This window comes from Styela clava, chromosome 8, assembly GCF_964204865.1.
Source record: "Styela clava chromosome 8, kaStyClav1.hap1.2, whole genome shotgun sequence".
NCBI classification, from domain to species: Eukaryota; Metazoa; Chordata; class Ascidiacea; order Stolidobranchia; family Styelidae; genus Styela; species Styela clava.
The window spans coordinates 10,938,982-11,227,339 of NC_135257.1; the positions used below are offsets into that span (position 1 = coordinate 10,938,982).

Here is a 288,358-nt window from a genome sequence, read left to right on the forward strand (position 1 = left end):
CAGTGATGCCTTTTGGTAGGAAAGAACGATGGTGATTAGGAAAAATGATATTCTATTGGCAAGATCAATTGATAGGACAAATGAATAACATAAAAACTTAAAACTCAGTCAGAGAATTAAACTGTCAGGGCTGGGTATTCATAATCGTCATAAGTAGGAAGCAAAACTATTCCAGAATGCTTCATTCCCCGAATTTAACATTATACATTTATTAATAATTATTATACCGATTATAGATATAATTCAATTCTCATATATATATTTGGAGCAAAAAGAACGAGGCTGGCGAGAAACTATGCTTTGGACATCAGTTTTGGTTTTTCTCGCATTTGCAGGGATGTCATATCAGCAAGGTAAGTACAATTTACAACGTACTAGTGTTGAATATAAATATATGCAATGGTGTAACATGAAACATCTGGAAAGGAATTGTTCCAACAACAGAAACGTTAGCCGTAACAAAATTTCATCAAAGCGACCCATTGGTCCATTTCGTTCCCAATATTCATCGTATATATATTCAATCAATAAATAATTAGAATGACTTGTAAGTAGTTCTGCAAAAGTTTGGTACTTCTTTAGAAGAGAGGGAATCGCTGATTTAAATATATAAACATGATCAATATAAAAGGTAACAAATAATGCTTCTAAGAAGCATTCTTATTACTCTGTTCTACTGCAAGGTATTCCACAATTGAACATCATAATATTATTTTTTTTAATAGGATGCACAGATTCTCATGCTAATTGTGGCTTCTTTGCTCAATCTTGTAATACGGCAAATATAAAACTTTTATGTCGTAAAACTTGTGGACAATGTAGTAGTGGACCTACAGGTAAATATATATTAAAATAATGTGGTATATAATTCTGTTATCCATGACTCACGCATGTGTGTTTCTTCACTAAATATCACACTGTGACAAATTTCCCATTTAGGCCTATAATATATTTCTACATTGTCCTTTTTTGTTCAAGATACGGGACTACTAACTTGTAGTTTGGCTTGTAAAAGAAAATATGTTATTTTAGAAAATGTTCAAAATGCACCTAAAATGCCAAATAGAAATAGCTATTGTGAACGTCTGCCATAAATTAATTGCTGTTCATAAACAGATCCCCGAATTATTTCGGGCTAACTTCTACATGCCTTCGCTCTTTCTCGTAAACTTATCAATTAAATCCACGCGTTTATGTTTGACTACGTCTGTACTACAAATCAATGACTTGAAATGACGATGTAAAATGACACTGTTTGTTCTATTTCAATTCCTCCTTCAGGTTACCCATTTTTCGGAATCATTTTTACTTTAAGTTGATAATGTTATCAAATATTTCATTCTGATTCTTAGGCTGCGGACCAGATACGCAAACGTGGTGTGGTTCAATCGCCAAAAGTAACTGTGGAAATGCTTTTATGAAGTCCGCTTGCCCAACACGCTGTTGCGAAGACCAAGGCGGAGGTAATTTACTTTATTCCTAAAGCACATACAATATCTCAAATTATACATACAAAGCACTTATATATATATACATAAAACAACAATCTAGGTTGACTACTAGGTATTTTACCAGACGACAGAAACATGAAACATTTTTTTTAAAGCATAGGATAACTTGTAAATATCTTCGAAATTATTTACCGTATTTTCCGGCGAATAATTCGCTATTCTAGACCCAAATTTTTGGCCTGCTTTTGGAGGGGTTGTCTTATTAGGCCAGTATGATAATTTTTATCGTTCGGGGTCACCTATTTATTCAATTCGGACCATAAACTACCTTCAGCGATAGCATCCCCTATAACGTCCTCATCAGGTCAGTTTAAATAAATCGGCGTTCTCGCGCTGTGAATCTGGAATTTTAATGCTGTGATTATCATATTTGAAGTTGCCGCATTTTTGTGTGCATCACGAGTGAAAGGCTTTTACCGATACACCTGGGATTGCAATTTGTGAAAATCTTCAACTGTTTTTGTCAGCGTGATGTCCTATTTAAGCCTCAAACATCTTTCATTTCAGCATTTATTCTCCCTAAGTCACAAATTTGCGAGGACAACTTTTTTGCTCTCAAGCAACCATGGCACTTGTGTTGTGAGATATGAGTTATCACATAATCATGTGTGACAAGATAAATAAAGGAGTGAATACGTGACCCAAATTTTCTTGATTGAAGAGCGGCACTATAAAATACTAAAAACAAAACGGAAACGACATTTAAGTTTTATTTTAGGATGTCCCCCGACAGATTAAAGATGATTTTTGGACATTGCAAATCACAAAAACATTTTGTGTTCTACAATTATCTCACAATATTATGTCCGCAGATTGCCGGGTTATTTTAGATCGGTGATGTTCTCATATGGTGGACGCAATTTACGATGAACACAACTAGATTGAAATTAGAAGACAGTTTGAAATCTAGAACCCCATTTTTTCAGGGTTAAAAAAGGAGCCTCGTCTTATTTACCGGGTAGACTTTTTCGCTGGGAAATACTGTAGTTAAAACCTATCTTAAAATTGAAAATCAGTAATGTTAATAATGTCTTGGTTATATGTTAAGTTCTACACCCAAGCTATTATAGAATAAGGGTTCAACTGAATACGCTTACACTTCTTTATTACACCAGCATAACACACAACATAAGATGTTTACAGCAACAGAACATACTAGCGAGTGACGCAACTGCGACACGTTAGCACAAGACAGATAGCACAATCAATTATTAGGGACGTTACTCGACAAGGCATTATTAGCCATCATCAACATCCCTCTTCGTTTAAGATAAATTTCATAAATTATTTTCAAATTCAGAATAGGAAATATTCACCTTTAACTATTACGCAATTCATGACCACCACAATTAAGACGCATAAATGAGCAATAATATTTAACACTCAAAATCAAGTTATAGTCACTACTGAGTCACATAGTCTTTCATCCAAATAGGAGGTTTACGATTTCGACGAGGTCTGGTTGGAACATCATTCGAAATCAGAGGTCGAGAATTGTCATTGGCAACCGGAAGGTTGTTCGGCTTATAGTCAGACAAGAATGGAATACTTGGTTCATATTTTTCGATATTACAACTTTCATCAGGACGGATATGAACACGATTTCGTCTGTATGTAACACCATTCTTCGATTTGACAATGTAAGATCGTGTAGCAATTCGTTTCACAATAGTTCCTCTATTCCATCCCTTCCGTTCTGGATGTTGAAAATATACAGCTTTGCCCAAATTAAGTTCTCGCATTGGTCTTGTAGATTTGTCATAACTCTTCTTCACGCTGTGCTTTCGACGCAGGCGTTTCGAGTCACAATTTTCGTTTGGTTTCGTAATTGTAGGTATAATCGATCTGGTTGATCGACCAAATAGCATCTTTGACGGACTGCTGTTCAAATCTTGACGCGGCGTATTTCTTATTTCTAGAAGAGCTAGAAATTGATCTTCATTCGTGTTTGCAGTCCTTTTCAGCATATTCTTGAAAATTTTCACGGACGATTCAGCTTTTCCATTCGCTTGTTGATGTCCAGGTGAAGAGGTAACATGCTGAATTCTCCAATCTCTCATGAATTTCTCGAATTCCGACGAGTTGAGATTTCTCCCACAATCTGAGATTAACATCTTTGGAATACCATGTCGAGCAAAATGGCGTTTCAGACATATGATGATTTGATTCGTAGTTGTCGTCGTCATCACATCAACTTCGAAGAAACTTGAAAAATAATCAACCGTGATTAGATAATTTTTCCCTTTATACTCACATAAATCAATTCCAACTTTTTCCCAAGGAACACTTCCTTCGTTGTGTTGCAATAATGGTTCTTTCTGATTATTTGGTTTCGTCTGCTGACAAGAAAAACAATTGTTAGCAATTTGCTCAATCTCTTTGGACATACCAATCCAAAAAACAGTTTCACGAGCACGGCGCATCATACTTGCATAACCTAAATGAGAAAAATGAAGTTGTTGCTTTATTTCGTTACGCATAGATTTTGGGATCCATATCCGTTCACCCTTCAAAATAATATCATCTTGATAACTCAATGTATCTTTTATTGAAAAATATGGTTTTACACAGTCAGGTAAGTCATACTAATGCTCGGGCCATCCATGTTTTATATATCTCAGCAACTTCATCGATTCATCATCTTTCATCATAGCTTGCTTTACATCTTCAATTCTTTCATCTGGAATTTGCTCTAAAGCGTCTACTTTCAAAATATGTGGAAAATGTTTGGAATTTTCGATAAAATTTCTGCTGAGGGTATCAGCAATTAATAAGGATTTTCCAGGCATATATTTGAATTGGATATTATATCTGTTCAATCGCATCATAAGAGTTTGTAAACGTCTGGGCGCTTGACTTAATGGTTTGCTCAAAATTGTTTCAAGAGGTTTATGATCGTTGTGAATTATAACTTTGCGACCATAGGTATATTGATTAAATCGTTCAAGTCCAAATACAACAGATAAAGTTTCTTTTTCAATCTGAGCCCAATTTCTTTCAGATTTTGACAAACCACGGGATGCATATTCGATAGGCTTCTCATTCTGCATTAAAACAGCACCAAGACCATCTTTGCTGCTATCAACTTGTAGAACTAGGTCAAGGTTAGGGTCGTAATAAGCTAATACGGGCGATTTCGTAATTTTACGTTTGACCAATTGAAAAGCTTTCTCACACTTTTCGTTCCATAGCCATTTTACATTCTTTCTAGTGAGATTTCGAATTGGCTCTAGATCACTGGCAAGATTAGGCAAAAATCTGGATAAATATTGAATCATGCCACAAAATCGTTTCACATCACTGACATCTTTTAACGATGACATTTTCACTATGGCCTCTGTCTTAGCAGGATCTGGCTCTATCCCACTTGTTGTAATCTTATGGCCCATAAAAGTTATTTCTTCTTTCATAATTCTTGCTTTGGTATCATTTAATTTAATGTTTTTAGTTCGGCACCTGATTTGGAGATTTCTTGTGTTCTCTCTCAAATCCGCTTCCGCTTCAGATTTCGTGTCTCCACATCCAATTACTATGATGTCATCTGCAATCGTTATAACACCTTTCAATCTGAACAATGCTTCATTTAAACGTTTCTGAAATATTTCGCTGCTCACATTCAAACCAAATGGGAGTCTAGCCCATCTGTAACGAGAAAAAGGTGTGATCATTGTCGTTAACTTACTCGATTCTTCATCTAATATTACGTGCCAATATGCTTCTTTTACATCAAACTTGGTAAACACTTTTGCATTGCGTAGCTTATGCAATACATCATCAAGAACAGGTAATCTGTAGTGTTCTCGTTTCAACGCGGCATTTAAAGGTTGAGGGTCAATACATATTCGAAGCTTTTTGTTAGGTTTCTCAGTCACAGCCATTTGACTAACCCAATCGGTAGGTTCATCCACCGGTATTAAGATTCCCCTTTTCACGAGGTTATCTAATTCTGATTTAACTCTTTCTTGGAGAGCTATTGGGATTTTTCTACAAGGTAAAACTCTAGGTTGAAAATCGGGATCAACTTTTAATTTCGCTATTCCCAAGTTTCCCAAAGTTTGCGGTAGGTCAACATTTGCAATAAATTTATCGCTGTTTATTGTAATCAAACCCATTTCTTGTATTGTCATTAACCCCAAAAGACAGTTGAAATTATCTTTGACAACAGTAAATCTTACCTCTGCGACTTCATCATTTCGAGGATTTTTTACCTTTAAAATTGCCTCACCAAGTGGTTTCATTTTCGTTTTATTCCACATCACAAGATTGTCAGTAGTTGGTCTAATTTGGTCTTTCCGCACATATTTCTCGCATATTGTGTTGACATCTGCAGCACTATCAATTTGAAATCTGACTTCATAATTGTTGACTTCCATCAGAGCAGTAATTCTTGAACTGTTGACGTTATTTATATTCTGGACACGCTGGTGACCTTCTTCAAGCGTTTCTTCATTTTGGTCATGTTTCTTCATTTGTCGAACATAGCTTGCGTTTCTACACTTCACTCGGAAATGATTTCTACCATTGCACGAATGACAAGTTTTTCCGTAGGCAGGACAAAAGGATATCCCGAAGTCGTGTCTGCGTCCACAAAATTTGCATTTTTGGTATGCATTTGGAATACGCTTGTTTTTCGGAGCTCCGTTTGTATTTCGGTATTGTCTATTTTCAGTCGACAAAATTCGTTGCTCGCTTTCCGAAGTTGCACGGATCTCCGTCGCTTGCTTTTCTGACATTTCATATGTTTGGCAAATCTTTATGGCTTTTGACATATTGAGATCAGTCTCCCGCAGCAGAATTTCTTGTAATTTACCGCTTACAGAAAATACGATTTTATCTCTGATCATTCGGTCTTTGTTTTCGAAATTACAGGAATCGGCTTTACTACGGAGTTCAACGAGAAATGTATCAAAATTGTCTTTGTACTGTATATTGAAAAAGCGAAAAGTCTCCATTACCTCATTCATCCGAGGATTACAGTGTTCAGCCATTTTCTGTAGTAGAACTTTAGGGTCATTTTCGTCTTCTGTCTCACTGTATACAAAGTGTTCGGCAGCTTCAATCATTTGAGCACCTGCGCAATATAAGATTATTGCCTTCTGTTCTTCCTTTGACTTGCTAGTAGAACCGCTGGCTAGCATGAAAATATCAATCTGTCTCTTCCATTTCTTAAATGTTTCTGATAAATTTTCATCATGCAGATCAAGAGTCGACGGTAAGCGAATTTCAGATACCGCTGCCACCATGTTAATAATGTCTTGGTTATATGTTAAGTTCTACACCCAAGCTATTATAGAATAAGGGTTCAACTGAATACGCTTACTCTTCTTTATTACACCAGCATAACACACAACATAAGATGTTTACAGCAACAGAACATACTAGCGAGTGACGCAACTGCGACACGTTAGCACAAGACAGATAGCACAATCAATTATTAGGGACGTTACTCGACAAGGCATTATTAGCCATCATCAACAAGTAATTCATTTTATCACCCATATTTTAACAGATCGATGGCCCAAATATACCTAATCAATACCATTTTTCACATAATACACATTGAATAAGTTTTGTGCAAAATGCTTTCATTAACAAAATCAATTGTTATTTAAATTGTTTCATTTTCCATCTGTGATACGCACTACGCAAATAGTGACTGAAAGCGAATGTTCGTTCACAATGTTCTTGTTGCTCAACGGACTGCCACAATTGGACTCATTTAAAAATATTCATATGTAGGCTCGAATTAACTCGAATCGTTGCAGACCTATAACAACAATAATATTTTTCTGATATTAATATTCGAATACAAATTTTCTCAAAATTCCACGATAAAAATTATGTCAGCTACTATCGAAATTTATATGTTAACTGTTTGACTACTAACGTGTTTCCCTGAAAATAAGACTGAGTCGTATTTCAATTTTCTTCCGAAAATACCACCAGGGCTTATTTTTGGAAATGTCTTATATTTTCATTTAAAAAAAACAAAATTACAAAGCAGAGAATTACGAGATTTTCAAATATACAAAATATAAAAACCGATATCCATTTACTTATAAATAACTCGTTTTTGTTCAAAATAACTGCAAAACATAGATTATCAACCTATTAAAACGAGTATGAGAGATTCCTTTCTATTGACTAGGTCAAAAAAATATTTCGCGTTATTGACCAGGTCTTATTTTAAAGGAAGGACTTATATTAAAATCAGTTTTAAAATACAGGCTGGATCCTTTTTTCGGGAAAACACAGTAGCAGTATTAATGATTTATTAATATTTTTGTTATTTTTATAAAAGAATCTTGTGAGAAAGATGCCGCGCAATGGTGCCCCGGATATAAGGATGAATGCGAAAGGGATACTTACGTGAGAGATAATTGCAAGACCACCTGCTGTAAAAATGGAGGAGGCAATGGTGGCTGGGGTGTCACACGTAAGAAAAATAAAGTATTATATCAACTGTATCAGTATCATATCAATTGTAAAAAAAACATATTCACCAATGAGTAATCTAACATCTTTCTGAAGATGCTGTTAATACTACTAAAATTGTTGAATTACCCCCAAAGGCATCACGACGAAGGCGTTACAGCGAAAACAGTTCAGACTGTATGGTGCTTCTGCGCGAGGTTTGTCTCAGGGCTCCTTGGTCCAGGAATGTGCCTATCCCTGTTGAAAACCAGATATATCATCTGATGAATTTTTTTATTCTTATCCTGGTAATGTTTGCTTGTGGCTACCCCACAGTAAACGTATGAATACAACTTAAGAATACAAAATTGTCACAATGCAAGTAGACGTTTTTAGACAAGGTCAGCATAGCCTCAGGGTGGCGCTGTAAAGCAATAATTCGCGTTCGCCATGTTTTGGATTTTGGAATCAGGGAATTCCCCTGTATGATATTTTGATTCAAAGCTGATATGGAGGACTTATGGTATTTGTTTAGTTTAGAAACTTTAGATTCAGAATGTTAGAAGAATTAGAAGTATAAGTTTATTTCGACTCCATAATCAGCATAACAATAAAATGATGGTTGAAAACAAATAAATAATAACCGATTATGAAATCAGGAGAGCAAACAAAACCTCAGATTCGGTGAGGCGGGGTCAGGGGGTCGGCAACCTTTCAACAGGTATATATACCTAACATTTCGAAAACAACTGACCACCGCCCTCAAAATACTCAATTGTTTATTAGGGAAAAGCCAATTAAGTGAAATGCCCAAGCGGAAAGGTGTTGCAGAGCACCACATCCCAGCGCCACATATACCATATCTCTTTATCTGCCTTGAAACAATTTGTCTCAGAGAAAATGTGCCTTCTTCATTTCAATTCGACTTCAGATTTGTTGACTATCAATATGATGGAATTTTTTTACAAGCCATTGTTTCACAGATCTTTAAACATTTTGATACCCAAAGTATGTCGCCACATTTTTCATCCACTTCAAATATTTCATCAGTTTCTCACTGTCATTCATCATGGGGCATTTCATAAAATGTGCTAACAAAATCAAGAAATATTTTAGATGCAATGGAAAGTAATTTTTTCGTTAAAAACGAAAGTTTATTTTAAGAAGCATTATAAAAGAGTTCAAATGAGCTAGAATGGCTTCTATTTGACATTGCAGAGTTTTAAGTAGAATAACCTATATAAAAAGAGGAAGAACAAAGAAAAACAAACATAAAAAACTATTGCAGGGAAAATAATTTTTCCAAAATTGTGAAAATTGCCAATGAATCATAAATAACAGTCATTCAATTTATTGTAAGATGACACATTGAATGAATTAGAGTCGTTGATGCAGGAAAACAAGAAAATGTGGCGAAAGAAGCAAACTTATTTAGATAGCAGATTACAAAAATCAAAAAAGCTAAGCAAGTTTTAACGGGCGATAAGAATTAGAAGGTTGAAGTAGGCGCGAAGAAAAGTGAAAGAGACTGCCATAATGCTGGATTTGAAGGTGGTCCAAGTTATCAAGGGCGGATTCAGTGTGACAATCGCGACACCTGGTTTCACTTAAGGTGCACACAGCTCTCCTTAGTAATGGTCAAAATTTTTATTGTGGGGCATTTGTTTTAAAAAAAAATAATACCTGATATGTGACTTTTCGAATGTACTGGAAAGCACGATTATCGATAATTTCTAAGGTGTTAAATACCTTCATAATAAAGTGAATTCTCATATCTTTCATTCTCGTAGCAGCGTAGGTTACAGTAACCACTTTTTTTAATCTATGATTTCATCTTCATAAAGCAATCGAAATGTTTCATTCTCTGATTTGAGTGCTTCGAATTTTTTATGATTATTACTATTGTATCAGTTTCATTGATAAAAAATTTCATTCTTGTTACCATAAGTTTTACAGGCAATATTCATGATTATTTGATTTTTATCGATTCAAGAGTTGACTTCCTTGCAGTGCACACTGAGAATAGTCGAAAATATAAGTGGTGCCTCTTATTACATTAAACAGGAATGTGTTTCCGGGGCGCCAAAACGGTTATGGATTCTTTGCCACTCACATTGAATTGTAAAAAAATATTTTTCTTAAAATGTGTAAAACTGATAGTTTTAATATTGAAATTGTTCTCTACAATTGTGTCGCTAATCAGTCGATATTATCTTCATTTTTAATTTATCCTCTCTGGAATCAAATAACCGGGTTAGTTTGGTTAGATAAAGTTTAAAAAAAACATCGGTTAGTCGCTTTGTCAAATAAAAGTAGGTGTCACGTCAACACACTCAATATCTATTTGGACTGCTGTCATTTTTCCTGCATATCTAGGATCAAGGACACGAACGACGGTGCTCCCATTTGCAAGAATTTTGGTGATCGCTAATCTGCATTTTTGATTGTATTTACCCCTTTGACATGGTGTAATTATGGGCAGTATTTATAAACGGTCTTCAAGTCATGGTGTCCACATGTTTTTTAGTGATGTGGTAGAGATACACTTGCAGAGTCAGGTAAAAATTTAGTATTTGCGGTCAATAGAAAGAATTTTAAAAGCATTTTGCCAAAAATGATCTCGTTACCTGGTGGGGACTGTATGTGCGAGAGGACTGCTGGACTCCTCGCCGCAGTAGGGTAGTTCACATCAGGGGCCCTATCCTAAATATAAATACTAGCAGCCTAATTCTGTAATTAGAAAAGGCTAATTCATGAATGTAAAAACGCAGTCTAACTATTCAACTTTTGACATGTTATACAGTTATAGCATGAAACAGTGCTAGTAATTTTTTTCGCTTTTGTTAATAATGTTCTACTTTTAGCAAAATGGTCAAATTGGGGCAATTGGGGTTGTAATGTTCAATGCGGGCAAGGTACTGAAACTAGGAGCCGTACATGTGAGACAGGGAATAACTGCGAAGGTGATGCGGAGCAAACCCGGCCTTGTACAAGGGACCCTTGTGGTAAGAAATTCGTAATATGATAGTCAAAATATGATAGTCCCCTAAATATTTGTAAATTTATACTGTAAATTTGGGTAACATCTTGGAAAAGTTGGTTGGGGGCGGGGGGCTCTCCAAAATGAATATACGGCATCGTATGTCAAATAAAATACTGAAATAAAAAGCAAAGGACCATTTTGTATATCGTCTCAAAAAATTTTGCAACCTCTTTAGTTTATGTACCTTTGAAAGAGAACTGCTGTTACTCGACGCAAGACAAATTTTCAAAAATATACAGATCAAGCGTGTTGGTATATGTTATAACAACAATTGTGCTGTTAAGTCAATATACTATAGTGGTTGCATATTATTACATTGAACTGAATCCTGTTTTACTATCAATTTTTATGGGTGATATGTTAATGTTTCTAACACTAAATTTGGACTTTGCAGGTTACCAGAAAAGCATGGTGAATCACTGGTTCGCCATCCCTAAGCTATAGTATAGTGTAGCCTTGGTTAGAACTAACAGCATGTATAAAGGATGATTTTTAATGACATTTTATAGATACATCTTGTGCACCCGACGAAGCAATCTGGTGCAGTGCCAATAAAAAAAACTGCGAAACTATGGAATATGTAAGAAGATATTGTAAGACAACATGTTGCAAAGACAGTGGTGGTGGTGCAGGTAATATCTTTTATTCTTCTATATTGTCTAATGCAAGACAATTTGAGAGGTTGAAAATATTCTGTAATTCAAATTAAACTATAAAAATTCATTAACTAGGGTATGCTAATCTCTGTCATCGTATGCGTGACCGCTGGTCGGTTTCGTCCTCGTGTACGTACCATCAGGTCAATGCATCTCAATAACAAATAACTGAATAATTATTTACATACCGGTACCTGTTATGAACTGGTCAAGTTCAGCAACCTAAGCGAATACCATATTTCCTGGCGAATAAGTCTACCTGGCAAATAAGACGAGGCCCGTTCTTAAGCCTACAATATGGGGTTTGCATATAGCCGCCCAATAAGATGGAATTGGAACCTGGTAATATTCTCAAGAAAATCGCAACAGGTTCATATTCGGAATTGAAAATTTCCATTCCAACGGCTTGTGCAGCAGTCACCGCATTTTCTCATTTGTTGAATGGCAACTACAGGAATCTGAACCATCTTTCTATTTTGATGTATTTGTGTTTAAGGTGACTCATCTAAAATCAGACCGAAAATTTTGAGTTTAGAAAAGCGACTTATTCGCTGGGAAATACGGTAACAGTTTATTTATGGCCCTACACACCATCACCATGAATTTTCTCTGGCTACAGTGTGACTGTTCATGCCTGCACGCTGTTTATCATGAGAACTAAGCATGGTTTGTAGCTGTTCGAATTACCGGCACTCTGATACTCGTTACGTGATCAAAGTCATGCGCAAACGAGCCGATTTTTTGGTTTGATCTGAGTTCTGCGCGAATAAGCCGATCCCCTAGTTTGGCAATTTTTTTTTTTGAGTTTCGAACTCGGCCTATATGCGCGAATATACGGGTATGTCAGTGTTGTTCAAACTTTTTCATCACGACCAACTTAGCATCGTCGAATTTTTTCGTGACTTACAGGAACTAAAAATTTACCAATACAGGAAATATTTGAAAAAAATAATAAAATTGACAATGCCTTTAATGAAACCAATGTGCATATTCTCACACAAAAGATCGAATCTTCGCTCTATTTGGTGATGATCTTAATACTGGTTTCAAATCTTTCAGATTTGATTTGGTTAGTATCGAAAAAGATATTACAGCCAACCCCATTGAGCCATCGAGTCCCCCGAGACTCCTTCTAGCATTGCTTCAGGCCACATGAATCATCCTGACTTATTACATATTGGCATGTTATGGTTATTTTTCCAATTAATGATATGACAATAGGTAGAGCACAGTTACAAATTACAATGCCTTGTAGGTAGGCTGGGCAATTCCAATCAAATAGTAAACATTTTGAATCGCCACCAACTTTTTTTTTGTCGGCCAAAGGTCAATGTGACTTTCTCAATTTTTTTTATTAAAGCCATATTTTTAAAATGCAATTATGACATATGACCCTTTTTGGCGCTCCCGAAGTATGTGCACCATTTTGGTATACATACTTCGAGAGCTCCCTCTTTTTTTCCTAGTAATTCATTAATTTATTAATGAATTGTGTGAACACTCGGAGAACTGTCTGAATGATAGATTCTATGTTTCAAGTTATTTATTACCTGGAGGACACATTGCAATAAATAAATCACATATAATTACATATATTCTGAATATTCGAGATTCGATTCGAAAAAAATTATTCGATATGATTCTGAAATAATCAAGTATTCGAAAATGTCCAGACAGTGAACTTATGAAATGCTTAATATGACAGTGAATATGATAGCACTAAACCCCGGTATAGTCATGCACTACACAAATAATAATGGGATATGACATAAGTTAATATCACTACACATTCATCTCTCAAACTAATGGACACCTTCTATAATTGTCAGAAAAGAGTTATACTTTCCCAACAAATCATTACACATACAATCATAATCTTTACAAGGGCATTGTATACTCTTAAATTTACAAATTCCATGTATATGTTTTGCAAGAATGACAATGATCGCTTTCCTCATTTACTAGCAAATTTGATTTCATCACGCCATCAAGGTTTTAAAGATTTGACTTCAGGAAAATACCATTCATTGTTCGCTTGTAGTACAAGATATTCCAGTAGTTCCTAATCATTTTTGCCAATGCGCAAAGTTCGCCTCTTTTGAAAACAAAGTAAACTAACCTATATTACACCATTGTCCCATCAAACCTGTTCATTCAACGATTAAAATTTGTTATTAAAACCGCCATGTCTTTCTTTTTGTACATGTCACATGCCACACATTATTTTACAGGTTCCCATTTTTCAGCAAAATGAATTACTGGTTAAACTTATGCTGTATTAGTGCTGGCAATATCATAAACACGCATAAGCACCCCAGAATTAATATTTTTCAAAATAGTTTGTGAAACTGATACTTTCCGTGAATATTCTCACTTAATAAGAAATCTACCAGTAAAGTTCAAAAAAATGAGAAAACAAACTATTTATCTCATCTGTGTCAGTTCAATGTATGCGACATATTTAAATTAAATTAAATTAAAACAACAAAACCCTTTGTAGTCTTTGTTTTTAACTCTTGCTTTATCAAATTATCCCAGCGAAATGGTCTGATTGGGGAAACTGGGAGTGCAATGTCGCATGCGGGACGGGCACTCAGACGAGAAGGCGCACCTGTGAGACAGGGAATAACTGTGAAGGTCCTGCAGTAGAAACCAAGCCTTGTACACTGAATGCGTGTGTACTGCGTAAGTAATGTGTGGTATATAAAATGTGTGTTGATTTCAATAAGATCAATGACCAAGTTTTCCGTATTACTAATATGTTTGTTAATTGTAATAGTCTACAATATTTAGAATGTGGTTGTAAAGATAAATCAAATCACCTTGTGTCTGAAGCAGTCAAAAAAATTGAAAATATATTAATTACCAGACACTGCAAATACACTGATTATTTCTAAATGTTTGATATTAATACTATTAAATTCATATTTGTTCAGCTGAATGGTCTGAATGGGGAGCCTGGAATTGTGATGTCACATGTGGGACAGGCACTCAAACGAGAACTCGAACCTGTGAGACTGGGAATAACTGCATTGGTGCTGCAGAGCAAACCGCAGAGTGTGTATTGGCTGATTGCGTAGTTGGTAAGTAATCTATTTTAGTACAGGCAACTACGTCATCAGATTTTGTGGAAAGAGCTGCTTAAACCAGTGGTTCCCAAACTTTTTTTCGCGACCCCAATTTTCATAAAATCAAAGCCTATAGAATATAGATACCTGCGACCCCGCAACTAGAAACGTTCAGCAACTTCCAAAATTAGTATATAAATTTAATTACAATGTACCTGTTCATTGGACGTTGCTGATGTAAACATCTCAGAGCGGTCCAATAATGGTTCATAGACAAAACATAGACTTGCTAAAATGTGATAGATTGTAAGGAAGCGTACAACACTTCGGTAATAGTAAGATTGCTTCTAAATATACACAAATTCAAAATTTTATTTAGCACATTCCAACAGTGCCTTTATTATTTTTAGTTCAATATCAACATTTTACAGATTACCTCATTATTTATTTGAAAGAAAAACAGAGCATGGAAGAAAATAGTAAAAGCATATGAATTAACAAAGCGCTTTCGCAACTGATTGAAACCTAAAGCGTAATTACTCGACCAAGACACCGCCTGGCAATCAATGCCATAATTGTCAAACATCTCATTAGGGGCCAATTGCCAAATAAAGCAATCCCTCTATGTATATTCGATAACCATACGGCTACACTGGTACAAAATAACAAACTATCATCATTTCTCGCAGCCTGTCAAAAAATATGAGTGAGGTACCAGTGGGTCAACTACTCATTCGGATGTAACATGATCAAAAAAGCTATAAAAAAGAAAATATTATTACTCAATTACAATTACATTGTCTCATAAAGGAACCTCATGAAAGTTTTACCCGGCCAGAAATTTTGATGCTGATTGGACAATAAATGGTCGAGTTATTGCTGAAAAATTCGAAGTTAGGCACTTTTACGGCATCTGCAGACCAGCACAAATTTCACTTTCCAACTTTCAAATCCAAGTCACTTGTATTCGCATGTTTGAAAGAAACCAGGCGACCCCGGAAAATCTTCAGTTTTTGAACCACTTGCTCAAACTATGCCAGGTGCATGCTCTTAACTGCAATGTACAATGCAGCTATCAAGTTCAATGCGACTCGCACAAACGTTATGGATCAACTCACTCATTTTAAAATCCTTGATTCGATTTTTGAGCACACACTATTTTTACCAAGTTCTCTTTCAATTCTGTTTTCATAACCGCAATTCTCTGTTATGTGAAGCTCAATATCTAGTCAACATTAGGAGTTAGATAACATAAAATTCCTAAAAAGACGTAGGCTGCATATGTCATCTATCACATGCTTTCTCAGAAGAATGCCACTTCTTTCATTGTCAATAATCTCTCCTAACTATAGTTATGTAAAGTTTATTTGAAATGTATCTCCCGATGTACTAATAAAACATGTGCTTTTGGGTGCGCATGTGCATATAGATTGGTGTTTATGGATTGTCATCAGTGAACATCCACTCACACCCGATAAAATTCATTTCATTGCTATAACATAAAAAGGGGAATCAACTTAAACCATTTTTTGGGCAAGAAACAGCTTTTTGTCTTTTGTACACACAGCTCTTTGATTGAAATTATTCGCAATCAGAGTGATATATCATAGTCAAAGGTGTGTTTCTTACAATTGGCAGAGAATTTCAACATTTTTTTGTTTCAAACTGTAAGTAATGTTCGAACCCTCAGCTGTGATAAAAAGACGCTCAAAATTGATGAAAATAATTAAGCGGGGAAGAAATCTCCGAAACAAGCAAGTATTTAACTAATACCGAACCCATCCATCCTTGATACACTGTTTAGACCAGGCGTGCACAACTTATATGAGGATGTGGACCTCAGTTTTCAAATAGTCTTGCCATGCGCCGTACCACCATGTTTTTGATGAACTAAATTTGAAATGTTGGGCTTCAAAGGAGAAATAGCGATGCGCATCACTAATTTAAATGTTTGTATATTAGCAAAAGTATTCAAAAGTATATTAGTAAAAGTAGCTGAGATTTGTTCATTTTTAAGTAATCAAAAAAACTTACCTAATTTCGACTACTACCTCCTGATAACGGGGCCACTAGCAAGCAATATGTGTATAAATATGGTGATTCATGTTTATTTCAATAGGAACATGAGTTATTGGGATTTAAAATACCGTAAATACAAGTATTACTTTTTAACAAATGGTTTGAGCGCCATGTTCCAGCTTATGGTGTACCATATTAGACACGAGCACCCAGTGTTTTGCACCCCGGTAAGGATTATGCTATGTGGTCAAGTTGAACTTTTACCAGACAACACAGCCACACGATTGAGAGTGAATCAACAACATCCTGCCTTATATATTCTGCCAATTTGATTCTTTTTTCAAGAACATATGAAATTGTTTTTTTATTCAAAACCTAACATTTTATGACCCTAGCACCACCTTCGACTATTATTATTTAGCCCAACTTTAAAAAAAAAACGCTACTAAGCTTTCTAAAATGAAAACAATTACCATCATATTGCCTGATTCCATCTTTTTGTAATTTTATAGATACCTCATCAGGCTTTACTGCAACATAGACTTTTCATCGATTCGGTATTTCTATGTCGTTCGGCAATCCATCCTCGTCATTCATGGCCTAAATTGCCAAAAAATTTTGAACACTTAATATTTGATTTAAAATATTAACTTGATATTTATTTCCTCACAGATCCGTGTGCTGGTCCTGAACCTGACTGGTGTGACCGAAACAAGTTATATTGCAACTCTGATTTTTTTGTAAAAAGCCGATGCAAGAAGACATGTTGTGAACAAAGTGGTAAGATATTGCCACGGCGATATAACAATCTCTTTTCAAGTATCCATTAATACCTATTTTAATAATATAAGACATAAAAATACTACTAGTACTATCTACACTATTCTTCCTTACATGTCTTCTGGCCGCATAGAGCATGTCATCTCCTAATCTTTAAGTGAGTTGACATGTCCTCCAGGATTCAGTGAAGAGATGGACCAAGAATCTGAAAACCAGTAATAATTACCATCTCACCAGAAAACAATCATGCTTACAGCAAGCATATACTGACTGGAAGGCTTTGTAATCAAAGCCAAAGTTAGGAGTTTTGAAGAGAACTTTTGAATAAAATTTTCGATAAATCTTACAAAAATATTATTGAAGCACTCTTATTGATATATTCCAAAGATATGCTTAATATCAATTTTTCTATATCATACACCAATTGCTGTATAACAGGGGTCTGCAAACTATGGCCTGGCCTGGAGTAATATAATCCGGCCCGTTATGCATCACTGAATTATAGTAACAAAACAACTGTTTTGGCGATTTATTCTTTGCGTAACAAAATTTATTTGAGACACGTGTAGACTAAATTATATTATAACCTAACTAGTATACAATTCACAATTACTCGTTTAATGAGCCTATAATTTAATTATAATGGCAATAAAAGCAGAAAAATTCTAATCCGGCCCGTTATGCATTACTGAATTATAGTAACAAAACAACTGTTTTGGCGATTTACTCTTTACGTAACAGAATTTATTTGAGACACGTGTAGACTAAATTATATTATAACCTAACTAGTATACAATTCACAATTACTCGTTTAATGAGCCTATAATTTAATTATAATGGCAACAAAAGCAGAAAAATTGATGCTAAGTGCAAAGGGTTCAGTGGAGCCGAAAATATGCAAATGGCTTTTTTGAGATGCAATGCAATGAGGAAATAAATCTATATTTTATTCGGGAGATGTATAACTACTGTTTGATCTTTATTGTAAAAAGTATCATCCGTTCGGACACAACACTAAAGATTGAACAGATAAAGTACTTTTTATGAATAGTGAGGACGGAACAAGGGTTCCAAAATAGGCTGCGGTAGGAATTTAACGAAAAAGGTTGCGTATGGCTGGTATACTGGTATAGTATAGTATCATTAGACTTACGTAAGATGGTGGTTTGTTGTCCAAAGTACGAATTGTGGTTATAGATTCTCCATTTTTATTTATCGAATTTTTCAAATTTTCTACATACAGGTGGTGAAGGCAAATGGACTACTTGGAGTGACTGGAAATGCGATGCAGAATGCGGAACAGGGACCGAAACAAGTAGTCGTACATGTCAGACAGGAAATAACTGCATTGGTGATGCAACACGGACCAGAGATTGTTCACTACCCCCATGCCCAACAGGCAAGTGACAATATGTTGCAAGCTATACCAGGGTTTGAGAACTTTGGTTTCTGGGGGCATATTGAAGATTGTAAATTCCTCTGTGAGATTTAAAAGTTTGTATGTTTTACGCAAGCAGATTTCAAATTGCTAGGGTCATGGGTTTGATTAATGATTTCTATGTCTTTGAAATTATAGAATTACCTTTAAAATAACTATTAATGGTGCACATACTTTGGGAGCACCCTATTGATTACTGTAAAAGTTCACGAATTTGTCTATATGGAAAAAATGCGATATTCTGCAAAAAAGTTGATTTTACATGTTATGGAACAAGAATATGATATTTTTGTTAGCAAACCAAAAAAACATCGTACCTGGCAAACTTTATAATTAGGAAACTTTCACACTGATTTGGGTAACGAATAGGAATATTGTTTACAGGTGATTGTGAGGACAAAGATCCCAGATGTCCGGGATGGGGGTTGTTTTGCAACTATCCCATGGTTATCAAATCTTGTCCGCTTCTTTGCAAAAAATGCGAGGGTAAGAGTAAAAATTTATCGTTATTTTCTACTCTTTCTTAGATCTTTCAAATTTCATTTAACAGCCTGACATTTATGTCAGATAATGGTAGAGACTTTGAAAGACCTGAATTTTTGATTCAGGACTAATTATATCATTAAAAAAGATAAACTTACTCAGTGAAATGCTCATATTTTGGATCTATTTTATACTTGACTATTTCTAATCCATTCTACTACTACACTTAATTGAGCTTTACGTGATTTTTAAAAATGTCTGTGAATTGTCAATACTATATTGGGTTGATATTTATTAGGGATTGGTCGAGTCCGGCATTACAGAGATTCGACGAATCCGAGTAATAGGTCAAGAACTCGACTCGAATCCTCCGAGTTTGTGACGTCACAATGTAAAAGTAGAAAAACATGTTTTTGACCATAGTACAGAATCGCGTGCTTACAAACATACGTCGTAGCTCATATTTTTTTCCCTAATGGTTCCGCAGATAGCTGTTGAATTATTTAAGAATATTTTTTTCTTCTTTTTTGGCGGCCATAATACAAACGTAAACGTGGGTCAATGTGCGCCATGGCTGTAAAATGGATTTCCAGCCCACCACCTCGCATCAATTCTGGGCGGCTATTTAGAAATTCTTACATGTCAATATGTAAAATAAAAAGCTTTTGACTACAATGCTTTCCCATAATTCCAGATATTTCTAGCCTCAAATTTACTATGTGGCGTGCGCAAATGGTAGAGAGATGCCACTGGTCGTCAATACAATGCTTGTAATTTAGAAGTTCATGTAAACATTCTAAAACGCTCCATGCTTTCCATTGCTCCCTTTTTAGAGAAAGGATTGCACGTAATAAACTCGATTTAAACGAGGTATTGATGAGATTCCCTCTTAGGTTGATCCTGCGCATGTTTCATATTTATTTACGCGAATCGAAAACACAAAAATATTGCGCTAGCGCATATGCTATTGTGTACCACATGTATACCAAAAAGGATAGATAGTTTGATAGATAGATAGGTAGATAGGCGACTGGCGCATCATTGTTATAAGCTATCAATAATTTTTAACTTGCATTATATTATCTGGATATCTATCGTCGCTTTAGGAGTGTGTATAATACACACAAGTGATATTGTTACATATCTAACCTTGAATTTCAACTAGTTAAGGTACATAGTGAGATTTATAGGGGTAAAAGTACAAACATAGGCATAAATTAGTAAAAACAGAATTGATTATAGCCTCGTTAAAAACGATGTGGACTCGAAATCGAATCCGAGTCCAAAAAATGTCTGGATTCGAATCCGAGTCCGGATCCGAATCCCGGCCCATCCCTAATATTTATACAACTTGTTATATGTCTCGTTTTCATTTACCTATACCTGCTGTATGCATGTTATTTAAGCAAGTTATGCACACGAAACCCCATAGTGTTTGATGAGTTTAAACCGACGCCTAATTCAACATATTTTGATCAGGTTTATATATTGTGTACTGTAAAAAACGTAAAAATTGAGTGAAAGGAACATGATGTGAGCCGGGCTAAAATTATTGCATAAAACTCTAAATTGTTATGAAAAATCGCCTTATAAATGCAACAAAATTAAATTAGGTCGCAATCTGTCGAAAATCGCAACATGCAATGAATTTAGGGCAGCATCTAGCATGTTTGTTGCAGAAAATTTTATCCATTTTGGACTGAATTATATTTTCATACTCTGCTAGTTTCGGAGGAATTAGTTTTGACGTTTAATAACTTTTTAATAAATTTCTGAAATCAATGTGAATCTTTGTATACCCGATTATTTTGTAGTAACAACGGTTCCAGAATGGGGGGCATGGAAATGGGAGGAATGTTCAAAGCCATGCGGACCTGGAACGCAGAAAGGCACAAGAGTGTGTTCAGTGCCAAACAGCTGTTCGGGTATATCTGAAGATACAAAAAATTGTAAAATAAAGGATTGTGACACTCAGGTTGGAAGTGAGTAACTGAACAACTATGCAACAAATGTTAATCATGCTCCAAAATGTTTCTCTGATGATATTGGTTGTTCCTTTCATAAGTACGGTATATTCAAAGATTTTATTTGTCATCAAAAGTTTCTGTGTGTGAGGGGATATATAATGCAATGTAGAGTAAATTTTCATGATTATTGTTTAATTTATACCGATATTACTATTTCCATTAAAAGAATGGGACAATTGGCAACGATGGGGTGATTGCTCAGAGACATGCGGGCCTGGCACGAGAACAAGGAAAAGGAACTGTCTAGGTCCGGGAGAATGCCCTGGAGACGCCACTATTTCAGACGACTGTAATCTGGGAGAATGTGAAAAAATAGGTATGACTTTCTCGTATGTACATTTTAGCAACAGCCCTCAGAACAAATGACATATGTATGATTGCATCTAAAGTTAACATAATATTGTCTTTCACATATTGTTTGAGAAACATTCAGAATTTTTTTTTGACATATCGTTTGATAAAGATTCAGAAGAGTGTTTTGTTGATTCTTACGCTACAATATATGCCTTTTTGATTTGATTTTGTCACAGTACTTTATTTTTATAATGTTTATCCCCATTTTATCAGAATGGAGGCCTTGGAGGCCATGGGGAAAATGTTCTAAAGACTGTGGAACAGGAGAAAGAACACGAACACGTGCCTGCAGTGTTCCTGGTAAATGCACAGGAAGTAGTACAGAAAAAAGTAGCTGTAAAATAAAAGATTGTGAAGTTCCCAGTAAGTGAAACTTCATACTTTGTGGTTTGTAGGGTCAAATTTGTTTTGAATTTTTTTGATTATCATCTTTTCTGAAGTGATAGATATAAATTGTCAGACGTAAAATATCATTTTAATTCTTCAAGTAACACCGTTCATTGCATATATATATTGCAATGGGTTCCAAAATAGCGATAATAATGCAATATTTTTCCTATGCGGAATTTTGTCTGTTTCGACCTGGGCTATGTATGTAGTCTGTAAAAACTTATAACTGACTCCATACTCTGAGCTTTTCAAAAATGGCTCTGCTATGATTACGAGTCAACAAAAGTTTAGAATGACTTCGGCTCCTGATTCCAGGTTGTAGGAAATGTCAACTTCATCTTCCAACTTTGAGAAAACCAAATTTGACCAGAAACTTAGATCTATGCCAGATTTCTATATTTATCTTTCTTATCTCTCGATCTTGATGCTTTAGTGCTATGCTTCAGTGTACACCAGGAATATTACCTTGCATCATATTAGTCAAATTTTTACTTCACTGCCCATTGGTTCATTTTTATCAATTGAAATCAAGCAGTTATTATTCAATTTCTACTTGTGTCGAAAACCAGTTTTTATTTATTAACATATTTGATGCAAGGTCAAACCATTTATGTCTCTTATAATGTCATTTGACTCTTCTATCCATGCTCTTAGCTAAATTATTGCAATATGGATTAGAGCAGCGTTCTTCTACCTTTTTTTTATCACCCACTTGGTACGGCCGAATTTTTTTTGCACCTCTCCAGATTCCAGAACTAAAATAAAATTCAACAATACAGCAAAAAATTATAAAATTCACAATATCTTTTAGTGACACATAAGATCGAATCTTGGCTATATTTCGGCGATGATGAGTCTCTCTGTACTGCTTCCAAATCTACCTAATTTGATCAATATTTTTCTTTACCATAAGTTAGTGTCAATAAAGAATTTATCGTGACCCCTATTGAGCCCTGTCCCCCAGTTTAAAGAGCATGAACATATAAAGAACTCACGTAAACGAATGGGAAAAATGTTTTTTTGAAAAGATTGAAATTAGCAAAAAAAGTTCTGTCAATCTGCGGAGAGACACGAGGTCACAACATTTTGCAGATAGAAATACTTGAATCCTATTTCAAGGCTGCATCAGCAAATACACAAATTAGAACTCACATTCAAATAGGACATGGTGTTTTTTTGTTACTTCCGTAGTATGTGCAACAAGATGGCGAACACCAGAATGTAGTATGTGTATCAGGTTAGGGTTAGGCCATAATTTCAGGTACAAATACTATGGGAGTCACTTGGCTAGTCCCTGAACTTGTAATGGAACTACAATTAGGAATATTGGGATAAAATTATGGCCTAACCCTAACCTGGTACACACACTATGTTCAGAATCCGCCATCTTGTTGCACATACTACGGTAGCGCCATTTTTACCTGCAATTCTAGTTTTTCATTTTCGACTCTTCAAAGGCCAAGTCAGACAATTTTGATGTAATTTAATTTCTATCAAGGCTGTATCTAGTTACCAATTTTGAGTACCCAGCTCGACTCTATTTACTTTCTAATTGTGACTGGAATGATTCAAATTCAAGAAAATCAAAATGTTAGGAATATATTATTGGAATTCTTGAACTTTTTCCAGGTACTCAAAATAACTCCTGAGCAATGTCGGTTGTTCCAACCTTTGACTGAATTGATTCATAAATAAAATAGGTTTTGATATAGCAGATTTTACTGCTGTAAAGAGCTGATGAAAAAAATGTTTTTTTGATATATGGCCATCTGTGTAAGCGCATCAATTGAACTAATTTTAGTCTTATGCCTTCATCTTACACATTGGTAGGATGTATTTGTCTAACCATGCCACTATTGCATTTAAATTTTATGAGATTAATAATGACAATTGCAATGAATTAGAATTACTTCCATGGGAAGATTGGACAAAATGTTCAGCAGATTGTGAAGGTGGAACGCAGAAGAGAATCCGTAAATGCTCAGTTGACGGTCAATGTCAAGGAATGGGCCCAATGGAAGAGCAGCAAGACTGTAATGTTGACATTCCTTGTGGTGAGTATATTCCTAAACAAAGCAAATAGAGTAGTGGTTCATATATCAAAGGTTCATACATTACAGTCATTCCAACTATTCTGGCATGTTCATTTGTGCGTGTCTGGTTATTGTATTGCGTTATTAAAATTGCAAAAGTTAACGATGTATACTGCTACATTCGGTTGTTCAATTTTTGTACCCTCACATGTACCGGTAAGTTCGGACCAGTTTTTTTAATTACAAATTAAATGTACCTTAACAAGTTTAATACATGGTTAAATTTTAAAAAATTCTAACAAAATTGTTAGGCCTTGAAAACTTTTTCATTTTACTATTTGGGCCTAGCTTGAAAAACTTTGCCGACCACTAAAATAGCGGAAAATTCAATGATTGGATTCAAAATTTTAAAAGTGGTTCTCTTTAGTATCAACAAATTCACTAACATGTTCCTTTCATTCAGATTATCATACCAAATATATTGTTCTATAACAGGGATGGCGAAGCACTGACCCGCGGGTCACAAAATGACCCACCGCGTTTTATTCGTGACCCGCCAACCGGCCTTAAATTAATTTAACAATACCTAAACTATTATAATATACCGTCAGTTGGGCAGTCAGGGCCGCGAGGGCTCATATTCAAATTGTTAATTTCTGGCTGGTATGGTAATTTTCAAAACCCCTAATCTCGGACGCATGTCTGCACCGCTGTGAACCATTATTCAGCTATTAGCTCTGACATCCTTTATGACATAACAATGCAACTGATATGTTAATTTGTCGCTACGTCTGGTATCTTTCGGAAGTTTATCTGCAGACTGTTTTAGGGGTTATGCGAGAACTAGATGCTACTTTGTATTTTATTAGTTTCTCGCCCACAATACCGTTAAGAGAACAAAATCTTTCAGACTTGAAATGAAAGCCTAGAAATCTGAAATAACAATGGGGCAGTGTAAAAGTGCCTTAATGAGGTTGAAAGTTGATTAAAAAATAGAACACTGTCAGGGAACTCTTTGGAACCGTAAATCAAATTTACCGCATCATCCTAAACTTTTATGGTAATTCATATGCGTGTTTTTGCACTCTAATTTCATAAAATCGAGAGCCATAAAAAGTCCCTGATAGAAGTGCTTCATAAGTAAAGCCTGAAACTACACCAACAGAAGCCTAAAAGATTTGTTTCAGAAGTTTCTTATAGATACAAACATTGATCATATATCTGTGACCCACTCTCTTCTGTTCCGCGATAGAAATATAATTTTTGACCCATTCATTGAAAAAGGTTCGCCATCCCTGTTCTATAACAATATAAGAACATAACTCAAGTGCAACAAATAAGAATAACTTAAATCGAGCATAGGTTATTGGTGATCTAGCAATTTAAAATTATCTTGATATGCTTTTTCTAATATTTAAAATTTCTCTTTTTCAGTACACCTATACAAGTTTTACTTATTGGCGTCATTTTAGAAAGATAATTTACTTTCATTCACCATAGAATGTGTACAGTAGAATGAAAATTCAGGATTTGTGTAACAGATTATACATATTCCGTTTTACTCTTAAGTTGAAATAGTTCTACCATGAAAGATAGTATATTTATCTTCGAATAATAAATGAATCTTCTGCATTTGCAACAGATAAGAACTCATGGAGCAAATGTAGTAAAGCATGCGGTACAGGTACAAAAAGAAAGTGGGAATGCAGAAATGTTGGTTCAAAAGAGGAGTGCATGTGGGCATATGAAGTATGTCAACTTAAACCATGTTCACCAGGTATGGACAGTGTGGAAAATAAAAACTTTCTGATAGCTATTGATTCGGTATCGATCGAATATCTATCTTGTACCTAAATACTGAGGTTTTGTCTTATCCTGCATATAATGCAACATAGTTTCCAGCAGTCGATACTGTTTCTTGGTCCTGATTTATGCCTGCAAACTAGAGCGTATGCCTGGTCTAGTAATGGTTTGTTCCTCAGAACAGTGTTTTCATTTGTTTTAGAATCTGATAAAAGTTCATTCTTTCATTAATATTATAATATGCACTATATCTCATATAATATTGGTTTGAAAACAATATTCAAAAATGGTTCAAGTGTGAAAAATTTAATTTATGAACCAATTATCTATCTCGCTTGCCTGTATATTGTATCAAACTTTTGGTTATTTGAGTGTGCAGACAATAATATTTTCTAATTTGGTCAGACATTTTACATACGACCGAGTATAATCCAAATGATATAGTGTTGCATGTTTCAAATATTAATCAGATAATTTTAATTTTATTATCAAGTAAGTTGGATAAATTTACAAATATATTATCAATTAATATTGGGTATTTTAACATCATTATAATTTGTTCAGCTCTCTGTGACTCGGTTAACGACTTTACCAAACGTTATAGTGCAAACCACACATGTTGCAAAAACGACCGACTTTCTCAATGTGGAGTCCAGCGTGTTAACCAAAAAATTATTGGTGGAATTCCAGCACAAGCAACGCAGTGGCCTTGGATGGTTAGCATGGCCAATTATTCTGATTTCTTTTTAAATTAAAATTAGGTTAAATGGAAAGTAAAAGCAGCACATTGTAAACATTATTTAAAATATCATTATTTTTATTATCAGGTTTATCTTTCAATGGATTCTGATTTTGAGTTTTGTGGAGGTGCTCTGATCAGTAGTGAGTGGGTGATAACAGCTGGACATTGCTTAATGTGAGCCCCATTGAATTCTCTTTTCTTGGCGTCTTCACAGGACAGATATTGTGAATCAAATTTTTCTAATATAAGATAATTTTGTATCCTGTTTGGACATGCATATTAAATGTAAAATGATAATTTTCATTTCTAAATTCTTAATTCAGATTCGTTTAAACTTATGTAACATGCATTAAAATGAATTTTGTAAACACAAAATACTTTTTTTGTTAAATTATCAAAGTCCCAAAAATATGAAGCATCGGACTGATTTGAATAAAATTATTCTGATCAGCTGGCGCTGGAAAAATTTAAATGGTTTCTTATTGACGGCATGCACCAATTTTTTGTTTTAGTGATGACGACGGAAGGAAAAAGGTCAATTCCAGGTGGCGGGCGATAATTGGAATGCTAGAATTCAGTGAAAGTGTAACAATACCGAGCGAAGCAATAATTAGCTTTTCTGATTCAATGGCTCATCCACAATATGACTTTCCTGATAACGATCTCGCTCTTCTCAAGGTATAGTATTTCTTAACTTTAAGTTGACTGCCTCTGTCAGCATTGTTTATTGATTAAGCATGCAACACACTGTACAATGAGGAAATGACTAGACATTTGAAATACATAGAGATATTATGAGTGAGTATTTGAAAATGTCACGAATTTTGTCGCAAAAAAACAGCTTTCAAGATTTAAAAAATAATTTTATACTCAAATATTATACTCAGAGAACTAATTTTTTCAATTAAGGATTGAATCTTTGATATAGTCATCAATAATAATACATAAAAACTCTGTTGTCAAATAGTTGTGTGTTTGTGAATGCAGAATATAAGCTATCATTTTTATTTTTGCTCCTCCCGAAGTATGTGCACCAAGATGGTCTCGTACATAACACATACTATGTTCAGGTTGTGTGCCATCTCGGTGCACATACTTCGGGAGCTCCCTATTTTCGAAGTATTGTGCCTCTGTTTTGAAAATGATTTAGTATTTATTTCTGACTGATATCAAGCAGTAGCACTGCTTTTGCCGTTGATAATTCTTCATTACTATTCAGTTGTCAAGGTCTGTGAAGTTCCACTCAACGGTTGGTCCTATTTGCATGCCATCAACAGAAGAGCCTAGCAAGGATCAAGTATGTTTTGTCACAGGATGGGGAGTCAGTAAGTTTGCAACATAAAATTATTGCTCACATATTAGTGTCAGAGCCAAATTTCAAACCCTAAAGTTGTAAGGAGTCGCATAAAAATCAGCGTAAATTAAAATCTAACAACACAAAACTCAAGTATGTATTTCAAAACAATCAGATCAACAAAACTTGTGGTAAAATCCAATTTTCCCGCTTTATTCTGAAGTCTAAAAAAGCAGCCTCAATCGTGATGGGAGCATTCTATAGCAATAATATATATATATATATATAACAATAGTGTTTGTGTTCATTTTCTGGGGGCCATTTGAAAATGACTTTTAAAAAAGAAAAACATCCTAACACAAAAATTGAAAATAATTGGTTAGTTTTATTTTTACCGTATCGTTTCAATATGCAAATGCAAACCATGCGCGGTGTATCGAGGCAGGCGTTCTGAACCCCCAGTTTCCTGGAATACTTAACATATTCCTGTGAATTAAACACTTTTTTGTTGTTTTTTGCTCTTATCACATACCAATAGTTAATCATCCAAATATTTTTTCATCAGTGAATACAGACGCAGCTAACCCTCAGGTCTCACCAGCACTTTTACAACTGGATGCAACAGTATTTGATGTGGACGTTTGCCGAGAGAGATATTCCAAAAACGCCATAATGAAGCAATTCGTGCCTTTTCTGGAAAGTTCTAAAAATCGTATTCATTGCGCTGGAAGTTTGTCGCTACAAGCCGACAGTTGTCAGGTAATTGTTTTGTAGTTTTTGAGCCAATTGAAGCGGCTTTTATAAAAAATTATACATTGGGAGTGCCCTTTACACACTTGGGCGTTTTTTATCTGTCGCGGTCCAAAAACGATTTATGGTGTTCTTCGTTTCGTTTTTAGTATTTTATAACATTGTACTTCCGTGTTAGTATTCACTCGTGTCGGAAATTTAAGTTGCGCATTCACTCCTTTAATAATCTTTTGCGTCTTGTCGCCTCGGATGATCGCATAATAATTAGCTTTTCGCACCTGCACAACGGCGCGTTTTGGCGCGCAAATTGTTGACGTCCTAACGACACCAGACGGTAAGTGTGAGCAAGAGAAAGAGGAAAGAGAGTCTAGTGTAACGATATAATACCGACGTTTCTGGCCTAAATAGCCATGTTAAGCTGGCGAAAACAATCCGCCACTTTTTCAGTGCGAAAATTTCAAAGGTGGGGGTGCACACCGAATTTTATGTTATCTACTTGCACCTTCCCGGGTGTACAAATAAAACCAAGTTCCAACGTCCTGGCGACACGAGCCAAATGTACAGAGAGTTACAGATGAGAAAGTAGACAGAGAGTGTAGTGTAAGGACATAACACCGACGTTTGTCGCCTAAATAGTCACGTTAATCTGGCGAAAACAATCCACCATTTTGCGACTTTTTCGGTGCGGGAATTTCAAAAGTGAGAGAGGACTCGTATTTTTTTTTTTTTTAATTGTACCTTCATTGCATGGCCGACACAGTAAAATCTCATTTTTCTATTTCAATTTCAGGGTGACAGCGGTGGACCACTTGTTTGTCAAAAATGTGCCAATTGTGGTTGGTATCTTACTGGTATTGTTTCCTTTGGTCCCAAGCCTTGTGGCACAGCTGGCTTGCCCGGTATTTACACCAAAATCAACCCTTATCAGGAGTGGATCGAAGAAAAAACCGGCATCAGTATACCGAAAGCACAACCCTGTAGTTAGTAGAACAATTGGAAGTAAAATATTTTCATAGATAACAATAGTACCATTTCCAATCAAATACCATGTTTACGGTGTGTCTTGGTTAAGCAGAACATTGGTGTAAAATGAATCATCCGACAGAGCATTTAATGTTTACATAATAAAGTGCGATGTGCTTGGGTCATAGTAACGACAATCCCTAGTTGTAGTACTTTTTGATATTTGAGAATTACTTTCGTGCTATGATGTTATCTATATGGTGTTTCTGAATATATCATATTTGTCAATATCAATGCTTGTCTTGCTTTTTGTTGAGAACGCGTCAAAGTCAAAATGGAAAGGTCGTGCAACAAAAATATGATAGAAGCCAGTTTCATAACGATAATTCTCACCTGTCGTTTGCCCAACTGATTTTTTACGACTACCAAGAGAGAAAATTTGTTTTTTCGTCAAACCGGAAAGCATGATGATACAAATAAGAATAAATAAATTGAGTCTGGTTCTGTTACAATATAAACCCTCCGAGTATAAAAAAAACTATATACATTATATTCAGATATAATCTGATCAGAAACAGGATAGGGGAATTATAAAAATAAATTTCCGAATTCATTGTCAAATATACTGAATTTATTTTATCTGGATGGAAGTTTGATATATGGAATAAATTAAAATATCATTTGGAAAATCGAGTTCAACCGCCAACACTGAATGCAAACAAAGAAAAAGAAAATTTTAGGTTGATACAGTTTGCAAGTCTAGAAATATATATTATACTCAGTATTATAATTTTTTTTGTTCTTATTTTTGATTTGATTAGATGGAGATATACACAAATTTGATCACAAGTGCACAGAGCAAACGTTGAAATGAATATTTATCAGCCCGTCAAGTGCAATAATATAAAATGAAAATATATACGAAGAAATTATGGTGTGCTCAGAACAAATAGCAATATGACAATTCATTTATCACAGTGAATTAGATTCATCACACAGTATAACATGAAAATATATGTTAGTCGATCATGGTGTTCCTGCATGTATGATCAGAACAAGTAACGATATGGCAATCCATTCATCGCAGTGAATTAAATGATTTATGACACAGTAGGCGTAGGGCCTACTACATTTAAGCTCCTTATTCCTCCCCCATTACGCATAAAAACTCCATTTACATTTGTTATTCGATCTTTAACGGAACATTTGCTTGCGATACGTGCAATTTATAAATTTTAATAGTTTATATATAATGTATGCATATATATTTCCATTACGCTATTATTAAATAATTAAAAGATATAAGTAATACTACACGCAACGTAAGGTAAGATTCCTCCCAAAATGCATTCAAATTTCTCGCCGATTAGGAAACGTTGCTCTGACTGGTTAAACACCCCCTTAATATGTTTGTATGGCTCGGCCTCTACAAATTGCCTCGCGTGACAACTTTGGTCAAAAATTGAGCCACAAGAGACTTTAATACCTGTTGAATATGTCGGATCAACTGAAGAATCCCCCTTCCCCCCAAGGACCTGGGGAGGAGATCCATCAGTCGGACTCACCTGGGGTGAGATTCTTTAGTTGGGGTTGAGATTCTTCACTTGATCCCGTCTCCCAACTGAAGAATATCCCCTCCCCTAAACCCACAATACCAGTTGATCCTTTATTTGACCTGGTGAATACCAGTTGAACCAGGAACATTCAGAAGGCTGTTATGTACAAAATAAGCTAAAGGAGTGATTGCGGAAATCTGACGCTACATAATTGGGGCGCCTCCGATCGATATTGGAATGATCGTGATAGTTGAAAAATATTGAGCAATTCGCAGTGCGTCAGCTAATTAAGTCAGAAAATTGCGACGAAAAAGATAGCTATGTGTTCAACAGCACGCCATACAGATGCTAAATTAACAATGATGGCGAGGAGTAGTACAAGTCCTATAATTCTCGAGACAGATTATACATAATGATGAATAAAAATACCATCCAACATACAAGACTTGCTTATTCATCATGTAGTCAACCAGAGACACAATATAACTAACAGCGCAAATGATAGGCCGGCGGGCCACGCGGTCACTAAATAGAAACTACTCCCCAGGCATATATGAGATATATAGCTTACACTGTATCAAAAGTATACAGAACGTAACATTCAACACTTATTCATTGGATCAATGAGTATATTCAATTGTGATATATATATAATCATTGTATGTATGGAGTATTCTGAAGAACAAGACAGCAGTTCAGAATACCAAATGCACATACAGACGCCACAACAATTTTGCGACGATAAGAAAAGGAATTCTTGACTAGGCAACATCCATAAGTTTATTTGGACTCCATAATCAGCGTAGAAGAAGATAAATTGATCGCGTGTTCTCCCACCAAAAATATAAAATTAGTTTACACACACAAAACTAAAGAAAAACATATTGTGTGTCACACCATATGTTAATATCCGTTGAACTTAAATACAGGATAATTAAGCAGAAGTGAAGAGTAAAGAATGATGTTTATCAAAATATATCGCCAAATATATCGGGCTGGGAAGAAGGGGTGGGCTAGCTAGACATTCATTCGTCAAATTAGAGCCAAAACTAGCCTAATTTAGAGTCCAGATAATATTGAGTAATAAATGTTATCAGTATAAGTAGTACAAATAGTAAGAAACTAGATTAAGGCGGTATGGTGCCCAGATAGAAAACTGCGGTATAGGGATATTTATGTTATTTAGTTCAAGCTAGGTTTCTCCATTTCTAGTCCTTAATTTTATACAAGGAAATGTGAATTAAGGTTGTCGTTTCATAGAGACAGATCAAAATTATCATGGAAGATTCATCAGTCTTTGTAGAGTATATTGATTTAGACATCATATTTGCTGAAAAGGTAGCTGGTAAATTTATTTGATCATTGTGAAGCAACCTGAAAAAAAAACTAATAAATAGGGGAGAAGATGATTAAATGCGAGAGAACCGCAACGGCGTGATTTGAGAAAGTGTTGATCATTATTAAACTAATGGCAGAAGGAAGAAGTAATTATTAGTAAAAAAAGAAGCCCTCGACAAAAATGTAGATACCAGTTTTAGTTATATTAGGCTCTACTTATCACGAAGTTTTACAGAGTCTGGCGAGCGTTTGAATTTCAATAAATACTGTACGGTAATTTTCCCAATCATCCGCGAATTATTGCATTTGAGCAATATTGTATTGAGGTACAAATGCATATGTCTTTGTCATCCAATTAGGCATGTAAGATTCAACATAAATAGAAAATAAATTTTGTTTTATGTAATGTTGATTTGGCACAAGAGTAGAATAGTTTCAGCACATGCGTTAACCTGTAATTAGCATTCAACGGCCAAACAGTAGTATAAAATGACATTGTTAAATCATATCAGCATTGGATGTATGATAGTTATGCATATAAAGTTACCAAAGTCCGTAAATTTTGTTGTTTTGCATGTCTCTTCGTACATGTAGTCCTATTCAGTAGACGCTAAACTAAACGCAATTTTGATAATTTCTATTGAACGGTATTCCAACGGGAATCCCATGGGAAGGGACAGGCATAATTGCTATGGGATGGGAATGGGACAGAAAAAAAATGTTCCATGGACAAGCCTGCTGATATCATCAACTTGGTTTGGTCCGATACTCTTTACATAATATCACAACAAGAGATCAATGTTCAAATATATCGATACGAAATCCAAAAAGAAATATTTCATCCACGAATTCCCTGAAACCTTATCCTGAACGAAACTTTTCACATCAACAATAAAAATAACAATAAGAAAAATACCAACAACAACATAATAACGAAACGATTCATGGGTTCACTTCGTGTCTAGCAAGAGAGCGATGCTAAAATATATGGACACCAAACCAAAACGAAATAGTACGGGTATGCAATCTTCCGCAGATACCAGATAGCAACGATCACAAACGGGGAACCCTTACAAGGTGCAATGACTTCACACAAATGACGAATCTCATGGAGCCCACAGACTTCTAGCGACAACAACAATCTTCAACCAGGATTTCAAAGCAATATGTCCAGTAGTTAAAAAGAAAAGCGGTTTTCTCACAATAACAGGAAGAATACTAAAAACAACAAAACTACCAATAGGTCCATTTTTCAATGACCTGCCAAGCCACGAAATAATCCAAAAAACATCTTAGCATTTCAGTAATAGAATTTGACAATAAAACTGGCTTCAATTCTATCGAACAAACAATATTGTACTAATGCTGTACTTCCAATACACTGCTATAGTCGCAGCTGCTAGTAAAAATGCTGTTGCAACGTTCGTGACAAACAATAAAATCGATCTTTCATTTGTCGCAACTTGTCTTGTTAGAGCGGTTCCCTTTCGGAGGTTCAAATGTTTTAGGGGTATACGAGAAATAAATGTTACAAAGACCTCACCGCATTTGGCAGATAGAATTCTCTCAGAATGGAATTTCGCCCGAACTCTTTTGAAACCGTGAAAAGATTTACCGTAGTATTATAAACGAACGCGAAATGGATTTTGCTACCATATATCGCTTCATATATGATGATGCACGTGTGAAGCTGAAAACTACACAATACCACCAAGGATTACAGGACCGCGGAATGGATGCAAAAGCAACTTTCTCGTTGATCCACACATTATCTAAATATCTATGGCCCACGTTCTTATTTTCCATAGTAATATTATAATTTCTCTTGGTCCTGGAATCAAGTAAAACGAGTTGATTTAGACGTAAACCTACTTAAAACTAGACACTGCCAAAACATGTTTCATACTGAACATAATTTGGTTAAATAGCCAACGGCATTTCGTTTTGATTAACCAATTGTAATATAATTTATCCCGGTTTTACACTTGATTAGGACATCTTCATTACTTAATTCAGTATATAAATACCACGAAGTTAACTCTCTTCCAGCTGTTGACCCAATTTATTTGACATGGTCTTTTTAAAGTTATTTTTTTTGTCAACCACTAAGCCCTAAAGCTTCTCTTATGGATTTTTAAAAGCCTGTGCTAGAGTTCTATTCAGCAATATATCTTTAAATTACACTCCGAAAAAAAAATTTTTTTGCAAAATTATCTCAAAAATTTCTAAAAATAAATTGGTCTTTGAGAAATTCTGTGTACAGTAGAGGGTTAATAATTAATTCCTAATTAATTAATTTTTTTTTCAACGTTTTCGTCAAGTTTTTCCTAACACAACATCACCGAAACGCCTATTATAGCATAAATGGTTATTACTCTGAAATTCACAATTGTATTTACAGGTGTATCAAGTTCAAGGCTAAAATTACTGATTTTGATGACGTCACAGCTCTTATTATTACTGCACAGACCACCCCCAACGCAAAAAAATTAAATTTTTTCGACGGAAATGCGCGTAGAACGGCGTAAACAATCCCATACGCGCATTTACGCGTTAAAATTACCATTAATTTTACGTTTTTTTTAACTACAAAAAATCTCCATACTTCTGCCAACTATGGAGCAGTCGAAATCATATTTATCAAAACAACACAGCGCCAGGGATGGTCAGGGATAGTATATATGACTGAAAATACATGCTAAACCAACAATAAGTCATTATAAAGGAGTATTTCCTGTCTGAGCTGAGTCGACATTTTCAGACGTCTGACAGGCGATTTTGAAATCCACGCTATTTATAGCATTCGCACTTTGCGTCACGGCTGGAAGGTTCCATCGCTTCTCTCATATCAGGCGATAACGTCAACAAAGAGCTAAGAGCGATATTAACAGTAGTTTACCGAGCACAAAATTAAGCGTAAATATTCTCTCATATGAGCTTAGCCGCTGTAAAAGGGTTTTAATAATGATTTTACATATAGAGTTGCCAATTAATTCGCCAAATAAAGTGATTCTCCCCCGGGAGAAACATGTAAATGTCCATAAACATGTCACCAATTCAGCATCATACTCATGAAACAGGCGAGTTCTATTATAAGATAAAACTTTTTATTTAAATAGGGGTACAATAAATTGCACAACAAGCCATGTAGGCTATCTGACTAAATACAAGGCATGCCTAAGTAACTCCTTAATAAAAATGATTTGAAAATTACTGTTCATGTTGCTATCAGTGGACCTGTATACTGATATACCTGATTAGAAAATCGAAGCAGTATGTGACTATTTTTTAGAGATTCCGTAGTTTTATTGAAGACTAACAATGTTAGCTTAATATAACTGTATTTCTTTAGCATTTGCCTTACCATGTGATTTTTGTTTAATTATGTTTTCAGTGAGAAGACTGCGGAGGTCAAAGAGCGAAGAAACTAATCGACGTATGTTGTTGGTACCAAATAATGGAAACATTCATTTTAAAGAAAATAAACCATAAGGACTCGAAAAAAAGAGATAAAATAAGTAATAGCCTCTCCGCGACTTCCTCAATCTGCCGAGTAGCCTACTAAAAATCGAACGGTCCATCACTAAAAACGCATTCAACTTTTTTCTAAAGCCAGTCAGGGTGGTGATACAATCCTAGGAGCCAACAGCTGCCGATGGTTCAATACAGGGGTGTGCAACCTTTATTATCGGAGGACCAGATACAAGTAACTGGGTGAGGCCGCGGGCCCGACCTAGAAATCCTACCTACGAAAGGCTCCGTATATATATCAAAAATCCATCTTACGAAATTTCTTCTCGAAAAAATATTGCTTCGGCTAACGTAAGAATTTCTACCTACGGAAAGCCGAAAATCGAAAACTTGAAAAATTTGTTTATTTTAGGTTAATTTAATGCAGTGCTTAAAGAAGGGACTGTCCAATTCGAATTTAATATTCCAATATTGCGACGTCTTAATATCGTTTTTCGTGTTTATACAAATACAGAATATGGCGCACATATCCTAGTGCCGAAGTTCATGTAAACATTTTACAATTGTTTCGTTTTTTATCGCAATCGAAGGCAGTCGTGCGCGGCGCGGCAATAAATTATCTGCCATCCCGGGGGCCAGTTTTTTTCCTGGGGGTACGTACAATGTGTTGCTAGCAAAAAAAAATCGAATTTCCTATGTGTGTGCTTATTTTTGTACATTACGTTCTCTCTCAGCTGTCAACTTTTGCCGCCTTCTCCAACCGCCGTCCTCCCACTCTCCGCTGTTTTCGTTTAGTCTAACCTAGTCGGCCAACGATAAATTACCTAGATTTGAAACTCCGCATGCTTGGTGACATGTCATTAACCATTTTTGCACGATTCCAACATGAACTTGATTAAAATTAAATGTTAAAATGACTTTTCGGCGTTTCATTATTAAAGGCAATTTTAGGTCGTTAGAAAACGCGAGTTAGATAAATAGCATGGATTTAATTAAAAATGACGAGTCAAAGTTTTTCTAAAAGCTGGTATATATGAGTTACTTGTATGAAAAACACTCATTAAGTTGTAACCAGATAAGAAATGTCCTGTCCTACTCCCTTTAAAGCACTTCGTATTAGCTCTTCAGTGATCCCTTCCATCCTTGGCCAAGTAATGTTTCGAATATGTAAACATTTTATTCATCCATGCATGGCCGTTGAGCCTATTATCATCGAAAATGATTGCAATTGTTTATTACAATTTGGAAGCATTTTAGCAGTAATAATCAAGGCATGACATAATAAAAATCATTAAGTGAAGTGCTGAAATTGCAAATTCTGTAAATAAAATTGAGCATTACTCAGTAAGTATTTTAGCTATAATAACCGTCGGGGTGTTGTTTTGCTGAAAAATTTTCATTCACAAAAACGTTAAAACTTGGAAGAATTAGTTATAATTAGCGTATGTCCCTCTTTTAGGCACAAAAGCATAGATATGCCTTTATTTCCAATTTATTTAATCGTTATTTTAAATCAACATTTCGGATTCACGCAATCGCAAATTTTCTAGTTTTATCCATCTAATACTAAAATAACACGAATACCATAGAAAAGCATGAGAAGCTCAATTATCATTTTATTAAATAACTGCATCTCGGTTACCATTCACAGGCACGGTGAATTTACAAGCGGTGATAAGTAAAATCAAATCCAAGGCAGAGGATAAAACTCGGAATAAAGTTAATTTGGTTTTTTAAAATCAGCCCTTAATGTCTTCAACAGCTGTCGCTGATGTGAAAATATTCAAATTATTCTATATTTATAAATATTCAATATTGACCACCCTAGACTAACAGCCATTTAATTTGGCATTGATTTCTAATGAGTTTGTCAAAGCGGGTCGTAATCGTGGAGGGTGCAAGACTGCAAGGTGCAGTAGGTGGTTGAGATGATCGCCAGATATTTCGGGACTACTTTCGATTACTGAAACAAAATTGAAATGCTCCAGAAATTAAAATAATAATTGAGTTATTTAATTTATACATAATATTTGTAAATGCGACAAAAACTGAAAAATCCACAAACGCGAGCCAGTGATTACAGCCATGTCTAAAATCTCTCTCCCAAGTGAAAAATGTACGAGTGACTGCGAAAACGCTTTCTGTTGCGTCACTACTGCATCTTGTAGATCAGTCAACGCTTCGCAAATAAACACGGGGGAATCCATTCGATTAACTAATAGAATTCCGCGTTTTAATTTCAAGTCAATGATTATTTTTGAATAAAAAATTTTCTTTGAAACTTATTAATTTTTAAAGCATAACTAGAGAGGCAGGAAAGGTTGATTAGAGCCGCAAGTGGCTCTCAAAGCCTAATTTGAGAATCACTGGTTTATACGGTAGTTTTTGTTTCTTTTTGTTGTTGGTCTTACTGCATTGTTAGGGGTCCTTGCAGAAATGTTGAGTTAAAACGCATAAACTGCTATTGAAATTGTCTCACCGATTTTAGACGAATTTAATGAGAAAAGCGTTTTTATAACATTGTGTATTTTGCTAGCTAGGTTTACTGATATGACATTGGCACTCAGGTACTTCCATAGTCTTTGCGACGCAAAGGGATTGGAATTGTTCTCACGTACCAGATTAACTAAACTGAAAACTCGTTTCGCGGGCACACCATTCAAAATTGGCACTTGTCCGCTGGCCGCACAATTTTTCCTTGCGGGTCGCAGTTTGTACTCCCCTGGTTTCATATATCTTTTTTTCTCTATACAAATTTTTTAAATCGAAAAAAAAAAGAATAAATCTGAAAAAACGATTTCTATCAGTCACCATCCATACCCCATGCCTGATTCGAACCTACAAATCTACACAGGATAATGAGCGGTTGGATTGCACGTACCAGCAGACGGTGTTCCTTAAGCCCAGATTGATGTGACAACAACATTGAAGCCAAAAGAGTAAATATCAATATGCTAAAAACAAGCATGAGTTTATTAAGTCCATTTTATACAGAATGAGATATTCACTACTACTATATCAATATTTCCAATATTTCACTGCGAACCAATAGCAGTGCTCAAAAAAAAACGCTTTGCACCCAAACAGTTGAGAAAAAATGCTGTAGTTTACAAAATCAAGAATCGTAGTAAACTAGTAGTTTTTGCTAATCCACAGCAATGAACAATTAAAGATCAAAACTTGTTTGCTAGAATAGAATTTTTGCCAACCTTGGTGGGCTTATTTTAAGATTTTGGTCAAATAGGTGGCATACAAAAAGTGATATCATTTATTCTAGATCTGAAAAAAACCAAGCACAGATAAACTCAGGAAAATAGGCTGATAACATCAAAGATAAAAGCAACAAACTAAGTTAAAACCTTTGCCAGTTGTCATCCACATTCATAGAACGTGATTTGATGCAAAAAAGCACAAATTATCAAAATCACTATGGAGGCGAATTCTGTTCACAGTCCAAACAGAGAAAGTTCCAAACGAACTAACTAACCCTCAAACACAAGTTTTTTAGTCCATCATGAATCCCTATCTTGACACACCCAATCAATCGAGTAACTAACTATTGGAAACAGAGTAATATGAACTGATCAAAACACATCTACAACATAACATGCACTAAAAATGGTATTCAGATTAAGCGTTGGAGATAACGCCAACATATGATTGGTCAAAAGTTGCAGGAGCAGAAGAAGATTGAAGCACAATTCATAATATGCTTGTGCAAATGAGCTCCAATATAAGCATCAGCAGAGCTAGTAGTATTTATCAAAAACATTCTAATCGCACAAGAACGAACTTGCTTTAGCTAAAAATGGACAGAGACACCAGCAATGTGGCTGCCTAACTATTTTCAGAAACCATCGCTAATTTTCAGGTTTACTTTGTTGAATTATAGTTTTGTCGAACATGGGCGACATTTACGCAAGTATTCAAAAAAAAAAAACTTCAGTGTGGGACACCCAACAAAATTCAATATGAATCTCTTTCATGCATGGCTCAAAATAGATAAAACCCCTTAATACATACATAAATCTACATATTATTTCATTTACATGACTGAATTGTCTCGATTGTGGCATGCTCGAACTGCACCATACTGAAATAATATCACTGCTTAAAGGCAGAGGGTATCTAACCCATTCATGCTTGGAAGTAGTACCGCACAATGCGGCAGTAAGTTGATTGGAATCCATTTTCCAGGTCTTATTTGTCATCTGCAGATTCCGACAACTTTCTTTCTGATATGCTCAGCTTTTCTTCCACCTTTTTTTCAAGATCATCAAGTCCTTTCTCTCTTAAAATTTGCTCTCGTGGTTTTGCACCACCAAATATTGATGATTGTGGATTGGCTATCTGATTTGTCGGAACACCCACAGAACGAGGTTTCAACTGCAAGCGAGGACGACCGCTTGCCCCTGAACATAGAAAATGATATCTTTTCACAATTTGAGGCGCACAGAGATGATGTCATCCTGGGTATCAGAACCAATTCTGATATTGTCAAGTCTTATTCTTAATATTATATATACCGGTATGCTTAATAACAATGTAGGGATACCAATTTATACATAGGTAGCATTTGCAAAAAACTTCGAATTTTCAGAATATCAAACTTTAGTTTTTGGAATCGGTTGATATTCGGTTCAGATTCAAACTAATTTATCCAGTAGACTTAGAGGAGTCCCCAAAAAGCACCAATGAGTTTGAAAATAACAATCAGTTTACCAGAAGATGTTGATATAGGCTCTTCAGAAGGTTGGTGGTGATATTGCTGATCATAATCTCTTTCTCTATGCTGATATCCACCACCTCCACCACTATGGCCATATCCTCCTCCTCCTCTTCCACCACCACCACCACCACCACCACGTCTTCCATATCCATCTTGTCCATATTGCCTATCATCCCTTGAATATCCTAAACAAAGCATGTCAAAATAATCGTTCATTATATAAATGCTTAATTGCGTCTTGTCGCTCTATCTAAAATAAAATACCCTGAAAAATTACCTTGAACCTGTTTCATGCAGCACTTGTTACATGTTATAGGACAGGATGAATACAGTACTGTACATGCGCAAAATATGATACAAACTTACATAATTAGACTAACATTACATTATCAAATTAAGTGGAACATGAAAAAATACAATTTTTTTTGTGGCGATTTCATAGAGAGTGCGCCCACAGAGCCGAGCTTGATGGCAGCGGCGGGATTTTATGTATGCACATGTGCAGTTATCTGCATATTCCTTACCCATTCATTTTTGTGTATGACCTTATTGCCGATTAGTCGATAGCGAGCTATTTTGAAGATTTTAGTCAATCGTGGTCAAAAGCAGGTTGGCCACCCCTGAGCCCTGATATATATGATTCTCACTTACCACCACGATTATAACCTCCCCTTCCTCTACCGCGATAATCTCCACGAGCAGGTCCACCACCCCTTTGCCCTCTATCTCTACGATTATCTGCAGCATTCACTCTTAGATTTTTGCCTTCGAAAAGCTGCAAAATTGAAATAGTTTCATATCAATGAAGCATTTTATTCAAATTTTTGAAAATATCCCACACGTACTTGATATATATAAAAATTTAAAACATAAGATAAAGATTTTAAGTTGTGCTATCAATTGGGTTTCTGCGGGACTAACTCCTTAGAATTCTTTCATGCTTTTGTGCCGGTGGATTCATATGCATATCCAGGGGTTCTCATACTGGGGTACATGTACCTCTGGTCCTCTGGGTTATGTACCTCTAAACTTTTCAAGGGATACATTAGATTAAGTATAAGGATATTATTGCCATTATTTCTAACCTGCCTTGAAATAGTATCTATCACCTGATGTCAATAATTTGAAGATCCGAGTTTAAGAACTCTTTAGGAAGTAACATTTTCGCCCTAGTAGAAACGTTAACTACACCTACAGTAACTACCAATTCTACTTTCACAGTTCACATGACTTATTTTGTTCAATTATGTGCATCAGGGCAAATATAACGTAGATAACGTAGCAGCCAAAAATATGAGAACATTCTGGGCTTTGGGGGTACAGGAGTAAATCCATAAGTTTACAGATAAACAGAAAGTTTGCGAAACTGTTGCATATACCGTAACACAAGGATGCTGTAGCAAGTAGGACCATGGTGAGACGAAGCTCCCCCAAACTATATTTGTGTTAGTGAGCAGTAAGACTCTTGAATCACCAAAAATTTAAACATTCACAATCAAAAGTACCGGTAACCAAATAGAAATCCAAAAATATCCGTGGCAAAAGAATTTCAATGGCTCCTCTTGTCTGTCTGAATCAGAACTCGCGAGGCTAATAAGCACAAAGGACATTTTTATGCACAGTACCGTAGTTATATAAATTACATACCGCACCATCATATTCTAAGGCTTGTTTCATAGATTCAAAGTCTTCAAATTCAACATAACAGAAACCTAAATATCAAAATTGATATCAATGTTTAATTTGTTACATCGCATACCACAAAAAGTGTGTTTATCCCTCTCGCCTGTGATAGTAATCTCGTCGGAAAACACTGTACCATGCAGTGAATTTTTTTGTAAAACTATAACCCATGAACCAAAAATAGAATGATTTTACCTTGTGAAAACCTTGGCTTAATTATACCTACGGTACCGTAATCTGTTCTTGACAGATTTTCACAGAAACAATATCTACATAGTGGGAAAATTTAACAAATATTTGCTATTTCCTAAGCATCAGTATTTATATATGTATTCTTAGGGATCCAACAACCATAAACAAGTTACTAGATATATTAGAATTCATTTACATAGGAAAATATTTTTTAAACTTAAATCTTCGAGCAACCCTAATAAAAATATTATAATAAATAACAAGCATCTTAATAAGTTACAAAAAGCAGGATAGGCAGACAGAGTTACTATGCTATAGGGCATATTCAGACACTGAATGTTGAGTCCCATGAGAATATAACAGCAAACAGAATGAATGTTTTATATTTACAGTAATAAATAAGAAATCAGACTTGTACAATGTACATTGTACACTATAAGTTACTATCTCAAATGCTCAATTTAATTGTTTAGATGGAATTATTATATTTTGCAGAATTGAGATCAGCTCTTTTATATTTCAATTGCTGTGAAAACATAAGCGAAATATCTTATATTATGTATTAGCAACAGTCCCTTATATTCGTGGCTGCTGTCAAAAGATGACTTAACAATAAAATACCTTTAAATCTGTCAGTTTCCCTGTCACGAACAAGACGAATATTACGAATCTGAAATTGAAAGAAAAAACATGTGAGAAACATGTATTAGGTTATTTAAATATTATTCTCACAAAAAGACATCTATCAGAATTGATAACTTAACTTTCATATAATTTGATTTTATGAATACAAATTACAAATAATATCTTTTCATGAATGGTTTCCACAAACAATGGCAACAAATTCTCAACATAAATGGTTAAAATACTGTTGTGCAACTCATACATATACCATTTTAGAAAAGCTGAAAGTAGATAAAAATAAACCTATGCTAAGACTTGAAATTAAGTGGACAACCACATGAAAACAATCAGGTAAATGGCTTCACACAAAAAAAGAGAAGCATAATCCCAAAATATTGGGTTGACCAAAGGAGAATTGTAGGTGGACTTCATTTCAACAGAACAGTTTCCCTAACAGTGTTAACTTAAAGCCTTGAGTCTTACATATCTGTAGAAGCAATAATTCACATGTAGGTAACTTTTAGATCATAGTCGAGTTTATTTTTTCCAACAGGCAAAATAATAAACGATACAAATGCAAAAATGTCATAAACATAATTTTACAGGGGAAGGAAAGCCGCGGGGAACCAAAGCTGATTATCAAGCAGCGACATCCAAGATATTCATGCAACTCTTAGACAAACGCCAGTGGTCATAAAGGATTCCTTTATTTTATACCACTAAGGCAGCAAATATTGTACTTTTGAGTGACAGCTTGTGACGTTCTCATATATAGAAAAATTATCTCACACTCATATCCTTGAATATCATGTCAATGTCACCTTGCACAGTTGCTTCGGGGAGATTACCAACGAATAAAATAAACGGTTCCTGTGTTGGTAATTCTCTATGGCCACGGTTCATTCCGGCACCTCTCGACCTATATCCCCCATGTCTGGGAGTAACAGAAATCAGACTGGCATGATAAGGATCTATTACAACAGGCTCACAGATTAACACAAGTAAAAATACAAGTTTTAATTTGAAATATTTCATATTAATTTCACAAGAACTTTGTACTTTTACAGGCGCAGACTTTCAAGCAAATTCTATGTTTAATATTTTTTGGAAAGTGAAAACTTGTCTGAAAATAAACAAACCTTACGGCCATTCACACAAATTTCTTCCCACTGCCTATTCTCTAAAAAACAATGACTACTAGCCTAACCATCCAATTTTGTAATATTTGAGTCGAAAATTAAATTCCAAACAAATATTAAACACCATAGACCCACGTTTCCCAATTGGGGAAACGTTACAACTTATAAACTACTTCAGTACTTGAACTGTATAAATGCGGGAGTTCGACTTGTGCATAACACTGGATACGAATCCATCAAAGATTGAAAGGAGGAGTTTAACAAAAAAGGTTGGAAACCACTGAATTTTTTACCTCATTTCACTGCTGTTTGAAGATGTTATTAGGCAAATAATAAACAACTTGAAAGATCACTTACCCACCACCACCAAAGCTCATGATGTTAGAAGCAAATTAGGAGGTTGGAGGTGCTGATGGCAGGATCTTAAATTGCCAATATTCCTTCACACAACATACAGTCATCGATTCCTGTTATATCACGTTTACAGCGCAGATAACACTTCAAATATAATATTCTTCTCCAATATTGTTATACAAAATATCATACGCTATGTTATTATGCAGCTTTTGATTGTTTCTCTGCAAAAAGGGAAAGCTTTCAATATGAGTTTATGAATCGTTAATTCCAAATTATGATTTTATTGTAATCCTTGAAAGTTGAATTTCTGAACTAAGGACGTCCCATTCATACATGTCTGCATGTATGGGAAAAGACTGAACTTGAAGTTAAATTATGATAACTCTATTATTAGACCCTCACATAAGCAACATTCAGCATTCGAGGTTCAGGATGGGAAATAAGAATAAAAATATCAATGCGTAAATCCTGTGCGTATTATATTATATACTGACATTAGAAATAGATTTTAATAATAGATTTAATGAAGGGGGTAGAATTGAGGTTGTACAACTATATTACGGAATTGACTGTCAAATCTATAACTTGATAATGCCTAAACAATAACTCTTGATAGAGATCATCATCTAAATAAGAAAATATTACCAAACATCAGAACATAGTCACACAAACTAGATCCTTGCATTTGTTTTTAGAAAAGTTTTTCGCTAAGGATATCAGGATATAAAATTACCGCATCTGTAAAAAGATAGGATTCCATGTCAGGTATGGGATTAGCTAGTTATTTGTTTTCGGAAGCATGGACTTGATGGTGGAGGAAGCCGTAACCGACCAGCCGTTATGTGAACCACCCTAAGGCAGTGAGGAGTCCAGCAATCCTCTCGCACATACCCATCCATGCATGGGATTCGAACATGCGAACCCTTGCAGAGTAATCAGAGGTGCGGTGGCGAGCGTATTCCTAACGCTTGGTATGAGCCACACCACCGCGCCGTACCTAGCAATACCATGATACTATCCGAACAAAGCTACATATTAACTAAACAAGTGATATCCAGCAGATTCAATCGATATAACTGTCATACTGGTATAGGGAATTGTTTTGTTAACTTTAAGTTTGATATGTGATTAGCATTTTAAAACATGTGAAGCTCTCGGTCCACAATCTACAGACCTCTGGACCTAGTAGGTCGGTAGGTTGCCAACAGCAAAGCTGTAAAGAATTCTTACTGTATTCTGGTATCGGCGCATCGAGTCTTTTTATTATTTATAAATATATTATTTGTGTTACTTATGGTAAACGAGCATGTGCATTGTGAGTTAGGCTATCAACTTTATTCTCTCGTTTTCCGGGTATTTCTGATATATATTTGTTTTGTTTTGTGTTTTGAGAATGCCAAAATAAATTGTATTGTATTATATCAATTTGCGATCAACTTCGTTCTCTGGATTACAGAACTAGCAATGACTGACTAAACTTCGGAATTTTCAAGCTAGGCCTCATGGATGGATAGTGTAAACAACCCTCCATATGGTGCACTTTGAATAAATTTCATTTCAATTCCAGTTAATATTGTATGTCATGTCAAAAAAAATCACCAAAACAACCTATTTCAGTATTTTGAATTTATTCAGTTATTGTTTAGCAACAGATTGTATGATTGTGGTCTATCACTTCTGGACTCAAGGGCTCTAATAATCCACTGATCTATCTGCTGAGCCAACAACAACAACAAAAACGACATCATACACATAAATATATGGAAGAAAGACAGACATCCTGAGGGGATACTTCGGATGATATAACTTATTATAGTCTGAATATATTCAATACACCTTGCTTGCAACATTCAATACTACAACTTGCAACGCCATTACTTGACACTTCGAAATCATGCATTTTTGTGATTAATCTACAAAAAATATCTGACCGTTGAACTGCAGAGTGGCGGATTCCGAAAACGGTTAAAGGATAATTATTCTAACCGTGGGATACCGGTACGGTACCGGTACACGTCTGCACGTGGGTTCGTTGTAGTGTGTGCAGGTGATCGTCGGGTCGGAAACTCGGGACCAACATGCGGTGTAGCAGGCGCCGTCGGACCTACAGTCGTATAAAACCGTAACCTGTCGTCATAAAACACAAAAGCAAAAGCTTCCACATGCCTTGACTAAGTCAGGCTCTATATATTGTGGCGCGTGACGCCCCACTGACTACCAGGCCAGGATAAACTTATTATAAGATCGAACAGGCCTAGCACGTGTACAAACATACGGTGGTAGAGCACTACGGGAAAGCGTTCGCATACTACACGCGTTCAAAGCACGAACCATTCGTGATCCGATATCATTCAGTACATAGAAGACACCACATTCTGACATGACATGTCTATTGTCTACACAGGGTTAGGAAAAGAGTTGAGATTGAGGAAATGACCTGCCACAATTTTTTTTTTCTAGGATGGGTCAAATCCCAAAAACTGCATACGACATTTGGAAAATTTGGAATTCAACGATAAATGCTTTTTTTGGACACAAAATGTATACCGGTATAGAGGACTTGCACGGGTCACGTGACCTTGTTTACTGGACGGCAATAAAACAAAAAAACGTCCAGTTGGCTCCTGTCAGTTGCAAGTCGGATTATACGTTTCCGTTTTGTTTGGCTGTTGAAAATGGTTATTTCGTATTGTTCCGCTGGCTGTACGTATAGTATAGACAACGAAATGGATCTTCAGTTATAATCCACTGTTTCCAAAAGATTCGGAACGTCGCGCAATGTGGATATCATCTATTGGCAAGACTGCTTGGTGTCAAGTCCAGAAGCCATCTCACTTGTGTTTCACTGTTTGCGGACAGCACTTCGCTGATGGTGAGTCATAATGTGCCGTTATCAATTTTTTCAAATATTCATAAGCTCCCTCATTTCAATGGAAAGCAGATGACAAACTACTGTTATTGGTAGGCCTAGGCGTAGGTCTACTTGCAGACTTGACTCGTGTGAGGTATTAATCAATAATTACCATAAAGGTATTGTTTCCCTAGTTAGCAGGGAATCTATTAGAAATGTAAAAGAGAGAGAGAGAATTTTATTGTTTCGTCAAACCAGAAAACACATACAATATATATATGATAGCAAAATAAGAAAAATTAGGTTTCGGTAGATGACAGGGTGGTAACGATACGACCATTAACAGTCATCTAAGTCGGTTACCACCCGAAGCAAGCACATGAATAAATAAATTAATAACACAGGTTCTGTAATATTACACTCTCAGGAAAAACTATATACACTATGTAAAAAATAATGATATCTAATTAGAGATGAGAAAAATTTCTAATCGGGATTAGGAAGTTATTTAAATAAATTTTAAATAGAGAAGAGCAAAAAATAAGAATTCCATACCAAATATATTATTATTTATTATATTAATTTACACTTTCAACCTGTTCTGAATCTTCTTTTGTGCTTACACATGATAAAATATGAGTGATAAGATCACAGGGAAATTGAAGGTTCTATGAGTGACAATAATGTGTTGTGTGAAGAAAACCATAGATTGAGTTATGAATTATAGGCATAACAGTAATACATTTTTATATTTTCAATTCATTAGGGTGAAGAAAAAAAGCAGGATGCATATGGAACTTCTGCGAGATTTATACATTACTACGCAGAACAGGTATTAAGATGGGAAACAATCAGATTGGCATTGCAACCCTTCACAAATATGACTGAGTTGAAATAGATATGTGATATTAAATAAATTTTGACGAGGCTGGGTCAAATTAAATCACGATAGCCCAAAATATATTTCGTCTTATAGTAATTTTTTACACATTACTACGCAGAACAGGTATTAAGATGGGAAACAATCAGATTGGCATTGCAACCCTTCACAAATAATTTAGAAATAGACAAATATGACTATGAGTTGAAATGGATATGTGATATTAAATAAATTTTGACAAGGCTGGGTCAAATTAAATCACGATAGCTCAAAATATATTTCGTCTTGTAGTAATTTATTGTATACACGAGGTTCAAACTTCAGAGATTCTGAACAATTAGCAAATTTGTCTATATCACTATTGCACATTAATTAAAAGAATATTGATCACATTAAATTCATTACACAGTATAATACTACATAAATATATATATTAGATCAAGGCCCTCCTATCCTTTGTATCTAAATTGCAATTAAGATGAGCAATTTTGGGTTATTAGTTATACATATATGTCAAACTAAGGGAAGGGATAGTCAAACTATTGTATGTCACAATCAGAAGAACATAATGTACACAACAACATTATAATATAAACTAAAATTATGACCCAGGGCAGTCTAGTTTCAAGCCATTGTAGTATGAACCATAATTGGATGATATGAAATGGGTGATATGATATATCACATTGTAGCTAAATATGTACTATATTTAAGACTACAATAAGATTAGCACCTTTCACATATTTTGAATATCATTTTCATAGGAATCAACCAAAGAATATATATAACAAATGTACTTGTTATTATTATACTCCAACAGCATGATTCATATTAAATAAAAAGCGACGATAGCATATGATTACTCAGAATTATTAGAACGAAGCGATTACAAAGATCAATTGTGAAATGATAAGATTTTGCGGTATACATTAAAATAACCCGGTTAGAATAGTTTATAAGCATAATAAAACAAATATTTGAATGTACACAATGGGGGTGCTTGATCTACTAATTTTAAGGCACAATTCAAAGCAGTATAATTACAAGGTTGCAAACATACACATGTATATAATACAAGTGGAAGTCATATGTGAGGTAGTCACTATGTTAACACCATAATTGGTTGAATAGATAACTAAAGTTTGAATTCTCCATCTAAGAATACGCTCGCCACCGCATCTCTGATCCCCCTGAGAGTTTCACAGGTTCCAATCCCATGCGGGGATAGTTATGTGCGAGGGGATTGCAGCTCTCGTTCCACTGAGGGTGGTTCACACGACCGCTGGTCGATTACGACATCCCCCACTATCAAGTCCATGCTTCTAAAACAAATAACAGGCTAACTAATCCCGACATAGAATGGTAATCGTACGATGACTATGAATGATTGCAAGAATTGAAATGGTTTCTGGAATGTTGTAACTGTCTCATCTTTGTCTTTAATAAATCATATCTGCTTAAATTTGCATATGTCTATTTATGTACTATTGTAGTATTATTTTTTTATTTTATTTTTTCATAGTGTTAAAATGTTGTACTGATTGATTCTCATATATAGGCTCATTTAGAATTAAGTATCTATTTTGGAAACGCACTCCTCTTTTTCTACCATTAAATTAATCTAAAACAAAAACCACATTATGTTACTGTTATAAATGTGTCATTTTTCACAATAAATTCCCAACCCTGATTAGATGAATCCAAAATTTATCTTCGTTTCAATCAGATTTATCCTTGTTTTGTAAATAATGTAAATAATTCTCTATAAACTGAGAGTTAAATAAAAAAGAACCTGTGTCAATTTATGTATTTATTCATGTGTTGTATTGGGTGGTAACTGACTCAGATGACCGTAACTGGTCGTATCGTTACCTCCCAGTCATACCGAAAACTTTTGTTTTACGTATTTTGTTACTATTATATTTTATATTATGTGTTTTCTGGTTGACGAAATAATAAATTCTCTCTCTCTGTTGCACCTTGCAATCTGTCCTCAACCATAAATAAATTCTATTCTAAAAACTCCCCACATTGGTTGGCATAGTTGCGTTTTAAATTGAAAGAAATCTTCATTAATGGTCAGAAGGTGTTGTCTGATTGTTTTATTAGTTAGCAGGTAATTTATTACTGATCTGATACACAAACTTGGAACTGTCAAATGATTATTAGTGTTTAATTTATTTTCAGGAAAAAGGGAAGATAACCCATTATCAGCTGCTTATATGTCCCATCGATATTTGAATTTTCGCCATCTCCAGAGAGGAAGAGAATAGTTAGAAAAAGGGGGATTTTGAAGAAAGGCAAAAGGCAGGACCACTTCAACAAATTCTGTTAACTTGTATGCGTTGCAATATTATCTTGCAGTTGTTAGCATAAACATTTAATGTGTCTTTCGACTAGACCTACCACACTTTAAAAGAAGCCGCCTACACCCCTTTTCCCTAGAACCATAATACTGTAAAATATTTGATAGAAATTAGCCCCGAGGCATCATATCTTCCATTTAAAAGGGCTGTGGAGGCAGATACATTTTTTACTCTAAATTATGGAATGTTACTTCCAGGTTATCTTATCCTTGCTTATAGATATCTTGAGGTCAGTGACTCCAACTGACCCATGCATGCCACACTGAAAATTCTCTTGTGTACCGATAAAATTAGGCTGTTGGAGCCTTCAGACCTTGAAAACAGTCGAATCTGAGGACGGTGGATTCATGTGAAACACGTAATATGCATTTATAGGCAATTATAAATCCCATCCGATCCGCAACCTCCTGCCTATGGAATCAAAACATTAGACAAATTGGTGTACTGTGCGTATTCACAAATCTTTGCGAATCAAGTGTGTCTTTTGACTAAAGAAGATTTAGCATTGAAATGGTCAATCTCAATATCAACCTAGTATCTGCAGATTAAACCAATTGTTTATTAAAAATACATTTTTGATGTGCTTTATTTTTCAAATATAATTTATAATTACTGTAAAGTGTGTGATACATTTGGTACCATGAATACCATTTGCAAATCAGCTTGAAATAAAATTTTAGACTCTTAAGTCATATCTCATAATATTTTTTAAACAAAATGTTGCGGCTAGCCGGCTACCCATCAGAATTTTCTTTCAGATCACAAAGTCGCAATATTACGCCTCGCTAAGTTGCATTGGCAACTGTATCTGGTTGTAGTATCGGTGTCCAACTTTAGGCTGAAACCTTTACTACCAGACCCACCGAAACAATTTTTTTCTTTTTTGATAGGGTCTTCTTGAAGTTGCTTTCGTTAAAGCACAATGGACACTTTGTCTCCACCAATCCACAGTAATCACAAGTTACTTTGTCATTACGATAAGCATCCATAAATGGATACTGGGGATGTATTATCAAGTCACGCAAGCTGAGGTCTTGTGCCACTGTGGTCTTGTTGCAACTTATACTTTGCCATCCATATATTCCATGGTCGCAACCATATCTGTAAGATAATGGATACAGATAGAGTTTTCATAAAATCTAACGATCAAGGAGTGTGAAATTTATGTCCATATCCCACCACAGCCACTAGTCGTAAATGAATTTGATTCCGGGTAGCATATCTTTTTACCAATGACAATAAAAAGACATTTTGGATCAGTTGTACAAGCACCATTAGGATAGGATTTATCTGGGAGGGAGGGTGGAGCCAGTTATTTGTTTTCAGAAGCATGGACTTGGATGGTGGGAGAGGGTCGTAACCGATCAGCGGTCATGTGAACCACCCTCAGTGGGAGTGGAGCTGCAATCCTCTCGCACATAACTATTCCCGCATATGATTGGAGCCTGTGAAACTACCAGGATGATCACTGATGCGGTGGCGAGCGTATTCCTAGATGCCGAATTCAATTGAATTCTAGTTATTTTTTGCATGACCACTGGTGTTAAGCTTTAGTTATCTATTCAACCTTTCACACTTAGTAATAGATTACCTGCTAACTAGGGAAACAATACCTTATGGCAATTGATGATTACAAGTAGCCTAGGCCTACCAATAACAGTAGTTTGTCATCTGCTCTCCATTGAAATGAGGGAGCTTATGAATATTAAAAGAAATTGATAACGGCACATTATGACTCACCATCAACGAAGTGCTGTCCGCAAACAGTGAAACACAAGCGAGATGATTCTGGACTTGACACCAAGCAGTCCTGCCAATAGATGCTATCCACATTGCGCGACGTTCCGGATCTTTCGAAAACAGTGGAATATAACTGAAGATCCAATTCCTTTGTCTATACTATACGTACAATACGAAATAACCATTTTTAACAGCCAAACAAAACGGAAACGTATAATCCGACTTGCAACTGAGAGAAGCCAGCTGGACGTTTTTTTTTTTTTTTGCCATCCAGTAAACAAAGTCACGCGACCCGTGCAAGTCCTCTATATCTTGGCTCAACGCAAAACAATGCGTTTTGTCACATTTATTTTGCGCTCACAATAAAATACATATATCTTGGATTTCAAGTCGCTAATGAATTCGTTCCTATAGCCCAAGCGCGACACACGCCTGGTCAAGTGTAGGGCGGTATTTTAGTCGACGATAAATTGAAGAGTTTAAAGCAATATCATTAATCAAGCAATTAATTAGTTAAAAATGGTCAAATTAAATGTTGAAAACGCAAATTGCAACGGGCAAACTCAATAGCAATATTTAAAACGCAGTTTTAAAGGCAGTGGCACGCGCTTGGTCACCACATATGCTAGGCACATATTTAGGCACTTTGAAAAAAGAAGAAAATCGGAATTATCACCAATAAAAGACAGAGTATTAAAAATTTTACCCACACTGATTAGCCTGGGCAAATATCCAATAGATGCACTTGAGTCTAGTACTGGAATTTAGAAATAATAAATTGTTACCGGTAGGCACTTTTTTAGGCACTTATTTAGACACTTCGAAAAAAAGGTGAAATAAACGTAGTAACTCCTAGAAAGATAATGAATTAGTTCAAAATATTTGTTTATGTCTCTGTCTTTTATTAGTGATAATTGCCATTTTCTTTATTTTTCGAAGTGCCTAAATATGTGCCTAGCATATGTGGTGACCAAGCGCGTGCGACTGCCTTTAATACTACGTTTTAAATATTGTTATTGAGTTTGCCCGTTGCAATTTGCGTTTTCAACATTTAATTTAACCATTTTTAACTAATTAATGATGGTTTTAAAAGGTATTACGCCCTTTTTACTAAGTGCCTAATTTGCAAGTGCCTACTTTTAGTCCGTCCCGTACACGCGCCGCAATATTGCTTTGAATGCCATGACGGGTCATTCGAGCGTAACGAGGGAACTGTGTAAGATAAATAAAGAAAGACGAAAGCGTGAGCGAACTATATTAAGTTATTCTATTCAATTAAAGAGTCCAGCTACCGTATCGGTAGCTCTATATTGTTTAGTAGCCTATCGCGGTTTTGGGTCTGGTATAGTTTAGTACCACATCCACTTCTTGTTGGCCTGGCTCAACAATTTTTACATATGTCAATCCTAACCCCCACCTGACTACGTCCCCGAAAAATTACATCATTCCGACGTCACATTGGCGTAATAAAGCCCAACGAAGTATGCGGATGGTCGTCCAAAACGCGTAGACGATCACCCGAAATCAAACAAGCTATTTCTCTCGTTTTTTTACAAACGATCACGATAGGAGAGAGATCGCTGGCTTTAGCAAGTTCGTTATCGGCGGCGCAGATGCCATTTTGGGCGATCGTAATTATACTTTGGCAATCCCTATGACGTGATGGTGACGTCGTAGTGACGTAATTTTTGCATGGGATAGTCAGGTGAGGGTTAGGAATAACATATGCAAAAATCGTTATGCTACGCCCACTGGAAGTACTTGTGGTACTCTACTAGACCCGCGGTTTTTACCTTATCCAGGCGTCGTTGATGATAATACTGTAATATCGTTCGGTTTAAGTTGGAGGTATTAATTAACAACTAATTTGAACATTATTACACATTCCATTTGTATTTATAGCTGCTTTACAATGATGATATTACTGTATTAATAAACTTAATTCCTATATCCATGGATTTTAGAAAAGTAAATAAAATATGTGGTGGAATTGCAGATTTTAGAATGTAACTTTTCGAAGTTCCACCTTGGAAATTCTTTTTAGAATGTATTCGAAATAGTCAAGTTTTCGGTTATGGCCATCCCTGGATGCTGGTACTTGTTTTTCCTGTATTCAGAGAGCCCATATGCTGAACTATGTCCCATTTATGAGTGAGTTTCATGATTTTAGTGAGTTTCTGAGTTTGATTAGACGAGACAAATTTAAGGATGTTTAAATTGATTAGTCAAACAGATTGAAAATTTGTTTTAGGCCAAATATATCTTCTTTCATAACATTTTTTTATTTTTAAAAGTTATTTTTTCTGCAAACCTTAGTACAGTAGTACTGACTGACAGACTGACTGATAAGGATAATGTGACAAAATTCAATTAGGCCTATTGCATTTAGTTAGTCACTGTACATGATGGGATTCTTACAATATGTCATCATCGCTTATACTACCTGTTTTCACGTCGATCAAGTATTGTCTGGTATGTTTTTTACTAGATTTTTATCAATTTCATAATAAAGTCTAACCTTGTAAATTCTTTGATTTGCCATAAGTCAGTAAGTTGTGTTTAGTATATGGGATCCAGAGATTACTGGGTTCCACTTTTTTTTTAATCTGACTCTTCGCCTTTCACTCTTTTTTAATTGGAATATTAATCTAAGATTATGAGTTAAAATAAGAGTATAAATTGATTAAGGTGCACCTTAAGTCTCTGATAAGCTTGTCAACTTCAAATATTAGTTTTTTTTTTAATTGTTACACTGGACTTAGATCTAATAATTTATAAATTGGTGATATATTTTCGTGATAGTCAGAAAATGAGAATCGAACAAGGATTTGAAATTTCATTTTATCTTCGGTTCTTTAGCATTATTGTAAATTGTTTGTGTGCCCCATGTCATTGTGTCAACCATCATTAACCTTTTGTTTTTGAAACAGTATTTTTTTGTTATCACTAAGAATCAAATTTTTTCTTTCAGTGTCAGCAACAGGTCATGTCCTTCTTGATTCTTTAAATGAATTTTACATTTTCAAACCGGTGAAAGTTTCACACAACACAATGACCTCAAATTTATATACTTTTTCAACACTTTTATCAAAGGTATGATGTTGATTACAAGTTTTTTAAGACAAATTTTAAATGAAATAAACTTCAATTATGATTATAGATTTCTACAGTTTGCTAGAAAATACTTAATCACATTTATATACTGGTATTTTTTTCACAAATTCAATTTTATTGTTTTCATACACAAGATACTCATTAGAGCGGTCCTTAATTCTAATTCTAAAGTACTAATTCTAAAATTTTATTTCATACATGCTGTACAATTGTGTTAGTTGTATGAAATGGGATTGCGGTAATTATTTTGTGGCTTATGAAATGCGATATTTAATATTAAACTATTGTTCGACTACTAAATATTTGTAGTTAATAACTATTGATTTCTCCATTTATTTAGTAAGTAAATACGGTTTATTAACCTATCTAAGTTTACAAAATGATTTAATTATCTTGCAATGGGCGTATACTGCTTTTTTGATAGAAATGCAAAAAAATAGTAGATTTTAGTTTGAATCATGCTGATAGTATTACTACCGTGTGACTTAAATCGTATTTTATTATGATTTCAGATAATATGGTAATGTTAAATTTTTTAAACAGTTTTGTCTTGGTATCTTACCATTTTACATAGTAGGATCCACATATCTGTATATTCTATTCTCAAAAAATAAACACACACAATACATTTTGTTTGATTTTTAACCACCTTTTTAATTTTTTAGGATCATGGAATCCATGAACCAGAGATTGAAATATCATTCAGAGCAAATGGAACAAATTATAATCTTAAATTGAAATTGAATGAAGATTTCATATCACAGGGTTTTTCAACTTCAAATCTTGGCGCCGGGGAAAATGGTCAAGATATATTTGAAGTATTCACCCCCAAGGTTAATATGTTACAGGATATATCATTAAGTTATTGAAATTTCTCAGTGGAGACAACATCGACATACCATATGAGTGATATTATACAATAAAATTGTTAGCTCAAATAAAAATAAATGTTACATTTTGAATTTCGCTTCTATTATCTGGAAAAACAATAAAAAAAATTTGCAAATAATTTAATTAAACATTGATTTTTGTTTTTTATTCTTAAATTATTCAGGTGTCAAATCAAATACTAGGAATTCTAAGCATTCAGCTTTTTTGTCATTCTGGAAACTTTTATGTATTTGTGAAGCAAACATAATGTACTCTGTCTATTTTAGGAAATAAATAATTGTTATTATCATGGTCATATTGTTGGAATGAACAATAGTCAAGTTGTGGCAAGCACTTGCAATGGACTAAGGTAAGATGTGATCAAAGGAGTTCAAAGTTTGTTAAAGTCAAATTGATATTGATTTTTTTATAATGTATGTGTACAATGTGTATTGCTAATTGTTTAAAAGAGATTGATTTGTTTTAATTTTTTTTAATTTATGAATTAGATTATAAGCAAAATCATTTTGTTTTTGCCAGAGGCACCATATTTTTGCCACACGACGTTTTGCAATTTTCACCAATTGATGAACATTATTCAATGCATGCACTGTATCGGCCCCAAGAAACAGAAAATCATTCATGTGGAACAAAACATTTTAAAGCATTCCAGCAAGGCATGACAGGTACGTAATTTATGCTAGCACTGAATGTCTCACTTTATTGTTTACTTCGTAAGGGAAATTAAATCATATGCCCCCAAGCATATGCATTTCAAAGAATTGTCATCGGGTTATTCATAAATAAATATTTCCTGCCCACGTGATCATATTGAAATCAGTCTTGCAACAAAAAATTGTGGATCATAATGAGCTTAATGTTAGACTTACAAATTTTTTTTTCACAGTCAATGAAGATTTGTCAACACCAATTCGTTTAAAACGTGCGACTGATGAAAAAAAATTCATAGAATTGTTAATCGTTGTTGATAATAAATTGGTGAGAATATTTCAATGTGTGAAACACATATTCATCTGGCATGTACTGACAATGAATAATGTATATAATAATACTTGTGAAGCAAAAAGTAGAAATTCAAAATCACTCTCAAAATTAATAAGGCTATTAGGCTATTTGTGAATGAGAACAGATAACTAATTTAGTACAATCTTGTTCCATCTTAAAACTGATCTATTTTTTATAATTACGGATCAGATCATTTTAGGATTAAAAACTTTTTGAGTATTATTCAATTATTTATAAAAAGTAGGATCAAATGTAAATATTGAAATTATGAATACATACATACATGAATTTCTTCAAGTATACTTTTGTGTATACTCAAGTAAAGTTTTCTTTTAGTTTAAGAAATTTGGAAGTAATCGGCCAAAGCTCTATGAACACATAAAAGAAGTTGTTAACTACCTTGATGCTCTATATAAAAAGTTGGAACTTAGGATTGTTCTTCTTCATGTAGAAGTTTGGGAAAAAGAAGACAAAATAGTCAGTGATGCTGTACCAGAAAATGTAAGTTTGTTTACATCTTGCGTTATTAATAACTCTTTACAATATTCAAGGTTCAACATTTTATAATGGTTTAATTTGTCAAACGGGAATCATCAATATCGGTAAGTAACCCAAAAATCTGATCTTGTCTAAAAGGTCGCCCAAATTATTTGAGGTTGTAAAAAGGTTCTGGATATGGTCAGGGGTTTATTAATCGTAGTTTCAAAATGTGTGAGAGTTCCTGGGCACAGCTTTGTTTTGGGTATTCGTAATGCAAATTTAGTAATGCTTATACAATCATTTCAATACATAATCTAATCTTATTTATAATGAATGATTTATTTCCCCCAAAAATTCATGTTCAACGAAAGTTTGCATAAATTAAAACATATTTGCAGGGATTGTATTAAATAATACTGGAAGGTGATATTAACATTTTTAATTGGTTTACTCGGCTATGAAAAGTTACATGAAGATGATTTCAGATTTGACTGCCTAACATAATATTTTTTTAAACTGATAATATTTTAAATTAGTCCTGAAGTCAAGAATTCACTTCATTAAAGTAACTAACTGTGAATCTAGTCAAATATTTGTTCTGGAATTATTTACTCAAATTTTAATAATTGATTATTACATGTAATTGCAACACATATTGAGTTGGTATTTAATTCACACTTAGTTTGCAATGAAAAACACATTTATTTTATATTTGGCATTATGTAGGTATTGTCAGCATTCCTGAGTTATAGAATGGATCGAATCCAAACGTTATCTTCCGATTCACCATGGACATATACAGATAATGCACAATTGTTTTATGGTGGAAGTTTTGTGGGTACTACAGTTGGCATGGCAACAGTATCCACCATGTGCTCATTACGATCCGGTGGTGTGAATGAGGTATAAAGATTTAAATTGGTTTTTCTGCTCCTGACCTATTCGAGTTATAAGGAAAAAAAACTTGAAGCATTTTTTATATTTTGGTAATACAGGACAGAGCAAATGCCCTCCAAACATCATCTACGGTAGCCCACGAGATGGGTCATAATTTAGGAATGTCTCATGATACTGCAGGCTGTAGATGTAGTGGAAACAAATGTGTGATGGCACCAACTTCAGGGTATGGATTTTTCACACCCTTTTGTCCTTTATATAAGTTTTACAGATTGCGTCAGCAATTTTTTATCAAAAATAAGTTTTTTTGTATGCTTGAATTCAGTGTTCAATATTTATTGTGTGTTTTAGATAGAATATAACTTTCCAATTTTATTGGCCATATATGGATTTTTTCATCGATTTGTCTACTCTGGTTCAATGAAATGGTACTTCAGGCAAAATGACATAATGTATTTGATGAATATTGATTTGGAAAGTACATTCCATGAGTTCAATCTTGTTCAATTGATTTAATAGACTTAATAGACTTGCAGAATTAGAGGTATTTGTTATAGTTATTTGAAGTTATACTTCAAATTGGGTTATGTCCACACAGATTCCACTTATTTAGTGGTTGTATAGTCCTTGCGGATGTGGGCATGTTATTCTAATGGCTAGTTTCACATTAGCAGGGACCTGTCTTAAACCTTTTTAATAATATGCACTTGTCCCTCTAGCTGTCCAGTTACATAGTCTAGAATGCAAAAATGCTAGGTAATCGAAATTATAAGGTACTAAGGATTCAAAAACATCTTACTAAAATAATGGAATATGAATATGTATTTATTTGATATTTTTTGAAAATTTAACCAACTAATTCAACTAATTTTGGTTTCAATATTTAAATTCCTTTTATCGTTTATTTTTAAATTTGATAAAATTGAATCATAGAATTGAAAAAGTCTGGAATTGACATCATTCACTAAAATAACTGGGTTGCATGGTGACTAATGGTTATTAAATGAATGAATTACATCCGCTTCCTGCCCTCGTTATGTCTAGAAAACGTCATCATTCAAAGGCAATGCTATGCTGCATAAAAGATTAAAAAATTCCATCTTTTCCAAAAAAAAAAAAAAACTTGAAATCCATGTGTTATGGCATTAATGATATACCGGTACCTTTTTATGGCATCCATTATATTACCTGTGATTGATGGCCTTGATTGGACGAACAATATAGCTAGTTTACCGGTAGGTTAGTTATGTCGGTTCTCCCGTAGCGTGTGTACCAGGTTAGAGTTAGGCCATAATTGTACTCCGATTTTCCTTATTTTAGTACTATTTCGAGTTCGGGGACTGTCTGTGTTAGCCGAGTGAATATACCCCATGCGCATACGCTTCAGTCTCTTTCCGCAACCTGATATAAAGCAGGCGAACAAAATTAGTTAACCTCCATATTGGTCACACACTTCTGGAGCGCAGTATGTCTACATCATCTTACTTCTTACAAGACTTCACAAACAGCAATAATATTATTACCGTACTTACAATATACTGAAATTGAATGACCGAATTCTCTGCCATATGTCAGCAGTGGAATTTGCACAAAATACTAAACTGATATAATAAAACAATTGAATTGGTTAATCTGTTTTTCTGTTATCTGTATATTTTGGGTATGAGGTGAAATTAATTTTTGTCAAGTGTCAATTGTCCAATTTCTTGAAAAATATTTTTAATCAATTTTATGATCACAAATTTATATCATTGCTCGTAACCAATGGCTTATGTACATGACTGTTTGATTTCATGACAAGAAAACAGAGTCAAATATTAATAATTACTATTCTTTGTGATTAAAAACGTCATTCGCTACCAGATAATACAGCAGTTTATGATGATATGTGAAATCAAGACTGGAAAAAGCATAAAGTCAGAAAAGTTGAAACAAACATGTGATGCATTGCGCAATCCAATCATCTATCAATAATTGATTATGCCTTGACTTGCTTCTTGTTATTATCCATAAGTAGTCATGTGTAATTTATTTACAATAGACAACTATAGACTGGGTGAATCAAAAATGTATACATAGTATGGGGCAATGTATACTAAGAGTTTAAAACAAAACTATAAAAAAAAATAAAACGCACAATAGCAGAAATAAATGATTTTTTTTTCTTTTTTCTATTTTTGTGAAACCAATTTAGGTCTGTGACACCTGATGCATGGTCAAGTTGTAGTGTTGATTACTTGCATAAAGGATATACTTATGGAACAGCAAATTGCCTTCTTAATGTACCAGACAGCAGTAGATTATTTGGCGGACCCAAATGTGGGAATGGAATTGTGGAAAAAGGAGAAAAATGTGATTGTGGATTACCGGATGAATGTCAAAGGTTAGTTTAGAATTAAATTATGTCAGTGGGCAAGTGAAAAGGTTCTATGCAAATCAATAACATTGAATAGATTTTTAGAATTGAATTTTAAAAAAATTTCAAATTTTACTTTATTTAATATTATAAGTTGTGATTTGTGAAATTTCGGGTATTGTCTGAATATTCAGCATTTTTTATCTGTATTAACTATTTAACAATAAATTTCAAGTAATGTAGTTGAAGTTAAATTCTTAATTACCAGTACCAGTAGTAATATTTGCTTCATACGGAGATTTTCTTTTCTGTTTCAGCAAATGTTGCAATGCTACAACTTGTCAGTTACATCCTGAAGCTCAGTGTGATGACGGCACATGTTGTACTTCTGATTGCAAATTCAAATCCTCGTGTATCGTGTGTAGACCTAACCAAAATGATTGTGATATTGCAGAGTATTGTTCTGGATTTTCAGCACATGTAAGTACTGAAAAAATATTGTTATCCAAAAAGCATCGAGACTTATTATCTTTTTGAAATGTCGTTTATTGATTCCAATGTTATCTCATTTGTTATAGAGAAGACAACATAGCTTTAATCAACAATCAAGTGCTAGTACTACATTCATTTATAGCTTTATATTTCTCTGCAATTTAGAGATGTTTAAATTATCTTAAATTTTTTTTTGAATCGTCTTCACATTTTTTATATTGTTTGTTTAAATATATTGATTATGATATTCTTTAGTTATTAAAAGACTGTGTTGTACGAGGACCTCTCAAATGGCAGTTGTATGGAGCTCATTTGGTTTATCGGCAATATTTTTTACAAATTTTAGCGTTGTGCATCAAAAATCATGTTTATTGTTTATTTCAGTGTCCCAGTAATATTCACAAAATAGATGGAATGGATTGTAATACCGGTGGAGGAATATGCTATGGTGGTGTATGTAGGACTCATGATATGCAATGCCAGGAGATATGGGGAGCAGGTCTGTAGATGATATTTTAAATATATAAAGAACAGTTATATTTTTATTCTCTAATTGAATCATCTAATCATAATTTTTTTTTTCAAACAATACTAATCTTGTGATTTTTATAAAAAAAATTTCAAAATCATTGTTTTGTGTTCTAGATCTAAATCTAGACTCTATGTGGTATTTATTTTGTTGTATGATACATACTACTAATCCTTGCCTATTTATTAGAATTATTGAAGTAATCATCCTTTTTTGACTATTTTTCATGACTAACTATGACCATTTGTAATTAACTTATGCACAAGACAAGATCTATTAAATTTCTTTTTGTCTTATTATAGTTACGTGAGTCAATTTATTTATCATCAATTCATACAAGGTCACTATATGATAAAATTTAAATATCAGTTAAATAAGGCTTACTGTACTTGGTGCAACTAGACAATATAAGTCTGATATTGTCTGATATTTGTTTTATTCTATAATGAACATTTAGGAATTGATCGAAATTTTCCAAATTTTGTTCGATCATTCAAAATTCTCAAAAATGAAGTTATATTACAAATGACTATGCAATGCACAGATGAATACTTTAAATCGAGCACAAGAATGGCTTAAAAGAAAATAGAAAAGTTTTCAAAAACCTTAATTTTGTTTTAAAAATGTGACATTCCCCAGTCAGAGTATATTAATGTGAGGTATATCGATTCTTGGTCTCGAATTAAATCTTTGTTTTGAAGAATAGAATAGATAGATGGTTTCAATACAACGAATTCTTCTACCTTCAGAATTTGGAAAATGAGTCATTTGACTTAATTGTGAATTGGTATTCCAAGTTATTTTGCCAATAATGCAACACTCCTTTGTAACAGTATCAACAAAATACTTTTTATCATGTGTTAGCTTCTTTCAAGAGGACTGTAAAGAAATTCGCAACAGGTCAACTCCAATTTAAATGTTTTGATATTGTGCTGTGTTACTGAAAATGGAAGAAAATTTTTTTAACAAGAATTTCATTCAATTTACATTATGGATTTCGATAGTGTACCATAAAACATTATCTTCGTGTTGTTATAATTGACTTTGAGCTTTTATAATTCAGTTGTATGATCAATTTATGTATTTGTGAATAAATGATGCAAAAGTGGTTGTCCTACAGTCGATGTGCCTGATAAATCAAATGATAAATAAATATGGCCTATGATAGTCTTGTACTTTTCATTAACATTAAGCTAGACTGTATTGATAATAATACACCATATTGGAATTTAGACAATTCTTTTATTGGACAACACATCAAGTCAAATAATTTGAAAAATATTTTGTCTGTATATTCGGTGCACTATTTACCCACTATAAACAATCTGAAAAACGTTCTAAAAAGGCACGATTCTTCTAGAAATAACATTTTTACTGCTGTGATTTCTATACTCTTTCATATTTCATATTGGCAAACGTCGTTGAAGCACATAATTGAAATCCCTTTGTATTTAACATTCGTATGACTTGAAATCTGAAAGTGTTACAATCTGTGCTTTGACTATTATTTCAATAATTCATGCTGGGTATAATCGAACAAGCATGAATCATCAATAAAAATTAACTCCAGGCATTGTTCAGCAATAAAAAATTTACTGTGATGAGTCACAGTCATGATGACAGATTCTTCCTATAATGTAAAAAGTGATTGTGAAACTCACAAGAGAATTGTGTCATTCTGGGAAACTCACAAAAATATGTGGGTGCTTTTGATTCATTTCATTTGCATTCAGACTTACCGTATATGTATATGGTATTCCATTCTAAGCAAGAATATTTCATGATTCATATATTATCATCCATAATATAGTCGTTTTTTGAAATCTCAGCATTTTAAGACACCATATTCAAAAAAATTTCCAACTTGTCAAAAAAAAATTTGTCATCCAAATTTATTTCAACAAATCTTTACATCATGTGTAGCCTATTTGTATAACATCTCTGTAGAAATCAGGCAAATTGTGTGATTGCATCCATCAGAGAAAATATTTTTTTCATGAAATTAGATAATGGACATCCATGAATTTTAGATATCCCATACTTGATAATATTATCGTGTATAAAACTGTCAGGAATAAGAAGAATGAATCTGTATTCCCAATCATTATTCGAATATCCACTTTTATTAGAAGGCTTTAGTTTGCCACACAGACTGCAGAATTAATTTTTCTTTGATGATGTACACTTATATTACAACTTTCGTTCAATCAATATTAACAAAAGGAAACATGTTGTAGAAACTTGATTATGCTAAGGGTTATTTCAATTTTATATGAAGTATTTTGTTACTTGGTTTTAAATCAGGATCAAATAATGTCATCTTTTTGAAATTTGTTGTTTTATGGGAATACATTAAACACATTCTAATACACCATGTTCATAGTAGCTAATTATTCAGTAAGAAGACCTGATCAAATAATTCTTTTGATAGCATTTCTAGCATGTAAATAATCATCAGTCACAATTTTGATAATATTTTCTAGATTCTAAAAGTGGAGAAGATGTGTGTTATCGAGTAGTAAATAAAAAGGGAGATAGCAACGGTAACTGTGGTAAAGAAGGCGGAACATTCAAGAAATGCACACCTGAGTAAGTGTGAACTTTAATAAAGTTTGATAAATGTTTTTTGACTTATCCTAAAATCATATTCCTCTTCACCAGTACTTCAAATATTACAATAGCAAAATCTTTTTTTCTCAGCTTCTTTAGGACTGGTTGAACCTTCATTGAATTTGAGTCATACATAGCTATGCAGATATTCTATTTTTTTTTTAATATTAAACAATGCTTTTAAATTATAATATGCAAAATGCTCAGTTTTAATCTTCATTCATTAGGTATGAATTAAATAGTATTTTGGACTCCCATAATGATACTAAAAAGTTAGGAAATTTTATATTGCAAACTTTGCAATTATCACTTAAATACACATCCAGAATTTGGAATAAATCACTCTTTTTGATTAATTTGGGACTTACATTGCGTGAGATTTGTGTTATAATTGAAACAATTTGCGATCGCATTTTGCACAACACGTTCGCACAGTGGGTAGAATTATATTATAATTGGCAATGAACTAGTTACAGTAACTCCATCCAATATTTAATAAATTTTGTATAGCATGGCTTTCACATAAAACAGTTTTAAACATTAATAACAATTTTAAACTTCATCATCAGGAATTCACTTTGTGGGAAATTGCTGTGCGTCGGAGGAAAGCACTATCCGCTCATTGCCAGTGATAGAATATTTTTCAGGAATACTATAGGAGATCTAGTTTGTAAATCATTGTCTTCTGTTAATGATTCTACTGACGCGGGAGATGCTGGTGCCGTGTGGGATGGTACTAAATGCGGAGAGGGAAAGGTATGCTCTCGATTTCCTATCTAAAAGATGACCAATTTGCACATATTGCTTCAACTTGCTCTGATTTTTTGGCACATATTCATATTGTGTATGGTACCACTATACCGTCTGGTTAATCAGTTAATCACTAATGCTTATGAAGTTAATGACTGGATTCTGGAATTTTTTCCAGTTTGGTATAGCCCACCCAACCTATTGTTATGAAAGATAACAGGATACCGATTCTAGGCTTTATTAAACATAAGAACACCACTACCACAACTTAACACCACACCTATTAAAACCTCGGTGATTAAAACCTCAGTCGAAATCCGTGTTGTCGAACAAATGCTTAATATTAAAGTGAATACTGCAAACAAACACATGCTTTGGACATCACCCTTCCACACTGCAAGATCAGTCTTTTATTATGCTATACACCAGTAGAGCATAAAATGAAATGATAACATAACAGTAATGATTAGTGTAAACAAAAACATGTTAGATCTCATATACTAACCTCTAGTCTAGAACAGCATCTGTTGAAACTACTGGTAATTCAATTTACAGTGTCAGATTGTATGTCTTTGTTAACTAATTGATGTGATAATTCTTCAGCAAAGTTTGTGTATGTGTTTTCTTATACTAATAATTTTATTTGATTTGCTCAGATATGTTTTGATGGATCCTGTCGAAATGTTAGTCGAGTATTGAAGCCTTGTACATCAAATTGCAATGGACATGGAGTGAGTAATCTTAAAATTAATTAAGACAGGGTAGTTCAATTTGCCAATGCTACCATATTTTAGCAAAATGTATTTCTTACATATTATAATAGATTAGGTTCATGTTATTCAACTGCTTGGTTAGGATTATGATAGACTTTGTATCTCTATTCCAGAAGGGGAAAAATAGACAGATTTAATCAAACCACGCCCTATTGCCTGCAACCAATCTATGCCTATTTTCCGACTCATATTGACTTGGGATTATGTTAATCACCTCACAATACCAAGGGGTTGAGCATTCCACTCACATGTAATAGCCTATTATAAACTCCCAAGATATTTAAATATTCAAACACACAGGGTAATCAGCAGTGTAATGAAAGGGCTGTTCGTAATGCTCAGCAGCACGATGTGTCAGCCGTGTACAGTATTATAAATTTTCAGTTGAATTAAAAAAAAAACTCAATGGACACTGTTATATTTATATTCAGTTATGCAACAATTTTGGAAATTGCCATTGTGAAGCAGGATGGGCTCCTCCCGATTGTAAGAAAAAAGGCAATGGAGGAAGTGCAGACAGTGGACCAATATGTGCTGATGGAGGTTGGTTCTATTCATTCTTACTCAATGTTAGGGGAAATTTATATTAAATTCGAAATGCCTATAGAATGTATAGAATAGAGTTCTGTCAATGGTCTATTAAATGAATCAACTTTTCAGTACCTAATTTAACTGTTCCCACGGTGTTGGCCATGTTTTATGTGTGACATAATATAAGTTAAAGCTGATTATGGCTATAATTGCCACTATATGAAGTAGGTGGTTTGGTTAAATCGCTAGACTCAACTATGATGACATTGACATCGCAAGTTAAATTTCTTTCCCATGCCTAACGCTTCACCCAGGGTAGGGTGTAATATTGGTCGGGCCCTCCGGCCATTCAAACTATAGTAGCTTATTACCAAGCAGTGTCTGCTTGTGCAGAAACTTGTTATGAGTAAACGGCTCATAAATATGTTGTACCTATAGAAAAAAAATATGTTTTCACACTTATTGTCGATATGTGACCCAAAGTGTATTTTGATATAGGCGTGTATCTCCATGATTGACATAAATCATGGCTTCCCTATTTTATCTCGTTTTGTTAATTTTTCCTTCATGTAATTAGTCAGCTCATCTACAAAATAGTCTGAATTCTTTTATTTTTAACTTTTTAGTCGACATGCAGGTCGTCTTGATGTTGGTATTCTTCCTTGTTATACTTCCCATCATTTTAGCGATAATCGCAGTCATTTGGTGGAGAAATTGTGGAGGGAAACAAAAAGTTTATGCTTGGAGAAAGAACAGGTCTGTAACCATTGACTGCCTTTGTAATTTTTAACGTAGCAGAATTTTTATTAAGGAATCAATCATTCCGCGATAGAGGCGAATGCCAATGTATGGGTGACATAATAGATATGCTTGACTGTGCTTTAGAGCTTGATACATTGCTGATGCTGCTATTTTAGAATGATATTGATAAATTATTGGAATTTATCTAATGAACATGCTTGCGGAAGGAGAATAAAAATTGATATAAAAATATCTAATGAACATGCTTGCGGAAGGCGAATAAAAATTGAAATAAAAATGTCTTTCTCACTGTTTTGCGTTACAATCAGTGATTTATATCTGTAAGAAATAACTTGCTAACTTGGCAAAGTGTTTTCATCATAGATCGATTGTTTTAGCTGATTTTTGTATAATCCGCGAAAACTGATACTAAATCTTCATATTATATATTTTCAGTATATCGTAATATTGAAATGATCAAATGCAGTTAGCTTTCTATCAACATATTTGTATATAACTTTTTCACTAAATTTTCTGCTCTTCGTGGTGATTCTGATGGCAATGTTTTTACTCCACTTTTTATTTTCATCTTGATTTACTCAGAGCAGTCTTGCTAATGCTACTATAACTACTTCTACTTTCTTTTTCGCGAGACACTGGTTTAAAATTTAAGTTGGATGAAAATGTGAGGACGCTGTGTGAACTCTCCATAAAGGTTCACATGACAACCGTTCCATCTACAAACTATTGTCATAACATGTAGAACTTGAAATGACTTTGTATTTTCATGATGTATGAAACATATGTAACTCTCTTTCTGTTTCTCGTTGGTGTATCAATTGATCAACTGCAACCAATCTTTCTTTTTACCTCTAAATCGTAATTGATAATTCAATTTACGTATGGCCCAGATGGTCATGGTGATTCTGCTTATAGTTCTACTAATGAAAACTTGTACTTATAGATCAGTGTTTCCCAACCCGAGTCCGCGGTCTCAAATGAGTCCGCGCAGCGTTTGAATGAGTCCGCAACGAGCCATAAATTCACTGAGGACCGCAAACGTTTTTGCGAAACTTAACCATCAGCCACGATTTACGTTTGAATTTACATAAAACATAAAAAGCAAGTTTTTTCATATAACATTAATTGAGTCAATAATTTCTGGATACTGAATGAGTAGAGCTTGGCATATATTTGAATATTCAATTATTAGAATAGCAATTTATTATTCGAAAGTTTGGTAACAAATGACGCGACAGGTCACTTGCGCGTCGTTTAATCAAACGATTGGATTTAGTCGTTGTTGTTCGAGGAATAATTTTTCTGGTAGGTGTCAATGGTGGCAACCTAAATTTTCTAAATTGAAAAGCGGCAATACAAAAAATAAAACTGAAAACACCATGAGTTTTTTAAAAACGCTTTTTTAGACATTTTGCAAATTGCAAAATTTCGGGTGCTAGCGTAGTATTCGTATCAGGGCATTTCCCCAGAATTCTTTGCTTTACTGCAGGGTCCGCAACCTACGGCCCACGGAGCAATATAATCAGGCCCGCGACGCTTCTCTGAATTATAGTAACAAAACAGCTGTTTTTACGATTATATTCTTTACGTGACAGAATTTATTTTGCGGCACGTTTAGACTAAATTATACCATAAACTAACAAGTATATAATTCACAATTACTCGTTGAATGAGCCTATAATTATATTATAATTAGGCATTCAATGGCAACAAAACGCAGAAAAGTTGAATGCCAAGTGCAATTGGTTCAATATTCAAATGGTCAGTCTTCGGGCGCTGCTCAAAATTCTGTCTCAAGGCCAAATTTCTGTTGTGTTTGGTTTTATTACTTCTTCACACAGAGTACGGTTGCAATAAACTCACGTTGAGTCCGCAAAGGTTTTCGCCAGTGAGAAAATAGTCCGCGACCAAAAAAGGTTGGGAAACGCTGTTATAGATAGACCTTTTACACTGAATGTGTGTTAATATTATTAAATTGTTGGTGAATGGGAAGGAATAATTTAGAAGTACTAAAATTGTATTGCATTGTATAAGTATTAAAATAAACTATTTGGCTTGTGACATTGGTGCCACAATAAATTTTTGTTTATATAGGTATGTATTCAATATTGAGGTTTGCATGATAATAAAGATTTTGAATTAAAGTGCAGTTATTTTATCATGTTATTTTAACGATAACAACAACATAATATGAAGAAAACTTAAATTCATCTCACATTCAAGATATTTTGTTGTTTATTTATTTTCTAAACTTCATAAATATGTGCACGCTCACACAGAGACTACAGGAAAGGAAAACCATCTCCAAGGACTGTTGACAATGAGTAAGAATCTAGTCAGAATTTGCTTTCAGGTTATGCTATAGAGATAATTTGTTTATGTGGGTCACATTTATCAGTATCTAGGGATGTCAAAACAAATAGAATAACAAAGTGTTCGGAATTTTTTCCTATTGATATAATATATTCTTCATTATTCAAAAACTATACAATTGCAATTATTTATTGTAAAAATGTTAAGAAACTTTCTTTCTAACAAAGGAAGAAATGAGCTCTAATCTTGCTTTAACATTTCTGATTGGACCTTCTTTAAACAGTGAAATTCTGATTTTCAAAACTTATGTCATATTAAATCCGATATTGGTATGATTGTGATCCATATTTTGCTTTTATGCTAAAAACAATTTTTGTCAAAGCATAACCTGATAGTATGTTCATGACTCGGATATGTGTTCTTGCATGTTCTGGATATCTTGGATTGTTGCTGCTACATTGATTGGTGCAAATTATCATGTAGTAATCCTTATATTTTGCTTCATGCTAGTAATGTTTATGCTCTGTAGTATTCGGGCTGGGTAATATTGAATAGCTGATAAATAACATTCTTCATTTTGCATACTTATTTAATGATAGAGAGCAGCACATCATAATGCGGTCTGTTTTATTAGGGTCTGACTTCTCTGTGCAGTAAGTCTTCCAAATTTTACATACAGTCGTCACAGGTTTCATTGTCAATCATATATCCATTAGCTACTTCTTATATTATGCATTCAAAATCTTTTTTATTCTTCTTTATGTCAGTCTGCAAAATTGGTGCCAACTGGCAATTTATTATTATTGCTATTGATTTTAATGACGATTCCTGGCCTAATGACCAGTCCATGTCCAGCCTCAGGCAATATAACATAATAAAAACAACAAACAGTTAGCCCTTTTATTGTTAAGCCGATTATAAACAATGATACATTGTACCATTCATTCCCGGTATTTCATCTTGGCAAATGTACAAAAATCATCAATAAATTTGGATGCTCTGTACTGCACAGCTATAGGTATAGCCAATCCTGATATTAATTATCTACCGGTATTCATTCGTAATGAATAATCATACTTATCTCACAATAACAACCAATGAATGTTAGATGCAATCATAACACAATGATTCCTAATCACTTGCTAGTTACACTAATCTATGGAATAATTAAATAAATCTAAATGGATCATTATTTTAGAGATAAAGAGTAAGCCTATGCATTTTTATTAACTTGGGTGATTTTTCTGTTTGTGTAAGATAATCATATAAAGGTGCTTTCGAGTTTGTATTCAATTATCCTATTTATTACTTGGTTTGTGATTCCATTTTCTTTACATATCTTAACCGTATATTGACATAAGTTAGATTAGGTTTCTCTGTATTTGAATCTATGAATTTTTTTTGAGGGGGGGGGGGGGGGTCTTCTTGGTTCTACATTACATCCTGGGTGGAATGGTGAATATAACGTTTGAAAACCCATCATTGACCAACTCTAGCGGCCGTTGGTTCCTTACACGTTATTTTAACGGAGTATATCTATATTATGTGCAATCTTGTGTTTCATGCTAATATTTTCTGCAAAAGAAAGGGTGTTTCAATTTACTCATTGTAATTGTTTTTTTTATTCCTTATCTATATGTGCCATTGACGATTATTCATTTATGCATGTTCATATTAAATGATTGTACCATGAAATACATCGCGATCATACTTAGGTAGATTATTTTCAATTCTCAGGGTTGGATTCCACCCTCTTTATTTTTATTTTAATCACTCTTTAACAATGTGTCATTGTGAACAGGTGTTGCCATAGCTAAAGATTTCCATAAGCATATAGTTTATTTAGTCCTAAATTATAGTTATTGAAAAACGGTTTTGGGTCATAAACATATCTTAAATCAATTGGCCTTCTTTATTAAGAAGTTCTTATTAAGATACTAATTTCATTTAAAGATTCTTACTTGGTTAATTAATTCACAAAATGGATATGTGCTGAATAGCTTGAGAGAAAAAAAATTTCTCTGGACTTCATTCACTCATGTGCTGACGGAATTGGTATCATTTGGTGGCAAATATACTTTGTATGAATTGAAACCTTAATGTTTGCGAAATTTATTGGATACATGCCATTTCTGTTGATATGTGTGATTTTCGTTATCTTAATAGTTTAAATTCTTAATTCATCTGAAAATGAATCATTAACAAATGACCACATTTAATCAGAATAATTTTTAATTTGCATAAGTTTTGATTAAATATTCAATTTGTTTATTAATGATATTTGTAATGACTTTTTCCAGAGCAAGAAAGGCAAATGCTTCTGCCAGCCATTCAGCACCTCCAAATACAGGCATAAAACCTGTCAACAATTCAAGGCCTAGTTATCCAAATGTCACTATTGAAAAACCACCAACATCTCCACCTCATTATAACCCACCCCGTCCTCCACCACCAGCTAAACCCTCTCCAAGAACACCAGCTCGACCTGCTCCACCACCTGCTCCAGCCAAACCACAGATGCCACAAAAAGTATGTATCATCTGCTAAGTTTGAACACTATTGTTTCATATCTGATGGGCTTAAAAATTGGATGCTTTTCAATTTTATAAATAACACAATGGCGTGTTATAATTAACACGGCTTTAATATTATCAAGAGCCATTGACAAGGTAAATATCAGAGATGACAATGACCGAATGATTGATTTTCCATATTTTTTCCAACATATTCTTCTGAATTCAAATGAGAATATCCCAATTTTTTTCTCCTCAATTTTTATGACTCTTAATTTCTCATTAATTTTATGTTATGCTCATTGATGCTGCTATTTCATAACTTATATATCAATTTATACAATATGTTCACCATTTTAGCCAATCGTACCTCCAGTTTCATATCGTAGAGCACCAGATGTTACAAACAAACCATCAGTTCCTGGGAAACCATCTTCTTCAGTACAAGATAGAATTGCACAATTGCAACGAAATAATGCCGTTTGATTTGACTTCAATTTCCACTTCATAGTCATATTTATGGTGGAATTAACTCTGATCTGCCTCCAAGCAAGAAACAAAACATCACAAGAGAGAAGAGACCGATCTGAACTTCTCTTATGTAGGACTAATACTTTATTAAAGTTATGATCAAGACCAAGTACAGATATAAGAATATGGGACGATCTTTGAATCATGTTGTTAAAGGAAATCAACCTATTACGCTTCAATTTGTTCAATTATGTATTTACGGTAATACACAAATATCATACACAGACAGTAGCAGTTTTTTTAAGAGGCCAAAAATCCACATTGTTCATTGTTGAGTATTCATCAAGTTTGCATTATGCTGTACCTTTAATCTAATGACAATATTTGGTTGTATCAGCCAGTCTAGATTTCTGTTGTGCTTGTAATTTGGTAGATTTTCGAAGTTAAGGTAATTCACAACGGACTAAATAAAACGCTTCCAACTTCTATAGATTTTGAATGTATATGTTGTATAATAATATCAGTTAAAACGATGATGCTATGTATTTATATTTATGAAAGTCTGTAATAAGACTGTTTAAAGAGTTCAAATATTTGTGTTAAAGTTTTTTGCAGTATATTTATCCTAAAGAATCTTAATATTTATGATAACACAATCAAGGTAGTGCTGGTGTTAATATTGGAAATAAATTTAACGAGATGAGATTTATACACAGAAACTATATCTAGGTAATATTTTTGTGCTTCCATATGTTTTGTAAATCAACTTGCTTATTACAATATATTATATATGGTAGTGATTTGATGTAATATTTACTGATTTTAACATTCGATTGTCTGTTAAATTTTGTCTTTTTTTATACCTCTATTCCAGAACTGCTAGAATACATTATTATAAAATATTCTAACATTTTCCCCCACAGCCGTTTTTCATTTTTATGTTGCTTCACAACAACTCGTTTTACCTATTTGTCTCATAGTTTTGTATTATATTATTTTAAGTTTGTCATACTACTTATATGTTATGTGGAACTTTATATATATAAGTATATGAATGATACAGAGTTGAAAAAATCTACTTGTTTTCAAAAAGTTTTTTTTTTCCACTATCTTCAACCTATCGAATTGAACTCATGTAGCAATGTAACATTAGTTGTATGAACATGATTACCAAAGGAATTTGGTATTTCAACAGTACATAAATACATAGCAACCAATTTATTTTTTTCAACCTATGGGCATCAAAGCAAAGAATTAGGTGTTCGCTTTTTATTACTATTTTCAAATTTTCTAACAGTGCAAAAAATATTTCATTTCTCTGTTAGTTCCTTTCTGTATCAAATTGTTACAGTGTTTTTATTTTAGTTCATACCCTACCTAACTTTCATACTAACTTTCTATGGCTAAGTTTATCAGTCGTACAAATTTTATATTGGGATCAACTATATCACTGCCATCTGTGCACTTTTTGTAAAGGAAATTATTTACTTTTCATTACTTTTCATCTGTAGCAATATAATACTACGAAATATCGATAGCATCGCGTTGATACAATATAGCTTGAATTAGGTTATGGTTCAATACTCAATTACTTTTTAAACTCAATTATTCATTTCAAATACTTCCTAACTATGACCACTCAATATTTTCCCATAGATATGCTCTAAATATCTGCTCATGTTTGTCATCTGCATCTTACTGTAAACTTATTATTATTATGCATATATATTAGTTGTTGTCAGTAGTTTTTGTTTTAACATATCTCGTAATACTAACAATTATATGCAACAACCTCAACTACTTGTATCATCTATATTCTATGGTCCGAAAGTCGGTGAAGTAAAGCAATGTGGGCGCGATGGTTAGTTCGTTAGCTCGTATTGGTATCGCAAATTGGGCATGTGCACTTATAATTGCACTCAATAAACGAAGAGATGCACTATCGATGTCTTTTTTGGAGGTTATTTTGGAGGGCTACATGACCCCAATCGCCAGTTGAATGGCATCTGATAACATACTGCTCAAGAATGCACCACCATAAGTTTCTCATCTGGTCCTTAAGTCATATGCTGAAGTAGCAAACCAGGTAATCGGCAGATATATATGTGGACGATGGAGAAGATCTGACCCGGTTTGAGTAATAAGGAATTTGATGATTCTTTATAACTTGTTAGCAAGTTAATTACTTTGAGGCTCTTAGCAGTAAAAGTCCATTTCTGCATATTTTGGTGGAGCAATGGAAAACCGACTTGGTTAAGCAGAGAAGGGCTTTGCCGATCTCACTGCGGTGAAATCACACATTTGCGATAAACTTTTAGAGATTTAAAGTTTAGATTTTGGCACACTAGTATCATTTCATGAAGAGAACGAATAATTCATTACTCTATAAGTTCTAGGGCTCTAGGCTACTCGTTTTGTAATCTTGATCATATTAAGTACAGAATCACATAGTCACGCTTTCCGTGTATCCATATTTATTTTTCTTAAAAAAAAATTAATTTACTGGTATCCTTATAAAAATGGAGGAACACATTATTGAAGAAATGTTATTAGTAAATTTAGGTAGTGTTTCCGATTTGTAGGCCATCGTGTGTAAAACAATTCCTACAAGTCATTATTTGGAAATCAATCAATAATGGACCCCGATCGAGAAATGTCGTCGTCCATTGTTGACCCATCTTGTGACGTGATGTCCTCTTTATTATTCCCGATGTCACGCAAGCACACCTGAAACCAAATTATATATATATATATATTTAAGTCTAGAAACTTGTTTTCAATTCCAGTCGTACGAAATCTTTCGGAATCAAAAATTGCCAATTTTTACTGTATATATATGTATACATAAGGGATGGATTAGAAAAAATCAATATTGCTTGTTGATTTTTATTTGGGTTACGGCCTACGGGAGATTTTATTGCTATGTTGATTGTTTTGTTTTACCGTTGTTGCTGAGGAGTATCAATTCCAAATTTTGAGTACTCGAAGGTCAGAGTCGTAGAAGGCCATTGATTTTATTAATCTTATTTTTTAAATTGCCTCCGAGTCCTATGAGATCCTATATTTCACCCAAAATTTTGTTTTTTATTAGCGCCTACGCCACGACTGCCTTTCGTTTTTTTTTTGCGGACCACGTTTCAGTGTAATCACGTGAGCAATGGTAGGCTACTGCAGTTAGTTATTGGTCTGTCGTGTCCATATATTTGAGCTTTGCTATTCTGCTACTCGTATGTTATTCGTCTTTCAGGGAAAAGGATAGCATGTCAGTGGCCTCTAATATTAATACGGTTGGTATATTCATAAGTTGAATTTTAGCTTTCTATTTACCAGATATGGCAATATTGATTCTCCCAAGTCTTCCGTTTTCAAGATTTTTGTTATGACTTCAATTCCTCCAGAATCCAAAAAATAAGATGAATTGTGATTCAAACAAATTCGCACTAATGCTATCGCACAATTGTGAAGAATGAATCGATCGTACTGCGTATCAGATTCGGATACAGTTTTTCTAAAATTGAAAAAAGGATGAAGTGGATACAAACAAATTAGATCACAGTATAACTGGAAACGAAATTCAAACGTTGATGAAGAATAATGAACTACGAGGTTAGAAACGTTTAATAACTTTCACCTCCAAGTTTTTATTGACCAAGTCAAAGTAAAATAAGAGCATGCTGTCAAATAGTGGTATGGATGCTTACCTTTGTAGTGCATCACATTCTCTGTTTTTTAATGAGCTTGGTATGTTGATAGTTGGATTTATTAAATCAGGTAAAGATCCTTTTATTTCCTTGTTTATTGATGGTGCAACCTCATCTGGGCGTAGTAAGGTTGAAGCCAGCGTACAATCCGATGCAAAAGTAACTTGTTTTTTACGTTTGGAAGCGAAAGGTTTCACCAAGGATTCACAACTTGTGGAGCAAGTTGTGTCCGTGCTTGAAACATAACCGGATGAAGAATATGGTTGTTTGTTATTGAAGTTCGTCCTCTTGTAATTGACATCTTCCATAATCTGAAATAGGTGATTGTTTTATGCTTAAACTTCAAATAGTTAGTATTTTAAAAACACCTATATATTTTTCTGCTAAATGTCTGGTTGCTGATACTCCATTACGATTTGCTTTTCTGCTGATACGCCTCACCAAATATCGAGAAGATAGATTTGCAAGAAAACAATATTTGTTACAGTTAGCTTACAAACTGGACATTTGCCTCGTTAGGGTGATGTGTGGGCTATCTAATTAATGTAGCAACAATTCGTGTTAGCAAAAAGCGGGCGATGAAACAGCAAACGTGTTTAATGGGAGATCTACTACATACAATATGAAAGAAATATAATACATATCCCTAATAGTTTTAGGAAATTAAATCATAATACGTACTTGGAGAATTCTTTGAATGACGAACTTTTTCGCCAATTTTTCTTGAGAAACTCGGTGTCGGGCCAGCATAGCTATTACAATCAATGTAAGATGTCTAGTCTTGGCATCCTAGAATAAAATAATCATCCAACTTAAATCGATATCCCGCCTGACTAAGACTCCTAAGCAGGAGTTTTTATACAGATGTGACTAATAACGACTGATTAATACAGTGAGCTCTTCAATGAAATAGAGTGCATAGATCCGCATTCGGATAAACAAGAAAACGCGTGCATAGCAATTATTCGCCGATCGGGATGAGATCAACAATCCGCTGCAACACACAAATCATAAACACCAGGATCTGAAATGTAGGCTACATCCCTGATGATCGGATGAAAGCTATCGAGGCCTGTACAACATAGCCTACGGCCCGCGAAGCTTTTTATGCGGCGCGCGAGGTGAAATTACCGGTGAAAAAAATACTTATGTGTACAAAAATATAAGCGATCGGTGCGAAAGCGATGCAAGCGATAGAACATTTATAAGGCAATTTTGGATAAATTAACTTAAATGTTCAAACTACTAATTCAAATAATATCCGAGGTGCCATTTTGGTACTTTGATTGTTTGTTATATCATAATATCTCGTGCGCTATAAGGGACAAATGTATGGTAGAATGGATGTTTCCCCGACCATTGACCCCGAAAAAATTCTCCTTATACTTTACTATTGCAAGAATTTTGCAAATGTTTTGGATAGTTAGCACTTACAACCCGATTTAAATGCTCAAAACCATCATTTTTATTAAAATATATATACGACGCCCCCGTACTATGTGCACCAAGATGGCGCGCAACCTGAAGGGTACACATACTATGTTCAGGTTGTGCGCCATCTTGGTGCACATAATACCGGAGCACCAAATATACAACGACGTCCCGCTTACAGATACTGTCAGCTGATTTTATCCTAGTCTATTGCAGTTTTTCCGGTACTAATTTTTGATTATTGCAGTTGAACTAAAGATCATCGGAAGACATAGTAACAATTAAATTACTGCATTTACAACTAATTTTCGGAAACACAACTAAAAACTGAGAAATACCACGAAAAACCGCCAAAACGAAGCAATGCTAAGATATTTGTCTGATCGAGCGAAGTGTCTGAGCGGCTGCAAAAATTGCATTTGTCGTCTTTAAATTTGCTGATTGGTCATTGTTACGGAAATAAACAAGGAAATCGATGCTCGGAGAAACATCCGTAGTAACGTTTGGTTCCAAAATTTATTAACAAAACCGCAATGACCGAAAACAAAAATTAAAATTGGAAAAATAAATACCGGTAAAAAAAAACATTAAATGAATATTTATGAGGAGCTTGTCAGCAAAAGATGCAACATATCTCATTACAAGCTTGTTGGGTGGAATTGATCATGTGTTACATTGTTTATACGCTTCATTATGAAAAATATGTCATGATATAGAAGTTATACGGTAATAATGATAACTTGTGGCCCGTGAACTATTCTTTTTTTATATTGCGCTCTTTCGTTCAATTTAGTTGTGCAAGCCTGAACTATAATATTTATTGATGGCGTCATATAGTATGATAGGCTGAATCTTCTCAAAAACAAGGAACTTTCCCCTGTGGTTGCTACTTCGCTATCAATCACTCAATTCATTATCAACATCATTACCTTTTCTTCTAAGTCGTCTAATCTTGCTATGAGAGGTTCTACTGTTTTTGATAATATTTGATGAATGCCGTTTGTCCCATTCGTTTGCTTGTTTGAAATTCTCCAAATTCCGCAAATAATTTTTAACGTTGAATGATACACCTGAAATTGCAAATCATTACAAAAAATTTGAATAATAAATACGATTTGTTTTTAATATCAGTTTAGATGTAATGAAGTAGTAAAATGGCAGACAAATAGACTAAATTTCAATGTTTTATACGTATATAACTACTACCAACATGCATAACCAAAGTGCACCCTAGTATTTTTGCGTTCTTGTTTGAAAATTCCCACACCTTTCCAGAGTGGACGTAACACAAAATATGACAAGTATATATGTATAAATGATGACAAGCTTGTATGCCTTAAAATGTTTAATACTGATGTAAATATTTACTGAGAATTTTAAACCAAAACTGAAAACCAAGGACGCCTTTACCTGAGTTGAATTTATTGAAGAAACACGGAATAGTTGTCTCGTCGCCAGAGATGCTATTGCTGATAATTTGTCAGAAAGCAACTTATCAATTTTAGGTTTCATATCATGCACACCAATTTTTCCGTTCGATTTTTCGACATTCAAAATCTTAGAAGCACGACTAACAATCATACTTAGGATTTCTAATGCCAGACTTCTTGCTTCTTCGTCTCTGCAAATATGAAATATATATATATAGTATTGCAAAACTAAACGTTCTGTATTCTAACGAGTTCGTAGTTGCAAATTTGCTACAGCAATAAAATCGATGGCGATTTTCGATTTGGCTTAATATGATGGTAATTTAATATATAAACTGTCAACAAAGATAACAACAAATATTATAACCTTTCCAGCCATTTGTAACATGAGTTAATTCAAAATTGTAATTTGGTAAGGTGAATGGTTCCTTGGCCCCAACAAATTGAAGTATATGGTTATGTATATCTATATGTAATTGTGGTACAATGGGAACGAAATGTACATATGAAAAAATAATTTTGCTAAATTTCTGTTGTTTTTGGTGGTGGTCTTTTTGTTGTTGCTGTCGTTGTGAAAAAACGAAATGTTCTCTTTGGACTAATGTGCTCGATATTTCATCGCAAATATTGCGCCTATTACGCCACCATGTAACAATACGTCAGACTAGTGCGCCCTTCACTTTCCGACAAACTGGGGCTCAGCTACGACTAGGCCAGCAACGACGGGAATTTTTACGGTGGCGGACTTGCCTCGTAATTTTGATTTGAAGAACCTGAATGATCAAACAACTTATTTACGTATAGGCCACAGAAGCAACTGTTATACTTGTCAGTACTATTGAACGGTTAGTAATAGGAACTTTGTATACATATTTTTGAGATTTGCTCACTTGTTGGACACGAAATGGATCGTTTTGTTAAATTTTATTTTTGGAAACCTTCTTGTTGCTGTTGTGAAAAAAAAACGACGACTTCTTTTACTACTGGACCAATTGCTTTGAAAAATGGTTAACGATTGTTGTTGTCACTATGGGGCTATTACTTTTATTTATTGTAAATATTCTGCGGGGAAATTCTTTTTTACTTTGACGTTTTGTATCATGACGTTATCCGAATAAAAAATAGCACACCGTGTGGTTGTTCCGCGATTTGATCCTACGCTACTTCGTTTGGTCATTCGTGTCCATTGAGCATTACTCTTTTGTTTATATATATATATATATATCCTATCTTATTTAGGTATTTAAGAAATGCACATCTTATCTTGTGAATCCATCGATTAGGTTACCAAATACCAAATAATGGAAGGAGGGCATTTGTAAAAAGTAATTCTAATTCCACGTATTATTTAAACACACTCACTTTGTGTCGTCAACCACCCGGCACAATTGATCAGCATTTGATGACATTGAAATAGATAAATCATAATTTAACCGACATATGATTAGTAATCCCTTGAAAAATATTTCTTTTGGATTCTTCAAGAACAGTGGTACGGCATTTGCCTGCAAATAAGAATAAAACCAGTGTAAATTCAACTCCAGCTCAAATAATTGGGAAAGTAAATCGTGAAGAGTAAAAGCCCGATTATTCAAGTACCGAAGTACGTTGGGTGGGTGATGGGTACTAGATTTCTTTCTTTTTTATTGTTTTATTTGTTGATCTTGGGCCGTGTACAGCTGGATGTGGAGTCGGGACAATGATTTCGATTTCGACAAGTGTATGTTCTAATGTAATAGATTTCATTATTTTTGACGACCCCGAGTAACTCTGCCGTCGTGACCTCGCTGCATCATGAATTTGGTCTGGATGCCGTTAGGGTGGGTCGGTTTTTCGTAGCTCTCTATTTATCAAATCAATCTGCTAGAGCTAGATAACATAGTTAATTACTTTTGTCATCAAAACTATCCAATCTAATGTGTGACTTCGCCTGGCACGGATCTCCTGAACGTATTTCTAACTTAGAGACCGTTACACAGTTTTCGGGGGCGAATCGGGGTCTCCCGATAATATAAATTTGGTCCATTTGTTCCTACACGTAGTACATACACAGCGTTATCTGTAAAATCATAAGTGTTTGCTTACTTGTTTTAAGCACGTAGCAACAAACTCTCCTTGTGATGCCACAGCTAAATGACGCAATATTTCTCGCATGATTGTGTCCTTCAATAAATCACTCGTGCAGTTTTCCATAAATTGTATGATGACCTTTAAATAAAAACATAATGTAAGAAATAACACCAATGCACAAAAAAACTCTTGCTATTTCTATATATTCTTATGCGGATAATAAATTTTTACGAAGAACTATCAATCGAAAATATTGTATTTTTATGCAAATCTTTTAAAGACAACTAAAGTAACCTTTTGTTTGTATACCATGACCACACACAGTGAAGGCAAAAGTCTAGTAAGGCGCATCCATATATCCACTAACACTTATTGAAAGTGCAATGAATTTACAATTAGCAGTTTATTTGCTATATATATAATCGTAGATATAATACTGTAACATCGATGTGAAACCCTGGTGCAGAAATGGAGCGTTCATATTTGCCAATGGTTTCGTCCTAATTGGGATATGATTCAATATTAATCTAAACTCTGATTGAGCGAATCTCTGTGTGTTCTTAGATACGGAATAATGTTTCGTCTTGCTGTTCTACATAGAATCTGTGCCATGAGAAATTCTTGGTTTATAAGATAGCTGTTTTTTATGCCAATGTCGTGTTCTGGCGAGTATATTGGGGGATAAGAATGACATAGGGCGACGCCAGGCTTTTCTCTCTTTATCATTGTACTATACAAACTTTACAAAATTGTCCATGCTTGGGGCTTCTGTTGTGAGGATATATGACATCCATCATTCTACTAACTTACAATAACATCGGTAGTTATGAAGAAAATTCGGAATCGGAAACTCAGACATATTCGCCCGCAAGTGGATGTTCGGGTAGCTAATAGACAATTTCTTTATAATATTGATAAAATTTCGCTAGATTTATCCAATATTCAAAAAGCCTTATGTATCATACCTTGTAAATCTCTGTCACCATCATTTCAAAGAGTCGTTTAATATTTTCAACATCAGAATAATGTTTCTTTAATATTAGATTTGCATCATCCGAAACTATTCTCTGCGTTCGAGTGTCGACATAATCAGAAGAACTGTCAATATCATCAATTGTTCCTTGGATGAATGAAGACATCTGTGACAAATGCGGTCGAATGTTACTATGCGGGTAAAGTTTCAGTTTTTTCCTACAGCGCGGTCGAAAATCTAGCCTATGTATGAAACCGCATTAATCTTAATTATAGAAATGCATTTACGTCCTAACATTCAATCACTAAGTGAAGTTAGTGTTGAAATAGTTGCAGATTTAAAAGTATTGTTACTGCCTGCGGATTAACATTTCAGTTTTCAGAGCCTAAAATAAGTACAAATGCAAGACATATTGCATATTGGTACCACCCCTCACAATCATATAGTATATTGTTTCTTCGCCACAATATTATATGACAACAGTAAGCTTTGAAAACAGATAAAGACGATGATTAACGTATTTATTATTTTCATAGCCTTTTCCCGTAAATATAACAGCAAAAACGTAATAGCAATATGCGTGTTAAGCTAATTTCAAAACTCTTATTGAGTTGCTCAAGTTATTTATACTTCAATGTTTTTTCTTTTCTTTTTGGCAGACGTATTGTACTAAACTCATACAAAAATGAGCAGAATCGTGAATTCGAGTACATTTTACGAACGCCGCCTAAACTAAAAAAAAATGAATGCTGATTGGTTTTATATATCCGATCTAAATATTACAAATTTGATGTCATGGGTTGCATGGACACATCGTAAAACCACCCATTCCATGTCAAGAATTTAAAATGTTATGCTTTCCAGTAATTCAAGATAGACTAAAGTTTCTAAGTGAAAACATTATCAGTTTCTCGTCCAGAGCGAAGATGTAGATCAAATGATACAAATACATGTCACCTAATTTCTAAAAGTCAATTCAAGGCGATTATCCGTATCACTTTCACAAACTCAGATTTAAATTTATTACTATGCGTCGCGAGGTTAAGTGCAGAATACGAACCATATATGAAAAAAGATAAATTTAATATAAGAATAGAAACTTTTTCATACATGTCCCTATGTTTATTTATGTTTGGTTTAATAAGTTGTTCTTACGGGGCGTCAGCGATAAACAGTGCAATGGTAAACTCGCGCTTAGTGTTTGCGTATATATAAACAATGACTGTTATTATTATTACTATTTTTATAATTATACTGAAGGTTTGAGGATTATTTGTTTATGAAAACATAAATTCGTGTAAACGCAGTTTCAGCAAAAATGGTATAATTCAACTGTAACTAAACAGTATTCCAAAATAAGAACAGTATATAGAATAAGCTGGATGGACTTCCGGGACAAGTCCGGCATGATAATTAGAACGTTGATTGCAGCTTATTCAAATTTAGCAGCATATTGCTTTGTGATAGCTCCGAATTTAGTTTTCGGTAGCTATACATTACAGTTTTGAAGTAAAATCACTGAATTTTTTTTATTATATATTAAATTGAAACGGAAAGTTGATGATAACAACACATAATTTTAAAATGTAACAAAAGTTTTGTTTAATTTTTATGAATTTCAAGTTCCGGTTTATAGTGTTTGAAATAGAAATATCAGATAATTCTGAAGTGAGTATCATCACACTTTGTGACAAAATTAAATGCAACTGAACCATATTTATGTCCCCGTTACAAGTAAATAAACTTATAAAAGAAAATCAGAAAAATTTATTTTTCTTTGTCAATAAAAAAATATGAAAATATGACACTCACATCTTGAAGACGATTTAATATATTATGTGAAATATAGGGCTTCATGTATTCGACGAAATGATCGTGACATTGCAAAACTAGTTTCTGCATACGCAGCAGATGAGTGTAGACCTCTGCACCATTGCTGAATAACAGCATTCTGAAAAATAAATTAATCCAGATAAGAAATATTATTCTAGCCTAATTTCATTAAACAAATGATAAATATTGGGGCTCTAAAAAAGATGCAATTGTCAAGATATGTCCTACGGATTTGCCAATTCTTAGCTGAGTAGGTGATGTTCGTATAAATCTTTGGTGAGAAAGAACGTTCGAGGCGACCACAGCAATCATATCCAAATTGTCTCATTTATAGAGAAGATAGTTTTGATAGAGGGAATTTCAGAAAAATAGGTTTGACAAGTTACATTGCTATAAAAGAATCAACATAATGTTCTTGGACAGATATTACGTTTTTCACTGGATTGCTTGTTATACGTTTTATTTGGAATTTTCTTCACTATAGTATGTGAGTTTTCATTAACATGATGTGAGCAACCCTTTCAAAACCTATTATTTTATGAAGTTTAGACTGTTGCATTAAAATGTTTATAAACAATTCCTCGTTGAAATGTCATGCAATAAGCTTGAACGGGCTTTAAAAATAGTCCTGATCCAGGTGTTCTATATAAAATGCACACCATATTATCAGTAGTACGGAATCAATTATTACACTTATACTTAGGCGATAGACTATTTTACAATGAGATTTAACAAAGCGTAAGTTTCGGGCAATTTGCCTTGAGCAATTCGCAAAGAATTGTTTCCAGAAAATTAGCCGAATCTAATTAATCCCTGTTTTAAAACATGCCATTCAAATATTTTGAACATGAAGCAAATTATACATTTATGCTCAACGCTGTATGCGAAACTGATTTTCACTTAATTAATATAAAAGAAATCGAAATATACTAGTTTAGTAGTTTTTAATGCAGATGAAGTTATTCACTACTGAAATATTATATTATTGCCCTAATTTTGACAGTACTATTTCTATGAGTAAGGCAGTAAACAGCTCGAAGAATTTATTCACTAGCAATTTTTATGCACAACGACCCAATACTCCACCCTATAAGTAGTAGCCTACATGTAACAAAAGAAGTCAAAATACTAATTACAACTACAGTTTGGTCGAAAAGTATACTGAATCGTACATTAGTTAGTTTGCAAGAGTTTGGGTTATAGGTATATTCACATGCAATTAAATTTTCGTCATTACATCAACTTGTTCAAAATGACTGTTTCATTGTTGGCTATGGATTTGTGTTATCCTGTTCGTGTCTTGCACGCTTATATTGTCCAAAACTTCATAAATAACAATTCGAAACACGCGCAAAAACTTAAAGTATTAGCCTACATTGCGTCGCTCCAGAAGTGTGTGTACCAATGTGGAGGTAACTAATTTTGTTTGCCTACTTTACATCAAGTTGTGTAAAGGGACTGAAACCTATGGGTTTGGCTAACACAGCCAGACCCCGAACTCGTATGAAAACTAAAATAAGGAAAATCAGAATAAAATTAGAGTCTAACCCCAATCTGGCACACACACTGAGGGAGTACCTACATTGCTTACAGATAGAAAATAAAGTTCAGAAACTGAGAATAACACTTACGAATTTAATCTCGTTGCAAATTTGGTGTAATTTTTATTTCCTATTATCAAAACCTTTGGTAAATTCCTGACTATATGTACGATGCTGTGTTTTGTCCTGTTTTTCATTAAACTTGAATGCTGAAGAAGGTTGTGCGATTCTGAAGATGTTGAATGTTTTAGATGAGCCAACCAATGATGTACGGGACTGCTGAAAAAGAAAGTTGCTGAGTCAATACTGCTGGTATTGGTTGACACGAAGTATGTATATGTAACGTATCTGGTGGTGTTTCGCTAAATTGTTGTTGTGGATGTTGATAAAATCACTGACTCTGCGATTAATGAAACGATCTATTTCAAATTTTCATGTTAATTCACAGGAACACCATTTTTGTGCGTATGGAACACTTTCTTCTGTCACGCTGGTCCGTTAATCATTTCAGCAAACTGGATGTCCAGGTGAGCTCTTACCAGTACCGGTGCGCGACTTTCGTATCCATGAACATATTTTACCCTTGGTCTGTTGTTACCACAAGTTTTGTTTAAAGCATTAGCCATAAACGACTTGCAGCTATTCACGGTCATATACTGAATACTATAACGTTTAATGGAATAGTTTGTGATGTAAAACAAGGGTATCATATTGTAATCGTCGACTATGATTGAGTACAAACGCTTTACACGAATCAGCTGGCTATTTGTCGTTTGACTCAAGTAAAAATTCTGGTAGTTTACTGGCGACGTGATTTATCTTTCAGTATATTTTTAGCCTCATTTGAGTAGAATAAAGCCTAAAATTAGACTTCAATTCTGTAATTAGTTTGGATTACAGTGTTAGACATATCCGGTTCCAGATGAACTCGATGTACTACACGATCATTAAAATTATGTTCATTTCTAATAATTTGACAGAAATTTAGTACTTAGTGTAGATTTTTTTTGACCTTCCTTGATTTGTACGATAAATAGGTATCTTTACGTAACAATTGCCGAATTTAATAAACTTCTAATAAATGAAGACAGATTTTGTTACTGAAATTGAAAACCAAAAAGTGATTTTTGGAAAGTTTTTCTCATTTGGCTTGATTAGTCGATCTCAATTACAACCAAATGAATTGAGCGACAAAATTGATAAAATATTGAGTTTTTTTTTTTATAAAACACAACATAAATTATTTTACTCACGAGTAGCCTACTATAGGTTTTATTGAATGGATCGCCATTCCATTAAATGATCGTGATCAAAATCAAATTTAGTATGGGTTTTTGTTCCAGGCAATGCCACTTTCACTGATTATGCTCTTGGTCCATTTGGAGGAATTTTCTGATTAATTTTAAACGAATTTCAATCATCCATTCTTTAAATATGAGGTTGTTATTCTGATCTTGCTTTGAGGAATTATGATTTTAATTAAGAAACAAAAGACAAACATGATATTTGCAGTATTAGATGTGCAGAGAAACATCTTAGGAACTTTGTCTTTCTTTTCAAAGATACTAATAGATTCCAACTCCTCCATTTTAGAAAGATAACATACTAACTCATCGTATAATCACATTCTTGTTCTCAAGATAAGAGTGTACCAGAAAACGGTGTACCACCATTTGAATAATCTAGCTCTGATCACACAAATATATGGAAAGGTCTTTCTATATCGTATATTTAGAATAAGAAGATCAAATATTATTGTTCATTATGATATATTTGTTCGATCGATTCTGAGTATCCTATGTACTGAATGTACGCTATCAGAGAGCGTGCATGCTCATTTTATACTGGCAATTGCATATACTAGAAGTGGTGGATTGGGGTATTAATAGTATGGAGTGTTTTACAATTTTTTTTCCCCGAACAAATCTTTGAATAAAAACGCTATCGCACAGAAAACAACTATTTTGAAGATTGTAAAAAAAGATTTTCGATTTCATTTGAATATCAATACACCTTTTTACAGTCAGAATGACGAAGAGGAAGTACATTTGAAATGAACAATGGACTTGCCATATTATCAGTATACAAAGAGCATTTAAGCAGTTAAAACATAAGTAATTGGTATCACACCAACGTAGATATTAGAAATTTAACTGCCAGTTACATCTTTACATTGCCAGCGGCATCTATCGTAATGTTGTTTATGCAACGGTGAGGCATACCCACTTTCATTTGTATGTGATCACCGCTTGGTCTCAACATCCAAGGAATTTAATTTTGCGCATTAGATGACATTTTTATAATATTCCATCAAGTGTTATATCGAAAAATAAATTGGTATATTCGTACATATCGTTCTAAATTAATTATTAAAGACCAGCAATCGCAGAAGTGCAAACTTTTCATCAGGTTCATCAATCAATCCCCAAGCAGTTTACCACTGCCACCATAGTTATTGATGTTCAGCAAGAAGTTTTTGAGAGTCATTTCGAAAATTATAATTTTTCTTGTTACGCTTTCAAATTTATTTTAAATGGCTATTCCCTATTGCATGTAGGCATATAATATTCAAAAGAACAACTCGAATGCTAATAAAAATAAAAAGTGTATAAGCAATAAACTATTAGCTTCAACTTAATAAAGTTATGTTCCAATGCTCTTATCTGTGTGGGACAAACTTTGCAACAAGCTTGGATGCTTTCTTTTTCATTTTAAGGTAATTTAGCATATTTCTTACCTTATTTTGGGGGTTTTTGTTGGTCTTTTTCCAGACTTCTTATCAGGCATCGCTTCTGAAGGTACGAATTTACCGACTAATATCCGTGCTGCATTATCTATTGCTTTAACCATTGAATTTTATAATTTGATTACACTATTTACAAACACAAATCTTTGACAAACTGAACTAAGTGCTGCGTAAAACGAAGGATTAAAAAAAAACTGAGATTATCACCATTATGCAAGATACAGCAGAGATACCCAAAAGCCGCGTACGGGCGTAGAAAATTTGATATGTTAGACGTTAACACGAATTAAGCTTCAATCGCCGATGCGATTAGGAAGATCTTCTGCCAGCGGCCATATCAGACTAAAATTCCTGAACTTTTTTGTTTTGTTTTTTAATCTTTGTAAATCGTATTAACGTAGTCCGGCCGTGGTCATTTAGTAATGCGGTCGCTAACAACCTGTTTTTGAAGCGAAAGTAATTAATATCAATATCCAGCTAAAGGCGGCCAAAACTGTGAAGGCTACCTGTGAGAAATTGGCGCGACTGACGCCACTTGGCCTGACTTTTTCTCAAATTTTCTCTGAAATTTCATGTCCAAATTACGTAGTATAGGAGATGTCCGCGATCAGGCTAAATGCTAATTAAGACTATTATATCCGCTTTTAATTGGTAGAATTTCGACCGGATGGTGTTTGAAGCCCTTGAACAACGAACTCGTTAAATTGATATCACCTTTCGAAAACATAATAACATGATTGGCCCATACAACATCAAGCTAATTGTCTGTCGTTTTGTACGTACATTTGAAAAACCAAGTGCAATATAAAATCAATGTAATCAAAAAGTCTATGAACACTAGATCACCAAGCATGGGACATAAATGCTTATTTGATAAGTATTAAAGAGCGACGTGCTCTTATTATGACGCAATTCTTTGTATCACAGGCGTAATTCGCTTTATTATGATTTTAACAATTTCTAGAACTGGACAATCACTCACACGCAAGCGGCCATTTTTCTTCAAAGAACTTGAGAGAAATTCGCTAACTTTCTTTTTATTCGTGACATATTAAACACAACTTCATCGTAAAATAGCTGAGATTACTTAATAACATTACAAAAATAACATTGAATCTTGATCAGCTGACCTCGATTTTAAAACGTTTTCTGACTCACGCAGCACTCCACAAATAATCTTCTAATTTCTTATAAAAAAAAAAAAAATCTTGGAACATTGCGAAATTTATTAGAAATGTAGGTTTCAAAAACAAGTGGATTTCTCGTACAACTTATAATTAGTACAAACCAAAGCTTTTCGGAGATGTGAACAACACAATAAACCCATTTCCGCGCTTGCTTCATAATATACTAACACAGATTAAAAAAATTGTGCATTTACGAACGTCATTGCTCTAATCTTTACATGACATTATTAATGGTAGTGGTTATATAACCTGCAATGCAAACATAAGCAGCTTTCTGCAAATAGAAACCTAATTAGCATAGGCTGTATAATACCCAAAATATTTCTGGAACAGTTTCAGGATAAACAAGTAAAGCGTACAATCAAAACAACGAAATAATCTTAGAACAGCCTACGCATTGCTTTGCAGAAATCAATTTCCCGCATTAGGTTTCCGTCGTAATAATGTATTTGTAAAAAAATAAGAATGTCAGGGGGAAAATTTAAGAATCTATAGAAAACATTGTTTATCTATTGCAACTAGTCTCGATCATCGTTTTCATTTATATTTGAAACAAATATGCTAATGTTCATGGTATTGACATGATACCGATACCTTTTTAATTTTTGCAAGCATATATAAGACAAAATCGGAGTTTCAAAACATCGGTATTTGCTTTGTAATCTAAATTTCTAGAAAAACACAAAAATAGCTTACCCACTGTGTCTACACGAACCGGATTTACCTCAACAATATGCTTTGAAATATTTAATAATATTATTTATTGTTGCATGAAATGCACTCAGCAAATCAAGGATGCAAGCTTTCGATAGTTCCCGTGAATGCGGTAATGACATACACACTCCGACCCGAATGCACATTTGGAACGGAACAATTCGTGAGATGCTCAAATTAATAGTTGGAATGTATTTTGCTCAAGATATTTCCATCAAGAAATTTGTGTGACCTGTATCTATACGCATATCTAATTCCAGATTCCCTACCCCTGACTGTTATCTGGTATATGTGACAGATATGTTTGAATGGAGATAATGATCTTTACAAAATTTTAATGTTTGAATCGTTCGCTGTGTATAACAACAGTTTTTCTCAGAATGGGTTATTATCTAATGCAAAACGAACAAGGCGTACAGAGCTTAGTTTTGACCTAATTTGCATAAAACTTTTTTTCTACTGTTTGGTCGATCCATATAGTAATACAAACAGTATAAATAAATACGGCAGTTTACGTAAATAATTCGGAAAATTTCAGTTTTAACTAATATATAAATGTTTTACCATAATGCGTCCATCTTAAAATTAGAAACTTACGAAGTTAAATTATAGTTGATTAAAGTAAGAAATTTACAAATTAACTGAATGAATTAGTGGTTTACGTGCTGCTGCTCGGCGTGCTGGTATCGTAGTTTAGAAACATCGAGTTCGGATCGACTTCAATCACAAGTCCGTGCATTCCGCACAAGCCATCACCTCATATCACTCGGGCCTTATCAGTAATGCTTTACGTATAAAAAAAAAACGTTACGGTCCTATCACTTGTAGGCCAACCCTATATTTAATAAGTTGGCCTACAATGTGTATTGTCGGTTGTAATACACAACCGACAATACACATCTGAACTTTTTACTTATCCTTACAATATTTATACTACCTGGAACGACGCGATTACGCGAAATATTCTATATCAGAACACGTGGGAAAAGATTTAGGGCATGTTAAAAATACCATAATATAGTACCATGTATGGGTATACCGTAATTACGCTTTAAGGCGTTGTGATTATATTCAATTCATGTTTGGCGCAAAGATAATTTTCTCAAATATTACCAACTAACCGCAATGAAGGCATATAATTGGAAGCCAGCGGATATTTAGTTTTTGTTCTAATTTGTGGTAAAGTTCATTTAGCATACGTGATCTGCAACACATTACTCTCTACGTGACTTTTGTATCGTTGTGGAACGTACATGGGGTTACTTACCGCTTTAATTATGTAATTTTGACCTAAACGATATTTCTGTGTATTGCAATCTATGCTTATCACGTCGTACAAATATATTCATCTATTTTAAAAACGATTTTTTATAATTTTCCATATAATAACTTCATCAATCACGAACATCCTGACTGATGTTAATTAAAGATTTGTTTGTTGGGCAGTGTGCTCAAACATCAATCTCCCATTTGCTTGTGTTTTGCACCAAGTGGAAATTATGTTGACGTTATTGGCACCGGAAAGGGGGAAAGGGTAAAGCCGTTTCTTGACAACGTATGTTTAAAAAATTTCGTGTCCCACTCGTCCCACGTGTATGAATCTCACCTCACATGGATACTCTTAACCGTCTGCCACGGTATTTCATCTATCCTAACCCATAACATAGGCCTATCATGCGTTTCACTTAATATGCTTACTTCAGTCACCATATATATATATATCTACCTCGACCCAGAACAGTGCGAAATGTGTAACAAAGGTTGACAATTGTGCTAAAGGGGAACAAGTGAGACCACCACATTTTGAGACATCTGCTGGACAGCCATCGGCTGAACATTTTGTTTTGACATTTGTGATATCTGTTGACGTTGCAGTTTGAGTTGATTGCTGCACGTTAAAATTTTGCAATAAAGTCCTTGTATGACTTATTACTGGCTAATTGGTGTTACTTTGGTATGCAATCTCATCGGTTGTGTAATCCCAGTGATATTATTTAAAGTTAGGGTTAAAAAATGATTTCTATGAGAATGACTTTATGAGATAAAACACATACCAAAGTGTCACCAATTACGAGTGAAATCAAATAGCAAAGTGGTACCAGCTAATCAAGTCAGACTGCGTCAAAATCGATCATGCAACGAAAAACTACTGCCACGGGGCCACCCACCAAATTCGTTCTAGACTAGAATTAATTATATTGTTGTATTATTGCTTATGATAAAGTTTTTCGTACAAAAAACTTCTCGTACAAAAATGTCTTTGTTACAAATGACCATTGCCCCTGTCGGTATTAGTATATACGGTATATATATATAACATTAGTATACACGTATATAGCTGCAACGAGTCTCCGTTATTTTTCTGTGATAACGAGGAACCGTATCAATATTTTTTATTTTCAAATGATCATCTCTTTATTCGTGTCTTTTAATATTAGCCGTTCGTGAAGATATTAAATTGAAATTTCTTAAAATTTATACAATGTGACTCACTTTTACCTACGCCTTCTCAAATTTTTCTTCACCAATTCAATTTCGATTACGTTTACTTCACTTCGCATTTGGTTAACTAAGATTGTGATGGTAAAATTAAACTGAGTTTTTCGCCACTGCTAAGTTTATCACAAAATACATAAATGACCGGCTGCAACTATCAAAACGTATTGCATGGAGACGAGTCTAGGTAGAAATAAGGATAATAAATGAACAAAAGAGAGCAATGCTCAAATATATGGACACGAAAGCTATTTGCAATAATTGCATCACGCTGTTAAACCAGCAAATGTTTTTTGCATTAATATAACCGCGACCACCATATTTCATAACATGTTGAACACTATTGGAAACATTGAAATGCTTTTTTATTGGCATATTGATGTTGTTTACCGCAGAACTGTAATGAAAAAAAGCAAAAAGATGAGCATAAACATAGCAGCTGTGCAAGCGTACAAATATAATGGAACAAGTTAATTTGACTGCAAATGCAGTAAGAGTAAACATCTAAATGAACTTGATATGCTCTGGCACTTACCTACGTCACATGTTAAAAATGATCGGAGAAGTTGTAATGCTTCTTCCCTAGCATACTTTCGTTATTCACTGAGAAACTGTAACAAAAAGATGAGAGCGTAATTCACTGTGGTATGGTACCGATCCCTAAACTCATCAGTACCATACCGTACCTGTAAGCCTGATACCGGTATTCGATCGTGGAATGGTTCTTCTTTGGCATATACAAACTCAATTCATTTTCTGTTATCAAAATAAACAAATACGTTAGTATACAATTGAATTTGTGCAATATTAAGTCACCGTGCTGTGTTACGGTACCGAAAATGTACTATCTTCACCAGTTCCTACCTTGTGCCAGCTTTAATTGAAATTGCAAGATGATCCGACTTGCAACTGCAGTAACACCAGATCCGAAACACTACTGTATTATAACACCAGGTACGGGTATCGCCAACGACTAACATACCGCGCAGTTCGCAACAACTCTTGGCGAGCAAGAATCACATTCGCTTCTTCGACGCTATCGCCACAAAGTGTCGCTATTTTTCATTGTGATTTCCAATTCGCACACAAAAAACGAATCTCTTGAATTTCATAGAAAATTTTGAAATAAATAAAAGTAATAGCATGCTGGAGAAAAATTCTATCTTTAATCACTGAAAATTTCAAAGAAATTGGTCCAGTAATCAAGGAGAAAAGCGTGTCTTCAAAACGTGTCAATGAACAAGAACAACAAAACAATCGTTATGTCCACTACGTGTTCAATTAAGATTGCAGTGTACAGAGAGGGTGTGCCTATAGATCATTTTGTTATTATGTTGTTGTTCTCGTTGGTAACTTTCTTTTTGTTGTTTTAAAAAAATTCTTTTTTTTATTAACTACTGCACCGATTGCTTTTAATTTCGATTTATTAATTTCAAAACTTTCTGTGGGCTCTATGTGATTCGTTTTCCACCTCGAAATTTTGTGCGATGACCTCTAAATAATTTATAAAAATCATTTGTAGCGGTTCTGCGACCTCTCTCGTGCTACACGAAAATCGGAAGTGTTTGCACCGTACCATGCAATAGACTAGGCCTATGGAAGTGTGAGACCCCACTATTGGCGTATAGGTTGTAGTGACCCAAGACCGGTCCTGGATTGCATAAGTGGGTCGTGTAGAAACTTACAGTATTTGTAAATAGTCTGCCACGATTTCAATACGAATTTACCCGCGAACTCGTCTTAATTTGACTAGTCTAACGTATTAATTTATTTTATCGCTTCAAGACGTAAACACTAAACTCTTATGTATTCTATAAATATCAGTGTGCGGATAATTACAAGATTCATAGTAATTTGGCTTTGAAAACGTTTTGACTATTTTTATATATTTCTGAGTAGTCATTGACTAATAGCATAAATAATAAATATATACCATCAAATTTCTTCAATATAAATATTAGTTAATGACTATATTTTATAAACTTGGATTGAAGTTTTGGGTACGAGCATATACTATCAACCACATCACCAATGCTGGTTACTGAATGGCTACTTTAAATGGTTTCCTTTACGGTTAATCACGTTCGAAGAGAAGATATGAAAAATAAAATCGAGTTTAAATCGCACTGCGTACTTGACGTTAAATAGCGCGTTTTGTTTATATTGCATTTTCGTCGTAAAAGTAGCTTCCTCAACTATAACCCCTATGCACTTGCACCATTGCAAGATTCTAACCAAACTAATTGAATTCTGCAAAAGCCCTCACTTGAAGCCTCTTATCATCCCCAAATTGTCGGCTGTTCAACGATTCAAATCGACCCCAGTAAATATTGTAAACCGGGGTTTGATATACAAGATCACTAATTCCCTTTGGTCGTAGTAATTCCCTTTGGTCGTTTGGTTGTTTAAACGCGGTCTTGATTGAGTATTGTTATGCGCGCGTGATCAGAAACGAGCAAAAAATGGCGGCATTATCGGAATCAGTCCAAAAATAGATTCTTTTACGTAGAAAGCTTACGCTGAATATTCGCGCCATTAGTATCATGACCAATCTAGGATTAACCGAAAGTACAAAATATTAATTGACTGGTGAAAATGTTGCTGCATAATGTTGTCTATCATCAAACAAAAGTTATAAATATTGTGCCTGTGATTTGAACCATTTTATTTATATTCGATGGCCCTATCTTTCAAATCAATCCAAAATAATTCTTTTCGATATTTGAATGATAATATTTTGCAAAACGTAAACGACTATTTGTATAGTATGTATATCTGCTTGTTGCACACACGAAATGGACCTATCGTTCGTTTTGACGACAACGAATGGACCAATCGATGTGTAATTTTAGTACTCAAAGATGGTTCAAGCCATTTTCCTTTTTTTTTCAATTAAAGGGGACAGGTTTTATTCCATCGTCCACATTTTTATTCCATCGAGATTAGCCGCCTCTATTCGGTGATCACCTTGGTGCCAAATGAACAATAATTCAATAACATAATTGACAATCTGAAATCGTTGGTATGAGCACAAAGAGGCAATTTCGATTATTTTTGTCGAAAAATAAAGTCTCTCTCTATCTGGCTTTTTAAAATATCGGCATTCAATGGATTTCAAATTTTTGGTTGTCGCAGTAAATAGTGACCAATAAAGTTTCTGAGACTTGTAAATTTAGCGAATCCAAGGAAAGTATGCAGAAGTCAACTAAATTTGAAGGATTAAGATTGGTCCTTTTGTACGTCGACAAATGATTTGCCAAAAAACGAATATTAACAAGTATCCGTAATATCTACTCATCAACCTATCTAATATCAACCCCATCAACCGAAGATCTGACTTTTGTGCATTTTAAAACAACGACGTAAGCAAATGACAGGATTACGACGAGTAAATTCTTTGATTTCTTCCCAGATAAACTCGTAACAATCCGATCGGACTTCCCCTCATTAATTATTACACGTTTGCATTGTAGATAAACTTAAATTAGCATTTACGATACTAATGTGACTCTACTGTTAGTCTTAATAGGACACATATTATCATATATATAAGTATTTTTATTATGATAGAATATCGCTTATATTTATTTTTATAAGATGTAAATCTATGTAACATGCAGGTAAATATTATACGTTGTATCATTGTGCAGCACTTGATATAATCATCACAAAACACACGGAGCAGCCACTCTCGACCTGTGGCCTTACACAGATCGCATCATTCTACATGCAATATGAGAGAACAGTATTCTATACGAGGGAGAAAATAACATGTTTCAGATAGGATTTATATTTGAGACTCTCGTTCTTTTGAAGAGCTTCGTTTTTGCCGTTGAAATCATTTGGTCCCTTTTTTGATTTGCTACTATCCAATGGAATCCGTTTACTCCAGATCCTATGGTATCTCTACTGAAGGTATTATTACTGTTGTTGTTATTTGATTTCCCTGGTTTTTCGTCCTTGACAGTAGCACCCATTAACTTACTTGCTTTTGACGATACCGATGTCCTGTAAAAACGGATAACGAATTGCAGGTAAGTTTGAAATCCGAAAATCTGTCATGATACGACAAATGACGCCCATTGAAACTTATTAACGGTATCAACGAAATTGCTGAAATGATGTAATTTTATCAAAACAAGTTGAAATACCGAAAACGACCTGTTATGGAGGGGGTTTGATTAGGGTGCATTATCGACGAAATATGAGTCGTAATTTAATACGAATGAAATTTATTTTGAGTAATAACAGAAAATATTTATTCAAATTCAAAACGTTCCATATACGTTGTGAAAGAATCTGATTTCATTGATACATGAAACTGCTCGATAATCCAGTTTCGTCATAAATAGATGAATGTGAATTTTTTTTTTAATTTTACACGAAAAAACATAGAAATCATTATTCCATGCACCTGAAGCAAATAGCTGGCTAACTAATACCATACCCACTAGGGACTGGTAACTCGATGAGAGGCCCTGGTACGCCATATGATTAAGCCGCCTAACCGGCTTTCGCCTTCCCCGGGAAAATATTGAAGTTCTATGCATTTGTTGAAAGACCACTGACTGCTTCTCGTCGAATTTATGAACTGCACACATCTCATATACAGTTGTACAAATTTTGCAATGCAGAAAATCAGTTTGGAAGCGTGCCAACTACCATATGCGGCTTGCGTCGTTTTGGGACAGTAAAATTAATAAGTTGAAAAATTAACACAAATGGCAGCACTACGTAATAACCTTTTTTCTCCTTGTTTTGAATTTGACTCAAGTGACGATTGATTCTTTAAATTTGCGGCTATGGCTGTTGCTGACACAGCGTTCTGTGAAGAAAAAGTAAAGTATAGACTTACAAATAAGTAAATAAGTAGTATTACTGATATTTTCTTGCATTTGATTTTTTATTTAACAAAATTAGCAAATCTGAATTTTCATAAATTAAAAATTTTTATATTGATTTTGAGGAATGGAACTTTTTTGAATTTTTCAGCCGTACACAGTTCCAGTAAATTGCTTCATTGTTTGTCACACGTTTACATTGTATCACATCTTGTGCGCACAAAATCACTTGAATAAAATGACGATGACAATGATATATGTCAATCCCTTTTAATCGGAAATCGTAATTCGATAAAATTTTAGATCTATATCTATAGGTTGGATTTTATCTAAAGGGATATATTATATTGATCCGATTAAACGTTATATTGTCCATAATAAATCAAAGGATGAGAATTAATTTTTCCATTTTTTGAAATCGATTTCTCTCAAGAATTATTGACTCGATGGATAATTTTGAAACGTCGTCAAACACGAGCCATTTATATCGTGAGAGAAAAAGTAAGTCACTATGAAACCTAGAAGATAAATTGAAGAAATTTAAAACAATTGGTCTTTAGGTATAGACGCTAGGGCGCTAAATGCTTTCATTCACTCATTTCCGTTTTTTTATTGGCCCAATTGGTTTCCGCACTCTCAATCTGAACATCATTCTGTACAATCAGCCAGCCAATCACAGGTGCTGCAATTTTCCGAAGGACCGGAGTCTTTTCATTTGATATTGCCTAGCCGATCTATCTCCTATCGGCGGGTGATCATGGGATTTGAACCATATATATTTAGCATGAGGCGCCAACAAATTTAGATCCAACGCTCAAAGGCCGCCAGATAACTTTGTGAGAGTGAAGTCGTTCCGAAATCAAAAGAGGGAATATGAAGCTCTGAGGAATGTCCAGGAAGTGTTATAAACAAATTTCACTACATTTGATGGCGCGATGATCAACTACCATCAATCAAATGATTAATTTTTATTATATATTTGGTTTCTGGTTTAAATGAAAAGGACACTCGTCACTGTTCTGTTATATAATATAAAAACGGTGAATAGGGTGTTTTGACTTCAATTGAAACTACATAAAAATACGACGTTTCTATTATTTACCTTTACCAATTTGATTCCATGCGAAGGGCCATCAACATCACCAGGAGTTGGAAGACTTTTATTCCAACCGTCTGCACCATGTAACCAATATGTCGTCATCATTCCTCGACCCTATATGGTGATTGTAAACATCGATAGAAGTAAAATGCATCAATATGGTATGAAAGTTGACTGCAATACCTCAGATATATATGTTGCTTGAAAACAGTTATCTTATCCTATCTTTGATGTGTTTTGGGTATGATTAACTATGACTAATATAATAATCATTCGCTTATTATACAACCAGATGGACACTCTGACGTCACAACCTCTGTAAGACGATACATTACGTGAAAAATGCATTAGGGAATATATATTCTCACCCCACGAAAATTTACTATTTTGCAATGTACTGTTTGGCTGCTGTCCAGTTTACATTTATCTGAGTTATATTTTTATATTGTTTATTGTGTAAGTTTCTTAATTTTTGGCCACCATCGTGAAATAACAGAAAAAATTTTCATAGCCCTGTCCCTGTGTCATATTGATAAATAGGGCTGTTACCTTCAGTTCAATAGTCCCACGTTCTTCAAGTTTAAATCCCAGATCACTTTTCACCAACATATTACGGGTAGAATCGCTCACATGTATTCGGCTTGCTGTAAGATAAAGTATGTATTTATAAACAGAAATGAAAATGGTATTTGTAGAATATAAATTAAAAAATGTCTAATGGATGAATCTATACACACACAATTGTATTTGAGAGGGCATTGAAATACAAAATAACAACAAATTATGGTACCACAATACAAAAATATGAAGTCATAGTGTCATCAACGGCTCTATTTGATACAAGACAATATATTTTCTTGAAGTTTTTGCTTTGTGTATCAATATTGTTGACAATAATTACTTACGTATTCCAGTACTCTCCAATCTAGAAGCAGTGTTAATTGTGTCTCCAAACAAGCAATAACGAGGCATCGTCAAACCCACAACGCCTGCTACTGCTTTGCCTATAGAAAAAGAATTAGAGACATGTTATTTTAAAACTTCTGCGTCGTCCTGAACTTATTCTGATAAAAGTCATCTGAAATTTTGAACGTTTTGTCATTATAATATTCAACTAGGATGAATATGTCAAATTAATGTTAGATGAGAGCTATTTCCGAAAGGGACATCTAGTGTGCGTTTGGGAAAATGATTTATGTTTTACCGGTATGTCATATATCATTTGCAACTCAACTTTTTAGTGAATTTTCTCCTGATTTTCAAGTGTGATTTCGAAACTTTGCCTTGAGGTAATATTCATAAAAGCAAATGGTAATGGTAACCTAATATAATATAGTACCTGAATGAAGCCCAATACGAATTCTCAAGACAGTATCCGGCATGTGTCGAATTTTAAATGCTGCAGTTGCACTCATGATGTCTAATGCCATCAAAGCAGCTTCAGGTGCGTGCTTATCACCGATGCGCTGAACAAAGATTATGATAGGTTTTTTGTATCGCTATTGCATAAAGTCGAAAAATGAAAAACAAACAATTGTATATTAAGAAGCTATGATTTATTCTAGGGAATATTAATTTAAACTTTTCGTATATATTAATAATCTGTTTTGGATTAATAGGAGTTTATTGCATTTGATCTGAATAATATTTATTTACTTGTGTTGCGCTATTTATCTAGGCCTACTGCTGAATGTTTCTAATATAAACTCAATACTGTTGAGAACATTAACATCGTACCTAATAAGATGAATTCAAAATGCTATTCGCTTTACTAACCTTTGGAATTCCGGAAGACACCATGTACGCGTCTCCGATTGTTTCAACTTTGTAGACATCATATGTTTCGATGATCGCATCAAAACATGTGTATAAATCGTTCAGTAAATCTACAACCTGCAAAAGGTATGATATCTTGAATGTTTGTTCAACGGCTTCATCAAATGTTATGTTGCCGTAACTTACTTGCATTGGTGTGCTCTCTAATGATATCGTAGTGAATCCACAAATATCACTAAAGTAGATTGTGCAGTTTTCAAATGTCTCTGGGATGACAATATCATTTGACATCAACTTATGTGCTACCGTACTGCGAAAAAGATTCATATCATTATGTGTTTTAATTTATAGCAAATTAATTAGAAGAGTTGAAAGACATTTTGAAGAACACAACATAATAATTTCATTTATGCAAAACAACGATGCGCACTATGGAGTTAAAAAGAGGGGGATCATTTCAATAGACCCATCAAAAGGTTGTGGTGACAACTGAACTGCGCGTGTCCTTGATGACGCACCTGTAATGTACATGGTGGAATAGTTAAGTATTGGGGACATGCGCCCATAATTTACCGATCGGGGAAAAGCATTTATAAAAATAGCATAAATTATTCTCAAATTTTATGTGCCTTGCTGATGCAAACAAGGGGGCACTCAAAAAATCATTTTGGGGGAATATGATCTTACGGCGGAAGCATTCTCATGAGCAAGGATTCAGTTTTCTTTTTCTCTTCATCTAATTCAGCTGTCCTTTCAGCAACTAAATCCTCTAAACTGCAACTGTATTCTTCCAATTGTTTCATCATGTTTTCAACAATGTTGTGTTTCGTACCTTTCCGCATCTTTTTCATTTCATTGTTGACGACGCTGAAAAATAGTAAATTTTACCAGAATCCATGAAGAGTTAGCAATATAAACCCTAACGAACAGAGGTAAAACAACCTGTGTAATCATTCAACGTCTACATTTGAGTTGTAATGAATCTATAACAAACCTGAACGTGAGACGAAGTTGAGGTTGCTGTTGCCAACATTGTTTTATGACGCGGATCATCTCTGGAGATATCTGCTCGTCACTAATTGTCGGCCTGGGAAATTGAAAAATTCTATGTCAAATGTTATAATTTCATAAAATTGTAATCGAAGTAAAATTTAAATACAAATATATCTACAAACAATAGCATGTCATCAATCTCGGGAACGTTCAGCATATATTCTTGGCGCATTGATGTATTTGTCGTTGAAAAGTTAGGCCGATTTATAAATAATTTCGTGTAATAGGACAATATGAAAAGGTTCAGTGAAAGCTGGATTGAAATATTTTTTTAAATTAAATATTAGCAATACTTAGATATTCAGTTGATTCCAAATATGTACATTCCAAATACTTTACCTGGTCACTGGATCCGCCGCTTTGACTCTTTTTATTATTTCACTGGGTGATAAATTTAAAGTGCAATACGGTGTGTTACGCAGAAAGAGTTCCTAAGAAGATAAATTGATTGTTAAGTGAAAAGTGTTAAGTGTTAAGTGATAAGTGAAAAGTTAGTGAAGTGGTCATTCAGCGTATGAGATCCACAGTATGCAAATATTTTTGTCATCAGTTATGTAGTCTACCTGGCATATGATAGCAAAACTATAAGAATCTCCTTTCTGTGTTCCGCTTTTTCTTTTGTTTTCGTCTAATAGAAGTTCTGGAGCTGTCCACAGTAATTCTGGTAATGAAACATTTGCAACAATGCAAAAATATATTAGAGCTTTATATTTTTAAATATACGGGTATTTTGGTCTAGCATGTCGGCTGTACGGTCGCTATTTATCGATTAGACAAATATTTGTCCAATTATGGATCTATAAGCTATTAGCCCCAAAAATGTTATAATATTAGTAGGAATTCACGCACATATAATCGAAACTTTTATAAAAGCTTCATAATGAAAAAGAAGGGAGCCATGCTCAAATATATGGACACGAAATAGTACAGGTAAGCAGCCTGTCACCTGTAGTAGTCTACCGGTACCGCGGTGTTCACGATTTCGCCGGGCCACAAGATCGCTAACGCTAAGGCGAAATCGCCACAAGGAGCGCAATTCTTAATTTTGATGACTTCATTGCAAACAAAAAAACGAATACCTTAGCGACGACAGAAATTTTTGAAATAAAAAATAAAAGACTACTGGCGAAAAATAGAATCTATAACTACTGAACTTTTCAAAGCAATTGGTTCATTAGTTAAATAGAAAAGCGATTTTTTTTCAAGCGGTAACAACAAAAAGAAAAATATCAACAACAACAACAACATAATAATAAGAAAACGATGCATAGGTCCATTTCGTGTCCAATAAAAACCAATTCTGAATGATCACCACTGGGTGGAATCCCAAATTTTCAAGAATCCTAATCTTTATTTATTACGGAGAAAGAAAGCGAAATACGCAGATTAATCATGGTTTCTTGTAGTTGATGGCTGTTGTGGGTGGTCTAACCCAAATACGTGAACCTGCAAGAAGTTTGGCAGTAATAGTGTATATGATTATATCCATAACGTGATATGAACTAACAACGATCTTTGTGCGGGAGAAGTTCTGTTGCATTGGGCGGCGTGTTTCTAACACATGCGCTAACCATTTATTATCAATTATATATTAACAAGGGAATGTCGATTGAGTGAATATATTGATTAAACTTGATCGATTTTTACATATATATTACATTTCATAGAAATGATACCCGTGAGACAACACAATGATCGATATATTCCCATTACTTGTCATATATATGTAGTCAGATAAATACGGTTTGAATTAAGTTGTCATCGAATATTGACAGCAATGTAATGCATACACATGTAATGTATGCACATAGGTAACATTCCTGTTCATTATTACACATCCGTCTGAATTCTTCATAGTGTAATCCCAACGAAACTTGAAAGAAAAATATTACTAAGTGATGAAACTTGGCAGCTGGTGTTTTCTTTAACAATAGGAATCTATTGGCACCTAAAGCTTTAAACCTGCAATATCAGCAAACCTATACAGCACAAGGACTGCCAAACCATAGCACATCCAATCTAGTTGTCAATTCCCCACCTGCAGGCTCTTCCTCTTTTTGTTGAGTTTTAACGAGGGAATTATGAATATTATTAACTCCATAATCAGTGATTTTCAAAACAAATCTGGAATCAACTAAACAGTTGGATGATTTCAATTTTCCATGACATTTCAGACTACTTCCGTGAATGTATTTCATTCCCTGTGATAAAACAAAACTAAGGCTGGAAATTAGTTTTCAAATACACAATTTCTCATATCATATAGCATAGTCGTCCTGTTACGCAGATTTCTTACGCAATTTTCCACTTTTGTGAAAATGAGCAAACATATACTATTGTGGCGGGACTGAAAATTGACTCCATTTTGTTGCGTCCAGGTCGGACGTGTTTTCGTAGCGCTGTATTTGATCTGTTCTATGCGTGTATTTTTGCTGGATAACGAAGTTCCCACTTCCGTCATCATATTATTATTGTGTGTCTTTGTAGCACACAGAATCTTCGGAGGGATTACAAATTTAGCGAGCATACTTATCAATAAAATCGCACAGCTGCACTATCAATTTATAATAATAATAATAATGGACTTACCTTGGCTAAATCATGTATCATTGATAGCATAAACGTCACATCTAGCTTACAATCTTTATTCATAATAAGTCTTTGCAAAGATCCTCTGGGACAGTATTCCATCACAAGACCTCGTATTGCTGAACCATGATAAATACCATATGTGTAACACAAATTTTCGTGCCTCATTCCAGATAACTGAAAATCAAATTTGAAAAATAGGGAACTGTTTCGACATCGACGAATATGGTATTTCGGTTTATTATGAGCAATGAAGTAGTGGTTTATTAAGTATGTGAACACCTTAACTTATTTGTCCCAAACATGTCGTGCCTCACAGATGGGACACGTGCTGCACTTGTTCCACGTGCCATACTTGTTTATTTTGTACTTATATTACTTGTTCCATACATGTATCTCTTGCCACACGTGTCCCATCTTTATAGCACTTGTCCGACAAATATCACATTATATTACTTATTCGGCATACTTAATGAATGAATAAAATCAGAAATACTTACTGTTCTGAGAACATCTTTAGTCGTTTTCCAGTTTTCTTGTTGACTTGTCTGCAGTCTCTTGACAAATACCATTTCTCCCTTTTTAACGAAAATATTAAAATAGTTTTAACATTTGCCCTCTTTTTGTTTTGTAACTTCACAAATGTTGACTGTGTTATAAGGATTTGATTCGTTTTTTTCTATTTATTTATGCATAATTGATAGATGCCTGCTGTGGCATGAGTTGAAACAATTGCTGTTGAAACTGTCAGTTGACGACATAGAATCCACAAATCGGAGTTACTTGCAAGAATCGTAAAGGAAATAAACTTCCTTGACTAACAAAAATTTCTATTGTGTGCAGATGAGAATTTAACGCTTTTATTGACAAATATGTTTCTTGTCCAGTGCATTCTAGTTCGTATAGATTTCGTGGATTACTCTATAAAAGTGTTTTAAACTAAAACTACACACTTTTCTATGTTGTAATTAAGATTTTATAGGCATTAGGTGGCGAAACAATAACGCTATGAAATAAATATGGTTTTATACTTACGTCTAAAGTAGCTAACATGTTTTCTCCTGGTGCAATTGTCGGAACTTGATCAATACCCAAAGTGCAAACACTTCCCATGCGGGATGTATTTGACCCATAATCCAGTAATGAACTCCCGATGCCAGATTTCGTTTTATTGTTTGGAGGACTGAAATTCAGTTGAGTGTATAAAATTGTTGTATAATTTATAATATTTATAATCCAATAATAGACAATGCCTATGCTGTATTTCTGTATTCTTATAAAAAAAATTGATCTAGCCAATTGAAGTGATGAAATAATGCGGCATATTAAAGTTCATCATACCTGAGCAGTCGTAAATCTTCTTGTGACAGGAATAATTTTCCTGATCCCAAGTCAAAAGATGGTCTTCTTCTCCTATGAAATATAAATTGAATCGCTATGAAATACTTTGTTATTTAATTTGGACTCTACCATGATACAAAAAGTTGCAATACACAAGACAAACACACAGAGCAGAAGTAGTAAACAGTTGTTACGCTTCAATCATCGATAGTTTGTTTGCATTGATAGGTGGATATGAGTTATTAATTAATTATTAATTAATTAAACATAATCTAATATATTTAAATATGAATGAATTTTAAATATATCATTTTTAATCAATCATAGACGTCAGCGCATAATTGTCGTCATTATTATTTTATAACTTTTTAGTTTAATTTTCATTCTTAAATAACAATCTACTTTCAAACCTTGATAACCTCCATATTGCATAAGCAGCTATGTAAGCCGCAGTCATACCGAGCATAGCAATAAACAAATCAACAACACGCAAGTTTCCTGTTGTCACATGACAAAACAAATCGTCTTTTTCACAATCACCGTCTGATTTCGGTTTTCCGTTCTTTGACCAAATCAGACCTTCAGGTACTTTTTCTTTCATCTAAATAACGAAAGCTTTGTTAGAGTAAGCCAGCCTCGCCGTTGAGCGTTCTATACATGCTTGGATGTATTTTTTCAGTCGAATTCATTGCTCATATAATGAAGCAATGTTTTGTTTCTCAGTTGGCAATTTTACACCTACATTCTGAACAAGAGATGACTTTTGCTTATTCGGTATCTGGATAACATGACTTTAGCAATTATATTATATTTGCCGACCGCTAAGGATCGACACATTTTTAATTGGTCCAAATCGCGAGTATATATGCCGCTTTTAAGGCAGTACAGTGATAATATAACGAAGTTGAAGTCAAGTTTGGAAAGTTTCTATAATAAAATAAATGAGTATGAATTGAAGATCCAGAAAATCCTAAATTACCTATGCTTTGGCGAACTCACATAACAGGGTAAGTAGTAAGTAATAGTACGAATTTTATAACATTACGTCAGAGATAGTTTAGTATCAATCAATAAGTTAATATTAGAACTAAAATCAATATATCCTGTCAAAAACTTGACTATGTATCACCTCAAAAGCTCTTCCATCTTTTGAAAGATAAATATCCATCATTGGGACCATCAGTGATGATGTATCTTGACCTAGAAGTAGAAAATTGTATCGACAAATAAATTTGAATTAAAACGGGCTTCAATGTTTAACACAGTAAATGCGTTAAATCCGAATCATTGTAACAAACCAATGTCCGAATGTGTAATCCAGTGTAAAAGTTTGCTATTCTACTTGATAATGTACAGCTTGTAGAATATAGCTCACGAATAAGTAAGTATTATCAGTTTTTTGAAATACGTAGACAGAAGAAAAATATAAAATATTTTTAAATACAATTTTCCATTTCAAAAAATAGAAAATTATTATTTAAAACAGAGAGAAACGTATGTAGGGCCATCTCCATTTTGTTCTATGGTAGAGCGAAGCAAATGATAATGAAAGTATTTTTGCAGTTTTGCTACTAAAATCAAAGAAAAGGACCGAAGTGTAGAACGGCATCAATTCTTACCCTTCGTTATATCCAGGTAATTGTACAGATAATAAGATGGATGTTCAAGCAGATTTGTTTCCGAAAATCTAGGCATTTCTGCAAACTTCATGTCACGGACATTTTCCAGTATTTGTTGATTACTGTAAATCAAATTACAAAATTTCTAATCTGTCTTTAGGCATTATAGAGTACATACTTGCTTACTATTTTATTGATATCACAAATTTCAACCCCCATAAATATATCCGAGGCCCAGGGTATGGCGATTTTCTAAACAATAAATTCGAAAATATGCAGATCGTTATCTAAAATTTTAATTATCAAATGTGTAATAAAATCAACTTAACCAACGGCATCTCTCCAGTCATGTTGAAATAATCTCGTAAACTGTGTTTGACTCACAATCCGATAAAAGCAATGGTACGATTATGTGTACATCGTGATTTATGAGATACTTGAATAGGTTCCCGTACATTTGAACCCACGTACATTTGAACCCACAACAATTGCACCTGCATACTATTGCACCTATGAAAATTTTTCGTTTTGCGGATATTTGAAATCATACTAACCCCAACCCATGGGTTTTAGCACCCGCATATAGATTGAACCCGCGGATATATACATGGGTTCAAATGTACGTGGGTTAAAATGTACAGTTACTACTTGAATACCGTATTTTGTGCTTGCTGAAAATGTTCTCTATAGGTCGAAATTTTTTTTAGGCGTCCACCTCGATGTGATAATATTATATTACCTACCGTACACTGCACAAAATACCAGTTACTTATTCCGGTATTACAATTAAAGAAAGTGAAGTGTTTTGGTAATGAAAGTAAAATATTTCGTTATTTTATGCTATCATTTATTTTTGTCGAGCTTAAAAGTTTCAACGCAAACTTAACAACATAATTAAACCATATAACTTATGGCGGTTAAACGTAATGTTTTTTTGAAAGAAATTATTCGGCGTCGGATGCAGACATGGGCAAAAGAAGGCTCGCGGACCAAATCCGACCCGCTGAGTGATTCAATCTGGCCCGCCTGATGCTGCCACAACCAAGCTGAAACCAAATTTAGATGTTTTAGCTGAAAATAGCTCATGGTATTTGTTGAGATTGCGATTGAATTTAGTTTTGGCACGAGGCTCATTGTTTTCCACGGATTTTTGTAACACTGTAAATATTGTTCATAAAATGCAACTTTTTACGTCACACTTACATGGCCCGTCAGTCTAGGTGGGCAAAATATTTGGCCCATGGTCCAAAAACCGGGCCTAATGGGTATACGCTTTATATTAGTCGTACATGCTGAAATTTAATGATCGTGTTGTTATGAATGCGCTGGAAATTTTAAACTCGTCTATACTGGTCAATTGTAATAACAAAAAAGTTATTGGTGTCGTGGGCCAAAACATCTGTAAGCCCATACAAGAACGTTAGGTTGATTTTTGTATTTAGACTTTATCTATCTAACTTCGCCCTCGAATCAGTTTTGACGAGGGCACAAAGATGAGATTCAGAATCGCAACTTCCAGCAGCTTTTTCGTCTCGAATAATAAAAAACAATCGGTATTCAATATGTTATGAGAATATAAATTTGAATTTCAAATATTGCATGGAATTCAATCTTACCTTATACTTTTAATTTCATAGTCAATTTTTGCTTGGCGTTTTAAGGTCTTCATCAAGATAATAAGAGCATCGGAAAAATATACTCCAAGTGCTGACATTTCGAGAGGTTTGTGAGTGATGGGTTGACTCGATGTACCAACGTAATGTTGAGTGAGAGATTCCAGTATGAATTCTAAAGCAGGCGACAAAAGCATCATGTTGTGCGATGTTAATTTTGACACCGGATTGCTGTATATTTTCTCCTTTTCTTTTTCTATCTGTAGAATGTTATCAGCAATCGCGTCATCGGCTACCACGCTTCTTACGAGCCTTTTCAACAGCGTCGGTTTTTCGAACAAAATCGTTGTTCGCGAATAATTGACCCTTTGTAAGTCAGAAGTTGCATTATAAAGAATATTTTTGTTATTGACAGTTCCAAATTTCGTCGTTAGAATATTCGGAATTTCTCTTTTCTTCCTTGATTGTTCTTCTTTCTTTTTCCTCTCTATTTCTCTTTGTATCGCTTCTTCTTTCTTTATTTGTATGACGTCATTTAGCGATTTTTCGTTATAAAACTTCCCGATTGGGTCAATCCACATAAAAGCTCTATCTGAAGATAACGTTGACGACATCGTCACAAAACGATCAATGACGCTGTTGTCATCTTTGTTTTCAAACGTCGTCGGGGCACATATGAGTATAACTGTAAAATATTTAAAAACTTAGTTTACATTGGTAAAATACTTGTTCTGGGAAAAAGTTTGTACATACAGTTTTACTAGGTATAAGATTGGATTTTGTTATTTATATAAGAGGTGTTGGAGAGGTTGATGAACATAAAAATCGTTATATTGAATGATAAATGAAGCATGAAAATTACAAACTTACCTTTACAATGCGAATTCTCGAAATCTGAAAATAGCTTCTTCATAAATTTGACATTTTGTATCGATTTGTTTCCCTTTTTCTTGGCGTTGAAATTTACAGTTTGATAATATTTCAATGCAAAATCCTTATTGAGAAGCAACTCGTTCCTGAGTTCTCCACAAAATGTGTTCCAGGGTTCAATATCTACAGCTGATAGCAATGCTATATTGAACCATCCTACTCTTCGTAAAATAGCAAGGGAAGTTTTAACAGTTTGTTGACTGTTTGGGAAAAACTTTACATGGAACGGAAAAGGCTGTTTTCGAAAATTTAAAACTTGAGAAACTTCTGTCTTCGGTATACAACTCCATGAAACACATGGTATACGCCACATATTCGAAATTAAATCTATCGCGTCGCAGAATAAATTATACTGTTTTACACTTGCTGAAAGTGAGTTATCGCTGTCCCGACTGACACATTCTTCTACAAATTCACCAATAATGTACGCATCAAATATGTTCTTGTTAGAGCTGATTGCACTTACTAGCTCTCCCGCATCACAAGGTGATCGCAATAAAATATATTGCAGAGATACCGCTGAATCCGGTGTAAAAATAGTTGCGCCTCCATTAGAGCTTTGAGACACGTTTTTGTAAGTGTTAAGAACAAATTGTATTGCGACCGAAAGCCGATCTGATCGTTTAATATCTTGCCACTGAGCGTTATCACTCGATAAAATTCTACTATCTGGCATTGCAGATCCGACAGACTCTTGTCCCATACCAGTAAACTCGGATGATATAATCCCAATCGTAAATTCCGTTTGTTTGTCGATGTTCCCTGAGCGACTAAATCCAACCCGAAGCATAACAAGATATGTCAAGTAAAAGTACGATATCGTAAATCGCATGTTGGTCCAGTTTGGATGTTGTAAATGGCTGCAAATTTGAGATTCCTTGTGACTTCATACCTTACAAACAAATGTGGTTTTGATAAATAATCCCACCTGGAAAAAATTGACTGAAAACTTCCCAAATGAAGGTATTGGAGCTCGAAAGCTACTTGTTGTCAGCATGTGACCTAGATTCTGTAAATATATTCTATATATATATATATCATAATATGCAAAGTCATAATAAAATTTTTATTTTTTCTTTGAATATGTTATATCTCTCATTATATTGGCTCTCTTGCGCAGATTTCCAGCTGAATTTGTGTATTTACGATTTGTTTCCACGTTTTCATGTGGATAAATCAAAAAAATACATCAAATTTGCTATAAATGAATCTTAAAACGATATCTATTTGCTCACACGTACGGACAAAATCATATTTGCATGTCGAAAATACACCCTTTTCCGAGTTAAAATAGTCTGACCGTAAAAAAACATATATATATATACAACTTACATACCCACGTTTAGATAAATTTATGCTCTCTTCTCTCTTACATTTTCGCATCGTTTTTTTTTCTCGTAACAAATCGTTTCTCTATCTAAAACTACCATTTTTTCAACCTGTAATTGTGAAACGATTCTGATTCTGATATATTGACGCAAAGATATTTTGTGTTTTTTTTTGGATACTAATCAACTGTACAACTTCCGGTAAAAATTAAAAAAGTTCTTTTATTATTCGATCTCATTGTGATTTGACTACAAACCCGCACTTGATACCAAAATTTTAGCGACTCAATACTAAAGTTTTGCTACTCCAATTAAGTTTTCTGGAGAAGATGTAAAGATAAGTAAAGTATTCTATTCCAAAAATACACCCAATGCTAAACCTCATTGCAACGCACAATTCTCTGATTCGAATGCCGTCACGGTCAATAACAACTAAATCCAAATCGACATATAATAACCCCTCATGTAGCGCTCACTGCATTCGTTGGATCAATTGCGATAAATAATCCCGATTTTTTCATTTAATATTCGTGACATATGTTCAATCAGTTATAGTGGGTTTTGATCTGCACACGGTCTCATTTAATATTCTTAAATGGTCACATAAGCCGATAAATAGATCGCGATGCTAAAAACGTTATACCGACAAAATGGTTCCGATTGAGAAGTTAATTGTATTCTCGGTTGAATCTAGGAAACGTAAAACTCATAACACTCATCAATATTTATACCGGCTTATCCACATCACACTCAATTACCGTTATATTTTGATTAGTCTTACAAATTGGTGAGGCATAAACAAATAAAAAAGAAAAAGGCGAGTTGCGCTCAAATGGGTAAGATACCCGGCAGAGAGATTTTTTAAAAGTATAAGTCACATTTTACACAACCAATGGCCCTTGAGCCTGGACTAAGCAAATGGGATCCTTACAGTAAAAATATCGTGGTCACAAAATAAGTAAAATTCATTTTACGCCTTAACCCACAGAATAAAAACTGGGCACACCACAGATCAAGAGTTTTCGTATACTAATAAAATGGACAGAAACAAAGCGAATTAAACTTTTATAAAAAAAAAAGGACGGTGTAGTAGTAGTAGTATGATAGCTAGACGTTCGATTTTAGATGACCAAATAAATAGTGACTCCTCTTATATATATACGTTACTGTGTGATGTAATACCGTGAGTAGATGACATCGCCCCCGTACGTTTAACTTTTCACAGATGCGTAGTTTATTATCAAAACGCCGCGTTTATATTCGAAAAGTTGTTAGAGTTGCAAGACGCAAGATTAATTAAGTTCCGTTAAGGAGACACTGGCTCTAAAAGAGCGACGAATTATAAACAAGATCTTTGCGCATAGCTACAATGCCAGTAAACATTCAATTGTGAATATTTGGAAGCCATAAAACCTACCGGATAAAAAATTAGGTATATACATATATATGTATCTCGGGAAGCCGATTAGATAATGAGCATACAAACAACGGCTTCTCGACCGGTTACCATTCCATCTCGGGTTTGTCATTTTTCTCAAATGCATGGACTTCAACGGGGGTAGGGGGTGCCATAGTCCAGGAGTGCACAACCTGCGCCGTCGAAGGTGAAATGTGCGGCCGTGCTGGAGTGTGTTTTATCTGCAAAATATTTACAATGCAAGAATATTTGCAAAGCCGTTAGTAGATTAGCTAGAATTTTGTTAGTTATTTGTGGTGTCGTTGCCTTTGTTCATAACTTCTTGTGACATCATCACCTTGGCAAGATGTCACAAAAAGGTAATGAATTAGGTGAGGAAAGTTATTTTCGAAGTTGGATGTTGCAGCAAATCAAAACATTAATTGTGTCTTTCAATTGAGAGTGGAAAATAAATTGTATCATAAGCCTTAACAGTTGTGAACATTCCTTCGTATCTCTGAAGACGAAAACGATATCTTCAGAGGAGAAACGGTTCCTTCATTCCAGGCGAGAGATTGATTTTTTTGCCACGCTTAGAACAAAAGCTTATGTGAAGAAGGCAATAAAAAAATACTAGAAAAGGTCAAGTAAAAAGTGAGAAGAATTTAAAATTGTTTTCACCATAATCCAATTTTGACTCTTTAACCTCTTTTGTGGAACATCAAATGAATACTTCACACTTCGAAAATAATCGATCCAATTGACTAATAACCTCTATTCTTATCTCCGTCAGTTTAAGCATAGAAATAAAATAGGGACTAGCCACTAGCCCACTATAAAATAGCCACTAGTCCATCGACTCGAGTTGGTAAAAGATCTAGCAAATCTAATCTAAGGTACCAATAAAAGTTCAGGGGCTGAACAAACGTCGTAATATTGAAATGTCTATGAGATCACAAACCTTCTATTCTGTCAGAGATTGACGAAAGACAAACACACTGATCATCCTTCTACAGTTCATACTTTAGTTGTCTCTTTTTCTTTTCAAATATTCATCCTTCATGTTAATATTAATTGATATAAAGTGCGGACACGCGTGTAAACTTCTTGCTACTGGCAAATCTTCATGAACCATCAGTGTTCCGCGAAACACCGGTTGAAAGTTAGGATTATGCTACAGCAGGGGTATTTAACCCTTTTCTGTAAACGAGCGCATTACGTTTTTGAAGAAGTGGCCTAAGAAGTGAGATTGTTCATGCGTTATATTCAAATAGATTTAATCTAGAGTTGAAAGTGCAGCCTGGGCGCCGATTAATTATCAATATAATATACTCTTTTTCCTCGAAAATTACTATAAAGCAGCGAAAGTTGTTCAATTTTTCTGTCGCGTGAATACTTCTGTGGGTTATCTTTACGAGTTATCTCAATCTCAGGAGTGTTAAAAATCACTGGCCTATTCTGACCAACGGTTACGATGGCGCGGAGCCCGGCAATACTGTCGCACGTAATTATCATCTTCTGGATTCGAACTCACGCAGGCTAAACAGTTCGATGGCAGGCGTATACCTATTTATTACCTAACACTCACCACGCGCCAACCCTCTGGCCAAAATAGAGATTCGTTATCTCATTTACTGAGCGTAAATACCCTTATGGAACAAACCTAATTAAGTTACATAGTCTAATGCTGTTCGGTACTTTTCTTGTGGTCACAGGAAGTTCACGATTTCTTTTTATATTCCAAACCGCTCACTGTTTTCCGATAAGGCCATATTTATTCACGACTGCATCATTACTGTATTGGAGACATATTCAGATTCGACAGGGAATGATCGTCAACAACATTGGATTCATCTTGAAATGGTCGGCACACAGCGCAACTACTGATCATCTCCTACTACAGCTTCTAAGTGGTTCACGTAACTGCTGGTCGGTTACGGCTTCCTCCGCCATTAAGTCCTTGCCTCCGAAAACAAATAACTGGCCAACTAATCCCATACCAGACATGGGCCGTGGTTTGCCATAGGATTAGGTCGTCTCACCGACTTTCCTCTCCCCGAGATAAATCTTATCCTATCCTAGTTTCAGCTTTGAATTTAGCTACAAGTTTACTCACAGCAAGTGTGAATACAAGTCGCGCAAAGCAAGCATATGTATTCGTTCTTACCGGTTGTGCATGTGGATAATAAATTGCACTGTTCCCCACTGTAAAAACCCCACATAAATGAGCAAATCGGGGTATTTTATGAAACCATACACCACCTTGTTTTAATTTCGCAAAATCAGAAGATACCACGAAGCAAAAACTTAGTTTTTAAGAAAAGAAATATTCATTTAATGAAAATAAATAGGACAATTTTAATAGCAATAAATAGCGCTAGGAAAAAATCGACAATAGCATAAACAGAAATAAAATAAGGCGCATTTTGAAATACATAAACTTCGGTGACTAAGGGACGTTTCTGTTAGATAATTCTGTTAAATGCAAAAGTTTTTGACTCTTCAACTGACCATTCATTATACATATATAAGAACTCAATGCTGGCGTCTTCTAATACAGGGCAGGTTAAGAACATTCTTTTTACAAATAATACCTTATACAAATATAAGTCGGTCAAAAGCGATATATGAACAAACCATTTTTTATGAATGAGCTCACTATACAACTAGAAGAGAATACTATCCAAATTCTTCGCTTTTTATAGCTAAGATGAGTTAGAAGAATACATATTTGGACTTTGATATTCTAGAAACCAGTTATATTTTTAATATTTGAATCTTGAAATATGACTACTCTTACCTCTAGAGCAGAACAATGAAAACTTGATAATGAAAAAACAGTGAAACAATAAATCACCTTCAAGAAAGGTGAGAGAAATCAAAAGAACAGTACGACCCACTCAATAGAGATGTTCAAGCTTGAAAATTTATGCCCTTCATATTACAAATTGATAGCATTAAATATATGTATCTCGGAAATACTAAAATTCAATTCAAGCAATCAAGAAAGATTACTTCACTCAAAATTCAAGTTTGAATGAAAACAGTGGAGGTAGAGGTGGTTCGTGCAAGAACCTTTTCCCAACAATCCTAGAATTTTAAACAATTTCGTAAGTCCAAACACCAAGATAAGCTTAGTTGACATTAAAAAATTTAAGGAGATTTTACCCAAATCACAATATGCCTGTATGGTTCATATATTTGCAAGAAGTCTTGCATACATTTGAGATCTAGTTGCAAAATAATGCAAAATGCAAAAAGACTAATCAAAATTTACAAGCAAAAACCTTCAAAATTAAATTAGTTTGAATATTAAATTGCTATAAATTCAAATATTTCAAATGTAAAATTATTCGGACTAGGTCTATTAGATACTATTAGCTCGTCATTTATAATATTGCTAGGAATGACTGAGATATTGAAATGATCTACTTCACTCCGAAACATACATTTATATAAAATGAAAAGCTTCCCTGTAATCAAATATGGTAGAGCAGTGGTTTAAAAAAAGAGATTGTTCTTTAACTCTTTCAAGTTTTGAGTATCCCAAATGACATCGTAGTGCAAAAAATCATGAAGTATCATAAGGCCAATTTCAATTTGAATAAAATAAACAGTTATTTGAATCCTTAATAAATTACGCTTTCTTGAAATTTTTTTTTTCAAAACTGTACAGCTTGGAAAAAAGTTACACAAATTCTCAAGGCACACTATTTGATACAGTGTGAAATTTGTTGACTGAATTCTTTGGATATGCATACTTCACAAATAACTGAAAGAATTTTCATTCATACCTCTACCCAATTAAAAACAAGAGCAAACGAGCGAAAAATGTAGTGAATTGGGCATTTTTGAGCTCGAACAAATTTATACATCTTATCTAAATATTTCTAAAACTAGTCACCAAAATTTAACAATTGATAAAACTTTTGAGATCTAACTTTTTGTATTTAGGAACAAGCTACTAGTAATAAGATAAGATAGGTGTAGGGATGCAAAGCAACCTTGCCACTTCAAAATAAAATTCAAAATATTATCGATAAAAGAGAAGGTAAATGTAAGTAAATAATATACAGTATTACTATCCTGAGTTAAAAAGATTTCAGGCAACCATGCTCAGTCATCGGCTGTCTGTATTTCACCCATATTCACTCTGTCAGAAGCAGCATTCACAGAAAAACCTGGATATGGACAAAATAATTAACAACCCATTATTCAAGAGAGCTCGTCATATGGTAAACCGTTGCCTTTCATACAGTTACCCGTCCAGGTCGGTAATAGGGATAGTTGCCGGTAATTAGTTTTTCTTTTGAGATTGAGTTTTATAGTGTTTTTCTGATAAAACCATTTGAAATAATTTGACAATCTCCTTAATCTGTTCAAATATATTAAGTACTAAAAGTTGATTTAAAGGCATTGTAAGAAAGATGATTACGATGAGCTGACATTCTTTTCTACAAATGACATAATCTCACACCAACCTAAAATACTTGGATCAACTTTTTGTGATTTTTTCACTTTTTTCTTCCCTCGTTTCGTATTTCCAGTAACCATTTCAAAGCCATCGTTATCTCTTGATGCTGATGAACGAGATTTATCAGAAGTCTATTGAAAGAGTAAACAAATATACATACATTTGCGAGTGTGATTTAATTTGAACAAAAATCCTATTGAATTAAGTGTTTCTCAAATCTCAGCCCCTAATCCCTTATGTACAGCTTTGCAAATTTCAAATGTAAATTGAGTCCCAAATCTTTTTATATTTTCCCTTCCATATAAGGTACCTATTTTACCTCACTTGACCAAGTGATGAAGTAATATTAATAGACTATTTTTCATGAAATAGGAAAAAAATGAATTTTCTTGCTTGCATAATTTACCCCAGGTTGCGAATCCCTGTTCTATATGAAGACAATGGTGAGAGAGACGTTATAAAATGAGTACCAAGTAATATTCAAATGCACTACTATTTTCAACTACATGAACTGTAATTGTTATTGTCAGATGCAAAAATAAATCTTCCATAAGAAGAATTGACTTCCTCCTAACAACAGAATACAGTGTGACCAATAAAAACCGAAACCATGAATTTCTTAATTGTTCACAGGAAAATGAACAAATTTAATTTAATACTTCTGTTTGTATTGATGGTACCCTAAAGATTCGGTTATCTAGCAAGCTTTCCACAAATGTTAAGTTCTGTCGAGAATATGTTCCAAATGACATGAGTTTTTTTTTAAGTTGCTCTTTGTATATAGCAACCAGAGATGGCCCAAACTAAATGATCTACCATTCCAAAATACATTTTCATGTAAAATTTTTGAATATGAAATATTAAAAATATTCTAAATTGGGACGAATTTGAAAAAGAACTGCATAGTCAATAAGTTTGAATCTGGAATGAGGGAAAAATAATATTGACAATGATTCAACTGCTTCTCTCATTTTTTGATTTTGAGAAATTCATGTCATGCCATGAGACAACTGTCCAAAAGTAAAATTTCTGAAGTAATCCTGAAATCAGTAATTTAAAATTTGAATATATATTTATTTCAAACCGATTTAGATATTGGATTCTTTGTACATCCCTGATAGCAACACAAAAAAATATCTATTTGCAGCTCTTAGAACATCAGCAGTACGAGGCTCATGGTCTCAATTCTACAAAAAAAAATATGTATGATAGTATTGTATAATTTATTGTCCATTAATATTGTGCTTACCCTAGATTGCGGGGTTTTGAAATTATGCTTCCCACTCATATTTGAACGTTGTTCGAGGAACAGATTAGCAAAGTCTCGGACTTCTTTTGATTCCCCGAGGTACGATTGCACATATTCTTGAACTTCATAAGGTGATTCAACGTCTCGCAGAAAATTTACGAAAGTAGGAACTGGAAAAAAAAATTCACAATGGAATTATGAAAAATGAACTTGACGCAGGGATTCACATAAAAAAAGTAGTAGTTGTTCGAACATGAATAAATATTGATACAGTCAAATGCACCAGGAATGCTCAGTACCAATAGAATATTAAAATATATTATAAATTAGGTATATACAATATAGTAATTTTTGATTTTCGAAAAAGTTCATATTTTTAATTGAACATTTGGGCAAAGATGAGGCACATATTATAACCTATGATAACTGTAAAAAAAATTAAAATAACTTTTCTGCACTACAAACAATTCCGTTCCCCTTCGTGAATAGGCTACATAGAAAACTGACACTGAATCATTAATAAGATGGTAAATTTGGTTCTATTTTGTTACAAAAGATTTGTTACACAAACAGCTGATATTGTTAAAAAGCGAAACTATACTTTCGATGAGCAATGTGTGCAAGTCCATACTAGAGGATAACATTATAAAATAATAACTCACTGTCAATAGATCCAGCATTCATTCTTTCAAGATAACTCTCACACCATTCCGTGAAGCTATCTTTTGTTATTTGTTGTTGAAATATTGCTTTTACTTGTTGACCCTCATCACTCTTTGTTTTCTGTTGTGAGCAATATACTTAACTTATCTATACTCCAGTACAAGTATAAATAAAATAGACAAGACATTTGCCATTAAATTCAGACTCTGGTCTGGCCCCCTGGCTTTAGTGCTAAGATGTCCATACTGAATTGAGAATATAAATTTGAGAAGTATTTAGATCTGGTAATCAAAACTGACTAAGAGGGGGAAATGAAACATCCTTCTAGAGTTCCAAAAGATTTTTTATACGACATAGTCATATGCTTTTTACTATGAACAAGGTTCTGTACAAGCAGCCACTGCCAGGGTGAGGAATTTTTCAGTTTCCGCATTTCGTACTAGATTTATTACACTCGGGGTGGGGGTCATGGAAATTGAACACTAGCCATCGAACAAGTCTTATCCTTTAACCACTAGATCATTTTTCATCGTCGATCACTAAAAAATGTGAAAGCAATTGGTTCAGCATTTGAACAAAAGCAATTTTTAATCTAAACAACGACTATTCTGCAATAGAATTCATTTCTAGGTTCACTTCATGCCCGAAAACTAACCAAGGAAATAGAAAAAAAAAAAGTTAATATAAAGCCAAATGAGAAGTTACACATCAAAACTTTACCTTTGCTGCTTTCGATTGCTTCGGTTTGCTTTGTTTTGATTGCTGTTGTTGTTTGGTTTGTTTTTGACGAACAGGACTCGGTTTCGGTTGATTTTCTTCCACAACCTGATCCCAGAATGAGGAGGAGGCTGCTGCTGATTGTTTTACCACAGGTGGATCAGGTTGGATCTTTGGAGGTTTGTTCCATGATGTATTGTAACCAAGACTTTGAACTTTCTGAGCCTACAAGAGTAAGCAATGTAAGCAGGAAATAGGGATGTTCAAAACGAATCGAATATTCGAATTCATTATATTTGATATAGTAAATCTTTGTAATTTGGAATAATTTAGAACATTCCCATTGAAAAATTAGTGATTCTGAGCTGTCAGACAAGCGGATTTAAATGTATGATATCTCAACTGGTAACAAACAACATAGAGAAAACAATGATTTTCATATTTATGTCGCTTTAGATATGATCAACATGAAGATATAGTGATTTATGTATTTTTCCACATGAACTTTCTCCCAATTTAGTATTCAATATTCTAAAAAATTTCCTCATAATGTATTTTGAAAAAGTGAAATATTCGGTTTTGGTCATCCCTGGATCTAAGCATTTAAAATGAAATAAATTGGATGCATTTCAAATTATTAATATTAAATATCCTAATATTTAATAAGAGAGAAGAGGAAATACACAATAAATTTTAGGATTGCTGATGGAAAAATGTTTCGTTATGAGTAGATATCGACATTCTCCAACCAAATTAACTATAAATATGTTACAATATAGCGTTACCAGTAACACTTTTGAAGCTAATATAAAAAATTAACAATTGATGGTTTTTACAAATTCAAAATAAAAAAAATAAATCGAGCATTAACTTTGCGAAGAAAACAAGGTTCGAATAAATGGTTGATGCATCTTATAAAACTAAGAATTATGAATGACCATTAAATAAACATAATTAAGATTGTTTGCTACCAATGAGCCTGTTATGTTTGCTAGGTTTTATTCTCTAACAATTTTTCGAAAACTGAAAGAGATAAAATAACTAACATGTTAAGGCAGCATTTTCTGGCAGGGAAGGAATTTTGTTGTTTTCGAGAAGTAAATATCACTTTTTATTTACTGTTGTTTCCTTATTATTGTTTAGTAATTTAGTAATAATATATTATATATTTGTGGATACATTAGAAACTATTCAAAATGCGCAAAAATCAGAGTGCACTTGTGTGTAACACTAGCTCGTAGCTGAGATTTTCTTACCTCGGGTTGTTTTGTTTTAAATTGTTGTTGTGTTTGTACCATTTGTTTTGCTTCTTCACGTTGTATATCTAACAAAGACATTCCACCGCTATCCTGTGTTGGATTTGTCATCCACCCTGATTTTGGTTTTGGAGTCTGATAACTATGTGTCTCTTTGGCTATTCTTGCCTGTAAATAGATAAACATTGATGAGATTTTCTCAAAATATGCGGTAAACACGTTAATTGGATAATTAAAGTAAGACTGGTTTTATTAAAAGAAAATGAGAAAATCACATTAAATACATCATAATATTACACAGCTATAAGCAACAAATTTATTGTGATTTCCCCAGCAATTAATAAATGTACAAGGTGTTCATAAAGTCCTGTTACAATTTCAAAGTTATGTTATGGTCAGTTCTCAATATAAATTTACCAGGTTTATTTCGATCAGTGTTTAATTTAAATCTTGTTTTTACTTCATTTAAAACACCATTATATGCCCTACATTAGTTGCATGAAGCAGATCGAAGTTCTTTTACCTAATTTAATGCACCCAGCACATCTTAATTTCGGCTTGGCTGACCATATCAAAATGTGTCTATTTTCACTTGTAGCCCAAACCCGTTTATCAGAGCTGTGCCTGCGATTCTTACCGTTAATAATTGTAACACATTTTATGAGCAGAAAAACAACATAATATTGCGACCATAAGAAACAGTGGAATCATAATGCAAGTATACCTCTTCATGCAGTCTTGTTTGTTCAAATTTTTTTTCCATTTTTTGAATTTCCACGAGCGATAGTGAATCATATTGAGAATGACTTGATTGTTGAATTTGACTTCCTTGTCCCCATCTGGCTGACTTCGGTAATTGAATTTGTTGCATTTGTTTTTCTTGTTGCTAAAAATTGAAAAACACAAAATTGTGAAATCGTGACATATATATGATATCGTTTTTTTGAAATACCACTTGACTAAAATAGTCAGTCACACATATGACAAATCAGTCCATTTAATTACCTACCTTGAGTTTTATAAGTGCTTTGGCCTGTTCTTCCTTTTCTTTTTGAATTCTCGCTGCTTCCAGATTTCGTTGAATTTCCGCTTCTCTGGCCTAAATTTATAACCAAGAAAATTTAAAACTATTTTATAAAAAACAATTAAAATATAAAAGTTTGTCACAACTTTCATATATTTATATCTTTCGGATAGTCAATTTTTTGGTTCAGAGGTTCAACCCTGGTTTAAATAAAGCAATTAATGAAATATTAAAGAAACAGAATTGATTTTTATTCTTGCTCCAAATAAATAACCCACCATTTGTCGATCTCTTTCTTCTTGCCTTCTCAATTCTTCTTGTATTCTTCTTTCTTCTCTTTCAATTTCCAATCTTTTTATTTCCTCTTGTTTTTGCATCTCCTGGGATCAAACAAATATAGATTTTTAATCAAATGCAGCAGGTTCTATGTATGACTGACAATGGACAAAATTTTCTGAATCAGCTTAAGCTCAGAATAAACTAAATTTTGTTAAGATAAACTTTGGCGTGTGCAAGCAAGCCAATATACAAATACCGATAGTGCTTGGTATTTGGTAAACTTTTTTTTAAGATTTAAATATTAATGGTAAAATATGGCAACGCTGAGCACTAAATCGAATAAGCAGAGAAATGATTCTTGCGTTTCTGGAGCACATTTTGACTTCTTTTGTCATCAACAAAAGTTTGAAATTCCAACTCCTGACTCTATTCAAAACTTAGCTCTCACAAAAATAGACTCCGGTTCCTACTTCACAGCCTTAGCCGAATCTATCATTTAGCGTTGGAAGGTTGCAAAAACATTTCTACATGTGCAAAATTGAATATTTACATTACATTTTGCCATTACATCACTCCAAATAACAATTTCATATTTCACCGAAAGCTCATTGGCCGAACGTTAATTTGCATGTAGTAAGAATAAGCTCCTCAACACATAATTGCTTCAAAAGGTTGATTCCTTCCATTTTAAATTACAAAGATAAATCCCTGATATTTGAAATACAGCTAGTTAAGATTAGTCCTAGAAATGAGTAATGTTCACACTAACCATTCTCCTCATTGCCTCCTCTTGTTCTAATCTCTTCCTATTTTCTTCTTCTCTTCTCCTGTTTTCCTCCTCTTCTTGAATTCTCCTGCGTTCAGCCTCCCTTTCTTCAACTTCACGCTGAGTAACAAAAAAAAAAAAAATTTATTAAATGACAAAGATAATAACTACGGTTTTATATTAACAGATTCTTTGCTTGTTTCTTTTTCTTTTATTCAAAATCTTATGGCATAAAAACGAAAAAAAATGTTCGCAAAAGAATTTTGAATTTGTCTTGTTTTTCTTTTTTATGTATACAAAATCTTATTGTATAAAAACAAAAAAAATGTTCGCAAAAGAATTTTGAATTTGTTTTCATCTGAATAAACAGTTTTCACATTTTATCGTAACCGAAAGCATTCAGTAAAACCATGGTGTCCGCTACATTTAAAATATTAATAACGTATTCAAACAATACATACATGATTATGTAAAAAAAACTTATTTTTCAACAAATTTATTTGCTGACTTGGGTAGAAATTTACACTATTTTTTTAATGAATTGCTGGTAAATTTAAACAAACAAAACAATTATTTTGAATTTATTACCCAAAATGGCTACATTATGCATATTGAAAGTTAAATTCCTCTTAAAACTAACTAAACATTTTCACACTTTAAAGTATATGATCTGTGCCAGACTACAATACTGATTCAAAATCGAGTTATTCCCAAAGATTTTAGCAATCAAAACAAACCAGTCTTTGTTTTTCTTCTTCAATTTTCTTCAGTCTTTCTAATTCTTGCATTTCTTGAATTTTCTTTAATCTTTCTTCTTCTTCAATTTTTCTTTGCAATTCTTCCTATTTGAATAACAGTAGAACAATGCTCAAATATAGGGCACAAAGATCGTACACCAGTACCGGTAAAGCTTTAGCTGTACACTGAATTTGCCAAAAATATTGAGAAAGCAATAATGAGGTGAATGAGGAGCATAAAATAAAGAGTGTTCCCCTTTGACTGAAATAAAATTTTAGGTGATATATCATCTCCCGTAGGAAATTTGAAACAAAACAAGAGTAACATCCATCAAGTGAATTCTGCCATCTGTAAGTACTGAAAAAATGAAATCCATTGGTTGCGAACAAAGCATATAAAAAACTATGATATATTAAACTATTCAAATACAAACATTATCATTCATAGCCAGAATTTGGATGTACATTGGTACTATTTGTGAGCTTTGCATTTTGCAATAAAGAATTCACTGAGAAAAAGATGCCGAAAAATTCGTGGTAACAATTATATCTATCATTGAACGATTATGATAACAAGTTGGTCATTATGTATCTATGTACCTTTTTCCTCTGAGCTTCCAATTGTAGTTTTTTTATTTGTTCTTCTTCTCTTATTAACATTTCTTTTCTTCGTTGAAATTCTTCTTCCTGTTTCTTCAATAATTCTTTTTGTTCCTAAAACAATAAAAAACTATTAAAACAAGATAGCTATTAGCTATGTTTAAATATATGAGAACAAAGGTGCCACACCTGCACTAGTAACACCCCCACTGAGCACAGAGTTTGCTGAAAAGATCGGATAATGGGTATGACAGAATATGGTGTTCTAAAACACCGTAAAAAGCGTTGAATTATTGTTATCAAAACCCAAATTTTGGGTGGAATATCGACCCAAAAAGGGCTTGGAATAAATTTGAAAAAAAAATTTAGGCTTTTATCATATTTTTCAATTTTTAAGTAATGAAAATTTGTGATCGAAAGTACAAAAACCTTCAAAATTAGTAATGTATTTAAAAAAGTCTTTTCACCTCTTGTTGTTTCTGAATTCTTTTGATTTCTTCTTCTTCTTTCCTTCTTTTTTCTTCCATCAACTTTTGTTGATACAAATAATCAGACTGAAAAATATTCAGATTTAAAAATATAGAAGCAAACTTATTTAACCATATAGTACCCTTAAACAACTGCATCGACAAATTTATGCATACATTCACAAAATAAATTGCAATCACGCAAGCCCACCTGGTGTTGAACATTTTCAACATTTATATTTCCAAGTAATCGCATTGAATTAAGTTGTTGTTGCTCTTGTGAAATTCTACTGGGATCAGTTGTTACAGTACTATGAAAGATAAGGAAAATTAAGGTTTGTCTGCTTTGTGCTATTACCAGGCTATCACATCAAACAATATTCTATGTAGAATAATACAAGTTTGATCATTTTAATAGTTGAACGGGGAAATGTAAAAGTCCTATTTTTGCGAATAAATCTAACTGACTTCCCAATTTACGGTAACTGTGGACCAGAACTGAGACCCACCATCACCGAAACAGAGCCAAGATTCAATCTTTGGTGCGAGAATAAGCAAGCACATCGGTCTTAAGGTATTGTCAGTTTGTTTAATTTTTTTAATATTTCCAGTATTATTGAACATTTCTTCATTTTCGTTTTATTTCCTGGAGGTCACGAAAAAACTCAGCTATGCCAAGTGGGTCGTGATGAAAAAAGTTTGAAGAACACTGGTTTAGAACGATTGTATCAAGAACTACACTAAAAACAATTTCAATAGCCATACTTAAAAAAAGCTTCATAAATGCATTTAGATTGGCAGAAATATAATAGGTAAAACTGCAAACTAAAGTAAAAGAGGTGGTAAAGCAAAACTATTGATCAGTTCAACAATAATATCAACAAAAATATCATACCTATGAAAAGGTGTATTCTTCTGCACATCAGATGATAAAGACTGTCGTTTTATTTCTTCAGCGTATTGTAAAACAACTTGTTGTTGATGCTGAGGAGACATACGACGAAAGTCTTGATTTTTCATTAATTCTGATAAAATCATTTCAACATCTGGTTGTTGATTTTGGAACGTTCTGGAACTACAGGAGAAAAGTTGATAATAATACTGTTTTCAAAAGTTGAAAAAAATCATGGAATAATATTTTCTCACCTTCCAATTGCACTTTGTTGTTGTTGTTCTTGTAATTTTATATACTGTTGCTCAGCAAACTTTTGTTGCATCATTGCCGTTACGTTTGGTTCATATGCAGATCTTTCTGAAATAACATTGTTGCATTTTTGCAACTGCTGCAAATAAATAAGATACTTTCAGGAATAGAATTTGATGAATTTTAGGCGATTTAAGTGGCAAGTGGTTGGCCATACACAAACTATGTCCATAAATATCTTGAATTGTCAGTGAGAATTTCCTTGAAAATAGTGTACACAAACAAAAATAAATATGAACTTAGTACTAGTAGAGAGAAATCTTGGGCAAATTTAATATTTCAAAGGTCAACTGTCATCATCCGTTGTGAAATGATTATTTAATAATCTATATTATTGCAGATAATGTATTTCAATTTGAAAAAATAAACGTTTTTGTTGAACATGTATAGTTTAGTTCATTGGTTGTAGTGAACGATAAAGTATGAAAAAAATGGGTAAAAATTAGCTATCAAATGATAGTTACGGACATTATGGAAGTTTATAAAAACCCTCAAAATAAACATCAAAACTTTGGTGATGGTAAAGTATACGATGGTTTTTTCACGAGTTGGGGATTTCCGGACAACAATGTTTGAATGACTAATTTTATATTCAATCCAAACTTAACTGTGTTTCATTTGCAATTGTTTGATTTGAAGAGCATATGATTTTAAAAATATCCACAGAGTCAATGTTTGAAGAATACAGTAAACATACTATTTGCTTTGCTACGCCCAATCTACGACATACTTACTGGTGGAGCTGGTGAAGTGAATGGTACTTGACCTAATGTTTTAATAAGTTCACCCAATGGAACAAATTCGGTATCACAAGCTCTTTTAATGAGAAGAACCATAGTGAAATAACCAGCGTTAAACCATTCCATCATTTGGGTGGAAGAAAACGGACCTGAAATTAAAAATACAAGTTTGTATAATGGAGTTAATAAATAAATAAATAAAAATTTTTTTTGAACGAATCTGTAATGAAAACATATTCCTTTTTTCAGTGCGATTGCTGGTTTAAAGCATTGGGCTCGACCATGATGGAGTTGGAGGTTAAAAAATCTCGGTATCGAATCCCATGCCGCCACCACCCAGGGTGTAGCCTTACAAAATTTGGTAGTTAATGTCATACCGGAACGATTCCAATCCTACATAGCTTTTACCTAGCAGTTGCTGCTTGTAAAGAGCCTTATTCAAAGTGGGAGGCATAAAACATTGTATGAAACACAATTAAAAATACAAACTTGAAGAAACCTATTTGAACTAGTTTCGATTCAGAACCCAAAACTCAAATTCTTAATTCTGACGATGAATAAAAAAATCTACAAAATACTTTGAAATGTCCAAAAATTGGTTTACAAAATGAGAAAAAATTGAAACAGAAAAAATCTCATTCATAATTGAAATTGGATCATATCAAATTTTCCAAGGCATATTAAGTTTCAAGTATTCCAGCCAACTGCCAAATACAGATGATACATATTCCAGATAAAAAGTGACAAGAAATATGTCTAGATACGCGAGAAACAGACTCTGTGATACCACATACAAACCTTAATTCTTACATATACCGTGACTGATAAAATTAATAAAAACATTACTACTAGATCACACATAATTGAATCTGATAGCCTATATACTGATTTGAAAATCGAAAAATCTCATCCAGGAACTTCACAATTACAATTTCACATAAAACAAACCTTGAATGTCACCCTGAGGATCTTTATAAAACCATGTACTTGCAAGCTGTTGCAGTTGTTCGATAGGCGAACTGGATTTTTTATTCGAATGGCCGATAGGTAAAGGTTGATGGGCAGGTGATTGACCAATAGAAGAATTACTTGAAAATGGGATGCTTTGTGAAATAGGTGGATTAATCCCATTGGTATCAAGAGATGTAGAAAATGGATCCGTCGTTTTCTGTATCTAGATAAAAAAGAATAAAAAATAAAAACTTTTTCACATAGTTGCATGTATAATTTTGAATGACTTTTGCTTCCATCAAGAAAAAATAATATCAGAAAAAATTAGTAACACCTACCTCTTGATACAATGAAGCAGTAATTGGATTTTCCTCAACTGAAGAAGCTCCCCCAGTATCTAAAATACAAATTAGCCAAGGTAAATACCTAAATAAATAAAATATTGAAATTTAATTTTGTGTTTGTTCCTATACTATAGTTAAATTTACTAATATCACCCAGTAAACACAATTATTTCACGATTATATCAGATACATCTTGTGAAGCAAAGATGCTACAAAGCCAATCGAGAGTAAACATCATTGAAACTTGAGTCAATAACTTTAAAACTAGAATTCGGTTGGAAACCGAAGACTTATTGATCGAAGGTTAGGGGATCCCCCAAAACAGTGGTCTTACTCCATAGTGACACCGTGTGTCCCATCACTAATTAATTAATAACTCGCTAATTATACGACATAATCCATCCAAAATCAATAGGCTTCCGATCGGAGCTATGATGAATGCACATGCAAAATTTGGAGCAGATTGAACCTCGCTTTCGTGAGATATCGCGTGCATCTAACAGACAAACAAACAAATACCTATCAACATACTCACCGATCTTAAGATCGATAAGTAACAAGAAAGCGATGCTCAAATATATAGACACAAAGCCCAAAACGAAGTAGTACGTTGACGGAATCTGTCATAGTAGGCTACCGGTACCACAGTCTGCACGACATCGCCTGACCAGTGACCACCATATAGCAATTTTTATGGCGTCGTTGCACACAAAAAAACAAATCCCATAGAGCCCACACGAATTTTTGAAATAAATAAAAGTATGGGCCTTATAGGGAAAAATACAACATTTAATCACTGAAAATTTGAATGCAAATGGTCCAGTAGTTGATGAGAAACAACAAGAAAAATAAATACTAACATGATCAACAACAACATAATAACAAAAAGATCCATATGCCTACACTTTATGTCCAATAAAATTAGTTAAAGTAAATTAAACAAATAGGCCTATTATAATAACAACAAATTGAAACACAGACACTGCTGCCAGTGAGTGACTATATCTTATGCTATGCTATGTCACATAGCTCACAAATGGACAAGTGTATGAACATCTACAACACGTACCATGTAAGATAGCTATATATAGCTTAGCCTACCTTTCGCTGGGAAATTTCGATACACCTCTTCATTGGGTTGTTGGAACGCTTGCCTTACTTGACCATTGATTCCACCTAGTGGCAGAGATTGCTGAACCCTTTTGTCATTAGGCTTTGAACGTTCCACTTCAGGCACTTCACGTACCTCCGTTACGGGATCTAGCTGCTTTGTAGAAGGTTTTTGAGGTAACTTGTTGCTAGAAGACTCTTCAACATTGCTATTTGATGTATTTTTACCACCTGAAAAGGCAATACATTGAAAAAATATTAAAAAAATATTATTGTTATAACGGAATGCAAGAGTAATGTCCACTGCTAACTGACAAACCAAGCAAACGATGGAGTTAAGTATATTAGAAATCATGTTACAATATCAATATATCATATAGGCTAATCTAATTATAATGACTCAAATGAACATAATCCAAAATCCGCATTATAAAAAAAAACCTAGCTTTTTAGCAATCATTTATAAAAAAAAACATCTTAGAACGTTACCTCTATCTGTATTACTATCCTTCCCAGGGCTCTCTTTTGAACTTTCATGTGAAGACTTCTCCTTTTTACCTTCAGGTGACTGAGAAAGGGGAAAATACAATGAAATGAGAAAAGGCTGGTGTGGAGGGAAAAGTAGCCGTGACAACTGAATAACAATAAATTGCATCAGTATCACATTAGTTAGTTTTATAGAAACCAACCTCAGATGACAAAAGTCTACTGCTTTTAAAACCTTCATCTCTGAACTTCTCTTCGTTCCATGACTTACTGGAATCGCCACCGGAATCCTGAATGAGGTTTTGAAGTATTTTGATCAAGATTACTGATAATTGTTTAATGTACTTTCAGAATTTTGAATCAAGGCAATTTCAGAGAAACTGGTTTGATTCTATTTAAAAATAATATTATTAATTTGGATAACACAAGGCGATTACACAACGCAGTGGTGCTGTCTCAAAATCGACCAAACACTGTTATTTTCTTTACAGCTATCTCAAGTCGTAACACTTGTATGGTTGTTATATTTCATATGGGTAGCTAGCTGCCTTATGGGAACCAATGGTTTCAATCTATTCTGTTCAACTACTTGAAATGTTTAGAAGTTTACAAATATGTCATTATTTAAACGTTTCTTTGAATTATATATGTAACATCATTATAATAACAACATTTTTCCGCATTAAAACATAATCTGAGATGTATCCCTCATACTCATTGCTTCTTTTAAAATTTTGACGCGATATCAACGCACATTTTATTAAAAGAGTTTATCACTTGGATAAATTTTGAAGGTCAATTCTAGAAGACACGATCACTATACATCCAGTATTGTTTGCAAACATAAATTTATGTGATAAGTAAATATGTGACTAAGTGTATCTCTATGTAACAAAAAATCTATTTTCTCAGCCATAATATATTAGGTAGTTGATGCATCCATTCACAATGTGCATTTTCTACTAACTTTTTTCATTCTTCAAGTTCATTATTGTAATTTAATCACAATTGATACTATAGTTCTTCTAAATTTTATAAAAAAAGGTAACGATAATATGATGTCATACTAAATAGAATCAGATTCAGAAATATTCAAATTTGAACATTCTGATTGGAAATTTGATTCGAAAATAAAATATTCGAAACTTACATCCCTATTCCCTAGTTTCATGCTTTTATTATTAAATGTTCCAAAAAAAAGCAACATATTTATTAGACACACATTAGCATTAAAAAGAATGATTACCGGTATGTATCCTCATGTTTCATACCTTAGCACTCATGGAACGACTTCTGAAAGTTTTCTGCTCGCGAACATCCCCTGGTCTGTCACGCCAAGTGTCTATGAATATATTATGTTAAACACAGTGCATATTACCGAAGTAAGCATATATAATGATTCTTAACATTGCGGATAAACATCCATCCATATATTGGCCAACTCGAAGTTCTCTCTAATCACAGAGCACCCCTATTTGATAGTGCATAAAAGATAAACTCATTGTTTTTAATCCATGAAATAGTCACTAAAAATTTAATCCTTTTTCTGTCACAAAATATCATATCATACTTTACCCCATAATATATTTGCAATCCTAATCGGAGCAATTGTGGAGATGTACACATAAACAAAATAATTTTGGGCATTCAGGTAAAATATCCTACAATTTATTATCATGTTCACAGGTCATTATCTAATTTTAATCAGATGACCCAATTCAGAAGATGTATACCTAACATTTACTCAATGTAAATACATGACAAAACACCAACACATAACAGATGGGAGACTTTCAAGTACCGGTAACTCGCTCAATACCTTTCCAGAAATCAGGTCTCTGGCCGGAGCCTCTCCACTCCTTCAAACCACCAATCATATCTTCCGCCCCATCACCCTTACCTCGGAGTGAGTCACTGCGCCAATCCTCACTCTCTGATCGTCTCAACAGAGGTGGTTTACGACCTGGACCTTCGTCATGGTCCACCCATGCTGTGCCTGGTAATACACACAATGATAAGTACTAATAATTTTTTTTTACAGTTCGCTGTGACAGAACAGCGAACAGCACGGAGTTACAGAGTAGCAGACAGAACAGAGTTACAGAGCAACAGGATAAATACTACAGAACAGACGCATTATTGAATTTGAAATTGCACTCAACTTATTGGGGATAGATAAATTAAATTTTGTAATATACTATTCAAAATAACAGTGCAGTTTTGTTCCTTGTCATAGTTAACATCATAAATATATAATAATCTGTCTTGAGAAAAACAGTACATTGACAGGATTAGTTGAGGTTGGTAACGATTTATTTACATCCCTAGAAAGGATTGATTGTTTTCTAATATAAATTATTGAAATGCATATTGTCATGAATAAGTAACAAAGTGTTTTTCGAAAATCAATCACATATAGGAAAAGAGAGCGATAATAAAATATAGGAACATATAGGTCAAATGACTAATATGAAGCTTAAAATCAGAGATTGCGTTTGAACAGATGCAGTAATTCACATAGTTATCGGTTACACAATAAGCTGACCAATGGATTCGTCAAAAATATCAACGGGCAAATCTGGTGGGAGACCACAAGCCGATATGATATATATGGAGCAAAATTCTGCGCACCACAGAAAACGAAGTAATACCATCCTAACAACTTTTCAGTACATTGCGATGGAAATCGCTAAAAGACCGTTAGAGGCTACTACTTTATTTTTGTCGTATCTAAGCTTCTTTTAATCAGGAGTTAGACAATTAAAATGCAAAGTAAGGAATATATAACTTAATATCAAAATCACCTCTGCCTCTTCCCCTTCCTCTTCCAGGTATGGAGCGACCTCTGAGACCAGTTGAAATACCACCTCGACCTCGAAAACCGGACGAAAGCTGAAAATAGAAAAATATTCAAAAATTATTTCAATCAAATGTTGTTGTCAATATAACCTTTTCATCTTCTTTGATCTTTTTTAGTTTGCTTGGATTAGAAACAAAGCTCATGCAAAATACCGAAGACCAAAGTGTTTTTAACAAATCAAAAATGGCCGCATACTTAGTTGACATTTTTAATTTTTATATTGTTTTCTGTGATTTTTGCTGTTGAATATAAGATACAAGTTTTGAAATACAGTGACTACATTGGTAGTCAAATGACTCAATACTCGAACAATTAGTTAGTCGACTAGAAAAATTCTGGTCAAAAAGGCTGAGATCCTCCAGTGGAAATTCGTTGCTTGAACACCCGAGTGAGATTATGTCACCCGAACCGCGCATCTAGGCTGCCTCTTGACCATTCAACCAAAGGACACCAAAACCAAAACGAAGTAGTACGGGTATGCAATCTGATAAAATAGTTACCATTTTTCTTATGGCAAAAAAGTCTCAGTACTCTTAATTAAGACCAATCCTGAATGAATTATGTTCGACCACCAATGTATCACTGTATTATATTTGTGTTTCAGAAGAAACATTTGTCTTCTCTATCTCGCAATGATTAGATGTATGATTTATACTTCTTTAACACCGAAGTACCAATACAAATAACAAAAATGTACAGTTTTTGCGGACCCAGTACCCATGGTAAAGAATACTTACTGGTATATATGCATATGGACATCACACTTAATTTTTTGAGAGTTTGTGTATATCGCTCAGACTCATGATTGGCACGGAAGATAACTCATGTGACACAGATGATTAAGCTATTTGATTATGTCTCATAAATTTATTGTTAGTTCTTTATTGAATGACTTATGAATAACCATTTATGTAAATGAATGGAAGAACCAGAATGGGATGAATAAAACTTTTTGAAACAGTCACAGAAACAAACATCTTCCTATATAGAAGTTCGATTAACCTAGAATTGAGTTTGGACTTATATATATGTCTATAGATACAAAAATATGTAGAAGGTGTTATGCGCAACGTATACCAACATGGGTTAAAGCAAAGACAATATTTTCTCTAGATGAAATTTAATGTCATGGCAGCTTTTAATAAAATTCTCAATTACTGAGATCAATTACTGAGCCTTATACTGGAGGATAGAACTGTTGATACTTGCGTAGTTCTGAATATTTAAAATAAATTCAAATCGAACTGTATGTACATGTACAGCTCAGGCGAGAGTGGAAGTCCACGCTATAAAAATCCTTTGCCAACACGACACCCCTATTATCAATTTTACTTTATAGTAAATGAGGAACAGAATAAAAACCGACCTGTGATTGATTAGATTCGGAAGGTCTGAAGGCAAGAGGAGCTTGTACAATTTCTGTAACGAGTGATGGTGCTCTTGCAAGTTCTTCAGGTATTTCAGAATCGTCCACAAACAATGCCAACATCTCTTCTCGACCATACCTGGAAAGAAACGAGTTCAAATCAAAAATCTCCAAACTGCAATTCCAACACATATTCACATCTTGATTTTTAGAAAACTAGAAGGCGTAACAGATGGCAAAAATAGTAACTAAATCCATAAGTGATCAGCTTATTATACTATACAGCATTATACTATAAAGTCATTGTATATAAAAAAAGTTTATATTAATTCCCCAATATACAAATATTCTATAAATGCATTTACCTATTTTCAGCCAGTTTGAATTTTGAAGTAGGCTGTTGAAACTGAGATAGAATCGCTGGTGGACTTGTTGGAGAAGTACTTGCTCCACCAGATAAATCTCGCAGCCTGAAATATCCAAATGAAAAGATTTAGTTTTAATAGGACTACCGAGTTATATGAATGTAACACAAAGTTTTAAAGATAAATCATGTAGGCTATGTTAAAGACTATTCAGTACAGTTTGAAACAATATGAGTTAAGTCAAAAAATGAATCAAGAATAATAACATTTATTACGTTCATGTGCGGAAACTAAAATTATATGGGTTAGAGGTGAAAAGTGTATGCATTCGCAGTGGAAAGTGGTACTTGACTTAGTATAATGAACGCAAGTGTCCCATATTCATGTAAAAATCTTGACTAATGTCAATCATACCAATTCAGCACTTTAAAATCTATCATTAACACTGTATAAAAACTGCCCTTTTCAAGCCTTTATTACCATACTTAATTTTAATATACATCTGTACATAGATATTATCATATATGCGAAGAGATTTTAAAATTCAGCCCCGAGCTGCTCAATCAAACTTACCACTGAGGGCCAAAGTTCAAGGTTTCAGCAGAAGACATCATGTATGTTTACACTGCAATATAGTATGACAGATAATTCAAGCTGGGGTAAAGGCTATAATGTATTTGATTAAAAAAAGGTTGTGATTAGTATGAAAGTTACAATACTACAATACAAGTAATAGCCCACACAGATGACAAAAAAAGGAAGCAAAGGTCACTCAACTAACTTTCCTGTCAGCCTGTATATCTGGTATAGTCAGCTAGTGGAATTATTGTACACAAATTTTCATCCCCATTTATGGTTTTATTACGGACAAAATTTGGGGTCTCGTGTAGTTTCGTACCTAACTAGTGGTCGTGGCGTAACAATTTTTGCACATGTCAATCCTAACTCCCACCAGACTACGCCAAACATTACGTCATTACGATGTCACAATCACGTCATAGAGCTTGCCAAAGTATACCAACAATCGCCCGAAATGGCATCTGTGCCGACGACAACTGGATAAAGAGATCACTAATGGCAGCGATCTCTCTCATTTTCATGATCGTTGTGACGAGAAAACGAGAGAAATTGCTTGCTCGATTTCGGGTGATCGTCTGCGCGTTTTGGACGACCATCCGCATACTTCGGTGGGCCTTATTACGCCACTGTGACGGCGAAATGGCGTGATTTTTCGGTGACGTAGTCAGGTGGGGGTTAGGATTGACATATGCAAAAATTGTTGAGCCAGGTCAACTAGAAGTACATGTGGTACTAAACTATACCAGACCCGACAATCCTCGGGTATTTAATGTATTAAGCTGAAGCGTCACTGCTGAATTAATAGAAAATTTACAAACCACCATTGATCAATCATTGCAGTATTGAATTATACAGTCATACCCTACAACAACTCATGACAGCATGACCAGGTACAGATGTCTGGATGTAGGCTACAGGCGTCTGGAAATACAAAAGTACCGTAGGCCTAGGTGTTTCCAATTTGAGAATTTAATACAGTATTGATCCTCAAAGACCTCAATGGTACCCACTTACCGATTTGAGGTTAATGCGTCTATGAATGTGTCATGCACAAATGAGATGACACGGTAACAAATAAAATGATCTAGATAAGCATGGCAATTTGCGGCCAAACGCCGTGCGGCCAAATTTCAGGAAAATTTTACCTATGAATTGTTTTAGTTTTAGACTATTTGGCATTTGAAAATTTGAATTTGTAAACATGAGTCAACTCGCACACTATTTAGCGACAATAACATAGAAAAGTAGTGTAAGACAAACTTTATAAGAATGTGAGAAAACGAGACAAAAACGCAGGCACACCGAGTCCAACTCCCCCCTGGCCCCTACTAGTCTCCGAGGCTTCAGCTTCTTTCTGGTAACTGATCAACTGGCGAGCTCGCTACACTTTAGCGCCCTCCATCGGGATTTCTGTTGTTCGAGGAGAGAAGAATCTAGGTTTGCTGGGTTGTATTTGTGACAAGTATTTACAATAACTTGAAGAGACTAAGTTTTGTATAATATATATATTTGCTGCTCAATAACCAACTTATTTGCCTTACATGGCTATCTCAACTTCAAATATCATCTCAAGAAAGCATTTCTAATAATAACCTAATATTGCATACAAATTTCATAATTTAAGTCTGTCGCGTCTTCACATAATTTTTGTTATTAAGTGAAACATTGCACGCTTAAAACGGAAAATAAATTAACTTCAGGCACCACATTTATCAACAATGTGGTCTCTGGTCCAGCTACCAGTGAAAGTAGCTCAAGGTTATTGACTAGGTAAAAAAAAATTCCGTGTTATTGATTAGGTCTTATTTTAAGGGGAGGGCTTATAATAAAAATTATTTTTGAAATTCACGCTAGGTCTTATTTTTGAGGAAACACGGTATCTATACCTTGAATTACTTTCGTACTTTGACATCGAAAACAGTTTTGCAATACCGAACTATTTCCCCGGCAAGAAAGCTATCGCAATCATAGCATTTATTTAACTGTTAGTTCCAAACATCACAAGGAAAACAGTATTCTAAATTACTATTAGTTTGGGTTACTACTTATCCTCCTCTATTGCATTGAGCTAATGAATCCGTAAGCATGTAATGCAGGGTGGTCCAAGATTGAAGTGCCACAAGAAAAAGTGTTTGATGTTATTATGTCGCTTAAAATGATACACTTATATGTAACAAATATTACTTAAAAGCATGCCAGACACTGCGGTTCACCATTGTTGTAAGCAGAATAACACGTTTTCTCCCAGTTAGCGTTAAACTCTGTTTTCCTCTGTCACCATTGTTTTGGTACTCATTTTATGATGATAATTTTATAACTTGCAGCGTACGTAAGTGTAGTGATATCGTCAAAGAACAGCCAAGTTCGTTAATTCGGGATTTCAGAACCTAGCTCAAAGCTCAAAGAAACAGGATCGCAAAGTCATATGTTGGTTACGTCACTGCTGCCACATGGCCCACGCTTAAAAATAGAAGTGTGTTTCACAAAACTAAAGGTACAAAAAGTCTCTCCAGATAAGAAGTTGCTTGACCCAAGTTTGAGGTGCGAAGTTGAAATGAAAGGCGCCACTCGTCTCAGACCCGGGCCCTGTCTGCACACGGCAAATCATTTTCCTTGGCCCCCCTACTTCCATCTTATTGTTCCACGCAATTTTCCTTTCATTTATCGCTTGGTTATTTCTAGAAAACAAAGCGCGCCGTTTTGACACGTAATGTTAATGGTGACTCGACACGTGAACTAACCGACCACAGGACGTAATTCCCACATCAGCACCGCCTTGACGTTTATAGATACAATCTTGAAATTCCGTGAAGTATTGTTTTTGCATTTTTCGAAATAAGTTGTATGGTTGTTTGGAATACAATCTAAACTTACACAAATGACTTGACAATGGTTGCTTGGCGCTTAATCAAATAACGATTTATATGTAGAATAATCAAATCAATCAGAAGATGCATTAAGCTATGAAAAATCTCAGGTAAAATGTTAAGTGAAATATAAATCTACAAAGTAATAGTTCATGCAAAATACTTTAAAAGTAGAATATTTAGGGAATTAAACTACAATTAACCTCATTTGTGATATAAACTACTAAATGGGATAAACCGATTAGAAATCAGTCGACCCCACTAATGCTTCAGTCAACAACGTGAGTGCATTGGGCGGACATCTTGATAGGCAAAGGGTTCAAATCTCGGTATCCTAACCCCAGTTGGAATAGGTAAAAAAAACTCAAAAATGTTCTGTCAATAAAAACAAATATCGGTCAAATGTGTAGTGTACGCAAAAATTGTTCTTCGGACTGCGCGGAATGTGTCTGTGCCACGTGCGGTTCGCGTGCCAAGTTTAGTTTTCTGTGACTGCTCCAAGGTGAATACGTTGGGTGTTATTTTACTATCGTTTAATGTAAAGGTCATCCGCGATAAAACATATTGGTGGGGAGCAGCATGTTGTCATATAAAGATATAGTCTACCGCAGTCATTCTCAACTTTGTTTTTAGACAAAGGGTGAACGCTAGAGCTATGGGAAATATATCAAGCCTGTAATTATTTTTTATATTGTTAATATATTTTCCTCTGCCATGTGATTACATACATATTGGTACATACTTCTGCTGTCATTGGAGGTTTCTTTGTACCCGATAAAACTGCTGCAAAAATGTACATAAGATCAGTTGAAAGAGAATATATATATGTATTGTTTTCGTCGAATTAGAAAACATGATCGTGATACAAATGATGTACATTGTACATACAAAAAGAACTACTATCCAGTGTTGGGGAGGTTCTAGTTAAAGAGTAAATTTTTCAGCGTTTATTAACTTTTCTCTTTGTATTTTGGACATTCTTTCAAATTTCCTTCACTGTAAACATTTTTCCCTGCAATTTGTATACATTTCTCCAAACCTGCCTTTTCTGTAAATTTTTTCTCTGGATGCTTCTCTACGATTTATTTTGTAATATTTTACCCGTAATTCTCAAAATATGTTTACCATGACTATTGCCACAGCCAATGGCTGTAAATAGCATATTTCGTTATAGGTGTTAGTGCTTGACCTCACAGCTTCTTACAAAAAACATTAATCTGTATCAATTTACGTGCACTTGTTTTTTGTGATGACGATTAAACGATTGACCGACTGAGTCGACTCATCTAAATGAGATGACTAGGACTAATCATCAACTAACTGCCTTTGCCCTTTTTGAGATTAATTAGACTTCGTACTTGAGACTGGGACAACCTACAGATTCCCAAACTCTCATTTGAGCTAATTAGTTCTTTCTTCCTTGATGAGAAAATAAATCATGATCACTACCACGAGACTTTTATTATTATCCAAATAATTAAACAGCAAGCAATTTCCATTTTGTATACAACATCATAACAGATACATAAAAAATCTAATAGTATTCCGTATTGCTTCTGATTTTTTTTTTGTTAAATTCAGTGTTTCTATTTTATTCAGAGAGGTGCACAATCAAAAAATTTCTGGAAAAATTTACACGTTCTTGAACATGACAGGAAAAGCTTATTAGTTTTAGAAATCTGCAAGATCTATTCATAAGCAAAGCTAAACTCAAAATGCACATTCTACAGTTGATAAAAATAGGTTGGTTATAAGAGTAAACTGCACATATCAAAACTATATCATTCTGGTAGGCAATTTCCCAAGTTGTTTAAAATTAATCATGAAATGATGCATGCTTCGTTTAATAATAACATAAAATCCAAAACACATTAAAAGACTAGTTGAAAATATGTATATTATCAGTTTCATCACAAGCAAGTAATTAAAACCAAAGCTTCAATAAGCTATCGAATCAATTCGTATTTTAGAAAATGCTTTCAAGAATTGTATTGAATACATATTAAAGTTATTTTTCACTTCCAATAAAAAAGCTTCCTTCAAACGTTGCTGCAAATCACACAAGGAAAATACAGGAGCCAATTGACAATAATGAATCAATCAAAGACATTAAAAATTATCATTTTTCTCATACATACACCAAATTCACCTTATTTTCCCGGCCATAAATAAGCGATCAGTATACCATAACAGTTCTATGAATAGTCACACGAATAAGCAAACATTAATATCCATAAAGGATTCCACATTCTTTCCAAATGACAATATATGTTTTGCCCAACTCATACGAAAAAACAAAGGTCTTTTATACTAAAACTCGCACATATTCTGAAACAGCTAAAATAAATCAAAATAATATTAATACTAAGGACTTCTACATACATAACAATAAAAGCAAACTATCAAGTCGTAAAAGTTGAGCCATATTGGCCAATTGTAGCAACACAAATTTTCATCAACTGATATATTATAGCCAAATGGGACTCTTACCCAACAAAATCACTGTTTCATAGCTAGACCATGTAGACCTAAATTTACTGACGGACAAAAAATATTCAGTCCCAAACTTACAGATGATTAGTATTAAATGGATTTGCTCTAATTAAAATGTTATACAATAAGAAAATCAGTGCTAAATGATTACCAGATCACATTCGATCAATCATGGATTGGGGAAACAAACTACAGCAATCCCAATCAAGACAGTTGGGTTGGATAGAAAATAAACTCTATTTCATTATTGATCAAACATGACCTGATGACATATTTATGTTTTTAAAAAGTTTAACAGAAAAAGAAGTGATTAACATCAAATACACAACCTTACATCTATAATAAGTGGCAGAATATATCCACGAAAAGAGCGATGATGGTACTATATACATTTCATCAAACTTGATCAAAGTCAGACGTGGGTGATTTAATGGCCATGTATTCAAAGACATTATTGATAAACCACCCATGTCTGGAATTACCGTAACTGCCAATGATCAAGCTTGATATGGGGAAGTCTGTATCAACAAAATAAGTCAGATAGGAATGGGGCATGAACAAGTTGGGTTAAAATAACACAATATATTCATGCCCCATTGTTGATAGGATTTGAGGATACACTTTTAGTCAATGTTCTTGTAAATGAATTAAGCTTGTTCGTAAGGTGGTGGTCCCATGTCATATTCTTCTGCATCATCCACCAGAGGCACCTTCTGGATATCGTCATATTTCGGAGGCTGCAAAAATAAAAAATTATCATTGAATATAAAGCAGCCTGGTGATAAAAATCTTCAGCAGGATCAACAGATAGGTACAACCTTGAAAATATTATAAAAAGCAGGAAGTTGAAATGAGTCACATGTGAATGTGGCATACTGATGCACATCAGAATTTTCCTAAACCCCATAAGATTAAAATGATATGGGCTTAGGCATAGTGACTGAAAACCTATATCTAAGATTCTAGTCCTTCAACTTTTATAATGCATTAAGCTGAATACTGTAATTGCAATAAACAAGGAAATGGACAGACCCTTTATAAAGTTTTTCAAATTTTTTTGAAAACAAAATTCAAATAGAACCAGTCGATGATTTGAATATATCAGGTGTTCAAAGATGGCTTTGTGGGCCCAGACTGCCAGCCATTATTACATTTATAGTACACATTGTATGTTAAGAAAAATACATTCCAGAGCTTTTATTAACGATCCACACCATCTACATAGACATGAAATAGAGCGATACATTGCCCTTGATTAATTCTGATGTAAATGTCAACTATATATGAAGAAGTGCGTTATGCAAACATGAATAATTTAACAACGAAAACCAAATAGTAATATTAGAGGAAATGCTAAACTTCATGACAGCGAGCCACACACTACCAATTTAAAACACAATAAAACATAAACCCAAATTTTTTTTAATGAGTTGGATCTCCAATCGAGAGTAGTTAGAGTAGAGCTACAAATGAGGGCATAATATGAGTAGTTACTGCCTTCCATCTGAATAATTTCCAAAATTTTGGAATTTTCTGTTATGGCATGCAACAGATTGAGTTGACACTGGTTAGTCATTTTATTCAGGGCATCTACATACCGGAAGAGCTTGTAATTACTCTTGAGAGCACTTAAAAATAAATCCTTCTTATGAATAGATAATGATCAATCATTTGCAACAACCATTGCTGTAAATACCATACTTAACAATATATGCATATGCATATAAGCCCTAATATGCATGAAAATCCATTACTGATTGGAATCCATAGTAAATCAGGTATATGATATTTGACCAACCTGTTCGTTCCCTACACCTAATTATTAAAATAAATTGGTTCTTGTGGGAATTTGAATCGATAAATCATTGCTAATAAGGTTTATCATGAAAATTTGAAACCCAAGCCATTTCAAATGTACATAAAAGCTCCATGTATTTGTTGGTTATCTTTTGAACAAATTTTTGTAGAGCTTATTAACAAAGCCACGATCCATTCAAGCAAAATGTAGGCTTAAATACTTTACTTTTTTTCAATCTATTCTTGATTAATGAGACTAGGATGCCAAAAAAATTGTACAACTAAATTTTTGTAATAGTTTTGTAATAGTCAAGCAAATTAGGGAAGACATAGATAAAATGATTTATGGAATTTTAATATTAGAAAGCTGTTAATCTCTAAGTATAGTATTCCATATGTCAGGTTCCCAGTAAATATAGGAGCACCCCAAAAAAAGATATCATCTGACATCCATAATTTATTATTATAGGCAGTACAGAAAATACTGATAGTTAAGTCATGTGAAAGCTGAAAATTTATATGTTCAGTCCAATATTTTTTCAAATAAGCATACTAAATTACACCATGAGACAATTTGGGCCAATTCCAATTTCCAATTGAGTAAATCTATTTCATTAAAGCTGAAGTTCAGTAATATTGCACAACTTTACATTACAAAGAAAGGTTCAGCATTAGGGAGTTTACCTGGTTTCATCTTAATATATAAAACCCGCTCATGTATATGGCATTACTTACCAAATGAGGAATCGATAATACTAAGTCAGCGACTCTATTTTTAGTAAGAACACTACATTCCTACCCATTGAGAGTTGTTTTGTTGAGAACAAGGCTCAAAGATTTTTCACAATGGTGACGCAACTACTAAGTCCTTATCCGGTTACACACAGAAGTGAAATTTCAGCTCCAATATGCCAAGCTGAGTAAAATAGGGAAACAAGGACCACAATCAAACATGATCAAACAAAACCAGTATCAAAGAAATCAAAAACTTAATCTTCATACAATACAAAATACTGCTTCCATCTACATCTGAACTGGTTACTTTGTGAAAATATTATCTTACTAACCTGTAAAGTTTCATTTGCTTATAGACAAACACATAATATAAGTTTATTGAATATAATAATACTGAATGTATATTGTGCTTACATTGTAGATGTGAATGGAAAGTGGTTTCTCTTGAGCATTTGACACAACGCTGATCTCGCTCTGGCCACGACGTTGCATGATCACCTGTTATGTGAATATAAAATATTGATATTTAAAAAGAAAGTCAGTAAGCATTAAGCAGACAAAGTAGAAATTATAAAAAAAATTTACACTCAAGACTAGCACTTTTCACACTTCAAACATTATTACCAGTATATATCCACTAAAAATGATGAAAGTAATTTAACACTCAAATCCAGATGTTGCTAAATGTAATTAAACACATAGAAAAACCTGATGCAGTTCATTTCTGCTTGAGAGCTTGATCATATGTATTATCTTAATTAGCCAAATGATTAAAAAGGAAACTTTTGGGTGATCTTCTGAAGTAGACCAAAGAAATTACTTTCCTCCGCAACCTACTGGTGCAGTCATATACCACTAGTACTCATCGTTAGAAGTTGCCAGAGAGATATCACTTTCATTTTATTTTTTTTAATTTCACAGTGAAATGTGAGGCCCAATATTTCACTCCAAATTTTTCTGTTATTTTAATTCATGGGCACACTGTTTTGACATCCATCCTTTGTGTCCATTCCATATTTTGAGCATTGCTCTCTTGTTATATATCATTTTGTAAGTAATTCATTTTAAAATTATGTAACAGACAATCTAATTGGTATTACAATAGTTTTAATTAGCCTATGAGAACAAATAAATGACATTCTTGATTGATCTGAATTTCGCAACCTGTTTAGATCTCACGAAACAAAGCCTCAGGCAATGAAGATTGATATATTATTGAACCAGCCTATTCATTTAAAGACCAACTAATATAAACAAATGGCTGTGGGGTATTAAATATTCAAAAAGCTCATAAAAGAGTCAATAAAAATTCATTACTTGACATCTGGTAGCGAGAAATTGTCAATTGATCAAAACAGCATTTATATCAACTATTCTGCATCATTAAAGTCGATTTATAGAAATTTACAATAGTTTATTCAAATTTTACTGAATATAATCCATTTAAGATTATTCTTATTTCATATTAAAATTCATAATTTCAGAGTGTAATAAGAATAGCAACTTATTCAGTTTTGGTCATCTCTGAATGGCGGTATCAATTTTAAACGAATCTGAACATCAATATCACATCATATCACAATCACAGAGATATAAATTTTAATAAAAGTACTAAATAGAGCACTTCAATGAAGATTATCCTAACAACCCACTCTTTTTCAGTCAAGCTTTTAGTCAAGCTATCGATGGAGATGTTAATTAATTAAACTACTAAACCATGGAAATACCTAACAGGAAGTGAAATGTGTAAATATGAATGAATACTTCAAGTATAAGAACTTTATTTGATCTAATATAATTATTAGATAAAAGAGATGAGATGGCCAGGCCATTTCCACTGATTTGCAGTTTGCCCTCAGCAAGTGAATTTTTTCAATTCTGGGTCACTATACTGGTGTTTAAGAAGCACTAATCTTTTAATTGAGGATACTTGCCACCAGCCGCCCACCACCATTTTTATTATGGATTGCACCTTACTATGCCTAGCCTAATCAACCATACGCTTGAACTTTCATATCCATCCTAGCCCAGAATAATGTATCTAATAACATAATCAAAAGCTTGAAAACTTTTAATGTTTACACGAAAGATCTTTCTGAAGCCTTCTCCCTCCATTTGTTTCTGCTTTTTAGTTCCGAGGTACACAAAAAACATGAGTCTCGTTCAAAGCAAACTTTGAAAAATAATAATATTTTCACATTACCTGCATTGTGATGTGTTTATAACATCTGTAGACCATGGATATGAAGTAACATTTGATGAAGATCACGACGAACAGGAAGAGGAACACAATACAAGCCAACCAACGCTCATCCATGTTCATCAGAGTCTCCTTCCATCCTTCTGGCATGTGTTGGCACTAAAGTTGCAAAAAAACTTTTCTAGTTAACTGGAATATTATAGTCAGGCATTGAGATATATCACTCAACTTGGCCAGCAAGAAATACCGTATTTCCCGGCGAATAAGTCTACCCGATTAATAAGACGAGGGCCGTTTTCAAGCCTGAAAAAATGGGTTTTGGCATATAACCTGGCAATAAGTCGGAGTAGTAAAATCGCATCAACATCGAAATCTCAAATTACCATGCAATGCCTTTTGACCGGTCGCCGCATTTGCGCATCGGTTAAAATAGCCTATAATGACGTTTTCTTGTAGCGTAATATTCAATCCATAATAACTACAAGGATTCAAACTGTCTTTTAAATTTTAATACTTGTGTTCGGCTCGCGATTGCGTCCACCATAAAAGAACATTACCTAATACATAAAAAGGTGACACCGAAAAAATGAAAATTATCATACTCGCCTAATAAGACGACCCCCCTAAAATCGGGCCAAAAATTTGGGTCTAGAAAAGCGACTTATTCGCCGGGAAACACGGTAGGTCCCTCCAGAGTAAAATGATTAGTACAGTTCTATTGTCCGTTTTACTGATTTTAGAGGAATATAATTTTGGCTATTATGCAGAACTTGTTTTGGTTCATGGTGTTTAGAATTTATTACTACTGGTAATTAATAAATTATTGCATTGTGAAGTATGCTACAAAGCAATTATCATAGTGAATGATGGGATTAACACAGTCATAAATCTATAGATTGTATTATCTGAATTGTATAAGGCATAATATTTTGACATGTATTGTCAAAATTTATTGAGTGAGCTATGAATATCATCAACAAAAAATTTCTAGAACTCTGTTAAACTTCTGGGGGTTCAAGACAAGTGTGAAACATAACATTCTAAATTCAAAGTTTGCAAAAATAATGCATTAGTGGGTAATATGGTATTGAGGCTCTTGAAAAAAGGAGAGAAGCACTTGTCCAAGTCAACACATTGTTAATGATATCACATGAGCATATTGAAGTTCTTCATGGTCACATGCACATACAATGTAATAAAAAAAATTATGGTACTAACGCACGTAAGTAAAGTAAAGGAAGTCATGGGTGACTTCAATTGCGCTTAGTCAAAATACATGCGAGTCATACGAAATTACAAGCCTTTTATTAAATGTTTGCTTTTTCATACGAGCTACATAAGTACTTTGATATGTGAAAGACTTTGCTTATTCATTGTTCCGAATAGGTCTTTTGGTATGTGGCAAAAAGGTCATTTTATTGAAGGTGCCACCTGACATCAACCACCTGATAGGAACCAGGTTACTGAATATAGTAAATTTTCATTTCTATTAAAAAATATGATTCTGTCAAATTAACATCTGGCGTTCAGACCATTTCAGGTTTACTTATCTTTTGATAACAGAAAATTTAAAAATTCTTGTTGAACATTAATCAAAAGACATATTCAATATTTGAAAATAAAGTATGAAAATTCCAAATCATATTTCAGAACACATGGTGCCAAAGCATGAATATTTTACAGACAAGCGAATTTCAGATCAATAGCAATTACTGATATTGAACACAGATCAATGCCCGCAGGGCATCGGATAATCCACACAGTATTACAGTAATTTATGTGGAGAGTAATACCTCATTTCAAGTAGAATGGAATGATGCTGCAATATATTTTTATTGCCAAGATGACTTGAGTAATACTAGTTACAATAAAAACATAGTCTTAAATAGTCTCAAATGGCCTTGGTTTCAAAAAATACATGATACACATTCCATAAGCGTGTTGTGCAATATGGTTTGGTAACTTCAGATAACGAAAGTTATTTACTAATGGTTTTCAGTTCAAGTTAATGCCAAATTGCAAAACACAAAATTGATATAAACAAAAGTGAAAGATTGAAAACTTCGAAAATGATAAAAATAATAAAGCTGCAATAGGTCTATTTCTTGAAAAGTAATGATTCAGAAAAACACAGAGGTTGGTATCAATTATTATAGAACGGCAACCCCATAACCCAGTCAATACTAACATGGTTTCCCATAACGAATTAATACAGCCAGTCAATCCTTGAACGTAAAGACCATTTCATTCCACCATATCGTTATTATAATTTTCAAGTACAGACACTTAAAACTACGTAATAGAAATGAAACGGAAAACAAAATATTGTGACAGGAAATGCTCACAACTTTTGCGTTTCATAATTACATAAGATAATCATAAAATAATTCAATGGTAATTTCAAAACATGTAACCAGGGATGGCTAGAATTGAATAATCTAATTTTATTACAAATACATACTAAATTACTACTTTCCTATCTAGAAAATCTATATATTCTAAAGGGTGACCGTACATTTGAACCCACATACATTTGAACCCATGCGTATATCCACGGGTTCAATCTATATGCGGGTGCTAAAACCCATGAGTTAGGGTTAGTATGGGTTTAACTATCCGTGAAACAAAAAAAATTCCATAGGTGCAATAGCATACAGGTGCAATGGTCATGGGTTCAAATGTACGTGGGTTCAAATGTAATGGAACCATTCTAAAGATGGCCATGTTGAAATAAAATATATAGAAATCAATTATATTTAACAATGAGTTTAAATTTGGAAAAAAAAGAAAATAAACAGTAATATTATGATTGGTTCATTACTTTTCAAAGTTGTCAGAAAATGGCCTTTTTGGACAAACTGTGAGACTTGAATGACTCCAAATGATAATTATTTGAAAAGAAGCTAGCTTTTGTGGATTTCAGTGGCGACATCTGACGATATAGCCGTTGTTGGCATTTGACACAAAAAGCCAAATTACAAATTGTAAGTCCTATGAGCTGGTTCAACAAAACAAGCATCTACCTATCACAATTTACAATGACACTTATGGTCAGCTCACGCAACAAACAGGAAATGACTGGGCACTACATAAGGTAGAGAATGCGTCATAAATATTTTGATGCTCAATGCTATGATCCCATTAAAGACAACATTTTGAACTACGAAAACATATATGTATTTATTTGGCAAAATAATTTGATTATTTGTTTTAATCCAATTAATAATTTATACTATTAAAAATTCTATTAAATGAATCAACATTGATTGCTCCTGATAATGCCTATTTCAAGGGTTAAACAACATAATGATCAATAACACTGTCATTTTGAGCGATCATTTCTTGGACATTACAATACATGACGTTTTCAACCAAATGAAATTGTATATTTATAACAATGAGATAATTAAATTTTGGGCTCAGACTAGTTGACTGAAGATTTGCAGATTCGTCAGGTATTTCCAAATGTCAAGCTCTGAACCAAAGAAGCGAAATAGTGCAAATATTCAATTTATTCAAAAAATATCAAACTCAGTTAATATCGCACAGTTAATTTATGGACACCGAAGCTGACCGAAAAATGGATATGACAAAGCATGTTATTGTTACGATATAGAATTGGAAGAAATGAATAAAAAATAAACCAATAACAAAAAAATCAATTTTACAAAATCTATAATCAGTGTGATACATGGTTTTTTCGGAAATAACAGATGACAGACCCAATGATAGGAATATTATACTACCTGGTTTTAATCGATATTTATTCATAGAAATTATGTAGCCTACTGTGTACATCATTTGTCAAACCCCTACAGTAGGTCTTATTAATTTTTAACTAACATCGAGTAGTGAAACATTAATGAATCCATGGCAAGTGATTAACAGAGTTGCCAGGTGAAGAACTCAAGCTTAGGTAAATAGAAACAACCAAGAAATACTGACAGCAACCTGAATGTGATAACACAGTACATTTGAGTAAGAAACTTGTGATTGAGCTGGTCCAACAAAAAATGACTACATACGGGAAATGTACCAAGAATGCATGATGTAATAAGCTATACATTTGTAATAGAACGTAACTGTAGATCTATTTCCAATTTGTCAGAGAAAAATTGGCACAACCCAATACATTTCATTAGTGAGGCTTACGAAAGCATGAGAATCTAGAAACTTTTGTTGATCTACATGACTGACAATAGTTGAATGGTCTTAAATCATGTTATCATGTCTTTTACAACATTGAATCTATGAATTAGAATGGACAAAGTTCAAAATGATCTTTTCTAGTCCAGCTTATAAATCAAAGGCTTTAACCCAAATGGACGAGACTTGAAAAAAAAAATGTTTCAAGAAAATCAGGAAAACATATCTTTGTGATTTTTTTAAACACCTTGTGAATAGCGCTTCTAACTTTGCTTAGAAAACCAGTTTCGAAGACATTTGTTTTTATTAATCTTTTCTAAATTCTAATTAATAAAATTGTTTCGGAATTTAATAAACACCCGCATGTCATGAAACCCGCCAAATGTAATCAACAAAGTTTTTAGAAAGAAAAAAAACTATTCAAAAACAAAAATATGTATTGAATGATTTTTCAGGCATATTCACTATGTTTTACTGAATATTCTGCAATTTATGTTTTAATTGAGAAATACATGAATCTCAGGTTTTCAGTTCACACCAAAGTGAAAATGAACATAAGTAAGGATTTCAATTACATGAATTCCTAAAAAAAAAAATTTATAGCAAAACCTGGATACCTTCATATTTATTACCGTAAATATATAATGTGTTGCATATATAAATGATAATAATAAATGAAAATAAAGAGAAAATTAAAATGAAACTTACTTGCATCAACTTGTATTTGAATGATGGCCAGTAGAAGACAACACTTCCAATGTAAACCATGGTGCACAGGAAATCAAACAGTTGTACAATAAAGAAAGGTAGGATAAACCCAGCACGATTCTAAAAAGTTAAAATAAACCAGGGCTATTGAACCAGGGCTTAGTAGTGTTAGTACATATTATTTCCTTCAAATATAAAAAACTAATTATCTTAGGAATGATTCCATTGTTTGTGTGTCTCAATTAATTTGTATGATGTGTATGTATCTGATTTAGGCTACAGTGTTATTTGTTATCTATATATTATTAATTTAATAATAAGCCCAAGTCTATTTTCAACCAGGAAATGTACAATCAAAATATTATCAAACAATCCAAGCATAAATTTAACATGTTTGCTGATTTAGACAATGAAAAATGTTTTCATTTTTTGTAATTTATTAAATTCAAACCAGAAAAATATTGTTTTAAAATACTCTTCTGTGAACCACATCTCATAGTTGATATTTTACAAAAATTCAATATGTGTGAAATAAGTTATGACACTCTGTTGTAACAACCAATATACAATGGATGATTCACGCACATATGGTAATTCACTTAATAAACAAGAATGGCACTATATGAAATATGAAACCAAAGTATGAAAGGAAATCACACTCTTGAAAACAACTAAATTCATTTGTAATGGAGTTTTTTCAGTTATATTTGTTCATCCGGCTTGGGTGTGTACTGTGTAGTCAATTGGACGATTTCATGATAGAAAAATAATAATAATACAGTATTAAAATGGAATTTTATGACGGTAGGGCTAGATGTAATCAAGATTAAAATATGAAGGAAATATATTTAACACCTGATTTAAATAGGGCTAGATAACAAAACTTGTCATAAGATAAGACACACATTGATGCTCATCATCAAAATTAAAACTTTTCTAGATCAGTTCATTTTCAACAATCTAAAAAGTACCACATATGTTCTTCCACAGAGGTTAAAAAATCTCACACATTATTACAGTTTGATAACATATATTTTAATATACTGAAGACAAAATGAATTCTTATATTACTTATGGGAACTCGTATCAAGACAATATTTACCATTTTCGATTAAGAAAATAATAGGGTTACAAAAATTTATTCAAATCGATGTGTTAATTTTTTTTAATAAACTTAAAATGAGGATGAAACATGTCCTTTGTGTGCAAAAAATATTATTTTAAAAACAGTAACCAACCATTGTTGGGAATGGAAAATTGAAGTACTATAGAATATATATTTTGAGTATACTGCTGTTTAATGAAATTAATTAACATTCTCTCAGAAATTTATCAATATTCATATCTATTCGTTAATAATATTTACCTTGACAACTCCATAAATAGCAGAGGTGGCAATCAGTAAGAAGAAAAGTCCATTCACAAAAAGCACCCACAGAGCTGAAAAAAAAAATAAATAAATATTCGGTAAGAAAAACATGGACAGATAACTTTATTACGAATATAAATATTCCACCATGTTAGTTATCAATCTGACAAACCAGATATAACCAGAAAAGCTTAATAAAAGCTGATGCACATATATTTCAAATTTGTTTATTCCTATAATGTATTATTGCCATCTCTTTCATTCAAAAATATGAACATTAAAACTGTAATACTATACAACATACTTTGGGTTGTTGTCAGGTCAGAATTGTATGAAAACATGGTTGACTGCAGAGAACTTCCATTTTCGAAATTGATGAGCCCACTTAGAGCTAATGTGGCAATTACGATTCCGAAGAGAGCAATCACCTGTGGAAAAAAATGTAAGACTTAGGATCAGGAATATAATCATATGAATTGATTTCTATTAATACATTGTGGATATTGCCAAATTAGGTTTTATTAATTTGCAATTAATTTGCAGCCTTGTCCACTTTAATTGCACCTAAACAAATAGACCTAATATGAAATCCACAATATGTGAAGATGAGTGTATGAAGATATATTGATACGATCAGTAAAATGATATCGAAAATGGATTTTTGTGTAATAAATCAGCTGTTGTTTTATATTAAGATTTTCTTCAATAATTTAGTTGAAAACCTTTTTGAGTCAACAAAATAGGATTTTTTAATAACTTTGCCAATAAAAATGTAAATGCTATCATAACAATTTAATCACAGTATTAAAATATTTAATATTCAATATAAAAAAATTTTTTTTATACAATTAATAAACAACAATCTAACCAAATGCAGAAGAGCATAGATAATTGTCCCAGCATTAACATGACAGCAGAAACAGCATGTGGGCGGCTTGCTGTGGCTTCTCATGACGAATCCTTTGGTTCTTGTCAAGGAATTTCTATCAAAAACTGGATGAAACTTGAAAATCTTTCTCATGTATATAGATCTGAATTATTTCTTTCTGTAGTTATTTATAAAATTAGTTCGTATCTCAATTCAATATTCAGTATTTAAATTTTTCTATCCAAATGATGATAATCATTAATGTTAAATACAACATGCATAGATCAATATAAGTATGAATGATGTTTAGTACAGTACGGTACAGTTCACAGATTTCAAGAATAGCCCCCACATTAAAAGACATCGATTATGAATAGTGAGTGCAATCCTTTCATTTATGAGACCGTCTGGGCCTCCATATCAGCACAAATCACCACTGCGAAATAAACTAAATGAAAGCGTAATCAAAAAACGACACCACAGAGAATGGGAAGAAATTGGATTCCAGAGAAAAATAATCATCCAATTTACCATAAAAAAAATTTTACTTTGGAATTTGACAGTTTTTAACAAGAAAACAAAATTTTCGGTGACGGGCGTCACACGTCGTGCCATACTCCCTTGTTTCAGAGACAAATAGATAGTTTGTTTTATTGAATCAAGTATCTTAATATCTGGACATCTTGGAATCGGTGAATTGTGCCCTACTGTAGTACCGTTAGCAATTTATAACTATCAGCAATTTGAAACGTCACCACACATACAGGTTTAGAATTTATAGTACCTTCTGCCAATAGTTAGTTGAAATTACAAATTGAAATATTCTGATATTGCAAAATGAATATTTTGTAATATAACCCCGAAAACTTGGACCATGACCTGAACCAATCCTGTGCTTGTCAAGTTTACTAATTTCAGAACTTTCTCTTTGCATGGATTTTTAGATCTGTTCGTTCAGTCTTTGTACTGCAGCGTGTATTGTCTGTTCAATACAGCAATATGCGGGTCTCATGTAGTTTCTTACCTAACATAAAAATTTGGCAAGCTCTATGACGTGATTGTGATGTCGTAGTGACGTAATTTTTGGATGGCGTAGTCAGATGGGGGTTAGGATTGACATTTAGGTACGAAACTACACGAGACCCCAATATGATGATATGTCTGTACGCAGTACGGCACACTATCCAAATTCCAAGAATTTTTCACCATTTGGTTCAATAAAACAAACACTCTACGGTATGTGTCTCACAAACGAGGGGCGTCTGTCACCACGTCAGATGCATCATATCGCGCCATGCTTGTTTCAATAATAATCTAAATTAATCGCGGCCGTCACGTGACCAAAATTGCCGTTTTTTGCTAAAAACTTTTGAATGCCACGGCAAAATTTTTTTCCTTCGGTAAATCGGTTTATTTTTTCCCGAGAAATGCAATGATGACGTTATCAGATTGCGCTTCTTTGTAGTATTTTGCGCAACTTCATTATACTGTATTTTTACCAATATTGAGTGACAACAATGTCCAGACTTCTCCCAAAGGAGGGGTGTCTGATCATTGGTATAACAGGTTTCTCTGAAACGAGACAATGTCACCCGATCTGTATAGTGTGCCGTACCGGTACTGGTATCGTACCGGTACCGGTATGTGCTACGTCAGTACGGTAGGATAGGATAGGATTTACATATTTATCCCGGGGGAGAGGAAAGCCGATAAGACGGCTTATCCATATGGCGAACCACGGCCTCTCGTCCGGTTACCATTCCAAGTCGGGTATGGGATTAGTTTTTACTGTATTGTTTGTTTTTCGGAAGCATGGACTTGGTGGTGGAGGAAGCCGTAACCGACCAGCGGTTACGTGAACCACCCAACGACGGCGAGGAGTCCAGCAATCCTCTCGCACATAACCATCCCTGCATGGGATTCGAACCTGCGAACCCACGCAGAGTGATTAGAGGTGCGGTGGCGAGCGTATTCCTAACGCTTAGCCCGTTGAGCCACACCGCCGCGCCACGGTACGGTCTGACGGTACGGTACCATACTCTGTGATGGGGATGAAATCGAAAGGGATAGGATAGGATAGGATTTACATATTTATCCCGGGGGAGAGGAAAGCCGATAAGACGGCTTATCCATATGGCGAACCACGGCCTCTCGTCCGGTTACCATTCCAAGTCGGGTATGGGATTAGTTTTTACTGTATTGTTTGTTTTTCGGAAGCATGGACTTGGTGGTGGAGGAAGCCGTAACCGACCAGCGGTTACGTGAACCACCCAACGACGGCGAGGAGTCCAGCAATCCTCTCGCACATAACCATCCCTGCATGGGATTCGAACCTGCGAACCCACGCAGAGTAATTAGAGGTGCGGTGGCGAGCGTATTCCTAACGCTTAGCCCGTTGAGCCACACCGCCGCGTATATCTGTATATACAAATAATACTGTCAGTCAGTCAGTGTAGTAAGGGCCTAACAACTGGACGAACATGTAATCTACCGTAATCTTAACCAACGTAGGCCTACCGGTACCGCGACGGTAACTACCGGTACTGACTGAACTGGAGTGCTGGACTAATAGACAGAAGGGTTACGATTACAAGTTGAGGTATGGTAAAAAAAAAACTGGTACGTCATATGGTACTATTCAGATACAACCCAAAACAATCAAACGTGAGCTCTAACAGACAAAACGACTGAACCGACCTCGAGGATTTCCAGAATGCTCGGCGATGTACGTTACGTATGTAGAGTCAGGTGACTGATATAGAGTCACGAAACAGCGACGCAAGGCATATTGAGAAAATAACTACGAACAAAAGCTGTAAGTCGAACCTTGACCCCAAAAAATATTTTACATTCTCATTTTTTTTATTTTTACGAGTTGGCGCAAGACGAGGCCGTTCATCTTTCAGTTTCGTAGCGCACACGAAGTAACTAACTGGAACTAATTTTAAAATACTGCTTAGAAACTTAGAAACTGAAGTTGCCTGTTTGTCTGACAAATCTATTTTATGCGTTTTACTCTACCCACGATGACAGCATTCTGCTTGTGCTCAGATTTCAAATTTAAAACTTTCTAATCACCATCATTATGTTTTCAATTCTATATTTCGAAAATATTTGATTGGAATGATATTCATGAATTCTCTCAAATTTTTATATTTTAAATCATTGAATATAGAAATATTCCGTATAGTAATAAATAATTCAGGTGATCAAAACATAACTGTTGAAATACGAAGCAAAAAGAAGATATATTACCGATATTATTCAATTTCAGGAGGGAAAAAATCTATGCCATCCGTTAGATTTTATGTTACTGAATATCAATATAAAGCAGAGATCATAATATCTGAAATTTTTACTTTTGCTGTTTGAATATTTGATGACATGACCACTCAACTTGACCTCACCGACATTATGGAAATATTACCATTCACTAATCTACAATATCGTATGATTGTCGACGAAAGAATATCTCATAATTGAAAAATAATCATCAGAAATTGTAAAACGGTCCAATTCCGTGTGTTCGTGCCCTTTTTTGAGTCTAAATATGTATCCTGAATATTCAATTTCATTTCGTTGTGTTTTCAATCTTATGTTAAATGATAATCGTATTTAATAAAATTATATGTTTAAATCGGATTTAATAAAATGTTTAAGTGAATAAGTAATGTCTAAACATGTACATAAAAATCACCGGGACTCGGACATAATTAAATAGACCACGTTATTATCGGCGATTTTTTATGAGATGATTAATGAATGCGAGTTTCAGCACACACATCCTTTCTGTAATGCTTAAAAACTTGACACATTACCAGAAAGGTGAGTGTTCAAACCAGCCTCATATCAGAACTTTGAAATTTTCTTGTTTTGATAACTGTGTTTTTTGCTTATTAAGAAACTAACGTGCAAATCAAATTATTACTGCGGAAGTATCTGACTACAATGCTCAGCATTATTCCATTTATAGATTAATTTCGAATTTTTGCGTTATTATTAAGTGGAAATTTCAGCACACACAACCATTGTATAATGGTACAACTAGATACATTTTCAAAAAGGTTAAGATTACTTTTGGCGCTATTCTATATTGTATAAAATATAGGGTTTGGAAATACCTTCCATTTAATGTTGAATATTTAAATTCTATAGTCTATATTATGTATTGTAATATATATATATATATATATGTAATATAAAATAACAATATTGGGCGCTCCCGGAGTATGAGCATCAAGATGGCACACTAGCTGAACCCTAACTTGGTAGACCTGGAAGAAAATGTTAATGTATTTTTATATGTTAATTGATCTAAAGATGTCTGTCGCAAGTTATAAAAAAAAAAATTCACGAATCTTGATGTCGTAAGCACTAAGCAGCGCCGCGAAACACCAAAAGTCTCTTTGGCGTGGTTCATACAGTGGTACATAAAACAGATACCAGTGAGTCTTGTTAGAAGATGTATATTCTGAAACAAACCACAAGAAATATCCGAAGGGGCGTTGTTTTTGGTAACTGCTTAATTTGAAGTTGATGATGGAATGAGTGTTTCAGCACACACATCTTTTCTGTAATGTTAGAATATATGACACATTCCCAGAAAAGTAAAGTGTTTAAATCAGTCTCATAGTAAACTTTGGAAATTTCCTGTTTTCCTAAACATATCGATGATGATGCTCCAAGGTCGTATTTGCATGTGCTTTGTGACCATCCTAATTGTGAACTGTTCTTCCGTACCGTGTGTGATGCAGATCCCTAGAGACACCTTGACCTCAACATGTATTGATAGTCTCCCAGCACAAGTTGATTATTTCGTCGTGTTTCAGTGATAATTACAAACAAATCAAATCAATACCACTCGTATATACGTTATTCTATTTCTATTTATAACTTCATTCTGATTTATGATGTTGTCACTGAGTGAAAGTTTCAGCACACACAACCTTTCTGTAATGGTTACAACAAAATACATTGCCAGAAAGTTGAAGTGTCAAAACCAGCCCCATTTTAAAGAATGTTATTTTGCGCAAATTTGTTGCACATACCAATGCTTGTAAATCGACACCTCTTTTCAGAAACGTACTTCGGAAAAGTATGTGAACTCACAAAAGTCAAAATTTCACACACCTCACATGACTTCTGATCGACAAACGGGCCCTTATAAACAAAACGTCACCGAAAGACGAATATATATACATATATTTTTTTTCTTTACTTTTTCATCATCAGACTATTCCTTAATATAGATGTAATCTATTGTTTACTCGTTTTTCCTCAAATTTTTATTCTCAGATGTCACTCGTCGAACGAAAATCTTTACCTACTAATGCTCTTGGTTGGAGATATACATCGATGATTGAGAGAGAGAGTTTCAGCACACACAACCTTTCTGTAATGGTTAGAATACATGACACATTCCCAGAAGGGTGAAGTGTTTGAACCACACTCATAATAAACTTTGAAAACAACCTGATGAGCTATTTTCTTTGTCCTATTGGTATGACCTGCTTCAAGTCAATATTTGCAGGTTTGATGCAACCATCTTACTTTTGGACTGTGCTTTCGCATATTGTGTTGTGCAGGTCAAAGGTTAGGACAGCATGTAGCAATTTACGGTATGCATTAGTGACACCTACAAACTAATCGAAAAAATAAATACTAGGAAAATATTTGGCTGGAATGATTTCGAGAATTTACTCCTATCAAATGAACAATAATAAATCTCTTCCATTTGGATGTAATCATTGAGCGAAAGTTTCAGCACACACAACCTTTCTGTAATGGTTAAACTAGATACATTTTCAGAAAAGTGAAGTGTCAAAACCAGCCTCATTTCGAACGAAAAATGTTGATGTGATCTTCTTCAAGTCAGTATTTGCATGTACGTAGCTACCATCCGAATATTGGATTATTCTTTCGTTAGCATGTGTGGTACGGGTCCAGCTTATAATCGGGACGAAACCATAGTTTTATGACGTCAAGGTGAAGTTATATTCATGATTCAGTGACGCCTACTAACAAATCAAATTAATACTCAATCGAACTTAAATACTGAATCGAATGATCTTGAGAATTAGCTCCAATCTTATCATTTATTGTATTCATTTTGATGTTATCATTGAGTGAAAGTGTCAGCACACACAGTCTTTCTGTAATGGTTAGAAATTCGATACATTTTCAGAAAGGTGAAGTGTCAAAACCATCCTCATTATCAAAAAATATTTTTAGAGCACTTTTGTTTGTATAGATTATAAGATATGAGAACATATCGCATACTAGTGTTGTTATAACTAATTGAGACAATTTTTCTTCTTATATATATATAACTGAAGTTATTAAAATAACCAAGTTCAGGTGTGACATGCTTTTCACGTCAGCTGTCTTTAAAATATAGTCATCGTTGTTTTTTCAAATGCAAAAAGTGCTTTTGTGCGCAAATTAGAGTCGAAACTTGTATAAATTCGTCAAGGTTTGTGTATATTATCAGCTTTAGCAATATCAAACGGAGCTATTTTATGACGTCAATATAAATCGCTTGAAATCCTGTATAATACATTAGGAGTGTACATTACATTATTAAAAAGCTGCCTAATTGTACTGGCATTCATACGTATACAGTTTATTTTTATAGACGTAGTATATATGCATGAACCAGCTCTTCACTACTTATCACTTGAAGTAAAAGTGTGTTTTGCTTGTTTCCACATTTTGGTTCGGGTTGTCGGTTTTGATTTTGGAATCTAATTTACCTTTGTTGAATTTGGTCTTGCAACGATTTATCACTTACTCATCCATTGATGTTACAAGTTGTCATATTGCATCAAATCGTTACCATTTTCATCACTTATCCGTTTCATTGAACATAAAGGTTTATATGTAATCCATATGAAGATCATTTTGCGACCCATTATGTCCCATGAACTTCAATATTTTAACAAGCACCTTAAAACTTCACTGAAACCCACGATGTGTATTACTCATCGATACCAGGTAGCTCTACACCTATCAGTGTCTACTTGTCTAGAGTCTTGTTCCAAGAGATTCTGAAATTCTTGTGATAATCGCTTTGATTTACACATGAAGTTGATGATTGAGTGAGAGTTTTAGCACACACATCCTTTCTGTAATGTTTGGAACTTATGACACATTCTCAGAAAGGTGAAGTGTTTAAACCAGCCTCATTATGAATTTTTGAATTCTTGATACATTAGCAAAAATAGAAAATTTTTAACTGATAGACAATTTACAATTGCCAATATTGTTGTGTAGCGCGCAGCTTCTCAGGGAACGAGAGTTTATTCGATTTGAAAGAACTGTAGTCTGTCGAACTCACGGGATTTATGATACTGCAAACGACAATGTTAAAAATTCTTGATTCAGCAAGCCGAATGTCAATAGTTCTAAAATTGTTTTGCTGCAAAACTAATGGGACTGCAAAATCCCATATAGACATACTAAATATGCGAATTTAAATGAAGGCAATTTATTTGTATTAGGACCTCCCAAATAATGATATAACGCTCTGATCTCCGTTAGGTTATACGTTCAATATGTGCTTCTTATTGAGATAAAATTTATACAATGAAACGCGATATATTATGTGGTAATTGGCAGTAAATGTTTTAACAAAGTCAGCACACTTGAGGTATAGTCCCAAAAATAAAGTGCTTTCAATGACATGGGGTGATTACTAGCGCATTCGTTTCCAACCTGGATACGGCTGCTTGGAGAAGGTAATGAATGATTCGCTATCATCAAATCTGAGATTCAACTTGTTATTTTATTCACGTATTTTAAAAATATGTACGAATTCTGGAGAAAAATACTCCAACTTCATTATTGGATCACCGCAAGCATCCCCATCATGATGCTTCTTCACAAGTTCACCTGAAAAAAACAAAACATCTTATCTACTAATTTTGAGCTTATGAGTAAATAGAATCAATTTTGCTACGATGATCACCGAGAAGCTGTTTCAAGCACACACACGCTTTCTGTAATGCTAATTTATTAAAACATTTGCAGAAAGGTGAGGTGTTAGAACCAGTCTCATACTTTATTTCTATCCAGTTCAAAAATGTTTCTCACTTGGCTAGTTCCTGAACTCGTAATATAACTAAAATAAGGAAAATTGGAATAAGCAAAGCCCTTTCATATAGATATCAATCATACTACTTTTGGCCGTGAATAAATCAGAGATAAATTACCCTTTCAAACTTACTTTAACATTACTTCAGGCATGGTTGATATATAAGTCGAAGATGACTTCCCGAGTTAGTCAGTTTTATCGTCGATTGCGTCGCAGCATCTTTTGGCGATCCAATTACATTTTCCTTCCTCCGTATCGTTTTCAGGGCCGAAGAACCGCGTCAAGTACTGGAATCGTTCATGATGAATTAGTGTAACATCGAAACATGCAAGTGCCATACGGTATAGTCGAAATTGTAACATCTGGGTCATAACAATACCATAAAATTGTGGGAAAACAATTCAAAAAGACGTATTCCTAGCATACATGCTGTTCTAGGTCAGAAAAGAGCATACCAAACGTTTAACGTATACAATGCGCCTGAACATGTCATGGCGCGCGAAAATTGCTTGTTGTATTATACTACGGGAGTAATAATGACGTGACGCATTTCCAGTGTTCACGCAGCGCCGTGATTTATACACATCCATAGTATATTAAATATACTCATAGCAATATTTCATCAACATAAATCTGCATGGGAACAGTTAGTATACTGGTGTGAATATCGCACATTTCTTTCGCGGAAAAATATATTATGAAAATGCATTAGTTGAATTAAGTGACGTGTCAAATCGTTCCCCAATGACCCATTCTACGCAAATGCAACATATTGGGTTCTCATGCAGGTTAATCTGATTGAAACAAACACCACAGAAATTTCATTCCGAAGTACCTAGGACAGCATTATCAGTAAACAATTACAGCACCTATATTTTAAAACTACACCAAATGAATCATATTATGGGTTCCTTTTCAATGTATGTCACCCCTTTTCACATTTGTTACATAGATCAGAATCGTGCTTAAATTAGTTAGTTGGTCAAAGTCAACCTGAACGAACGATTTTGCGCGCCAAAATTGGCTTGCGTATTGGTTCAAAATAAGCGCTCTGTCAACGGACAAATTGTTTGTTGAGTATTCACTCAGCCAGCACTAGAGGCTGAAAATGGCTGAATTGGTAAAAATCACTGCAGATTTTTACAGTTGAAATTGAAGTTACAATTTAATCCAATCTATCTATCATTTAAAATAAGATAAGGATGTCAATTTATGTATAAGATGAGATTGTGAGGAACAGATGTAATTAAGTGATAAGCACCTTTCGACTAGTATTTCGTAAATGGTAACATCGCATATCATATATTTAACTATATACAGTACTTTGGCAAAGCTAAATAATTTATAACGAATTTGTCACACCGGTGACCGTAATCTAATTTTTATATCACATACCTTCCATTATCGTTTTATTCTCGTTTTATTCTCCTCGGTTCCCCAATGTTGCTTGTATAACGCATTTCATTGCATTGTGATGCATCGTCTTCCTGTCGGAGCTTTTATAACGTAGTGTAGGAAGTCGAGTATGAAAAAATTGTAGAGACGAACCGTCGATCGCGAAGCTGTGAAATATTAAGCTCCTCTCAAGCCTCGTTTCCGCTCCAGAGAGAAATAACACAGATAAAGAAATAATATCGCTCACAGACATTTGTATGTCAAAACCAAAGATTCACTGCTTGAAAATATTCTAAAATAACAAATCACCGGGGAAGGAAAAATCTTACAATGGAACAAGCTCCATTCCAATAATTGAATAATGTTCGGTTATCCACTGCTAGTGTCTCATTAAAAAAATTATCAGACGTTAAAATATAAAATGAACGACAGGTACACATCGCACATACGTTCACATTTTTGTTCTATTGTTCCATGTGGCAATTTGTGCATTTCCTAAAATATTTCAGTTCTTTCGAAGACCATTGTTTAGTTTATTCTGCTTATGCCTTAGTGACGCGAATCCTGTTTTATGTTCTCCAACCGAAATATTCAATATTCGTTTGATAAAAATTATTCGAATGGATTTAACAGTGCGGATCCGGGGAGTTCGCCAGCTCAGATTGGTGTTAACACATTACTTGTGGCGCGCTGTGTCTTCTAAGTGTAGAGATGCCATCGATTTATTCATGGGTTTCTAACAGTATATTCAAACGAAAATATCTTTTCAGACCACTTTATCCCAATCCTTAGTTTAAAGATTTGGCTGTATCAGAGAGTGCATTTAATAACAATATAATATGTAAAAATTATTCATGCTTCAAAGGAGAATTTTTCTAAAAAGCAAACAGGCTGAGGTTGCGATTAGGAAGGCATGGGGTGATACAAGTTTCTGCATTTCGACTTTTATACTTCCTTGTCTATATTTATTTGTTTTCGTAATAAGTTCTATTTGCAGATAAGTATGCGAAAATAAAATAAAAACCTTACACAAACGCATATCTTGTTTGGCAAACATAGGATTAGTCGTGCATCCCACGCAACCCGATAATCGCGTCGCTGAACTGCCCGCATCCTACAACTTGCATACAACTTGTCACGGCAAATACCAAACCCTAATGCTGATATTCTCAATAATCTGAAATATACATATAAATAAGGTTTTTGAACCGAAGTATCGATGAGCATATGAGATAGTTTGCGAATTGATGAATATGTTACATTGTTATATATATATAGTTCGTTCGTTCGGTTACACAGTTAGCGCGGTCGTAGTAACGGGTATTGCTTCAAATCGGTTCTCATGCTTGTTCGAAGTAAATTTAAAGTATATATATATATAAATGTTGTTGGATTTTTGTACAAAGCCCCGGCGAATCTCAAAATAAGTAATCATCCATTTAAGGTTAGGAATGCAGATTGCGCGGGAAATTCAAATTTTTAAATCATTCCCAACTTCAACTATAGATAATTATCGATTTGTTATTTAAAAACGCGGCGGGTGTTTTTCTCAAATTTTTGCATTAGTGGCGGAGGCTTTGTACGAAAGACTCATTTTATTATTCGGATTTTTCAGATACGCAGACTATTATGTAAAGGCGGAAGTCCAGTCCGATGTGATAAATCACCATATGAAGCGATTTGGATATTTTGAATTTTGCCCCAAAATAGATTACGGGTAGGTTAGCCACCTTGTATTTTGCACTTTTCATTCTTTCAATACTTCACTATTTTCCTGTAAGGAGTTGACGGATAATTCTTTTCCGCTGATGCGTCGAAACGAAGCAGAAGTCTGTGCTATGAGTAATTAGGTATTTCCGATTGTATATAAATGACATACGAATGAAGTGATAAACTGCGATTTAAATCCTAATTAACACTTACAGAGATACAAAACGAGAACGCCGCCATTTGTCGTAGTCACGGAGTAACTTTTTGCTTACGAAATATAATATTGAGAGAATATAGATGTACAATGTGAATTTTCATTTCGATTCACGAGGTAATTTGGGCACGAAAATAAAATTCAATCATCAGTATGATTATTTATTGAGTATTTGTGGACTAATAATTTTTATTTTTCATTTTCTGACGCCCTATTTAACGTGCCACAATATGGGCTAATAATACCTTGATCTGTTGAAGATCCCTGATTTAATTCAAGTTTCCATTGAACTAACAACTTATCATTTTAAGTTTACACTGTTTTTTTTTTAAAGAAATTGTTAATCGCGCAGAGCAAAGTATGGTATTATGTTGGCGGAGTGGTTCGTCGCGATTGATAGCCACAAAGCCTTTGCGCTGGGAACTGAAATATGCGTTTTCTAAACAAAAAATAAAAATTTCTACTCCAAAAAACAATTACAAAATTAATGGCCCGACTAAATTGATAACGGAAATTAATAATTATTTTACGACATATTGCACAGTTGTCCGGTGATTCAACCAGAACTCCAGTTTTAGAAACTGAAATTGCACTACCATTAGAGGCAAATTTACCTTATGAAATAAGAAATCCGTTGACAAGTTGTTTTTGAATCTGAGGTACTTAGTACAACATTTTAAATTATTTCCTGACACCTTGAGTTGTAAAAGCATAATGTAAAATTGTGACTGAATCGTTTTCCGGCGTCGTAAGGATGATGATCGTTAGAGGAGTCGATTTTCAACTGCCGTTGCTCCGGAAACATTGTTATCCTGAGTAATTCATCACGAAGACAGATAACGATATCGGAGTGAGGGATGAATTGAATTCACAGTGAGAAAAAAATTGCATTGACAAACTTGTTTGCTTACGAACGGGAGCGGAATATACTACAATTAAACTAAAGATCAAGGTGATTTCTGAATCCTACGGGATATTTTCCCTCAAATTTGCTCTTTTATTTTAAATCGAGGGAACACTTTTTTATGAAATATGCAAACTGCAATAATATATGCGCAGCACAATTTCGACTTTAAAGCGAGACGGAAAAAGTTAATACTCTCAAAATCGTCAAAATTTTGAAATATGATGAAATACGCAGTAATTTCTATAAAATTGAAATAGCTACAGCATTTGAAGAGTGTGAATATTTTTTGAATACCTCACTCTACAGGGAAATTACTCAATTCGAAAGAGCTCGATTCAGTTTGCAGAATTATTAAAATAAAATTTAAACATTGTCATTTTAAAAAAAAAAAAAATTTGTAAATATGCCTATTCCAGTAGATGGAGCACGAGACTCGCGTATATCTCGAAGTTTTATAAATCCGCTGCTACTAAAAAAGTCGTTTTCCTTTCGTAGCCAAATCTTTTACATTTTTAAATACCACTGAAAAACAAATGAAATTAAGCATAAATGTACAAATTTCTGGATGACTAGCGAAATTCTCATGACTCGCCTTCATGTGAATATATTCCTATTCATCCGCCCTAGGAGAGCTCCAAGTAAATAATTGCGTGTGGAATTTTCAGAATTCATAGGCTGTACAGCTTACTTGAATCGCGACCCAACCAATATCAAGACAATTCCAAGTGAAAAATATTTATATCTTTTTTGTTATGAGGCACTGAGAGGCTACTTTTTTCCAGTGCTTTATCACCTCGACGTAATTTAACACCGCCCGACTTCAATCATACCTTTTTGCTGTTAGTTACGTAATAATCGCTATCCCCGCGTATATGTTTGTATTCGAAAATGAGATATGTTACCTCAAAAAAGTAGAAATCGCGCGCTGTCGATGCGAATTGAAAGCGACAATAGCATAATGCTATCTCTCTCTCTCTTGTGGCGAATACTCTCGTGCTTCATCATCTTGACGCAACGTAACGCCGCCCGTCTTCATGTTATAATAATGCAGTAGAAAATCTGGATACGAAAATTATTTTCGGAAAAATATTGCTTCGATTAACCTAAGATTTTCTACATATGAAAGGCCGAAAACCGAAAACGCTGTACACATCCGACATCCTACCGCCCCCGTCCACGTTCTGATTTAAAAACATTTCACAATTATTTCATTTTTTATCGCAATCGAAAGCAGCCATGTGTGGCACGGCAATAACTAACAGTCGTCGTGAAAGGTTTTCAATAAACTCCGACTTGAAGTGATAAGACGTCGAGGACGTTTTTGGTTGAAAATATTTTACATTCGTTATCGTATATTTCAATTTAGTCAAGATATGTTGTACGCCTCGGCAATAAACTTAAAAGCAAATCCTACCCTAATTAATTGTTTTCATCCTCAGTTTCGATAGTTATCGAACTTAAGGGGGAATTTTTTAATTTTTTGTAATCTATAAAATAGCTTCTAAATATTATTTGGTTTCTATCGGAGATTTTATCGTTATCCCGACGTCGTTGATAACAATATCGTTCATTTTAAGTTGGAGGTATTGATTTATAATTAAAAAATTATAACACGTAACATGAAAAATTTAAATAAACGCCGACTCAAAAAGTAAAACACGTTTTTCCATCTTTATTCTCCATTATTGGCGGACGGAAATTTGGGAATCGGGTTTAACTAATTTGATTATGATGACGATGGTAAACAAAAGTACACAAACATACCATACCGTTCTTAGTTTTTAGTGGTTATTTCTCTGTCCTTTGACCATAAAACGTGTTTTATTTTTGAACTCTGCGCTGATTTGAATATTCCATGTCGGCTGTTATGTATTTTTGTCATCAACGCCGGATGCCGACGAAATCCGCGATAGATATTAAATACTATTTAAGAGCTATTTTATACGCGCTAAATTACAAGAAATGAAAAAATTTCCTGTAATGTTCGGGCACTATCGAAACTGAGGATGAAAACAACAAATTAAGACACAATTTGCCGAGGACGCCTAAACCATCTCGACTAAGTTAAAATACACGATAAGAAAATATTTTCAATCAAAAACGTCCTCAAAGTCTTATAAGTTCTTCAAGTCGGCGTTTATCGAAATTCTTTCATGTCAGCTGTAGTATATTGCCGAACCACACATGGACGACGACGCTAGGATATGTGCGCCATATTCGGGATTAATATAAACACGAAAAAACAGTATTTGAAGTTTGCGATATTTGAATTTAAATTCGATTTGGACATCCCTGCATTAAATTAGTCAGTTTTTAGTTTTTTTTCAAAAATTAGTTGTAAATCAATTATTTTAATTGTCATTATGTCTTCCGGTGAGCTTCAGTTTAGTTTAGAATTTTTCTGGGGTTAGGGTCGGGAAAGGGTCCATTCGCAAGAAGTGCATTTTGTTTTTATTCTTGACGAATTCACCCAACGAGCAATGCGCGGCACGAGGGAAACACTGGAATTTGATAAAGCCATGTTTCACTATCCACGAGGCGCAAAGCGAGGGAAACGTTGAAAATAATTAACAGCTTTTCGTTAGCAATTCGCTGGAATGTAATGAACGGCGTTTTGCTACCCACGAGGTGCAAGACATAGCGAAGCGGCGTTAATGAACGAGGGCAAGGTAAGCGAAAGGCGTGTTTCAGCGGGGCGACACCTAGTGGCGTTGCAACTTACGTCGTGATTGCACTGTGTAAATTCTGTCGGACCCCCCCCCCCAGTTGAAAACGGCCTGGCTGCGCCACAGGGTCCGTTGACTAATCGCGGTACCGATAGAATGGGCTACGCGACGTACATTGGAATTCGTCATTTGACCATTCAAAAAACGTTTCAAATTAAAATTACAAGCGAATTTCCACTGCCGTTATAATTCACACGTAGTAATGCCCGGGTGAAACATAGTGCTGAAACAAGGGAAATTTGAAAAATAAAAGTAGTAGCTTACCATGGCGGTTTCACTTTTTTATCTAAAGCACTAGAAGGTTGGAGACTATTGGTCCTTTATCTTCTGGGAAAAGAGATTTTTCCCAACATCAACAGTTTGGCAAAACGAATCATCTATATCAGGGTTGTCCAACCTTTATGGTCGAAGGGCCACATGTAGTTTACGAATGATTGCGCGGACCACTTGACATGGTAGTTATGTTCTAGTTTCCAATACACCGACTACAGGTTAATGAAAAAAAACGCACACCAAAATTATGAGAACAATGAAAATACGAAGTTATAGTAAGTCAAATTTTTTTTTATCACACATAGATATTCCAATGTGAAGTATGACACTGCTTTTATCTAACAAGATTGTGAATATTCGGTGCAATGGACGATGCAGCAATGCGAATTTTTTATATGACTGTCAGAAATTAGGGGGATCTCACGGGGGATTTGACATGGTTCATCCGTGAAAAAACTTGCTCGTACTAGTAAGTGAGGTCATGAAACTGCCTCTTGTAGCTTCACAAAAAAGACAGAAAAACTGAAATACATGGCAGGCGATGAAAATAAATTCAAATATCTCTCTCTAGCAATACCGCTCGCAAAGTGACTTAAAAACGCTTTTGATAGCTGGGTGGTGCTTCTCGCGCGTTTAAACGACGAGGAATAATTTTTTTTATTGGAGGTTTCAATAGTCGCTCAGATTTGTGAAAGACATCGGGCTTCGAATAATATCGCGCGGGCCACTCGGAAACCTTCGGCGGGCCACATGTGGCTCGCGGGCCACGAGTTGGACGACCCTGATTTATATAATATACTTCGTGTTCAATAAACAATCTCTGCTTAACCTCTATGCAGAGCGCAGCGCAACATTTTCAAAATGTTCTAAAAGATCAAGGCGATGGGTGGATGGCGATGTCATTGATCTGCCTCAATATAATAGCTTTTCAGACAACATATATAGTTAGGGTTACCATATTTTTTGACTTCAAAGCAGGACGCCTCCAAAGACACGACCCCTTAACTGTGGTTCTGGAACTTTACAATTTCCGATTTTACTACAGAGGCCTACATTTAAAGCCATCCCGGCTGTCTTCATTGACCATATTGTCATCGAGAGTTTATGCGCATATTCTCTGTCTAAATATCCGGTTCAGTTCGAAAAGTAGAAAGTAATAGATGCCAGCGATACAAATGATCCGAATTCAGATTTTTTATGTACAGCAAAAAGAATAATAAATAGTGAAATAGTCTGCCGTTTTCAAGCATTGAGAATTTACTTAGTCGCCCAAGCATGCTTTTCTGTAGATAACATAACAAAAAAGGTGTTCAATGTTACATTCATGTCAACGTCCGAACAGGACCAATAAGAATTGATTTTACACGTGATACGTTAAATCTGTGGCTGCAAATTTGCGAATGCAACTAACAATGTTATAGTCCGGCAGAATCGGGCCTTAACATTGTTTTGGGACATAAAGTTTATTTATTGTTTATTTTATTGTCGATGACATATATAATAATACCCAGGTGGGTGTGGAGTATATAATGTTGAGCAACACATGCAATGTTCAGGTTGTGCGCCATCTTGGTACAAATACTTCGGAAGCACCTTTTCGTTAAAAAAAATTATTTCATAACTGTATGGGTTAGTGTCGAATACATAGTAACATTGCAGCTCCTTACAATGTCAGAAATTCAATTATAGTAGAATAAATGGTAATTTATTTCACTAATATAAGCCAAGATCCATCGACAGCATCTAGCCACTTTCTTATGCGCTCGTCAAACTACATTTGTGTTGCTGCGGGCATTTCGTTTTCCTGCTTAAAGCTTAGGGACCTGGGAAATATTTTATTAGTTGAAATGGATTGGAATATTCTACCTCGTCTTTCACTTCGAACAAGGCCCTGTAAAACCATCAACTGGTATCTAACGATGTGTAACGTGTTTTCTTTTGGAAGAACCGGAACCTTTCAGGTGCAGCATTAACTTTGGCCAAATTAATATATCCTTGTGGAGATAGAAGGTATGCGTATGCGAAACCGAGATGTGCACCTGTTATGCCAACATAGTTGAGTCGAACATTTTGATCACTAGTACATCACACACATTGGTTGTACGTTGTAACGCGCACATTTTTGCAAACATGCATCAAATTCCACTTGTTTATTGAGCTATATCTTTTTGACGAGCTTTTGTGTATGATTTCATTCTATAGAATTTGTATGCTGTTCTAAAGAATACTAGTTTCAGCTTTTTTTATTCATTCAAACCGCGTGTTGGAAGTAAGTTTTGTAATACTGCGTGTTGGTTTTCAAATGATTTATTTATATCCATCACTTGACATCCTTAAATCGGTGATGCCAGTAAATCTTTGATACAAAAAAATCAGTATCATCTGCAATAAAAACAGCAGTAGCCTACCTACTCAAATGACAGCTGGGGGATGGATACTCATATTATCTGCTCTATCGTGTGCCTCTTACTAGTTTACACGAGTGGTATCTAAGCTCAGCCAGAGACAAAAAGTTTCGGACTGCGGTTGGCGTGACGAAATGTTTTTAAATATATATTCCACAATAAGATTATTTGATGCATATTACTGAAAGTTACGCCTTATATGTCTTTTCCCATTGCACTATTCCTTTACTGATATTCAATAATATGACGCTCATCTGACATAGTTTTTCAAGTGTGTAGATAGGTATAATCTTTTCCACGCTGTTCAGATGGGAATGTGCGAATATATTTGAAAATCGCTGATATTTGTTACAATGCGATGAAATCCCATCTTGCCATTTCTGCCTCTCGCAATTGCTGCGTATATTTATCGGAGAAGTTCTGTGGCGTGGTTATCAAATGAAGAACACATGGGAGTATTTTTTCCACTTCTCTCAAACCTTGACATTTTGTCAGACCTTTTTTCCATTTGACCTTTTTGGACACGAAGTGGACATAACGATCGTTTCAATATTATGTTGTTGGACACGTAGTGGACATAACGATCGTTTCAATATTATGTTGTTGTTGTTCTTTGACACGTTTTTAAAAAGTCGCTTTTCTCTTCGAATACTGGACCAATTGCTTTGAAATTTTCAGTGGTTAAAGATAAAAATTTTCTCCAGAAGGCTATTACTTTTTTTTTTGCTATGACGTCATCAAAATTATGTGACTCTACGTGTCCATATATTTGAGCATAGCTCTCTTGTTGTTGTTCTTTGACACGTTTTTAAAAAGTCGCTTTTCTCTTCGAATACTGGACCAATTGCTTTGAAATTTTCAGTGGTTGAAGATTAATTTTTTCGCTAGAAGGCTATTACTTTTATTTATTTCAAAATTTTGCGTGAATTCTATGAAATTTGATATTTCGTCTAAAATTTTGCTGTATTATTTTTTATCCATGGGAACACGGATTTTAGTCAGTGTCATGACTGGCTGTACGTTTTGATTCTGCAAAATTCTTGCTACTGGAAATTCAGAACTTTTTTGAGGGTACTGGTAGCGTCAAAGGTACCGGTAAGGATTGATTCGCTCTAGTCTGACGTGTCCATATATTTGTGCGTAGCTCTCTTGTTTTTGAAACATCCCCAACAACCACAATTAATTCTGTCATTAAACTTCCGAAACAAACAGATAAAATCATCAACAGATGCATATCACCAAGTCCTAAGTAGATATTGCTAAATTGATCTTTATTTCACCATTTTTCATGCAATGCTTTTTGGTGAACCTGTTTTCGATCGTAAATACAGTGCATTTGGCTATGTTGTAGTGTAACTTTTTTGGCCTTACATTTTTGATATATATTTGTATTCAGATCTCTTGGCCTTGCGGCTCTGTCAAACAAAGTTACATATAAAATATTGGTTGTAAGTTGCAAAACATGATCATGTTGTTGAAATAACTCGGCATTTTACCACCCGTATATATATCATTCATTGTCGAAAATAATAATGAAATCATAAAATCTAAAACCCGTTTTCGTGAATTTTTTGTTGTAGCTGAATTCGAGGGACAGCATGACAACAGGCAAGAGAAGCACGGCAGCCTTGTATAGTTTACGACAGGGTTTCCCAAAAGGGGACCCCGGCCTCCTTGGATGCCACTGATCGGTTATCTGGGAGCACGAACAAACAGATGGAAATGCGAATATATAATAACAATGTATTTTTATAGAAGATAAGGAGCAAAAGTGTTGAAAGTCTTCGGTAGTTTGAAAAGCCATGGAACATAAGAATGAATTACATTCTTTCCCAGGGATATACTATAAAATGTAGCAATTTTCTCATTCTTGTTCTCGTGATAGCATTATCTTTCACTGCATCGTCGTGATCATCCTGCTGCATAAGAATCCTTGCTAACAAATAATTGACTGTTCTCCACCGGGTGTATATCCACTTGAACTACTGCCGACTGCATTAGCAGGCTTGTATTGTTAATTGCAACAAAAGCGGGTATTTTGAAATAGTACTCTTTATTTTACGCATATTTCAACAGTATTTCCATATATATGGGTCGCGACCCAAAGCTGGGTTCAAAAAATACCTAAAAGTTATTTTTATTTCCTAGTAAATTTGGTGCGTCCGTCGTTTGTGCACCAAGATGGCGCACAACCTAAACATAGTATTGGAACAGGTTAGGTTTCAGGTTGTGCGCCATTATGGTGCACAGATTTGATGGAAAACACTAATACAAATATCAAGCCGTAAAAAAATTGCTCAAGGCTGCAAACTCCAAACCCATGTAGAAATGATGGGCAATAACCCCAAGATGAATAATTACAAATAAAAAAAAACTTTATGTCTGCAAACAAGGTTGGGCCCAAAAAGGCCCTCTTATCTGCCGGACTATTAACTATGAAGCAGTTTGTTGCTGACTGTTGAGATTTTATCCTGCGTCTTTGAGGACACGCTACTTTCAAACCAGATTGTCGGAAAGAAAATATGGGTCATGGGGTGCAATAGGCTACTGCTGAGTTGAATCCATATGCAAGCTTCGAAAACGTCAGTAAAAAATTGCTCGTGTCCTCGATCAAATCAGATATTCATTCTAATCGAGGGTGACCGTACATTTGAACCCATGCGTATATCCACGGGTTCAATCTATATCCGGGTGCTAAAACCCATGGGTTAGGGTTAGTATGGGTTTAACTATCCGTGAAACAAAAAAAAATTCATAGGTGCAATAGCATACAGGTGCAATTGCCGTGGGTTCAAATGTAATGGAACCTAATCGAGTCGATGACCATCATGCTTCAAGGCCGGTCATTAGTAGTCTATACCTATACCGTTTTTACTTTCGGGCATATTTGTTGAGTCTGCCTTGTTTGAAAGACAGAACAACATCTTCAGGAAATCCTAAATCTTCAAAACTCTGAGCTTTTACCTTTGCAGAAGATGAGTACTGTTTTGCGTTCGATTTCCGGGAGTAGTCGGTCTGGGCGGCCTCATCGTCCGCATACACGATCGGTAATAAAACAAAATGTTTAGCTTGTTTAAGTCTAAAGTTCATTGTCACAGTTAAATGCTCCTTGAAGGCATTCTCTGTCTTCATTATTTGCATAAGCCGCTGTTTCAAATCCATTTTATGGAATGAATACAAGAGAAGCAGGATAAAGCTGAACTGAAGTTCTGTGAAGAAGACAGAAGCCGAATAGCCGATCAGTAACACGCAGCATTGCAAACACTTTGTCTGCGACACATCATTGTGACGTCATATATTAAGCTGACTGAAACATTAATCACTAGGCAACTGGTACATTAATACACTATCATTAGTATTACACAGCATAAACACACATTTTCCCTGGTGCCAATAATACATTATCCACCTCCCATTATTTATCTTTTTGGTACTTAGCATATTCTGGTATGAGAGTCGATGGGTGTAATATTACGGTATTAAAATTTTTACTTGGCCTGATTGTTAGAACTCTATATATTCGAAATAAATTATTCAAAAACTCAGTGACAGACAACCATAGCAGTTACATGCTGTTAGAAATGCACGGGGATGTAGTTTTCAGAGAGATTTTTGTGCTTGAATGTCGTTTCGCAAGAACGGACTTTTCCTGTAGTACATAGATTTTCTCTCGCAATGCAGGGTACACTTGCACTCACTAAACCAACGACTGTCTTTTTTTCCTTTGTTTACGTTGGCCTTTGCATGGGGATGTAGTTTTCAGAGAGATTTTTTTGCTTGAATGTCGTTTCGCAAGAACGGACTTTTCCATATATAGATTTCCTCTCGCGGTGCAGGTTGCACTTGCAGAGCTCACACTAGAGCTGAACCGACTGTCTTTTTTTCCTTTGTTTACGTTGGCCTTTGTTCGCAACGCGATTTATCGTTTTCATGTGTATGAAATCGTGGCGGGAGTGTTGACCGGTCGGAATGGAGCCGGCTACCACACGTCGGTGCCGCATTCAAAAATTACCTACTGAATGGTTGAAGTTTGTTACCATGTGTATCAAGGAAAAGAATATGGTACCGTAGTTCAGAATGCAAACTCATTCCCAAAATGTTACTTCAAATGTTCATAATCAATCAGCAAAATTCGAAGATTAGTGCATTTTACTAAAAGACACTATTTGATTTTGTCTTCGGAATACAGAAATAGAAAAAAAAAAGATTATACCGGTACAGGTGTTTTTTATGTCGGGAATTTACGTTTGAAATAACATCTTTTGCAGTACAGGTACCGTACCCGTGTGGCACTGTGTTACAAATATCTGAACATACCAGTTGCTCTTGACCGCTTGGCGTTACACACCTTTCTGCGTCAGAGTGTATACCAGTACAGGTAGGAAGCCTACCGGTACAGTTTTAAGGGATTTCCATAAATCGTTATCAGAGTTCCGTGCAGTAGTACTGAACCTACTGCCAGTGGAGGGTTAGCAAGTTTAGATAGTAATCAAGAGGTCTGGATTGTTTTCTGACCACTCTGCTCATTTGCCTTTTATCACTCTAAACAGCCTAATGCTGTAATGCCTGAATGCTGTAATGCTAATCATTATACTGACATATCCAGGTACCAGTATCCTACATATCAGTGCTGCAGTGATTGGGAGTCTGAATCATAAGTAAGTTGATCAGACCCAAATACTGAAATAGCTGAATATTGTTACAGACGATCGACCCATCATATATATATATAAATAGTGTTTAAATTATGAGTTTCTTTGAGACAGTATTGGAGTCGATGTTTGTTCGTTGGACCGCTGTCAAACTGGCCAACAAATATGATGGCATTGCGTCGTCGGCATCGTCAAGTGGCGGAAAGGAAAGAAAATAATTCACCATTGTTGGAAGAGGGTCAGGAGGAAGATGGGGTCAGAGGACTAGTTTTTTAGAATCTTTTGGCGCTACTTTGATTATGTTCTGTTATTTGCAACCTCCTACACAACAAATCATTGAAATGTGACTGCCATTCGTACTGCTGTACTGCATAATATTATTGTTAAGGAAGTATGAATAATTTTTGTGTAGACCAAAACCTTTCATACCCTATGAAGCCAATGATGTTATTTATATTACCATTTTCTTACATTTGACAAATCTGATGGCATAAATGTTCGGTACATCTTATAATGGTTTTATATTAGCTTTAAAATAATTTAATCTAACTCAAACATGTTTTATACTTAACAGGATAAAATAACATGGATTGAATCAACGTTTCGAAAAAGAGAATGCGTGACTTTTATTCCCTTGATCACACATGACGGATTGCAAAGGTATTGATTTGACTTCAAATCCAAGCAGATGATCCACTTCGAAAAATTTCAGGCTTCCATGTTTTTTTGTTTCTAGTATTGTTTTATTGTTTTGGTTACATGGCAATCTGTATGTTCTCACATCATTGTTATCTGTGTGTTTGTTGTGGGGCTGTAAAACTATTGAATTTTTGCCGTCCAGCAAACTATGATATTTTCAGAGCTCATTGTTTTTGCCTATTTTATCATTGACCTTAGTTTGGGTCAATACCTGCATGGAACTGAAGGTGTATTGCCATCTAATTTCATGATTGACTGTAATGGTCCATTGTGAATAATATGGTATATTAATAAGCGTAAGTTTATTATCATTTTGTTGATTTTCAGATGTGGATGTGGAAGAACATATTCATCACATCTCTTTTTGGATTCTTATGAGAAACCGAAAAACATATCTCCAAAGAAAAATTCTCCTTCACATTTTGAATTTTATGATGAAACATTGCAAAGATGTGAAACCAATTTATCTCAATCCAAACCTGCTAATGAGAATCTCCCTCTACAATCTCCAGAAGGTTTCCTGGAAATTAAAAATGCACCGAAAATGCAAAAGAGGAAAAAAAGTTCTTCAAGGTTATTAAATTTCTTTTATTTTATTATTACAATTGATGTTTGCATGTAATATTCAATAGACAATTGCAAACCCGTGGTCCATTTGAATAAAAGCAGCATTTCTAAATCTTTATATTCAAGATAATTAGTGTGTTTCATATTGTATAATTATGCTTTATACTGGTGACATATCTGGGTTTATAGCAAAAAAAATAATGATACTGGTTCTTTGTTCATTTATTTCATTAAGTTTATATTAATATGATAAGTAAAAAAAACATAAGGACCTGCAGTTCAATACACAATATCCAAGTTTCCTTTATATTAATAGTTACAAATAAGTTACGGTAAATAATTTGTTTGTATAATTGCTTTTTAATAATTATTATATCAGATATTACTCCGATTCATCAAAAATATTTGTCAAGTTCTTCATGTTTTTGGTTGAGGTCTCATGTCTGTTTAAACAATTTCTCAGGAAGTGTAAAGGAAAACAAACTATATACTTTGACTGGGCAACCCTTCTATACTAGTTTCTATTATTTGTTGATAGCACACTTATTATCCAGGCTTGTTCACAAAATATATTTTATTGCTGATTTCAGCCACGACAAAGTTGTTAGATGTATTAGCTTTATTGGCAATGACATTTGTTCATGAATTGCTAAAATTCTATTTCTCGTATATATTTTTTGATTTTATAGGTTGCAAAATAATGCAAAATGGAACGTTGTACACCATACAACATCTCTGCCTACGGATGCTTATGGTACTTTAGAATATCAGGGTACGGGTGAAGGAGATAAGTCACAGGTGAGCAAGTGTTTAATAAATTTGTAGCAATTTAGTGATGTAAACATTTTTAAACTACTACTTCTTTACACCATGCACATCCATCCCAACCAATAGGCATGATGCAGTGCTTCAGGGTTGTTACTCCATTTTGATCAATTTTTTAAAGTCTGAATTAGACCAGACTCTCAAAGCAATTGTATTTTTATATGACTGGATAATTTAAATTCACCACATGGTTATTTGCATATAATTAATTAGTTGTATTATTTAGAATTCGTGAAATGTCAAATTTTTGTCCCTTCTTCCTTGTGACATAAATTCATATCATAACTTCTCGTAAAAAACAATTTTGATCATTAGACAGCTGTATAATTTAGTATCAATTTGTTATGAACATGCAACACTTCTTGCTTTTGACCCTACTTGACAACCTAGTTATGTTGCTTCCATATGAACCAGGTTCCTAGAGGCTACAAGGATGTTGTTATTCACATCCTGGACTATCATCCATTTGTGTTGTTTTTACATTGCTTATTTAGACATGATTAACACATTGATTCGATTCTATAGGTATTACCGGGTAAGTTATATTAAGTGTTATAAGTGTCAACATATGGTTGTTGCCTGGGGTGTTAGAGTCTGTGTATGTATACTGTATATAATTTTGTATTGAAAAAATACTAATGCCGTGACAATTAACTAGTAACAAGGGGTCTTCTCACATGGGCACTAATTTATCAAATATATATTTTTTTGATAAAATATACCATTTATTTATATCAAGATAGTTTGGGTTCAGTAAAGGAGAACAACAATACTAGTCATTGCATATATATTTATATACACATACTGGTATATATGTGTGTTTCTACTGCATCATGCCAACTGCTAGTACAGGGTGTCCCAGAATAAATGAAACCGATTAATTAGATTACCAATATTGTAGGTTTCATTTACTTTGGGAGGCCCTAGACATCGCAAATAATTATCCATACCCATGTCATTTGACAAGTTGTTGAAAGATCTACTTGTTAATTTAGTCCTTGAAACAAATTAAATCTCACAAGTTAGTTGTCCATGTTGTACCAATGGAACGACTCATGTCAAACACATTAACACCTTCTGTTAATGTGCTGCTGAAGATTAGCATGATGATTTGAATATCGTTGTTGGAAATATTTTCTATAGACTCTCTAACCTTGATTTTCCTTTGATAAGAATTTATTTTCGGAATGAAATAGCAGTTGGATATATCATTCTTGCCAAATTTAAAATACAAATTCCTTCATATCTAATTTAACAGCACAAATGTGAAATCACACTGATGAAAGAATACATCTTGATTACCTAAATTTGCCAATATCAAGTTAGCAAACTTTATATTGCTGACTGTGACAGTTAAATAGTTTTCTAAATCAAATGCGTTTGTTTTAGTATATTCGCCTAGCACATGACACACATCCTGAATATACAATGAGACTTTTGACCGAAGAATGGGGAATGCAACGTCCAAAAATGGTTATTACAGTACATGGAGGTGTGCATAATTTTCAACTTCAACCAAAATTACGAAGGTATTTTTGATATCAAATTATACATGATTGGTTAAATTGTGAAATTATCCGAGAAAATTGGACGAACAGGTCTGCTAGGTTGATCTTTAATTTTCAATAATCCATAAAGCAGAAAATTGGTAAATTGCAAGCCAAAGTTGCTCCTCGTCAGGGACTACCAGGAAATATGAATTAATTTCATGATATATTTCACTTACAAATGAGATTTACATCCTGTTTATTTATGACCCGAGTTATTCATAGTCGCACATACAAGCCTTATATTGGGGGTTTTGTTGATGATCTGTTTATTAGTTTTCCTTTTTCTGAAACATGTGGTGCAGGACTCTGAATTTTTATTACAATAAAAGACGTCTTTGTGGGACAATTTTTTTACTGACTTGCTAATTTTAATATGACTGTGCAACTTTATTATCTTTTTTTTTTTTTTAAGAGTGTTTTGTGATGGACTGATCAAAGCCGCAAAGACAACTGGTGCTTGGATCATGCTTTCTGGTCTTAACACAGGTATGTTGACTGTTTTTAAAATCAAAAATTGGAGTTTAAGATAAGTTTTATGTGCGTTTTCGTAAGTTTTGGACAATATAACACCCAACAGGCAATCGAAATTTTAGATTTTACTTTCATTTTAAAACTATGAAGTAGGCTAGGAATAAAAATAAATTGTTCCAATGAAAGATATGAAATGATTAGCAAGATGAACACATTTGAATAAATTTGTAATTTAGACATCGGAAATGATGTGGTTCTACACACCATTAAATTATTATAACTTCTTACATGGAACATGGATAAATTAATGATTTTCTTTTGATATCTCATGAACCTAAAAATTTCGATCGTCTAGTAGGCCAATTTAATATAACTTGGTGCTGAGTTAGTGCTATATTATTATAAATCCAATAACGCTTATTAATATCATGGTATTGTGGTTATTAATATAAGGTCTTAATTTAGATTTCCCTCATTAATATGGGCTTATGTTCAGGAAATAATAAAGTGCTTACATGGTGGATATCATTAATTAAATATTGATATAAACATCCCGATCCAGGCACATACCGGTAATTGTATAGAAAAATTACATTGGTGAAAATTATTTTGTAGACTATAAATGAGTTCACAAATCTAGAAGCAAAATTATAATAATAGTTATAACCTCATATTATGATATGGTTAATTTTTTTGTGGCATATTTATGCGCTTTTCAAGCTGAAAAAGGCTCTGCACTAGCAGTCACTGATATTTATGAAGTTACTTTACTTTTAAAAGGTATGAAATGTCCGGTTTGGCATTGCCTACCCAATTTATTACACCTTGGATAAGGGGGTGAACGTAGGATTTGAATCTGAGAATTCACCCTGTGATCAAACACTTTAACTCGTTTTGTTCATATTGCACAAGATGCAAGTGGAATCTCTAATGGTACTGACGAATTGAATACATGTAAATAAGAAAGACACAATGATTCAAAATGAACATTGCAAGTTGCAACACAATGTTTGTTCTATATTTTATTTTTTTTATAGTTTATGTCATAATCAGAAGATTTGTGGTTCGAATATTATTTTTACATTAAATCCACTGGTACAACTTCAAGTAAAAAGGTTGCCATTTTTGTCCTGTATTTTGTTATGTCTTACATTGGATTCTTATCTGTTTCATTTATTAGTTGGTCATCTTCTACTCCAAACAATATTAATTTTTCTTGTCAGTTTGAAAAATATTTGCACAAATCTACTTTTTCAGGGGTTGGGTCAATAGTTGGAAATGCTCTGAAAGAACATAAAGCAAGATCAAGAGGAAGGATATATAGTATTGGAGTTGCCCCTTGGGGGGTTGTTGATAACAGAGAAGATCTTATAACTTCTCAGGTACGGGTATATGACTAGGTTGTTATCGTAACATTAATTGAATGGATTTACTTTTCAAAGATTGAATGATCAAATTAAGATATTACGAATCTCAATCATATCTCACTGTGATTGTGATCCATACTGCATTTTTCATATAATTCAACGAGGGACTAATATAAAAACAATTTATATTTTCATGCGTATTTATCATTAAATTTAAAGAGGCTAATTCCTATGATACCTTGTTGTTCAAGTGACGTCCATTTCACTATTGTTAGTCTTTATTGTAGAAAAATCGATGTTTGTGTTAAAATTCGGGCCCTGCTTTCTATTATCATTTTTTTGCCAAACGTATTTCTATATTAAACTGCATCCATAGGACAGCGACTCATATACGGAAAGTAATTATGTCATTTGATTAATGGTTATAAACTGTGTCAACCATTCGCTCTATATACCTTATGCCCTATTATTATACACCACAATTATTATACATTTTTTCCCATGTTTTTAATTAAAATTCATTATTCTTCAGTCTGTATGCTCTTATATTTATATATGATAGTAATATATAAATTATTAATAGAAGCCATAAATCTTCAGATCAATTTTTATTCCATTATTTAATTCAATGTAATTGTGATGTATTATGTGTCCCCAACAGCCAGTAGCTGTTAACGTGTTTGCATGGAGAAAGGAACCATAGTCACGTCAGGGGGAAATTAATATAAAAAAAGTGATGGTTTAAAGTAATTATGATAAAAAAATCAAGATTCGTTGCCAAGATATACATGCCTGAAGAGTTGAATCCATAGTACATAATTGAATATAATTTTGCATATAGCAGTTGCCTCATTATATCTGATGAATATTACGAAAAGCTGTTGGGAGGATTTTAGATATGGCAAATTTCATTAATATTTCTATTTTCATCCATTTTTCACTTATTATCAGAGCTCATCATGAAATAATTTTGCTTATAATAAAGTATAGCAATATCATGGGATGTAATGATAAACACCTCCCTTAAACTCTGTCTTGAATTCACTGTGAATTCAATTTTGTTTTGAATTGATAAGTTTATCTCATTTGAATAAATGTGTTTTTCCGGATGGAATTGCTTAATTATAGATTTTTAATATAGATGAATTTTTTGCATTTCCATAATGGTGAGTGGTGACTCGTCATGTATTCAACGATTGCTATATGTTTTCAGAACTTGGTTGTGAAAATGGTCTGTGAACTTGTGTTATTATTAATATGTATATCTATATACATACATACAGATACATACATAGGATAGGATTTCCATATTTATCCTGGGGAGAAGAAACCTGGTTTGACAGCCCAATAATCATACATCATACCACGACCTCTTATCCAGTTACTAATTCATATCGAGTAGGGTATTAGTTGGCCAGTTATTTGTTTCAGATGCATGGACTAGATTGCTCTCTTGCATGTTAAATTAGTTCGCACAAACTTAAGGAATTGTGTGAAAGAAAGAAATGGTGTACCTCATTTCACATTACTAATTTATGCATTCTATCTCAGGCAATCAGCTCATACCAAACTATGGCTAATCCTCTCAGTAAAGGGGCAGTTCTCAATGCAGCACATACACATTTTCTTCTGGTAGATAACGGCACTGAAGGGAAATATGGAAGTGAATTAAAGTTTCGTAGACGATTGGAAAGAAAGTTATCATTGCAACAAATAAATCAGAGTGAGTCATATTTACATCAGAATATGGTCATTTTGTCGTAAGTCCATTATGGTACTGTATAATTCACTTATGGCAGGGTATATGTTAAATCTGATTCTTAAATAAAACCTTTCACAATCCCTGTGCGTCAAAATTAACACATGTAAATGATTTTCTATCTCTTTTGAAGTTGTCATTCATGAATCTTATCGGAATAATTTGATTCTGGTCTGATAATGTCAAAGAAAAAGGATTAAAGTTGATCCTATTGTTCCTTTTTTATTATAGTGTATTGGCCTCTAGCCCTAGTGATTGGAGAGTGACCTAATTAATTATGTTGTCATCCCAGATTAAAAATCTTACGTTTAAATCCTGTGTTCCCCGCCTCATTTTTAAACTATAGTAACCTCTGACCAAATAGTTGCTGCTTGTGCATAACCATGTTCGGAGTGGAGGCGTATCATATAGATCATGTTTTATATTTTATACATTGTGATGTCTTGTAAGTAACAATGATATTCGGTTGCAAATGTTTCTCTTGTTGATTTACAATTATTTTCTGGGATATATCAATTTCGTATGCTAATCGAATTGAATTAAGATTCTGTAAGATTCAATTTTATATTAAAATTAATATGTATGTTTTCATGACTCCTTTAATTTCCTGTTAAAAATTGATTCTTGTGAAAAAGGCAGATATGCTAATAACTAAATAGAATTTATTTAATGTCTATTTTATACTGACGAAGAAATTACAAATATTTTCTAATAGAACATGGAAGAAAAATTCCTGTTGTTTGTCTTGTCCTCGAAGGTGGTAAAAATACTATTAACGTTGTTTTGGAGAGTGTGAGACAGAGTCCTCCAATCCCAGTAATTGTTGTTGATGGATCTGGAAGAGCAGCTGATCTACTTGCATTTGCACATCAATATGCAGAAGATGATGGGTGAGCCTTTTAAAGTTCTAAGACAATTATTGATTTCTCTAACCATTGACATATTACATTGACTTCATATACTAGAGATCTTGTGCTGAACCTAGTGCTTATCGAAGAGAGCCAGTCGCATTATCCGTAAAATATGTTCTTCAAGGGGAGTCACTTTTTTCAATGTATTTGTTGGCTTTATTTGTCAGGTGGCAGATCGCAATCGTGATGTTAACATGTATTGTGTACAAATATCATTTGGCTGTTTTTGACAAAACTTATTCAGAAAATATGAGTAGAAAAAATTTGATATGAAACACTGTAATTTGTTAATGAATGTTCATCAAATTTTTCAAGAACTCTGATGGAAGATCTTCGGTTACAACTCTTAATCACAATACAGAACACATTCGCTTGTGGTCGAGATCAAGCTCAATTTATATTTCTGTCTATTATGGAATGTGTCAGGAGGAAAGACTTGGTTTGTTGAAATGATTTTTAGAAATTAGGTCACATTATGTAAAGAAGTAATATTACTTTGCCTAGTAGATGGTATCATTGAATTGTTCAGTCCATTTCTCTCCAGCTAGACATTAACTGAATTGTTAATACTACATCACAGTTTTCCAATATACATCTGCACAGAGCATCTAAGCAACTAATCATACACACCTGCTAATGATAATGTAAATTAACTGATGTGGGAATTTTTTTGGTTTTTACTCTCAATTTGTTTACTTTCACCCTGATTAGTTATTGCACATATGTTATATATATCTTCAAATTTTTCTTTTTCTTCCATATTCTTTGTAGATAACTGTATTTCGATTGGGTCAAGGGCAAAATAAACAAGATGATATTGACAATGCAATTTTAACAGCATCATTGCGAGGTAACTAATTTTTATAGTGTAGAATGTTCTTATTTTATTATATACGTTGAACCGAAATATTAACAAAACAACATATGTTTTGTCTTTTTCAATTTTACAAAGAAAAGCAAGTGTGATCAATGATTGAAAGTTAGTCTGTACATTCATGTGATTCATACATTATCTAATCAGATTCCAAAGTCACTGTTTGAAATCAAATGATTTTAGTCTGTAATAATCTTCTGATATAATCATCCACATCCCTTTATGTCAGTGGTTCCCAAACTTTTTAAGTCGTGCCCCTTATTTAGAAATTGACAAGTTTCGTGCCCCACCTCGAAAAAAAAACTAGTTAGCAATAAGCTACCAATACCAGATAGTAAGAAGAAAAGTATGTTTTATTAAAAAAAACATGTTACAAATACCAGGATGGAACTTATATCAAGATCAAATCTAACAAATATTTTCATTTTTAATTAGCTTCATGCCACCTCAAAAAATTGACTACGCCCCAACGTTTGAGAACCACTGATCTATGTGGTATCGATAATATTCTTGTTAATCCATTTTGATTGCAGATAATCATACATCGGAGGGATTTTTTGTGTACAGTAATTCACTCATTTCATTCCTAGGTAAATACAAAAATAATGCCCATTGCTTAACATATCTGATTATAGGTACGGTAATTTATATTCAATTTTGAATGTCCCTTCACAAATTTGACCAACCAAATTTTTTTCTATATATTATACCGATATTTTATTCATCATCTGCTTCTTTGGGGAATACGCTACTTGGTTGCTTGCGAAATCCTACACAATCTATTAATATCAGATTTATTCATCCTATGTGTTATTGATTTATCCTTTCTGGACATTTTTATGGTGTATTGTTTGCCCAGTATGTGCGATTTACAATGAATCACAACTCACAAGTATATAAAATTGTATATTTAGCTTGTCATGCTTGATTCCTACCTGTTATTGTTGTCTATTATAGTAGATTATCAAGTCTTGTTCTAAGTATTCTAAAATTATGTTTTTTGAAAAAATTGTCTCAAAATCTGAATAAGGCATGTATGGTACATTGCGTATATCAATGTCAATATGTTTTCCTTTTAACTGTTGGAGTTTCAGATATAGTTGGAATTTTAATAGGATAATGATTTGTCATATAAAATTGAATTTATATTTTTTATATTTTTATTGCATAGCTAGAAGAACATCTGCCCCTGACATGCTCAGTCTCGCGTTAACATGGAATCGAATTGACATCGCAACAAGTCAGATATTTGTCTATGGACAACATTGGCCGGTTAGTACTTTACTACATTTTATCAATGAGTTAGTTCATTCAAAGCTACATTCTCCCAGCCATAGAATTTGTCATAACATTTTTTTTGGAAACAAGCAATGAGACCATTTTGTTTCAACAATCATTTTGTATTGTAACTTGTTAGTAATGATACTTCATTATGTATGTAATTTCAATTCCAATATATTTTTTGTTATATAGGTATTATCTCTGGAACATGCGATGATGGATGCTTTAATACAGGATAGAATGGATTTTGTGAAACTATTGATGGAGAATGGTGTTAGCATGCACAAGTTTTTGACCATTCCAAGATTGGAAGAACTCTATAACATAGTATGTATCAACTATATCAGGCTGATTGTTTGCACATTTATATAAGCATATGTATCTATCGCCATGCTATAGAATTGCATACTCTTGTACGGCATAAATATGTATTAGGATATTTCTGCATTCTAAGAGTGTCAGAAAGTTCTCATTATCACACGATATGATTGGTCTAAGATTTTATCTAAACTACATATTCCGATCTGTATTAGGCAAACTATTTTTGTTCCCTTCCGATTTAATGAGAATTTATCTAATACAAACCCCATGTCTCACCATACCCAGGGTGTGATATATTGTGTAGGCCAGCAGTTCCCAACCGGGGCCCGAGCCCACTAAGGGGGCCACAGAGCAGTTAGCGGAGGGCCACCAAGCTAGGCTCAAAACTGATATCATATTTCCATTTACAGGAAAACTGCCTGTTCTTTCTAGTTTCATTGCTTGGTAAGGTTATTTCACAGGATGTTTTCTTTTTGTTGAGCATAAATTGTTTAAAAAATATAATGGAATTTGGAATCTACCTATTATAAAATAATAACACTCTAAATACCACTGGAATGATGAACAGGGTCCATGAGTGCTTATAGGCTCAAGTGGGCCACGAGCCATAAGAGGTTGGGAACCACTGGTATAGGCAATACAAAACTAGAATGATTCCTGTTGCTGTTTTCACAGGGCCTTGCTTGGAGAGAATGTGTGAGAAAAAATGCTACTTTGGTGCTTGTCAATATATAGGGTATGTTTTCTAGAATTTTATTCTTCTATTCTAATTTTTTTTTTAGAAACAAATACCCGTTCATCTGTTATATTTACTGCAAGATGTAAAGAAAAGTATCACATTAGGTTGCAGGTTCAACCTTATTGAAATCGGACAGGTGTGAATCCTTATTTATATTTTCTTCATGCACATAAATAAAGGTTGTCAATTATTGGGTCTACCTCGGTCAAACTAAACATTATGGAAATACATTCGTGTCAGTGTGCAGCAGACTCTTGAATTGAATAACCTTTTGTCCCACTGTTTTTTTATTGATTTATTCCTTTATTTTGTTGCACATGTTGATAATCTTCTTACAACTTTTTTGATTATTTTGCTATTATTTATATATACCGTACCATATTTTTAAATTCAGTCGAATATTTCGTATCACTAAGTTCATTATATTTTTTTTTAACCTTACTTGAGATTTGGTAATATTTAAATTTTTTTTTCAGGTCATAGAGGGCTTGATGGGTGGAGCGTACCGGTGCAATTACACGAAAAAAAGATTCCGTTTGTATTATGCAACACATGGAAAATTTAATATTAAAAAGCAACCAAGTTTCACGAAAAAAAATATCTTGCCAACGAACTTATCTAAATTGGATGTAGGTTGCGCTTGAAATATTAAACATTGATTGTTCATTTCTTCTTTTCATTTGTCTGGAAAAATCAGTTCTTTTAACAAATGTGTCTTATCTTATATACAGGTTACGTCCTCTTTTCGTGATTTTGCAAGTATAGCAACTAACTCCATCAAACATGAGCAAGATAATAATAAGAACAATGGTGGTCCTGCCGCGCAGATTTGTAGTAATTTTCAATATCCATTTCATGATTTGATGGTTTGGGCTGTTTTAATGAAAAGACAGAAAATGGCAATTTTTATGTGGCAGCATGGAGAGGAAGCTATTGCTAAGGTAGGTACTTGGCTGGTTGGCAAATTCCACTCAAATATGAAAACATCCTAATATACAAAGTCTAATAGTTATTGTGATATCCGATTCAAATACAAAACTATTAGTTTTTGTTCAGCCTATCCAGTTTAACAATTTTATGCTCACGGCTTGAATTGCGTTTTTCATGAATGTTAAAAAATTCATGTTTATTCTAGTGTTATTTATGTATGGTGCTATGGAAGAAAGGGCAGTTTGACTGTATCAGTTTTATTTTATTACGAAATTACTCTTCGCAGGCATTGGTTGCTGCTAAACTTTACAAAGCAATGGCAAGAGAAGCAGCTGATGATGAGTTAGATTTAGAAGAAATGGAAGAATTACGGAGATATTCTGGGTAAGTTTTACCCTTTTTTTCTATTCAATTGTCCTGACATGAAATAAATACGCATGTGTCTCATAGCCAAGGGCTACTTTTCTTGATACATAATTTAATTGTCATTACAGGCGAATTGAAGGCTTTTTTATGATTGGGTATCATTTGTGAATAGGTAATAGTTTTCTGATTGCTACTTAATTCACAAACTGATTCATTTTTAACGAAATTCTTCTTTTGCTGTGAACTTCAAATGTTCATCAATCAGGGTCTATTTTGCCGGGGCTTATCTATGGCACCCTTGATAACACAGACCATTGGCCGCTCATCAACAACACTTGGAGACATACTGTTTTGACATTCCTATTTAAACTGTACTTATATAATTACAGTGAGTTTAGTGATCTTGCCACTCAACTTCTGGAGATTTGTTATCGAGCTGATACTGATGCCACTCAACATCTACTCACTTATGAGTTGAAACAATGGAGCAAGCACACTTGTCTGAGTCTTGCAATAGCTGCTCAACACAGAGAATTTATTGCACATCCATGTGTGCAACTCCTACTCAATGATTTGTGGATGGGAGGATTGAATGTAAGAAAAAACTCAAGCTTGAGGGTGAGTACACTTCGTTCATATTGAAGTCAATAGGTATTTCATTGTGCAGTTCAATGTGATATGGTTATCTTCAGAACCCGATACGTCTTTCGGAATACTCTTATTTGCTTATCATTGCTTTTATTATGAAGATAAAAATCAAATAATATTATAGTAAATTGTACGAGACCTTATATTCAGATAGAATCCATGCCTGTTTTTTAGTTGCAGCTTTCATTCGTTAAGGATATTTTAGCATTTTGGATGTGATGGGCAAGTAATTGCATCATTGGACATAACTATGGCGTCGCAGATTAAAATTCCTGAGTGGACATTAGGCAATGCCAATCGTAAAGATCTCTGTTTTCCCACAATCAGTAGCTTCTTATGTATCATTGGGCCCTTTAAAGATCCTTACTTGGAGTGAAGGTATTGAAACATATCTCTTTTTTTTCTTGGATAATTTTATTTGCTTTTATCCAAAGGTTATTCTTGGTATTCTCTTTCCTCCGTCACTCTACATGTTGCAATTCAAGTCGCCAGAAGAATTACAACTTATGCCCCAAACAGCAGAAGAACATATGGATGAACGTAATGATAGTAGTTCCATATCCAGTTCATCATCGTCTTCATTATCTTCCTCTACTTCAAGTTCGTCAAGCAGCAGTTCAAGTTCATCTGGAAGTATAACTTCAGGATTTCAGGTTTGTATCACGAGTTCATATTTTAGGTAAACAGAGACTAATAAGTGGGCAAGTGCTTTATTTTTCTATTCAGTTCTTGTTGGATAACTACGACTTAGAGATATTTTAATATTATATTGAAAAATAAATTGAAATGGTCATGTTTGAAACAAGTGGTATGATATGTTCAACTTTTTTTGTAATCGGCATTATTTACAGATCTTACATCTGTTGTTTTAAAGTTTTCGACATAATGAACTACCGGTATATGGATTTGGGCATCTAACACGATATCAACTTTTCTTCTGTTGTTGGAGTGTTTAGCCCATTTTCAGTCTCATTCTTATTTATTTGATTTTCAACACTCCATAATCACATTTTATTTACTGTCAAATAGAATGTCTTTGATTGCTATCTTCGGGATTTAAAATTGGCTATATAGCTTTTTATATTTTATAATTGTGCGTTGTTAATTCGACAATAGATCTTACCCAAGTCCCAAGCAACTACCTGCTGTGCTGTCCAATATTCATTGTTTGTGAACTTATTATAACATAACTTTTGACTTGGTAACCATTTTCTCCGGTGTTTCAGACTTTTAGCGCAATATTAGATATTAATTGACTTTAAATAAATGATATCTATAATATATACTGCATATAAGCACACACCCTAGAATCAGCCCTAAAACGATGAATTTATGAAAATTCGCATATATGTCGACCCAGGCTGTTATTGCTGTCATATCGCAAACATGCAATCGATCATGTGTATTGCAACCAATCACAGACTGTTATTGCTGTCATTGCGTAGCCAAGCGCTTAGTGTTTTAAACTCAGTTTATATGCGAGGATATACGGTGAATCAATTCTAGTATTTTGCGCTTGGGAACTAATGGCTACATAAAATTTTCATCTTCAAATGTTTTATATTTTCAGCATAAACCTGAAGTTGTAGTACGAGGGGTGACTGGTTTGGACCAATCAAATCGACCACCGGATCCATATGATGTATTTATGTCCCAACAGAGACAATTACCTGTCAGCAAAAAGTTGTATGAATTCTACAATGCTCCCATCACAAAATTTTGGCTTTATACTATTTCATACAATGCTTTTTTGCTCATGTTCACATATGTTGTCTTGGTAAGTTGAAATACGATTTATACTAAAAATAACAATTTAACTATTAGAAAATAGGCCAATTTGTTTATTTTCAAATAATTTAGTAGCTTAAAATTTCTAAAAAATGGTTTCATTGTCAAATAGTGTTTAGGAAAACAAGAGATCTGAAGTTTTGTGAAATATGTTATTGGTAATTTATTTCAACCACAACTACAAATTTTTGGTCACTTTTACGAAGAAATGTCTGTTTTCAATAACATGCCTAAACATTTTTGTGCTGAAAATAGTACTTCAACAATTTTAATTAAATGTTGATGAAATTCGATAACTACATTATTTTTTAGGTTTCAATGGGTTCATTGCCATCAGTCATGGAATGGATTGTTATATCATATATTTTTACCCTCTCTCTAGAAAAGGTTGGTTATAAGCTTTGAAAAATAGTTCTCACTTGGTTTCATGCCACTTATTTCCTTGTTTACAATGTATTTCACGCCTTTTGCCCTGAACAAGTCTATGCAAAAGCTAGGTAATGAGGTACTTTTCAAAGAACCAGAATCCTTCCCATTTGGCATTGCCTACCTAATTTATTACACCCTGGGTGTACATACTCAAGGTTTCAACCTGTGATGTCATGATGGCTGCTGCGTCTAACCACAAGGCTTACTATAGTTTGGAAAGACCGGAATCTTTTCGGTTCGGCATAACCTGGGCAAAGTGGTAAAACCCTTTTTTGTTAAACATTTTTTGTAAATTTCAGATGAGAGAAATAATTGCTTCTGAGCCAAGCGGAGGAATTAACAAGCTTAAATTGTGGCTCGGACATTTCTGGCATCGAGTTGATATAGTATTATTGTTAACTTTCTTCTCTGGCTTTGTACTAAGAATGATGCAAGATGAATATTTGTTAAAAATAGGAAGGGCATTATATTGCGTAAATATCGCTTTATGGTACATCAGATTACTGAATATATTCAGGTGAGTGTTTTGTAGACAATAAAGAAATTTTGTTAGAATAATTTGAAATTGGTTACGCTAAACCATCTTTAAATAGTTGTGAAAATTGATGTTTTGTTATAAATTGTCTTTTTCGCAATGAACCTATATTTTGCTCAAATTTCATTCAAATTCAAAAATTCAAATAATTGAAGTTACTATCTTTTGTTTAAACTTACGAAATTATGTCGTATATATAGCCTACCGAATTCAGGAATGGCATTTAATCACAACCTCTTTTGACTATGGGATCAGTCATTACTTTTTTATATACTTTATCTATTCTGTATTTAATCTGTATTCATATTTTATTTTCATTGATTGGTAAATGAAATTTTTATTTATCATGTGTTTCAGTGTTAGTAAATATCTTGGTCCGTACGTGATGATGATGGGTAAAATGATGGTTGATCTTGGTACTTTTATTATATTACTTGCTGTTGTTCTCATCAGTTTTGGAGTCACTAGACAGGTATGAATATTTTTTCTCATCGTAACATCAACCAGTATGAATATGGATGGACAATTGCCACTTCAATAAACGTCATTTGGAGATGGCTATTGGGCTGCCATGTAGAGAGGTTATATTACCTTATTAAGACATTATCACATTACAATCTTGAATATGATGTACATACAATAAATACTACAGTTCTGGCTAGGTGGTGTAAATACAATTCTGGTTGGGTGCATGGCGCATCACGCTGAGCTGGGAAAATACACTTGTCACCCAACTCTGATTACCCTGCGTGGGTTGGCAGGTTCGAATCTCATGTGGGGATAGTTATTTGCGAGAGGATTGCTGGACTTCACACACCGTCGCAGGGTGGTTCCCGTAACCGCTGGTCAGTTACGGCTTCATCCACTATGACGTCCATGTTTCCGAATACAAATAACTTGCTAACTAATCCCATACCCGACATACACTGCTAACCGGACGAGATGCCGTGGTTCGCCATATGATTACACCGTCTTATTGACTTTTCTCTCCCCCAGGATAAATATGTAAAATCCTATCCTAAATCCAAAGAAGGCAACTGGTGAAAAATAGTAAAATTTCACTCATTGATTTCAAGGCGATCCTGTATCCAGACGAATCTCCGAAATGGTCATTAATCCGTGATGTAGTTTTTGAACCTTATTTCATGCTTTATGGAGAAGTTTATGCTGGAAAAATTGATCGTGAGTTGGAATTTAGTTTTTTTAAAACTTCATTCAGTGAAGGCTTTTACTTTAAAATAGAAAATCGACAGCTTGACCTGAAAATTTAGACCCAAATGGTGTCAGAATATATTCATTATTTTCTGAACCCAATTCTAATTATCCAAGAGGAAAAGTTATTTTCATAAAGTGAATAGAAAACTGAATGCTGTCAATAGCGATGTCCAAAACATTGTAATTTTAAAGGCTGAATAACTGCTTCATCAGGGAATTTTTTTTTTGTGAATTTTGTCTCAAATACAAATTGAAAGATTTAAATTGGTGGGAAATACCTGAAATATTAAAACTACCCTGGCATTGAAAAATCAATATTTCTTAGGTTATCTTAGTAATAATATTTTCATACAACATTTTTCAGCCTGTAGTAAAGATAATGCCACAACTTTATGTGTTGTTGGATCTTGGATTGTTCCCACGGCAATGACGTTATATTTACTTGTCGCCAATATACTTCTGCTGAACATGCTGATTGCTGTTTTTAAGTGAGTCATGTATTATTGTATATTAAGATATTTAGTCAGTAGGTCAGTATTTGCACAAGCTCTGACAAAGCCAATATTGCATATAGGGCTCATTGTAGGCTATTGCAATCAGTACACCACAATGTTGCGACATATTTAAAACTTAGTGAGCGGTGTAATTTATTTGTAATGTATATCGCATGCCGTATCAAGTGTGAAATGTTAATTTATATTCATAATCTTACCTATTGTGTGATGGTAAAGGCTAATATCCAATCTATGTTACATTATTATGGGTTTGATTTCTATGGCTCTAACTATGATGATGGCTCGTATTCTTAGATAGGACCCCTATTCCTAACACCTTACACCAGGGGTGTGCAACCTTTTTTATTGCCGGGCCAAATACAAGTAACTGGGTGAAGCCACAGGTCGCACCTTTATTTAATTTAGGCTTTCTGTTAGTTGCAAGCACAAAAATTGCCTATATTTGCTATTGATCTTACGGCATTATTAGGGGTTCTTGCAGAAATAGATTTAAAACGCATAAACTTCTGAAGAAACTGCTATTTAAATTTTTTGTCACACCGACTTCAAACGAATGCAGTGAGAAACACGTTTTTGTAATATAAATCGTGTATTTTGCAACAGAATTTTGCTAGGTGTCCCAGCGTTTGAAGCGTTAGAATTATCTGTGCTGGCATCTTAAGTTACATATATCACCCATGGTGTAATAAAGTGGCCTTGTTTGGAGTGAAATACATGATAATTATTTAGAACAAAACTATTCTTCTATTATTATTTACGAATTTTTTATTTAAGCAATACTTTCACAAAAGTAAAGAATATATCAGACAAAATTTGGAAATTTCATCGCTATGGAATGATTGTTGAATATGAATTCCGTCCCACTCTTCCACCACCATTCATTGTCATCAGTTATATATTTATGTTGGTTCGACTTTGCCTGAAAAAGCGGAAAAAATCAATTTTCAACTCTGATAGAGGACTAAGTAAGTTACTGTAACTCTCTCTTTCATGGCTTTCTATTTAGGTTGCATTCAAATGTAAACTTTCTAGTTTATCAATTTATTTCATGTTTTCAGTGCTGTTGTTCAACTATTTTTCTTAAATATTACCAAATTATCTTCTTCTTAAGCATTCCAGTACATTTGAAAAACTTAGTGTTTCATGAATGTACCTATTTGTCATGTTCACATAATAAATAATAGAACCTTGATTACATTATACACTCGTGTGGTAATCTGAAAATTGTAGTGTTTTTTTATTCTTATCTGTGGAAATGGTTGAAATCAACTTTTTTTTTTCAAGTTTTATCACGTTTACTTGTAATTTTTACTCTTTTCAGAATTGTTTCTTGATGACGAAGATGTTGAGAAGCTTCATGATTTTGAAGAAGATTGTTTGGATGATTTCTTCCGACAAAAGGATTTTAAGAAAGATACGAGCAAGGACTTAGAAATGGCTAAAGTACCTTTTGACAGGTTGGGCCCATTTTTCAATTTGGGACATTCATGGGATCACAGTTGGTATTCCCAAATTCGTTATCCGTCGATTTGATTTTGAATATTCATATTAAATTGAATACGCAGCGGTAAATTTGTTCATAAAATTTTTAATTTTGCGAAAAAGTAATTTTTTATCTCAAATTTTACAGTGATTCTCAATTATCATTGACATCCATCATAAGTACCATCAATTTTGAAATTTAGTTGGAACTAAAGTTTTTATCATTAATTAAAATCCATTCAGATATAGTTGTAAAATATATAATTCTAAAGTTTTCTAGGCTATAATATCCTATGTTCCGGGTATTCAACTTTCTTGGGAATTAGGAAAAAATTTTCAGTATTTAGGTCAAAAAATGATACAAATCAATTATTGGATTTTTTTGAAGCCGGCAGCCTTATATGTCCAAATAGTAACTTGCCCAGACACTTGTTCTGAGCAAATATGCGAAAGATCTCATGAAAATAATATTTCAGAATGGAAAGAATTCTGGACTTTATTGACGAGTCTGAAGAGCATGATAGATTGATTACATCACAGCTTCGTATTCTTGAAGAAAGATTAACTCAACTTGAAGAAATGAATATGAAGGTATGACATTGGATGGTTTTTCATTTGTCATTCGTTCAGATGATCTTCATTGCAAACTCAATTTGGTGCAAGATCATTTTTGGACACAAAGTTTGTTTTGATTAATTGTTGTTAAAATATTGTTTTTATTTTTAAATATTGAACCAATCGCTTTGCAAATTCTTCTTCGAGAAAGCTCTTACTTTTATATTCACATGTTTTCTCTGGACTCCCTGAGACCTGTTGATTTCCTCAAAATTTTATTAGTTTTAAAGATATACAGTGATACCTCAGTAGTCGAATGACTCAAATGACAGTCAAAAATGCTTCTGTACACCAACGAAAGTTCGGTGCTCGAACACCAGAGCGTCAAATGCCAATCCTGAATGAATTAGGTTTGGCTGCGGAGGTATCACTGTACACCTGTAATGGTTTTCCGATTATAGACCTAGTGTGTATTTTTTTCTTTTCCTCTCAAATGCAAGTTTGTACAAAATACAAATACACAATATGAGAATCCTTTTATTCACAACAAAATTGAAGCTAGCCATAAAAGTATTGTTGTGAAATTTGAAAGGTCAACTTTTCAACATCTTTTTTAAGCTGGAGTTGAAGTCTAAATTATGGTCGATGAGGAGTAGAAGTCCAGGTTGTTTTGTAATGCGTTTGGATTTGGAGTCTGGTGTGAATTTTTGCCCACTTCACAGCCCTGTTTTGCCCAGCCCTGCTCCAGTAATACCCGTTTTTTCAGTTCTGAATATGCTTTATTTACCTTCAGATTTTGAGAACCCTGCCTCAGCTGGTGGATGGTCCATATGAAAGCAGTGAAGATTCTCAACATGAATATGATACAGAAGATAGTAAGTTTATATATATAAAATATATTGCTTCCATGACTATAATAAATGAATTATAATTCATAAATGAAATTATGCTAAAAAAAATCATTCAAATGAGTCATGTGGTGAGTAAATTTTAGTATTTTCGAAATACAAATTGGAAATTCAAAAACCCTCTTATAAATAAATTCGTATTAAAATGGTGAATGTAAGAATAACCATATTTATTCTTCTGCCAAAAATCTATCAGTTGCAGGTTTGCAACATAGAATTCTAGTTAAACAGACATTTTATAGTATCATATTTTCCGGACCATAAGGCGCATTGCTTCGATTGATTTTTTCTTCCCTGAAGCATAACTGGTACTGGTTTTGTGCGTAGGCAATAAAGCATGAAGCACTACCTGATCCATACATTTGATTAGGCGCACTGGTTTATAAGATTTTTTTTTTAAACACATCTTCAAGTCTTCGAATTCAAAGTAAAATATTATGTTCAGATTTTGCTACAATGCGAGAAAGAATGAGATTTCATATTCATCGATTAAGACAAGATTCAGAAATGAGCACACTAAGTGACTGGAATCCTTCTAATATTTTAATGCAAAGGTATGATGGGATTTAGAATTTTTGACCACAGATAGGACCTGTGAATGTTTTGTTTGGTTGTTGTTGTTTTTATTGGGGTGTCGTTGTGAAAAATTACTTTTCTGTGCAACTAATGAACCAATGATTTCCATTTTCTGTGCTTGAAGATGGAAGAGTTCACCAGAAGTCTATTATCAATATCATCATCCGAAGTCCCATTTTCACCCAAAATTTTACTGTTTACTCTAATTCATGGAAAGACTGTTTTGACTTTTGACCTTCGTGTTCATATATTCAAGCAAAAATTATGAGAACCAATCAACCAATAAACTTCAAGTTTTCATTGTTTACAAATGGAAAGGGCCCTTAAAATCTTAATACTTCAAATTTCTTGTTTCTATTTTCATATTTCCTCTTGGATTCGCTGAGTGCTGTGTCGCGTTGCCAAAGGTTTTTGGTCATCATTTTATCAAAAGGTTTAATTTATAACTTGTCGCTCTTCTAACTCTAAGAAAGTTCTTCAGTTTGTTGATGGACACTATCAAGTCATTCAGTTTTTCATATATTTTTATCAATATAGATTTAAAAGCCACAACACAAAAAATCGTGAAAGACATGCTTCAGAAAGATTATCGCAAGCAGCTCTCATCGAACATAAATTAAGAAAAACAAATTCAACTGGTATTTTATGAATATTATTAATGATTATATTCTCGTAATGAGATTTAGGTCTAGTGAGAAAGTTCAAAAGAACACTTTGACGTTTTATGTGTTTCATATTCTTGCTTGGATTTGAACTAATTTTGTTTCATATTTTCTATTTTGAATTTAATCCGTTTTAAATTTACCAAAAATTACTGAAATTTTTTTTAGAACCAGAGTGGTTGAATTAAGAGTTTGGCATATTTCAATTGATATTAGAGTCTAAGGCGAGATTGAAATTTACGCCAAATTTTTCATAATCAAACTTAGGTTTTATTCAAGTTGGGGATCTGAATTGAAATCTCCTTGAGTCTGGAGTAATTTTTTTAGTAGCTCAGGAGATGGGAATCTGGTGCAGATATTCCCCAGACTCCACAACCCTATCTAACTCGATAACTACTGATTAGTAAACTAACATACTTTGACTGATTCGTCATTTTCCATTGGTAAAAAATTTACAGTCACATTTACATAAAATCTATATCATAGATGTTGTTCAATATTTCAAAGGTAATATGGAGATTCTAAAACGGAATTCTATGGATAATGCACATGGACCTACAATGTTGGAAACACCTTCCGGTCTTCAAAGTTCAAGTTATCATGCATTGATGACAAGACCTTTTGTGGATTCGGAACAAAAATCTGTGTCTTGCCAGGTATAAATATAGAAATTTTTTAATTGGGAAGGGGACACTGTTTTAGGCTTTGACAGAGAAAAGATTTACCAGTGAAAGTTTAAAAAATAACCAGTGCTTGGTTCTTTTTTTCGATCCTTCCGTAATTTTCAATAAGAAGTCCCAGTAGCAAGTATTGTTGAAAATCAGTATCTATTGGCATTTTTCTTGACATTATATGGCTGAGAGCCAAGAAGAATGGTCAAAATTTTTTTTTTCGAACAACAATAAATACCACTTTTTCTAACCAATGTAAATATGTTTCATATTTAGGTACCAATGTGCTAATACATTCAAATGCCACTAAGAGGTTCAAAGTACATTTTATATTTAACTATATTTCTACGGGTAATACACCTGTAATACTATTTAATTAACATTTCTAAGTCTGTGTTCTGTACTTGTGATGAACATTTAATGACAACTGTAACTATGTCGGTGAGTCAAGTTGAAAATGCATGATATGCTTATTAGAAGATGAGTCAGATACATCCAAATATGTCAATCTGTATAGTTTATTTAGTATTCTAGAATTTAGAACAACTGCCATATCAGTTTAGATAGGCAGATCCCGAATAAGGTTACTTCACATCAAAATCGAGATGTATGCCAAATTTTATGTACAAATTTGGCACATATGTGTCATAAATTACCTACTGAAACAGCAGATTTTGCATTAGAAATCACCTTTTTGGACACGTTAGTATTTAATATGCTTACAAAGCAACCTAATAATGCATAGCGTGAAGCCTTAGCGATTAAACTGTTGGAATAATAGCATAGTGAGCATTAGAATAGAGCATTTGGTATTTTTTTGACATTATTCGTGCCTGAGCATACAAGTACAAAATGGTATTAAACTTATTTGTACCTCAAAAAATAGATCTTCAAATAGATGTTATATATAGTCATTAGGGCTGGGAATTTCAGGGAAAACACTTTAACCGTTAACCGGGTAGAATTAACCGGTTAACCGCCGCATGACGTTTGACGTAATAAATTATAATCTCAGCTTGTTACGTCACAATGCTTATAAAGCAATTTCGCGTGTTCGTATCCCGGTATTGCTTATTAAAATTATTCACGAATCGAGATAGTTTCATGATTGCTCTGCTTCAAGAGATAGGCAGCGTGGTTCGGGCGTGTTGAAGTATTTTAGAAAACCTGATTCCGTTGTTAAACGTCATTTATGTGACAAATTATCGGTGTTCGATGTGCAAATTTTACTTCGAGGTATATATCACAAAGAAAAACGGCATCAACTGCGCACTTGTTGTATGACATTGAATATCCGATTTTGCAATGAAATCGTGAACAATATATTTCGAAATCGACCGAAAACTGATTCATTCAAAACTGTGAATTCATTATACTTTTAAAACATAAATAACCAAAAAAACTTCCTCTAGTAAGATGATATGCTCCCAAGACCACTCGTTGCTATTAAAGTGGGTGGGCAACATAAGGTATCTGGTATATGTAGACTTTAATTGATCAACAAATCTTGTTTTAGGATTTTTTGATGTTGAAAGACGATCATGAAGGTGTAGGGATTGAATATCAAGATCCAATAAAAACAACAGACGATATTGTATCAGGGAGTGAATTTCTACCTTCAGATTACGTTGATGAAAATACTCCCGTTGAAATCAGGTAAAACACTTTGGACTAAAGATGGTAGGATATATATAGTCTGGTTTCTAATAGTTGCGAATATAAATAGATTTGAATAATGTGGAAAGATTCATTGTGTGAACCGCCAAATTTTAAATGAATCATTAGGAATTCATTTTATCTGGTTAGCGCATGATTGCCAATAGGTATATTCATGTTGAGTTGAGTATAGATAGAGCACAACCATTGTTAGCAAAATGATGTAACTTACCAATATTTTAATACGGAAGAACTTGATCAGGGCATGACATGTTCCAATGGTGTCGCTGCTCGTTAACCAGTAATGGTGTCTCGTACCTCCCTCCACCCTGAAGTGCCATTTGACTTCTTTTTGTATTGTTTATTCATTAGCTCTATTTCAGTATGGTGGATAAATAAACTACTGATTACTGTTAAAGACACTAGCAGCATAATTTCGTTCGTAAATTATTTCATTTTGTCAATACTGGTTGTGCTCTATATATCCTCAACAATTGTTTTCGTTATCTGAATTATCCGAAAAATACACACATAAGTTCAATGACTAAGATTCTGCTTTGAGTTCTAAAGAGTATTCGAAGGAGGCAATGTTTACCAAGTTAAAGATATATTTGTCGTTGATTTGTCGACTCATTGGTCGATATTACTGTATTTTTATACAAATTTGCAGGAAACCAAGCTTTGGGACAAGTCAGAAACCAAAGATACGATTCAGTGATAATATACCCATTGTAGATGCTCATCCTTCCGAGTATCCTCAAAGTTCTAATACTCAACGAGAAGCATTGTCTGGGAATGAACGATCTTGTTCTAGTATATCTGAATCTGATGATCAAGAGTACGGGATGCCGTTTGTACAGCGTAGAAAACGAATTAAGGGTTCTGGACGTTTTGTCAAAAAAAAGTTCAACACTGGAACCAAGTTACCCATGCTTGTCATAAACAGTCCAGAAAGACTGGAGAGCACACTCGGATTGACGCCAGTAGAAGACAACAAAAATGAAAGGCTGAATAGTGAAAAACAAGTTAAATTAAAAAGAGGTATTCTTTTTATTATTATTTTTTGTCTTGGCAAACCTCATTCATATGCATTAACATGGTATAGAAAGCTGCATCATTGATTTCTTTTGCATACTTTTGTCTTTCCCCTACATATCATTACCTAGTCACGTGGTGTTTTTTTACTTGTGCATGAATTGTTTGATCATATTAGGATTTGGAATCAACCAATTAAAATAACCTCGCTCTGTGAATTCTAGTCTAACTGTTAAGCCTTGTCAATTTATGGGGACAGTTTACAGGGCTGCCAGATAGCCATCGTAAAAGTATCATAGACAGAAAAAATATATTGATTATTTTTGTTTTTGTGGAATCATAAATGATATCTATATATTTGGAACATGCCTGAATGGTTGATTTATCTCATGGCTTGCTTCATGATCGTATCAATATTGCATATTTCAATGAATTTGGTATTAGTAATGTCACCTTGATTTATATCTTTGACTAAATTATACTGTCATGAATCTAACATTCTAATTTTTGCTTACAGGTCCAAACTCTTATCCTCTTCTCAATCTAATGCAAGAAAGAAACGATTCTACGAAATCTAGACGAATGACACATAGTCCTGGTTTAGGATTTCAAAATAATGATCCAAATTATCAAAGTATGTTTGTACACGATGTGGATTTATCAATTCTACAAACCACTTTAATCACTATACCTCCCTACCATGTAGAGTAACCGCTTGGTTAGAAAAGTTGAAAATTGTTTTGCACGCTGGATAAGGTGTTTAGAATGAGCATTGGGTTAACTTTGTGATGCATACATAGTTTGGGTTAGTGCCATAACTTTTTAGTCAGATCAAATTATATTGGGAGTGTTCATGTTTCGTGCCTGAAATGCATGCAAATATGCTAGCTTCAGTCGAGGTTAGTTTCAGTATTTTACTAATATGAGGAAAATAGGGGATAGGACAGTAATTCAAGTTCATTATAATGGAGATCTGTGAACCAATAGCTTGAATTTAAATTCTGAAAATAATATTTTCTATATGCTAGAGGAATTCATTTATTCGATTTTCTTTCAGGTACAAGTTTCAATCATAACCTTAATTCTCCTGGTATTCGACGTACTATTCTTTCATCTGCTACTCCGAATCAATCATTTTATAAAAGTATTACTGATTGCATTGATACATCAAGATGGCATGATGCTAATTCAACTGCAGTACCTCAAACTCCATTCGAAATGTGGCTGAATAAGGTACTATTTTTATTAAAAAATTTTATTTTAAATCTTCACATTTGATGTTGTGTGGCACTGGCATCAATACCAAAGGGATTTGAAGGATTGTATATATATATTTAGGTATCTGCCAAGTGGCATTTGCAATAGACAAATTGCTGCCTAAATTTTTGAGCCAAATTTGATGAACTAAATATCACCACTGAGTCAATAGCCTATGGTGTTAGTCAATTATGGTAACTGCCGAGCTAATATTCCCAGAAAATTCATTTCCTTAGCAATATATGTTATGCCAGTATATGATACTGTCAATATGACTTTCTATTACCTATTATAACAATACCAATGTGTATTTTTTACTCCTTTTTGTTTTTTCCAATCTGTAGCCTGAGTTCTCTCATCAATCAAGATCTCCGATTTTTCAATCAGACCGAATATCATTGGATGAATGGGAAGATGAACCACCTTCTCTACAGTAAGTAACTTTAGCTTAATCATTTTGGTAGTTTACTGGGCTGGCTGTAGGTCTGTGTCTTCATATAATGATTGAGAGTTTCAATGATGATAGTGTCAAAACATTAATGGTATGTTAGGTTTAGTTAAACATACATGAGTGTGAGTGATATCAAACAAAGTTTTTATAATTCTCTTGGCAACATTTTTTTTCATTAAAAATTATTTTCCTTACTGAATACTTGATATTTGTGTGATAGACCAACACCTTCATCAATCACAGCCTAGATGAAAACTTTCGAATTACAGGAATAGATCAATCTAGATGTTTAAGCATACTATAATTGTTCTATCTGTATTTACTTATTACAGTCCTAGGAGATCATCGAGAAGGGGAAAACGACATCATCGTACTAGATCAAGACTTTATTCCAACAACAGTTCCTCATCAATTAAATCAGCATCTTCTAAGCATAGGAGGGGAAGCGTTAGAAAACGCCGACATAAGCGGAAAAAAAAGTTGCAAAAGGCATTGAAAGAGAATTTGGAGGTGTGTAGTATTTGGTTCATCCTGAATTACGTTTATTGTTGCTGGGCTGTACAATTATCTAACAGACCATGTTGACCTTTGTTGAAATTTCTATATACACAAAAAAGAGATGAAAACTGCTAGTTCACAAGAATTTTGCATCCTTTTAGCAAGGAAGATATTTACAATATTCCATATGTTTTTGTAACCAAGCCCTTAAAAGTTGTATAGTTTATATTTGATACCAAGGTAGTGAATGGAAAAATGAACTCCTTTACTCATTATGAAATTTAGGAGGAAAACACAGCATTAACTTCATTGAAAGTGTCAGAGTGTCAAAAACAACTATCCACTGTCAAAGAAAATTCTGCGCTGTCTTCCAGTCAAATACTAGATCATGATAACACTGTATTCATTAAAACACCAACTCCCATCTTCAACATCAATAACTGTAATTTGAAACAAATCTCAGCATCAAAGTAAGTACAAATATTTTCTTTCGAAAGAAAACATTAATTATTGCCCTATTACTTTTCCAAATTTACTATAGTGTTTTGCTTGTTTTTATACTTTATTTAATGATTGGATGTTTCACCAAGTATTGACTTTCTTGACAATCTGTAGCATTTGCTCATCAGCAAGATGTCGAGGGTGACGTATTAATTGTAATTTTACCAACTGCGCAGACACTTTTCATTGAGATAGATTTGTAGTTATTGTTAACTTGTATGAATCGAATTACTCATGGCCAGTTTCTGTCTTCTGAAGAGTTCTGGTACAGTTGCAGTAATCAAAAATTAGTCCCCAAAAGCCACAGATAGACTTAACTTGGCTCTAAGTTCCTTGAAATGGCATGTGGGTGAATATTTTGAATCAAAATGATGATTATGAACATGTAAACCAGTTTGTATGCATCAACTTTCAAAACCACTTGAAATAAGTATCAAATGTTTTGCAGTTATGAAGTATACAAAGAATTTTTCTTCAGGTCAGAAAAAAATATCCAGGAATTAGCACCGCTCTTAATTTATATTTTGTTATTCCATTAGAAACGAAGACGGCAGCAACTCTGATTCATTCATGTCTAGATATGCATGCATAAATCATGACAACAGTGCCACAGTTTCAACTAACAATCAAGATGCAAATGAATATGATGAAAAAACAAACTTGTTATCTAGATCAGGTACTGGAACTACCACTTATGATAAACCACTACTTTGTTGAAATTTTGCTCAAAAGTTATAAGAATATTCAACAAATCATCATTTTACACTTATTTTTTAGTGGTTTTTAGCAAGTCATTTTTGTGACATTTGGTTTGTGCTTCTTACTGTGTTTTTTGACATGTTTTAAATTCTGATTCATCAGTATATATCATGATTCTTCATATGGAAACATGTCAGTATTCCAGTTTCACACTGACCGCTTCTACAAGGTTCTATGCAGGAAACCAGTTAAAAAAATGTTTTCTAGTGGAACGAAATAGTAGCAATGGATGTGAATAGTAGTATTAAATTATTTAAAAATTCTGCAGTTGATAATGAATTAAAATATTCAAAAATGCTGCTTCCACTATTTATTCTTAGATAATATGAATCTGTTTGAGCCATGCAGCTCTGTTCTACTAGTGCACAATTTTTTACAATCATAGTATTTGGAATTTATTGTATTCAAAACTCGTTTTTTTCTTTTGTGTTAAGTACTCCGCTTCTTAAGATTTCAATATACACAATGTATTGTTTTACCTTGCCAGTGTCAGTTGCATTTTATTTGTCTCTTAAAACCTGTTTATTTTATTCATCATACTGTATTAGCTTCTTTTCTTACCTTTCGCCTCAACTTCGACCAGCAGTTTACTGATAGTGTGACATCAAATTTTTTTTCAAATACGATTTACCAAAGAATATAGGTAGTTAATGAATTTGAAAAAAGTCCTAAATTCGTCTATATATTTTAAAATGAATTGGTTGTTAGAATTAAAGTTATAATATTTGTTCTTGTAGACCGAAGTGGAATATTTGCATTCAACTTTATAAGCCTTCATTATATAATTTATTTAATATTTGTTGGCATGTTTTAGTGCTATTCTTGTTATTTGCAGGTCATGATTTTACTGTGCTTTTAGTTTGCCTATATCCAGTGGTGGGATTCAAATTTTTTGTCAGCCGGTTCTGTTACGAACAGAACCTTGACAGTAATCAGTGATGCTAACCGGTTCGCTGATCTCATAAAATTCCGTGAGACGGTTCTATAGAACCGGCTGAATCCCACCACTGCCTATATCCTAATTTATGTGTCCAGCTTTAAAATAACCAAGCTTATCAAGAGAGATTGTGGCAAACTGACCTATCCCCCCAATTACTTATTTTCAATGCCTTTGACATGTCGTCAAACTGGTCTGCCGTTTTATGCCTTTAATATATTTTACTAGTTACTACTGTGCTGATCAATAAAGTCCTCTATTGTTGGCAAAACTCAGTTTTAATAAGCTACAGCAGTGAAGCGCCTTCCAACTTGTTCTTGAATAAAAATATCTTCATGAAATTAGGCACACAACTTCGTTCATGTTAGAACAAGGAACTGATGGCTGCAGTGGACATTTTTTTCTACATGTATAAAAGCATCACAAGAAAGAAGAACCAATTATAAAGCCTCGTTTAGACAGCTTTCCAGGTGTTTAATCGGACTTCCTGAAGTATGCGCACCAGAATGGCGCACAACCTGAACTCAGGCTGTGTACCATGTTAGGGTACAACCCTCCCCCCCCCTAATTTTGAGGTGCGATTCCACACTGTATTTCCTAACTCAAGTATAATTGTATTCAAATATAACGACTATGGCATATTTATCAGTGTAGATGAGGGGTTCTAAACCGCAGTCTGCGGGCCAATTACGGCCAGCGTGACGATTTAAAATGGCCCGCCGAACTTGAGTGAAATAGTTTAACCCTTCATGTGGTACCTTTTGAGTTTTAGATATCGTTTATTGTTACATCATTATCACAGTTTAAGCACGTTTATTTCGTAACAATTGAATTATACCGGTATCTTATGTATACGTATGGGTATTAGGATTTCACACTGCAGTATTTTAGATATCAGCCGTATATTAGGAAAGCTTGAAGATGTCACAAAACAAAAACTAGGCACTGAAAACAGACGTTTTTTATATGAATGACAGCGTTTTTATTTCTTTATTGAAAATAATCAAACTTCAGCGATTTGTCTTCTTACCAAAAAATATTTCAGTTCTGAAGGAATACAACATTATGACCATTACGACGTGCGTATTTCAAAATTTAATTCATTGCTTAATCCATACAAAAGTCAAACAAACATGTTCAAAAAAAAAAAATGTATAACAAAACAAGCCATGAGTAGCCATTCATACAATGCCGGATGAGCAAGTAACTTCATTAGTCACTATCAGTTGCAAATTACTTGTTGAAACGTAGTAGTATATATTTACGGTGACCGTAAATTCGAACCCATGCGTATATCCACGGGTTCAATCTATATGCGGGTGCTAAAACCCATGGGTTAGTATGGGTTAAACTATCCGTGAAACCAAAAAAAAATTCATAGGTGCAATAGCATACAGGTGCAATTGCCATGGGTTCAAATCTAATGGAACCTATATTTACGGTTGAAAGTCGTGCTTGATTTCTATTTCCCGGGAATTCTATCAGCTAAATATTATAATTATTGATTTCATTACATAACAAACTGCGATGCTAGGTGTATCTTTTCCTCGCTCCCCTTTTATGGCCCTACAATTTTATTCTGCTGTGGATTTTGGCTCGCCGTCAATCAACTTGGGCCCCTCATGTACATTGTTTCTCAAATACATACCATTTTTTTAAGAATACAAATAGCCTAGTTTCGAACCCCCCCCCCCCCCCCCCTAAAAAGAAAAGCTGGGGAATATACTGATGACGACACAGCTGCGAAGAACTCCAAATCGACCCCATCTCAACAAAGAACTTCCCTTTGGGGAAATAAAAAACATAACGTACTCACGTACCACCTGGAAGACCTTCGCGTATCATTAGTGGTACGCGTACCACAGTTTGGGAATCACTGCCCTAGATGAATCAAATACATCGACTGGTTGGTTACACCATCTCCGAGGATTCTTCTTTGAATAATGTATATCAATGGCATTAAACGCTTCCCCGGAATTGGGATTCCCTTACCATGTTGGACGGTATTTGACCCATGAGTGCGCACTCCACTCCTAAAAAATCATGTTTATGCCTGGAGGTCACATTTGGCTTGATGCTCCTGTGACAAACTTGCCTCATTTAGAGGGGACCACGGCAATAAAAAAGCAAAACACTGAAAAATTATTGATAAATTTTAGGGGTTCGAACCTCATTAAAAAGGCGAAAATACATTCAAGCCTTAAAAAGTAGACACTGAGAAAATATTTCAGTGTATACAATGCAAGCGACAGACTTGCTCTTCATACTGGAATAACTAACATTTACGCATTCGAACCATCCGAAAGCTCACTTAGCCACCACTCTGAAGAATTTTTGTCGACTTGAACCTTTGCCTTTTGTCTTACCAACCAATGCTATGCTCTTATCAGTATCTTTTAAAATGATTTCTTGGCTGTAATTGCCTGACCAGTGACCACCCATCACCAAATGCAAATTGCAAACATCAATCACAAGGGCGCATTATGTTGCTCATGAAGCTTTGGAGCTCAACTGTGGAATCATCATCCAAGTAACTTGCATATGATTTCTTCCCTTCAATATGCCAACTCTTCCCGGTTGACAAATGGATATGCAACAAAATCTGCCGCTTTCGAGCCATCTTTATTATAATGAAGCATCCTGAAGCAAGCATCACAGAAAAAAGATGGATCTTCGTCAGATAATTCATCATTTCTTGTCAACCACGTAGCAACGAAAAAATTACATACCTGCGTTCAGAAAATAAAAGACATCTCCGGTAATTAAAACACTCGGAAAGCAAATTGATGAGAAAAAATATAAATGTTTGCTACCCGTTCGACAAATTAATGCATAGTCATCTATATATATATATAGTAGTATTATTTTGTCTACCCCGAAGAGAAGGTCATCTAAAGATACATAGATTAGTATAAAGGTCGTTAACCTAATTCAAGAGCATTGACACCAACCTTGCATATAAAAGACTTGAACTTCGCACGAGATATGGAAAGGGGGTAATTTGATCTTGATTGGCAGTCGTCCGAATGAAGCAATCTGAAAGTAGAATACAGATTTGAGTTAAAACAAAATGTTGATTTTTTGTCAATTAAAAGCTTAACATATTGTAACCAGCAGTTTTGTGCCTGAATCAAATTTAGCCGCAACTTACCTGATATCCTTGAATATTATGACATGTTCACAATTGCCCTGATGCATGTAGAGATAAGGTGAGCCGAGACACAAATCTAAATCATCAAATGTATAGTCTTCCATATTAAGACATTTGCAATCTGAGGGCATTTCCGCACCATTTGCTTCTACCCAGTCGAAAATAATTCTGCATACATTAACAAAACAAGCTTGGTTAAGCACTCTTAACTGAAAAAAATTTACTTATAACCCATGTTGTAATGCACGCACAAACATAACACAGACAAGAACAATGAAACCTTTTAGTGTTAATCTTAACAGTTGAACCCACAAGCCAACCAGTGTAAATTGGGTAAGCTATGTTGAACAACAATATCTTCTCTACCCTCTTCAAGTGATAATTTTTGAGAATTAGTTGAAGAATTCATATTAAAGACATCCAAGTAGCGCAGGATGCATTCAAACTGTGATTGTATAAATATTGGCCTAATCACCGCTTTGCAATAAGTAATAAATACATTTCTATAATGAAATAAACTTACTTGGATATGTCATTTTGAGTTTCATATCGGTGATCATTGTAAAAAGTATTTTCAATAAAAAAGAATCCAGCTTTATATAAATCTTTACATTTAATATCCCGAGGATGATCTGGATTATCAGTAAATTTACCAACTGGTTGCTGATCTATCGCACATGGTATTATATCTCTGAGTTCTGTCAATTTCTACAAAACAATAAATATAAATGCACAAAGATTAACCAAGTCACCAAGAGTAGCATATTACATCACACGAAGAATTTTAGTGGAATTACGGTAATTACAACTTGCAGTTGAAATGGTACTGGACCCAACTCGACAAATAGATTTTATATACGGTAGACTTGAATCCAAGTTGACATTATTTAAAACGGACCTTTACTGGGACTTATGACTAAAAATGTGAATTGTAGGAATGACAAAACTGACCTGAGATCCTAAAACTCTATAATCAACAGTTGTGTGTTTATACGTTCTATATGATCTTGGAAAATTGACACCAATTGTTATCACAGTTTCTGGACATTTTATTTTATCATCCTTATTCTTCGCAGGCTTTGATGATAGCTGATTTTCCTGGAAACAAAAACCCAGTTATACCCACTTGAGCCTATCAAACATAAAAATAATTTCGAATTATTTTTTGGCCATGAAGTTCTTCTCGTGGAATCTTCAACCATACTAGAATGGAACCCAAGGGCAACAAGTCAAATGGCTACAGCAGTGGTTTTCAGCCTTTTTGTTAATGCGGAACACAAATGAAACATTTCAGAGGTTCGAGGTGTTAGTTTGATTGTCTGAGTTGTATAAACTATAACTACATATAAAACCGAACCTAATACCAGCAAAACAGAATTATTTTGATGATTAAAGTATACCAAGTGGTGGTATGCTATTTGATTACATTTAAACGATTTACAAAAGGAAAAACTTTTTCAAAATTATGCTTTGGCAAATTCCTAAGCACTACAATACCGGGATCATATAAAAACCAGTCATACAAAATACTCTTACCATACAACATATGGAATTGAACATTAGTTTATTATTATATAATAAAGCATTAAATCGAATTATCCTAATAAATAATCTGCCTAATAACAAATTCACAATAAAACTAAAATTCATATCTCTATAAATCATACAGAATGCTAAAATATGAAAACAAAAGAAGAGAATATTCTGAAAATCTTACCAAGTTGCAATCATATTCAGTGTATTTACTCTTGAGAATAATAGTTTTCTTTTCTAGATTCCTCGTTTTATTCAACTTTATCCATGCCTTCACAGTATCCAGTCCAGAATCAGTAGGAATAAGCTTGACATCTTCCCAACGATGGAAGTTTTTCTCTCGAGGACATTCAAGCTTATTTGGACTAAATTGCACAAAAAATGTATGCTGACGTATTTCTCAACATGAGAGAATTACTGGTATATTACTTACAGTGCATCAAAAAATGTCAACTGTCACAGAAGACAATTTCTGTGTAACAGACGAAACCAAGTCACTGCATCATCAGGTTTGTTGCCATATATGAGATATCATTCAAAATTGACCTGATCAAACGATTTCTAAGATGGGGTTTTGACTATTGAGGATAGAAAGCAGTTGCCTATATCAGTTTAGAAAATTCAGTTAGAAGAATTTGCTTTTTTACTTGTGAAGTCTCTTTAGCAACACAGTACTTGGTAAAAACCAACCTACAAACTTCCATCAACTCGGTTGCAGTTTCAACATTCGTGTTTAGATCATGAGCAACATCTTCTGGTGTGTCTGATATTTTCTTATCAATGTTCATGTGAAATTCATCAAGTACTTGTGAGGCATCTTTCTGAAACATAAAATTAGGTCATAGTACACAAAATGGAGAATGTATGGAATATTGCTAGTCCTTTTCTAATAATAGTTTACCTTGAACTGCCCGATATGGATTAGTGGTGATATCATTCCCATTGCTTCAGATACTCTGATGCTTACATTTCTCTTCTCATTCAATATTTTTGACATTTTGAAATAGGTAATTTACTTTCTTATTCTAAAAATATTTTAGTTCATAACTGGGGTGATTATGGCGTGAAATGGTAACCATAATCATATAAAACTAAAACCATATTATTCCATAAAAAATCTACAGGTTAATCAATAAATAATTGTTACATTTAATGTTTTCATTCACTTTATGGCATTTTATAATTTATTCTTTTCCTGTGATGACTATGTTCTATCAGCTTCAAGAACATTTCTAGAGATGAGATTGCCATTCACCATTCCCTGAATATGATCACATATTATTTGCTGACCCTTTTTCAGCAACACTCTGGTTATCGCATATTCAGTTCAAAAATATATCAACGTTGGACAACTTTAACTGTTCCAAAAGTCAAAACAGATGGCCATAAAAGAATTCATCTCCTATGGCGGTGGTGTCTGTCACTATGATGATGATCACGACGAGAAGATTCATTTCTCCTGCTATCTCTATGCCTCTCTTTACTACTGTCTTTTTTCTTTTTATCATTCTCTCTTCTCCTTTGATTTAAAGGATTTCTGGGATCAGTGATTTCATATCTATCTTCATTAACATCTCTGTTCATATCCTTAGCATCTCTAAGTTCATGGTCGACATTCTTAAATTTATGATTCATCCATCCAACAACATTGAAATTGTTGTCATCATCATCTTTAGCTTCATCTTCACTACTCTCTTCTTCCTTTACCGCCAACATCTTAGAACGAAAGCTGCCCAACATTGCAAGTGTTTGCTGTTCTCGTGACAATCCTTTCTTATTTGTTCCAACAATTTTATCCCGATAGATTTTCTGTTGAGCTTTATATTCAGCAAACATTTGATTTGAAGATGCAGTATTAGTTTCATTGTCACTTCCAGATGATGAATCAACTTTTTCAATATTTTCTTTAGACTTTCCTGCTAGTTCTCTGGCAAGCATTCTGGACTCGTTACGAAGTTGTTTCAGTTTTTCATCCTTTATGTTTTCTTTAGAAATCGTCTTTTCAGTTGTATCAGACCTATCTATTTTTGCCCTTTTCGCTGCTGTAAGTTTGTCTTTTATTCGTTGCCTAGAATTCCTTTTTTCTTCTTTTCCTGAAGAAGACTCATCAGTAGAATCTGACGATGAAGACTCACTTTTGTCTCTGTCTCGTTTACATGTTTCTTCATTATCATTTTCTTCAAGTTTAGAAATAGCTGGTGCAGCACTCAATTTAGGATCTTTTGCCAAGTCATGACTACTTTTTGAACCTTTGAAGGCCAATTCAATGGATTCTTCTTCATCAACCTCTGCTTCATCCCCAAAGGATAATAATTTGTAATCCTTTGTGGCACGAGATTGACTCTTAGCCTTTGTTTTATCATCTTTCTTTTTCCTATTTCTCTCAGGCTCTACTCTGGGTTCAATGTCATCAAATGGATTAGCAAGAACTTTTGTCCATTTTATCATTGGGGGATTTAAAGGTCTTTCATTTTCATCTACATCGACCTCACCAAGCCTAACCATGTTATATACAGTATCACCCGTAACTTTAGCAAATATTGTATGTTTTTTGTTCAAATCATTACATGGACCCAGAGTAAAAAAAAATTGGCTAGCATTGTCATTTGGACCAGCATTAGCCATCGCCACGAGTCCTCTTCGAACAAAACGTAATCTTTGATGCAGTTCATCTTTGAAAGGTTTACCAAAAATGGATTCACCACCAGATCCAGTCCCAGTAGGATCACCTCCCTGGACTATGAAACCTGGCACTACGCGATGAAATATAACATTGTCATAATATCCCTCCATACATAATTGCACAAAGTTTCTGCATGCTATAGGTGCCTCTTTCGACCATAATTCAATATCAATATCCCCAAGTGATGTATGCAAAAGAACTTTGCCATTGGTTGAGGGCTCTTTAATGTAAATGTTGCTCATTATAATTATTTATCTGTGAAAGAATTCAAATAATAGTTAACAATAAAACTGAACAAGAAAGGATGCCTAAAAACCAGGCCTTGTTTACTATGGGATTACCACATAAATAGAAACAGGTTGAATAAAATAAAGAGAATGTTTTAAAAAACAAAGGTTGTTGCCCAGGAATCTGGTGCTAGAGACCACTAAATCAAAATAATGATTTGTAACTCTTATGAGACCCAATTATGTAACTAAACCTGTCATGATGACAAAAATGAAACATGGTTTAGAACAGGGGTGGGCAAGGTTTTTGGATTCGAGGGCCAAAATTTTTGCACACCTAGATAGGCGGGCCATGTAAGTGTGATGTAAAAAATTACATTTTTTAAACAATATTTACATTGCCATAAAAGCAAAAGTGGAAACAATAAGCCTCATGCTGAAACTAAATTGATTCACAATCTCAACAAATTCATTAGTTAAGCTATTTTCAGCTAAAACACCAAAATTTTAGTTTGGTTGTGGCTGCATCAGGCAGGCCAGATTGAATTACCCAACATGCTGGATTTGGCCCGCGGGCCGTAGTTTGCCCATGTCTGGTTTAGAATCATTTATAGAAATCAATTATAGCAATCAGTGCGAACACCTTCTTTACGAGACAGTCTGGGCCTCCATATCAGCACAAATCACCAACCTGACACTGCACAATAACTAAAAGAATACGCAATCTAAAAACATCAACATCACATTCTTCGGAAAATAATAATCCAATTTACTGGAAGAAAAAAGAATTTTATCGTAGCATTTGACAGTTTTTAGCAGAAAAAGACATTTTTGGTCACATTATCAAATATCTATCATCACATTCACAACACATAGGTATATATCGCAACAAATCTACCTAATTATAAAGAATTAAGCAATTGCAATTTGCCGATATGCATAAACATTTTCTGGTTCGGTGTTTAGATTAACACACCGTGATTTCAAGACGTGAATACAGGAGTAGCAGATTGTTCTCATTTTTAGCTTAGTGTGGTAATGAATGTGATACTGCAAAGTAACTACGTTATGATACCCAGTAATAGGAAACTGACAAATCTTTAACCAAGTTATATGTAAATGCCTTATCGCACAGGCGTATAAAACAAATTGAATATTCAAATACATTCACAATTCATTATATTCAATATAGTAAATATTTGAATTTTAGATAGTTGGGAACATTTTCATCAAAAAATTAGGAATTTTGAGTCATCAGACATGTAGATCAAAACGTATGATATCCCAAGCTAGTAAACAGCAAAAACAATTACCTTTCGTATTTATGTCGTTTTAGATATGATTAACGTGAAGAAGATATAGACAAATGATTTATGCAATCTTTCACATGAACGTGATGATAATTTAAAACATATTCGATATTTCATATTCCTCCCTTCATATTCGTATCCGAAAATATTTTCTCAGAATTTACTTGAAATAATTAAATATAATAAATATATAGTAATATTAGTACACAGAGAGAATCAATGTATGTTATTTGTCACCATAAAAAGCAGAAGTATAGTCTACTTATATTATAATCAAAATATACTTATACTTATGAGTCTTAGACCAGAACAACTGTTTAGTTTGTCTTTAACAGCACCCGTGGGCCGTGGCTAAAATATGAACCTCTTATATTTTTATATAAGATGTATATTTCATAAAAAGGGGGGATATCATTTTCTTATTGCTATCAAAACAAATGCCGAAATAGGCAACGGGTACGGTACCGGCATTCGTCTATGTCTGTATGTACAGAATTGATTCAACTCAATTTTATGAAAAAATAAAAAATGAAGAAAGGAATAGGATGTAGTCTATTATATTTTTTCAGCTGACTCATAAATAACCCTGAACTAGCGCTTTTAACAAATAGACAATTTCAAACTCAAGAGCACAGTCACGCGGAATACGTTTGTAACTTCAGAGCTTACAGCTGGAAAACCTCAATGTTAATATGTTCAGATGATGGAGTTTGAGTCTTATATGGTTTATTTATGACACTACCAAACCTCTATTCAGCTATTCTGGATTGAAGTGTCCTCAGTCGATCACGATGGTGTAAGAAACTGCCCCGGTCATTCAACTGATGCTCTTTTTTTGACTTTAAGCATTCATACATTATTGTTTTGGCGCTGCATGTCAACCTGACACTTGCGGAATGTGACGTAACGTCATGGCTTGTGATTTCGGGCTTAGATTCCACGCCCCCTTTTTATCGAAGGTCTTTGATTTTTTGGGTGCGGCTATTTTCGTTGCAATAATTTGAGTCGATGTATTGTGCCTCTGTGTTACTAGAGAATTATATTTTGTGATAGATAGACTATACGAATGTTAACAAATGGCAGCTAACAAAAATAAATCAAATGCTCAAGCTGCACTTCACAAAGTTATAATGGTTGGAAGTGGAGGAGTTGGCAAATCTGCGCTTACTCTCCAGTTCATGTACGACGAATTTGTTGAAGATTATGAACCAACCAAAGCTGACAGTTATCGAAAAAAAGTAATTTTGGATGGTGAAGATGCTCAAATAGATATTTTAGACACAGCTGGACAAGAAGACTATGCAGCCATCAGAGATAATTATTTTCGAAGCGGAGAAGGTTTTTTGGTTGTATTTTCAATTGCGGAAAAAACCTCTTTTGATGACACCCAGGAATTCAGGGATCAAATATTGCGCGTTAAAGGAGCTGATTCAGTAACAGCGAACAATATTCCATTTATTCTTGTTGGTAATAAGTCTGATTTAGAAGACAAACGTCAAGTCACACAAAGTGAAGCACAACAATTTGCTGATAATATGGGAGTTCAGTATGTCGAAACATCGGCCAAGACAAGAAGCAATGTTGACAAAGTATTTTTCGATTTATTAAAATTGATCAAAGATGAGAAAAACAAAGTCGCGACTGCACAAACTTCAAGCAATAGTCCTGAATCTGAAGACTGTATTGGACGATGCAAAAAATGCTGCACAATTGTTTGATTCCTTATGTCGTCATAATCGCATCACGAAACTTAAGACCATCTGAATGGTAGTTGAAAACAATTCTCTATATAATTTTATTTCAAGACTTGCAGTGGCAAAATTACAACTGCACGTACTTACAGATTTATGTACTTGATCAATGTAAAGCTGCACATTAAATGTGTTTTTTGGTCTTTTAATTTTTTTGAAAAATTTTGTCAATATATGTCAGAGACTATATTCATCTTTCTGCCATAACTCGCTAGTATTTAACTGTTTGAGTACACTATGTCTATGTGCAAACTATTTAAAAATAATGCTACTATTCCATTTTTTAGCATAAATTGTCTTCAAAAATGTTTGAGCAAAGTTGCAGTCATGACAATTTATTTCATGCCCAAACTTTCATATTCCAAAAAATGAGAGAAAAACCATCTTTGAATAGTCACATGTTAACTTTTTTGGAGAAGCAGGACCTTTGTTTATGGCACTAATTATAGTTTGAAAAATTTTGGAAGTCCAAGGACTTTACTATGAAATTACATATTGTTTGTTGCTATTAGGTAAATTAATTGCTATCCAGTAATCAATCACATGTCATAGCATATGATTAAAAGCCTGTAGATGAAGAAGTGGAAATGACTGCTTTTATCCTTGTAATTTATGATTCCACAATTTTATCTATAACCTCTGCTTTCTATTTAATTGTATTTCAATTCATAATTTGTTAATACTTCATATCATATTAACCTGCAGATTGATCTTGTTCTTCCTGTAGATAATTTTTGACTTAATTGAGGCTATGATATTGTAGAAAAATTGTAGTGTATTCTCAAACTTTTTGCTCAACATCTTGAAATGAATAAATATCACTGGTAAAGACACTGGTGTGACAATCAATCTGCACTCAGCAGTGATACTCCTTTAAAGCTTCTGTGAAAAAATGCTGTCTGTGTGAAGCATACCTTAGAATTCTAAAGTTGATTATATTATGGTTATCTATATCTTTAAATTATTCTTCCATACAACGAATTATTCTGTGTCTAATTGAATCCTTTGGGACCGATTTGAACATTTAGTATGATACTGCTTAATATCTCGGTATCCAGGATATTTGCTATGTTCTAACTTAACTGAGCAGCTTATCATATTTCATGAGCTCACAACACAATTCCTTTCTGGAAATAATGTCATTCTAATGTAAATCATGTACAGCCATATTCACCAGTGCTTCAGATTTATGTAATAGCCTGACATTTAAATATTTCGAACACTTTTCAAAATATTTGTCCAAGTACATGATTTATGTGTTATTGTTTTTATCTGAAGTTGGGAGGTGCATTTTATGCAATAGCTTGGGCTTGATATTTTTGATTTCGCTGTTTAGTGTACAATAAATATTATTCCTATTATTAATATTACCTTGTGGTTTATTGTCTGTGTATAAATATGATTTCTTTGTTCAACTTGGTGAATCTTACAATTCTTTCGACCTGTAAGAATATGTCGAGTTTCTATATTTTATTAAATTTTCTGCTAATTGTTGTTTTATTGTGTTTTCGCATACTCTTTAGATTATTGATACATGACATTTTTTGAAAATCATTGACAATGTCAAAGTTGAAAAAAATTGTTGAAGAAGCGAAAGAGTCAAGATGTCGAGAAGTTGATCTCAGTGATAAAGGGATTCAAAATGTGAATGAAGTTCCCGGGCTAAGTATGTAAAATCTGTCCAGATTTGAAAATAGCGTTGAATGTTTTAGAAACATTACTTTTAGAGGTGGTTTTTATCTCCACAGAAGTATATATATCTGATATGACGGTATTTTTTCCATGTTACATGACCCGTGGTGGAAGATCCTTTGTTATGTTATATTTGAATACTTGTAATGGAAATGTTGCGACTTGAATGCCATGATTGGTTGAATTATTCAAATTTGAAATTTTTTTGCCTTGTTCATGCAATTTTAATATATTATATTGCAATATCAAATTCAATGAATTTTTATATTACATGATTTATGCGAAGTTCTATCTCAAACATGACCCAATCTATACTGCATTCAATATTCTAAAATACTGTTTTAGATCAATTTGTAATAGTTTCTCTGCTAGTATGCCTTTTTGGATTGTTTTTCTCTATTTATGTTATTTATTTTGCTTCTGTTCACAATGTTTTATTTTGTGCTATATTTATGAATGTCCTTAAGTGTGCGATGTAGAGATGTCTGAATAAGTTTGATCAATTCGAAACCAATATAAAGGAGGACTTTTATGCCAACTCCTACTTCCAACTGCAAAGTTGATGATGTTTGCCAGATTTTATAGATGTAAAATTTGACATTTCTCATGACATTTCTTTTGTGTTAAACTAACATGAGAAACTCTTGTGGTGTTTATGAGATAGAAATATTTATCTAATTGGGTCTTTTTGTACAATTCTTTGTTGAACCAAATTCAAATATTAACATTTTTATCTCAATTATTATTGTATTTAACTTTTGTTTTTCAGTGATGCTGGACCATTTGACACAGTTAACGATGAGTCACAACAAATTAACTGCAGTTCCACCAAGTATCGGAGAACTTGCAAATTTGTCTATTTTAAATCTATTCAACAATTTGATTGAGGAATTACCCACATCACTCAGTGGAATGCAGCAATTAAAGCATTTGAATTTAGGGTGTGTTACCATGACTTGTATTTGATATCCTTTGTCTATTTTATATCTTTTGTCAACTCTCAACAAAACCAATATTGAGTGATCGTATCAGTGAAATCATGACCTAGTGATAATTATGAAGATAATTATAACTTATGTATCTAAAATGTAAAATCACTTCATTTCCATCTCTCAGGTCTCCTATACCTTTTTTGACATCTTTAAAAAGTCTTTTAAATTTAAATTTTAAAGCAAGTATCCACATTTTTTACCTGAAAATTTTGTCCAAACCAAACAAAATGATGAGGTTTTTCTAGAGACAGTTTAGAAAGTTGCATCTTTAAATCATACTGACAATATTATAGTTTCTATTTGCAAATTTGAGCATTATACACAGAATTCCATGTAAGATATTCTTGCCACTTTTGTTTTGCTATTTTGTCTAAATAAGTTACGTTATTGAACAGATACTGTCCGAAGTACCTATACAAGTTCACGCTTCCTATATATAAAGCCATATGACTCATAATATGAGTACTAAATTAGAGATTATTGGACACGAAGTGGGCCTATAGATCATTTTGATATTATGTTGTTAGAATTATTTTAGTTGTCCTTATGGAAAAATCGCCTTTTATCAATTACTAGACCAATTAATTGCCTTAGCATTTTCAGTGGTTAAAGATTTATGTTGTCGCTACAAGGCTATTACTTGTATTTTGTGGCTCTTTGGGATTTGATTGAAGTGTGTGTAGACGTCATTGTTTTGTTGCCTAATCGCTATCTGCCCAGAATAGAAACTCGCATACAACTGAAATCCGTTTGAGAACAGCGTCACAACTTAATAATAAAACTTGAAACAGTGATCATAAACAAACGTCTACACGTTAACAGGACTGCATAACGTCTGGGAAGCCAGACGGATAGATGAGATGTGGTGCGCTGCAACAATTGAAAGTTGTCACGCTACTCATCATTTGAGTAATCACATTACGTCACTGTCATTAAAATGAAAATGGTGCACCTTGTGGCGGTTTCGCATTTGCGCTAGTTGCGATGTGGTGGTCAGTCGAAATGGCGGTTCAATCAATTCTTTGTGTCCTTAATATATTTGGGCATTGATCTCTTGTTCTACATTAGGTGATGCTGATTGTTATTGTCTGCAAAATTTACTAACTAATGTCTTTTTTCTGTTAGATGCTCTTTTATCGATACTGGCCAAACAAAGCTTTGAGAGCTGGTGGTATAGCACCCCAATATTTTTCTTATCATTTTAACTCTTCTTGTATTGAAATAATTTAACAAATTATTTTTGTGCTTTTGTACTTTCATATTGTGTTTGCTTAGAAAACTGAATGTTAGAATGTAATTCCTCAATTCATTTATTTTATTCATTGGTACAGAATGAACAGATTATACCATCTACCAAGAGGATTTGGTTCCTTTCCGAAGCTTGAAATTCTGGATCTATCATACAACAATCTTACAGAACAATCGCTTCCAGCAAACTTCTTTTTTATGAGTAAGTACTTTAAAGTTGAATGATTATGCAAATACAGTGATACCTCAGTAGTCGATACTCGAACAATTCGTTAGTCGACCTAAAAATTCTAGTCGAAAATGATGTGGTACTCTAATCTCGTGCTGGAAAACCTGAGCGCGGCACCGAGTGAGATGACGTCATCTGAACCGCACATCTCTGCTGCTTTTCGACCATTCAACAAGAGATATATGGACACGAATGCTGAAACGAGTTGACATGGGTATGCAATCTGTCACAGTAGACTATCGACACAACAATCTTCATGACTAACATGAAATTGGCACAATTTTTTATGACACGATCGCACGCAAAAAAACGAATCCCATATAACCCACAGAAATGTGTTTAAACGTACAGTAACTGATATAACACTTTTTATATTTTTGTTATGTTTAATATTTTAATGTGTATGCCTACACATTTAAATAATTATTGTTGTTTAGGTACAAGTTTTTTTATTTTTTGGAATGCGCAAGAACGAATTAAAATAATTACCATTGTTTATTATGGCCAAAAAGTTTTGGTACTCGAACAAATCACAAGTCGAACCAGTCCTGAACGAATTATGTTCGACTATCGAGATATCACTGTAATATATATCTAACACTTTAGAGGTGTCAACATTTTCATAGTAGGAATATTGAATAGAAGTATGTTTGGTTCAGATTCATTTTATTGGGCAGTTCTTTATATCTATCAAATAAACTACCATAGTTATCACCAATGTGTTATATATAAAAGCCAATAGCAACTTGTGATTAATGTTACATATTTTTGATTTTAAAAGGCTGATACATTCTAATAAATATGGTGATACAAAATATGAGTCATTCATATAATGAAAACCACAGCCTCTCGATGACAAAGTCCAGGTCATGTATTGGGATAGCTAAGCAGATATGTTTCCAGGTGCTTGGGATTGAGTGATTTCAGATGCTGTAGTCAACCAGCAGTTTTTTGAATCGCCTTGCACACAGGCATCCCCATGGGATTCAAACCTCTGTACTCGCTGGGTAATCAGTAATGGAATGGCAATCTTGTTCTTAATTCTTGACTGAACTACCAGTTTACATGTTCATACAAATTTGTTATCTCCATTTTCTATTTCAGCGTCATTACGTGGTTTATACCTTGCTGACAATGAGTTTGAAACATTTCCATCAGAAGTTACTAAGCTCAAAAATCTGCAAATAGTGAGTCAATTTTTTGTTGACTTTTCCTTAGTCTTCTTTCGTCTGGATACTTAGTTATTGGTTCATTTATGTCAATGCTCAGGGCTTGGTATTTTGGTGAATTCACATTATTTAATAATAATGGGATTTTCATTGTTTTTGGATTTGATTTGGAATCAGATTAGTATTAATAACTTCTGTTATAATTGTTATGTACTCATCATATTTTTTACAGCTCAGTCTGAGAGACAATGATTTAGTTTCACTGCCAAAAGAGATAGGTGATTTATCAAAACTAAGAGAACTTCATGTTCAGGGCAATCGTTTGACTGTTCTACCACCTGAAATAGGTAAGAATAAATGATTGTTAGTTTCTTAGTGCTAAATAATGTAAAAATTTGCAATATGTGAATTTGAGGCTGAAGATTTAAAACATCAGAGCATGCGATGCCCACCAGTTACCAAGTAAGAAATCGCACAGGCCCATCGTTGACCAACGATTCATCATCCTGCATGACAGCATCTGTTCATGTTCTGGGCCTAATAAGTAATTTAGTCACCAAATTCATAAAAAGATAAAGAGATTTATTTTTACATCCAAATATGCTTCCTTCTTGCTAATACTTAAAATTTAGGTCTTTCAACATGTATTTTGTTCTAGGTCGACTTGATCTAACTGGATCAAAAGGTGTATTCAAGGTGGATCGTAACCCTTGGGTTCAACCTATCAAAGATCAATTTCAACTTGGAATCAATCATGTTTTCGATTATATCAAATCTGAAACTTATGAATAGTGAGTGTCATAACATCTTTTCTATTTATTGAAAGATTATAGTACACATGTTTTTAATGTAGATCCAGTGAAATATTGGTGAAGAATGAAAATGCTTAACCTAGCCTTGATAGAATACACATGTGAACACATACACACCTTATTAGGTTGAAAGAGCAGCCGTGATTAGTGAGTTAAGGGAAAAAAACAATGACACACAGTGTAGACATTCCGAGGAGGAAGAATTTCAATATATACATGGTGTTGCAGTATAACCTTATATTTGAATAAGGTTATTCGAATAAATCACTCATATTTTCGATTATATCAAATCTGATACTCATGAATAGTGAGTGTCATAGCATGTTTTCTTTTTATAGAAAAAATTCTTTAATGCAGATCCAGTAGAATATTGGTGAGTAATGAAAATGCTTAGAAATGTTTGACCTAGCCTTGATAGAATACACAGGTGAATAGCGATAATATTAGGTTAAAAGGGCTGCCGTGCTTAGTGAGACAAAGGAAAAAGCGACACGTGATGTAGACATCTTGATCAGTAAGAATTTCAATATATACATGGTGTCGCAGTACATCCTTATATTTAACTTAGGTGATTCGAGTAAAGTAATATTCTGTAACCAGTATGATAGCCTAACATATAAAAGACTAATTCATTTGTGGAAAAGTTTTCACTCGTCGAAGAGTAGACAGTTGCCTCTGATTGTGCATGGATGAAGGATTTAGCAAAGTAAGATATTACATTTATATGTTAGATTAGTTTTATGATTGAGGCTGGAGGAAGAGTAATATATGTCCTTGCCAGGTATTGTATGGAAAAAGTGAGAAGTACCTAGTTGGTGTTTTTTGAGACGAGCTCCATTAAGAGTTGTTGTCGAACTAAAATTGAGGTTAAATTTAGAAAACAAAATTATTGATGTTGATGGATTGTGGCGGCTGAGCAAATTTTGTTCCTTTTATAAAAATCAAATATTTTTAATTCAATGATAGGGTTATTCTTTTATGTTTTCTTTTCAACAAATTATTTTTTCTACAGTTTATATGGTCGACATATGTCAGCTAATCCTGCTCCTCCGCCGAAGAAAGCTGATAAATCGAAAAAGACTAGCAGAAAACCTCTCCAGCACAAGAATAAGTGAATGTATCCTTGTCTAAGATCAACACTAACTTGCCGCAAACATCATATGCTCAACACTTCTGCTGAATTATTTTATTTCTTGTATACGGAAAGCTGGCTGAAAGAACTACATCAGAGAGAATTGAGCTACTGTACATCATCATTATGTAACAACAAATTACTCTTGACAAAGAATCAGTGGTTGCGTGTTATGAACATGATGCTGATGGCTAATATGTTACATGTGTCAGGACCTAGGACTGGATTTTACTTTGATTCAAAGGAAGAAAAGCTAACAATTAGGTTCGGGTATTTAGCAGACTATGCTCATGCATTCACTTTATTATCAATCTCTATATTCACTCCATCATCGATGTCTAGGGTCAAAGTAAATTTTCATCTATTTGAATCGTTCATCCAGATTAATGTCTGTTTCACATTAAATACTGACTGCTATATTAGAGTAAAAAATTGGTCACAAGTCTTTTAATTTTTCATGTTGTTTACTTGGAAGCAAGTCCTCCGTTGGAATTCATCTTCAACTTCCATTTTTCACTGCTGGAATTTATTACTGACGATGAGAAAACAATTCTGACTTTATCTGCATTCAGTGTTTGAGGTTTTACAAGTTTTGAAATACTCTCAGCCGAGTTTTTGTCTTGAGGATTTTCCTCAAATATCGATCAGTAACTTCTGCCGCTGCCTGTAATCATAATTCGAAAATATGTAAATAGCTATTTTTGATTCAACATTTTTATACATAGTATTATTTTATATCGCTAAGTGCATTTAAAAATTATAATATCATGTACATGGAAAACTACTTGTTTTGTGATGGATTAGTTTGAAGGACGAACGAATAAAATTGTCCAGCTTCTTGGCGGTAATGTGAAAAAAAAATTTTTAGTGCTAAAAATTAGCCTCGCCTTATCTAATCCATGTTCCGAATGTCCGTTGCTTCAAGTGGATGTGTTTCAAGAGCGCATGTGTTTCCACATCATTGAAAATCCTAACATTAACCTGGTTGAAGGCTGAGGCTCGAGCAAGGCTTGATCCCTCCGCAAATTGCGGAGATAATGAGCATCGTTGCCGGAAAACCACCGACTCCGCCTGTTCCAGTCTTATGATTTTATGCCCAGGTTTATGACAATATTATCTCATTGACTACTATGAATTGCCAAGCCAATCTGCGTAAGTCATCAACTGTCAGCCCATTAAACATTTTAGAGGTTCCAAATCCTTTTCTTCTTCCTCGGTGAATAATGTGAAAATCTTGATTATTTTTGCAATGTTCTATTGATGATGTAACTGCCAAATATCTGTCTAGGGTTGCTTTTCCTTTTGTCCTAATCGTTTTGTTGATTCCAATATTTAATAATGCCGAAATTATATTGCGAATATACAAAAGAATGGTGGGAAATAAACATATTTTCAAGTGGTTGGCGTGTAATGAGGTATTGCAAAGCCGTTTCCTCCTTGCTACATAATTCTATAGATTGTAAAATGCCGCCCAATTCGTTATATACTTTGTGGTCGATGAGGGTAGAGCATGGCAGAACAACTGACTAGACTTTATGAAGCTTTGCTTTATTCCTGTTTTCTCAATGAGAACTGCTCCCGATTTTATACAGACGAGGCGGTCATACCTCATTCCGTCAGATGAGGCGATCATTTTTTCTCCATTCCGTGTATGTTGCATTTCACTTTTATTTCGATCTTTTCTCTATAACAAAGCACAAGCGCTAAACAGTAACGACGATAAGATCAAGAAAATAGGCGTAGCATAACCTATAGGAAGATAACCAGCAGTTGTTGTATGTATGTTATGCGGCTTATGCCCATACAAATAAAATTCATTAGAATCATACATGAACACCAGGATATAAATTAAATCATTTAGTTCCCCCAAGACTCTTTTAGCTCTTCTGTCATATAGCCCACGTCCAACTCTAATCTCCCACGTCTCTTAATTTTGATGCTGCTGTATGACTTTATCGCTTTCAGCTTCAGGCAAGCTATCGGTGCATGTTCAATTTAAGTACGTTACAGGTTATCGCGTTCATACAACATTACCTCACATTGTAAATTCGTGATGTCGTGGGAATCAAGGCCAAATGCGAATCAATTACCAGCGTGAGCAACCTATTGCAAATATTATTACATTCTTTTAATGTATTGTCGACGTAAAGCAATCAATCGAAATTGTTTAATATGGATGCTTTGTCATACCTACGGCGGGTGGCGAATCGTACTAACTACTAAGTAGGGTGTATGGCCGTAACTCGACGAGAGACCGTGGTATGCCATATGGTTAAGTCGTCTAATCGGCTTTCCTCTTCCCCAGGTTAAAAATAATATCCTATTCGGTCGGTAAGATCTTATGGGGCGTGGGTTAGTCAGATTCAGCCGAAACATTCAATATGTATATCGCGTGCGTTCATACAAAGGTATATATAGAGCAGTTCTCGTCAAACAGGCGTGCCTTCAAGGATGTACTACGTCGATAAGGTGTACCGAATATTGTAGGCTATACGTTAGTTTTAAATGTATTTATAGAGAATATGCAGTTTGTCACAAATACCGCAACGTATTTGTCCAAACTTATGTACAATGTATGTCCAGCTATTTTCGAGTTTTTGTTACCTGCTCGCCATAAAGCCAGTACATCGATTCCTAATTAGGTTTCCCGCTGCTTGTCAGCAGGGAACCTATTGTATTCCTGTGTTTTATTATTATTATTAATTATTTATTATTATTATTTTTTCAAATTGGTCCTACAAACTTGAAATTCACCTCAAATGTGCAGAAGTTCTCAGCTAGCAATAAAATGCAAATTTTTTTTTACGCGGGAAGCCTGTTAAAGCTGCACGCAGCTCTAGTTATTAATCGAATTCGTGTTGGTACTGTCGTCCTTTTTGTCAATAAAATAAAAATATGCATATGCTGATCAAATAACCCAGCGGCAAAGTAACGAGTGTTAAACACACATTGAAAAATGAACAAACAGGTAAACTAAAACAATGTAGTCATATGTACCTAATTAACCACTGTCAATAAAAAGTAACAGATAAGCGATGGCTTGTACACTGGTTCTAATTAGGACTGGTAATGATTAATATCTTTGTGTAGAAGATTCCCTTAATCGAGGACAGTCTGACAACAAACAAAGAGTTTGCTCAGTCGTTTTCGCAATACGCGCGAGTAAGAATCTAGAGGAGCAATGTCAGAAAGTAGGAATTGTGATTTATGTACAGGCTTAATTCTAGTCAAAGTTTTAATTGCAGGTAGAACTTATGCGCAGATAAATCCACTATAATTTTTTCGATGAAAAAGACATTTTATTTCATATTTCGCTGTAGAACAGAGAGTTATATTTATTTCGAGTATAATGTATATCGTTTAAAAATTGTTGAGGAAATAAAATTCCTTCTCAATTTTCATGGCGCTTCAAATGCGCTCTGACACAAAACGAAAAAGCAAGAAAATGCATGGCCGGCTTTAAAATCTTTTATCTAAAACGACACTATATGTCGTCGATACAACGATTTTTCTGTTATCCAGTGACAAAAGGTCATACAGGCAGGGATCATAACTTGTATAAAAACGCGAAGTGTTAAGGCATTGTGGAATAGTGTGAGAAATCGGAATGAAAGCAGACCAGAAAGGCATTATTTATGTGCCGTTCCGCCGTTCAAATATTTGTTATATTTGCTGATACATTTACATTGCCTCTCAAACTGAAGTTTTTCAATCAAATGTTATGCAAATTCCAAATATTATTACGATATTCTGATTTGTATTACAACTCACAAGCAATAGCCGGAGACAGACGACGCTCCTCTTTCTCCGGGTCGCATAATGAATTTGCTCTTAAAAACAACATTGTATTCTCGACGTGGACTTCAAAATCATTTATTCGTCAACGCAATATAAACATATCCTAAGACAAGAGAGCTATGCTCAAATATATGGACACGTAGCGCCACCCAATGGCAATTTTTTTTGATGACGTCATGGCGAAAAAAAAAAGTAATAGCTAATAAAATTCTATCTTTAACCACTGAAAATTTAAAAGCAATTGGTCCAGTATTCGAGGAGAAAAGCGATTTTTTAAAAATGGAAACGGAGACAAATAACAAAAATAACAATAACAACAAAATTTTGAAACGATCGTTATGTCCGCTTCGTGTCCAAAAATACATTGCAAGTAACAAGACACCAACAGAGCTAGATTTGCGTATACCAAGTCTGCTAGAAAGCGGGAAGAGGATGTTGATATATGAATGTGTAAGATTGAAACGATCGAAATAAATAACATCGACTTCTTGGAATGTCAGATTAAATCTAAAACTTGAAATTAACCGTTAGTTTTATAAACATTCTAACAGTTCTAGTCCTATTTTTCAGTTTTAATCTAATCGGTAGTATCCTGACTATATCTCTAATACTTTGACAATGAGATATCTGCTCCTTTCATCAGTAGTTTGTTTTATATTTCTATTTAATTCAGGTAAGAAAACATGTGTTAGGATAATAGTATGGCCATGCATTGAGTGTTTTCCACTGTGAAATCACTAAAATTCTATTGGTAGCGGTAGTGTCACTTACTGTATTTCTAACTATATTTGCTGCGATATCATGAAATTTCAAGGTACTTGCAGAATGAATCATCCAATTCACAGTTTGATATTTGAACGAATGGTTCATTTATTGATGATTAAAATTGTAACGGATGTACCACTATGGTGGCCCATCGTTGTCACGCGTAAAATTGAAAATAAAAAATAAAATAAAAAACCGAAAATAAAAAAATAGTTGTGAAAAAACATAAAAATAATTGAAAAAAAAAATTTAAATTAAAAAAAAAAAAATTAAAAATAAGAACGAAAAAAAAAAGAAAAAAAAAAAAAAATTAAAAAAAAAATTGAAAAAAAAAAAAAAAATTGAATAAAAAGAAAATAAAAAGGTTGACAACGATGGTCCGCCTCGTGGCCCATCGTTGTCACGCGTTTTTATTTTTAGAAAATTTGCTTCTGCTTGGGACCAACGTTGTCAGGCATAATCCTACGCGCACAAATGTGTTCCCTGGGTTTCCAACTCACTACTGATTTTCTCGAGCAATATTCAATATGAAAATGTTCTATAAATTCTCCATGCTACAAGTTCAACAAGAAGTAATATATTTATAATAATGATAAGAGAATATAGAATTGAATACGAAAATTCGGAAAATTTGTTTTTACGTGTAGAAGGTAATTTAATTGGAGAATGTTGGTTAACTACTCAGTTGTCTGGACACTCGCGATGCCGGTACCGTCTTACCAAATACCGGTAGTCGGTTATAGTCGCTTTGCGTCTGACCGTACCAGTAGCCATGCAATCACTCATGAAAGAATGGGTGATACGGATAGTCTCGTAGAATATAGACTACTGAAACACTCTCTGCGCCTGCCCCGTACCGTACAGCCGTAACGTACCGATCCAGACAAATGATAAATCGCCCGTGCTCAATCATTTATTTCAATCCATACCTCGATCCTAGTAGAATATAGTGAGTCGAGGTATGGATTGAAATAAATGGTTGAGCACGGGCGATTCATCATTTGTCTGGATCGGTACGTTACGGCTGTACGGTATGGGGCGGGCGCAGAGAGTGTTTCAGTAGTCTATATTCTACGAGACTATCCGTATCTCTCATTCTTTCATGAGTGATTGCATGGGTACCGGTACGGTCAGACGGTACCGTACCGGCATCGCACGAGTGTCCAGACAACTGAGCAGTTAAGCAGCATTTTCCAATTAAGTTACCTTCTACACGTAAAAACAAATTTTCATATTTAATTCTATATTCTCTTATCAATATTATAAATATATTGCTTGTGGTTGAACTTGTAGCATGGAGAATTTATAGAACATTTTAATGTTGAATTTATTGGATATTGCTAATAAAAGTCAGTAGTGAGTTAGAAACCCAGGAAACACATTTGTGCGTGTAGGATTAAGCCTGACAACGTTGGTCCCAAGCAGCATCAAATTTTCTAAAAATAAAAACGCGTGACAACGATGGGCCACGAGGCGGACCATCGTTGTCAACCTTTTTATTTTCTTTTTATCCAAATTTTTTTTTTTTTTTTTTTCAATTTTTTTTTAATTTGTTTTTTTTTTTCGTTTTTTTTTCGTTCTTATTTTTAATTTTATTTTTTTTAATTTAAATTTTTTTTTTTCATTTTTTTTCAATTATTTTTATGTTTTTTCACAACTATTTTTTTATTTTCGGTTTTTTATTTTATTTTTTATTTTAAATTTTACGTGTGACAACGATGGGCCACCATATACCACCCAGCGTATACCCCTTTATATAGCTAGTACTGTCCTCTGATCAAATTTTCTAAAAGTGATCCCAACGTTAATTGCTATTCCACACCAATCGCAACCATGGGTGTTACGAAACCTTGATAAACAATTTCATGGGCTTATCAACAGTTTTCAACGTTTATTCGAGTCTTTGCCATACAAGTCACTCCTATAACTGTATGTTTTTTGCGATTAAAATGTGAAATAAATAAATATTGCTTAATGTCATTCGATTGTTTAAGTTGTGTTATCCCGGATTTCAAATATATATATATTAACATTGTTCATTGTTCGTAATCTAAGTATCGGGTATCGTTTTTTACTACTGGGATTAAATGAAATATGCAAATGAAAGTGCCGCCATCTAACTCGTTTCAATCGGAATTTGCCATAATATTATTCCGATTTTTCTTATTTTAGTTCTTTAACGAGTTCGGGGACTGTCCGTGTTAGCCAAGTGAATATACCCCCTGTCCATAGGTATCAGTTCATTCACACAACTTGATGTGAAGTATATAATAATAAATACTTAAAGAAAAAAATATTCATTTTAGTATTATCAGACGTATTATTCGATTGTGATTTTGAAACTGACAACTGTGGATTCGTGGATGATGACACTGTTGAATTTCTGTGGAAACGAAATCAAGGATCAACTCCTTCGCGCGAAACAGGCCCAGATACGGATTATACAAATGGAACCAAACTTGGTATAAATTAAACTCTAATTCTTCCAGTTTGGCCTGATAATTTGTATCGTTACTATAAATCATGCTGTTGTTAAAATGGCAACTAACTTTGTTTGAAAAATAAATCCTTTTATTCACATTCGTATTAGATATGCGGGTGAGTGGGCTGAATTTATTAAAAGTAATAACCATCCTATTGAAGCTATGTGCAATTCAAACATGTATGGTACACAGGCTTGCAACATAGTGATTTTGTTTAAATAATTTATGCTAAGACTGATTACTCATTTAAAAATCGTTGGCTATGTAATTCAAATACTGCTGCTGTGGTGTCTCCCATATTATATGCATGTATCTGTTTACATAGCTTGTATGCATATAATATGCCTATTGCACATTGCTGTTTGATCTGTTGTTTTACAAGGTCATTTCTCACTATGAAAACAGATGAGAAAAATCTAGCAATCGTATTGCTTGTATTAGCATATAGATTTCAAAACCGTTTCTCATTTATAATTATTAATGAAGCGGTATCGGTGCAATAATCCTTTTTGTCAGCTACTTCATCGTCGGGTGAAGTAAAAATTTACCACAGAAACTCGAAAAAAAAAAAAAAGTTGACTACGCGCTCCAAACAGTCTATTAAACATTAAAAAACGCTTGCATCATACGCCAACGTATTTTTGTTTTTCAACCCAGAGTTGATTAGTTGATTGTAAATCGACTACACATACTTGGCTAATACAAACATATGACTAAAGTTTTATATCTTTAATTAGTTCTAACAAATGCAGCAATTTAAATTACAGATGTATAGCATAAATGGTTGTTAGATGAAGGTGAGGTTACCGTATATTGCTATTTCGTAGATTGTCTCAGAACTTGCAAGTCACCCGTTCACCCTTCAGCTTCAACGCCCACGTGAATGAAGGAAACTTTAGAAAACTCTGTTTGATTTTATTCTCAGATTTCCACGATACACAGAATATAAATCTTATAACATTTATCCAGACTAGCTTAGAATGGTTTACATCGTCTTCTCTCTCATCGTAAGATATCGGAGTCGTATTTATACGTCGATCATAAATCTAATTAAATGCTGTAAACGTGAGCTCGTGATTTACGTTATAAACAGAAATTCCTATTATCTCAACAAGGGTAATTAGGTACATCGTACGGATGGGAACTTAGATATAATTATTTCAATCAGTGCCAAAGGTCTTAGGAATATCAATTTTAATTTGATAATGACTGGGTGGAACATGTAATGTTCCTAAAACTGGTGTAATTTGATTCCTACGAAAGTCTTTGTTCGAATTTTGGGAAAAATTAACTTTGTCATGATGATTTCAACATGAAATGGGGTACATTTGGGGGTTAGTTGCTATATTATCTCCCCATCTTATTAACTGGAAGTTTAAAGATTTGGCACCCTCTGATAAATTGAAAATATATAGAAAAATACAATACACAATGCTAAAATTAATGATATATATAGGTCAAAAAAATATTTACATGTATATGATCTACAATGAGACGAGGCATTGAAGTAAACAGGAGGTTATAGCAAAGGGTAAAAGTTGTAAATTAGAATTACAGAAGGATGGCGTATTTTTATTTGAAAAATTTTGGTTTGGACGGTTAAAACATATTTTCAATTTAATGTATTTCGCTAAGTTGAAATACTTATACTCGCTTTATCGCATTGTTACGATTTTGTAGACCTAGTTGGTCAATATATGCTTGTCCCATGTCGGGATGAAAAAACGCGTTGCGACCTAGTTGGTCTATATATTTGTCCCATGTCGGGAAGAAAAAACGCATTTTTAAGTTTATGCCATCTCAGGGCTTTTTTGAAAAAATAACGCTTTTGATACAATTTTTGTTTAACGAGCTTATTATTTCACCGTTCTATATGACGGCTTTGTAAATAATTAAAAGTATGACTCGCTCGAATCTACTTTTAGAAAGCATTTTAATTCTAACGAAATCTATTTAATCGAAAAGGAATGCTAACCACAAATATTCAATAATATAAATCTCTTGAAAGGTATTTGAAATTAGAATATTCAAAGTTTTACCATTAATTAATTTATAAAAATTGAAAACCAAATGAAACGCCATGTATATATAAGAAGAAAAAGAAGTACTTTACCTTAGTAATAGTGGAAGAATGAAAAATGTCTCAATGAGGAAAAAAACCTGCAAATCATGAAACAAATTGTAGATTTACATCCTCCTGATCTGTATATCGATTGGGTACGCGCGACAATTCCTCTCTCTATTAAACGGAATAGAGCGCGTAATTTACCGTAAAACAGTCCATATAGTTCATTGTTTTCAACAGTTCGTTTTTTGATTAGGTTTTTCACCTCGAACATATATCATGTTCTAAAAGAGTTCATTTCGATCGATGTTCAATACAGTCCATATTCATGATTTTAACGTTTCCAGAGTCCGTTACCATAGTTCAACTGTTTTCAATTGAGATTATTGTCTTTTCATAATGTTTCTGATTATATCGGCTTGTCAGCAATTTGATACTTCACTCGTTGTTCCAGGCAATTTGAATCTCCCCGACGTTCGTAAGTTGGTCGAATTTGATTTTCGCACGTTTTGTATAGACGGTTTCTCGGCAATTGTTGAAAGCTTTCGCTTGGTCAGCTTTTTGGTTGATTCCGTCCAATTGTTGCTTGTCCTGGTTGTTGTCCGTTGATCTGACTCCATATCAGAAGGTTGCGTGTTCATATCACGTCGGGGTCACCATTTATAGCATAAATGGTTGTTAGATGAAGGTGAGGTTACCGTATATTGCTATTTCGTAGATTGTCTCAGAACTTGCAAGTCACCCGTTCACCCTTCAGCTTCAACGCCCACGTGAATGAAGGAAACTTTAGAAAACTCTGTTTGATTTTATTCTCAGATTTCCACGATACACAGAATATAAATCTTATAACATTTATCCAGACTAGCTTAGAATGGTTTACATCGTCTTCTCTCTCATCGTAAGATATCGGAGTCGTATTTATACGTCGATCATAAATCTAATTAAATGCTGTAAACGTGAGCTCGTGATTTACGTTATAAACAGAAATTCCTATTATCTCAACAAGGGTAATTAGGTACATCGTACGGATGGGAACTTAGATATAATTATTTCAATCAGTGCCAAAGGTCTTAGGAATATCAATTTTAATTTGATAATGACTGGGTGGAACATGTAATGTTCCTAAAACTGGTGTAATTTGATTCCTACGAAAGTCTTTGTTCGAATTTTGGGAAAAATTAACTTTGTCATGATGATTTCAACATGAAATGGGGTACATTTGGGGGTTAGTTGCTATAGATGTACCGTATTATACGGACCATAAGGCGCACCGGGTTATGAGGCGCACCTTCAATAAATTGCATAGACTGGAGTTTTGTCCACACATAAGGCGCACTGGACTATGAAACGCAAATGATACTAGTACTGGTTTTGAGTGTGGGCCATTAAGCATAAAGCACTGCTATTTTTCTCCGTTTTGTAACAGGTTACTACTCATATGCAGAAGCGAGTAATACGGGCATTGGTGAAAAAGCAAGAATAATTTCACCCTTGTTGAAAAATTCTGGAGGGAAATGTACAAGGATTGCATTTTATTATTATACCTATGGAGAGGATCCTGGTTATCTTTATCTATATCTACTGGGCGATGAACCGTACTATTTCGAAAATCCCGTCTGGGAAGACGATCGTTCTTCTAAGAGGGAATGGAGATCTGTTCAGTTGGACCTCAGCATCTCAGTTAATTATTCGGTCAGTAACCACGAAACGAACTCTCAAACTTTTTCTGTCAATGGAAACATCGTCTGTATTTTGAAATTGAATTTCAAGTACAAAACATTCTACAAATTAAAGAAATTTACTCTGGTTTTCTAGATCGCATTCGAAACTGTATTTGGTGGAGGCGGTTTGGTCGATAAGAAAGGAGATGTTGCAATTGATGGCATATCTGTTGACTCTATTGATTGTGGTGAGTATATCTATTTGAAATTGATGTGATTTACTTTCCGAACGATAGAAGATGTTTAATCAAATCTAATAACTTCAATTAAATCAAAAACCAAATAGTAAGATTTCCATCTAGCTTGACGACAGCCATATCTAAACGATATTTAGAAATGAAATCAAAATTTGAAATTAGACAAATTGTTGTATTTGAAAAGATTTGATTGGATTCAAAATTACGTATCAATTTCGAATAACAATAATAATGGAACATAGAGTTATTGTAGTTGTTATCGATAAACTTTATTACTAACTGAACTCCAGCCTAGCTATACATACTGGAAAGTCAATATTTGCTTATTTATGCTATTGCATTAACCTGCTCTTAGCTCCGTTCTGACGCTTTATTCTGCAGCGGCTGGTTATGACATGGTGCAATAATTATAACTTTTTCTGCAAAACCGCAACCTTTGTTGCTCTCATCCGAGTACGGCTTTCCATAGAGTACGGTACCTTATATCAATAAAATTACCAATTGGACAATCTGTCAATGCACGCATTATATTGATCCCTATATTGATTGCTTTTCAAATTGTATTTTTATATAAACAGAATATGACTCTTGCGAAAACCACGTAACATGCTTAAATGGTGGAACGTGTGTAGCCAAAATCGGTACTTCAAATTTTGAGTACATATGTGAATGCGTGGATGGATGGAGTGGTGATCACTGTGAGAACGACTTTGATGAATGTTCAAGCACACCATGCAACAATGGAGCAACTTGTATTCATGGATTAAATGAGATACATTGTGAATGTGACTTGGGATTTTATGGTGCTACTTGCGAGTTCAGTAAGTGTTAAACTTTCGAAATGATTTCTACATTGACCTTACCTATTCGAAGTTATATACGATGTACGGTATAATTTATCACACAATTGCTTCACTCATGTCTTCGGACAAGCATTACAAAACGCACTCAAGTTACGTATAGTTGGTTGTTTATTGCTTGACAAAAAGAAGGAAAACCTCATCTCATCGCGCTATAACAACATATTCTACTGTATTAATAATAATTACAGATATAACCTAGTTATAACAATGACTGATATTTTTTCGACAGATCGATTGACTGTGAATGGTGCTCAAAGTAGTGAGTGCAACTTTTCAGTTGTGTGTTAGCAATAACCAACAAAACTATATAAGTAATATATCACTAAGTGGAAATCACGTCCAAGCCTAACTATACGTATCATTTATACGATGCTTATAACGAACCGTAAAACATTTTGCAATATTTCACCCACACCTGCTGATCAAGGGTTGAGTATCCGTGATTTTTACTCTGCGAGAATTTTTTTGCGTTATACGTTTTCGCTTTCTTTGTAGTTGATATGTGCATTGACAATCAAGTTAAACGTTGCTTGAACGGAGGAACATGTAATAATGTTGGCGATAATTTCAACTGCACCTGCAGGCCTGGATTTTCAGGGGCAACCTGCGAGATTAACATCGATGATTGTGCTTTGTCTCCATGCCAGAACGGAGGAACATGCAATGACCTTGTTGATTCTTACACTTGTGACTGCCTGGATGGTGGGTTTGATATGTGGATAAACATAAGCGTAATATGGCATACAGTGCGGTGATGGTACTTTTTATTTTAGATTTGCAATAATTTGAAATATGTTGAAAAAGGTGTTTGAAGTACGAGTTTTGATTACGTGCTTACTGCTTATTTTATTTTATTTTGGAAAATTGTATAAATGAATTATTTTTCAGCATACATGAGTATAAATAAATAAATTAATGTGATCTGATCGCCTAGAATCTACCTCGAGAAGAGTAGTAGTAGCTTATAGGTGATCTGGAAATGTATTTACATTTTCAGTCAACAGAAAATACTACACTCTGTTAGTGTATTATCAAATGAAAATTACACACTTGAAAAGTCATGTTTGCGCAAAGTTCAAAAACATTTGCATTAGTAACAGCAATCAGAGTGATTAAAGTTGCTGCGGTAAATAGGCCAACTTGAAACTATATGCTTTATTTGTTTGAAGCTCGAAACAGGTATAAAAGTTAAAACCTAACTAATTAACAAAAAAAAATAATTGTGCGAGACGAACTCTGCTAGGGTGGTGACTAATTTCATATTCTAACAAATGTTGATTTATTTAAATAACCCTCAAACACAAGCTTGTCTTCTTATTTCAACTTTGTTCAATATAGAATACAAGGGATTTCATTGCCAAAGCTTGGTTGGAGGTTGCGATTTCGATGACAACAGTTTAAGTATATGTGGATATAAATTTGACTACTATCAGGATTTAGACTGGAAATTGAATCAGGGTCGAACTCCTATCGGATCAACCGGACCACCGGCAGACCATACTACAGGACAAGGTATATATTATGATATGAATTTTATCATTATCCTGTGTAGTTGTTTAGTAAACTAACGCATGTACTAGTTATGTGCATATTGATCGACTATTGTTTTTGTGTTAATAATAATTATACTAACTAATCAAAATTATTCCGAATCTACATTATGTGAACACTCAAATTTTATCACTCAATAGTAATGATATTGAAAAAACTACGGTAAGGAAATATATGAGAATGAATTATTCAACTGCAGTGAATGATTATTTCTGTATGTTTTCTTAATAGCGGGTAAGATAAAATCAGGCTTGCAAACTCCCACTAAGAAACAAGTAAATAAATTACAAATAGTTGTATCCACCTCTGACGAGACATTTGGTACTTGCTAATGGATTGCTGGATAGATTGCTATCGGTGATCTGCAACGTTTTCCAGTGGTTAGACTTCAAGTTAAATTATTTACATTCCAATTTTTGTGCACTGGAGTGTTTTTGATGTGTAGAATTGACTATGCAATATTAGTGAATTTACCTTGCCCATTTTCAGGATATTACGTTTATGCTGAAGTCGAATTCCAAGCGAATAAAATTGCAAGGTTGCTTTCCCCAGAGTTGCCACAATCCTCTGTAGCTGCATGTACTAATGTAACATTTTGGTAAGTTGTTTAGTTCAAACTCTGCGAATGAAATTTGTTGCGTGTTCAAACGCGTCGGGTTCACAATATATATCTATATAAGTTTTTATCGGTGTTTTCGATGTTGAAACAAAGCACAATGAGTTGTAGAGACCAAAAATTGGTAAACCAACCTTACAGTCATAGCGAGGATGACTGAAGCGCGATAACTTTACCAATTTTCAGATCATATACCAGACACTTCGATAATACAATACAAGCGAATTGTTGATATAAGTATCATTTTTATTACCACAAAACAAAAGGCATTCATAATATATTTGAATGAAAATCAAACCGAGAGTAAAAGTGCGATAAAATACACTGAATAATCATTGTGGTATGACACGAAACTACTATATAACTAACTGAAATATACTACTAAATTTGCCCTGTGAAAGTCGAGATTTAGCAGTTTTGATTTTCATACAGCCCAAATCAACTCCATCTATTAGTTCAAAGAGAAAATTTAGATACCTGCAAATAAATTTTGTGAAATTATTGAGAAAATATCGGAAATCTCCCATTTACATCCATGAATATTTCCAGGTATTACATGGACGGCACTGATATTGGAACTCTCAACATATATATCAGCACTGGTTATAATTCTATACAGACTATGCCTTCCTGGACGTTGTCGGGAGGTCAGGGTAACGAATGGCGTCAAGACTATTTTGAAGTCAGTTCTCCAGTACCCTACTCGGTGCAAAATATTTTATCTTTTCTGTTGTCATTAGCTAATGTTTCATCATGTTCAAGATCAGTATCGATGTTGTTGCAAAGTTAAGAATAATCAGAAATTACTTCTATGAATCACTGATATGTGGACTATAATGAGTATGATTCTCCGAAAAGGGGCATTTATATCAGTAGCTTGGTAGTTGCAAGATACGCACCTCTTCCAGCTTAATCAGTGATCAGAATAGAAAGCTCTTGTCGTAAATTAGTCTGATCGAAAAACTATTATCAACCCTAATACGATATGATTAAACATTCATGAAAATGAAAATAAACTGCGGAGCATGATGATGTACTTTTCATATTTGAATGTCTTCCTACTTCTTTCGCTATGCAGCTTGTTTTTGACGCTGTGACGACTTTGGCTACACTTCCAGACTATATTGCTATTGATGATGTTTCAGTTCACCCAGGAGCTTGTGGTAAGTATGCATATAAAGTAAATAGAGTCATATGGATTTTAACGATATGTATGGGATGAAATTTAAAGTGCATGCTATTAGAGACAAGTGTTTTTCTAATAATCTTGGAAACGGATTTTTTTGTAAAAGCGGAACAACTTTTCGAAGCGGAACACCCGAAGGGCTTAAAGTTGAAAGCCACTAAACTAGATTGTTAAACTAATGGAATTTACTCTTATTACGACACGTATGTTAGTTGCGACAACAGCTTTAAACGCCATCTCAGCAATTAAACCTTTAAACGAAATTTTTTCGTTTTCATTTTACACAGTTTATCGACAGTGTTCCATACAACCTTGTAAAAATGGAGGGACCTGTATTGAGGACGGCGTTGGTTCATATATGTGTGAGTGTCCCAGACCATGGACCGGTGTGAATTGTACAGAAGGTAAATTAAAATCAAACATTTTAGGCTACAAGTCTTTTATGCTAAATGTGTGTACTCAGAATGATTTCATATCGATTTGCATTTCGTACATACTATATTGGTGCATTGCAATCTTGAAAATATTTCAGTCCGCTTTGGCAATATTGATATTAAGTACATCATAACGAGTTTGCTATGTTTTATTATCAAAAAAAATGATATAATCCAAAACGTTACTGGTATGTTCAAACATTTGGGCACGAAGACGATACAATACTAGTGACACCACCATCGTTGTACTCCGTTCGTCTAGCACTCGCTCGCCAAACAATCGACTGCACATTGATTTTGTGGCGTTTCCAAATTTGAGCTGAACAACTCAAGCTAGGAAGAACTTCGAAAATTTGAAGATGAATGATAACATTTTGGCATGCGCTTTAAGAGCAGTCGTTGAAAAGGAAAGCAATTTTTCTTTTTTTACAACACCAACAACTTGAAATACCTAACAAGCAACTACGATGCAAAGACGATAAAGCTGACTCGTTTTGAATGGCTTAGCTTTAGAGTAACCAAAGTTTACTTGCCTGAATCATAAAACCACCAGTTTAACTTCTGCATATGCGCGGACACTCGTTTTTAGTCAGACCTATTTTTGACTAATATTATAAATCATTATTTATAGACCGAAATGAATGCAACGAAACTCCATCTCCCTGCATCAATAGTGTTGCATGTACTGATCATAACCCTGGATACGAATGTACTTGTTCGCCAGAATATGTGGGATACAATTGTGAATATATTCGAGGAAGTTGTAACTTTGAAGACCCCTTTTCGCGGAAATGCTCGTACACTGATGACGACACCGGTAAGCAGGACAGAGTGTGACATGATATCATTGCTAAAATCTTCTGTAAAATAATTTCTTATGTTAAATTAGGTATTAATATTTTAAATATTGCTCCTAGTAATATTAATAGTAATATATGTGGTTTTAACCAAGATATGAAAGTTGATAGGCCAACTTGTTTGGAAAGTTTCGAAACAATGCCAGATTGACCAAGTAAATTTTTACATAACATATACCGTAATTTTTTTTGCTAAATTTATACCATATATCGGCTAAACATACAACCGTTCGTTTCAATAAAATATCGAAAAATTTTGACGAAAATAATTCAAACTGAAAGCATATAATCAAATATGAATATTTTCAAAAAATCGCGGCTAAATTTTACTTAAATTAATCTAATGAAGATAGCCACGATTCCGAGTTCTCAAGCTTCAAGTTTTGAAATAACCCAAGGAGCGATAAACGAACGAATAAAGATGGAGAACTGTTGGGATTCTAGTCCATTTGATTAAGATCTCATTGTTATATGGCAGGGGATTTTGTCTGGAAGTCTTGGCAAGGTCCAACACCGACTGATTTAACGGGTCCTTCAGTCGACCACACTCTGGGAACAGAAGAAGGATATTATCTGTACACTGAAACATCACCACAAGAAGGTGGCGATAAAGCTCGAATCGTGTCACCTGTCGTTCCAAACAGTGGGTCACAATGCACAGGACTAGATTTTTGGTTTGTACAATTTACTATATTTTTATTTATTTGGAGTAACTTTGAGTAACTTTTATTTAATAGTGGAGATTGGAGAATATTCTCGAATCTGTTATTAATTATATTCGTATATGTGGTAAAAACTATTGTAAACTACATGTTTGTTGAAGGGTTGACTTTACTCAGACAAAACGCTATTGGGTATATTCTGTAAAAAAAACTTTGAACCACCAATTATTAATTCTTGCTTGGGTCTCCACATTCATTGAATACGGTTAAATTTACACGAACGAATAGTGAATACTCAAGATTATAGCCACCCAACTAAAAGTTTTCTCAATCTTTCACATGCTATGTACGACTTAGTATGTAGTGTAGTCCAGTACGGTGTCACAAAATTTTGGAAATAGCTCAGTTAGTACAAAGAAGTGAAGCTGCTGCATCACATATCGATGCCATTTTGATTTTCTAACTCTTGTTTACGCTCTATGAACTAAAGGTATCACATGTTTGGGAACGATGTCGGCGAACTTGCGATGTATGTCGAATACGGCAATGAACCACTCACCATTCCAATATGGAATATTATTGGCAATCGGACAAATTCTGTGAGGGAGTGGGTACGAGTAGAACTCAATATAAGGTTCGTAACTTATACATTGTATGGCGTTTTTGTAATCTACCAAGAGCCAGAGGCAACAAAAAAAACAATTGTGAATGTTCATTAATTGGGATTCAACGGCTATTCTAAATATATTTGTATATCATAATTTCGAGAAAAATGACAAACATGCAATTTTGCCCCATAGTGTGGTTCCATGTTTTTTACCAAGATGGCCGTAAGGGAAAATATCTATCGCTTTGTCATCGTTTTTTTTTATCGAAGAAATGAACCAAACGAAACTTAAACCAAATAAACCATACTGTGGTTTAAACAAAATCGAATCTAAAGGAGGATTCTTATTGGTATTGGTAACATTTTCAATAAACTAACCTTTGCAGCGCACCAAGCGACTTCAGATTGGTATTCGAAGTTACTGTATTACCGCAAGGCAACCTCGAACCTGAAAACAGAGGAGATATCGCTATTGATGATATTGAAGTTCATTTCGACAGAAATTGCAGTGAGTTTTAAAGTGTTGTTAGTTTTACTCATTAAACATTCTCTTACTTCACCGATATTGGTTGACCAATGTATACATTGATTGTATATATATATAATAAATATGAACTGCTATATTTGATGTTCTACTTAGACTACGACAAGTGTTTTGAAAAGCCGTGTATGAACGGTGCAATTTGTACTGCTATTGGCGGAGACGACTATCACTGTGAATGTACTCCGGGATACGATGGCAAAAACTGTGACAATACCCCAGTTTGTGTACCGAATCCATGTTATAATGGAGGAACATGTGTCTTAGGCAGCAATGGAAACCAGGAATGCTTGTGCAAACACGGATGGATTGGAACATACTGCGATACAAGTAGATGTTTTTAACTGTAATAACTATATCAGTAGAAACTAGGTTTGGCGTTTTTTCTTGTGTTCGATTTGAAACTGAATCGTATTTCCAAAATTGCACATGGCAAGAATCAAAACTGCAAACTTTTCGGAATCAGACTTTCAAAAACGAAATTTTTAGCTTTGCATCAAATAATACCATTTCACACTGGTGTTTTGTGGTGAAATAAGCTAGCATGGCTGAACGGCAGTAGTTTTAAATATAATTTCATCTGAATAGTACCTATTTATCATTTCCTCATCCGTTTCTCAATTTTGAGATGCTCTTTTTTCTATTTCAATTTCGTATTTGTCTCATTGTTTCAGAGGACTATTGTTACCCTAATCCATGTGAACATGGGGGAACGTGTACGACGTTTACGACCACTTATGTTTGTCAATGCCGGCCGGGATATCTGGGAGATAATTGTGAAACAGATATAGATGAATGTCAGAGCTCACCCTGCATGAATGGAGCTCAGTGTTTGGACCTCTCTAACGCTTATCAGTGTGAATGTGTGGGACAATATTTCGGCGAGCGCTGTAATAAAAGTGCGTATAATTATTACTCTGCTATTTAATTGATAGCAAAGAATTTATTCGTATTGTCTATAGTTGACGTATGAATGTTTCAATAAGCCGAAGATTGGGTGATTGTGCCAGGTATATGAAAAATGCTAGCTATTTCTTAGCTTATTACGATATGTGACACTTAAAAAACCGCCCAGAGAATGGTTGGTTGCGTATGACAAAATTTTTTGAGTTATTGCGTCATAAAGGTGATTCAAGCTTACGCATTTCGAATGTTTGACTTTTCTTACATCCGACTACTGACTGATTATGCCGTTTATCAGCAATTTAAATTACATTGTAATTAATTATAAAAGAAACGCTTTATGCAGTAAATCTTTTCTAACTTTGTGTCAGCCATTTTCGGACATAATATTTTTCGCGAAGAAGTTTGTTCAACAAAGACGTTCATCTGATCTGTAATTTAGATTACATTGTAATTAATTGTAAAAAGAAACGATTATACAGTAAATATTCAGCAACTGCCAAGAAATGATACAACCCTTCTCCTATTTTATTTTATTGTATAGTCGAAGGTGGATGCAATTTTGAGGACGATTTTTGTGGATGGGCATCTGAATCGCTTTCATACAAATGGATACGACAAGATGGAAATAGTCCGAATTGGCCGCTCTCTGGCCCAAGAACGGATCACACTTTTTCAAACGGTAGAATAAGACATAGAAAACATATCCATGATTTTGAAGGATCAATCATTGATACCCTGATATGTCATATTGAAAAATTAAATTACTGTATCAATATTTCTCGCATTGACTCGTGCTGAAGGTGGTCGTTCGATACCAAATTGAACGGTTATGGACTGATGCCAAATGCCAACAAATTAGTCGAAATAAATTTAAATATTCAGTAGGTTATGACGTGTAGAACCTTCTGTTTTACTTGTCCGGGTATCTGCTCGTATGCCAAAGAACTATTTAACATACCAATACTTTTACAGGTTCTGGGTTTTATATTTTCACTGAAGTATACAGTGACCAGCCTGTCGAAGGCACCCAATATAGATTTGAATCTCCTACATTTTTAAAGAGTGTTGTTGAACCAGGAAAAATTTTAACATTCCAATTTTATTATCATATGGTTGGAACCGGGATGGGAAATCTCAATGTTTATTTTAAAGGTAAATAACATTAGAACCTGATTGTGGTATGATATGATTAACAATTATTGTGAATTTATTCACAGTTTATATATTTGCGAAACATTTTTCATAAAGGTATATATATATTTATCATGAGATGTTAAAAAGAAAATATGGGGGGAAAGCCAAAGTTAACTTATTAATTGTTTTTGTCCCTATAACCGATATATATCGATTGGCGCAAATAGGCATAAGTTAACGCCGTAATAAATAACATAAATAAACAAAAAACACCAAATTTCTGACTGATGAATTTTTTTTTTTTTTTTCGAAGTTCTACCTAATTTTAGTAGCTCATTGGTACACATTTTGCGCTAGTGACAAACGTATTCACAGTATTGTATTATAAAATGCAAAAAAAAAGTTTATACTAATAAATTTTTCAATTTCCTTCATTTTGTTATTGAAGATGGCGGTGCTACTCAACTGATTGATCAAATTACACAAGATGAAACCGCTGCGGATTGGCGACTTTATTCAAGAAAATTCGAGCCAGTATTTGACTTTGGATTCATCATTGAGCACCAAACAGTGAAAAGTGTGTTATATCTGGCTGATATGGCAGTTGACGATATAGATATACTTATTGAAGGTAACTATTTATTCTTTTTGAAAACAGGACCACGTATTGCATTATTATCAATTAGCTGTTAATTGATTTTCTCAATGCCTTTGTATCATTCTTGAAAATTGTCCATTACATCTGACCTGAGCATTTCAAACTTGATTCGAATTCGATGAATTTGAATAAATAATTTTCTATTGGCGGATTTTTCTATACTTTTACTTCTAACAAGACCCTGTACGAGCAATCATTTAACTAAGCTGTAAAGGACCGAAAGTTTGGGAGGTATTGAATCTCTTTTCTGTGCTTCCCATTCTTTTTAATCATATTTGCATAATTATCAGTTATCACTCGTCAATTTATTGAGATGAAATTTAATATTGGCAGACTCAGGAAACACTCCAGATACTACCACAGTCGTTACAACAATACAGACGACGACTAAACCAACTACAACTATCAAAGTTACTGATCCACCCACAACCACCAAAATGCCAACGACAACCAAAACTGTTGATTTAACTCCAACAATAAAACCAACGACGATAATGGATACTTCGACTCTTGGTATGCTTTTTATTGTGTTTCTAACGTGTTGTCATGCGGTGAAAAGTGTAACAAAATAACACGGTAAAGAAGCTAGCAGGAAAGTTATAACGTGTGGCGAATGGTAGCCGGACAAAATTTAATACAATGCTAAAAATTCGTGAGGGTTAGAATTATTCAACGAAAAACGGATTGTCTGATATAGACCACTCATTTTTTCCTATACGAAATTCAAATTTTTGAAAATGCGTGCTTGGATTCTTGTACTGAACAAAACCTACAAAAAAAAAATAGCAGTTAAACAGTAAAACTTTACGAAGATAGGTCATACTTGCTTCGAGATCCTTTAAAATGAGGCGATACCCAATCTATCTTCTTCACTGCTTAATTTCTATACCCTCTGACTCTTGACGGCGCTAAATACGATTCTAATTCAAATTCAGTAGTGGTAAATTGCAGCCAATCCCTTCCATATATAATATATCTTATTTAATATTATCATTTATACTAGTAATAACAACTTTGTGCGACGATGACGATGAATGTGATGACGATGACGATAATGAAGACGATGGTTTAGATGGAGGAGCAATAGCTGGAATAGTTATCGGGGTATTGCTCGCCACAGTCGGTCTTGTCTTTTTAGCATTTATTGTATACACGAGAAGGACTGCTGCACACCAAACTCTAGCTGATGGTGGTTCGGGCGTACCATTAAGTAAGTCAGGCATTCCTAACGCAGGGTATGTCGGTGAATCAGATTTGTAATCAAAATTTTACATATTTTGAATTCGTCTCGCGTTAGCAATGTAAATATATCATGAGTGTTCATACGTACACGTTACGGCGCATTGAATGTAAAGTAAAATTGTTATATCTTATATGAAATTGCAATATTGTTTCAAGAGTTACTTGCAACTAGTTTTATTGCACTAAGCTAAAGACGGCCAGAGACTTTGTGCATGAAAACTAAACGTTTTTGAAGTAAATTTTATTTTTGAAACCATATATATTATGATATAAATGGAAAGGTATGCATTCATTGTAAACTTTGGTATTACGATATTACAACTCTTATCTGCATTTCATGCAAATATAAAAAAAAAAGCTTTTTTTTTTTTGCATCTGAATCAGTCGTCACAAATATACATGTTGATCCTGCAAAATTTTTAAAAAAGATTGTGCAAAACTACATTTTTTTTAAAGTATATATATTGATTCTAATTCAGTAGCCACAGACTATCAGCCATCATTACCTCTATCCAGATCAACGTATCGCACGAGGTAATTCACATACTTTTTGTTATAACGTCGCTTTTAAACTCTTTTCACCTTCCGGGCCTTGAAGTAATTCAGTGATACAACGTATATCATTGTCATCTTTTTTGTTTCATTTTTTCACCAATCTCCTGAGATCTTTCTCTGATAGTTGATTCTACACAAAGTGTTTTCCCGTGGTTCTAATGAATGCAGATGTTTATCATTCCCTCAGTGTTATTGTATACTTAACTATGCAAATAAATTGAATCTGTGCAATTCTTCAAATAAAGAGTGTCGCTTGGTACATTGCATCGGGTTTTTACAAATCTATTCTCAATCCAATAATAGAAGGCTCGAGACATCTAGCGGGGGATTTTAAATTTATTAACAGTTTTCGTTGATTATCAGCAAAAACAATTCCGGGAATATTTTGGAATAAGGTATATATGTAAATGAGGAAAATTTCACCGTATACGAAAACGGAAATTTTTTGTTTACCATTTCTTTTTTTGTCGAAGAGGCTTATTACTATAATTTAATTTTAGTGTATATTTGAAATCGCGGATCCTTCATGTGTCCCGTTTAGATAAAAAAAAATTAGCCCACTTCATACTTTTTTTCCTCTGCTGTCAAGTTATAGCCAATAGCCCCGTTTCCCCGAAACCTATTTTTCCCTTTTTTACATTATGTGAGGTCTAATAAGGACGACATCGGTGGGAAGTGCGGTGACGATACAACGCTGCTATTTAGTGTAGAAGAGATCGATTCAGAGTGGGGTTGTTGTTAAACTTTGTCTTCTTTACGATAAAAATGTGGCATTGTCACAATACACCTGGGTCAAAGGTCAAATATGTTCTACCGCTTCAACCCCTTCATATATATTCAATACTTTTAATTGTAATTAGCAAATGATTATACTATGCCGATGCTGTGGACCGGTGGGAATCGTCTTATAATCGATTAAGTAGCCTGGTATTGTGGTACGCATGAAAGGAAATAATACATCGCCTGGGACACAGACAAAACATTATACATGTTTAAAGGACACTTAGGACTTTCCGAAAACAATAGGACTCTCGACTTGTCAGATTCAGACGTTGTAAACATGCTGGAACACAAAAAATATAAGAGAAAAACAACAATTATTGTGACGCTCAAATTGACCTGTTTAGATTTGTCGATAAAAAACCTGCAAACTTTATTTTTGATACAGTTTCATTTTTAGGTCGTAAATAATCAGTACTGATATACTGCAAATGAGAGATCAAATCTAGCTTTTGATGAGAGTATATCAGTTCGAAAATATAGTCAATAAAACAAGAAGTTATGTTTTAAAAATTGATTAAGTATATACCCATGGAGTAATAGCACATTTACGAATTCATGGAAGTTACCGTTTTACAGCTGTTAGTTAGTATCTGGTACCGAGGCCGCGTGTTGGTCGTTAATGTCGAGCTAGGATATGTAGCGCAGGTTGCCAGAAGATCAACATTCATACCTGAGCGTTTCCTAGCAGTTCTTTCAACAATTGATATTCTATACGACTTGGAAACCTATTCAAGCTCACCACAGGCAAAACAATAGTTCTTCGATCCATTGAAAGATTGAAGCTTTTGTCAAACTAATCGACACGGTTTCTGGAAACAAACGAATTTTATTTACTTACCCGTCGACAGATTGAAGAATATTATGTAGCAACAGTGGTAGTGATTTGAATCTGTAACCTTGAGAATATAAATTCTCTGATGTACAGTAACGGCATATTATACAAGTTGAAAATTTGGTGATAACCTGTGCTACGTTGAGAAAAGAAATGTCAGATACAATGGAGCTAACACCTGTGACAAGCGCCAAAGATGGTGACCCACTGCAAACAAAATATTACTGCAAGGTTGAAAATTCGGAGGTATGATGATGATCTTATATATTTCATGCTTGTTTGTACAATTTGGTGATTATGCGATGATTCGGGTAAAAGGATACGTTGAAATGTTGTTTTTTATGTCTAAATTATGTTACAGAACATGAAAGTAATAATGGAGATGAGAGCAGTGGAACAGAAAAGTATTGAACCACTGCCGTTGCGATATGTTCTTGTTATTGATGTCAGTGGTAGTATGGCGGAACGTATTGGATTGCATCAAAAGCCACTGATTGAACGCGTTAAGGTAACATTGTTTAATACAGTGATAGGCCTAACTTTCCCAAATGACCAACATTTCGATTCAATTAATTGAAAAAAGCTTATAAATTGGCGTGTCGCACAACCAAGTAGGTGACATTTGAATCAAGATATTCGTTGATGATTTTAATTGCATGTAACGAATTATCAGCTATTTGACTGTTTATTGACATAGGAACATTAGTGTTAGGGGTTTCGTTTAAAGTTATTTTACTGCGCAACTCGGCTGAACGTTAGAAAGACGCGCGTCATTGGCTATCGAGTTTCCCCGAGAATGATCCGATGCTGTACCCGTAGTCTTACCGTTGCTTTATTGCCTTTTCAATCAACACGATAATACATATCTCGATACCAGCAACAACTCGATTGATTTTGTACAGAGTCTACATTGGACAAAAATGACACTAAAATAAGAAAAAACATCTTAAGTCATATTATTATTATATCTGATTTAGTGCACTATTTTTGATATATATATACTAGTAATCCACAATACTCACTTCATACGTCAACCACATTGCCATTCACGACTCAATAGTTGAACGACCATACTCTCCCATTTGTATATCTACTCGTTCACATCGACTATATTAATTGAAATAACTCATTCTATTTACAGTTATTTGCAGAACTGGCTGTTCGGAAAATGAATCCACGGGATTTCATTGCTGTCGTTACGTTTTCGGATACGTTTTACGTTGACATACCCATGACAAAAATGACACCAAATAATAAGGTAAAAAGAACTATTTTTATAATAACATCGTACTTATATCATCTGCTTAATTTTGATTTCTGAACCAATTTTGCGGTCAAATTGTTACTCAATAAAGAATGAAAAATAGATGAATGTAAAGAGTATTATTTCTGAACCGATGTTATTATATCCCCCTGTATATATTACGGCCTATATATTTTGGCGAAGTGCGGGCTAAATCCATTCCTGGTTTCACCTTATTTGAAAAAAATATTGTTAGTCATACCTGCATTTCCCATGTCGGGCGTTGCATAATTTTTTGACGTAAATCCTAAATACTTGCATATGCTGAACACCTAAAGCTAAATTTATGTTTAGCCTAATCTGAAGTAAAAGAATTTACAGTCCCGTTTAAACATGATCACGGCTTATAACGCGATGTAAATGTGCTTCCTGGATTATGCTGAACCCCTCAAACTAGATTTATGCTTGGCCCAATTTGAAGTAAAAGAGCTTATAGTCCCGTTTAAACATGATCACGGATTAAAATGCGATGAAAATATTGTTCTTGGTTTATGTTTCATAATTTTGATGACTTTTCGGGTGTGCAAAATTTAATGAAATTTATATTAGCTTTCGGTAACGAATTTAATTTGTTGACAGATGATGGTGAGAAATCGATTGAAGCATTTAGAAACAAAGACAAATACAAACTTAGAATGTGGTTTGATGGGAGCGCTACAAGTCATTAACACGTATTGTCTGCGTTTGTATTTTTATAATATATAAAATAAATTTATTATAGAATTAGATTTTTTTATTCAATTTATATATTCAAAGTTATTAGTAAACTTTTTTGCATAATCAAAAGCAAATGATGCCATGTGGATATTAGTTCTTTTTTTACTATTGTAACTCGTATCACGCAGCTGTCTCCACCTCAGAAATAAATTCGCAGTTTTCATTATGTAAGAAGATACTATTTTTTAACGTACAGAGCTTGATGGTATATATATAGGTATTTCCTGTATTATTTCAACTCTTTTTATCGCACTTTAACATCTAATGTCTACGGGAGTGTCGTATATATCACAAAAATGACTTCAGCTTCGACGAAAATGCCAGTACTATAAATAACACCGATTTAAAGATTATGATTCGTACACAAACAGAAATTCAAGCAGATACAAAAATTTTTCGTCCATCATTTTTGTAGGAATAATTTAAAAAAGTTCGAGTTCCGTTTTCCATTTTTCAGTGCCCCCAAAATGTATCGACCAAGTCGAGACTGCATTATTCTATTTACCGACGGAGAAGCGAACGAAGGAGAACTGAATGCAAAGAAATTGATTGAAAAATACAAACGAGTCCAGTCCAACATGAATAGAAATTCAGATGTACCTGTATCGGCCTTCACAATCGGAGGTTATCGCCCAGATTTGCTTATAGAGGTGGGAGAACTGTGCGCAAACAAACTTTCTGATGCTTGGAACCCGTGCGACAAGATTTAATTTTCGTGTTTTTTTACAAAGTATTATAAGTAAACAAAAATGATTTCTATCTTTTTTGCACAGATATCTAAACAATTAGGAAGTGAATCCTTTTATTGGTTGGACGATGAAGATGATTTTGAAGCTGATATGCTTATACCTATATTTTTGAGGTAAAATATGTATTACGAAATAACAAACATGTTGACATTTTAATCTCAAAAAGGTCGACTTTTTCCTTAAAAGTATTTTTAATTCGCCATACATTGCCATACTACAGTAGTGCAAATAGGGCGCAATTGCCTATTGGTCAGCTGTTTGACGTAAGGGTTTATGTTGAAATCACAGATTAAAGATCTCAAACCCGAACCCTGAAAAATACAAATACCATCTCAATCTGTTACTTTATTATGTAATGAATTTCGGTAGATTGGGGTCCTTCCAAGCTATTATTGGACACATTAGTGGACATAACGATCGTTTTGCATTTTATGCTGGCACTCTTCTTCTTGTTGTTGTTGTTTGTATTCTTCTCGGTATCCTTATAAAAATCGCTTTTCTCATTGATTACTGGATCATTTGCTTTAATTGCAATTTTCAGTGAGTAAAGATTATATATTTCGCTAGAAGGCTATTACTTTTATTTATTTCAAATATTCCGGTGAGCTGCATGGGATTCGTTTTTGTGTGTGCTATGACGTAATTCGAAATTGCCACTAGGTGGCGCTACTTGTCCATATATTTGAGCATAGCTCTCTTGTTACTACTAAGAATACGCTTGCCATAAGCTTTGTTCAATGCAAAAGCGAAGAACAATCCGTAAAAAAATAAAATTGTATGTGTTCGATAAAAACTTTTTTATTTTTTTTGTTTTGACAGAGAAACAACTCACATCAGTGATGTGCGAATCAAGATGGATGCAAAGGCAAATTGTTATTTTAACCCTCTTGACTACAATGCAGCCCACCTTACGGTAAGCTCTTGTTATCCATCAAATATAAAATATTCATGCACTGTGATAAAAATACACCTAAATTGCGCACAAATGAACAATTGCATAAACATAACAATGGTTTATCTTTTTATAGTTTATTTTTTCAATTATATCAATTCATTTATTTTTCGACTGAGAGTGAGAAAACAGCGTCAGTGCAACTATTATAACTGTTTGTTTTAACGTACGAATCAATATTCATATATATATACAACATCGTGTTTCAGGCGGTTGAAAAGCGTAAAGTCAAAATAAAGAAAAACAAAAAAAGTAAGAAAACCAAAGAGCCGACGATTCTCTCTTACTTTCTTCATTCTTTACCCGATGATTGCATCAAGAATTTGCCGTTTCATTTGACTCTTCCTCACGTGGTAATCATTTGTTATTGTTTGATTTTTAATATCAACCTAGTGTAAACTGTACAACAAACATAATTAAACGATGACACTATTGCGACGTTGAAAGAAAATAATGTATTCATTGCTATATAGGCCCTGAACGGAGAAAGAATTGTTGACATAACAATACAATATCTTGATGCAAATCTGATGCCTCGTACAATGCAGGATTACATCACATTAAGTACAACATCTTTGATGAGTTCAATAAGTGAAGACGCTGTTGTTTTTTCAAACTTCACCGGATTGAGTGGTAAGTAACGTAATAGGAAGAATGATTGGCTATATTGAGTCGCCATACCAATGATACCATCATCTAAAATTCAACGCAGCAAAATTGTTTTATTTTGAATATATTATATATATATATATGTCTCCGTAATGTAATGGACGATATTATAATTCGGCAGAATCAAGCCAAGCCAAATCCCATGCGCGTCAATGTGTCATTGCATCACAGATTACAGCACACTGGAGACCCGTTTCTCAGCAGAAATTTGTACTATTCTTGTCTGGTTTTAATAACCGAAACATTAAATAAGAAAAGTCAATCAGACTGTTTTATCAACTTTTTTTTGAGCAATTTATTGAACAAGTGTCATTGAACATCAAACTAGTTTTAGTTATTTGGTATTTTTCGCACATTATTTATTATTGTTTTGTCTTCACTCAAAAGCACACCTCAGAGAAATATCAGCATTTATTATGCGCGGAAATAAGGAAGAAACCGCATGGAGTGAAGCCCAAGAAGTCATTTTCAAAATTGCTGAAGAAGAATGCAAAATTGTTGGAGTGAAAAGCATAACACAAGCTAGCGAATACGCTAAGTAAAATATAACTTTTCATATTACCCGTAGTTTGATAATTAAATTATTCTTGAATGAATACGAAGGCTCAGTCGACAAATCAAATATTTCAACAAATCTTTATAAATGAATAGTGTAAAATGACTCATGACTGCACGATCATTCAATCGAGAAATAAATAAGCTTAACTAAATTAGAATATATTTTTGTCAACATATATACAATACGTTTCTAAATCACGTTTTGGTGTTTCTATGTTTTCAAATGTACTGATAATATTACTATAGCAGTTAGCCTATGTGTACTTTTTCGAGAAACTTTCAATCTGGAAAAAAATCAATGCCCAAAAAACGGAATACAAAATTAGCCGGAAAAAGGTTCCAGAACCTCGATCACGCATAAAAAATTCGATTTTTATCAAATTGGTATGATTGCACACTAGATATACTTTCATAAACAATTGTAATGATACTTTTGTCTATAATGAACCGTGAACGTACACGGGCATACAAAAGAGAAATTTTTGGAAGAGGGAGCATTTTACGTTTATTTTTACGAAACGCTTACTTGTTGCAGTGACGATGCACAAAATCCCCACGCAAGTTTTCGCGAAGCGTTTGAGGAAATAAATATGATTCGAAACAGAACTGTTCAATTACTTCCCAATGATGGCGAAACGACTGGAAGGCTTGACGAAATGATTGAACGTTGGTCCTCTAGGATGACGCACGCGAATGACATTGTAGCTAAAAAAGAGTGAGTATAATTTTAAATATATATCTCAAATTTGAATTTTGTCTTTTGAGATATTGCACTATAAGATTGTCCATAATAATGGTCATCAACAAGCAAAGATTGAAGGTGATCGTTCACAAAGGATTTGATTCATTGGTCATAAATTTATTTGAGCGGCGAAGCGCATTATAATAATACGTCAAGCTTTGGGTTTGAACAAAAATTTGATTAGAAAATAATTGTAGACATTGACGACGGCACATCATTTATAATAATATATTGATGGCAGTAAGAAATACACACAATCTTTCAATTTTGATACAATATGTTTTTCATTCTCTCACGAGAATGCTTCTCTTATCGCATTTTTGTTTATTACAGTTCTAGAAATTTCTCTCTTCTTACGGTGACCGTACATTTGAACCCACGTACATTTGAACCCATGCGTATATCCACGGGTTCAATCTATATGCGGGTGCTAAAACCCATGGGTTAGGGTTAGTATGGGTTTAACTATCCGTGAAACAAAAAAAATTCCATAGGTGCAATAGCATACAGGTGCAATTGTCATGGGTTCAAATGTACGTGGGTTCAAATGTAATGAAACCTGTTTTTCATGCTCTCACGAGAATGCTTTTCTTATCGCATTTTTGTTTATTACAGTTCTAGAAATTTCTCTCTTCTTACATCGATGGCTTCATCTATAAGCACAGAGAGCCCTACAAGCCTCGGAATATTTCGAGGAAGACAACCATTTATGACCGAAGTTCTTGAAAATAGTCTTTTGGAAGAAAGAAAGGTGAATTTTCATTACAAAATATGTCCTAATCAGGTCATCGAACATTAGCGTCAATTGTATAGTAATTTCTGATCCATGAAAACCATATGCTCATGAATTTGCTTTTTTATTGAGAACAAATGCTTTATATTGTACTATCAGGAGTCAGGACCTCAACATATAAACTTGCACGAAAGTAAAATTGTGAACATAATGTATAATAGAAGGCTCAGGTACCGAAGTCTCTTGAGTTTTTTTTTCAAGCTTAGGCTTACCTGCCACAAAGTCAAATAAACAAGAAATGGGATCGAAATGAATATATTTTCGACATGGCCATAGTACATAATATTTTAGACGAGAGATGAGCATAAATTTGGTTTTGATACAGAAGTGGTACACAGTGTTATTTGATATATATATATATATAGTGCGCTTCATCAATATAAATATTTATTTCAGAATTTGGAAGTTGCCAGACGTATTCACTCAAGAGAAAATATAAATATCTAGTAAGTGTTTCATGAATTATATAAAAATAAATTCACGATTCTTGACTGTTGATTTCTATTGCAGTGATTTGAAAGAACAGTTCCGTAGAGTGAAGGAAGCGGGTCATCTTGAAAAGATGGAGGAATGTATGCGAGGTAAACTACTGAGCAATATAATGAGTTTATTACTACAAAAAAAACTTTATTTTCCAAAAATTCATCTAAATCGACCACTTATATGATATATATATGCTTTTTGGAAAGGTATACAATTCTGAATTTCAGCGGTTAAAAAATCGGCACTGAAAAACTCAAAATAACTTCAGTAGTTAAACTACAAACCTGCAACAAACTCTTTGTTACTCTTTGAAACTATTGTCTTTTTTTTGAAACTATTTTTTTATTCGAAACTCCTGGTATTAGCTTTGTTTGCATTCATGAATTTTTGGAGCTTTGCATTTGTATACTTATTTTTATTTTATACCATAATTTTTCAGACTTCAAAGGCCTCGAACTTTTCGGATACGACGTAGATGAGGAATACATCAAGTACACTGAAGATGAAATTGAGCATCGTCGGGAGCTTGAAAAGCTGAAAAAATATCTTGATGGCGCTATAGTAGATCAGGATATTTCAAAAATCGATAGTATCATCACACAGATTAAGGAGTTGCGAGATAAATCTATCAATTTAGCGTTTATAAGTACAGATTCAGAAGCACTTCAGAATGGATCGAAGCATCTTGCTTTATTGCGGCATAAGCGTGCTTTAAGAGGAGATATCGCAAACAACATGCCACATCTCGATTTGCCTCTAATTCCTCAAAATGTCGAAAAAATTTCATCTGCAATCGAAAGACTCGAAGCAATGCGAAACGAGGCAAGACAGTTCGATGATGTATTCACTGAACGCGACAATACAACTCTGAACGTGACAATTGCTAATCTTAGTGAAGCAAAAAAGGAAATGGATCGAATTAAACGAAAGATGGATGGTTTGATGTTGATTTTGCAACTCCCTGGTGATCCTGAAAACCACGAATCACTTAAAGAAGCTGTCAGTCATATGGAAAATGTCAAAGCTGAAGCATACGTGTATGATGGACTATTCGGAACTACAGAAGATAACGTTCTACAAAAAGCACTTCAGAATGCATACACACTGAGTGATGAAAGAAAATCACTTCAAGAAAAGATTGAATCCCTAATACCTACATTACAGCTTCCGATGCTTCCAAGAAATTATTCCCAACTTAGTGAGGCTTTAGAAAAAGTACTTTTGTTGAGAAAACGGGCTATCAGATTTAAGAATTTATTTACGGCTGATTATGAGTCCTGTCTAAATCAAGCTTCAGAACATGTTGCTCTTCTAGAAACAAAACGCGAAGAGTTAAAAGAAAACATTTCGAAATGTATGCCTGATATTGGATTATCAAAATTTCCGGCATATTATGACAGAATAAAAACCGCCGTCGAGCAAATGTCAGAAGCTAAAGAAGAATCAAGAGGATTTGAAGAAATCTTTACAGAAAAGCACGCCGAAATACTCCAAAAAGGTAATGTGAATTTTAAAATACTACAGGCAGAAAAAGAAGATATTGAAAACGATTTAAAAGTATGTTTGCCACAATTACAACTTCCTATGATTCCTGGTAACTTTGAAGAAATATCTTCAGGAGTGAAAACTCTGACAAGGATTTCAGCTCTAGCTAAAGAGTTCGGATTATATGAAGATGAATATGACTCTATTCTGGAAAAGGCGATTTTCAATAGAGATGTTTTGGCTGAGAGAAAAGAGCAAATACAAGTAGACATCGAAAAAGTGAAGGTTGCTCTTCAACTCCAAGCTGTCCCAGACAATCTAGTCAATCTTCGCCTTGCTGTCGAAAAAATGAAGACGTTGAAAGAGTCATCTAGTGGTTTTGAGAATTTATTTACCAATCAAAATGAAAGCGAACTTTTTGAAGCCACAGCAAATTTGGAGCAGTTGACAAAGAAGGTCGAGAAATTGAACGAGGCACGTCATAAATTAGATGAAGCTGTTATAAAACGAAATTATGTAAAACTCAAACATGCGATCAAACGAGCAAGTCGTGCCCCATTTTCCAAAAGTGTAGATCTTAAAGAACCCCGGAAACTTCTTAATTTCTTAGATCCAAAGGAACGGTGCACCGAAGTGAAAGATGCAATGGAGCAGCGAGAAATTGACAAGCTCGAAGAAGCCTTGATGAACATGAGAGAAGCTGGTGTTATTGACGATTCACTCGAAGACCAGGCACGGGATACCCTTAAAAAGCTCCACAAACAAAAGAAAAAAGATGAAAAGATAAGACGAAAGATTGAAAGGGAAAGAGCAAGAAGGCAAAGAGAAATGGATAAACAGATTGAAAATGTATCCAATGCCATCGAAGCCAGAGATATTGAAATATTAGAACAAGCATTGAATGATTTCGAAAACAGCGAGTTCGACGAAGCAGAATTATCGATTGTGCCAGAAGCAAAACAATTGCTTGAACATCTCAAAATAGAACGTATGCGGAAGAGATTGCAAGATGGAGTTTTCAAAAGAGATTTCAACATGCTTCTGGATGCTCTTATTGACGCTGATTACGGAAAGTAAGTTAAACTATTGCGTGTGTTAATATGTAATACGCATGCCTGACTGCAATCGAGACACACGGTAATGTTCTAAAAGTAAATTTTCTTCCGACATCTCAAAAGTTAAACAGTCCTTAGGAGTTTCTTGTTCACTTGTATAATTTCGGTACCTATTAAGCAAATTAACGATTTTCTTCAAAGTTGGACGCTTCCTGTTTAAACCCGTCCTGATAAAAAGATCTGAAAATGACTCTTGAAACACTCGCACACCATGAAGCACAATATTCCAGTTAAATTATTTAAATTCTTTTCTGAAATAATTTATGATAATTTGAAATTACTAATTTCAATTGTAAATTATTAACTGACAATTCAGATTTGAGACTCATTTGCAAAAAGAGTATGACGACGCTAAAGAACTTCTTCTACATCTACAAGAAATGATGAGACTTCGTGATGCCATTGCAAAAATGACGAGATCGTCTATATCAGAAGTTCACGGATATCCTAAACCTCCAAGAATGGTAAAAAAGATAATGATGGCAATTTACATCATTTTGGGTGAATCGCCAAAAGAACTGAAGGTAACTTGACATTTTAATACAAATAAGCGGGTTATATACTCGCACTTGCTACTGAATTAGGAAACTGAAACCACGAACCTTCACTAAAGAGATTGTGAAATATTTGATTATACGTGGCATTATACTAAGTATCTCTGAGCTTAAAAACACGAACTTATTAACGCAAGACGTAGGGGAAAGTGGGGAAGGTTGGGACACTTTTTTTCTTTTGCTTATTTTGAGCCGTTAATTCTGCATATTCACTTAAGTTTGCGGGACTAATGCATAGAGGGGTAAATGTAGTCTTTATTCAGCGACTAAGAAATTCCTTTGCGACACACATCTTACTACGAAAATGCTTTGAAAAACGTCTGTCAAGTGTCCCACTGTACCCCACTTGTGGGGCACATTCGGACAGACCCTGGGGCACAATGAGTCAGTCTGTCAAAATTCAACGACGTATGCCCTTAAAAATAAGCAATTGATCAGCATAATCGTCTAAAGAACAGGGGGACTTCAAATTTGAAGATTTAATATTTTTAAAATCAATGTTCAACTGAAATAGTTCAAAAATTTTGACAAAAAATTTCGCAAACAAATTTGATTATTTCCTTCCTCGAATCTAAATCTGGAAATATTATTGATTCTTGAATATATTCCATATTGGGCCATGGGTCGAAAGAAATCATAATATTACGCAAAATATAACGCATCTCTAGGTCTCTAAGCACTTATTGTATCAAACACTGTTGAATTGTGCCCTCTAGGACATGTCCCACTGAACCCCGGTTCATTGTTCCCCATAGGAAACAAATATTTTCAGACCATCCCACTACGAAATTCGGAAGGCACATCCACTCGCCAACGTTTCCAATATTTTACAGTGGACTAAAGCTAAAAAATATCATACCATGGCTTGTCACGTTGGAAATGCTAAAGTAGAAAAAAGAAAAACCTGGAACGGTGAAATTTTAGTTCCAACCTCCCAAAACCAATTTCACCTCATAGCTTGCGCCGCTCTACCCACCCGTTGTCCGTTCGCAGGGACGTTGTAACTCACCGAAGGGCGGATTGAAACATCGAACCGCTGACAGGATTGCGGATATAGTATCAGTATGAGAGCTGATTTTCCACTGTGCCCCATGTCCCAACGTGCCCCACCTTCCCCTAAGCCTTAGCCTACATGTGGTATCACCCTAATTTAAGTCTGAAAATCGTTAAACTCTTATTCCTACCGTTTTGAATTGAATTGTCGATAACTTTGGCTTTTTCCATGAAAACACTTTTTAACCATACTTTTGTAAATGAATTATTTGTAAAAAAAATTAGTAATGATAACTGTAATTATTATTTTGATAAATGTGTAAATGATTTATTTGAAAAAGAATTACCGATAGTTGCTTTTTGGTCAATATGCTCTTCTCTTTTACACACATTTCACTGAATAAGATGAACGAATCTCTAATGCTCCGTTCACGTAATGGTTTTTTCTTTTTTGTAGAAATGGGTAAATATCCAAGCATTGTTGGGAAGACAAGATCGAAGTGCCATAACAAAACGAGTGCTGCGGTTTAAAATCCAGAATCTATCACCAGAAATTGCCGAACAAGCAGGGACTTACCTTACGGATTTTAGTTTAGGAGATGCTGAAGCGATAAGCAGTGTGGCAGCAATGTTCTACGCATGGGTAAAAAATTGTTATATTTATATACTATTAATGTACGTAAACAAACGCTGTAATAAAGACTATACCAAAAAGAATGATGCTATATTATAAAAATTTATAATATAGCGCCTATATTTGTATTCTTTTATGTTAAAACAAAATCACGCTTATATATTTTCTAGACTTTTTTTCATTCATTTCTAAAATATTTCAGGCAAAATATGTTGTGAACGAAATGGATTTTCTCCAAAAAGAAGAGTTGAGACGTCAACAACAACACGAGGAAGCTGAGCAGGAAGACAATTCACAAAACTATGACCGCGACAGTTTTGACTCAGCTCATGACGACACTTCATCAGAGAAATCCAATGAACATGATGGAGAGGACCACAACCTTCCAAAAACAATTACAGTGGATGAAGCTGGTTATTACGCAGATGATGATTTTGCATAGATTCATACTTATCACATCAAATTTTACATTTTCCAGTTCCATATACATATTGGTGGATATATAACCCTGCCGAAACAATCTACTTTGTCAACTATTACTAGACTATCATCAGTACGATATACAAACTCTTTGATTAACTAAACTATATATATTGATAATAAATAAGAATATATATAGGCTAAATGGATTTGTTTCAATTGAATAAATAAATATATATTTTATTTTTTATTAGCATAATAATGATTGATAACTAGTAGAGTAACAAGAGAAAGAGTCCATGGTATAATGGTCTCGACAAGATTATAATACGAGATAGCAATCGGCGACCGCCGACTTATCGATGCGCGAAAAAAAATTAAATAATTAATTAATTGATAACTTGCTGCTCATACGTCATAATTCATCCAAAATCAATAGGCTTCTAGTCCGAGATATGATGAATGCACATGCAAAATTTGGAGCAGATTCAACCTCGCTTTTGTGATTAATCGCGTAACATACGAAAGTGTTTAACAGACAGACAGACAGACAAACAGACAAATGCCTATCAACATACTTACCGATCAAGATCGATAAGTAACAAGATAGCAATCAGAGACCGCTGACTTACCGATCTAGCGGCGTGTATCCTCCGCTATGACTCATTAGTTACACCGCGTGTCCCATCACTAATTAACTGATAGATCGCTAATTATACAACATAATTCACCCAAAATCAATAGGCTTCTGGTCCAAGATATGATGAATGGGCGTGCAATATTTGGAGCCGATTCGCTTTCGTGAGATATCGCGTAACATACGAAAGTGTCTAACAGACAGACAGACAAATGCCTTTTAACATCGATAAGATCGAGATCAAGATCGATAAGTAATAATAATGCTATAGGGATGTTTTGGGTCATTATAATATTTTATTCAAGAAGGTCTTCAATTACTGCAAGAAGTTTGAATATGTAGTAGTACGGTAGTACGGTAAAATTCACCCTTCGGCAAAAGTTTAAAAAAAAACTTATCATCACTGAATAAAACACTATTCTACAAATTAATATACAGGTGTTGTAACTCTTACTGATTTACTTGAGAGAGAGAGAGAGAAAGAATTAATTTTTTTCGTCAAACCAGAAAACATAACAATGATACAATAAATAATAAAACTAGATAGCGATCGGACACCGCCGACTTATCGATCTTCCGCAAGTTCAATATTTTACTCGTCAAAAAAAAAATGAATGCAGTTTTCGGTATATGACTAGGTGATAACAATGCGACTATATACGTCATCCGAGTCAGTTACCACCCAATTCGAATACTTGAAAAAATAAATTGAAACGGGTTCTGTTACAATGTGAACTATTAGTATATATATATATATATATATATATATATATATATATATAAACTATATACTTACATTATATACAGATATAATCTGATCAGAAACAGGATAGGGGAATTAACCAAATAAATTTTCAAATTCATTGAATTTTGTGGATGGAAGTTTGGTATATGGAATGAATTGGATCAAACAATATAATCAACAATAAATACAAAGAAAAAGGGCATTTAAGGTTGATACATTTTGCAAGTCTAGAAATATTATATGCATAATATTAAAAAAAATTTTGCTCATTTTTTATTTGATTGGATGCAGATATACATAAATTTGACAGTAAATGCACAGAACAAACACTGAAATGTGAATTTAGCAGCAACGACAAGTACAACAATATAAAATTGATCTTACAGCAGTACTAATTATATTTAATAAATTTTGACAGGATTCTTTGAATAAACTACAATTGTCCAACATCTTTATCTTTTCGTTTAATGTGTGGTGCGTAAGATTTGGTATAAAAATTAGTTTATCTTTTTATAATTGCACAGTGATAGTTATATTCACCCCACATTATACAGTACCACGAAAAATATATATGGTGTATTAATTATGGAGTTCCTGCATGTCGCAGCACTATCACAGTGAAATGAATAAACTTTACCTGGAGAGTGTTTAAGTAGATGAACAAAAAACAATTGTTCACACTAGCGTCCCTGTTTTGCATACCATATTCAACTTCTGACGAAACAAATACAATAAGCATTTATTTTTTATTGAACAATTGTTCCAACTAGCGTCGCTGTTTTGAATGCTTTTATTCAACTGCTCACCTCACGGAACGTATACAATAAGCATTGATATTTAATTGTATTACTTCTCTCCCATACATTAGTAATCGTTACGACGCGTTGGGGGAGCCAGCTTCATTGATCTAAAAGACGCTAATTTATATATCAAGTTGCTGCTATTACGGCTTGATCTTACATTGTATCCAGCTATTATATTTCTGTGTTTACATTCAGGTAAACACTATATCCGACATACTTTTGTTCCCGGTACATATAAGTGGTATTATTTGTAGTTCATCAAATCGAGTTTAACTCTCTTAACATATTCAAGAAGTATTGAAGGTAAGAATAATATTTTCGTGCAATTTTGTCTGCAGTAAATATTGTCTCCAGATGTATCTAAAATGTAGAGTTAGAGCCATATCTCGATCCACATCTATACGATTTAGCATAAGAACATTAGTAAATGTTGGAACTGTCAGGAGTTACACAAAAATGCACTAAATTTTATCGTCTTTTGAGAACTTCTTTGAAGGTTATACTAATTTTCTCCTTCTCTTTGAGGTTCAGTGTATAAATTCTACAGCATGTCTGCTATTGCGAATAGCTTTGGAAAAAGCGATAAAATACAATGTACACTTTACTGCAAACAAAGGACATTGCAGGTGAGAGAGTTATCAAAATCAATGAAAGAAAATTTGTGTTTATTACTCATTAAGGCAAATAGGTTGATCGGTAAGTAAACGATGAACCATGTATTATAGAATCGGACATACAGTATATAAAATTTGGTTTATTTAGCTCCTTCTGGATTGAATTTGGTTCTTCGCCGTAAATAAAAGTAGCATTAAGTACAACAGGTTTATATCTATTTTTCTATTTATATAGATAATCAGCTTAAAAAAAGATGACGAAAATACAGAAACAGGAACTTCAGGAGACGAAGGATGTAACGCGTGTCTGGTACGAACGAAAGGACATGATAATAATAAGGTGGTGTATGATCACAAAGAGACATTTTGATTAGTTTCTTGTAGCAAAACTACAGCCGTCTGCTTGTGCAAACTTACACATTGAAATGTCGTCCAGGAAAAAGGTTTCTGCACGACATACATGGAACCACATACATTTACTACATAATGAGAGTTACTTGTGCGCGTTTTTATATTTTAGTTTTCAATAATTGCCTTTTCAAACCAAACGTACTTGGTGTGCTGCAGAAAACCATGCCGGTGTTACCATGAAATATATAAAATATAAAAGACGATGAGGAATCTTGATTGATCTGGCTTCGAATTGTTGAATTTCAGCGTTAAAGCATCGGGAAAAATATTTTATATAGACATAAATTTTATGAGAAAAAATTGTACCAGCGTGTTGCATCTAGATCTTTTATTCAGCGTGCAATTTTCTTCCGTTCAGCGTGATATACTTCTTTGTTTTCAGCATTGTTCAAAAACTGATTTCAAGAAACACAACACAAAAGACTATTTATCGAAAAAGATGAACGACTACTTTGAGCGCCAGGTCTGGAACATTTGCAAATTTTGTTCAGCAATTTTCCCAACGACTTTTAGCGTTTTTTTAGTTTTTTCATGAAAGAATTAACTCGTTTTTATTTAGGGTGTTTTTGAGTCCAGTTAGAGCAAGGTGGTCCACACCCATGCCCGCGGGCCACATGTGGCCTGCCGCTCCATTATCTGTGCCCCGCGCCGCATCCAGAGAGTAATCAAGATATCGTATTTTAAATTGCTTCTCATAAAATAAATCAGAAAAATCGTTTGACATATTGTTGTTATATCACTACTGTGACTGAATTGACTTGTATGATGGCTAGCTGAAGCAACTAGCGAAGTTGAAGATGTGATGGGCAGTCTAAATTGTTACCTGGATTTCTATCGTTTTGGTCGGGAATATATGCTAACAATATAGGCTTTATAGAAAACTAAACATTGGATGCGGATTCCATTAGCCTAGGTTGGCAATGCCTGATAACTATGTGTTTACACAATAAAAGTGCTTGTTTTGTGTGCTTGTTTTGTATTGCATTGTTTACCTATTCTTGGTACTATTGTGGCCCGCGTTCAATGCCAAAATAATTCTGTGGCCCGCGGAGCCCACAACTTTGGACCACCCTGAGTTAGAGCGTGAAATTAATCGGGCATAGTAGGAGTTTGATATAACTGAAATAATAAAATGAACAACGATAGGCAGAAAACCTCATGTTGTTTTCGGTTTCATGATTGTTCTAAGCATTTTTACAAACAAGGCAAAAAGCCTCGTGTTGAGTCTGAATATATCAATAATGCGAAGTATCAATCATATGAAATAATAAAAATCAAACCGTACACCTGTTACAGAAAACTAAAGCTTGCGCTTTATCACTTCCGGAAGAATCTCCACTAAGAATGCAGGTTATTGTGGAATTGGAGCCAAAAATATACTCGATACCCTCGCTCCGGAAATCATATGAAACGCATTTTATATTCGTAGTTGATTTTGACGTTTTCACTGAATTTGAGGTAATTTATTTACTTTTATCTGGATTATTTATTATAAGATTCATAAATTGGTTGTCATTTTGCTTTTTTCCTTAACCGAATTTGGTCATTAATATCTATTGTAGATGGACAATAACAGCCATTCTGATTGGTTTAAAGTTTTTCAATGCATTATTACATACTGCATGTTTGAATCCCAAGATGAAAGAATTTGAAGGAGATTACTTGTCTTTCACGTATCGCCTGTTCGGTTACGTTTTATGCATCTGCAACAATTATGTATTCCCATGCAAACATACATACAAAGTAAATATATCGCGCCTCATTATGGACAATATTCAACACGAGAATATCGGTCGGAGACCGAAGACTTATCGATCGAAAGTCAGGGGATCCCCAAAACAGAAACTGCGGTTTCGATTCACCCGCTCTTACTTCATAGCGACACCGTGTGTATTCAAACACAGCCTAGCAATATTTTGGTGCGGAATTCTGCAACCCAAAAAACCTGATGATAGAGGGGCATGGACATTGCCTAATAAAGAGTAATTATAAGTAACGAGATACGATCTCGCGGCGTGTATCCTTCGCTCTGACTCAATAGCGTGGAAAATTTTTCAGAGGAAACTTGCGCATCGCGACGATGTCAAATGGACAATGATACGATCTCGCGGCGTGTATCCTTCGCTCTGACTCATAGCGTAGAAAATTTCTGGAAGGATACTTGCGCATCGCGACGACGTCAAAATTACAATAGGGATATTGACAATGCTTATAAAGATTAATCACGAGAATATCGGTCAGAGACCGAAGACTTATCGATCGAAAGTTGGGGGATCTCCAAAACAGCGCTCTTACTCCATAGTGACACCTTGTGTCCCATCACTAATTAATTAATAACTCGCTAATTATACGACATAATTCATCCAAAACCAATAGGCTTCTGGCACGACATATGATGAATGCACATGCAAAATCTGGAGCAGATTCAATCTCGCTTTCGTGAGATATCGCGCGCATCTAACAGACAGACAGACAAACACCTATCAACATACTTACCGATTAAAATCGATAAGTAACGAGATACTATCTAGCGGTGTGTATACTTCGCTATGACTCATTAGCGTGAAAACTTGCGCATCGCCACACACAGCGCGTCTCAAAAATTTCTCGCTTTGCAAAAATCGTTCTCTCGATTTGCAAAAATCCAGATCTTTTCATCACTAATTAATTAATAACTCGCTAATTATACGACATAGTTCATCCAAAATCAATAGGCTTCTGATCCGAGCTATGCTTTGGAGCAGATTCAACCTCGCTTTCGTGAGATATCGCGTGCATCTAACAGACAGACAGACAGACAGACAGACAGACAGACAGACAGACAGACAGACAGACAGACAGACAGACAGACAGACAGACAAATACCAAATATCAACATAGTAACCGATCTTAAGATCGATAAGTAATAATATACATTGGTTGCAATGACTCAAAAGACACTTTAGTAGCGTGATTTCGAATGGCATTATATATTGGATCTCTCCGCTATAGGACACCCTTATTATCAGTCGTCCTGTCTGCCTGTCTGTATGGACGTATCGTCAAAACGGCTGGATCAAACTGGTTGTAATTTTTCACCAATGTTATCTTGGTCTTCCTAGTATTGTGCGTTTTATAGAAGGTCCGGATGGAGGTTTCCTTTCCATGCCAACAATGAATAAAGCGCGAACGTTATGAAATTTCCATTTTTTTTCACATATTTCTGCCGTTTTCTCGCCAACCAAGTTGAAAATTGAAATTCCAAAAACACAACCTCCCGCATAGGAAAATACTATTTCCAACTATTTGTCTTTGGACTCGATACCTCATGAACTGGAGAAGCGTTAATTTTAGTGAGCATCATTTTTTTTGTAATTTTCAGCCACAGTATATCAGTCACGCGAGTATGTCCACAAAACACGCAGCGCTTAAATGAACTGGCTTTTATGGTAACCCGCTCACTTACTTAATCGCACCGCCGTTAAAGATCCTCATGTTTTTATGGATGGCAACTGGTTGCTTGAGAGCGGGCCTCAACTATCAGCGGAGATACTGGTCGCCTACTGACTTGTAATATTGATTATAAGTATATATATATACATATATATATATATATTGGGTATATTCATTGCAAACTTTAAAAGTGGCTAACAAGTATTAACGTGTTTCAGTCAGTGTTTCAAGAAATAAAAACAGATGATCATATTTCTCTTCTTATTTCTGATGAAAAGCCGGAACTACGAATCGCTAAGGAGTATAAGGTAACTCATGAGTTGAGTTCAGGGTATAATTTTTCTTGTTTCAAATTGTATAATCTTTTATTATATTCGACATATTCGTACATATATTTATTTAACCTGCTGATAAAAAAATAAAATATATGCATTTATTGATGATATATGGATATTTTAAAAATGGTCACGAGGTATCGAAATTGTTTTTTTCTTATATTGGACTTAGTCATTGAAACAAATGTTGGGAACATGAATTTGCGGTACTGATAATTTAGGAACATTTATTTTCTAAATAATATGGATTTTTTACGTACTGGAGCCAATAGATACATTAAAATGATTATACCCTAATTATTAACTGAATCTTAGGTACCTGAATATGCTCCCAGATTAATCTTGAGGCAAGTATAATCTAGAGTAGACATTGCTTGATATTTAGCTCTTTCATTGAATCTTACTCTTAATATTGTGTCATGGACCTATACTGATATTATAACTTAGTCATCTAAGTAGGAAATTATATACTCAAAAAGGATGAAGTCCCGAATATTCCAAATGGGCACGGAGAAGACTTAGTGAATAAAGTGAGACAGCGCAATGGGGAAATATCAAGGGAAGAAGGAAAGCCTCATCAAAAAGCATGTTCTTGTTTAATTGAAGCATTAAGACTCGAGTCACAAAAACCGTAAGTGATGCGAATTACTACTAAATATATCATAATCTGAATGCACCAGCAACCAATTTTAATTTGTAAAACCTTCAAACATGGCCATATGGATATAATTGGCTGTACTTGACTAGATACTTCCAAATATAAAATCTTTCCATATTTCAATAAAACTTGATAAATTTAAAATTATTGTCCAGACTAAACTAAATATAATACATTTAAGAAGAAAATTGTATGGTGAATTTTAAGGTCGAACCATCGGCTTGGTGTCGCAGATTCGGGTTCCCATTCACCGTTGACTTCGAATGAACAACGTCATATTTTTTTCATATCAGATGGTCACGTTGATGGATTAGTTAATGATTTGATAGAAAAATATAAGACAGAAGAGGAAAAATTGGGAACTAACATCCCCGTCACTGTATTCTCCAAAATCTCTACAAACGTGCTCCAAGAAGTATGCTTGACGTTATACGTATAGTTAAAATTAAGTAACCTATCCCTAATGAAAAAATTAAAATAAATTCGATTTTATTTCAATCAATTGACCAATGATCTTCAATTTGCAGTACTTTGAGATATGGGAACACTCATTTTGTCACGCTTGGCACCCGATATAGCCGGGAAAGCACTTATGAACATATATAAATATGGCTGTAATATGATTGGTTAGTAAGAGTTAATATTCTTTACGTATACGTCTTATCGTGGACATATGTCAAAACAAAAGCAATAAGACATTTTTGCGTCGTTTTCAAGCATGATATATGCTTGTCCGAGTGTTCGTAATCACGGTAGCGCGTCATTTTTCTTTATCATATTTTCAATTTTACGAATTTTATGTCTGTAAGTATTTGAAAGCTGAGTGATATACAAAGAATCTGTGATTACTTGAAACAAAGTAATTTCAGCGAGCTAGCAATCGTTTTCCGCGTTTAAACAAGCTAGTAATCATTACCCTCACAAGCTCGCCCGAAACTGCTCGCGAAAATAATTGCTCTTTCAATCTTGAATATTTTGCGTTTCGTGTCGCCCCAGAAGGCCAGGCTGGTCTCGTTTGAAAGGTTACGTAATGCTCATTTTCTGGAGTATTTGATGTCGAGCCGATCTTACTTATGTTTATCACAGCGATATCAAATACAATACGTTTTTTTAATTTTATTTTTAATTTCTTTCGTTTTCAACGCAACGGGTAGAGACTAGAGATAAACGTGCACGTGTCTTGGCTGGTATGAAGCGGTGTAAATGAGTTTTTCAACGCGATCGCGCACATTTGCACCCGCGTACATTTGCACCCACATACTTTTGCTTCTGAGTACATTTGTACACATAAAAATTTGCTTCCACGGATACTTGCATCTATGGACAATTGCAGGCATGAAATTTTGCACCCGTAAACATTTACACCCATTAATACCAGTATTTAGGGTAGAGGAGGTTCTATTGCCATTTCCGCCGAAATAGCGACGTGCTGATGTTATGAATAGTAAAGAAGTCGAATTCACTGCAAACCTCAATGCGATTAATCTGAATTTCCAACCATTAAGACAGAAAACAACCCGCATCGGTGTCGACACCATTATGAATTTATGACCCAATAATATAAGAGTAGGAAAGTGCTGTGAAGTGTAAACGAGAATATAGGTCGGAGACCGAAGACTTATCGATCGATTCATGCGCTCTTACTCCATAGTGGCACCGTGTGTCCCGTCACAAATTAATTAATAACTCGCTAATTATACGACATAATTCATTCAAAATCAATAGGCTTCTGGTCCGAGATATGATGAATGCACATGCAGAATTTGGAGCATTCAACCTCGCTTCTGTGAGATATCACGTGTATCTAACAGACAAACAAACAAACATACAAACAAACAGACAAATACGATAAGTAACAACTAAAAATTATGCTTTCTCGTATCTATACGTATTTCACGAAGCAACTCTCTCTTGTGTTGTGCAAGATTATATTAATTTATGTACGACCACTTTTCTCGCCATCGTCTACTAACCCACGTACATTCGACTAAGTTTTTATCGAAATTTCATCGAAAGAAAATGACCGACAAAAGAGGAAAAGAATTATATCTCGCAATGACATTCGGTTATTCGTGTACATAAATATGGGTGCGTTTATGAGGCGAATGCCTATGCGTGAAAATGTGATGGTTGCAAATGTGCATTGGTGTAAATATACGTATAGGTGCAAATGTCCATTAGTGAGAATGTACGTTGGTGCAAATTTACATGGGTGCGAATGTCCGCGCGTGCAGATATCCAGGGGTGCAAATGTACGTAATTGCAAATGTTCGTGAGTGTCACCATAAAAATCGTTTGGCCAATTTTTTTGTTGTTGAAATGCTTGGGGTTGTTATGATGAAAATAGCTTTCATCTCGGTATTCGTAGGGCTGCTATTGTGGTTTTAAATAAATAGCTCTCCTATTACACTGGACCAATCAATTTAAAATTTTCGATATTCGATCGATACTCAAATTTTTCTGTTTCATTACAATACATTGAAATACTGTTTTGACATTTATGTTCATATATCTGAGCATTGACCTCTTTTGCTAATATTGAAATTCTAAGTTCCCTATATTTATATTTTATTTATAATGATGTTTAGATAGCTTGTGAACTTGGCAGTGAACCTGTTTATCTGTTTAATATTGAAGACGAAGAAGACAGCAAAACGCAGATAAATCCTAACATGAAGGATAATTCAAAAAACAACGAAAGTCTCGCTAGCAATATGCTTGCACAAATCAAGAAAAAAATGGAGAATGTGAAGTATAACATCATTTCTTTCATTCATCGAATTTTAAAGTGATGTGGAAAATAAAGATAAAATTCTAAATTAAGTAAACGAGGCATAATTAGGTCAAATAAACGATACATAATATATATTTGTTTGTGGCAGGACTTCCTACAAGATATCTAAATATAATATAATATGCTTGTTTCAGATCGAAACTGACTATCATAACTATATGCCAGACTAGTCTAATTACTTTTCGTCTGATTACGAGTTCAAGTCGTATATGATATTATCCAGATGTTACAGATACGTATGCTTGTTATCGGGGAAGGCAATAATCGACTAGAGGGACCCTTATCCACCTAGTAACGGTATAGGATTTTGAAATAAGGTCACTCATGAAGATCGCCGAAAACGTGCAAACCTACGGGTTCAACGACTCACTCGGAGAAACTGAGAGCTCCTCATTTATGCTATTCAATTATTGTTATTTTACTCAAACTAGGTCTTCTGATTTCTTAAAGAATATACGTGTCAGACTTCTGGCCAAATCCGACCTGGGAGTGTATTTCTGTTACACAAATCCAAAATTTGTGAAGAAAAAAGTGAGTGTTTTTGAATGAAACTTTAGTCTTGTACGCCTTGATTTGAAGTGCAAGTGTGGTATTTGCGTCTATGGTGACGCAATATATAAATTTGAAATACCCATCTATAAACAAACTTCAACATTAGAAAACCAAAACACGGAAACACTGTCACTGACATGCGGCCCAATGATAATGCGTGTTTATAATGAAACTATCAAATTTGCTTTTCTATTCAACTGATCATTCCATGCAGTTACAGCAGTATAATTTTGTGTTAGTTAATCTTGGATGTAGGTTCGGCCATCGGACACAATTTGGTGACTGTTAATCTTTGAATTAACAATCTTTTCATGCTTTATTTCGTTTTCGTGACTACGGATTTTTTGTTTCAAAAGAATTTAATATTCTCAATTCAGGGAGTGAAATACACGTCTATAAACAACCTTCAATATGAGAAAAACAAATCATGGAAACAACAACAAAAGTCGAATGTGAGAAACTTTATATGTTACATATATGATGCAATGATCAACTATGCATATACATATAGTGACACTAGAAGAAATTCGGTTGCGTTTATTCCATTTTTTCGAGAAGTGAAACTATTGTAATTTGTACGTTTGAGATCTGCGATAGCACTTAACTTAAAATCAGAACAGAGCAATTGAAAACTACATCTAGACTTTTGCTCGTCATAAACATTTTCACTGACATGCGACGCCATACGATAAAGCGTGTTTACAATAAAACTGATAAATTTGCTTTTTTTTATTCAACTTAGCATTCCATGCAGTTACAGCAGTATCATTTTGCACCAGTTAATCATGAATATAGTAAGTTCCCTCATCGAATTCAATTATGTGACCTTTGGACTCCGAATAAACAATTTTTTCGTGCGTTATCTCGTTTTCGTGACTACAGATTTTTTGTTTTGAATAGACTTTTATATTCCCAATTTAGGAAGACGAACAAAGCAATATGAATAAAAAAAAAGATTATCTCAGAATACATAAAAGTCGGAATTATTCAACAGAGATCGAAGTTTTTAATCATTTTTTAAAGATTGGAGAAAAAATGTGCTTTGCATTCAATTTGGAGCTAATTGGACCCAACATAAAGGTAATGTAAATGATAGCGTAATAAGATATATATAAACACGAGCTGTTTACTGTCATACTAAATTTGTTCATTTAGGACGTTATGCACAGACAAATCGTGGACATTAAGATTGATTTTTTGGATACACAACAACAGGCACAAACAGCATTACATTCCATAAAGATGTTCATACCGAATGAATGGCGACGTGTTTTCAAGAGCAAAAATCCCGACGTTGATGGATACAGCAATGTTGATGTTTCATGTAAGCTAGGATAGTTTTCATGTCCACATGTAAATAATTTAATATTTTTCTAGGCGTTGAACTTCACAAATGGATACTGTTAGCATCATTTACTATAATATGTTCTTCCACCAAACTAATAATCGCATTCTGATTCATATAATGCAACTGACATTTTTATATTTTAGGCAAATTGATCGATGGACCTCCAGCTTTCGCACCTACTTCTGAAGTAACTAATTTTTTGATGACATTGTGATTAATTATTTATTGATTAAATGAATTTTTTTTTACCGTTACATTTTACTTTGTTTTTAGCACGAAGCGTCAACTTCTGAACCAGTGGTACCCAGCTCACACGAAGAAAATATAACTGATATTGATGATGTTAGTCTTTCAGTTTACGTAACGAAGAAACTTCTTTTGTCTGTAAGTCAATCTGTGACGTATGATATTTATAATTAAAAGTTTAAGAATTGGAAGACTTGTGGTACTAATTGCTGACTAAATGTTAACTCGGAAAACGTTAAGGATCTTCTAAATATTTAGTTAGCAGTTATTTACTATTTTGCGTATTTTACCAGTTCATAAAGACACATACTCTTGTGTAGTTTTTTTTTTATCAATTCTAAAAAAAAACATTGTGTTTTAAAACAAGGGCTTGTTTTAAATCAATTTTTTTTTATGAATTTTTTGTTTTTTCATCGAAACACCCCTTGTATCGGCTCGAAACTACGCCAAAACGTTGCATTCTGGCAGCTGCACACGCAGCCGGAATTGTAATTTCAAAAATGTAAGTCAAAATTCTTATTTTGAATTTTACTTCTTTTGCGTACACTTATCGGCACGTTTGTATTTCTACCAAAGTCATAAGAGTTTAACCGAAATGTTCATCCGAGATATCAGAGAAACGTTTTGAGTAAGAAAAATCATGAAACCTCACGAGCCTACTACAAAAGCTATTAGATCAAGGGCAGCATTTTTCTCATGAAATAGAGGCATTATTACAGTTATTACTGTTCGGTTAATTGATGCTTAGCATACTTTGTTTTTAAAGTTGAAGTGATAGAGTTTTTCAAGGTCATACAAACTCATTTATTCGATCGCATTTCAATTTTCGCAAAGTGGTTTCGTCGTAGCAGGGTCTTTAGGGTAATGGCTTATCGGTTGCGTCTTACTGCGCAAACCACTGAACTACAACTTGAGAAGATGTGTATGAGCCTATATCGATATTTTTGGTGTTTTGAAGAATTTATTGCAAATAAGAAAAGCTTGGCAAGTTTTTATATCCATTTATCTACATATCCTATACAAAAACATCAAATAGTACAGTCATTTTGAACAAAACAGGCAAAAAACTTGATTTAAAACAATTGTTTTAAAACAATTTCTTTTGAACAAATCCCTACTCTTGTGACACATTTATTAAGTTTATTAATCTTCGTATCTATAATCACTACTTTGTGATGTTCTCCTTCCTATTCAGAATACGATTATCATTCAGAATTATTTTCTCAGGACGCAAATTCTCATCACGAAAACGAATCGCCGTCTACAGCGAAGATGAAAATAAAAATGGCTCTCAATCTCAGGCAAAACTGTACAAATTCAAAGTAACCTACTTAATCACCGAACTTGTTCTCCTAATAACACGTTTCGACTTTATGATTAATAAAGCTTATAACGATGACTTTATATCACGTATGCAGTCGAGTATATATATATATATATTAAAATAACTTTGATGCATAATCAAATACAATTTTGTGATTAGTTAAAGCAATATAATGATGATTATGCTTTCCAATAATGATTGTTACTTTTGGCATTTTAAAATATCAAATTTTAGGTTTACATTTTAAAGAATTTGAATGTTTATTTAGAGACATTGAAATACTTATCATACCAACTGAGAACAACGTCAGTCTATCACATGCGTATTCTAGAACGGTAAGTTGGCGGAACCCGGTAACTGGTCAGTAAGTTGAACGATTTTTAGAAAGGTTTGAAGTCTATGGACGTTTATTATATGCACCGATTGGCAAGCTTATGATTATAATATATTATTTCGAATAATATGAACAATGATTATCATACGAATATGTGCATATATACCAGTAACACTTACCGCCACTTCGTTAATCACTCGGCGTCCACGGTTATAGGTCGTGTTGATAATAAGCAAAATTTATTAAAGTATTTATTTAAAACATAGAATCCATTTTTTTACATGATTACTCGAAAGTTTTGTGAAGGTTGTTCGGATATTTATATATGCACGCCATATTTTAACTGCATTACTATTGTACATCTAATATCGTTATGTCCTCAGAATATTTGTGAAGATTGTAACTTACTCGGAAAATGTTTTTGCAAAAATAACGTGGAAGTGTTCCAAACTGAGCACTTGGAAAAGGTTGAAGGAAGAAACAACCGAGAAATCCTCTTTCGTTGGACAGTCGATAAAACTTGCGCTACGGATAAAGACTTGTGTGGAGAGTTTTACATAGACCTAAAGAAAAACAAAAATGAAGTATAGTATTTTACAAGTTATTACCACGAGCATTTGCTGCACCATACGTTAAAGATTTTAACGGGTGTTGTCACCACCGATATAAGTAATGTATTCAAGTTGCAATACATTTTGCACAGTATATGTGACCAAAAATAGCCCAGCCCATTCAATAACCGTAATAGGTATAAGATCAATCAACCAATCGGCGCCCTTAGCCATCAACATTTGTTGGAAAAGATGAGGTTGTTTACCGATTGAATATAAATTGTAGAACGATACGTAAAATATTAACTACCGTTGTTTCAGAATTTTCATGACCACGAGGTTGCAAAAATTGAGATCATTTACGGGAAAGAGTTGACTACCGAGTATTCGCTGTGTGTCTCCCATTTTGATCTATTATACCATGTCAAAAAATTACACCATAGAATTCAAATTTTGAGTAAGTTTTAAACTTTTTGGTAATACTTCTACATTGTACGTAGATGTTCATTCTCCATTGCAGGTATCAATATCAATATGCAGAAAGGAATAGCCTGGATCAAACTATATATTATATAGCCTATATTTTAAATACAAATATTTACCTAATTTCATACTGTTTTAGGCTCTGTAAGGTACTTCATTTCTCCAACTGATAATCGAACGCGAAAGGCATGGGCCGATTCGGTCAAATATATGTTCGATGTTGAAAAAGTGAATGCATTAGGATTTCATACATTAAAGGGATTTGTAGAAAATCAGAAGTGAGTGTTAGGAATTATAGAGGACTTGAAAATCAAAACCGAGTGATATAAGATTTGTTCAAAAAGAATATTCAATTGCCTCTTTTACACATATAGAATTTTTATTTTTGAATTCACGATAATGTACTCTTTTTAATATTGAGGGGTATTGTTTTAGCAAACACGCTGAAGAAGAGAAAAAAAGAATAATTGAAAATTTGAAAGAAATTCGCAAGATTTCCACATGTTGGAATAAGGAGGATGTTTGGGGGAAAATGTTCAAGAAATCTTTGGAAATATTAGCGAAATATGAGTAAGCAACCGCAAAAAGTAATGTAATAAATTGTCCACAAATTTTTTATTACCACGTCTTACCACCTACTTCGGGGATCGTTTTGTTATTACGTTGTCATTTTTGTTAGTATTTCTCATCTTCTTGTCAAAATATTGCTTTTTTCATTAACTACTGGCCAAAGTCTATTACTTTTATTTATTTAAAAACTTCCTGTGGTATCCGTTTTTTATCTGATGTTTTGTGTGGTGACGTCAAAAATTAATTGTACCTGCTCCGGGACCGTATGCGGATCTCATGCTTAGCGGAAGTTCTATATGGGTTACGGTAGACTACAGTACCGGATCTGATAATACAGTAGTGACTCATGGTATTGGGTATTTTAATTCATGTTGATACTGGAACCATGAATCATTGTCACAGGACATCAAAAAGCCAGGATATACCGGGTACCGTTACTCTGAATCAGGTACTGGTCAGTTACCGTAGCCGTCTCGTTCAGGATTCTGTATGATTTTCGTGGAATTTACGGTACAATGTTTCGTATCGTCCTTCGTGTTGATATCTTTTTGTCTCCATTCACCTATGTATATTTTAAAAATAAAATGAACCCGATTTTAAGACTCAAACAAAGGGAATCTTTCCAAAAATTACAACATGTACTACGGTCAGTAGATCAAGAACAGATTATGTCAGAAGATGAATTTCAAACAAATTTTATACAAGCAAAGATGAAATTTGTAACATACAAGGCTTTGAGTGGAGCTATTATGGATAGGTATTTTCACTGATGTATGAACTTGCATATAATATATATTAAACGTATTATTTGAATCCCCTTATTTTCTGGTTTTATGTAATTGATAAATATATGTATATATATACTATTCAAAATACAATACATTCGCATGTTATTTCTTAATGCAGTAATGACGAAAAATCTAATTCGAGAGATTCGGGCCACATCGTAGATATCGGGATAAAAGAACTAAAATCGATTGGAAAGGACATTATGGGATGGCTGCTCAAAAACAAGAATGTGGAAATGTCACTTTTCAATGCCCATGAAAAATCTATTTCCGATATTGAAGAGGCAACGAGGATTGTATGGCAAGTCTAAACCTAATGTCATAGCATGAAAAAATAGCAAGTATAGTGCTCTTTCGGGCGCCGCCCAACAGACAAATCTAATTTGTGATCAAATTTTTGCCTTTTAAAGCAATAAGTTGAACTATTATATAATATAACACTACAAACAAGCTATGAGACGAGCCAGAAATAGCTATAAACTGCACTGCAACTATCCATTCGAAAAGACCATATCTTATAATATATACCAACAGAATTCCCCCCACTTCCATAACAAGCGTGGATTTGAGATTAGGGATTTGTTCAAAAGGAATTGTCTTTAAACAATTGTTTTAAATCGTTTTTTTTCCCTGTTTTGTTCAAAATGGCTGTACTTTTTGATTTTTTTTTTGTATTAAATAGGTTGGTTAAAAATGGTTGTAAAAACTTGCTAAGCGCTTCTTATTTGCAATGAATCCTTCGAAACGCCACAAATATAGAGAAAGGCCCATACATACCTTCTCAAGCTGTAGTTCAGTGCGACCACAAACGTAGTTGGCGCAGTAAGACGCAACCGATAAGCCATTACGCGAACGCCCCTGCGACGAAACCACCTTGCGAAAATTGAAATGCGATCGAATAAATGATTTCATATAACTTTGAAAAAATCACTTCAACCTCAAGAACAAAGTATGCTAAGCATAAATTAAACGTACAGTATTAACCGCAATAATGCCTTGCCAATAATACCTACTGCGGGTGTCACTTGGCTAGCCTCCGAACTCGTTAAAGAACTTAAATAAGGAAAATTGGAATAAAATTATGGCCTAATCTGGTACACATACTACGTTCCGTTGTCCGCCATCTTGGTACACATACTTCTGGTGCGTCCCTTGATTTATGTCAATACATAAATTCAAAATCTCTATCATGGCGTCATAACAAATTAGTTGTGGCGTCCTTGTAGTCTAGGCTAGGGTGTCTCATCGTTTAAATCAGTAGATTGCCACCGATGTGGCAATCTACCGATGTGGATTCTTTATTGTCGTAACGCACTCGTTTTGTCGAAGACTGCCCTTGATCCAATTGCTTTTGTGGTAGGCTCATGAGCTAAGTTTCATGATTTTTCTTACTCAAAACGTTTCTCTTGTATCTCGGATAAACATTCCGGTTAAAATCTTATGACTTTGGTGTAAATACAAACGTGGCGATAAATGTACGCGATAGAAGTAAAAGTCGAAACAAAAATTGTTACTTACATTTTTGAAATTATAATTCCGGCAGCGTATGCAGCTGCCAGAACGCAAAGTTTTGGCGTAGTTTCGCAGCGATGCAAGGGGTACTTCAATGAAAAATACAAAAAAAAAAATGATTTAAAACAAGCCCTTGATTTAAAACACGATGTTTTTTTAGAATTAATAAAAAACAAAACTCTATTCGAGATGCAAATGTCAATGCCTACTGCTGCTTGATACGAAGTCGGTCATTCTACCTTATCATGTGTATCCTGATTATTATCAAATGCACATCGTAAAAATGCAGATAAGTCTCCTATGACACAGCGAAGTGAATAATATTCCAATCAAAATAACATCAGAGTAATGCTGAACGCCAGGGACGCCGGTAGAGTAAGGCCTAAAAGCACAGAGTTTGCTTTGGACGAGCAATTCAAAAAAAAACCTTTGATTTTAAAATAAACTAGCAAACACGAATATTTCAAACAAAGAAAAGAATCTAGCCTTTAGGGCCGCTAGCCTGCTTAGGACTTCTTAAAGCTTCAACTACTGAAAATTGTACATCATTTGGCTCGTTAATTTCGGATAAAAGTTATTTTCCACAAAAACAAGAACGGCCATTTCGTATCCAAAGCAGTCATAATACACGAACCATGCAAGCGTCAAGTAACGAGCGACAACCGCACGAAGGAGCGTAATGCACAACCATAATTAACTGAATTCGCTACGCTTGAGTGGGACTGTACTACGCCATCGTTGCGTAACGAGAGAACAGAGTGACATAAATAACCAAAGACGAAAAAAGCGTTGACAAACTATATTCAGCTAATAATGGCACAGCTCCCGCCAACAAGAACTACGGTTCATGGATCAGCTGAGGATCTTCGTAACTCGTATCAATCAATTTTTATGTTAAGTGTGTTTTTGCCGATTGCGCGTAGAATCTGGTTTAGATGCTCATAAACATTATTTTAACATTTAACCATATAAAATTCAAACATTCTGTTAACCTTTTTAGCACGAAATATAAGCTTTGTTACTTTATAGCTATGAAGAAAGAAGTGGTGTACACATATTAAAATATTTCAATTTCCTCACATTGAAAAAACTGTACCTAAAAATAGCAGAGATATGGCATGAGGAACTCAACCTGAAAGAATCAATTTACTACAGGTGTGTTGTAGCGCCAATTGCGAAACCAACTGGAATTAAAAAAAAAATTATAACTAAGGTTACATAGCAGAGATAAGAGAGAAAACAAAGAGCAAAATATTCAGCAAACTCTGGAAAAAGATAGGAATGACTGTTTGAAAATGCTAGGATGTGGATCAGCAAACCATCGTGAAAGGAAGGAAATGAAGGGCAAATGGGAGAAAGAGTTAGAAATTTTCAGAACAAAACTACAAAAGTTGGTGGTAATGTTTCTTTGTTTTTTACCGGTTTTGGTAGTGATTAATTTATATTTTGCTTGTAAAAAAGCGACACAGACAAAAGTGATACAGAAGGAATTCTACAATTTTTACGATGTCAATGCTGGGAAGAAGTTGAAGCTCTGTACACGAAAGCAATAATAAGAAAGAAAACCCTTCTTCTTTTTGCAGTCGTGAGCCAATGTCGGTAATTATAAACGTTATTCAAATATTTATGCTTTTCTTTTTTGCATTCTAGAAAATCATATTTAACGATGTCTATATACTCAATAAAATAAATTACAGGGATACCTCAGAAAATTTGGAAAGCCTGAATCGTGCTACAAATGAAATTGATAAAACAATGGGAAATTTTGTTAAAAAATTACTTGACATGGCTAAAAAAACAGAAGTGAAACATACTTGGGAAAATTCTGAAAACACGTTGTTGAAAACTACTGACGTCAAATACAATAAAGAGTGAGTTACAAAACTTTTTTATAATTAGTTGCTTAAATATTTAAATAGCGAGTAAATGTACAGGCTTGCTCCATTAGAAAAATTTCATCTGCAAATATATTACTCCAGTTCCTAAGTTATTGAATTCACAGCAAATCATATTTCTCTTACTCTAATGTTAAAATGTAGCCTATTCATTTATATAGAAATCTTTAAGCGCAATATGCACTGACTCAAGTAAAGTACGAAGCATATAAGAACTTGAAAACGCTCAACTTGTTTCAGACGGAAACCTCTTACAGGTGACTTGTATTCAAATTATTCCTTTATAATCTCATATGGTTTAACATATATTGGTTAATATATATATTGTTTTTAGGAGAAAACTGTTATTGAACAGTGCTAAAACGAATTTTGACATAATTACCAAGACGGTTAGAGCAAACCACTTTGAATGGCTTGATGAACAAATTGAAGAAGTCAAGAAGCGATGGATCGACGTTATGAATGAAGCACTTTCTATCCTGTTTGAGTCTAAGGATATTACAAATGACAAAAATGAAACAGCATCAACAGCAGATAAACGGTATGGTTAAAGAAAACCTGTCTCAATATCATAATTAGAAAACTTGTTGAAATTTTTTATTTTCAAATTAGTTTTTTTGTTTTATTTAGCGGTACAGGATAGCACTAGGTAATACATTTTTCTGGTTCCATGAGACCCCGGATAGAAGAAGATATGGCAATGGCTCGTGAAAATTTGATATCATAAATCGTTTAACAAATTGAGTTGAAAGTTGTGCTGCGTGGTTTGGAATGAAACTGTTGTGTAGTTTTTTATATGCCATAAAACATATTGGATTCTCTGTATCGAACTTTCAAAGCTAGGCTTTTGTTCGGTAACTGCTATTTTTGTTGTTTCAGCGAAAGGTATAATCCGAAAAAGCTGTCGGAATTTGTAAGCCAATGCTTACAAGAACAAGAATTATCACCGACAGAACCTGCCAGGTTTGTTTGGACTTATCTTAGCACCGTCGTTTAAAAACCTCGTATTCAACTTCCATGCTCACCAATTAACTCACAGTGCAATAAATTCAAAGACAATGCCAAACCGAAAAGCGTTTTTGTCGAGAGATTTGTTCGAATTGAAGCTATTAAAACAATTAATAAAAAATTAGGCCGGTATAAAACATATTTTGAGAAAGAGTTCCATCGTTGGTATTTGTTTTTAGTGGACAAGTCAATTACATTACCGATAAAACGTTTCCCAGCGTGTGGATAGAAAAATGGATGCCTGAAGTGAAGGGCGCTTTGGAGGAGCTTGAAAGCCGCCTAAAGTGAGTTTTTCAACAAAAATGGAGGCAAAGAATAAGTTCTCTTTTATAAAAAATTATTCATTACAGAAATAGTCTATTCGTGATAACTGCCTATTAATTCAATGTAGGGCTTGGAAATCGAATAATAAATTATGAACGAAACGAAAATTTCGAGTCGCCGCCATCTTGTCCTCAAATCAAAATATCAAATTAACAATAATATCTGATTTAGATATTCAATTTGAAAACGTCCCGCCCTAATCTAGTGTAACATCTAGTTTGGTTTTATTGGACACGTTTAGTGGCCATAACGATCGTTTCAATATTATGTTGTTGTTGTTGTTCTTGTTCTTTGACACGTTTTTAAAAAATCGCTTTTCTCTTCGAATACTGGACCAATTGCTTTGACATTTTCAGTGGTTAAAGATTAATTTCTTCGCTAGAAGGCTATCACTTTTATTTATTTCAAAATTTTGCGTGAATTCTATGAAATTTGATATTTCGTCTAAAATTTTGCTGTATTATTTTTTATCCATGGGAACACGGATTTTAGTCAGTGTCATGACTGGCTGTACGTTTTGATTCTGCAAAATTCTTGCTACTGGAAATTCAGAACTTTTTTGAGGGTACCGGTAGCGTCAAAGGTACCGGTAAAGACTGATTCGCTCTGGTCTAACGTGTCCATATATTTGTGCGTAGCTCTCTTGTTTACTATAAGTAACATTTGATCGGCAAATTTGATTGAAAATTTTTTTTTTTTCCAAAAGTAAACGTATGAATTTTGACTAAGGTTTGACAATATTAATCAAATTTGAAATAATTATTGATCTATTTTACACAGAAAAGAAAACATTGAATCATCTCCGGATAAAATAATAACGTTTGTTCGTGATCAAAAACAAAGTTAGAAAAATACTCTAAAGAACTGTTGGATGGATACACCACATCGAAAGATATCGAAAAAGAAGTGAATGAATGGGACACAATATTCAGAGAAATAAGGAATAAGGTTGAATATGGCTGGTAATTAAGACAATTAATAATATCCTAATAATTTTTACATTATAACGAAATTTACAAAATAAATACAGCATTTGGCTTATCTAGATTCTCCAATTTAAGCTAAATTGGAGAAACAATTAGGTTTTGATCTGCTGTGTAATATATTATTTCAACCAACTATGTATAATGTCGTTTACATTGCTTAAAGGACTGTTTATTGAATCAAATATGAATTTCAATGTTATTATGTTTTGCCGTTTAGTGAGAATCTTAAGCAACAAGATCACGAGTTGTCCAAGATGATTGTTGAATTGGAATCCAGATATCGGAATCTTAGAATGTCTGTGTATAACTACTACCCGTGTCCTCTATGTTTCATTGATCATCCCAGACAAAACCTACCACGGGTATCTAACAGCGAACCTCTTATGGAAGACATTCTGAAAACATTTAAACCATTTGAGTGAGTAATAATTATACGGAAGGGATCAGTCTACAATATTAGCTGTTGCATTTATGGTCTGAAATGTACAGGATGACCCAGGCAAACCGACTCTTAAACCGATTCTGCCCCAACGATCAACATTACTGAGTATACGTTAAAACGCATTTTAATTTTGCTGTAGTTTTCGAACAATATACGGAATACAATCATACATCTCAATTCAGAACCTTCGATTCTTCTCGGAGGGATATTAAACAGTATACGGTAATCAAACAGTGAATAATAATTGAAAACGAACATATTATTGTGGTATGTCATAGGCAGAAACACTCAATACAGGCAATTTTGTATGTTGTACATCGAAATCGTTGACATATTTTTTTCTAAGTAAATAATAATCAGGGAATTTTTGAAAAAATCATGACTGGTAGAAAAACATCTTCCTGGAAATTTAAATTGCGAAATTTAATTCCAAGAAATTCATAATTGTAATTTTGTAACAGTTACGATTTACGTTTTTAACCGAATTGGTGTAAATTCGAGGTTTCCGTTGATAAAGTCACCATAAGCCTATAGTAACCCAAGATTCAAATATTTGCAATTGAAATAAATTTATGTTATTAGAATGAGGAATAAAGAACTATCTGACACAAATTTGAAATGGTTATGGCTTGTTTTGACTTTATTATATCATTCAGCAATTGAATAAACTATTTCCGTGTTATTTCAGAGATCGAATTCACATGGCGATGGAATGCAATGACTCAATAAAATTGCGCAGCATAAAGCAAGGTTTTTGATTTTCAATTTTATGTGTGGGATTACTTAGAAAACCAAAACACAACTTTTGTGCAAAACGTCCCAGATAACTGAAATTTTATGGTACAATCATACACAAACAGAGGTTCAAGTGTAAACAAAATTGAATACTTACTCCATTGTTTGTAAGAGTAAGTGGGAAATCTATGGGTTACGTTTTTTGGGGGGTCAACGGTTCAAAATTATTTTACAATACATACATACATTGCCGTATGAATCCTGCCTATAAAAACCATCTATGAACCGTTTATAAACACTGCGTCATTCTTCTAATCTAGACTCTTTGTAATGTGCCTTGTTATATCTTTGAAAATTAAGGAATTAAAATGAAAACTGCCATTATTGTGGTTAAAACGTTCTTGTGGCGTTTTTACAAATATTTGCCAGGGTGTGTTGTCTAATCTTGGAACTCTAACTGAAATTCACATACAATTACTGCAAAATGTATACTATACAGAACTACAGAAAAAGAGCATAAGCAATAAATTTGAAAAAAGAATACGTAACATGTTAATACGCCTAGTAGACGCATTCAACATCCTACTTGAATACAAAAGTACGGGGAACGAAGAGACGTTAATCACTTTCATGGCTTTGTTTGGGCAATTGCAACAAGAAATTGGAGCCGACAAACTTTTTGAAAAACATTATCCGCAGTCATTCGAAAACAAAATCTTCAGTTTGAAAAACAACATTGTTCGAGATGAAAAAATAGAAGAACTAACGGACGAAACAAACGAGATCGATGATGTCGCCCAGGAAAGTCCATCAACGTTAAAACAAAATACTGACGATAACGATGTGACTGAAGATCCACGAGAATCTAACAATGTTCCAGAATCAGAACCCGTTACTGAAATCGAAGTAAAGTGTGACCACTTGGAAAAAAGTTGGTTAAGAATAAAAGTAATTCTTTTACTCAATGTCTCACCAAAGAACGAAGAAAAAATAAAAAAGGCGGTAAATAATGCCGACAAAATTTTGGACGATTTACGTGAAAGCAATGTAAAATTGAAGAATGAGATCGAAAAATATTCTTCCGACGCTAAAAAAAGATTGGATGAGTATAGAGCTATCAAATTAGATATGGAAAACAGATTAAAACAATCGGAAGAAAACTTACCACAAAAATTGTTTTCGAGACACCCGGCTAACTACAAGCATATTTGTGCATGGCTTGAGAATATTACAGAATTCAAAGAGAAAGCTCTTGAATTTGGAGTCCTTACTGAGAAATACAAAACCCGTATTAAAGAAGCTTGTAAAGCTAAGGCTTCTTTGGAAAAGGCTAAACAGACTTTATTAGAGCAGGTTACAGGAATATTGCCAGTTATTGGCGAAGCTAGAATGAAGCCGGAATATTTCGAGGACGTGCAAAAGGGCATAAAAGATATGAAAAGTGCTTTAGCACTTCTCAAAACATTTTCAACCGTTCTGACAACAAGTGACCAATTGTTTCTATCAGATGTAAAACGGAGATTAAATATGGTAATTTCTGAAATAAGATCATCGAAAAGCATTCGAAAAAATTTGAAAAGTGCGTTGAAAAGTCTGAATATTCAGAAAATTGAAGACGCTATAACTGAAGCACGTCGAGCTGTATTTATCGGAAACAATGAGATCAAGGAGGCTGAAAAGCAACTTGAATTGTTGAAAAAGAGGAAACGTCAAAAAAGTGACAATTCAATCCAACCGCTTTCGTCACGATTAAACAAAAACACCCAAACAAACTGTTGTGAAACTCCCGATTCATCAAGCATCTATAGTGAAATTGATGGAATAGGCGACGAAAGCAGTTTGTCCGAAAGCGATTACGTTTCTTCGAGCGATTCTCAAAAGCTCCGATTGAAAGAAATTGCTGCAAAGATATCAAGGTCGACTACAATGGAAATTTGTTCGTACAATAAACCTCTTCGTCCAATCCACGATATAATGATTGTTGTTTACCTTCTTCTCGGGGAAGAGGAAATATGGTTGGAAGTAAGAATCATTTTCTACGTGTGAATTTGTATTCCTTGTTCACATTTTTAAGGTTATCAAAACGACGAAAAAAATCAGCATAGTCCCAGAAGATGAACTCAAATAAAAATATATTGATGATATCGAAAATTCAATAAAAAAAAAATTCATTCTAGGTCAGACACGATTGGCATGCAGCATACCATGAAATGTTTTAAAAATTTTGTGATAGTTCAACTGAAACTTCTTTATTTATTGAAATATGAATTGGCCGATGCAAAAGGCTTTGCCTTTGAACTACATACTAAAGCTTGTTGGTATAAAGTTATGCAAATAAACATTCTTATTGTTCAATTGTCTCGACATTATATACGTTACATATTCTAATCAGATATTTGTCCAAAAAAGTTGAAACTTTTAGTAGTACCATTGTCTTTTATAGAACTGGGAAAATATCAGGACACTTATGCGCTCTGAAGGAAGAAAATCCTTCAACTACCGATCAAAACACTTCAATGTAGAAAAAATTTCGGAAACTAATTTACAATTAGCACAGAAAAAACTCAGGAAGCTGAATTTGCAGTATTCAGTCGATATGAGTCAAGCTGGGGCCCTATATTACGCTTGGGTAAGAATAATTTTTTCAACTTCACCCATACCTAAAACGGTAGTACCATTGTAAATATCCATGTAATATTCAATTGCAATATTCAAATATATATTTGGTTGAAAGTCAGCATTTATTGCAAAGTCTACCTTAAATAAAAGAATTTATTGGTCAATATGCCGTGAATAAATTCTTATCGTTAATATTATATTGATCTACAGTAGTCGTATCAAGAGAGTTTCTTTCTTTCTCAAGATTTCAATTATCACATCTTAACCAGACATTAAAACTATTTCAAATAGTTAGTCCCAAAAGTTTGTTGTTTTGTCATTTTCTTTATGTTTAATTCCAGGCCAAAACAGCCCTAAACAGAGCTTGGGATTTAGACACTGATACAGAGGAACCCTGCAAGTCATTACTTCAATTACATGGAATCGACCGTCACTTTTCCATGTCCTAAGTACAAAGTAGGCTTGCACGTAATTTACGGATTTACGGAATTACGTAATTATTTGGAGTTACGGAAGGGAAGTTACGAATTACGTAAAGTCGTAATTATTGCATTGAAACGAGCTTTCTTCAAAGCAGTCAATTTAGTCGATTGCGAAAAATGAAAGCTCAACAAGTAGAAGAAGTTAGAGTTCCGGTATTCGCAGCCGTTGTTTTCTTTTTTTTCTCTCTCTTGTTACGTAGGTGAAGGAAGGCATGACGCGTTGCCATTTACTAACCTATTATCAACTTATCTGGCATGGCCAATGTAAATTATTAACGTAGTTAAGGGGGAAGAACTGAGTAGGGCCGTTTGACGCCAACACACCTGGTCTTAACTTCTCCCGCAACTTAAACGTAGATAAGGGATAGAATTGCGTTGAGACCGATTGACGACAACACACCTGGTTTCAACTTCTCCCGCAACTTGACCGTAAGGGATAGCATTGCGTTGAGACCGATTGACGCCAACACACCTGGTTTCAACTTCTCTCGCATCTTATCTAGCATGGCCATGGCCAATGTACATAATAACCGTAGATAGGGGGAAGAATTATGTTAAGACCGATGGACGCTAACACGCTCGGTTTCAACTTCTTCGGGTGAAATGACTAATGAACGCAGGAGATCAATCTATCAAACATTTGTATCCATTTTACTTTTATTTATTATTTACTTGTTCCAGTTTTCCGTTACTTATGGTATATATGTTCCGTTTCTATTTCATAGCCACGCGTTTAAATAGTGGGAATTCCCCACCAAGTGTGGATTAGCAATGCTTAACCATTCTTTATTGTTAATATCAACACTTGATATATGAACATGGAATATCATACTGTTTTTGGCTGTTTTATTTCAGACTTGGGGTATAAACAGGAAAATATCCATAACCTTCCAACACGACGATCTTGTGAAATTTAACGAAGAGCTTTCGCGACGAATTGGAACCAAATAAGCGAAAAGAGCGATTGATCACTCGCGCCAATACCTCTCAGTGATAATTAATGTCGCCCTTATCAAATAGCAATATGACAACAAAAGAGAGATTGCGTAATGAACCAACGCAACCTCGTCTTCTCGGCATCGGTAAAGCGATTGAGACGGTAGAGAAACAACAAAACCCCGGATTCCTCGCGGACCGCTAAAAATTTAACTGCTATCAAATATGAGCCAGTGTGTTTATTCTGTGCGAGATCCATTTTCTATTACAAAATCTTGATGTTCTGTTAACGGTTTTATCGTTATATATCAGTCCGGGCTTGGCCTTGCTCATGATGTTTTTCACAATTCCTCTCAATATTTCGGCCATATATGATTACCTGTCTTACCAAATGCGGCAACTTATTTTGATTTATCGTCGACTTGAATACCACCGGCACTCGACCAAATTTGTGTCAATCTTGGCCGATAGGATCGCCGACTTGAGTTAGCAAATAAATGTCGTGAGTGTAAAATAAATGTCACAAAATGCATTGTTTTGCGATATAACTTTGTATTTTCGGAGAAGGCATATCATATAAGTTCGGTATTTAGATTATACGCAAATAAATAATATTTGATCTAAATTTATCGCAAATAATGTTATAAACATTCAGTCCGCGAAATGATTAAATGTAAAATAAAGCATGGTAATCGGAATATCGCCAATAAGTCGACATCAATAATTATTATTATAAAATGCTAACAAGGCAGTAATGTCGGATAATGCAGAAGACGCTGCAAAAACAAGTCTTCGTCGCGAGGAAATCGCAAGTATAATCAAACGAGAGAATACGCTCGTCGTTGGTTAATAAATTAGAAACCCGTAATTTTTATTCAGTACTAAGGTGGTTTTAAAAAACTATCGTTTTCATGAATATCCGTATACCAGTGTCGGTAATGATAAAATAAAATTGATCGCATAAAAATGGGACGGTTAATTTGCGAAGGTGATAAAGGAAAACCAAAGCTAACACAAAAGATAAAAATCAGAATAAAATTAATTTGAATTCACTCCTTGATATTTGTCTTTAACATCTGCCGACGGCGTGTAGTACTGCCAAGAATATGAAAACCCAACTTCAATGTCCCATTCGGAAAAGAAGTGGATTCAATTGGTTGTTATGATAGGTTTAAATGCGTGGGAAAATATCGCAATTACGGGGTCATTACGTAATTGATTTTGCCGTAATTACGGAATTGATTTTTGTCAATTACGTGCAAGCCTAGTACAAAGGTTTCCATATAACAATATTTCTCCACGATTTTCATATGAAGATTTACTTGAGAGAAAACGTAGTCATAGTGGTTTACTTTCGTTTATTTAGCTTGCGTGTGTTCACTTAAAATTCTAAAGACTCGTGTTTGCTAATTCTAGTACATGTATCACAAAAAAACGGGTGATAATTAAAATAAAAATCTATTTTACTATTAAAGATTCAATGTATAAAGAGATCTACATATGTTTTGACTTTTGTGAAGGGTAGGAAAATTAATAAGATCGTTATCGGGATGGCATCAAACATGGCTTTGACAATTTTGTAACAGTTAATTTAACGCAAGGCTGGTTGTATTAATGGTGGACGAATAGACAGACCTCTACGGAAAGCGCCATTCAAATGGCGATTTGGATCATATATGCAAGGATTTGATGTAATATCCCAGGATTCACGGACCAGATTTTGATAAACTCGTGGATCTTTCTTGACTTGAAAGCCGCCCGTTTACAAAACACTCCTATGAGCTTTTGATATCATGAGGTATTTATTTGCTGCGTGTCTGAA

At 34.1% G+C, this 288,358-nt stretch overlaps 16 protein-coding genes and 4 long non-coding RNA genes across 29 annotated transcripts; 10 read left to right on the plus strand and 10 right to left on the minus strand.

Annotated features, from left to right (window-relative positions):
• Positions 1–215: 215 nt before the first annotated feature.
• Positions 216–30,062, plus strand: LOC120345378 (uncharacterized). 2 transcript variants are annotated; one of them, XM_039414802.2, is made up of 22 exons: positions 216–353; positions 726–836; positions 1,353–1,463; positions 7,813–7,947; positions 10,790–10,930; positions 11,478–11,600; positions 14,163–14,309; positions 14,561–14,707; positions 17,384–17,491; positions 18,735–18,890; positions 19,314–19,415; positions 21,227–21,394; positions 21,606–21,755; positions 22,007–22,156; positions 24,088–24,237; positions 25,859–25,993; positions 26,584–26,735; positions 26,847–26,935; positions 27,274–27,439; positions 27,981–28,086; positions 28,621–28,814; positions 29,596–30,062. In XM_039414802.2, the coding sequence occupies exons 1-22, from the start codon at positions 296–298 to the stop codon at positions 29,788–29,790; spliced, it is 2,994 nt and encodes a 997-aa protein (XP_039270736.2). In that variant the 5' UTR covers positions 216–295; the 3' UTR covers positions 29,791–30,062. The 2 variants fall into 2 exon arrangements, with proteins under 2 accessions (XP_039270736.2, XP_077971017.1); XM_078114891.1 differs by lacking the exon at positions 7,813–7,947.
• A 9,011-nt stretch (positions 30,063–39,073) lies between these two features.
• On the minus strand, positions 39,074–45,091 carry LOC120346091 (eukaryotic translation initiation factor 4H-like). The gene is made up of 7 exons (XM_039415742.2): positions 44,858–45,091; positions 44,151–44,295; positions 43,359–43,407; positions 42,510–42,574; positions 41,514–41,637; positions 40,856–41,047; positions 39,074–40,545 (listed from the first exon to the last, which is right to left on the minus strand). Exons 1-7 carry the CDS (start codon positions 44,875–44,877, stop codon positions 40,334–40,336), a joined length of 807 nt encoding a protein of 268 aa, XP_039271676.2. The 5' UTR covers positions 44,878–45,091; the 3' UTR covers positions 39,074–40,333.
• A 947-nt stretch (positions 45,092–46,038) lies between these two features.
• LOC144425805 (uncharacterized) lies at positions 46,039–50,914 on the plus strand. The gene is made up of 2 exons (XR_013477665.1): positions 46,039–47,729; positions 50,776–50,914. It is a non-coding gene; the product is annotated as an uncharacterized LOC144425805 (long non-coding RNA).
• Positions 50,915–51,919: 1,005 nt separating this feature from the next.
• On the minus strand, positions 51,920–53,221 carry LOC144425806 (uncharacterized). The gene is made up of 2 exons (XR_013477666.1): positions 52,695–53,221; positions 51,920–52,055 (listed from the first exon to the last, which is right to left on the minus strand). It is a non-coding gene; the product is annotated as an uncharacterized LOC144425806 (long non-coding RNA).
• A 1,751-nt stretch (positions 53,222–54,972) lies between these two features.
• LOC120345322 (disintegrin and metalloproteinase domain-containing protein 12-like) lies at positions 54,973–74,978 on the plus strand. Of its 2 annotated transcripts, XM_039414725.2 has the most exons (20): positions 54,973–55,166; positions 55,666–55,787; positions 56,474–56,641; positions 56,966–57,048; positions 57,219–57,364; positions 57,586–57,677; positions 58,041–58,205; positions 58,911–59,087; positions 59,180–59,307; positions 61,276–61,464; positions 61,755–61,917; positions 62,314–62,428; positions 64,942–65,047; positions 65,638–65,824; positions 66,475–66,549; positions 67,023–67,134; positions 67,749–67,878; positions 70,164–70,208; positions 72,498–72,726; positions 73,071–74,978. In XM_039414725.2, the coding sequence occupies exons 1-20, from the start codon at positions 55,097–55,099 to the stop codon at positions 73,194–73,196; spliced, it is 2,628 nt and encodes an 875-aa protein (XP_039270659.2). In that variant the 5' UTR covers positions 54,973–55,096; the 3' UTR covers positions 73,197–74,978. The 2 variants fall into 2 exon arrangements, with proteins under 2 accessions (XP_039270659.2, XP_039270660.2); XM_039414726.2 differs by lacking the exon at positions 70,164–70,208.
• Positions 74,979–75,628: 650 nt separating this feature from the next.
• Positions 75,629–89,275, minus strand: LOC120346643 (uncharacterized). Of its 3 annotated transcripts, none has more exons than XM_039416410.2 (12): positions 88,898–89,275; positions 86,251–86,436; positions 84,599–84,737; positions 82,779–82,952; positions 81,829–81,951; positions 81,106–81,248; positions 79,724–79,934; positions 79,243–79,383; positions 77,564–77,671; positions 76,883–77,193; positions 76,509–76,689; positions 75,629–75,908 (listed from the first exon to the last, which is right to left on the minus strand). In XM_039416410.2, the coding sequence occupies exons 1-12, from the start codon at positions 89,008–89,010 to the stop codon at positions 75,807–75,809; spliced, it is 1,932 nt and encodes a 643-aa protein (XP_039272344.2). In that variant the 5' UTR covers positions 89,011–89,275; the 3' UTR covers positions 75,629–75,806. The 3 variants fall into 3 exon arrangements, with proteins under 3 accessions (XP_039272344.2, XP_039272343.2, XP_039272345.2); XM_039416409.2 differs by having other exon boundaries at positions 86,251–86,439; positions 88,898–89,257; XM_039416411.2 differs by lacking the exons at positions 84,599–84,737; positions 88,898–89,275 and having other exon boundaries at positions 86,251–86,382.
• A 4,027-nt stretch (positions 89,276–93,302) lies between these two features.
• LOC120346732 (uncharacterized) lies at positions 93,303–94,272 on the minus strand. Its single transcript, XR_005570026.2, has 4 exons — positions 94,168–94,272; positions 93,990–94,059; positions 93,839–93,914; positions 93,303–93,700 (listed from the first exon to the last, which is right to left on the minus strand). It is a non-coding gene; the product is annotated as an uncharacterized LOC120346732 (long non-coding RNA).
• A 2,568-nt stretch (positions 94,273–96,840) lies between these two features.
• On the minus strand, positions 96,841–111,170 carry LOC120346289 (retinal guanylyl cyclase 1-like). The gene is made up of 22 exons (XM_039415994.2): positions 110,105–111,170; positions 109,238–109,919; positions 107,622–107,743; positions 107,132–107,202; positions 106,413–106,603; positions 106,003–106,074; positions 105,697–105,844; positions 105,162–105,239; positions 104,662–104,838; positions 104,111–104,273; positions 102,636–102,733; positions 102,412–102,503; positions 102,014–102,106; positions 101,707–101,886; positions 101,206–101,329; positions 101,020–101,136; positions 100,583–100,709; positions 100,149–100,247; positions 99,793–99,887; positions 99,247–99,357; positions 98,046–98,128; positions 96,841–97,311 (listed from the first exon to the last, which is right to left on the minus strand). Exons 1-22 carry the CDS (start codon positions 110,994–110,996, stop codon positions 97,080–97,082), a joined length of 4,047 nt encoding a protein of 1,348 aa, XP_039271928.2. The 5' UTR covers positions 110,997–111,170; the 3' UTR covers positions 96,841–97,079.
• A 3,959-nt stretch (positions 111,171–115,129) lies between these two features.
• LOC120345746 (GRB10-interacting GYF protein 2-like) lies at positions 115,130–135,216 on the minus strand. Of its 3 annotated transcripts, none has more exons than XM_078115074.1 (28): positions 135,120–135,216; positions 134,547–134,651; positions 134,182–134,320; positions 132,760–132,847; positions 131,856–131,951; positions 131,227–131,297; positions 130,159–130,245; positions 129,959–130,037; positions 129,461–129,700; positions 128,354–128,412; positions 128,013–128,238; positions 127,059–127,213; positions 126,267–126,403; positions 126,016–126,195; positions 125,332–125,431; positions 125,121–125,207; positions 124,654–124,767; positions 124,054–124,158; positions 123,320–123,436; positions 122,550–122,651; positions 122,257–122,346; positions 121,972–122,133; positions 121,248–121,415; positions 119,995–120,216; positions 119,274–119,394; positions 118,612–118,781; positions 117,370–117,493; positions 115,130–117,069 (listed from the first exon to the last, which is right to left on the minus strand). In XM_078115074.1, the coding sequence occupies exons 1-28, from the start codon at positions 135,158–135,160 to the stop codon at positions 117,005–117,007; spliced, it is 3,450 nt and encodes a 1,149-aa protein (XP_077971200.1). In that variant the 5' UTR covers positions 135,161–135,216; the 3' UTR covers positions 115,130–117,004. The 3 variants fall into 3 exon arrangements, with proteins under 3 accessions (XP_077971200.1, XP_077971199.1, XP_039271222.2); XM_078115073.1 differs by having other exon boundaries at positions 126,267–126,400; positions 131,775–131,951; XM_039415288.2 differs by having other exon boundaries at positions 131,775–131,951.
• A 4,218-nt stretch (positions 135,217–139,434) lies between these two features.
• On the minus strand, positions 139,435–152,568 carry LOC120345329 (lysosomal-associated transmembrane protein 4A-like). 2 transcript variants are annotated; one of them, XM_078115693.1, is made up of 8 exons: positions 152,309–152,568; positions 151,745–151,868; positions 151,438–151,511; positions 150,072–150,191; positions 145,221–145,376; positions 143,432–143,515; positions 141,091–141,222; positions 139,435–141,034 (listed from the first exon to the last, which is right to left on the minus strand). In XM_078115693.1, the coding sequence occupies exons 1-7, from the start codon at positions 152,459–152,461 to the stop codon at positions 141,133–141,135; spliced, it is 801 nt and encodes a 266-aa protein (XP_077971819.1). In that variant the 5' UTR covers positions 152,462–152,568; the 3' UTR covers positions 139,435–141,034; positions 141,091–141,132. The 2 variants fall into 2 exon arrangements, with proteins under 2 accessions (XP_077971819.1, XP_039270673.1); XM_039414739.2 differs by having other exon boundaries at positions 139,435–141,222; positions 152,309–152,567.
• Positions 152,569–159,631: 7,063 nt separating this feature from the next.
• LOC120345863 (uncharacterized) lies at positions 159,632–162,012 on the minus strand. 2 transcript variants are annotated; one of them, XR_005569926.2, is made up of 3 exons: positions 161,796–162,012; positions 160,533–160,762; positions 159,632–160,198 (listed from the first exon to the last, which is right to left on the minus strand). It is a non-coding gene; the product is annotated as an uncharacterized LOC120345863 (long non-coding RNA). The 2 variants fall into 2 exon arrangements; XR_005569925.2 differs by having other exon boundaries at positions 159,716–160,198; positions 160,533–160,687; positions 161,796–161,973.
• Positions 162,013–174,712: 12,700 nt separating this feature from the next.
• Positions 174,713–204,691, plus strand: LOC120345356 (transient receptor potential cation channel subfamily M member 1-like). 2 transcript variants are annotated; one of them, XM_078114944.1, is made up of 41 exons: positions 174,713–174,937; positions 175,257–175,342; positions 175,709–175,954; positions 176,638–176,746; positions 178,163–178,302; positions 178,736–178,809; positions 180,052–180,176; positions 181,713–181,884; positions 182,636–182,810; positions 183,147–183,270; positions 183,603–183,681; positions 184,877–184,977; positions 185,179–185,313; positions 186,090–186,182; positions 186,523–186,675; positions 186,778–186,987; positions 187,263–187,360; positions 187,732–187,960; positions 188,425–188,643; positions 189,561–189,767; positions 190,091–190,165; positions 190,507–190,724; positions 191,100–191,214; positions 191,819–191,924; positions 192,322–192,445; positions 193,247–193,437; positions 193,794–193,929; positions 194,431–194,545; positions 195,303–195,384; positions 195,863–195,971; positions 196,531–196,631; positions 197,163–197,311; positions 197,717–197,767; positions 198,843–198,982; positions 199,653–200,023; positions 200,535–200,651; positions 201,075–201,250; positions 201,619–201,707; positions 202,058–202,235; positions 202,509–202,693; positions 203,264–204,691. In XM_078114944.1, exons 1-41 carry the CDS (start codon positions 174,848–174,850, stop codon positions 203,439–203,441), a joined length of 5,871 nt encoding a protein of 1,956 aa, XP_077971070.1. In that variant the 5' UTR covers positions 174,713–174,847; the 3' UTR covers positions 203,442–204,691. The 2 variants fall into 2 exon arrangements, with proteins under 2 accessions (XP_077971070.1, XP_039270713.2); XM_039414779.2 differs by lacking the exon at positions 197,717–197,767.
• A 2,147-nt stretch (positions 204,692–206,838) lies between these two features.
• LOC120345364 (snRNA-activating protein complex subunit 3-like) lies at positions 206,839–210,134 on the minus strand. The gene is made up of 8 exons (XM_039414787.2): positions 210,006–210,134; positions 209,795–209,925; positions 209,289–209,469; positions 208,523–208,669; positions 208,095–208,279; positions 207,572–207,739; positions 207,372–207,456; positions 206,839–207,149 (listed from the first exon to the last, which is right to left on the minus strand). The coding sequence occupies exons 1-8, from the start codon at positions 210,099–210,101 to the stop codon at positions 206,976–206,978; spliced, it is 1,167 nt and encodes a 388-aa protein (XP_039270721.1). The 5' UTR covers positions 210,102–210,134; the 3' UTR covers positions 206,839–206,975.
• Positions 210,135–210,497: 363 nt separating this feature from the next.
• Positions 210,498–212,052, minus strand: LOC120345360 (spliceosome-associated protein CWC27 homolog). The gene has a single exon (XM_039414784.2). It carries the CDS (start codon positions 212,027–212,029, stop codon positions 210,500–210,502), a length of 1,530 nt encoding a protein of 509 aa, XP_039270718.2. The 5' UTR covers positions 212,030–212,052; the 3' UTR covers positions 210,498–210,499.
• A 2,219-nt stretch (positions 212,053–214,271) lies between these two features.
• On the plus strand, positions 214,272–216,599 carry LOC120345367 (ras-related protein O-RAL-like). Its single transcript, XM_039414791.2, has one exon. It carries the CDS (start codon positions 214,401–214,403, stop codon positions 215,040–215,042), a length of 642 nt encoding a protein of 213 aa, XP_039270725.1. The 5' UTR covers positions 214,272–214,400; the 3' UTR covers positions 215,043–216,599.
• On the plus strand, positions 216,598–223,133 carry LOC120345366 (ras suppressor protein 1-like). Its single transcript, XM_039414790.2, has 7 exons — positions 216,598–216,741; positions 217,537–217,708; positions 219,091–219,209; positions 220,341–220,423; positions 220,638–220,752; positions 221,064–221,196; positions 222,230–223,133. Exons 1-7 carry the CDS (start codon positions 216,636–216,638, stop codon positions 222,330–222,332), a joined length of 831 nt encoding a protein of 276 aa, XP_039270724.2. The 5' UTR covers positions 216,598–216,635; the 3' UTR covers positions 222,333–223,133.
• A 3,560-nt stretch (positions 223,134–226,693) lies between these two features.
• LOC120345358 (MAM and LDL-receptor class A domain-containing protein 1-like) lies at positions 226,694–245,422 on the plus strand. Its single transcript, XM_039414782.2, has 22 exons — positions 226,694–226,820; positions 229,219–229,374; positions 232,887–233,152; positions 233,276–233,369; positions 233,957–234,199; positions 234,737–234,943; positions 235,580–235,753; positions 236,282–236,390; positions 236,958–237,114; positions 237,487–237,571; positions 237,882–237,998; positions 238,660–238,845; positions 239,364–239,559; positions 240,038–240,181; positions 240,541–240,662; positions 240,795–241,025; positions 241,370–241,594; positions 242,143–242,280; positions 242,574–242,753; positions 243,184–243,366; positions 243,727–243,906; positions 244,397–245,422. The coding sequence occupies exons 1-22, from the start codon at positions 226,766–226,768 to the stop codon at positions 244,651–244,653; spliced, it is 3,705 nt and encodes a 1,234-aa protein (XP_039270716.2). The 5' UTR covers positions 226,694–226,765; the 3' UTR covers positions 244,654–245,422.
• Positions 245,423–246,534: 1,112 nt separating this feature from the next.
• On the plus strand, positions 246,535–259,222 carry LOC120345745 (uncharacterized). Its single transcript, XM_039415287.2, has 18 exons — positions 246,535–247,051; positions 247,167–247,313; positions 247,947–248,063; positions 248,688–248,779; positions 249,283–249,475; positions 249,599–249,687; positions 250,394–250,487; positions 250,736–250,879; positions 251,000–251,159; positions 251,583–251,733; positions 252,289–252,468; positions 253,111–253,246; positions 253,685–253,734; positions 253,799–253,869; positions 254,211–256,329; positions 256,688–256,895; positions 258,376–258,561; positions 258,755–259,222. Exons 1-18 carry the CDS (start codon positions 246,959–246,961, stop codon positions 258,992–258,994), a joined length of 4,470 nt encoding a protein of 1,489 aa, XP_039271221.2. The 5' UTR covers positions 246,535–246,958; the 3' UTR covers positions 258,995–259,222.
• A 2,024-nt stretch (positions 259,223–261,246) lies between these two features.
• On the plus strand, positions 261,247–279,473 carry LOC120345743 (uncharacterized). Its single transcript, XM_078115576.1, has 29 exons — positions 261,247–261,460; positions 261,683–261,783; positions 262,007–262,111; positions 262,565–262,645; positions 263,479–263,640; positions 265,833–265,922; positions 266,429–266,580; positions 266,815–267,022; positions 269,196–269,359; positions 269,833–269,932; positions 270,331–270,405; positions 270,875–271,033; positions 271,109–271,277; positions 271,445–271,488; positions 271,575–271,685; positions 272,775–272,869; positions 273,140–273,206; positions 273,589–273,789; positions 274,078–274,213; positions 274,379–274,517; positions 274,675–274,809; positions 275,411–275,566; positions 275,716–275,898; positions 278,139–278,264; positions 278,335–278,499; positions 278,571–278,708; positions 278,807–278,980; positions 279,166–279,261; positions 279,339–279,473. The coding sequence occupies exons 2-28, from the start codon at positions 261,706–261,708 to the stop codon at positions 279,173–279,175; spliced, it is 3,423 nt and encodes a 1,140-aa protein (XP_077971702.1). The 5' UTR covers positions 261,247–261,460; positions 261,683–261,705; the 3' UTR covers positions 279,176–279,261; positions 279,339–279,473.
• A 1,694-nt stretch (positions 279,474–281,167) lies between these two features.
• On the plus strand, positions 281,168–286,679 carry LOC144425847 (uncharacterized). The gene is made up of 6 exons (XM_078115577.1): positions 281,168–281,298; positions 281,540–281,740; positions 282,453–282,514; positions 282,999–284,521; positions 284,943–285,128; positions 285,460–286,679. Exons 2-6 carry the CDS (start codon positions 281,577–281,579, stop codon positions 285,565–285,567), a joined length of 2,043 nt encoding a protein of 680 aa, XP_077971703.1. The 5' UTR covers positions 281,168–281,298; positions 281,540–281,576; the 3' UTR covers positions 285,568–286,679.
• Positions 286,680–288,358: the final 1,679 nt, after the last annotated feature.

Excerpts from the sequence above, each read along its gene's own strand:
- LOC120345745 (XM_039415287.2), top strand. The coding sequence starts at position 246,959 with ATGTCAGATACAATGGAGCTAACACCTGTGACAAGCGCCAAAGATGGT. Across the intron at positions 252,469-253,110 it reads GACATTGTAGCTAAAAAAGA|TTCTAGAAATTTCTCTCTTC; the intron begins GTGAGTATAATT and ends TGTTTATTACAG. Across the intron at positions 256,330-256,687 it reads ATTGACGCTGATTACGGAAA|ATTTGAGACTCATTTGCAAA; the intron begins GTAAGTTAAACT and ends CTGACAATTCAG.
- LOC144425847 (XM_078115577.1), top strand. The coding sequence starts at position 281,577 with ATGATTGTTGAATTGGAATCCAGATATCGGAATCTTAGAATGTCTGTG. Across the intron at positions 282,515-282,998 it reads ATTGCGCAGCATAAAGCAAG|AACTACAGAAAAAGAGCATA; the intron begins GTTTTTGATTTT and ends TATACTATACAG. Across the intron at positions 284,522-284,942 it reads AAGAGGAAATATGGTTGGAA|AACTGGGAAAATATCAGGAC; the intron begins GTAAGAATCATT and ends TGTCTTTTATAG.
- LOC120345358 (XM_039414782.2), top strand. The coding sequence starts at position 226,766 with ATGAGATATCTGCTCCTTTCATCAGTAGTTTGTTTTATATTTCTATTT. Across the intron at positions 235,754-236,281 it reads AGACCATACTACAGGACAAG|GATATTACGTTTATGCTGAA; the intron begins GTATATATTATG and ends GCCCATTTTCAG. Across the intron at positions 242,281-242,573 it reads GGATCACACTTTTTCAAACG|GTTCTGGGTTTTATATTTTC; the intron begins GTAGAATAAGAC and ends ATACTTTTACAG.
- LOC120345322 (XM_039414725.2), top strand. The coding sequence starts at position 55,097 with ATGATGGGATTCTTACAATATGTCATCATCGCTTATACTACCTGTTTT. Across the intron at positions 67,135-67,748 it reads ACCAATATGTGCTGATGGAG|TCGACATGCAGGTCGTCTTG; the intron begins GTTGGTTCTATT and ends TTAACTTTTTAG. Across the intron at positions 67,879-70,163 it reads TATGCTTGGAGAAAGAACAG|AGACTACAGGAAAGGAAAAC; the intron begins GTCTGTAACCAT and ends ACGCTCACACAG.
- LOC120345360 (XM_039414784.2), bottom strand. The coding sequence starts at position 212,029 with ATGAGCAACATTTACATTAAAGAGCCCTCAACCAATGGCAAAGTTCTT.
- LOC120345367 (XM_039414791.2), top strand. The coding sequence starts at position 214,401 with ATGGCAGCTAACAAAAATAAATCAAATGCTCAAGCTGCACTTCACAAA.
- LOC120346091 (XM_039415742.2), bottom strand. The coding sequence starts at position 44,877 with ATGAGCTTTGGTGGTGGTGG. Across the intron at positions 44,296-44,857 it reads ATGAGCTTTGGTGGTGGTGG|ACATGGGGGATATAGGTCGA; the intron begins GTAAGTGATCTT and ends TGTTACTCCCAG. Across the intron at positions 43,408-44,150 it reads TGATATTCAAGGATATGAGT|ATTCGTAATATTCGTCTTGT; the intron begins GTGAGATAATTT and ends TTTCAATTTCAG.
- LOC120345746 (XM_039415288.2), bottom strand. The coding sequence starts at position 135,160 with ATGATGTCTTCTGCTGAAACCTTGAACTTTGGCCCTCAGTG. Across the intron at positions 130,038-130,158 it reads GTAGACTTTTGTCATCTGAG|TCACCTGAAGGTAAAAAGGA; the intron begins GTTGGTTTCTAT and ends CCCCTTTCTCAG. Across the intron at positions 126,196-126,266 it reads CAACAAAGTGCAATTGGAAG|TTCCAGAACGTTCCAAAATC; the intron begins GTGAGAAAATAT and ends TTTCTCCTGTAG.
- LOC120345356 (XM_078114944.1), top strand. The coding sequence starts at position 174,848 with ATGATGGCATTGCGTCGTCGGCATCGTCAAGTGGCGGAAAGGAAAGAA. Across the intron at positions 186,988-187,262 it reads GAGAGGAAGCTATTGCTAAG|GCATTGGTTGCTGCTAAACT; the intron begins GTAGGTACTTGG and ends TACTCTTCGCAG. Across the intron at positions 201,708-202,057 it reads GATGAACCACCTTCTCTACA|TCCTAGGAGATCATCGAGAA; the intron begins GTAAGTAACTTT and ends TACTTATTACAG.
- LOC120345329 (XM_078115693.1), bottom strand. The coding sequence starts at position 152,461 with ATGAGAAAGATTTTCAAGTTTCATCCAGTTTTTGATAGAAATTCCTTG. Across the intron at positions 151,512-151,744 it reads TGACCTGACAACAACCCAAA|CTCTGTGGGTGCTTTTTGTG; the intron begins GTATGTTGTATA and ends TTTTTTTTTCAG. Across the intron at positions 141,223-143,431 it reads TTTCCATTCACATCTACAAT|CCTCCGAAATATGACGATAT; the intron begins GTAAGCACAATA and ends TTATTTTTGCAG.
- LOC120345378 (XM_039414802.2), top strand. The coding sequence starts at position 296 with ATGCTTTGGACATCAGTTTTGGTTTTTCTCGCATTTGCAGGGATGTCA. Across the intron at positions 22,157-24,087 it reads AAAAGATTGTGAAGTTCCCA|AATTACTTCCATGGGAAGAT; the intron begins GTAAGTGAAACT and ends GCAATGAATTAG. Across the intron at positions 25,994-26,583 it reads ACTTAAACCATGTTCACCAG|CTCTCTGTGACTCGGTTAAC; the intron begins GTATGGACAGTG and ends TAATTTGTTCAG.
- LOC120346643 (XM_039416409.2), bottom strand. The coding sequence starts at position 89,010 with ATGGTTAAAGCAATAGATAATGCAGCACGGATATTAGTCGGTAAATTC. Across the intron at positions 79,935-81,105 it reads CGGGTGGTTGACGACACAAA|AGACGAAGAAGCAAGAAGTC; the intron begins GTGAGTGTGTTT and ends TCATATTTGCAG. Across the intron at positions 77,672-79,242 it reads TAGACGACTTAGAAGAAAAG|GATGCCAAGACTAGACATCT; the intron begins GTAATGATGTTG and ends ATTTTATTCTAG.
- LOC120345366 (XM_039414790.2), top strand. The coding sequence starts at position 216,636 with ATGTCAAAGTTGAAAAAAATTGTTGAAGAAGCGAAAGAGTCAAGATGT. Across the intron at positions 219,210-220,340 it reads AGCAAACTTCTTTTTTATGA|CGTCATTACGTGGTTTATAC; the intron begins GTAAGTACTTTA and ends TTTCTATTTCAG. Across the intron at positions 221,197-222,229 it reads AAATCTGAAACTTATGAATA|TTTATATGGTCGACATATGT; the intron begins GTGAGTGTCATA and ends TTTTTTCTACAG.
- LOC120345743 (XM_078115576.1), top strand. The coding sequence starts at position 261,706 with ATGTCTGCTATTGCGAATAGCTTTGGAAAAAGCGATAAAATACAATGT. Across the intron at positions 267,023-269,195 it reads CTACAAACGTGCTCCAAGAA|ATAGCTTGTGAACTTGGCAG; the intron begins GTATGCTTGACG and ends AATGATGTTTAG. Across the intron at positions 275,567-275,715 it reads AGTGGAGCTATTATGGATAG|TAATGACGAAAAATCTAATT; the intron begins GTATTTTCACTG and ends TTCTTAATGCAG.
- LOC120346289 (XM_039415994.2), bottom strand. The coding sequence starts at position 110,996 with ATGCGATTTACGATATCGTACTTTTACTTGACATATCTTGTTATGCTT. Across the intron at positions 105,240-105,696 it reads ACATGTTAGCTACTTTAGAC|GGAGAAATGGTATTTGTCAA; the intron begins GTAAGTATAAAA and ends TTCGTTAAAAAG. Across the intron at positions 104,274-104,661 it reads TGATACATGATTTAGCCAAG|GGAATGAAATACATTCACGG; the intron begins GTAAGTCCATTA and ends GTTTTATCACAG.
- LOC120345364 (XM_039414787.2), bottom strand. The coding sequence starts at position 210,101 with ATGTCAAAAATATTGAATGAGAAGAGAAATGTAAGCATCAGAGTATCT. Across the intron at positions 207,740-208,094 it reads ACTCAAAATGACATATCCAA|AATTATTTTCGACTGGGTAG; the intron begins GTAAGTTTATTT and ends TAATGTATGCAG. Across the intron at positions 207,457-207,571 it reads ATAATATTCAAGGATATCAG|ATTGCTTCATTCGGACGACT; the intron begins GTAAGTTGCGGC and ends TTCTACTTTCAG.